General features: G+C 39.0%; 2 protein-coding genes across 3 annotated transcripts; one reads left to right on the top strand and one right to left on the bottom strand.

The window, feature by feature from the left end:
- Nucleotides 1-14,212: 14,212 nt before the first annotated feature.
- On the bottom strand, nucleotides 14,213-21,290 carry rbm15 (RNA binding motif protein 15). Its single transcript, XM_028797116.2, has one exon. It carries the CDS (start codon nucleotides 21,093-21,095, stop codon nucleotides 18,435-18,437), a length of 2,661 nt encoding a protein of 886 aa, XP_028652949.1. The 5' UTR covers nucleotides 21,096-21,290; the 3' UTR covers nucleotides 14,213-18,434.
- A 52,700-nt stretch (nucleotides 21,291-73,990) lies between these two features.
- Nucleotides 73,991-228,933, top strand: kcnc4 (potassium voltage-gated channel, Shaw-related subfamily, member 4). Of its 2 annotated transcripts, none has more exons than XM_028797115.2 (3): nucleotides 73,991-76,306; nucleotides 190,175-191,111; nucleotides 196,090-196,919. In XM_028797115.2, exons 1-3 carry the CDS (start codon nucleotides 75,686-75,688, stop codon nucleotides 196,116-196,118), a joined length of 1,587 nt encoding a protein of 528 aa, XP_028652948.1. In that variant the 5' UTR covers nucleotides 73,991-75,685; the 3' UTR covers nucleotides 196,119-196,919. The 2 variants fall into 2 exon arrangements, with proteins under 2 accessions (XP_028652948.1, XP_028652947.1); XM_028797114.2 differs by lacking the exon at nucleotides 196,090-196,919 and adding an exon at nucleotides 228,149-228,933 and having other exon boundaries at nucleotides 73,993-76,306.
- Nucleotides 228,934-285,778: the final 56,845 nt, after the last annotated feature.

Raw genomic sequence — 285,778 nt, 5'->3', positions numbered from 1 at the left:
TTATTCCAGAGTGCAGAAGCAATGCTTCATTCTGCATTAAAAGATGCAGATCTTTGGATATATTTTGTTCAGGAAATTCTCATCTCTTTATCCATGCAGAGTTGTTGCTCGGCAGCTGTTGTGCTGCCTTATGTTTTTATTATGGTTTACATATGGCAACCAAGTAATCACCAGAGGCAGCTGTCAAAAGAATGCTGTAATAATCTCATTCATCAGCACAAAGACCTTTCTGCTTCTAAGAGGAGTGGCCACAACGCAGTCTGTGGCAGGAACACCAACAAGCGTTTGTACGAAACAGTGGCATTCATGCAGCCAGGCTGTAGAAAATCACTTACAGAATGCAAGGTACCTCATATTAGGCCATGTGTGGGCTCTTTCATACCTTACAGTTTTAAATCCTGGGTGAAAACATAAGTTTCGATCCTTAAGATTTTACCAATTGCAGGTAAGTAGACTCGTTGCAAAGAACTGAAGGCTACAAGATACAAAAGCTCACAAAGCCAATGGGCAAAATCGCTGATAACAGAAGAAAAGGCCGGGACATAGCAGGTGGGCATCCAGAAGTATTAAATCAAAAACTAGCTGGTCAACAGTACCAAATATGTGAAAAGTGATCTATATGAAAGATTTCCATGGAGTGAAAGTTTACAAACATTTTATAAGTTAAACTGTCATTAATACTTCAAAAGTCAGAGGTTAAAATGCTTGAGGGCATGATCTGAATGATACTACTGAAGATGACGAAAACCAACGCAGCTTCCTTCTGGTCGGTTTCTTCTCCATGGGGTTTCCCCCCCCCCCCAAAATATTTGGATTCTCTGTAATGTGTCACTCCTCCATTTTAAAAAGATTGTCTGGATCATTATTAATCCATCACCTTGCACGTTTATGTTCTCTGAAGACATCTTAGCAGCATTTTCCTACAAAATAAAGAAGAAAAACTCCAGAGTAATGGGTCAGAGCTGTGGGACAAAATGAAATAAGCATTAATAACAATGTTAAAAATTCAACTTTGCACACCTACAATTCTTACTGTTTTACCTGTTATGTAATTAATTTTAAGAAAAATATACATCGACTTACAATAAAAAAAAAAAAAAAAACTAAGACAGCCTTTCTGATGTAACCGAGTGTATCCCATGAAATACATAAAACGCTACATATCACATTTTCCATCAAGTTACACATTTTATAGCAAACTATGTTCCATTGAATTCAATTTATTTTTCAATAGTGCTTTTCTCAACAAATTTTTAAAACTAAATTAATACAAGATTGAACTTTTGGTACACAATGTACTCCCAAAATGCCTTTCTGTGTGTTGAGCCAATTGCTTTTATTTTGTTAACATATGAAGGGATTAAATAAAATACCTTTTGATAAAGTTTTATGCTTTAACAATAAAATATTGACTATACATAATTTTAAATTTCGATTTGTTAAAAGACAAATATGAACCATGCCTTTTCAGAAAGGGAGACAAAGGTTTCAGGGTATAGTTGTCCAACTCACTTATCATGGGACTTTAGAGTGGCAGATCACCACAAGCAAGTAAGGATTTCTCCGTATTCTGCACATGCGACGATAAAGGACCCTATAACCCATACTGGCTTGTGAAGCTGTGGCCTGGCATTCAGGTTTTCTGTCTCACTGGCCTAGACGGCTGGATTCAGGTTGCATCCTTTTTCTCTGCCTATATGATTCTAGTGCACTCTCCACCTTTCTTCATATGTTTATCTTTGAATACTATCAAAGAGGCACAATGCTGGATGAAGCACGTTTAGTAAAATGGGACGTGAAGATGTAAATTGGCGATGCTGCTTATGTGGTCAGCAAAAAGAAAGAAAAATGTAGCAAGATCAAACAGGATGGAAAGAATAATGGGATTAACTTACAATCAGCATGGATGACACTGATGAAGAAGAACAACTAAATCTCTCTGAGGCTTCAGACACAACGGATGCACCACCCAAAAACACATTCGAGTTCCAAGTTCAATGATCCAATAGAATAGCTCTAATTCAACTCAATTCTTTACATTTATATAGCGCTTTTCTCACTACTCAAAGTGCTCTCCACACAGGGAGGACCTGGGAAGCAAACCCACAAATCTCCCACAACTATGGTCATCATATCTTTTCATTTAATTGATACATTTTCGGTTTTAATTTGATATTAGGTGCCTTTGCACCTAACCATGTCACTAATTTTAGAAAAATAAGCAAAACTGTAGGTGACATATCATTTTTATCTTTTTGAATTACGAAGTGCTTATAAATTTTCTTCTGCAGCTTCCTTCTAATAAAGTAGCCAGCAGTATTCATAATATAAATTTTCTTCTGCAGCTTCCTTCTAATAAAGTAGCCAGCAGTATTCATAATGTAATTGTGTACTTAAGAAAAGCAGTTAAACACTCAGGTTAATAAAAAAATATATTTTTTTAAACTTTGTAATCAGATCACATCACTCACTTCTTCCACATCAAGGCAGGTTAGCCATAAATCATATACTCTGCAATAAAACGTTTCTCAGCACAACTATTTTTAATATGTAGATCCTGCATACTTAGCACTAACTGCTATAACCTCCTGATTCACAGGTTGAGGATTACAGAATTTTAGACCCCCAAACACCCCACCCTAAGTAGCATGGAGTCACCTGAACGCTGGCGCATGATGGTTCTTGAAAACACATTCTCAGCTCCCGGCAAACAGACAGAAGTTAAATTCCTAAACCAACAGGCGCACGTGAAAAACATCAACAGCTACTACCACACCTCATAATTGAGTTAAATAATTCCTACAACGTCAACAGCCCTATACTCATTTTAATTTGACAGTTTGAAATTCACAGCTTGAAAAAAAAAGGCAATGATGAAAATGGAGAGGGAGACTTGCAAAAAACAAACCTGTTTCACTATACACAGTGTGTGTTTGTTGAGTTGTTGTAGCTCTCCAACTCCTGCATGTTAAAAATTGGCCCAGATGATAATCTTACCTCACATCATGGTGCAAGGTGACCACTAGTGGATATTAAAACAGTGGCATTATGCTGATCGTCGGTTATCGATGAGTGTTAACAGAAAGTGCTGCTCTCAAGTGTGAGCTTTGTCAGTTTTGAAGACATACTGAAATAACAGCGTAAAAAACTATCCAATGCTGGCGTCACAAACAGGTCAGCTCCCAACAGAAATGGAGCTTCAGTGTGCATATGCAAAGGAGAGGCAAAAATCAGCTAATGATTTAAGGATAAAGTGCAACTGGACCACACTATACAATGAAGTCAGCCACCAAGTTAAACATTCTGGAAAATAGTATCCTGCTTTATATGGATTTCACAACTATTAGAAGGACAAATGGCTGTACATGAATGTCTACACTGGTTAAAAAAAAAAAAAGTAACTCGAGTCAGAAAAATCCAATAATGGGCCTATGTTCAGATTTGAAACACAACATGCAACATCAACCAAATGAATGAAATACCCACTTCAAACATTTATATGACCAAATTACTAGAATATCACCAATTAAAATATAGTGATTCAATACAAGGTGGGAGCAGACGTTATGGGAAACTACAGTGGAAGATGAAGATCAAGGCTATGATAAAAGCAGGCCACTTCTGCACTTTAACCAAAGAACTAGCAAGAACTTAGACTGAATTTTCTTTTTGAACACCATTAGTGATGGACGTGAGGAACAGAAGTACAACTGGTTTATCATTATTTCAATAGAAAAAAAATACTCTGAAAGTCATATTTCTTAATGCTTTAGGGAAAAAAACAAAACAAATGTGGACTGCATTTTAATGCTGATTTTACATAAAGAAGTGCTAGCAGTAAGCTGGTAATTAAATGTTGGAATTGTTCAGTTGACACACATTTGTTCCACTACCAGCACAGATGGTAAAAATATCAGTAAACCCCTTTTCACAACACAACAGCAAATGTAAACATCTAAACATAGAGATGCTCTATAACAAATAACGTGTTAATTTACTATAGTAAAGCTTTGAGAGTTACTTCTTTATTTGAAGTAGTACCTAAATCCTGAATGAAGTACAAAGACAAACCCAATTCACATTTTCTAACACATTTATGTGGAAAAACATCAAAAGGTCACAGAGACCTAAAACAAAAAATTGTAGGCAACTTTTTAAACAGCCATGTCATTTGTTGCACAAAAAGCAATTTATGCCCATTACCTAAACAGCTATCTGATTTACTGATCATACTATAGTTTTATCTTGAAGAATTACCAAGTGTGTCAGGTGGCAGATTAAAAGCTAAAACTTTAAGTAGCATTACGGAGCAACTTGGAATGAAGAACATTTAACCCCTCTGACAAAGTCTTTTAAACACCTGTCATGTGACTTTAAAGGAATACGCCACCAAAAAATATATTAATTGTTTAATATGTTTATTACCCTATGTACTTTGTAGTGGTGGTCAAGAAAAAAATGTAATCTCATATTTTCATGCAGAATGGAAAGAAAGTTTAATATATAATAGAAGCTAATAATGACTAATGCTGTACAAAAGCAAACAATACAAAAAACGTCCATAAAAAAATTGTTTTGAACATCTCATGTTACTCGTGTGTCATGATCCACATACGCAAGTTAACCAGTTGTATGTTCAGAACATGCACGCTTTTTTGCTAAAAGTCTATTAAATACATACTTCAATAATTCTCAACAATTATCAAACAGGAAACCTAAAGCTTTATGGGAATGACTTTCTGAACTGAACAAAGGCCTCTTAATGAATCAATCAATCGTCAATTCAAAAAGTCTTTCCCATGAGGATTGAATTCCAGCTTATGATATCTGCAGAGAATGCCGGGAACATATATTTAATAATATTTTAGCAAAAAAAAAGTATGTGTTTAGCACATTCTGAGCATACAGCTGGATAACTCACATTTGGATTATGTGACACAAGTAACATGAGATATTTTTCTGTTTCCCTTGAGTGTTTTTCTCGTTGTACAGCATTAGTCACTACTGGCTTCTATTATACCAAAAAGGTTTTTTTTTTCTCCTCATTCTGCATGAAAACATGACAATACACTTTTACACTTCCATCAGTACAAACCACAAGGGATAGTTATTATATTATACATATATATATATATATATATATATATATATATATATATATATATATATATATATATATATATATATATATATATAGCATTCGTAGTCTGAATCACAATCTGATTGTATGGGTGGTTACCTACCAGGTAATGCTTGTGGTTGGTCAGCAAGTCGGCTAACATCCACCGACTTATATATATACATTTTTTCAACCATTCAATGATCTGCTTCTCGCAACTGAAAGCGGGCACCGTGGCGGATGTTAGCCAATTTGCTGACCAACCACAAGCGTTACCTGGTAGGTAGCCACCCATACAATCAGATTGTGATTCAGACTACGAATGCCATGAATATACATATTTCAGGGTGTTGTATTCCTTTAAATGAATTACAAAAAAACATCAATACAGTACCATTATCCACAGAATGCATGTCAGTGAAATATTTCTGTAGCTGCATTTTACAGTTTCATATTTGTCAAAATTTCTTCCTTCTTTTGACAAAGTGTAGAATATTTTTTTCTAGTAATCCACTATCAAAGGGGCAGGAGGTTGGACAAAGTAGAATCTTTAGCTAACCGTCTTTAAGAATTTGATTTACAAAACAGCAACTCAGTCACAGGAAGAAGTGCACTGCGAGTACAAAGAATTTACAATGGATTTTGGCATTGTATGAATGTCTAGCAAGAACAGGGCTTGAATTAAGCCCAGGGTTACCAGAATGGAGAAAAAAAGAAAAAAAAAAAAGCACTACATGATAAACTTCAACAGATTACAATAATTCAGGCAAAAACCTGAATGTGGTACAGAGGGATTTAGCATGACCTAAAACAGTGAACAGTGGTTTACAATCATATACCACTCATATAAATCAATTTAAAACAAGTACTTCGTACAAGCTTATCTTAAAATCGAATCGTCCGTCTATCCATTTTCAAAACAAACTATGCTGCTCAGGGTCGAAGGAAGCAGAAACGTATCCAAGAAATTTAAGGTACAGAGCAGAAGCCAACCCTTTGATAGGGTGGTAGCCCATTACATGGGTAAATTCAAGCATAAGAGGTGACTTTAAACACCTTGATTTAGTGCAATATGCAAATCTGAAGAAGTGTACCCAGAATAATATCTATGGAGGCATAAGAACGACGTGAAAATTTCAAATACACTGTCACTATGTACAGTAGGTACTGTATATAAACCCACTGCCTTTAAGCTGTGAGGTCAAAGTGCTGTATGTTAAGCCTAAAATAAGGCAATAAAAAGTTTGGTTTAGAATTAGAAATCCTAATTTGGGGCGTTCCTAAGAAATGTAATGATTTTCTTCATGAGACATAAGTACATAATAAAAAAGAATACTTGTGCAAAAATTTGCAATATTAAAATGTGTGCTTCACTTTAAATGTTTAAAGTCTAAATGTTTGATTGTAACAAGAAATTTGTTATTTTTTACCTTGTGATAGAGGTCCATAGAGGAAAATACTAAACACCTTACTGTACTTCACAGTACAAAAACCACAGTTCTCTCCTATCCTACTAATCAGGAGGATTAATGTAAATCAAACATAATTTGTTCCTCATATATAAGCAATTCTTGGTGAGGTGTGTCCTCCTCTCCAATTGACATTTTGCCACAAAACAATAAACGTAGGGGGAAGGCACCATCTTCATCTTTTATAACAAATTAATAGCCTAGCAACGTGAAAAACAACATGCAAAAATAATGTGTATATTCAGTTGAAACACTATTCTACCATCAACATGTTATGGCAAAGGAGGTGGCACACATTTTCTCATGGAGACTGCAAAAACAACTCATTTCAAAAGGCACAATACACCCATCTATTTTTGCATTTTTAGACTGTGTTCAGCTGACACTTTAACCCATTCCTACTGCCTTTTTTTACTTTTATGAACAAGATACCATACAACCACAAAGGGTTTTACCAAATATTTCATAGACTAGTATGTTTGTATTTAATATTTGATTTGAAGTAATCACCTGTTGTAACATGAATAGGATCACAGCCTACAAGATGGCTATCCATCCATCCATCCATTTTCCAACCCGCTGAATCCGAACACAGGGTCACGGGGGTCTGCTGGAGCCAATCCCAGCCAACAAAGGGCACAAGGCAGGAACCAATCCCGGGCAGGGTGCCAACCCACCGCAGGACACAAGATGGCTATGTATATAGTAAACTTTATTCTTTCATTATTTTTTAAAGAGGACGTAACAACTTATTTTAGCTAGAAGACAAGTGACACGTAATACTTGAACTGAAATAGGGTAGTGCAAATTAGCTAGATACACCTTTTCCTGTCCATTACATCATCACTATGGCTATCTGCCAATCATTTAGTATACTTCTGACCCAAAGAAGATTTAACTGATTCAGCTTCTTGCCTAAAATATTCAATTCCAAAAATGGGAATACTTCTAACATAGATTTTTGTGGTTTGTGCAACTTCTTGAGTAGATGGGTTGTCTGGCAATAGTATAGCTGCAGAAAATAATGAAACATAGAAAAATATATATTTAAAAACAAAAACCAGTTAAATAAAGGACAATGCTTCCTGCTCATACTGTAATAAGGTATGCAAACTTTTCAACAATAGCAATTAAAAAAAAAATGTAAAAAAATGGGGGCGCAGCACAAACAGAATGATGGATGGTAAAAAAAGGGCAGCACTTTTGGTCTTGTGTTCTAATCTTACTTCTGGTCGTCGTCTGTGTGAAGTTGGCACATTCTACCCAAATGAATTAATCAGACTAGAGAATGTTATTTTGAAAGTTAAGATATAAAAGAATACATAATTACATTTTACTTGAACAACTAAATGAATGATTGTCATCTTTAGAAGGATTTTTTATTTTTTTTTTATTTTAAGAAGGAGGTTTGGTTAGGTAGTACCCGACAACTTAGACAACCTGTGCTATAAGCAATAACTGGCACACTTTGACAAAAATGACTATGTGATAATTTTACTTAGGTTTGAATTTTAGATTAACAACTAATGCACACTTACATTTAGCTTACTAGCTATTGGTAATTCTCATATGTACTGTAACTGAAGATAATAGGAATAAATGGTGAAAATGCAGCAGTATGACAAATTTTTTTTTTTTTTTTAAGTATTATTTTTTTTCCCCTCATTTAAGGGCAACTTGTATCCATTTTTACTTCAAATTGAGGATCCTGGAAAGCCACATGGCAGTACTGAAGAAATCATAGAAGAAATAATTCCCGGGCCAGAGTACCAGTTCATCTGCAACCAGGTAAACTTTAAATTCAAAACTTACAAACTGTTCTTTCTACTATCAAATCTATGAGAATACTAACTTTTAATAAAAAAAAAACAAATGTTTATCTAGTGCAGATATGAGTTTGTGCGTTACTTGTTTCCGCTAACAATGAAACCCTCATACAGAAAAACAGAACAATATGTACTGTATTTTCTTGCTGAAGGATTATTTTAGCTAAAAACAATTATTTTATATATTACATACACACATACATATATATTATATATATACACACACACATTAAAGAAGCCGACTTTTAATATATATTGCTTTTTTTTTTTTTTTTTTTTTTTTTTACAAAATACTAATACAGAAGAAAAATGTGTTTTCCTTGTACTAGATGCAGCCGTGTCCAGTTTATCACATTATCTTGCCAATTTCAAACAATGTTAAGGAAACAGGCTATTTTAGTAACCAGCTGGGTTTCTTGAACAACTAATGTCTATTTCTAAACTAGTTTTCTTCATTTGTGGATCACAAAATGCTGTAACCTATTTCAACATCATTAGGTGCCAAGACAGGAACGAATGCCAAATGGTGACACCGGTCCATTCCTGGGCACTGTTATACGAACTCTAACCATCTTGAATCAATTTAAGTCACAACATATTTTAAAACAAACATTTCTGGGACACACGAGGAAGTCTCAATAACGAAACAAAATCCACATGGACACGAGAAAACATGCAAACTCCACAAAAACGTGAACACATTAAGAAATGTACCTTTGTCAACGAACAACGGGGCAATGAGCTATATGCCACAACAACTGACACAAGAATGAAGAAAATCAATACTTGCACCTATAGCCCTGTGTAATCATGGAGTCTGTCCTTGCATTTTGTTTTTTTTTTTAAACATTCGAAGTACACAAAAAAAAAAAAAAAACACTGCTTCATCAAGGTTTAAAAAACAAAAACAAAACTCACTTAAACTAATTAAGATGATATATAACCACAATGAAAGCAAATATAAACTCCCCTGTTTAGATCTTTTCAAATAAAATTATAGATGCTTATGAGTTCAGAAAACCTGAAAACTAGGCGAACTGGGACTTAACACAGTTATGGCATAGCTTCTGTGTAAGCTGTTGATTTAAATTAAAAAAAAAAAAAAAAAAAGTATTTTACCATTGATAATCTATTTGAAATTATGATAAAAACTAAAACGCTTCTACCAGTTTCAGTTTTGTGCATACCAGCTTAGAACTCAAAACTGGCACTGTACAATAAGCACTTGCTCTACATAACCCTTAAACCATTCGATGATCAGATGAGAAAACAGAAATTATAAAAAATTAAATTGCTGAACTTCAAAATCATCCATTCACTACAACAAAGCATTCATGTTAACTGCTCTCTTCCTTTCATTGTTTTTAAATCAAGGGTAACAGAAAAATAAAACATTATTCTATTGTAGCACCACTACAAGGGAATTTACAAATACAGAACTACCTCTTTTTATTTTTTTCCTGCAGATTTTATAATTTTCTTAGGAAATGAAGTTATAAATTAAATGGTAGATCCATGTTTTAAGGTTCAGCATTTTATCCACCAGACACACTGCACACCAGATAGTACTGTACATTTTAATATTTTCTTGTTGAATCTACAGTATATTAAATGACAATTTGCAGCAAAAAAGGCTGGTTATTCCATCTTCATTTTTTTGTTTATTTTATAGCACAAGCTACAAGCTTATTTTTTGTGCTGCAAACCTTGATGTGATCTTTTAGTGAATTACTTTGCAAGCTATATTTGATTAGCAGGTCACAATTCTACATGCACAAAAATGGTTTTCATTAAAGGTTATCCATGTTCAATTCTACCCTTTAGTTAGCCTTATTACTTTCAGAAGGTATAGATACTAAATTTCCAGGAACCTAAAAATATTTAACACAACAGAATGTTTTAATTAAAAGCAACATGAACTACCTGTATTTTATAGTGGAAACATGTTGAACAACATGCAACAACAAAGCTCCAATTACAATTCTAAAGAGTAAAAAACCAAACAAATCTAACCAGAGAAATTAAAGTTTACCCTTATAAATTCATGTCTAAAACTCATAATCAGAGCCAGAGTCCTTAGGCTGAAGGAGGTCTAAGCATTGTTCATGGCTTTATTACACAGTCAAACAGCATGAATTTGTTGTGAATTGCTAGAGACTAGCCCTGAATTTTACAGAATAGCACAAATTTTACAGAATAGCACAATTACGTCTGAACTTCTTTGTTATGTACAATTTTGTAATTGGAGTGAACATCTGTATACATGACATTAGACCTCTTTTCTGCACAATGGCTTACATACCATATGTCCTCTGCCTTTCGTAACACACTTAGTGAACTACTTAAAGAGAAAGTCTTATGAGATTTGCAGGAATGTAAACCAGACATCTCATGAATCCCTTGGAAATAATACAGGTTAGTCTTGCTCAAACAGAGTTGATTTATTTTAAAATAATTAACTAAAAAATGTGATCATATAAGAAAATGCAGAGGAGACCCTGGTTGTGTACGATGTTTTTCTTCATTTCTGGTGACCCATCACCCTTGCAGTTGTTTTGATTTAACCAGTTTCATAATGCGAGTCATTTTAACTCTACTTGATCCTATAGTTTAATTGGCCTAATTGTGAATGCAGAATAACAGTAGTAGTGTGATATTTATAGTGGTGTGTTATTTATTAGAAAATTATATATATTTGGATTTTTATTATAGCTTAAAATGTGTAACTAACTTTCTTTGTTTTCCTATTACTTCGCCTTTTTATAAGGATTTTGTTCACTTAATTATTTCCTAATAATGACAAAGACAGGCTAAGTAGGCACCATGGTGAACAAAACTGAACACTACAAGGGCGTAGCTACATCAACACCAGACCAATAAGCATGCTCATAAGCAAATAACAAATTAAGTACCCAGAACACCTAGAAAAGTAGAATGAAAATCATAATGGTGATGAAAATCTGCAACCCAAAATAAATAAACAGACAGATAAATAAATATAAAATTACCCTTGTTTACATTCACACACCTGACACATTCTAAATAAAATCTCAGGAAAACCCACTTTAATTTCTTCATGGATACCAAATATATGAAACTGGGAAACAGCAGCAACAGCGTTTTAATTATGATACAGGTCTAATTAGAAGACTTACTTGGTTAGGATAAAAACCTGCTAAAAAGCTATGGTGGGGCTAAATATTATATGGGTGTGCTTGTTAAAAGCCGCAAGTTTATATTATTACCTGTTATTCTACTTAATTTTGAATTTAAAAATCATACACATTTTTTTAAACAAACAAAAACAATTAGTGCATTCATTACTAAAAAAACATTTCATATTTTTTTAGTTAGAAATGAGCAAGGCTGCCATTTCTCATTTTTGCTACCCTGCTTCTGTTACTGAAATAGTGTTCAGTTTCATTGGCTGCTAATTATTGACAATACTGGCACAATATGCAATATACGAGTGTAACCAGTCACAGTTACTTTCACTAGTATCTGACATCTTCTTTGAATATCTAACTGAACAATATAAACTTCACTAATAGATATTTGGGATGGCATTACAAAAACAAAAGTCCACAAGAATCTAAAGATGCTTTTTGTCTGCAACAAGTCTGCTTTATTCCACAAAATACTTTACTTTTCCTTCTCAAATTAGTTGAGCATTCAAATATATCCACTCAACTGAACCTTTCACAAAGTACTTAACTGACATATGTCATTCTAATCTTCATCATTTAACTCTTCATTAACTAACTGAATCCTACATTCTGTAAAAACAAGTTACCAAATCGTTTGTGTTTTAGTATCAGAACTCAAAATGAACATCAGATAAATTTCATCACTACTGCTTGTGGTCTCACCAAATTAAAGTAGGAATATTTTCCAAGAATTCCTTGTAAATTAATACAGAAACCATCTCCTGATAAAAGGCGTTTATGTGACAAAATAGGATTTTCTTCATTTTTCCCTGTAATATTAATTCACCAGAAACGCATTTTCTTGAAGAGAAAAGCAGGGTTCACAGGGCCTGCTCCATCAATCAATGAGAAATGAACATTTAGTTTTATAGTTTAAAAAAAAAAAAAAAAAAGAAAAAAAAAAAAGCATTTTAGGCCATTACAAAAAAAAAAAAATCAATACAACTCTACTCAGTAATCACAACCATTATAAATACTGTGGAATTATTTTTCCTTACAGTTATGACCCAAAATATGAAAAGAAACATTCAACAAAATGTGTGCACTTTTCCCTTTTCTTCTTAAATTATCTTACCTTCTAAGCAAGAGAAAAAAACGTAGCACCTCTCCAGCTGGTAGTAAATATTACCTGTCAGAAATTAAAACTGTCATATCCTCTTTACACATTATGCATCTTCCTTCCAATATAAATATGAAACAGGTGAAGGAAGGAAAAACAGCAATCTTCAGCTGCTCAACTGTTAAATCATCCCATCTCTGCAGCAGAAACCCAAAGTGTTTCCAGGTTGTTCAAAAGCTCAACCACTCTGTGAACTTTGTGTTTTGGGTTTCATTGCTTTGAAGCCAAAATATTTTTGGGCAGTGAGGGTGGTGATGGGGGCAGGATATCCTCTTGACTTATGTTTCAGAAGCTGAAAACAAGCAATCATCATTGGACTTCATGGCCTCCTGTGTTTTACTCTATAAAAATTATACTAAATCAAAGCAAAATTTAGAACCTTACTTAAAAATGAGATGGTATTATGAAATCACTTAAAATGTACCTTCTGTCTGAAAAGGGAAGTAAAAAATATATATAAAAAATACAAACAAAAAAATAGCCAAGTGCATGCATTCTTCATAATTGAAAACAGGATGCAAAGGGACCAAAAAAAACTGCTGAAAAGGAAGCAAGACTGCCCTTCTCTCTTTTGAGATGAATATTTTTAACATATTCTGAATGTAATCATTTTTCAGCACCTTCTGAAGAGAAATTCCGTCAATAAAAGGCTGAAATCCTATCCTGCAAGACAGGAAATCCTCTTCTGTGGAAATTTTTTTTAAAATTCATAAAACTGTATCATTCAATTAATTGCTCCTTACAAATGGAAGCCAGAAGCAATGAGAAAGAAGCAGATACATGACCTCCTCGTGAAAAAGACAAAATTAAAAAAAATAAAAAAATAAAAAAGTGGTTGCCCTCAAGGCTTTATTCTCACAGGTGGCTTTGCTTTCAGTGCCATACACACAATGGCATTACAACCTGCAAGACTTTGTCTTGTTTTTTCTTTAAACAAAATAATGACTGAATAAACAAACAAGGTCATAAAAGGACCATATCTTGTGCTGGCAAATCAATATGGATCATGGCTCTTCAAATATGTGGACAGCACCAGCAGGTTATTCTTGATGATAAAAAAATAAATTAAATTAAAAGTAACAACAACAAAAAAAGAACACAAATTCCTTATGAAGTTTCTCAGCGTCTTGCACAGTAATTAAAACAGAACATTTCCACCTATAGAAGTGCAGTGGACGTAAGAATTGGCGACTTCCCTGAAGTGGAATAGGGATTGGTAGAAACAGTAAAATAAAAACAAACTGCACCTCTTCACATAGTTGCAGCATAACACAGGGCACCAACATCTCAAAGATGATCTCTGCCTTTATCTCAACTCTTTCTCCCCCTCTCTCTTATTCTTTCTTTTCATGAAGTGTGCAAGGTTTTTTTCTTCTAAGTGGGTTCTTTTTTGTGTGTGTGCGCATCAACGATCCCTTCAGCAACCAAACAAAATCGGCAATGTCTTCAACTCACTTCCAGGCAGAAACAGATTCTCTTTTTCCTCAAAAGAAACACAATTTATTGAGACTGAAACAAAATCAATTTAGGTGCTTGTGCACAGGCTTTTTTTCTTCTAAGTGTTAAACAGCTATTTTCTCAGCTGTCTGTGAGACGTGGGGGCGGTTTCCTGAATCAAGCTCTCTTTTTCCCCCAGAAATCAGGAGTACAAAGCATAAATCAAAAGATGTCAAATTTTCCATTTAAAACATGTGGACTGGCATGACAATAGCAGTTACACAACCTTTAAAGTTGTCATTTCAATGAAAATGCACCAATACTAAACAAAATGCTTTCCAAATTTTATCCAACTCCGCCTCAAAACGGCACACATGTATGCACTTTTCTTTTTCTTAACTTGAAACAAATGTTGCAAAATGTCCAACGGATGATGCTGTTTTTCTTCCAAAGTCCTCTTTGTAACTTGCTTGAAGCTGAAGAATGTATTACACGAACACAAAAAAATGTTTTTTTTCTTTGTACAATTTTTTTGTTTACATTACAGTTAGTTCTGAAAAAGGCATAGAGACAAAAATAAGTGACTGCAGTTTAGCAATAAAGTGTATAAAAAGTCTAATGCTTTGGCACCAACAACACACATTTCTACGGCCTGCAACAATACAGAAATATGTTTAAAAACCCATGTTTCTTGTATCTATGAAACTATAAGCTTACTGGATCAGTTAACATGTTATATGAATAAAGTAAACATATTGGCCATTTTTCAATGTCTTTAAAATATCCTTAAATTTTACATTACCCAACTTATACATTTTGACTCATGGTTTATGCCGCAAGATATACAGTAATAATCCTAACTGTAGAATGCTTCACATTAGCTAGAAAACCAGGTTAAATCTTTATTTCTATAAATGATGTTACAGTAAAGCATATAGAAATATATAAATATTTAAATTTAGCGCTTTGTTGTTTCAATTAGCCAAAGGAAACATTTTAAGGGTTCCATAAAATTATCAATAATGGCATTTTTATTCAATCTAAGAACTAGAAGAAATAAAACTTAAGGCTTATCTACCTGTAACCATTCATATAGTAACAGCAGTGCCTTAAGTTAAAATTGTTACTGAACTTTCATTGTACAGAACAGTGCTTAGAGTCAAAATATTCCTAATCTTACTTTTACATTATGCTATCCAGCCCAACCTTTATCTGTATTTCTATTGTACATTACCATGCACTATAAAAAAGGGTCCATACATTTTCAATTAAGTAAAATGTACTTGCTAAACATACTTACTTCTTTTACATAACAACAAATATTAGCACAATTTTGTATTTTGCACTCAATGTTGCACAACTCAATTGCAATAGCCTTAATAACAACAGTTCCTAAAGAGTGGCTTATAAATTAAGTGTATTTTAGTATCAAGCCTGTATTTAAAATTAAAAAAAAGAGGCTGTAATTTGCATTTAAAATAAAACAAAGCCTATCTATATTAAATTCAACTATGTTTCTGAATTTCAGTTGGAATAGGGTCCTAATGTTGATGACATACATGAAAGATTAGTAAAGAAAAAAAAAAATCCACATTTTCTGGTGATTTACAAATACATGAAAATGTAGCACATATAGCACAATTAGGCAAGTCCCTAGACCTACAATGTACCGAGTGCAAGTCACAGTCCCCCTCATTAACCCTACCCTCTGCAAAAACTAGAGTGACAAAAGCTGTATGGAGCGGACAAAAAAAAAAACACTTTGCCTTTTTGGAAACTTGCATTTAGACGTTCCATTACTATTTATATTGCATTTAACACTAACTTAATCAACTGTAAAATGGACAAGTGTGAAAAGGTTAATAAAAATGGGGAAAAGGCAAAGAAAACAAAAGGCTGCCACTCATCAAATTTTTCCAAAAGAAAATGTTTGTGTTGGTCATATTCTTTAGGCTTTATCATTCTCTACAGCATCTGGAATAATAACTATCTGCATCATGCAGCAACAACCATGTTTTTTTCTGCATGTATCATCCCCAAGAAAATTGAAAGAAATGGGTTTCTGTAAAGCATACAGTGATCTTAAAAGCAAGAATTACTCTTACTGAGCATATTAAAAAGGCTGCAGGGAACATTTTCTTTCTTTACTTTCACTATTTGATATGCATCTTTTGCTCTTGTAAAATACCAGATTTACTGACTTACGAGTTGATTTTTTTAAACAATTGCTTTTTTGATTTTACTGCAATGCATATTAAATGGTAGAATACAGACTAATATATCAAATTAAATAAAGGATGCAAATTCTGTTACTTTAATCAAAATATAACCTTATTGTTTCTTCAAAAACCAGTATGCCCTCAAAACACAAAAACATTTGATTTGTGAGTCTACACAGTAGTGTATTGTTGGTGCCTAGCAAACATTTAATGAGAGAACTATACAGGCTGTCAGTATTCACAGTATTAAATGAAATGCTACCGAGGTCAATTCCACTCACTAAAAGGCAGTGGTGTAAATGTGCTCTCTGGCAGTATGTTATTCATAAAAGCTCACAGTGCAGCAAATAAAATATAGAGGATTATCAATTTTAACAAAAATGACAAACTGCAGCAAATAATACTAAAAAATATCAAAAATGACATTTACTTAATATTCAGAAGGAGACTCTTGCACATTGACCAAGCCTGCCTGATAGTGCTGAAAATAAACTCAGCAAGAAAGGTAGGTTGAGGATGAAATAGTAAAAATAATAATTACAATAATAAAACTCAAATAGGTCTTAGCAGGACCCACAGCTTTGTTACCCAATGTCAAAATATGACAAGAAACACTAAGCCAAAGCCAATATTTAAGATTAAATATTCTGTATGAAAGCAGACTAACAGCCATGTATAATTTTCTCATTTTTCTGCCAAAATAAAAATATTCACCTTTTTATGGGAAACAAAGAGTGTCCTACATATGTACTATACCCAGTTTTCTGAATCCTACTCTGCCAAGTTAGCTGGACATATTTTTGTCCTAATTACATAAACTTCATGTTTTCCACATTTGCTATAATATTCCTTATGTGTCCTATAGAATGCATTTAAATAGAAATAGGTCAGGGTTGCCTGTTTAGTGAAGTATCGGGACTCAAGAATAATGCAATCAATCATAAAACATTCAGTCTTGCAGTTTTTCTAAACTTTTTGAATGGAACACTGTCACTGATGAATACCTTAAAGGGCATTATGGGATACTGAATATATGAGTGTGTTAAACTGAGGTATTTCCTTTCTAACATATTCAGCCAGAATTATTTAGCTTTTGCCATAATATACATCTCCCTCTAAAGAATGTTTCACAGTACTTCAGGGCTTATCATATCTTTTTAGGTTAAAAAAAAAAAAAAAAAAAAAAAGTCTATGCATTACTTATCTCCAACATGGACTTAATTGTTTTTAGTTAAGTCTGACCATTTTTGAATTCCTTAAATTGCAAATTAATTTCCACTTGTAAACAAAAGGTTTTTAGGATTACCATAGCTCTTGTAATGCTAACCCTGAACCAGCTTGGGATACTACAGCAGGAGCAAGCCAGAAAGCACCATACAGTCTATACAGAAAACGGACAAGACAGCATTTATAAATTGCAGAAGGCCAATATATAAAGATCAAAGCCTTTAAAAGCTCTTTTTAAATTTGGAGCAACCAAACATCCCGGCAGTTCAACTGGGAAAGTTCAACTGTAAACTGGATAAACAACATCCAATTACAGTGTCAAATAGCAAATGCATTATCAAACTGTTAACTTCTAACTGAAAGGTAGAAGAAAATGTCACTCCACATTTTATGGATGCCTACTCTTTTCCTTAATATTTTACTATTCAACAAAATAACTGGCCTATCTGCAATGGAGTGCAAATTAAAAACACAAACAATTCTCAGACTGTATTACTTTCCATTGGCTTATTTCAACTGCTCAGCTATAGCAATCTGCAAAGAACACATTTCCTAGCAAACGGCATGACGCCAAAACAAAAAAAAATGTAAAGAACTGAAAATATAATTTGACTTTGGAAACACTGTGACTATTGGACTAGTATTTAAATGTGTAATTTTTCACATAAACTGATCATTTGCTTTTCAGCAAAATGTAGAAAGAGATGAAAGCCCAGAAGATAGACTGCCATATCCCATAATGCAAGAAAAGGTGCATGCAGTGTTGCCGTTACGTACAATTATAAACAACTTTCCCCCCCTCCCTTCCTCTTTAGGATGCTCCACGCACTATTATCATGACCAAGTAGTCCTCTTCAGTTTTCGTGAGAGCTTTGGCAGAGGAATCCAAGAACTGCTGAGAGAAATCACAAGGAGGGAAAGCATGGAGAACTCCAGCGTTGTCCTTGTCTTTGCTGCCACCAATTGGCAGGCTGATAACACCTGCTGCCTGCTTTTGCTTTAGATAGGACACCAGGTTCCTGAGTGGCCTCTGAGTGGATGCTGCCTGATCCGAAACAGATGAACTCCCTTCTGATTTTCCAGGAACTGCAAGAAGGACACAGTAGCCAGTGGGTCCAGCCACTTTGATGCGTCGGTTCACCTCATCAAGCTTGGGCTGGTCTAGGCGTAGACGCTGAGTGATTTTAAGTTGGGCAACCTTGCCTCCAGCTGAGCTGTCAACAAGAAGACTCGTAGCGACATTCAGGTCTCCTTCCAAAAGATGCATGTTTGACGGAAAGTTGCTATTTTTTAACAGTAACATTCCCTGCCAGGCCAGACAAAGTTTCTGGTTGCTGTCCGGTTTCTGCTGTGCAGCAGGCTTTGAAGAACTGGCCTCAAATTTCTCTTCTTTTTTAGCTGGACTCTTAGAAGTATCACTGAACTTGCGTTTGCGTTCCCGCTCACTAGTGCCCCCTGTGTTAGTCTCAGTCAGGTTGGCATTTTTTAATCTTTCGCCTCCCTTCTTCTCACTTTGGCTTCTCTCAGCACTGGCATGTCTATCACGAGCTGGAGAGGCTCTCTCACTACGCAGGGGACGCTCAGAGTCACTGTAACGACCCCCATCCCTGCTACTGCTTCCGCCTGGACTTCGCTCAAGTGATGGACAATGCCGTCGCCTTTCAGGGGAACGATCCAGGTGTCGGCTCTCTTCCAACAATCTGCGTTTTCGGGTTTGGTCACGGTTTTGTAGTTCTCTTTCTCGCTCCAATGACCAGCTTTCTCTTGGCCTGCGTTCTCGGTCAAGATGATCAAGTTGTTCATAACCTGCTCTCACTCTGTCCCTAGCTGAGGGGGCTACCCAATCAGCAGCTGGATACAGTTCTCGTTCTCTGAAGTGCAGCGCTGGAGGAGTTCTTTCCCTGCCCCTCAGAGGTTCTTGAGCAACACGGTGCACAAAGCTTTCTGCTACTACATCATAGTGGGGCAGAGGCAAAGGCTGCAAGTACTGCTGCTGGTATCTATGTTCTGTGTCAGCAAAATCCACTCGTAATCTGCGGTCTGGGCCCCCAAGTGGGAAACCCCTCATGTGAGTGCAGGCAGCCTGAGCAGCATCCAGACTTTCATATTGAATATATGCCCAAGAGTCACCTTTTCTGTAGTCAATAGTCCGAATGGTGCCAAAGCGATCAAACTCTCTTGCAAGTGCTGCCAAGGGAACCCAAGGTCCTAATCCCCCTACCCACAGGCGTGTGGTGGGTGTGGCCTTTCCATAGCCAATCTTAATAATGTTTCTGCACAAAACTTTGCCAGACATGGCTAGCTTAGCCCGGTGGGCCATGTCCAAATTTTCATACTTGAGAAAGCCATAGGTGCTAGTTTGACCCCTGATGGGTCGCTTAATGTCTGGTCGCTTAATGTCTATTTCAGTAATCACACCAAACCTGTCAAAAGCTCTTCGGATGTCGGACTCGGTGATGGTGATGTCCAAGTTGCCTAAAAATAACGTCCTGTTTGCTCTTTGGTCGTCTTCAGGGGAAATGATTTCCTCTTCACGCAAAGCTGCTCTTTCTGCTAGACTGTATGGCGGACGTGCCCGGGCCTCGTAAAATGCATATTCCCTTTCTCTGTCCAAATCTCGAGGCAAGGGGGGTGGCGGCGGTGGTGGGAGACGCCCCAGTGCGAGTTGCTGCAATCTGTAATCTCTGTACCCCAAAGCTGTAGGAGACAAGGGCCGCTGGACGTGGGGGTGCCTGGCATGCGCCGACACTGCCGCATAGCTGTCTTTATCGATGGGCGAGCGACTCCGCCTGCGATTAAGATACACGGCCTCGATCTTAAGCGGCCGATCATAAAGCACGAGCCGGCCACGGGCGTGCTTAGCAGCGCGTGCATCTTCGGGCCGCCTGAAGTTCACAAACGCCACTCTCTCGTCGCTTATGCGACTGATTTTTACACTCACGTCGCCAAATTTCTTGAATTCGTGAAACAATCCGTCCTCGATCTCTTCGTCGCTGAGTTGGGAGCCCAATTCGCTTATTTTTAGTGTTTTGTACTCGCTCTCTGCGCTGGAGAGGGGCGGCGGAGGAGGCCGCTGCTGCTGTGGAGGATCCCCAGCGCGTGAGTTGCTGCGGGTGGCCGAAGTCTCTGCATTCAGGCTATTCAGATGGTTCTTACTGCTCCCCGAGCTTGCGGCCGTAGCGCTGGCGTAACTGTGGTTGGTGCTACTCGCCCTGCTGGAGGAGTGCACGTCGAAGTCGCGGCTTTCCGTACGCTTTTCGCTCAAAAGACTCCGTCTGCTGGAGCTGCTTTCACTTTTTCCGGAGCTGTTGCCGTTGTTGCTACTGCTGCTGGCTCCACCGCTGCCACCGCCAGAGGTGGCAAGGGCTCCTATTTTCTTGTTGTTGGGATGGCTTCCTCCTCTGTCTCGGATATCTTCCAAGGCCCTGGAGCGTTTTTTCACCGGCGATCGTTCTTTGCCTTTCATTTTCATTAATTATATACTTTTCACGTAACTAACTGTACCGCGTCACAAAATCGTGTGTCGCTGAAACTTTTATCTGACTAGATATCAAGTTGTTACGTAAAAAAACAATACACATCAAATGTATATTCACCTCACTGTCACTCGAGCACCGAAAAGGCAATCGCCATTTTCAAACAACAAATATAAATTCCCGCCCCCTTCGTTTCTTACTGGTCACAGGGAAAACAGAGGAACTGTTTCATAGGCGGTTTAATCTTGTCAATCAGTAACATGCTTGGTAGAGAAGACAAGACGTAACAGGGGCGCCATTACGGCTCTATTTAGGAGTCGGCATTCACCGGGAAAGGGTTACATGAGCCAAAATGGCTACAACATTCTTTCTTGTCCAATGTATAATGTGGCAAATCTGTGTTAGTTGCGACTCGCGGCACCGATTGCTCAAACAAAATATCAGAACGCAGTCAATTTAATACGACGTCCTTTTGGCCTAATCACATATAAAAAACCTGAATGCAAATTAAACTGGAGCAATATATCACTGGAAGCGAGAGAAAACGGGTATTAACAGTATTACAATGTGTTACATCGTATAGCAAAGGCGTGTGCTTTGCGGTGACTTATACATCCCTTAAACCGGTCATACACTAGAGTAAACTACTTCGATAACACAGGTCTGCAAAATTAAACTAAAAAGTCATCACATACTTACGAGTGCCTTGAAATCACTTCAGTTTTTTTTAACTGCCGCTCTAAACCAGAAAAGTCCTCATTTTAGGCAAGTTTTTGGCAATATTTTGTGCATGAAATTACACCCTTTATGATAAAGAGGGTTTACCCCTTAATGGAATGCAAGGGATCATAGTTCCTCCTTTTCACAAAACTGTGTAAAAAAGGGATTGGTAATATGGGCATGTAAATTATCGTTTTATGATATTTTTAGTTTGCTGATCTCGAATTAGACAAAAATTTTGATTCTTTACTGGTGGTCTTAGCCTCCTAACAAATTTCAAGCATAACCATATGGGGTATCTTTTTCGACTATTTCAAGTTTTTACGATAATCACGATTACAATTTTTTTTTGATCATTTACCAGGGATCTAGGCCTCTATGGACCTTTATCAGAGGGTGAAAAATGATGCATTTCTATTACAATCGAGAATATTTAGATTTTAAGCATTTAAATCGAAGCACAGATTTTAATATTTCAAGTATCTGATGCAATTCTTCCTCTTTATTATGTGCTTCTACATCATGAAGTAAACATTTATGCACTTCATGTAACAAGCAGTTGCATTTTATATGAACACCCTGAATTAGGATGGCATAAATGCTGATTTAGACTTTTTTATTTACATAAAAATCTAATTAGAATGGTTCCATCCATCCATCCATTATCCAACCTGCTATATCCTAACTACAGGGTCACGGGGGTCTGATGGAGCCAATCCCAGCCAACACAGGGTGCAAGGCAGGAAACATACCCCAGGCTGGGTGCCAGCCCACTACAGGGCACACACACCCACACACCAAGCACGCACTAGGGACAATTTAGGATCGCCAATGCACCTAACCTGAATGTCTTTGGACTGTGGGAGGAAACCGGAGCACCTGGAGGAAACCCACGCAGACACGGGGAAAACCTGGGAAGTGAACCCAGGTCTCCTTACTGTGAGGCAGCAGCGCTACCACCGTGCTGCCCTAGAATGGTTCCTTCATTTTACATTTAAGTAAAAACATTTTTTAAATAATTAAAATTTAACAAATTCACACAACTTTCTTATGTATACAATATACTATTTTTTAAATAGTCTCCTGCCACTGCAATGCACTTGTTCCAGTGCTCAGGAAGCTTCTTAATCCCCAAAGAGTAGAAGTCTTTTGACTGCATGTTGACCCATTATTGCACATTGTCAATAACCTCCTCATTCGACTTGAATTTCTTCCCTCCTAAAAATTCCTTAAGTGGACCGAAGAGATGACAGTCCCTCTTTGAATGACTTGCACCAATCATGCACTCTAGACTGAGAGAGAGAAACTGTTTTTTTAAGTCTCAAATAAATCTGAGATGGAATGACTCCTTCATTTGTCAAAGATGTAATAATAATGTGCTGCGCAACACTACTGTGTACCACCTGCTCCGACATGTTGATTACAACTGACAGGAAGGGGGGAAAGAATAGCTAGCACTACTAATGACAAGTTCATACTGTATATGCGTGTGTTTGTCCAATGAGTCAGGTCTACCTTGCACTATTTATAAGAATGAATCATGAAAATTCCTGTTTATAATTGAACACCCCTTGTACTAGCCATCCCCCACAGCTCTGTCCGCATAGTAGTGAAACAAGACAGTGAGGAGGGCCCTATCCAGCTCCCCACTCCTGATGCCATGCTTCCCCCTGTGCTCGGCCTGTAGCCTCTGTTTCAGATTAGTGCGAATATATCGCTCCTGCAAGCGAACTATGATTCTTAACGTGATGAGAGAAGTCACAAAATCAACCAGAATGTTCAAGCAAATTACAGAAAAAAAAACAATCTAAATCCATTAAGTAGTTCTCTTGTTTGCTAGCTAAGCGGATGTAGGGTATGCCTCGAGGCTGGCATGTGAGTTAGGAGGGCCCCCCCACCCCACAGCCTGCTGCATGTCTCTCGGATTCACGCAAATACTGTAAATCGGTATCACAAGCGAACTATGATACATAGCACAATGAAAGAAGTCAAAAAATCAACCGGAATGTTCAAGCAAATTATAGAAAAAAACCCAATCTAAATCTGTTAAGTAGTTCTCTCGTGGAAAACGGACAGACATAAAGACAGACAGATGTTGGATTTTATATATATATGCAAAGGACATTCAAAAGTTTCCGTACTTTTTTTTAACTCTGTTTATTAAGAATTTCAAAAACAAATTACTTTTCTACATAGTCACCTTGATTTGCAATGCAATTTTCCCAGCAGCGTACCAACTTTTTGATGTCCAATTACTACTCCTCCCACCTTCAACGTTTCCAATAGAAATATAAGAGTATGGAAACTTTTTGAACGTCTCTCATATATATATATATTTATATATATGTATTTATAAATGTATTAGGCTTGGGGAAGTTGACATGCTCATTTTTGCGAATAATGTGGACAGTTTAATGAGTTAAAAAATATTATTGCATTCTGGGCAGGCAAGAAAGCAATCGGTTCACACTGGTGTTCATTTTCTTGATTTATACATACCAGCATAGATGCAGGGGAGTTGGAGGCAAGGGTTGGGGATATGGTAGTCCTGATGCAATGCAAGAGAAAAATCGCAACGATAAAAATTGCACTCTTTTTTTCTTCTTTCATTTCATGTTTCAAGAAGATCAGATCAATGTCATACCACTTACGTGCAAAATAAGTTGCCTTTGAGTGGCACTAAAACCAAAATAATTCACTAGTACCTCTATATTTAACTTGCCAGCCTGTCACGTAGCTTGCAGTGCTGACTGTCCTAATATAATGACAAAATTCTACGAAACAGAAGTGTAATAATTATCCCTACCCAATATTCCAGTTTGCAATATCTTTGCTTCTTCTTCTTCTTTTGGCTGCTCCTGTTAGGGGTTGCCACAGTGGATCATTTTCTTCTATATTTTTCTGTCCTCTGCATCTTGTTCTGTTACACCCATCACCTGCATGTCTTCTCTCACCACATCCATAAACCTTCTCTCAGGCCTTCCTTTTTTCCTCTTGCCTGGCAGCTCTACCTTTAACATCCTTTTCTCAATATACCCAGCATCTCTCCTCTGCACATGTCCAAACCAACGCAATCTCGCCTCTCTGACTTTGTCTCCCAACCGTCCTCTAATGTACTCATTTCTAATTCTGTCCATCCTCATCACACCCAGTGCAAATCTTAGCATCTTTAACTCTGCTACCTCCAGCTCTGTCTCCTGCTTTCTGGTCAGTGCCATCCTCTCAAACCCATATAACATAGCTGGTCTCACTACTGTCCTGTAGACCTTCCTTTTCACTCTTGCTGATACCCGTCTGTCACAAATTACTCCTGACCCTCTTCTCCACCCATTCCACCCTGCCTGCACTCTCTTTTTCACCTCTCTTCCACAATCCCCATTACTCTGTACTGTTGATCTCAATTATTTAAACTCATCCACCTTCGCCAACTCTACTCCTTGCATCCTCAGCATTCCACTGACCTCCCTCTCATTCACACACATGTATTCCGTCTTGTTCCTACTGACCTTCATTCCTCTCCTCTCTAGAGCATATCTCCACCTCTCCAGGGTCTCCTCAACCTGCTGTCTAATCTCGTCTGTCAACCTGTCCATCACCATTGCAAATAAGAATGGGCTCAGAGCCGATCCCTGATGGAATCCCACCTCCACCTTGAATTCCATCCCTCCTACCACAGACCTCACCGCTGTCACACTTCATCCATCCATCCATCCATTATCCAACCCGCTGAATCCGAACACAGGGTCACGGGGGTCTGCTGGAGCCAATCCCAGCCAACACAGGGTACAGGGCAGGAACCAATCCCGGGCAGGGTGTCAACCCACCGCAAGACACACACAAACACACCCACACACCAAGCACACACTAGGGCCAATTTAGAATCGCCAATCCACCTAACCTGCATGTCTTTGGACTGTGGGAGGAAACCAACGCAGACATGGGGAGAACATGCAAACTCCACGCAGGGAGGACCCGGGAAGCGAACCCAGGTCCCCAGGTCTCCCAACTGCAAGGCAGCAGCGCTACCCACTGCGCCACCATGCCGCCCACTGTCACACTTCCCTCGTACATATCCTATACAACTCTTACATACTTCTCTGCCACTCCCAACTTCTTCATACAATACCATAGCTCCTCTCGAGGCACCCTGTCATATGCTTTCTCCAGGTCCACAAAGATGCAATGTAACTCCTTCTGGCCTTCTCCATCAACATCCTCAGAGCAAACATCGCATCAGTGGTGCTCTTTCTTGGCATGAAACCTTACTACTGCTCACTAATCATCACCTCACTTCTTAACATAGCTTCCACTACTCTTTCCCATAACTTCATGCTTTGGCTCATCAATTTTATTCCCCTGCTGGCTCATCAGTTTTATTCCCCTGTAGTTACTGCAGTCCTGCACATCCCCCTTATTCTTAAATATCGGTATCAGTACACTTCTTCTCCACTCCTCAGGCATCCTCTCACTTTCCAAGATTCCATTAAACAATCTGGTTTAAAACTCCACTGCCATCTCTCTTAAACACCTCCATGCTTCCACAGGTATGTCATCTGGACCAATGGCTTTTCCATTTTTCATCCTCTTCATAGCTGTCCTTACTTCCTCCTTGCTAATCCATTGCACTTCCTGATTCAGTATCTCCACATCATTCAACCTCTTCTCTCTCTTGTTCTCTTCATTCATCAGCCTCTCAAAGTACTCTTTCCATCTTCTCAACACACTCTCCTCGCTTGTGAGTATGTTTCCATCTTTATCCTTTATCACCCTGACCTGTTGCACATCTTTCCCAGCTCAGTCCCTCTGTCTAGCCAATCGGTACAGGTCCTTTTCTCCCTCCTTAGTGTCCAACCTCTTATACAACTCACCATACACCTTTTCTTTAGCCTTCACCACCTCTCTCTTCACCTTGCTCCTTGCTTACCTCTTTGTACTCTTGTCTCCTTTCTGCATCTCTCTGACTATTCCACTTCTTCTTTGCCACCCTCTTCCTTTGTATACTCTCCTGTACTTCCCCATTCCAACAAAAGGTTTCCTTTTCCTCCTTCCTCTGTCCAGATGTCACGCCAAGCACCCTTCTTGCTGTCACCCTTACTACATCTTCTGTACCACCTAGTGCCTGTCTTACCTTCTCCCTAAACTCAACCTTGTAGTCTTCCTTTTTCAAATTCCACCATTTGATCCTTGCCTCTGCACTCACTCTCTTCCTCTTTTTGATCTCCAATGTCATCTTACAGACCACCATCCTATGCTGCTGAACTACATTTTCCCCTTTCAGCTGATCTACAAAACAGGGTACATACTGCCCAATATAAAGAAACAAACTGAAAACCTTTCAATGATTTTCTAAAAAAAATCAGAATTGTGAGATTAAAAAAGTCTTTCTATGGCTAACATTTCTCATATTCAGTGTATTAACATACCAACTCACTAAATTTGTTAATGGTCTCCACCTGTGTATTAAATGGGTGGATGGCCTGTTTTCACTTAATTTATAAGGATACCCAACCAACAACCTCCTCCCAACTCCCAAGAGCTTTAACAGTAGGACTAATCAAAATGAAGACAAAAGTATTCAAAACAATTAAGGGATATAATCATTAAAGAAGTACAGATCTGGAAAGGATAGAAGACCATCTTAAAGAGAATGAACATACCTTGGAGCTCAGTAGGGTTCATCATATGGAAGTGGAAACATATGAAACTACAGCCACACTGCTTAGGTCAGGCTGCCCCTCTAAACTTAGATGCCAAACAAGTATGGCACTTCTCAGAGAGGCAACTGTGACACCAGTTGTTACTTTGACTGGGTTGCAGAAGTCGGTGATTGTGATTGGACAGGATTTTCATGGCCCAACAATCTCCAGGCATTGCACAGAAAGGGCCATTATGGAAGCAAGAAAAAAAGTCCTTGCTTATAAAAACAAAAACAATTTGCAAAACATCACTTGGAAGATATTACAAAGATGTGGCAGGAAGTCTTGTAGTCTGATGAGACTAAACTGGAACTTTTTCCTTGAATGCTACAAAATGCTAGAGTATGTGTAGTATAAATTTAACAAAGTACATTAGCCAAGTAACACCATTCTCACTGTAAAATGTAGTGGTGACAGCATCATGTTGTGTTGTTGAGGAGTGGTGAAGGGCAGTCTGGTTAGGAGTGATGGGAAGATGAATGCTGCACATACAATATATTTAACAAATATAAGATTTTCATGATAAAAAATGAAAAGAAGGTTAGAAACACATCTTATCTTCTTTTTATTTTTGTGTGTGGACATAACATTTACCATTTTGCAATTTGTAAACAGACTCATTGTTTGATATTGTATTAATATTTTGTAATAATTTGTCTCTATTTTCAGTTTTCTAAAGCCATTAAGCAAATGGCAGACATTGTGGCAACTCTGGTGTAGCTAACAGACATTTTAAAGTGGTAACAAAGAAAGAATGAAGCCTAGGCACATGAAAACCCATTGACCACATAGCTTCAACCATTATTTCCATAATCCTTTAAAGACTATATCTTCGAATGGTTACCTTAAAAGAGGAAATCTGGGCACAGATGAACTAAATCACATTTTTTCTGTTTTGCTCAAGGGTCTGCACCTTCAGAAGAGCCACATTGGTAAGATTTTGAGTGTCCTCCGATCTTTGAAATTGATTTCTATGGCAAGTTTTGTGTGTGTGCTTGTGTGTTTGTAATGAGCTACTCTTGCAGCCCCTCTCTGTGCCAATTCACATTCACTGTTGCTATGGTGACTGGACTGGATGTTGTATGATAAGTACTGCCACCTTGGGGATGAATAAATCCTGCTGCAAACCAATGTGGTATTATTGAATATTGATAAGAGGATTATGTCAGTTTTGCAAGGCTATCCAACTAGGAAGATTATATATAACATAACTTTCTATATATTGGTTTTGTGCATGGAGACAACTCATCCTAATAGTCAGGGAAGGATTTACCATGCGTTAGGTGATGTTTCGGGCAGTAATGCAGAAACAATGATTAATGATTAACTGCAAAATACACAGCTTTTTAGTTGGAGGCAGAGTTAGCTATTTGTGGAAGAAAAATTATTAAATTTAAAAAGACCTCCGTGACCCTGTAGTTAGGATATAGCGGGTTGGATAATGGATGGATGCATAAATAGACAATATAAACAGAATGACAGGTTAAATCAGGGGTGCCCAATACGTCGATTGCGATCAACTGGTAGATCGGAAAGGTAGTGCAAGTAGATCGCGTTGCATTCAAAAAAATTTTTTTTAAATGTTACTCTACCATATATCCTCCCTATGGCATTTGCCACTTGATTGACATACAGGGCGGCCAGTCTGAGATCTCTTTTCTTCTAACACACTGGTCATACCGCACGCACAATCAAACGCGCGAGCTACTGCAAAACTCCAGCTATCTAAGTGATCTAGTTAGCCTTCGAATTTAATTTTCGGGGTTGGGGGTGATTGGGGGTTATGGGCTGGATGTGGAACTGTAAGATGATTTTTTTTTTCACAATGTCACAATCGAAGTGCGTTTGTCTGATCTGTCAATCTATCATTGCTATTCCAAAGAAGGAAAATGTGGAGAGGCACTTTCGAACTGTTCATAAAAACTATGAAACTGACTTCCTTCCAAAAAGCGATCTAAGAAAGAGAAAGGAGAGGGAACTAAAATCGCAGTTAATCGGACAGCCGTCATTTTTCACTCGGCTGAATTCAAAAGCAAAGGCAGACACACCGAAGCATCGTTCCTGGTGAGTCACTCAATCATTAAGCATAAGAAGTCCTTCCAAGATGGAGAGATGATAAAAGAGGCCTTCGTTGAGACAGATGACTAGGGAGAAATTCCTGCTGAGATTTCGAGACCCCTGGCCAGAGAAAAAGGAGTTTCTCCTTGTCATTAAACATGCAGAATACAATCAACTTAACGATCAATGGCTGCTAGACTTGGCATTTTTTTCCGATCTGACCAACATGTTGAATGAGCTTAATTTACAGCTGCAAGGAAAAGAGAAAACCATGGTCAATATGATTAGCGCAGTTAATGCTTTCAAATCGAAAAATGCAACAGCTGTCCTCCAACCTGCAGCTCCTTTATCTGGGGAACATCCAGAACCTTGCGTCAGAGCTGGAGACTCAATGGAAGGTGTGTGCGCAACTTGACATTGTCTGTCAGACTTTGACAGACGTTTTCAAAACTCAGGTTTACTTGAGCCATTCGCTACATTTAAGTGCTATCCATTTAGGGAAGATGTTGAGGGTGATTCACCCGCATCAAAAATTGCAACACTGTTTCACCTAAAACTCCTCTACAGTGGAGGATGAGATTTTGACACTACAGGATGACATTCAGCTGAAGTATGGGGCTCATGGACAGTTTTGGAACGTACTCACAGAGGAAAAGTACCCAAACATGAGAAAATGTGCTGCCTCCTTGACTGCATTATTCGGCTCTACTTATTTATGCGAGTCAGCCTTTTCCCACATGAAGATTATTAAATCCAAATACTGTAGTGACCATAAATGCATTGAATTGTTATTGTGCCATAAGGGTTATTCAGTATATATATATATATATATATATATATATATATATATATATATATATATATATATATATATATATATATATATATATATATATATATATTAGTATATACAGTATATATAATGCATTTTTAATGTAGGTAGATCATTTCGACGTGGTCATTTTAAAAGTAGCTCGCAAGCTCAAAAAGTCTGGGAACCCCTGGATTAAATCCTCTCAGTCCCATTATGGATGCAGGAAATTCCTAACAAGAATATTACATACATGAAAAACAATGTAAAATTGTGCCCAGTTGATCTATATGAAGTGGTTTTGTTGGGTGTTAAAGACTTTGTTTACACTGTTACAATATTTAACAGTCAGGGCTCTCAGATATGCTGTCTTCTGGCAGTACTGTTTTCATAGCTTTTACTGCTTTCTCTGACTTAACAGAACCACCACAAAAATCCTGCCTTCTAGATAGATAGATAGATAGATAGATAGATAGATAGATAGATAGATAGATAGATAGATAGATAGATAGATAGATAGATAGATAGATAGATAGATAGATAGATAGATAGATAGATAGATAGATAGATACTTTATTAATCCCAAGGGGAAATTCACATACTCCAGCAGCACCTTACTGATACAAAAAAACAATATTAAATTAAAGATTGATAATAATGCAGGTAAAAAACAGACAATATCTTTGTATACTGTTAATGTTTATCCCCCCCCACCCCCCCCCCCCCCTGGGTGGAACTGAAGAATCGCATAGTTTGGGGGAGGAACGATCTTCTCAGTCTATCAGTGGAGCAGGACAGTGACAGCAGTCTGTCGCTGAAGCTGGTCTTCTGTCTGGAGATGACACTGTTTAGTGGATGCAGTGGATTTTCCATAATTGATAGGAGCCTGCTGAGCGCCCATCGCTCTGCCACAGATGTCAAACTGTCCAGCTCCATGCCAACAATAGAGCCTACCTTCCTCACCAGTTTGTCCAGGCGTGAGGCGTCTTTCTTCTTCATGCTGCCCTCCCCAGCACACCACCGCGTAGAAGAGGGTGCTCGCCACAACCGTCTGACAGAACATCTGCAACATCTTATTGCAAATGTTGAAGGACGCCAGCCTGCTAAGGAAGTATAACCGGCTCTGTCCTTTCTTACACAGAGCATCAGTATTGGCAGTCCAGTCTATTATCATCCAGCTGCACTCCCAGGTATTTATAGGTCTGCACCATCTGCACACAGACACCTCTGATGATCACGGGGTCCATGAGGGGTCTGGGCCTCCTAACTCCTTCTATTTCATGTTCCCAGAAGAGTAATGGTACATTTCAACTGATTCCTTATTTAGAGTATTTCATCATGTCCAGGTAAGACCACGACAAGTGTATTTTACAGCTTTCATCAACACCTTTTAAACCTCCCATGTTCTTCAGGGTCCGATTGAATTTTGAGGATGTTTCTTCTTCTCATAATTTTTTCTTCTTTTCATCTGCCACCATAGAGCCTCAACTAATTTACTACCTTCAACCTCAAAGGGGTTTGTACGCTAATGTCCAGCCTAGGTCTCTGGCTGGACAAATCACCCGGTGAGAGCCTCAGAAGTATTAATGCTTTATTAATAATTATAATTTTAATTAATGATAATTATAATTTTATATTAACAATAATTATAATATTAGTATTAATTTTGCTCTGAATGCAGGAACACATATACTTCCAGACAAGTTACAGTCATATAATATAGATAGATAGATAGATAGATAGATAGCTAGATAGATAGATAGATAGATAGATAGATAGATAGATAGATAGATAGATAGATAGATAGATAGATAGATAGATAGATAGATAGATAGATAGATAGATAGATACTTTATTAATCCCAAGGGGAAATTCACATACTCCAGCAGCAGCATACTGATAAAAAGCAAAATTAAATTAAAGAGTGATAAAAATGCAGGTAACACAGACAATAACTTTGTATAATGTTAACGTATACTCCGCTGGGTGGAATTGAAGAGTCGCATAGTTTGGGGGAGGAACGATCTCCTCAGTCTGTCAGTTGAGCAGGACATTGACAGCAGTCTGTCGCTGAAACTGCTTCTCTGTTTGGAGATGACACTGTTTAGTGGATGCAGTGGATTGCCACAGATGTCAAACTGTCCAGCATCGTGCCTACAATAGAGCCTGTCTTCCTCACCAGTTTGTCCAGGTGTGAGGCGTCCTTCTTCTTTATGCTGCCTCCCTAGCACACCACTGCGTAGAAGAGGGCACTCACCACAACCGTCTGATAGAATATCTGCAGCATCTTATTGCAGATGTTGAAAGACGCCAGCCTTCTAAGGAAGTATAGTCGGCTCTGTCCTCTCTTGAACAGAGCATCAGTATTGGCAGTCCAGTCCAATTTATCATCCAGCTGCACTCCCAGGTATTTATAGGCCTGCACCCTCTGTACACAGTTACCTCTGATGAGCACTGGGTCCAGGATGGGCCTGGGTCTCCTAAAATCCACCACCAGCTCCTTGGTTTTGCTGGTGTTCAGGTGTAGGTGGTTTGAGTCGCACCATTTAACAAAGTCCTTTTGCTTCCAATCCTATTTTTTGTAAAAATTGATCTATATGTACAGAATGATTACAATAAAATTAATAAAAATTAAAAAAAACAAAAAAAAACAAAGTCCTTGATTAGGTTCCTATACTCCTCCTCCTGCCCACTCCTGATGCAGCCCACGATAGCAGTGCCATCAGCGAACATTTACACATGGCAGTACGTGACAATATTGGAAGTCTGATGTATATAGGCTGAATAGGACTGGAGAAAGTACAGTCCCCTGCGGCGCTCCTGTGTTGCTGACCACAATGTCAGACCTGTAGTTTCTGAGACGCACATACTGAGGTCTGTAAGATAGTCCACGATCCATGCCACCAGGTATGAATCTACTCCCATCTCTGTCATCTCTGTCCCTAAGGAGCAGATGTTGGATGGTGTTGAAGGCGCTAGAGAAGTCCAGAAACATAATTATTACAGCACCACTGCCTCTGTCCAAGTGGGAGAGGGATCGGTGTAGCATGTAGATGATGGCATCCTCCGCTCCCACCTTCTCCTGGTATGCGAACTGCAGAGGGTTGAGGGCGTGGCGGACCTGTGGCCTCAGGTGGTGAAGCAGCAGCCGCTCCATGGTCTTCATCACATGTGACGTCAGAGCGACAGGCCGGAAGTCATTCAGCTCACTAGGACGTGATACCTTTGGGACTGGAGTGATGCAAGATGTTTTCCAAAGCCTCTGGACTCTCCCCTTTTCCAGGCTCAGGTTGAAGATGCGCTGTAGAGGACTCCCCAGCTCCAGCGCACAGGCCTTCAACAGTCGTGGCGATACTCCATCTGGACCCACTGCTTTGCTGGCACGAAGTCACCTCAGCTCTCTGCTTACCTGGGCTGCTGTAATTGTGGGTGGGGGGAAACTCTCTCCTATGCTGGTATCAGCAGAAGAATGGATGGAGTGTGCAGTACTCCGAGGTGAGAAAGAAGTTGTTCATCTGGTTTGCTCTGTCCACATCTCTCTCAATGGTGGCACCCCGCTTCGAGCTGCAGCCAGTGATGATCTTCATCCCATCCCACACTTCCTTCATGCTGTTATTCTGCAACTTCTGCTCCAGCTTTCTCCTGTACTGCTCCTTTGCCGCCCTGAGCTGGACTCGGAGTTCCTTCTGCACGCGCTTGAGCTCATGCTGATCACCGCCTTTAAAAGCCCTTTTCTTCTGGTTCAAAAGGATATCACTTGTAATCCATGGCTTGTTGTTAGCATAGCTGCGTACTGTTCTTACTGGAACTACATTGTCCATACAGAAGTTGATGTAGTCAGTAGTGCAGTCAACAACCTCCTCAGTGTTCTCACTATATGATCCCTGAAGGATATCCCAGTCTGTAGTTCCAAAGCAGTCTCTCAGAGCCTGCTCTGCCTCAGGGGACCACTTCCTGAATGAGCTCTTCGTTTGTAGTGAGGCTGAACCAGAACCAGGCTATGATCTGCTTTTCCAAGCGCAGGCAGCGGGGTGGCACTGTATGTATCTTTAATGTTTGTATACAGTAGGTCAATAGTCCTATTTCCCCAGGTGTTACAATCCACATACTGGGAGAAGGCAGGTAATGTTTTGTCCAGTGTCACATGGTTAAAGTCTCCAGCGATTAGCACAAGCGCCTCAGGGTGCAGCGTTTGCAGTTTAGCAACAGCAGAATGGATGATGTGACCCGCTATCTCCACGTCCGCCCGAGGAGGGATGTAAACAATAACAACAATGACGTGTCCAAAGTCTCTCTCTCTTTCTATGTCATAATTACTCTGTTCTGTTTTTATTTATTTAGTTTAGTCATTGGTTTGGCACATTTCATCACATGTTGCACTTGTATAACTGTGCTTGTGACAAATAAAGAGTCTTGAATCTTAAATCTTGACCTTGTGCTGAACTGCTGACCCATCCAGGATTTATTCCTGCATTGTAGTACTTGTACTGAATACTACAGCTCCATGACCCTAAATTGGATTAAATGGGTTTAAGAATGTTATTTTTTGCTATATTGTGCTGTTATTTTCTATCATGCTACCCTTCATAGCTTTGCTATCTCCTATATTTGTCATTTTATCTGTCAGTTGTAAATAATGTTGTTACAGTGTGTGTTGCACACCCAGCAACATAGTAGTAAAAAGTAGTAAATTAATCAATATTGCTGGTGCTTTCAATTAAATCATTTCAGTTAGCACCATTGATAATAATGAAGCCCCAGGTAAAAAATCCATGGCTATTCACTCAACTAATAATTGTTTAAGTTGTTGTGACCTAGCTAGCCACTGCTGTAAGAGCTAGCCATTCAGCTATCTAATTCAGCATCAACACAGCTCATCGAACAGTCACACCAAAAACACTGTTCCAAATCACAGGAGGTATACAATTTACATACTATGTAACAATATTGCTACTACTACAACTATGACAATGAAATACCTACAGGTCGATCATCACCAGAAAACAAGACATATACTTTTATAAAAAAAAAAAAAAAATCCACTCAAACTGCATCTACAGTCTTACTATTATATTTAAAGAGGCTTAAATGCCTGATAGCTGAGGTCTGAGCCACAATAAACAATTTAAGAATTTGTAAGAATATCATGTAGTTTGATTGCATATACTGATTCAACCTGGAATACTCAAATTGAAATGAGTGCGACTTTATTAAACAATGAGAGTGTGGTATCTTGTATTTGCCTTTTTGTTTAATTCACAAATAGGATTTTTAAGAATATGTAAGCAATAATTTAGTGAAATTTGTGAATGCACCCCCATTTAGTTGGCTTAGTAGATAAAGTATATATTATGTACAAGAATAGCTGTCAACAATGCATCGAAGGAACTTTGAACCAGCTTAATCCAGTTTAGTGCTGCAGGGGTTATATTCTATCCTGACAACACCAGTTTCAACCCATAACTCCAGCCTGGACAGAGCTCCAGTGTATCACAGGGTACACTTGAAACAGGCCAGTACAGAGTCATCTGTTAACCTAACCAGCATGTGTTTAGGATGTGAGAGGAAAAGAGGAATACCCAGAGAAAAAACAATGCAGACAATGTGTAAAGTTTACACAGACAGTGTCCAGGCTGAGATATGAACCCCAGATATTAGAGATATGAGTCAGCAGTGCTAACCACTGTGTCTCCCTGCCACCCTAATTAATAACTCTAATTATAAAATGTATATCTGATGTACTGCGGTGGGCTGGCGCCCTGCCCGGGGTTTGTTTCCTGCCTTGCGCCCTGTGTTGGCTGGGATTGGCTCCAGCAGACCCCCGTGACCCTGTAGTTAGGATATGGCGGGTTGGATAATGGATGGATGGATGGATATCTGATGTAGCACATTTCAAGGGACTTGCATCCATTTCTGAGGTTGAGTCATGTCTTGTGTTGACAAGCTAAGTTACTTATTTTCACTGGCAGTTGCGGCCGGCAGAAAGAATTTGGCCTGGGACATAGTTTTTTGGAAAGACAAACTGAAGCAGCAAGTATCTGTTATATAGTGCCTTTCACATCTTTTTATTATATTATATTGTTCCTTTCATATCTATCTATCTATCTATCTATCTATCTATCTATCTATCTATCTATCTATCTATCTATCTATCTATCTATCTATCTATCTATCTATCTATCTATCTATCTATCTATCTATCTATCTATCTATCTATCTATCTATCTATCTATCTATCTTATCTTTCCACATGCTCTCGTGGTCCTCATCAAAGTGTCATTGCACATCTTGGCCTGTCCAGTACCAGACCCTAGGACAAATCCTGGCTAAAATGTATTATACCCTTTCCACCATGCTGTCCAATCTTATTCCAGCTTTCTCATTTCTGCTATGCTCCAAAACTTCAATCTGTAACATCCACAGTCTCCTTATTCTTCCCATAACTTGCCCTATAGATGTGGAAATGAACAGGTGCACCTGCTGCCGAGATTTTATACTACATCTGTCTCTAAATTTCCTAATCCTCTGCCACCTTCCCTAGTTCCCCATTCTGCCAGAACCAACACCATGCTGTCCACACCCCCACCTCCATAATCTTCCAATAATGTGGACTTCCGTCTGTCCTATACAGTAACACATCCATAGCATAAGTCCAATCCAAATCTTATTCTACACTTGCTGCCAGTCTTCCCAGTCCTATGCAAGTTTGCCAGGCTTACCTCATCTGAGCACAAGATCCACAGACCCCCACATCTTAAAACATAACTTGCCCCCCCCCCCAACCTGTCTTGTACTAAACCCCGCAGGACAAAGTCCAATCTAAATCTTAATCTGCCTTTACAATCAGGATACCTCTATTTCCTTGAACATAAATTTACCCTCCTCTCCTTCATGCCTGAAAATTATTGATCAATTACTTTCTGATTAAACTGAGCCATTGCACTAAGCCTGCCTAAAACAATTAGCTTCATACTATTGTCTAGATCATTGTTTCCCAACTTTTTGTTCTGCAGTGGTACACTTTTTGTAACCAAACCCATCCCAAGGCACACCACTATTTTACTAACCACAGACACATACACATATATCTTATGCAATTGCTCAACTGCCTGAAGGAGCAGGACTACCAGATGAGCTGGTAGAAAAGGAGTTCCGAGATCAGAATTCACAGACACTGCACTCAGTGAGCACTTTGGTGGTATCTCTAAGCTGCTTCACACCTTTGCCTGTCCCTATGTGCCTCAGTGGCAACTCGTGTGCCCACTATCCACCAGCCCTGTGAGGCTCACTGTTGACCACACACCCAGGACAGATGTACTCTAACAGCCAGGAAACACATCCAAAGTGCTCTAATATTGCGATCTCAGAGCTGCTGTTATGGCAGCTTCTCCAGGTAGTCCTATCCTCCTCAGACAGTTCTCAACCACCTGCTGAGATTGTGTGGGGAAATGTGCATGTGTAAGCTTGTCCTTGATCACTTGCCTGCTGCTGAATTCTTAAGTCAGGTCTGTCCGGTCCAAGCTCCTTTTTCTTCTTTTTTTCTTCAGGTGAACAATTTATGAATGGGTGTTTCATTAAAGAAATTATCTTTGATTGCTGAAGTTCCACTTAATGTTGCAGCTTGCTCAGTAGTTACGTTAATGGCAGGTTTGAACTGTGAACCATTGACGTGAACATAAAATAGTGCATTGACTATTGTCCAATCACATTAGATTAAAAAAGCCTAAAACAATACTAATTCACTGCCAATAAATGTGGGTGTGCTGGAGGCGCAGAGAGCTGCGTCCCAGGAAAAATCTAAAAGCAACCAATTAAATGGCAGCCTCAGGTCAACTGCTTGCCAAAAGATCAAGGACTTACATACACTCTCATTTGGCTGGTGCCCTTCACTCAGGAAATATAGATATTCACACAGAAATTAAACAAATAGGAGTATTTTTTAATGGATGTTGATATGTGCTGACACCAGGCACGATGTGCAAATAAACAAATTTATTTCATGATTGTTTCACATTACCTAATTAATTTAAGTAGTGATCCAGCCCCCCACATTACAAACCACCACTGGTCAATCAGTGGTGATATTTAGAGTATAATTACATCTTCGTAGGCTCCCATGAAATTCTTTAAGATTAAGCATAAACAGTGCTGCTTGAAGCCCATTTGGAGCCGTAGATGGTGATGATGATATGCTCAAAGCTCACAATCAGTACTAGACTATATAAATAAATGGCACCCTCTGTGTACATACCGCAGAATCTATGGAGCATGCACCCTTTAACTTTCATAAATGGTCCCCTAATAGATTGGCCAGCTCAGGCAGTAACCACCATTACAAATGTTTTGGTGCAGCTGCCTATGTCACCCGTACCTAAATCCACCTCTGAGCATAAATCACCCTCACAAGGCAATGTAATTCAAAACAATACAGATCCATGAACACTAGAAGCAAATGTCTGATTATATAGTTTTATATTCTTTTCTTATACTAGCGATGTTCAATCTTAATATCAGACAGCCTATAAGAGTCTAACAGTAACACGAACAACAACAATGATGATGATGCCAATAATAATAATAATCCTCAGACTGTAGCATAGAAGAGACAGACATGATGAAATTAAATTAAACGATCAAAATGGCAGTAGAACTGTAGCTCTTGAGTGACTTGCTAAAAGCTGATTTAACACAAACTTGAATGTCTCCCAAATGAACATACATTAAAACTTGTGTTAATACTTAGCAAATATCGTCCTCTATTGCTCACCACCATTTCTGAGATTTGCTCTAGACATGCTAAAGCTGTTTTGCATGTTTTGGAATAGATAGATTGCATTATTTGCATACATGAGCATACGGTAAATAGGAATTATGGGTAAAGACTCCTATTTAAATATAACCATTATATTCCCATTTTCACTGAATGTTGTCATTATGCTGGTTTTAAGTTATTTTATCAATTTAAATGACATTTATATGTTATATTAATGTCTTTGTGGAAAAAAAAATCATATGTAGAATGTCATCATCATCAAAAGCCATATGTTTAGGTGGTGGTTTAAATAGATAACTATAGAACTAAAATTCTGTTTTAGTAATAACTTAAATATTTTTTCCTTAATTGTCTTTAGAAAAATATTAAAACAAAAAAAAAAAAAAGACTATTAATATACCAAGATTCCTACTTATTTTCTGAAATGGCACTCCTCAAGTTAATGAGACAGTTTAACTGACTGTTTATGAGACAGTCTTGTAAGCAGACATTGCTATAACTCAACATTCTGAAATTCTGAATTTCAAGTGCTAAAATACATCACTGTCCCCAGTCCTATCTCCAGGTCTCCATGAACAGGTATGGCAATGATGATTCCTCTCAAAGCAAAGGGGTTGGCGGGGTGCCATTTATATTCACCTAGGGCAGCAAAAGTCCTTGAACTGGCTCTGTGTGTGGAGTACAACTCAGAAGAATTTATGCCTCAGATGCAAAATATACTTGCGAGACCTCACTTGGAATATTCAATACATTTATAGCCTCTACATTAAAAAATTACACAACCCCACATAACAACACTTACATTTAGGTTAAAGACTTCCTGTTTTCACTATTAGAGCTGCTAATCAGGCTGACCATATTTTTAGCTGTTTGTGCAAAAATAGACGTGAACTAAAGATCAAAGGCGGAAGGTGGCAAGGCTCTACATAACTTTCAATTTTATTACTGGGCAGCAAATATACAGGCTATAAAAACCCGGACATGGACATAAATAGATGAACATACACAGGCTTGGTCCGCAATAGAAATAAAATCCTGAAATATTTCTTTATATTCCTTGTTTTGTACCCCAATAAGTAGAAGTCATCGCCAATATGCTAATAACACCATTGTGCTTCACTCACTCAGAATATGGAACAAATATAGGAAGTATTTTAAGATAGAGAAGCTTTTATCTGTGGCACTTCGGCATGAGAACCACCTTTTTCCACCCTCTCAAACATATGCAGTTTTTAATGTCTGGAAAACATTCAGGATTAAATCACTTAGAGATCTGCACATAGACAATGTCTTTGAATCCTATGAACAATTACACTCCAAATTTAACTTTCCAGCAACACATTTCTTTCACTACCTTTAAATTAGAAACTTTGTTAAACAAAACCTGCCCAATTTTCCTCACCTTCCACCTACCTCTATGCCGGAAAAATTATTGATCAGTCTTGAGGACTCAGACAGCATTTCCGTAATTTATAAAACCATCTTATAGTCCACCCATTTCAAAGATCCTAGAGTACAGTGGGAAAATAATCTCTCACTCAACTTCTCAGAAAAGGAGTTGAAGGCAACAATGCACAGAATTTAGTTGTGCTCCATATGCACAAAGCATATAATTATCCATCCATCCATTGTCCAACCCGCTGAATCCGAATACAGGGTCACGGGGGTCTGCTGGAGCCAATCCCAGCCAACACAGGGCACCAGGCAGGAACCAATCCTGGGCAGGGTGCCAACCCACCACAGGCATATAATTATTCAAATTAAAATTATATATCAAGCACATTTGTCTCATTTAAAATTGTCCAAAATGTTTCCAGGGCAAAATCCAGCCTTTGAACGTTGCAGTCAAGCTCCAGCCTCACTGGGCCATATGTTTTGGGCCTGCACCAAATTAACATCATTCTGGAACAAAATCTTTAATTGCCTTTCAGACAGCCTTGGTGTCACAATCCCTCCTAATCCACCAACAGCTGTGTTTGGTGTACTTCCAGATGGGCTTAAAGTGGAGAAGGACAAACAAACTGTAATTGCCTTTACTACACTATTGGCACTTAGGCTCAACTGGAAGAATCCTAACTCTCCTATTTTAAGTTAGTGCGTACCTGATGTTATATACTATTTGAAATGGGAAAAAATAAATTCTCACTTAGAGGATCTGTACAAAACTTTTTCAAAACCTAGTAGGAACTAATCAATAACATTTTATTGCAGATCATCTCCCCTCTTTTTTTACTCTATTTATTTTTATTCATTAATTAATTTATTTAGGGCGACACGGTGGCGCAGTGGTAGCGCTGCTGTCTCGCAGTAAGGAGACCTGGGTTTGCTTCCCGGGTCCTCCCTGCGTGGAGTTTGCATGTTCTCCCCGTGTCTGCGTGGGTTTCCTCCGGGCACTCCGGTTTCCTCCCACAGTCCAAAGACATGCAGGTTAGGAGGATTAGCAATTCTAAATTGGCCCTAGTGTGTGCTTGGTGTGTGGGTGTGTTTGTGTGTGTCCTGCGGTGGGTTGGCACCCTGCCCGGGATTGGTTCCTGCCTTGTGCCCTTTGTTGACTGGAATTGGCTCCAGCAGACCCCCATGACCCTGTGTTCGGATTCAGCGGGTTGGATAATGGATGGATGGATTAATTTATTTATTTACTTATTTTTACTATTATTAAAGCTTTACTCTCCTGGCCTAGCTCTCTTCTCATGGGCGGGGGTTGATTTGTTTCTAACAGTCTTGTGAAATCTGACTTATTTGTATGGAATGTTATCTGATTTTAATAAAATCAATAAAATCTAAAAAAAAAATAGACTTGAACTGTTAATGACAGTCTCCTGTTGTGAAAAGTTACTGTGAATAATTTCAGTTATGTAATATTGCTTAAAGTCTGTCGACACTTTAACCTTCATAGCTATATGAGCTTGTTGGACATCCCATTCCAAAATCATGGCCATTAATATGGTGTTGCCCCAACCCACACAGATTGTGGCTATAACAGTACTGATTCTTCTGGGAGGGGCTTCTTCAAGATTTTAAAGTATGTCTACTGGAATTTAATCCCATTCAGCCAAAAGAGTATTTGTGAACTGCTGATGTTCAACGAGAAGTCCTGGCTTGCAATCCACATTCAAGGTGTTCACTAGGGCTTGTGCATAGTGATCTTAGGTTTGTGTGTGCAGCTACTCAGCCATGAACACCCATTTCATGGAGCTCCAGATGCACAGTTCTTGTAATGATGTTACTTCCAAAGGCAGTTTGGAATTCTTTTCTGAGTGATGCATTTCAGCACTCTATGGTCCCACCCGGTGAGTTTGTGTGGTCTACCACTTTGTGGCTGTGTTGTTGTTGCTCCTTGACACCTCAGGTTCACAATAATGGTTCTTACAGTTGAACGAGGCAGATCTAGCAGAGCAGAAAGTATACGTACTGACTTGTGGCAAAGGTGACATCCTATGACACTGTCATGTTTAAAGCCACTCAGTAGTACGACCTATTCTACTACCAGTGTTTGTCAATGGAGATTGGATGGCTATGTGCTCAATTTTATGTACTTGTTAACAATAGGTGCCTCCAAAACAGTAGAAATCAGTAATTTGGAGGGTTTCCACATACATCTAGCCAGATAGTGTACTTCAGGATTTTGTTCATGAGTTGGTATAGAAGTCATTGTAAGACAGAAATAGAATCTGTTGAGTGACTTGCAAAAATGGTACCAGGTCATGGTGGTGAAGCTAGAACTGTGGATTATGAGCAATGGAGGAAAAAAGTTCAATGCCCAAAACAGTGGTCCACAGTAACAGCCCTGGAGAGTCACAATGGCTGAAGGTTTCTTTCCAACTAGTTTTATGATTAGAAGCTGGACCTAGCAGACAAAGAAAGTTGGTATTTAACTATATGGTGTGTTAGTGTTTCCATTCATCCATCATCATATACACATATTTAAATGGAAGCATATTAGTTGAAGAGCTTCTGTTTATTGCTGTCATTTGTACCTCATTATTAACTGATGGCTAGTTAAGAGAACAGGCAAAAAGTGAAACCTAAATGTAGCTGTTTAAAACTAAGACAGGCAATAAGGATTCTAAATCGTAACAGGCGAGTTAGCTAAAACTAAACCCAAAAAATCATATTGCTTTAGTAGTAAATAAGCAGTTTCATATTAAGAAATTGGTTAAAGCGATAACCTGAAGCCACTGCGGCCCTCCATGATGTAATTGAGGAGCCCTGGCTCATTAGATTGCATAAGCTATTTGTCAACCAGAAAATGAAAAATAGCATAGGAAAGGCTGAAATAAAGAGGGACATTCTGAGGTTCTCCAGTGACTCCTATCTCTGACCAGTCATACAGCACACACCTTTATGATTGTCCTTAAAAAAGTAAGAGGAAAATATATTTACTGAGACACAAACTAGTTTAAACAAACCCCTGGAGATGTCTAAATAAATAACCCAACAGCATAAAGACAGACCTAGATAAGTCAGGCTAAATCTTTGTTTCAACAATTCACATACACAGTTCCTTTAAAAGCTATTCAAACTCTTTTTGCACTGGATTACAAATGATCTTTTTCCTTATTGTATCAGCATCTTATTCCCATCTATATATGGTCCAATGAAATCTCAATTCAATTTATACTCACAGGCACAAGGTGTCACAAACCTTTTACACAAACAACAAGTTCAGCAGATTGGGCAGCAGCAGATCCCTCGTGTGAACTGAGTATTTCACTTCCGTTCACATAATCCTCGTTCACAGTAAGGCATAGAAGCAACAAGCAACTCTTAATAATAATAATAATAATAATACATTTTATTTATATAGCACCTTTCCCATGCTCAAGGAAAGCCATGCATAAATGCCTGTGCTCAGTAGGCATGTTCACATATCCTGTTCCATTAATTCGATGGACACAGATTATGCCATGAAGGTGCCTCACAAACTTTCACACCTTCGTTAACAGCCTACAGTGTTGACACCTGGTGCAATACACCCATTGCATTTTAATTTGGTCATGTTGTCAGTATAGACCAAATGGAACAGATACCAGGAAAAACCCACCTTCTTCATTGAGCCAAAAGACATTACCCCTAACCAATCAAACTAATTTGACCTATTATACTCCACAGCACCAAACAAAGCAGAGCTAAAGCCCCAATGAGTGGACCTGAGCACCAGCCTAGTCACTGTGGTTGGAGAGGACATATTCTTTGTGTTGGTTTAAATAAGATATCTTTGTTTTCCTCGTCTTTATTTTGGGTTTTTTGAGCACTTCAGAATGGTCTAGTGTGGATGTATATAAACCTGACAATACACTGATGCCACATCTAGGGCTGGTTCTTGCATTTCTTTTAGTGCTGCCAGGATAGACTTCATCCTCTGGAAATCCTAAACTGAGTCAAAGGGATATGAAAATGCATGGATGGATACTGTCCAGTTAATCTAGAATTAATAGATACAGACAACTAGGAAGTAGACAGTTTGCAAAGACCAGCTGTCCTGGGGATTGTTAAGTCCAGAGAGCTCACTTCCTCTTCAATATTTACTTCATAAGCCTTTTTCGTATACAAAGTATAGGGAAAGTATTGTAATTGTCCAAAAATTCAATGTCGAGATTTTGATGAATCTCAACATTTTAGACCTCCCTGAGTCGAAAATACCATTTTTGGAATTGTGTCTGTCTGTGCATGTGTGTGTATGTAAACACGATAACTTGAGTACACGTTCACTTAGGTCAACCAAATTTTGCAAGTATTAGGTACAAAATACAGATTTCTAGCAACTTTTGGGCTAATTCCGATAAACTGGTACTTTACATTTTATTCATACAGCTGCAGAGTGCAATTTATTCAACTTTAATTTTATAATAATTGTTCAATGTATTATTAATTTGATCTGATTAGTTGTTGATGGTTCTTTAATGTACATAATATAAAAATAAAATCATTGTCTTGCAGTTTACTCCTGAAATATTCATCCCTAATGATTTCTGGTAGTGCTATTTTATTTTTCTGCTGGGTGATGTTTTGTGTCTTGGTTGCCATGCCTTTGTTATGCAATACGAACTAGACAATGCAACACTTGGCAACGACACGTCATTACCACTCTGGTATAAAGGTCAGCATCAAGCACTTCTGGTTGTCCAACTTTGTGGATTCAACCTAAAAACCTTTTATTCGTTTAATTGGTTGCTTAAAAGAGAAAAAAACTCTGGTTGTGGAATCTGTATGTCCTTGACTACTATTTACATCTCACATTTCTTCTCTGATTACGTGAATTATTGTGGTTATTGACTTCTCACTCTGTTTCTTATGTTTTGATTTCATTTTCATGTCCTGAGCTTGTTTATTAGATTCTTTGCCTACTCAGTTATGACTTTGGCTTTTTTTTCTAAACTAAGTTTTGTCTCCCAATTCCAGTTTCATTAAACAAGTGCTGCCCCCAGTGTAGTCAGTACACATAGGGTTTTTTATGTCAGCAATCAATTTAACTCATAAACCTCTGGGAAATGGAAGAACATCAAAATACCCAGAAACAAAATGAAGGCAAGTCAAGGGAGAACATGCAGATTCTACAAGGATAGTGAGCAGAATGGGATTAAAAGCTGGGAGACTGGAACTGAGGTAGCAGGACTACTCATTGTACCACAAAGTCAACTAAACTGAATATAATTAAAAAAATATTAAATCAATATTTTGTCTATACCCAGGTCCTCCCTGCGTGGAGTTTGTTCTCCCCGTGTCTGTGTGGGTTTCCTCCGGGTGCTCCAGTTTCCTCCCCACAGTCCAAAGACATTCAGGTTAGGTGCATTGGTGATCCTAAATTGCCCCTAGTGGGTGTGTTTGTGTGTGTGTGTGTGTGCCCTGCAATGGGCCTGGCGCCCTGCCCGGGGTTTGTTCCTGCCTTGCGCCCCTGTGCTGGCTGGGATTGGCTCAAGCAGACCTTCGTGACCCTGTGTTAGGATGTAGCGAGTTGGAAAATGACTGACATGGACTGATTTTGTCTATTGAAAATGTTTCCATGTTACTGGCTTATTTGTGAAGAAATATGTGTGCAAACTACCTAAAATTTTAAGGTGTGCTTTTCATATTAAAATATGATTATATTGATTTTTTGTTTGTGGTTTCCATAATGGCAAACTGGTTAGCACTGTTGCTTCTTGGATCCAGTGTTCTGGATTTGAACCCAAAGGCCAATCTTTGTGAAGTTTAAATGTTCTCCCTGTGAATATATTGGCATTCTTCATCCCCCAAAGATATGTGTACAAAGTGAATTGGCAATTCCAAGTTGGCCCTGTGTGGATGTTATGATGGATTAGCATCCTGTTCAGCGGATGGTTCCTGTGTTGCACCTCATCATGATGGGATAGGTCTCTGGGTATCCACAGCGCTGAATTAGACTAAATAGGCTTGAGAATGTTGTACTATATTTAATTTCTTTTTTACTTTATTTTGATAGAGCTGGCCATAATTATTCCAAATGGTGCTGCAAAGCTGCAGAACAAGCACTTGGTCAATAAGTCTGTATTTTATTTCCATACTTTAAAGGTAACAAAAATCTGCTTACTCATTTAAAATGAGAAATATAGAAAAGAATGAGGCTCCTACACATTTAGGACTTCTGTTTGCCTCCAAACCACTCTCTCCTCCTTCATGGAATTCAGGGTCAGTTTTGCCACAAGGTGGAGACATGAGTCCACAAACCAAACACTGGGCAAACTGCAGTGCTTTTAATTGGCAGTTTCTTTGCCAACTCAGTTAGTCTGAGAGTGTAGGGTGGGTGCTACAGAGTGTTTTCATATTTTATGGCACTTATCCATGACCCACACCAAAGACATGATTAGACTTGTGGGTAAATTGTGTTTTATTTTTTGATTTTAAAACGATTCACATTTTGGATCCCTTGCTGTTTAACAGTATACTGTCCAGGGTGTAATTAATACCAGTCTACTGATGTTGATGGGAAATACTCCATTTATGAATCTGAATTAGATTAAAGAAGGTTTGAAAAATGGGTGTCTTTAGTGTCTGTTGCCAGCATTACAACTTTAGTCTGTGCCAGAATGAGATGCCTTTACTGTTGAGTTGGCATATCCCCTCAGAGTTTGCATTAGTTATGTTCAGAGCAGAGGCGGCCTTAGGGGTGTGCGGGGCCTAAGGCTGACCAACCTCACGTGGGGCTGGTTACGTCGAACGCCATTATCAGTATGTGTGGACTGTATAAACTAGCGCGTGAATTTAATAAAAATAATGTTAACAATACACTGGATTTTCTCATTACAGTATTCAGCTAAATTTTTGCAAGATAACACACAGACCTTATCAAAATATAACTGGAGAATACAACTTGACAAATCCACTTGAACAGGACACGCGGACCTTAAAAGTGGGGCCCCCTTAGACACGGGGCCTAGGGCGTTCTCCCCACTTGTCACCCCCAAATGCCACTTTTGGTTCAGAGACTCCTTTTTTATCTACAATTCAGGTTCATGCTGTTAGGTTGGTTAGTGACACCATATTGTCAGGGTGGGAGTTTATTTCCGAGTAATTTCTGTGGTTGACTTGTATTCCATCAATGCTCACTTTTGATCATTGCTGTTGGGATAGGCTCTGGCTGTTCTTGTCTCACTCTAAAAAAGTGGAGGACATACAGTATATATAAAATGGTTTTTCGATCTCACACTTGATCAGATGCAGGACTTGGATGTGTATTTCTTTAGGTTAGTCGATGTCTCACACTTTTTCTTTGTCATCTCTAAAAAAACTGTCAACTCTAACAAAAATTTTAGGATCTTCCACATAACTGAATTTTGTTTTGAGTATTTTTTAAAAGTGCACCACTACTCTCAAGAGGTTCAAATAAATAGCATACAATTTTTGAACCTGCTCAGTTCATTTCTTGATTGCAACAACATCAGAAGTGTGACAGGAAACAGCCCTGGAAGGGGCACTAATCTATTGTAGAGTACACAAACACCCACACACACCAGGTCGGTGTAAAGTCTCTGAGGTGGATGTGTTAAGATTTTGTTAAGAAACTAGAGTATCTAGTAAAAACCCACAGGAGCATGAAAAACATATGATTACTTCTCTGAGACCACAACCGGAATTGTAATTTAAATCCAAATCCCTACTGCTGTGCTAATGGCTGCACCACCCAGGCAAAACTGATATTAAATGTAGCCTTCCTAAAGATTACCTCTCTCAGGATTAATAATCTAGGTGCAAAATCCAAGGGGGGATAACTTGCATTTCAAAGAAGATGGGTCTTACTGCAGCCCGTAATAGGTATGACATAGGTCACAGAACACCCACAATGTCACAAAATGGCATCCGAGTCAGATAACCCTCCCACAACCCTTATCTTCACCATAGGGTAACTGGGCATTCGATGGGTATTTCATGACTGAAGTTGTGCCGTTTCATAATGTTAGGGTATTATGTGTCTGACCTCGTAGGTACTAGGAACACTCTTGTTATTTCAAAGCATTTTAAAGTACTTCTCTCTTTGCTGCCCTCTGGTGGCTGCATCTCAAATTGCAATTTTGGTTCTGCTAAGGCTGCATAAGTCCTTCACCTTAAATGAATATGCTGCTTCCTGATAGCTGGCCACCTTTATAAATGGGTGTGAATGCAGACTGATATTTGTAGGATATATTGACACTCTGTAACTTTTATGAAAGTAGACTAAACTGCTACTTAAGTAAAACAGTTACCTGTCTATTCTTACAAGTCCAAAAGAGGATGTTGCGATCGGACCTAAACTACACAAACTTTCTTTGTTAAATTATTTAGTACATAGAATCATTTAAGTCTTGCAATTTGAGGCACTTAATTTCCATTTATTTTGTATAACAGTATTCATTGAGTACACGTTCAGACAGCTCTTACTTTCAGCTGTAATGCATTAATAGTTAATTACAAAGACAGTAAAAGTTACATTCATAAACATATAAATTACATTAAAAGCTCATTAAAACAGATCATTTTCATTTTTGTTATGAAATGTTTGTTGAAGCTAAGCAAGAAAATAGCAATGCAAAACTTGACATCAATAAAAGATAAGTAGTGAACGGTATACAACACTTCCCTCCTATAGCACCCATCTCACCCATACCACCCAAACTACTATGTATAAGAGTATTGTAGAGGATCAAAAGTCCTTGATGTCCATGCAGACTGGGGAGAGGGGCATGACAGACATAGCAAATCCAAAACTAGAGGATAGATAATTGCAAAAGAGACAAATTAGAAATGAAGGTGAGTTAACAATGGAGGAGTGGAAAACCAAAACTGCATTCAGTAATATTCATGAAGAAAATAAAGCATATTGAGTTTAATTAAAATACTATATAATATAATACATATAAGTAAATGTAAAATATTACACATAGGAAAAAAAATGTTAGATTTGAATACACAATGGGAGGTTTTGAAACTTGAATGTACGCCTTATGAGAAGGCCCTAGGAGTCACAGTGGGCACACCACTATGTACATCCAGACAGAGTACAGAAGGGATCAAGAAGGCCAACAAGATGTTACATTATACAGCGTGATGTGTATGAGTACAAATCAAAGAAGGTTATGCTTAAGCTACATAACTCACTAGTGAGTCCTCAGCTGTTTGCAGTTTTAAACTCCATATTACAAAAAAGACATACTGTAGCAATGCTAGAGAAAATCCAGGACTGAGAGGTATGAGGTATAAGGAAAGATTAAGCGAGTTAAGCAAGTGAAGATTAAAAGATAGCATGAATTAATTGTTTAAAATTATGACAGTAATTAGTTCAGTGCATCCCAGCTTTAATCTTAAAATTAATTTTTTAATAAGAACACGGATGGAAAATTGTTATGTGCAAATTTCTCATAAATGTTAGAAAGTATTTCTTCACACAAGAAATCATAGACAAAGGGAATAAATTACCAATTAGTGTGGTAAGAATGATACTGTAGGGACCTTCAGAACTCAATATGATATTATTTTGGAGAAATTAGGTGAATAGTATTGGCAAGCTTGTTTAGCTAAATGGTCTTTTCTCATTAAAACTGCACTAATGTTCTAGTAAACAGCAACAATTTTGATGACATTGGTCAAGTACCCCCTAGGAAATTATACAGGTACACAGTAAGAAGAAGCACATTAATTCATTTTTTGTTACATTCCAAAGCCCCCAGTTTATTTAGTGAAGCACAGAATTAGATGTGGAAAGGTCGCAGTGACATTCCTGCATGCGCAAGTGGCAACTGATAGATTCTCAAAATTTGTGGGTACCTGGCACAGTCAGGTAAGTTTATATTAGTTGTTCTTATTGAGGAATCTGGTTCTTCTGGGCCTCATTGTTGCCATCTCAACCACACTACAAGAGGCTGCACAATGCCCAGGTAATAGATGCTCAACTGTCATCCAGCTGTACAATGAAAATACATGGGTATTGCTGCCTGTGTGCATCTAGTTTCTCCTCACTCTTATGAACAACTCAGTGTTTTAGTTAACCTCCCTTGAGGGTACTTACTTTTCCCTGTCCAAGTGCTGATGAGCATTTTCCTACATGGCTGTTTCTGGGTTTCTATAAATGAGCGGCAGGAAGCCTATCAGTACTTTGTGTAAGTGCTTGAGGTGGGAGTGTGTGTGTATCACCCACAGTAAGCAATGTTGGTTTCAAGTGTCTGAATCAGCCACATAGAGTGGCAAAAGTGGAGCCACGTGTTCTTTGCTTCGTCACTGCAAATGGGCGTTGGTCATACTGACAGGGTTTTTGCCTATAGCCGTTTTTTCAATGCCTGATGAGAAAGGCCAGTCCATTAGTATTTCATTCTGAGTCCCACGCAGTTTTTCTTGGAACACATTAAATGTAATCTAAAGCAAAATAAAATGTAATTAAAAAGAAAAAAAAGATGAAAACCAAAGTCACAGTTAATGGATCATATGCACACAAGATTACATAAGAAAAATGCTGTACATACCTCTGTGGTCATTTATAATGATTTCTGTATTGATTTTTTTTATGAAGAAGGGCCTGTAAGTGTTTAATAATGAGCTGTTAATGTTTTCACAATGCATCCCAGTGACTGGCTGTAATTTGACTTGTCGATATGCTGCTTCACGCACTATTGCCTCACTACACTCTAATTTAGTGATTTCCCCCTCTTTTTGTCTGCCTGCCTTCAGAAAACTTATGCTATTTGTTAAAATTCTGAAATGTTATGCATTATGTATTTTCTCTCTTTCTAGTAGTATTTCCACTACTGTGTAATGCAGGTACTTCGCAGCACAACAGTAAAATCAATTCTATTCTCCGGCTCTCATTTATAGCGCATAGTACATTTTTAAAAAATGGAACATGCCACGTATTTTCTATACAAAGACAAAATAAAATGCACCAGGAAAATTCACAACAAGGGAAGCCCACCTCTTGCCATTAACTTGCAATAACCCCTTCTTGATTCCTGTGGTTGAAGCTAAGCATATACATGCTTCAATTACAGTGGAGGAATTTAACAAGAATGGCTCTGTCTCTGACACAACTTTAAGATTACAATCACCAGGATTGTCATCATAATTGGTAAAGTGGACATCCCACTACCAGAACAAAAACATGTCTCACAGCTCAACAAAAAATATCTGCACATAACCGGAAATGAAACTTGTAACAAGAATGACACAAATACATCAAAAAAGGTTTGGGGGAGCCACCCATACTGTATATTGTGCCCTGGCTGCAAAAGGTTCATTTTGGTGAGTTGTGTTCAGGTTGCAGTCCAAAAGAGAACTGATTTTGGTTTGATAAGATGGTGGCTTTAAAGGCCGTGATGGGAAGTGACGTCATCTCGACCGGAACCAGAAGTGATGTCATTGAGACCGGAAATGACATCTTTTGGACAGGAAATGACGTCATCCATGGTGCCAGTACGGAAGAGACGTCATCAATAGCGCCGGCACCTAGTGGGATTTCCCGGAGGTAGTCTGCAGAGGAAGGAGAGAGAGAGTTAATGCAGTTTGCCACCCCCTGGTCTGGCATGGTACTACTATTATTTAGCGCAACTAGCTGCCTCCCAATCGCACGTGTGTGACACCCTGTTTTTTTTTTTTCTCACTGCAGAACTTTAAACACTGAATGCCAGGAATAAGCATGTACAATTCCCACACAGGAACTTAACACTTTTCTTGTCATTATTTATGCTGGGATTCTTGGATCTTATTGCAAAGCAAACCACAATTTTGTATGAACTGGTGGTTCATCATAGTCTTTATTGTACCTCTGTGGACTGAAGAAAATATCAGAAAGAAGATTCTTAGTCAGAGTAAGTTTCTTGTTGTTTTGGGTTTTATTTTTGCTTTTAAATTTTAAACTTTTAACCTTTGAACTTTTTAATTAGCTATACCTACTCTTGTAAACTGTGCTTATTATTGGCAACAACTTTGTCAAGCTCCCTTTGTTATATTTTGCCCAGGGTTCCTTGCTTGGCTGGTGTTTAAATTCCTTTTTTATGTTTTTTTGTTCATTTGTGATTCTTTTGTTTATTTCTACTGGTGTTAAATATTTGCATTATTCTGTGTTTCTCATAATGTTCTGTGTGTTTTATGGGAGTCCATTTGCATATCATCATCAAGGGGTTGCGTTCAGCCCTATGAAGGCTGAGCAAACAAGCAGACCCTGGTGGTCAATGAATGGGTAAGTTTTGTTGGATTTTTTAAAAAAATGTGTGGTTTTGTGTGTTCTTGGAAATTTTACCCCTTTGCTCTGTTTTTTTTTTTTTTTGACTATCATGGATATTGCGTATTGGGACTTTGCTATTGGATTGCTTTCTCAAGCAACTCCTTGTTGGTCTCTTTGGAGCTATGATACTTGCAGAGAACATTTGTGAAATATAAATCTTTTATTTTAAAAAAACTCATGTTTGCCCTTTCCTGATTAGCTGGGGTTTGATGGTTTTCCCCCTTCTAGTGTTCATTTTGAGATATTTTGAGACTTTTGTGCTTAGGAACCACAAGTTAATGACATCTTTAAAATTAATTTCATCTGCTGGTCAATGCCTCTCTCAAAATGAAACCCAAATAATACATATTTAAACCTTGGATGGTTGTTCAGTGGTTAGCACTACTACCTCACAGCTCTAGGAATCTGAGCTCTAATCCTGTAGTTTGCATGTTTTCTCTGTATCTCTGTGTTTTTTTTTCAGGTACTCTGTTTATCATTCCAGAACCTGAAGGTGTGTGTGTTGTAGGATTGTGCTCTGTGAAGGACTAGCCCCCCTATCCAGGACTGGTAATTAACTTAGGCTTGATGTGGTTAATATAGACTTTGGTCCTCCTCTAATTTTAAATAAGCAGGTTCAAGAAGTGGATTAATGAACATTTACTCGTTCTGTAGCCTGTAACACAAGTGCATTATACAAAATGACACTTATCTTTATTCCAGGCTACTTGCCACCTAGTACAACCATAAGTATTGCCCGCCCTACCATGCTCCTCAGTTCACACAACTGGACTGCACAGCTTTAAATGGTACCACACAGTTTAATCACTTGTTCAATACGACAAGTGCTTATCCATTCATAGAACTTTCCAATCTTTCTGCTTTCCATTACAACTTTACAAATATATTAGGCACCCACGAAGGGCTCCAGTTTCGTTCAGTGATGGTTGCACACTTCTCAAGGGAGGAGTACCTGTAGGTACTGTGAAAGAAACAGCCAGACACACAACAAAGGTTTGGGGCAGACACCCATATAGTTTCCCTGGCTGCAAAAGGCTATAAAGTAGCGTACAATGTGTACAGGTTAAAGTCCAAAACAGAACTGTTTAAGTATGGAGGATGAGGGGTTTTTATAGGTGGTTCACAGGAAGTGACATCCTCGGGGCCGGGACAGGAAGGATTTCTCGTGTTTGGTCTGTGGAAAGAAAAGAGAGGTCACCCCCTGGCCTGGCGTGCAATTGGCATTTCCTGGTCCCTTTGGTTGACTCCCAAGTGCATGTGTGTGACAGTACATAACACACCACTAAGACACCTGCCTGTATTATGAAGTTTGTCCTATCCACTGAATTCTTCTCTCCCAATATCCAACAATCCTGGAGGCCCTTATTTCCAAACAAAACTGCATTTAAAATCTATATGCCAATAATCTTTGGCTTGTTCTGTCAGTCTTCCACAACAAGTAGTGTGTGTTGCATTGGACTCTGGACTCTGGGGGTGGGGGTGGGGGGTTTGTTGGTTTATTGATCACTTCTACTGATAGAAGAACTGCTGTGGCATGCCATCCTCTTTTTCTGTAAACAGTAGCTCTGCTTTCCATCGACATGCTGCTGTTACTGGCACTGTCATGCCTACCATCACACCATTCATACACACTGACTATTTGCTGTAAAACTCCAGAGTCATTTTCTGCCAGGCGGAAAGCCAGCACAAAGATGGAAGGGCAATTCCACAACACATGAAAGAGAACAGCCCATTTAAACTGTGTGCTATTAGTGGATTTAGGTAGCTGATAAGGGCAACAGCAAAAACAGGAGATATTCTGAAACAGTTCAGAAGCAAGTTTGCTCACGATGAAGCAAACAGCAACTAACGGGTAGGAAATTATCAGTACGTTTTGCTGTGTAGATTTATTTAAGTTCCCTTTGGATAAATTTTCCTTTATTTTTCTATTTGAAAGTAAAATTTTATTTATTGTTTTCATTCTGTTCATGCACTGTTTTGATGATTCTGTTTTGTGTTTAATGTTACACTTTTTATGCAGGGACACTTTCTCACTGCAGTATATATCTAGGCATTTTGTGGTTGATAACATGTCAGATGCTAACTTATTTAAAACAGACAGACGTCAATAAATTTTGTCTGTAGATTGCTTAAACAGTAAAGACTCAACTTAAAAAAACAGGTTTGTTAATAATTTCGGTTAGTGGCTAAGCCCTCATGACTACAATTTTGGGTTTTGCCTTTTAACATGTGTCCTTGATTGATCGACATCCATTTATCTGAAGCTGATTGTTTCTGTTTAATGCATTCTATTTTCTGCCACTTTGGAAAAAATTATATCAGTCTTTTTAAACAATGACACTGTTGAATTAGAAAGAATAAATAATTCTGAAAAAAGTCTCAAATTCAAACCTTCCAGATGCTAGGACAAATAATGTTAAAATCTTTTATAGATTCTCTAAAGCACAATGTTAGAGCACCTAAGTGATGTTTTCTTTATCTCTCCATTCCTTCTACTGTACCTCATGACTGGTGATTAACAGATATTACCAATAAACACAATTAGGTGGACAGAATCAGAGGCAAAAAACATGTGTAAGTGCAGACAGAACATGCGAGTAACAGTTCGGGTACAGTTAAAAAAAATAGACAGTGATGAGCTCAAGAACAAGTTGTATACTATTATCATTAGAATTACAACTTTATCCAAGTCAATTTATAACATTTGAGAGATACAATTGGTGACTTTTCTTTTTTTTTTTTTTCTCAATTGATGCACAGGCAGTGAAGTGATTTGCTCATGGTCACACATTGTCAGTAGGATTTGAGCCCACTGCCTCAGAGTTTGAAGTCTAAAACTATAACCACTATACCAAACTGGGAGACTGAGTGGATGATTGTAGACTACTCTGGGGGGTTGGTCAGAAATGGAGAAACAGGAATATTAAGAAGTACAGCAGAGCCCTGAACTTTCCTTCCTATGCTGTAGTAACATCTTGGACTGTCCAATGTTAGTTGCCTAGCTTTTTTGATAGAGCTTTGTTGTGATGCTCCAGGTAACCTCTGTGTGTGGCTCTCTGCTCTGCAGAGAGCATGACTCCCTCTGTTCTTTTCTGTGCCAGAATTAAGTTGTCTACTCCCTGTAGTTTCCTGGGTAAACATATTATTTATGGGTTCTATCAAACTCTTGATGTAGTAGTCGAAGTGTAGTGAAGAAGCGGCCCGAGTTGCCTCAAAAGCTTGCATATTGTAATCTTTTTAGTTAGCCAATAAAAGGTGTCATTTTCCTTAACTTCTCACTACATCCATAACGGCTAACATAGTACATCACCCTAGTACTACTTGATGTGTGGTAGAAATCTGTGGAATATGGAGCTTGATGGACTAAATGTTTTTTTTTTTATTTTTAAAATTTCTTGTTTTTATGGATGTTTTCATAATTCCTAATCTAACACTTAAACTGAAAAGATCATTTCTGGAACTACTCCAGCTTGTCCATGAGAAAGTTAACATTCCAATTTCAGCACCAGTGCCAAATACAGGTGCTGGTCATAAAATTAGAATATCATGACAAAGTTGATTTATTTCAGTAATTCCATTCAAAAGGTGAAACTTGTATATTAGATTCATTCATTACACACAGACTGATATATTTCAAATGTTTATTTCTTTTAATGTTGATGATTATAACTGACAACTCATGAAAGTCCCAAATTCAGTATCTCTGAAAATTAGAATATCAATTAAGACCAATGTAAAAAAAAGGATTTTTAGAAATGTTGGCCAACTGAAAGGTATGAACATGAAAAGTATGAGCATGTACAGCACTCAATATTTAGTTGGGGCTCCTTTGGCCTGGATTACTGCAGCAATGTGGCGTGGCATGGAGTCGATCAGTCTGTGGCACTGCTCAGGTGTTATGAGAGCCCATGTTGCTCTGATAGTGGCCTTCAGCTCTTCTGAATTGTTGGGTCTGGCATATTGCATCTTCCTCTTCAAAATAGGTCAGGCGAGTTTGCTGGCCAATCAAGAACAGGGATACCATGGTCCTTAAACCAGGTACTGGTAGCTTTGGCACTGTGTGCAGGTGCCAGGTCCTGTTGGAAAATGAAATCTGCATCTCCATAAAGTTCGTCAGCAGCAGGAAGCATGAAGTGCTCTAATACTTCCTGGTAGATGGCTGCGTTGACCTTGGACCTCAGAAAACACAATGGACCAACACCAGCAGATGACATGGCACCCCAAATCATCACTGACTGTGGAAACTTTACACTGGACCTCACGCAACGTGGATTCTATGCCTCTCCTCTCTTCCTCCAGACTCTGGGACCTTGATTTCCAAAGGAAATGCAAAATTTACTTTCATCAGAGAACATAACTTTGGACCACTCAACAGCAGTCCAGTCCTTTTTGTCTTTAGCCCAGGCGAGACGCTTCTGACGCTGTCTCTTGTTCAAGAGAGGCTTGACACAAGGAATGCGACAGCTGAAACCCATGTCTTGCATACGTCTATGCATGGTGGTTCTTGAAGCACTGACTCCAGCTGCAGTCCACTCTTTGTGAATCTCCCCCACATTTTTGAATGGGTTTTGTTTCACAATCCTCCCCAGGGTGTGGTTATCCCTATTGCTTGTACACTTTTTTCTACCACATCTTGTCCTTCCCTTCGCCTCTCTATTAATGTGCTTGGACACAGAGCTCTGTGAACAGCCAGCCTCTTTAGCAATAACCTTTTGTGTCTTGCCCTCCTTGTGCAAGGTGTCAATGGTCGTCTTTTGGACAACTGTCAAGTCAGCAGTCTTCCCCATGATTGTGTAGCCTACAGAACTAGACTGAGAGACCATTTAAAGGCTTCTGCAGGTGTTTAGAGTTAATTAGCTGATTAGAGTGTGGCACCAGGTGTCTTCAATATTGAACCTTTCACAATATTCTAATTTTCCGAGATACTGAATTTGGGACTTTCATTAGTTGTCAGTTATAATCATCAACATTAAAAGAAATAAACATTTGAAACACATCAGTCTGTGTGTAATGAATGAATCTAATGTACAAGTTTCACTTTATGAATGGAATTATTGAAATAAATCAACTTTGTCATGATATTCAAATTTTATGACCAGCACCTGTATATCTTCATTCCCTACTAGCCATTATATTATTTGACCAACCTGAGCATTTCCAGATATCTTTTCCATAAAATGCAATTGTTTAATTGCATAAGCCCTAGCAGCTCTCTCCTTCTGGCACAGGGAACTATGGTTGTTAACGCTTGACTTAGGTGCCGAGTGACGTTTCTGTCTTCTCTGTAGGAACTGGAAGATGGCTCTTGTACATGCCATATAGAACATCAGAAGTCCAGATCCTGATGATGTATAATGGCTAATTTATTTTTTCATTTCACTTTTTAGACAACATTTGTAGCTAAGATAATTTAAAGAGTTTGCTCAAGACAGTGGAAAAGTACACAAAATGGATCTTTTTGTTTCCACAAGCAATGCCAGTCCCATGTTACGTATCATACACACTGTTCGATTTCAAACAACTGCACACAGATGAGAACAATAGCAAAATTCATTGTATTAGCCTCATCCTGTATCATTCTGTTCACTGCCAGACAAACATATCTCTGCATATTCTCTTCCTTTTACAAAACCCATCATTCCATGTGTCCCTTGTCAAGATAGTAAGATGTGTGTTTAAACAGGGATTGTGTCTCTCTATTTCACTCACATGTCTAAAACAAATACCCAAATAAATGCAGATTAAACTCAGACTAAAAAATAAGAATTATAGTCATTAAAGAACCTTTACTGTCTGAATTACTGGATTACTGTATGTCAGAAACAAGGAGGGCCGCAATGGACACAGGTTTTTATTTTCGGAAGACAGAAAATCATTAATTGGAAAGCCTTACATGTTCTTCATACAGTATAGCTGTTCTCTTAAAGAATATCTGCTATTTAAACAGCCTAGCATTGACAGTTAAAATATTAGTATACATTTGTTGTTGTTGAGATCAAGGACTTTTTAAAGCCTCGTCATTTTCAGTTAAATCACTTACTGATTCTAAGCTTAATGCAGTAAGTAACTATTAGATTTCCACTCAAAGAATGTTCAGGAAATAAATGAACAAGCAAACAAACACATATGAGTGAATTTCCATTGTAATGGACAGGCATGTCATCAAGAGGTGGTTTCAGCTTTGCACATACTGTAGTTCTTCCAGAGCAGTCCATGAAAGTGGATGAAAGAATGAATTAACGAGTACTATAATATAATCTGAATACAAACTGAAGATATCACAAAAATGTTCATAAGCTATATACTATATAGTATATTCACCGTTTTATTTTGGACACTATCATGGTTGACACTGCCTGTTTGTGTGGTCTGAAATAGGAGTATGGGGAAAACCCAAGAGGGGAACACCATATTCTTTAAAACATGTTCTACTTTCTTTCAGGAGAGGACAAGAAGCCCCGGGAAAGAAGGTCTCATACAACAAGTTCTCCAAACGTAGAACAGGAGATAGCTTGCCCCATATAGTCTCTAGAAAAGCAGACTGAACGTTTGGACACAAAATCTAGGAGAAGGATAAAAAAGAGAGGAGATGACAGTCCACTTCCAGCCAAAGACCCAGAAGAAACTACAGCCACGTGTAACTAAACTGAAAAAGGAGTTTTACTTTGATAACCAGGGGCCTCATGTATAAACGGTGCGTACGCACAGAAATGTTGCGTACGAACCTTTCCACGCTCAAATCGCGATGTATAAAACCTAAACTTGGCGTAAAGCCACGCACATTTCCACGGTAACTCATACCTTGGCGTACGCAATTTCTCCGCTCAGTTTTGCAGACTGGCGGCACCCAGCGTCAAAGCAGTGCTACTGTTCCTGTGTGGTTACTCTTTCTTAGATCCACATCCACGGCGGCGGCTTTATCAAATACACTGAAATTAGCCGCATATCGTTCATAAATTTAATGCATCTGATTGTAATTAACCTGTAACAATATAATGGTCCACAGAATGGTCAAACTACTGTTCCTGTGTGATCATCCTTTCTTTCTTAGCTCCACATTCCTGACGCGGCTTTATAAATACACTGAAATTAACTGCATATTGTTTATTAGTGTAATGCATCTGATTGTAATTAACCTGTAGCAATATAATGGGCCAGGGAATAGCCATAGTATTCCAAATACCATAACTGCTTTAGCGTTGTTACGCTCACTGCATCTTGTTCTTCTTTTTGCTGCTCCCGTTAAGAGTTGCCAGTGCGGATCATCTTTTTCCATATTACTCTCACTGCACCACTTGGAGTATTTATATCACTGTATCTGAGTGTGAATCACAGCAGCAGATGATCGGAAAGAGAATTATCGGTATACAGTTTCAAGTATACACTACCTCAACCACGGCAAAAAGCGTCAAAGCCTTTCCTGTACGGACTTTGCGTTTCAGAAACAGTTTCATCCCAAGAACTCTAAATGCACTCAATCAGTCCATCAAGTGCTCCTTGTAGAACTGTGTATACTTATAAGTACAATCACTTCACTGTAAACTTACACTACAGTTATAATATTGCACAACCTGCGCTATTTTATAAAGCGCGTATGATGACAATATCATTTTTAAGATGAAATGCAGCAAAATATGTTGCTTATAGTATACAGATAAAACTTTAACTTCATTTAAATAATCTGTATTGTTAATAATTAAACATGTGAGGACACGGTGCCGCAGCGTATAGCTAGTTCAAGGATAGCTCCTGCCTTGCGCTGTATTCTTGCTGGTGCTGACGCGACACTGGAAGGATAGACGAATAGAATAATTAAACATGTACTACGAAGATATTTCAATGTTCCTTAAAAGTTTTGAAGAATCGGTGTTCTAAGCTTACAAATGGCTTAACGTCTATTACAGAGCTGATTGTGTGGCGATTGGAGAAAGAAAAGTATGGACAGGAATTGGAGGTTAGTACGTTTGAAAGAGACAGTACTTCTGTAATAAATTATTTCATCGAAGGTCGCACATGGCACAGCAAGCCTCTTGCGTGAGATATGAACAATCACTGCGCCACCGTGTTCCCATGTTTAATAACATGCTTTAACTCCTATCATCATGAAAATGATATCACGTATACATCTCAGTATTTTAATTATTCAGAGAGCTGTAATATCTCGAATGTAATGCATTCTGTGTCCTGTCGGAGAAAGAGAAAGAACGGAAGCACGTAGTGATTCACACACAGAGCACATAGAAGATCAAACACAGAACAAAGCATTTAACATGCTACTTGAGAAACTAGTAAAATAAACGATTTTAACATGAAGTTTATGATGTTCTACTTTAATGGCAAAATAAACTACGTGATTAAAGTGGAAATTTCGAGATTAAAGTTGACATTTCGTGCTTTTTTCCCACTGTGTGCCTATGTTTTTTGTTTGTACCCTAATAAGCTTTCATATGACACTCAGACGGTGGGCTACAACTTACCTTTTCACGGCGACTTTGATATGTGATTTCTTTTTTATTTCGGGCACTGTGCGACTTTGTGAATTTGATCTTTCGAGTTTTTCCGACACTCTGTCACTTGATCAACTTTCTTTTGCTGATTATTACACTGTTTAAACCAACAAATAGAACGTTTTTCCTTTGCCTCCACTTGGTATTCGCTGAAATTCTTATATTTTCCCATGTGCTTTTCCCATTGTCTTTTCACAGAAGGCTATTTATATTGATTTGCATATTCAAAGAGGCGTAATTCTGGGAGGAGTTGGGGCGGGACAGAAGGCGCGTGCACGTGCGTTTCTTTTCACGCTGATCGGGATTTATGTAGTGGAAGAACGTGAAAGTATGCGTGCGCACAGATTCCTGCATCTGGATTTTTCTGTGCGTACGCACAATTCCGCTTTTGTGCTTACGCCATGTTATAGTGTGAGTTCTACGCACGGCGTTATACATGAGGCCCCAGGTCTGAATCACATAGAAAAATGGTGAGACATTCTAATATATAGGAGAACGGTACCTGTTAAAGGTGCCCAACTCCTATAGCTGGACTGAAAACTGTTTATCTCTGTTTATTTGATGTTTATTAAGTGAGTCACAACTAAAAAGACTTACTTGTATAGGGATGGAACAAAATATGACATAAGTATTTTCATGGCTTCTTGGGATGTCCTGTTTGGTCACCACCACTAAAATATATCATGGAAGAACAGCTAAACAACAAGTATAATTAACAAGGAGCTCTTTTACAAGCACATACTAACCAGTGTTTATAAGATGGACTCCAGTGCAAACTAATAGCTACTACAACTATTTGTGCTATCCTAGTGGTCAGCTGTATGCTGACTCCATTTTGCTGATGCACCATTCTTTTATTTTGTGAGATGCTACAGAGGATCAGAGGTGGAAACAGAGGCAAAGTCACAAATAAACTTCTGGGTTACAGTTTTCTTGGCTGAAAACAGAAATCTGGCAAGTGTTGGTGTTAAAACCAAGTCAATTCATAGAGTACTTAATAAATCAGTGCCCATAAAACATTAACTGTAATCATGCGTTTAACAGCATACATATTATACATTGGGTTTAGAACGTATTCAGACCCCTTCACTTTATGCACAGTTTATTATGTTGAATATTGTATTTTAAATGGATAAATAAGCCATTTTTGCCCATCAATCTACACTTGGTAACCCATAATGACAAACTGAAAACAAAATTTTGGAAATGTTTTAAAATTTATTGAAAATCAACAATTGAAATCTCTCATTCATATAGATATTCAGATCATTTGCTGCAGCACTCCAAAATTTGGTCAGGTGCATTCTTTTTGCTTTAACTATTCTTGATATGTGACCAGAACTTGGTTGGAGTCCATCTGTAGCAACATTAATTGATTGGACATTGTTTGGGAAGGCACACACATGTGTTTATAAGGACACACTGCACATCAGGATTCTCTGTAGACTCCCACAATAAATTTGAGGTGAGGCATAGATGAGGGCAGGGGGATGAAACCTTTTTTAAAGCTTTCAGTATTATTGGGAGCACGGTGGCCTTAATAACTGTAAAATGGAAGAAGTTTGGAGCCACCAGAACTAAGTAACCAGGCAAGAAAGGCTTTGGTCAAGGAGGAGACTAAAAGCCTAATGGTGACTCTAACAGAGGATGAGAAGTCCTGCCAGAAGGATAACTATCTCAGCAGCACTACATCATTTAAGGCATTTATGGTAGAATGGCTAGACGGAATCCATTCTTACCAAACAGTATTTAAAGGACTCTGAGAGCATGAGGAAAAACATTCTCTGATCTGATCAAACAAAAATTGAACTCTATGGGCAGAACTCCAAGCACTATGCACTGCTCTTCACCTGCCTAATACCATTACTACGGTGACATATGGTGGTGGTAGCATCATGCTATGGTGGTGATCCTCAGTGGCAGGGACAAGGAGACTGGTCAAAATTGAGGAAAGGATGAATGCAGCCAAATACCGAGAGAACTTCTCCCAGATGCACCTGACATCAGACTAGTGCAATGTTTCACCTTTCAGCATGACAATAACCTGAAGCACACTGCCAGGACAACCCTGAATTGGCTTCAGGACAAGTCTCTGACTGTCTTTGAATGGTCCAGTCAAAGTCCAGGCTTTAGCACTAGAGAATGTCTGTGGAGAGACCTGAACATGGTAGTTTATAGATGCCTCCCATCTAATCAAAAGGAGCTTGAGAAGATCTGTCAGGCAGAAGAAAAAAATTGCCCCAATCTAAGTGTGCACAGCTTGTAGAGACTTACCCATGAATACTCAAAGCTGTACTTGCTGCTAAAGGGACTTCTATAAAGTACTGAATAAAGGGTTTGAGTACTTACATGAATGAGAGATTTCAGCTTTTGACTTTTAATAAATTTAATTCAAATTTGTCTGAAAACATGCTTTCACTTTGTTATTATGGGTTATTGAGTGTCGACTGATGGGCAAAAATGACAAATTTATCACTTTAAAGTTAAATCTGGAAGACAATAAAGTGTGCAGAAAGTGGAAGGGTATGAATGCTTTCTAAATCCTCTGTATATAAAAATGCAAATTGGTTATCTTTGTAAGGTAAAATCTACTGGATTGATTTTATTCAGAATAAATACACTTGTAGAATTTTACACTGCTAATAACGATGCCAAGTCTCACTTAGATTGCTGGTTCATTTATGAAATACTGTGTGAACAGACTTTCATCACCAGAAACACACATAGACAGACATTATTGGATAAGCTGTGGAATTGTGTTCAGAAATGTAATTCTGTTGAAACTGAAAGTTGAAATCTTGACCCTATTATAATACTTTCCTTATAGTGTATACTGTACATATACTCTCTCTCTCTGTATATATATATATATATATATATATATATATATATATATATATATATATATATATATATATATATATATATGCAGGGAAAATAAATATATAGAGCATAATCATTAGCACTGTCACTTTCAAATGCGGGGACTTGGGTTCAAACTCTCGCTTGGGGTATAGCATTGCACCTTTTCTCTGTGTCTGCATGCATTTTAAGTATACTGGTTTTCCCATTGAATTACATAAAAGAGTGTTAGATTAATTAGGGATTCTCTGTAGAGGTGGATGGATGGAAGATTACCTAAGAAAAATGAATACAAGGTGATAAACAATTCTATACTATTGTCACGTTACACTCTAGGTGTTAAGGACTGAATCTATCCTGAAGACTAGGACAGATAGCTCAAAAGCATCCTGAACGTGTTCCCTCTGGTTTATTTTAGCTGTGGATGATTAACACATTTACAGTGTATATGAATGAATGAATGAACCCATTCATTTGGTATATTTATTTTTTCATACAAATGAAAGATAAATGTCTTATCAGCCTTCCTACTAATTAACTGTCAGCCGTGACATTTTAGCAAATCATTACCTTAGTGAACGAGCTTAAACGTGCTAGCATAGCCATTATCAGGCCAAGTACATGCAGATGTGATCTTTCTTTCCTTGCCACCGATAAGACAAGCAGTCCTTATTAAGCAGCAATGTTTATAATGAGATAGCTTTGCAAATGCTTGTCCATTAAGTCAGTGACAACCACTTTCAAATCAATGTTTCCCTTTTCAGGTTTTACTTAGAATACAAAGAACGTGATTTCTGTTTTCCTGATTCATAAAATCCATATCTGTAAACTCTAATATGTTGTGTTAAATCACTCCATAACTGAACTAAAAATCATCTACACATTGCCACCTGGTGCTATGGTCTGAACAACTGCTAACATTTTTTGCAATTAGACCCTTTAGGAGAAATGACAGGTGATTATGGGATTTACATTTGGTTTAGGATGATTAACTGCATGGCATCAAAACTCTAACTTGTTGTGAAGAGGCGATGCTTTGCAAGCACCGAGGAGTGCTAATTTTACACTGCATAATTGTCTGCTTATGAATATTAGGCATGCTAGAAATAACAACAAAGATGCCAATGAATCATGAACTGTGGGTTCAAGGAATTGTATTTGTGCAACTATGTTTTGGATTTAAGGTACCAGTGATTTTAGGAAGCCCAATAAACCCATTGGGGTTTATTTAATTTTCATCCATAGGTGAGAATCACAATTCCATATTTTGCAAACAAAATGTGAGCTGCTAATTTAGTCCATCCTCATTGATTGCAAATACCTTTCAACTGTTGAATATTTTGTTCAGGTGCATCCAAGACAAGTTAATCTACATTCAAAGCACAGGCAAGAGAAACATCATATTTCATAAGAGGACAATGTTCTGTATTTTAAACAGGCAACCCCTCCATATGCACCTAAAGGTTTGCAGAATGTGACAGTCCTTGTTTCATATTCCTTATTATTGTTATTATTTCATTACTTTCATCCAACATGCATACCCAACTGTAAATAAGATATTCTTAATGTTTATGACAGATTGCATTGAGGATTAATAATGCATCATCATCACATTCAGAAAATGATGAATTGATAAGCCCTCTAAGATATGCATGTAACTATCTTCTTTATAGTGCACTGTGTGCTATTTATTTTCAGTACAAATACATATGTTTTATGTAAATGCACCAAGTTAAAAAACACACTGCATTTTAAAATGTAGCCTATTGTCTGCACAGAAACATGCTGGTCACACTCTTGGTGTCTGATGATTAATTCCTGTTAGGATTTGTCTGGAGAGATATGGAATTAATGAGTGAATGACAAATGTGAACTTATTTTTTCTCTCCACAAAGAGAATTGTAAACATATTGTTGCCTAGCAATGTGGCTCAAAACAACAATTTGTACACAGTTAAGTCCTGATTTGATATTATTTTATATATTTTACATGATGGTGAATTGATTAGAAGCCTTCTTAAGTCATTCTGAAATTTAAGTAATTAAATGAATAAGTAAGAACTAATTCAATGTAATACAGTAACAATAAATGAAAAAATAAATACACTGTAGTGGCTGCTTTTTTAGTTACATATATCTACTGCAGTACTACCCAGTAGGACCCCCTTTTGCCCCTAGTTCAACCATATACTACAAAGAGTGGATTTAGTAAGGTTCTGGAAACATTCCTAAGAGATTTTGTTCCATGCTGACTCAATAGCATGAATCAGTACTTGCCAATGTTTGGCTGCATATTCATACTTCAAATCTCCTGTTCCTTCTCACTGCAAAGATACCCTACTGGACTGAGACACTATGCATGCCATTGGAGTAAACTGAAGTCTCTGTAACATGGAGTTTGAGATGATGCATGCTTTTTCACTGACTGTAGTACTGTATATGTTGCAGATAGATAGATAGATAGATAGATAGATAGATAGATAGATAGATAGATAGATAGATAGATAGATAGATAGATAGATAGATAGATAGATAAAATACTGTTTATACTGTATAATATATATAAACAGTATATTTAGAGAGAATATATATATATATATATATATATATATATATATATATATATATATATATATATATATATATATGTGTGTGTGTATTATAAAAAAAAATCTTGGTGGAAGGGAGACCAGGGAGACAACACGTGATCTTCTCGGAAGACACTTAAAAGACCCGCGAGATGAAAGAGATTGGCCATGGAGCATCTCGTGGGGACCTTAAACATGAGACTTGGTGCCAAGAGATTGCAATTTGACATCCCGCGAGAGACACTATAATGTCACGCGAGACAAGGTAGTGAGACAACATTTAAAACAAGTTCACGGACATCTAACCAAGCAGTTGTTAGACTGCTTTTGGTAGTCAGACATCATGTGCTCCCAGCTCTTTAAAAAACAATGACAAGCAGAACACGCAGCTTGCCAGCAGCAGCAGTTGGAAGCCAGCAGATGATCCGACTGCAACTCCTTAGCGTGCGTTCAGCCCCCCCCCCTTCACAACGCAAGTGGCAGAGACACGAAGTGGCAAAAGGACAGCTGCTGTACAGGCTTTTAAATGATTGACACATAGCGCGACAAACATAATGGGCTGTTCGCCAGCAGCAGCAGCAAGACAACATGATCTGCCTGCATTTCCTTAGCATACGTTCAGCCGCCCTCCCTTCACAACGAGAGCAGCGTTATATGTCCTGCGAGAAAGAGATTTAACCACACCCAAGGTGGGAAATAAAAGACAAGTATTGTTTTTACAAAAGTTTTAAAGTAATAGTGAAAATAATGCATATGTAACAATTCCCATTGTATATCCGGTAAACCAAACCCAGGGGTGGGCAAGCGAAGCGAGCAGGGGGCGGAGCCTCCTAGTATATATATATACTAGCAAAATACCCGCGCTTCGCAGCAGAGAAGTAGTGTGTTAAAGAGGTTATGAAAAAGTAAAGGAAACATTTTAAAAATAACGTAACATGATTGTCAATGTAATTGTGTTGTCATTGTTATGAGTGTTGCTGTCATATATATATACATATACACATATACACACACATATACAGATATATTATATATACATATACACATATATTTTTTATATATATATTTTATATATATATATATATATATATATATATATATATACACATACATACATACATACATACATATACACACATAGATGCACTTACAATAACATAGAAATCAATATAAACAACATTAACATCATTATCATATGAGAATATGAAGTAATATATAAGAAGCACATTTCATATAAATATAAATTATTAAACAGTAAAATCTTCTTCAATAATTTGCTACCGTGGCTTTTCGTTGGTCTGTCCAGGATTTTAAATCACATGTAGCTTGCAAACCATTTCACGTATTGACTTGAAATGTGGTACACATATAATACGTCACGTCTGCTATCCGCTTTATGGGTGATGAATGTATTACTGTTTTTATGTTTATTTTATTTTAGAATCAACTCCTATCTGCGCACACCAGGGCGGCCGTGGGCAGATGCGTATGGTGTATTCACTCCATGTTATCGTGCATTGCGCTGTCACTGGTATTTTCATAAAAGAATTTGAACAATATATAAGAAGCGTATAAATTATTAAACAGTAAAACATTAACATTTAAGAAGTAAAGTTACATTGAGTACTACTGCAGTGCCTTCGGGTATACCTCATTTTTTCTTTGCCCATTACATGCTTAAATGTATACATTTTTTGGTGTACCTACCCGAGAACACGCGACATATAACCGACCGTGGGAGAAGCATGGATTTTAAACACACGTTGAGTTCATCTGCTGGTCTCCCTCGTGGAATAACTGGTAATGTTTGAGTAAAATCTACAGCGAGTAAAACGACATTACCTCCTTTTTTTTTTTTTACGATCTCTGAGATCTTGCTTTTTTCGGTTCAAGGCTTCATAAGCTCTTTTATGTTCAATGTTGTACTTAATAAGTACTAATTATCCCAAACCATCATCTTTGAATGTTGCAAGACTTTCGCCTTGTATGTAGATCGGGGTAATTACATTCATTGCATTCCTAGTCTGAATCACAATCTGATTGTATGGGTGGTTACCTGGCACTGTAGGGTTGCCACCCGTCCTTTAAAATACGGAATCGTGCCGCGTTTGAGAATGAAATTGCGCGTCCCGTTTTGAATCAATACTGGACGGGATTTATCCCGTATTTTTTTATCATTTTTTTTTTAAAGCAGCGTCTCATGCAAATCATCCCACACGCATTTTATGAAGATGCCTCCTTTCGTACTTTTGATTGGGTAATACTTGATGTCATCGTTAGTTTGATTGGTGTTTTTAACTGTCCAGTGAGGAGGGCGTGTCTTTTAAGTACAGTCTGCAAAGTGTTGGCACTGAGATATGGCGTCAGCGCCATAGTTGAAGCCCCTAACGTTGCGGTCAGCAAGTCGGCTAACATCCGCCATGTGCCGTCTTTCAGTTGCGAGAAGCAGATCATAGAATGGTTGAAACTGTTGCCCCTAACGTTGCGCCACGGCGTGTGCTTCGTTTATACCTCGTGTCTTCTCATTAAACTTTTATCTCGCGAATATGTTATTGCAATCCGCAGCGGGAGCGTTTCTATTAACTTAATTTAAACTTACGTTTTACACCGTGCTTTGTTGCCCTTATGAACACGCTTGTATGCTTAACTCGCTCCGTTCTCAATTGTTTAATTAATTTTTTGCTCTTCGCTGTTTGCGGCTGTTCCTCCATTTCCCCCTACTTCGTTCTTTTATCTCGCGAATATGTCATTGCAATCCTTAACGGGAGCGTTTCAATAAACTGATTGAAAATAGTTTTGCATTTACCTTTTTAGTAAAAGGCGAGCTTTTAAGCATGAGAAATCACCCCGTAAATGCACACGTTTAATTGGACATGTGTTAATATGTATGGTTACACAGTATTAAAAGACAGTGAACGTCAGTTACCTTTCTTCCCGCGTTTGATAAAAGGTGAGCTTTTAAGCCTGAGAAATCACCCCGTAAATGCACATGTTTAATTGCACATGTGTTAATATGTATGCTCACACAGTATTAAAAGACAGTCAAAAATTAACGTCATTTACCTTCGTTCCCGCGTGTGACTCGTGCTGTAAATCTCTTCCTTGTTTTTAGTTCACGTGATTACGTAGGAGGCGTGATGACGCGATACGTGACTCCGCCTCCTCCATTACAGTGTATGGACAAAAAATATGTTCCAGTTATGACCATTACGCTTTGAATTTCGAAATGAAACCTGCCTAACTTTTGTAAGTAAGCTGTAAGGAATGAGCCTGCCAAATTTCAGCCTTCCACCTACACGGGAAGTTGGAGAATTAGTGATGAGTCAGTCAGTCAGTCAGTCAGTGAGTGAGTCAGTCAGTGAGGGCTTTGCCTTTTATTATTATAGATTAATAATACACCAACTGGGTCGTCCCTTTCAGTAGTCCCTTTTAATAAGTCTTTAAAGTGGAGGGTCGAGAAAGGGCAGAGACAGTTGCCATCAAAGGGGAGTTTCATGGGACTCAAGGGTAAAAAGTGATGGTACCAACAGCAACAGCAGCCCCTCATTTCCCAGATATATATATATTGTAAGCACGGGTCGAAACACCATCAGACAAACACCAGCACTTTACAAAACACATGTTTATTAATGAAATAAAGTTTGCACAACACACAGCGCACCCAGCACCAATCACTCCCAACATGGGCCTTTCTCTCACTGTCCGTGGGCCGCCTCTTCCTCCAGCCACTGGAGCTTGGTCCTGCTCCTGCTCCTGACTCTAGCTCCTCGACTCTAGGAAGGCGGCCCCTTTTATATTCACCCGGATGTGCTCCAGGTGCGTGATGAAGTTCTTCCAGTGGCACTTCCTGGGGTGGTGGAAGTGCCGCATGAGCACCCGGAAGCACTCCAGGTGTCGCTGGAAGGATCTTCCCCCGTCTTCCCATGTGTGGCGGAAGTGCAGAGCTCCCGGGCTTTAGGAGATTTTGGGTGCCCCCTGGCGGTAGCCATGGGCCCCCACGGGTTTGTGCCTTCTTGCTCCATTCCCATAGTCCCCTGCTTATCCAGGGTGGTTGCCCCCTTGCAGTCTGGGGGACGTACTGACTGCCTCTTAGTCCTACCAGGCATCCCGGTAGGACTAGCCCTGCCCCATCTGGCTAGTGTTATGTAAGAAGCCCAGCTACACAGGAGGAGGTGTCTTTTGCACTAAGAGCGATCTGCCAGATGGAACTCCACTGACTGTTCCCTTATTCTACGGTAAAGAGCTGAATAATTTGTTGTTTTACCCTAGAGGCTATTTACAGTGAAGACAAGAGGCATGATTTACTTTTATTAAACAGGACAACCCAGTTGGTATCCCAACTCTTCATCTATTCGGTGACCTGTCATTCCTGCACTCTGACATAATATATTAGGACAGTATTGTGGCTACATTATTAGGAGATAGAACACAAAATCTTAGCACGGTTATTGTCTTTGAGGAGTTTCTGTACCTGTGTTTGCTTTTTTTTTTTTTTTTTTATTCTCCATATATCCTGCTTTACCGCCTCATTTCTAAAAACACACATTGATGAACTGATGTGTCATCCAGGATTTGCTTCCATCTTGCGTTCTAAGTTTCCATGGGTAGTCTATCTTTGACTCTGAACTGGATCAGCAAGTTACAAAATAGGCTGAAGGATGGATGCATTGGTTTTAGTAGCTGTAGCAACACTCATTTCAGAATGATGGGGGACTGAAGCCCATCCTAGCAGACTTGGGTACAAGCAGACAGGGACCCCACAAACAGGGTACCAGTCCACACCTGCTCACACCACATCTGTTTTTACCTACAAATGAATTTAAATACATATTTTTAGAATAAGGGAGGAAAACCACACAGTCAGGAAGAATGTGTGAACTGTACACATTGTTCAAGTCAAAATCTGAACCCATAATGCAGGATCTGACAGGTGGCACTGCTATCCAATCCGCTGGATACGCACTCATTTAGTACTTACAATATAAACTGACAAGACACAAGCATATTTATATCTATGTGGCAGGTAGAATGGTGACTAATGAACTGGACTTTTTACCATTAGGCTGCCAGTTAAATTTCAGTTTCTGACAATGTGATAGCCAATACGGCATTAAACAGCCCAGTGCCCCAACTGTAAGAAAGCAAGTGTGTATACTGTAAAAAAAAAAATTGCCTGCAATTTAATAGTTAAACAAATGGCACCTGAGTCAAAACACTGTCAGGGGATAGACCAGTATATGAGTTGTTTTAGTAAAATGCTTGCCGTCAAAAATTATAATTTTGTCATTATTAATATAAAATTGAACTGTTTAATTCCATTTCTAATTTCATCTTATGGTTGTCTTCAATTTATAATATATTTACAATACATTTTTCCTGTGTTAGATTAAAACCAACACTAAACAATATTGAAATTTAAAAATATGTAAATAGACAGTTGGTTTAGTGATTAGGCATAATAATTAGATGTGTTTCAACCCAACTCCTGTAGTCCAGTGAAGTATAAAATGTTGATTTTCTGAAAGGAAAAATTAGCAACTTTGCAGCAAAGTGGGCGTTCCCTTATGCAAATAGGCTAACTTTATGCAAATTTAGAATTCTGTACCATTGTGAGTTTACATCAATGTATCAATTATTCAAAATAATCTTGTACACTGAAACAACTAATGGATATTAACAGCTAAAACACTACTTAAATGTATATTTTCGTGAATTTACGCATTTAATATTATTTTAACCGTATATTGTAAAGCAATTTTTAATGTGAAACTAAACGATAAATGTAATGTATTTTTGCATGTCGTCTTGGGTAAAAGCATCCACTAAACATACAATAATGTCCGTGCAACCATTTTCTGAACCTGCTAAAACCAAAAACTATATTTTGGGAGGGTCAAACCCGATTAGCATCACAGGACATAACCACACGTACACCGACCCTCACTTCTACCGTGCCAAAGTTTAGTTTCTAATTAACCTATTATGCGTGCCCTTGGGAAATTGGAAGAAATCAATTGATTTGAATAACACCCACTAGCACACGTGAAGGGCGTGAAATTTTCAGAGAAATGGTCGCTGGAGCTCTGCGACAGACGCACTTACTCGTCTGAATGTAATTAAATATTCCGTACCTGGTGAGCCCCCTAAATGCATATAAACCAACACACAGGAGTCATACGCGTCTCTTATTGCACTATATAGCGGAAGATCAGATTCAGTTCTATAAATAAACGGAACAAAACTCCGACTGTAAATCCATGTAGTTCATTCAAAAGCAGACAAAGTCCAGCATCATAACTGCGCTTACAAAGCAATCGAGAAATTCGACAGTAGTGCTTATGAATACAAGAGGGGATAAGCAGATCCTTAGAAACCACTTGTATGAATAAAATCGCGCAAACCGAAAGCTATCTAAATGAAGTTAATGTACACGTTTCTCCAGATAAATACCATCTCACAAATTGAAGTGAGTAATGTTCAGTCAACAAATCCATAAACAAGAGACGGTTGGCAATTTATTTAAACGTACTCTTTTGAAATTAAACGGGAGGAATCCATTTTATCGATCAATAAATACAACATACAAATATAAATTAACAGAAAAGCGTAGTTAATCGTGTCTATAGTTCCTACACACGACTTTGCTTAGTAAGGTCATATCAGGAATGAATCGCTGCTCTGAGAAAAACGCGACGGGTAAGTAAATAAGTAGGCACTCGACTGCTACCGCATCTGATAAATGCGTGTCATCAATAAACTGTAAAGGAACAGATGAAATGGTAAATAAGCGCACAACGGTTACAGCGATAGCAAATTTAAACCTGTTGCTTTGCAGTGATTGAGCAACCAATTCAAATTTCAGTTTGCACACCTTTGTTATGGTTAGGCGCGTTAAGTGAATTATTCATTCCATTTTTCCCCGAAGTTGACGTGGATGTTTATCAACAGGTCATTTTTCTTTTTCTTCACGCAGAGTCCTTAAAGAATCTACAAACCTCCAGATAAAAAGAGGCCAAACGGTGGGCACATCATATCGTCTCGGATCTGCGCAATGGCTACATTTGCACTCAATTTTCTTTGAAACAGGCAAACCGTGAGCGTTAGATGATGGGAGGGGGCAGCAATTGGGTGGGGTGAGGAGTCTCAAAACGCAGACTGAAATGACTTCGTCTCTTTGCAGGAAAAAACGGGCTCCCAAGGCTTTGGAAAAGACGCAACGTAAATACACACATACATGCTCACATAAAAAAAGACGCCACCCGGGTGGCACAGGCAAGCCGATCCGTCAGACGCGTTCATCAGGTTGCAGACGGCTGTAGTTCCCTTGAAAGTAAAAGCAACACCGGCGCCTATTTTTAGAACAGCTCCCTCCCCAGTGCGATTCGGAGACTGGAGGTGTGGGTGGGGAGAAGGGGAAAGAATGAGTAAGTGAGAGAGAGAGAGCGAGCGAGCGGCTATGCAAGCTGGAAGCGTCTTCCTAAATTTCTAGCGCTGTTACCGTAATCACGAATGCGACGAGTGGAATTACAGTTTCACGTGTGGGGTGGGGGAGGCTTAAGTGTCTCTGGTGGCTGAAGAGATAGCCTATATAACAGCAGGGCGTGTTTATTTTCTCAAGGAGTTAACACGGTCCCTGCGCTGGAGTATATGATGTGTGCTAATTGATCGCGAAATCTGTTCCGTCTGCATTGAACATACTGTTAAATATTCTGGAAGCGAATAAACCCTAAAAAGAAGAGACGAAGCGGCGCATTTTGGATTTTTTTCCCTCTCTTGTTGATTGAATCCGTTTTCGTGTCGCATTTGTTTGCACATGTACTTATTCCATCTGACGCGTCTAGGCTACTGGAAATAAGGATTGACTCAATCAGAAGCAAAAGATTTTTGAGGAAAAGTGACATACTTCTCTTTCTGACACTTTGCAACCTATTCAGTCCTACATCGTGAAGACTTCTTAAGTTTTAACAAAATAAATGCAAGTCTGAACGCCTTCAAAAATATTTTTTGGTTACTTTTAAAAAGGTGTAGCGGATCAACAGCGGATGATACAGAAGAGATTGCGCTGAGCTAATGTGGAGATAGAGGATACGTGCTTGGGGGGAGTTACTATAGTTTAGTGGCTGCATTCTATTTCAAAATTCTATCGGAATTACGAAAAAGTTGAGGGATTCTATGAATTTATTATAAGGTATTTATGCTTTTTTAATATAGTGCCCGCCCCTCTTAAACGCTGAGACGAGTAAAGAGGTGAAAGCGGCATCGACTTTCAGCCAAGTAAATTTATGTTACCTCATTTTAAACATATATGTAACAAATTTATTGCCTCTAATTTTGCTGTTAAGAAATTATTTAATTAACCGTTGTAACCATAACTGAAGTATTTTACTACACATATTCTGTAATAATACATACAATTCTATTTTTTTACTAGAGGACGTTCAAAAGTTTAAAATAATCCCATTTTGATTCATGAATACACATATTTTGATTACCTCTATAGGCATTTATTTTTGTTAGGTTTATTCACCGAATATAAGATTGTCATTTCTATCTTAGCTATTAGATTATTCAGCTGACCTTAAGTTATTAATGAATTATCCTGGTGTTGCTTAACCAATAATTTATTCATATTGATAGTTTTATTAAATGCTGCTTTTTTTACATGGTTTCAGAAAGAAATTGTAAATCAAAGGAAAAATTAACAAGAGAGTCAATTATATTTGGATGGGGGTGTACATCCTGTTGCAGGTCGGTTATCAAGGTCAAATGAGAGACACGTCTTGGCTCACAGACTAGGTGAGACGGTCATTAACTAGTAGACACAATACGACTGTAAGGGGTTGTAAAAGGTAACCAGCCCACCTAAATCTATGATCAGTTCAGTGTGTGTTTCATCCTATCGTGGACGCAAGTCTGGCAACAAACCTCCCTCTAAAACATGTTTGAAAGAAGAGATGGGAAAGGGGGACGAATCCGACAAAGTCATAATCAATGTTGGGGGCACTCGGCACGAGACTTATAGGAGTACGCTTAGAACGCTGCCAGGCACGCGGTTGGCTTGGCTTGCAGACCCAGATGCCCAGGGTAATTTTGACTTTGACACACGGCAACATGAGTTCTTCTTTGATCGTCACCCAGGCATCTTTGCCTATGTGCTCAATTACTACAGGACAGGCAAGCTACACTGCCCAGCTGATGTCTGTGGACCCTTGTTTGAAGAAGAGCTGGCTTTCTGGGGTATCGATGAGACAGATGTGGAGCCTTGCTGCTGGATGACCTACCGGCAACATCGTGATGCTGAAGAAGCCTTGGATATCTTTGAGGCTCCCGACCAGGAGGACAGTGGTAGTGGAACCCTGGATGAAGATAGAGAAGTGACCAGGCACCTGGGTGTTGAGAGTGGCCCAGACAGGCATCGAAGCTGCTGGGAAGTCTGGCAACCTAAAATATGGGCACTCTTTGAAGACCCATACTCCTCACTGGCTGCCAGGGTAAGTTTCACTTTAGATGCAGCTGTATTTTAAAAAAATAATAAAAAAAAGGGCCACTCTTGATTACTGTTGACCGCTAGATAGCTTTGCACTTTTCATCCTTCTCATATGTGTATAACACCCCCCCCCCCCCCCCCAAAAAAAAAATCCATCCTTCAGCCAACCTTTCCTAAATGTTAGTGCTTCTTTCTATTGTGGAAAATCTCTCCAGTTAAAGATATGTGTTAACAGCATGCAGGCAAGACGGTGGGCGCCTGCATGCTGTGCAGTTATTCAAAACACAATCATCTGAATCATTATTTTATAAAGGTGATACAAAAGTGAATTGTCCTGAATCATCTCACCACAGTGTCCCTTGATCTTCTGTCATCATTTCCATTCACATGGCATCATAGTGAGCTTAAACAGTTATAACCCGGAAAGACACAATGACTGCAAGACAAATCAGTTGTCTATCTTGCATGGATCACTGGGTGGCAGAAACCGACAAAAGTAGAATAAAATAAGTTATTGAAAGATTTTGCACCACACCTGGAGGGCCTTTATACTTATCTGTTTGTTTATGCATTTGAATACCATGATGGTGTCTCACCACTCTATAAACATAGGCTTGATGTCCATGCCACTCAGTTTACCTTCAGTATCTCAAGTATGTTATACATCTATGTTAGGTTTATTGGTGACTCTAAATTAGAAAGGTATGAAAAAGACCACATGGTTGGTCCCCAATAGTACTTGGCAGTGTGAGCAGAATCCCAGTTAAGACTGATTTGTGACTTGCATTTAATGCTACCAACATGGGCACTGGTTCCAAAAACATTTGTATGGAATTGGATGGAAGTATTTTTGTGTGTACTTGCATGTGTATATCAACTTCTTTATTTTCAGAACCCATTTCTTCCTGCTAGAAAAAGACTGGGTTCAAATCTTTGACTACTCATGGTCAATATGGGATTTCCTCCTACCTGGCAGTGGAATGCATGCTGGGAGTTGGTAACATTAGTGTTGGCACTGCATGAGTTAATGTCTGTGTATCTTTGGTTGTACTCTGCAATGTATTGGTGCCCAATCAAGGTTTAATTCCTGCTTTGCACTCAGTGCTGTCTGAATAAGTTTTATCCACTTGCAATCTTAAAATTGGTTTGTTATTTAAAAAATTAGGTAGATTATCAATTAACATATTAACATCTTGATGTATGAATTACTGATTTATTTGTCTAGGTTAAATTTTAATTATCTGAAATTATAGCAAAGTCATTAGTAAAGCTGCCCCATGTCTGCAGATTCTTGGATTTGAAATCCAAGATCCAGGTGTTATCTGTGTGGAGTATAATTGTTCTTCCCATGTTGGTGTGAATTTTTCTCCTACTTCCCAAAAAGATGCTATCAGTTTAACAGGAAACTTTAAACTGGTGTGGAAGTGGCGTTGTGGGAGTGTGTGCCCGATGGTGAGCTGGTCTCTTATCCAGGGTTGGTTCTCACCATGAGCCAAACTGCTGCCTGAATGTGCACCAGCTTCTTGTGAAGCTAAACTGGATAAGTGGGTTAGACATTGGGTGGAAGGATTTGATATTGGCAAAAGCACATTTTAAATGTGAATATTGCATTTCAAAATAAACATACTGCTTAACAGTAAATAATGGCCTAGTGGCACAGTAGTTTGTGCTGGTACTTCATAAATCCAGTCTTAGACAGAACTTGGATTCAACAGGCTGCAACAATTATCTGAGTCGCAAAATGACTGAATAGACACTCCTATTTCATACAAATACAAAACACACTGGCAATGGCTTAGATAGAACTTTCTTTGTTGCTGGGGGAAATTTTGACTTTTTACATTATGAAGGAGCAGTCATGAATCAAAGAACCAAGAAACAAAGTTCTCCTCCTCACTCCTGTATTCTGTCTCATCCCCCTTATCATTATACCCCTTAAGTTTAGAATCATTGTAGAATTTATGCAGGTGACATGGCATGGTGTTATACAGTATTTACAGTTTGAGGTGTACAGAGTAAAGTGAAAAGGAGACAGGACTGCTCCTTGTGGTGCTCCAGTGTTGCTCACATCCATATCGGAGACAGTCTTCTGTGTTTGAATCCCATGCCCAGTTGTTTTCTGTGTGGAGCTTGTATGTTCTCTCAGTGTTTGTAGGACTAATTTGATTCCTCCCATATCCCCAAAGACCTGCTGGTTTGGTTAACTTGTGACTCTGTATGGGGGTGTGTGTCTGCCCTGCAGTGGACTGGCACCCTTTCTAGGGATTTCCCAGAGAGAATGTATACATGAGTGACTAAACAGATAGAAGTTAAGAAAGGGAATGGTATCTATCTATCTATTTAATATGGAAGTATATTGTAGTGGTTCTAAAAACAGGCTTGCTAATTTATATTCCTCTTTTTAGATTTTTAAAGCAAAAGTGTCTAGCCTTATTATTATTATTAGGAAAGTGATATAACTTTATACCTAATGAGACTATGAAATTGTAACTCTGTTTTTTCTTTCCATCTTGCTTTGCCCACTTAGCAACTGATATTGTAAGTGATCTCAGCTGTTGAACATTGGTCATTACTTCAAATGCTAGTTGTTTATTGTATTGAATATGGTCAGATGGCACTTTCATTCTTCTGCTCCAACCCAGGTTGCTGCTGACCTGTTTTCAACTCTGTTACTGACCCTAGCTGCTGTTCTATGCTTCATACATGCAAAGAGTCTCATTTTTGCTGGAGTGTTAAGAAATTACTGTACAGGGTCCAAAAGATGCAGAAAACACCCTTTTTTTAAAAAAAGTGTAATGTTTAAAGGCGCACTCTGTATTTCTTATTAATCCTTTTTCAAATATTTTTCACCCTGCATTTCCAAAGTACCGGAAACACAGTTACGTGATAAATATAGACAAAATTCCATTCATGTGCTCTCTTCCACATGTCACTGTCTCCAGATTGAGTTAACTCTAATTCAACATGGGTGGGCACATTTTATCAATGTGGAGTTACAGCTATATCTGGCGTAAAGACACCTACCGTATTTTGTATTTTCTGGTTGGATTTGTTGCACATCTGTCTCAAGCTACAGGTTACTTCATCAGTATTTCAGTCTGATTGTTCTGTTATTTGCTGTTTGATGTTAAAATGGCCCTGCATTTTGAATACCCTTTTCAAGATGCCTTCGCTTGTGTTGTGCTGATATGACAATTGCCTGCTTGGTGACAGCTCAGGGGCCCATTCTGCATGCAGCAGATTAGCAGGCTGCACAAAGCCTTGGTGAATAAAGCCTGCATTTTGGTGGAAATTGGATCTGCTGCTTCCTCAATGAAATTCTCACGGGAGCGCTTTTCATTACTGTTGCCCACCTGCAATAGAGAATTGCATTGAAGCTGTGGGTAAAGGATTGCATTTCTGCTTTGACATGTATTTTACAATAGGTCATGTAGAGATAGTAAAAAAACAAATTTGTGTTACATACTGAGTATTCATAAAGCTTTTATGGGCAAAAATTATTTAATTGAGGGTGGGAAATATATACTAATGGGCAGTGTTTGTAGTGTGAAGTCAGAGTGTTTTTCAGATAAACAAGAATAGCAATGGTCTTTCTCTTGGTTGTGTCAGGAAGACCAAGGATGGAGAGAATGGTGTTGGAACCAAGGTGGGACAGACAACATTATGTCACTTTAGAATACAGTATCGCTAGAAGTCCATTATAATGTACATTAGTGGCTGTGACACTGAACTTTAATATGAGGTTGCCTATTCAATTTCCTCCTCTGTCCACTATAAGGCCCTGTGATAGTCACTTTTAAACTGCCTGTGTTTCTATGATTTGTAAACCATTGTTATATATTCTGATCTTGTAAGCCACGCAGAATAAATGTCTTCTAATACACTGTGATGGAAATGCGAGACCCAAACCCCAACATGAATGTACACAGAGTCCCAAGTTCAAATGAAGGATGGGTTTTATAACAAAAATAACTCCTTCCAAGTAACACAAGCGCAGATTTTCTCTCTTACAATCATCTCTCCACAATTCCTCTCACCACCGCACTACTCTTCTCCAGTTGAGTGTTGCTCTCCGTCAGCCCCGACTTACCTGGATAAGGAAGTACGGTCTCTTTTATTGAAGACCTGGGAGTACTTCTGGTGCCAGGGCTGCTGCCCGTTGGAAGTACTTCTGGGCCATATGGACGTCCAACATAGCAGAGAGCAGCTCTCCCTGCAGTGCCCCCTTGCAGCACCCCCAGACACCAGCAGGGCTGTACTGCCAGGTTGCAACTCCTGGTATTCCTTGCTGGTTCCTGAATGGGCGTCGATATGGAGGGTTGCTGCCATTTACCACTTGGAGGAACTAAATATCTCTCTACGACAGTCCTTCCCTGTCCTCTTATATTATCCCGGCTAGGGAAAGTACTAGAATCATGTCCAGCTGGGACACCTGTCCATTTGCCTGGGGCCTCCTGTCCGGGAAGGAAATCTTCTCCAGCTGGGATCTCCATCCTATCCCTTAGGGCAGCCTTGTCCAGGATGCCTTTCTGTACTCTCTGGCCTCCCGTCCATGTAAGGGATCTTCCCGACTTCCTGCTGGGATGCCTGTCCATCCCGTATCCCTCCTACAACACTAATAATAATAATAGGTAGAGCTATTAGATGGCAGCATATCACCCCAGAAGTTACCACTTTGGGTCAAACATCAAGAGATATAGTCTTTTTAATGTGTTTCTTTCAGGTGGAAAAGTGTTAACTATGTTGAGAAACAAGAGACAATGATATGGGAGGGAAAGAAGTCTTGTCTGTTGGGTTTTGCACTGTTAAATAGCTGGGTCTACTTCCCATACTGGGCCAGCAGTATGTATGGATTAGCTCTAATCCAAAATTGGGATTGGGCATGATGCCCCAGGGTGCCAGCATTAGCATAATGTAATCTAGCTTCCTAGGCATTGGACCATAAATCACAATCTTTCCCTTCAATTCCATCTTCCAGCTCATCTTGTGACCAATTCATGAGTTTACCTCAAGGTATGAGCATTGGTAGTGTGTGTGGTCTAATGAGTAAGACACCAAGCTAGAGCTCTTACTCCAGTTAAAAAAAAAAAAAATACATATACAGTTTGTCTTGTATAGTGCCCTTTATGGAGTGCAGACAGAGTGCTGTCACAAATTCCCAGCTAAAATGCAGGTATTGTACAAATTACTAAATACTTTATTAGTACATAAAAAGATACAGATTTTTAGAGAAAACAAAGTAGAAACTGATGAGCATAAATGGAAACAAACAATATTTTTCCATTAATTAATTGATGAACTATGGTCATTTGACAATGGTGGAAATAGAACTGTAAGAGATAAAGTCCAAGACCTTGGTTAACTGGCTGCCTTCCCCCTCCTGGGCCTTCTTGTAGTAGAGTGGATGGTTTAGCATAGCATCTATTGACAGAATCTTTCCATCTGATAATTCCAATGCTGCTTTTTCTGAAATTATTTTCCATAGGCAGGCAAATAGCTTGGCAGTAGTGCAGTGGCAATAAGTGCCACATCACAATACCAAGAATAGGAACAGAATAGGGAAGGGTTAGTAACGTTTTTAAAATATTTTATTACTTCTGTTTTGGTACAAATAACTAACAAACAAAAATGCAGTATGCACAGCTAATCAGCAGCTCTAGTCAGGGTATACTAGACTGGATCCCTTGTAGTATCGGGCAGATCATTCCACAGCTGTAATTGAAAGCTACTCCTTACTTTATTAATCGTTAGAATCCTAAGTAGGTTGGCATCTTGAGGTCTTAATGTGTTCTCTGGTTTGAAAGTAATAGTAAGTTCAGATAAGTAAGCAGGGCCTTGCCCATTTAAGGCTTTATATTTTAAAATGACAATTTTAAAAGTTTAACTGCGAGTCAGTAAAAACCTTAGAACTGGAGTTATGTGTTCATTCTTTCTGATTCTTGTAATAATTCTTGATCAGCATTTTGAAATAAATGGAGGCTGCAAAAAGAACCATTTGAACTGCCAGTGAATAATGCATTGCAGTAGTCAATCCTATCAGAATTAAATGCACAAATTTAATTTCTCAGTATCCTGCATGTTTAGAAAACATCTTTATTTTCCAACATTTTTACCATAGAAAAAACATGTTGCGGATAGTTTGGTAATGTGTGTTTTAAACAATATGCTTGTGTCAAAAGTAATGCCTATACTACCCACTGATTCAGTAATGCTAATAAATGTGACAGAATGTTGTTGCAGTCAGCATCTTTCCCTAGAATAATTAACATCTTTGTTTTATGTGCAATCAAAGACAAGTAGTTCTCATCCATCCCCTCCTTTTAGTTCACTAACACATCTAATTATGGACAACATCAGAGAAACGTTATTTGGTCTAAAAGAAAGGTATAACTGGGTGTTGTCTGCATATGAGTGAAAATTAACGTTATGTTTTCTAATGATAGATCCCAGTGAAAGCATGTAAAACGAAGACAGTCAGTCAGAGTCCCAGTATTGATGCCTGTGAGACACCATTTTAGCTTCTGAGTATAATGATGGAGTACCGACAGCACATTTCTGCATGTACTAGACTCAATTTGATAAATAAGAGCTCAAATAGGCTAGTACATTGCCTGTGAGCCCAATGTGACTTTGTAGCTTATGTAATAAAATAGAATGGTCAATTGTATAAAATGCTGCAGTTTAATCTAACAAAATAACTATAAAGATTATTTTTTTTATACTTTCTGTCCTTTCAGTTCAGAAGACCTGCAGCTTTGTTACTCTCCATCTACTTTCTAATTTTTGACACTAAGAGCTTGAGTATTCTCATTAAATCAGGGTAAGCTTGTATGCTTTTTAATAACCTGGGTTTTAATGGGAGCTACTGTATCCAAAGCCTCTTTTAAAGTCCCATTATAATTTGATACTAGTTGGTCTAAAATGTTTTCCTCAATCATGCTTGAGCTTCTCAAAATATCCACAAATTTTGATGCAGTTACAATCTAAAGATGTCGCACTGTCTTTATATTAAACTGTGAGTGTATTGAAGAGGGCACAACCAAATCACACACAATGAAGCTGGGTACCCTTGCTTATCCAGGATAGGGTCAAAGGACAGCTGAAGCCTACCCTAGCAATCATTAGGAACAAGACAAAAAGAATACCTGGACAGTGCACCACTCCATCACAGGGTGAATAAATGCGCGTGCACACACACACACACACACACACGTTAGCGGGTAATTCAACATTGACAGTTCATCTAACTTGCCTGTCTTTGGGTCATGGGTGGAAACTGGAGCAGCTGAAGAAAACCCACATGGCCATGGGGGAAGCATGCAAATGCCATGCAGGAAGCACCGAGCACATGAACCCTGCTCTCCTTATTGCAAGGTGGCAACACTATCCCTGTATGTTTGATTTTTATCTTTAGTCATTTGGATGGGCTTGTATGAATAAGCGCTGACAACCGGTGAATGCTCATCTAGAAGTAAAATGCATAGAATTTAGTGACAAGGAATAAGGAATGTGGGTGTTTTGGACTTCACAAACTGAAGAGAGGCTCATCTGTCTAATGTCTTGTGTTTTACATATCAAGACGGGGGGGTTAAGAGCAGAGACTATGGCTCAACTCTCCATACCTCTTAACTGTTCATACAGCATGGGCTATATAAAGCTGCACACTATTGGCTGTTACAAAAAGGGGCAAGCATGACTGTGCTGGAAGGTTGACAAGCAGTCAATAAAGTTGACATGCCCAGCGATATTCAGTTGTGTAAACTCTTGTGGTCCGACGATGAGATCAACCAGTGCAGTCAGCAAATCAGACATACCCTACGACTAAGTGTTGTGTATTGTGACATCAGCTTTACATGTTAAAAGATCTTGGAATGTTCTTTACTATAGCAATTGTGCTATTTAAAAAAACAAAATAAAAACAAAAAGGTTTAGTGCCCTGTGTTTAGCATTGCTTTCACAAAGTATGCAAAAACATAACTTGCTAACTAGCTAACACAAGTGATTGAGAAAATGAATGCAAGTTTTGTGGTGATTTATTGTATGATTTGATTAAGACATTAATCATGTAAATATTCTTATTAGATCACCTTAAGTGACAATCGTTCATTTAAACAAGAATATAATAAATCAGAACCCAATTCTAGCGCAGAATCCCCTTCTCAGAAAGGCATTTACTCCAGGTGGCAAAACATCTGACTACTCGTCTGTCATCACTAACGAGTCCAGAAATACAAAAGATAGTTATTGCTTTGCACATTTCTATTTGCTTTGCAAGGGCCCTCAATTACAAGTGATTTGAGAGTCAAAATATCAGGTTCATTACATCTACACTGTGAATTACAGCAGAGAGCATTATGAAACGTTGAAAAGCATTCCAAGTGGATTTTAATAATGTGGTTGGATCTTTCAGTCAGTGCTAGCCTACAGTACATGATCCAGGAAGGCTATTTTCTCATTGCTTTAACCAGTAATGCTCTTGCAGTGAGGTAGAGGAGTAGTATTAGATGAATAATCTTTTTGCAAAGAAAGTTTTTTCAGGCTTAGCTCTAGCAGAAATAAAATATATGTTACCTCACAAAGAAGGCTTTGCTTGATGAAGCTACTCTCATACATTTAGGCAAGTCTGTTTCTTATCTCCATAAAACTCAAGAGAACCATACAACTTCTTGACAGAATGCAGGTTGTTGAGGATTTAAATATGCAAGAAGGGGGAAAAACAACTTAGTATGGATAAAAATTGTGTTCATGTAAATATTTCTCGTGTATATTTTTCTTTCCATTAGCTGTTGACCTCACAGATTTGCCTAATCCCATTAGACTGCTCAACACACATCTTTTATTTACCCACCACTGTTTTCTTTAGAAATCTTCCCTTAAAAACTTTGTTAAAACAATTTTCTTATAATATTTTCTTGCTGAACCTGTTTGGGACTAGCTTATCTCTGTCAATGGAAAAATTTAAAATGAAGTTTAAAATACATCTTTAACTGTCAAAATGGTGTGTGTGAAGCCACTTCTTTATTTTTCTATCCATCTGTCAACTTTCCAAACCAGATTTATCCAAATTTGTGGCCCCATCAAGCAATGGGCAAGAACTTTCACTGACTGGGTCTCTGATCTGTCACCAGCTACACCCATGCATCTACACAATCTAACACAAATATTGGGCCAATTAATATTCATCAATATGTCTAAAATGCACCTCTTTAGGATGCAGGCTGAAAACAAGTGCACCCAGGGAAAATAAAACATGGACAGTGACATATGAAGTAAGCATCCACATATTCATCATGGAATTCCCCTCCTGTGTGGATTGCCGAATTTTTGCACAGGCTCTTCTTTTGTCCTCTGTGTCTTAATCCTGTCTGTTAAAGTGCCAGACACCTCTTACAAAGGCTAGGCAGCCTGATGTTCAGGTTACCTGGGAATTACTGCATGCAACTACTTATCACATTGCATTCCCCAGGTGATCTGGAGTATTCCCAGCATGAAATTTTAATTTTAAAGCCTAGTGGACACTTAGGAGTGCTGCCTAACAATTATTTTATGTAGTGATCCTGAAATCCTGGCCTACGCCATTTAAAGCACTAGGCTATAAGATCTGTCTCGTGGCTGTCTGTGCTCCCATTCAGATAGAAGTGATAGCACTGAAAATTCTTCTGTCTCCATGTCCATGGGTGACTGTACACTGGTGGTACATGGGAAGATACAAGCACACCCCAGTGGTTAACTGCTGCTTTAGCTTTATGGACTATTACACTGCTGTGATGGAGAACACAAAATTATGGTGTGGTATATAAGACTTGGATTCCAGATTAGCACCAGGGATTAGTGCTTTCCTAACCAAAAAGGTATCACTAGATGTAAATCCTTGTTATGAGTCTGTTATTTATTATAAAAATTTTTGCAATATCAATTGATATGGATGTATTTAATATTGAGACACTGATGACAATGTTACATTTTTAGAATGGCAATATAAAGAAAGAAGGCAGTAAAGCAGCTGGTGACAGCAAATGATGGGACTTGTTTTCAGTAGATGCCTCTTGATATGTAGGTCTGGCTGTTTGTTGCTTTTTGACATAATAAAGATATGCATTCTATCCATCCATCTTCTAAACCTACCATATCCTGAGCAGGAGCACAGGGAAGCTAGAGCCAAACCCATCCAGCACAGGGTACAAGGCAGGAACAATCCCTAGACAGGACACCACTCAAGCTATGCTGTAATATTGATAATTTAATCTATATAATGTACTAGTCAGAGTACCCAGCATTGCCCGGGTATGTTTCTTGAATTGGTTAAGGAAAGAAAGCAAAGGTTTATGTGCTTTTTAAATGGTGACCGTGTTGTTTTTGCTAGCTGTCCCATCTTCCATACTCGGTAGCCTCTTTATCAATGTGTCTGGTCTCATTCATTGAGAATTTGTACTTTTTGGGTCTGATTGGATTCCATGCTTGCAATAACTCCTTGCTGGGTTGTCCCCATGAATGTTGTCATGTCTAACCTGCCCTCTTATTTTAAGGTGGATAGTTCGAAGTTCTGCAGTGGGTTGGCACCCTGCCCGGGATTGGTTCCCTGCCTTGTGCCCTGTGTTGGCTGGGATTGGCTCCAGCAGACCCCCGTGACCCTGTGTTCGGATTCAGCGGGTTGGGAAATGGATGGATGGCTGGATAGTTTGAAGTTCTTAAATTATGAAGAAAAACTGATAAAGCAGGAGTTAAAGAACAACCCTTTGTTTTTTTTCTTTGTACTGTGCTGCACTTCCACTCTTGGTGCAGCCTCACCCAACCATCCCCTGCAAAAGTGCAAGATAGTCCTTTTTATGTTGCAGTACACAGAAGCAGTATGCAGCATTTCCTGGGTAAGTAATGTTAAGTTCTGGTCATTTGTTATCTGCTAGTCTGGCTTTAGTCTCTTCAGAGGTTTCACTTACTCTGCTCCAGCAGTTCACACTGGTGTGCAAACTGTAGGAAATAAACAAAAAATAAAAAACTCACCGGGATCCCCAGGATCACAATTTATTGGTCCAAAGTAGCCTATCTTGTGTGTATGGCCTTAGAAAGCAACTGTGCAAAGTTTGGTCCAGATTGGTCAAAGGGTGTAGGACTGTATAGGGAACAGACAGACAGACTTTATACACTAGCTGTTCCCCGCAGCTCTGCCTGCGTAGTGGTGAAACAGGACAATGAGGAGGACCCTGCCCGCAGCCTCTGTCTTGGATTAGTGTGAACAAATCGCTCCTGCAAGCAAACTGTGACTCTTAGAGCGATGAGAGAAGTCACAAAATCAGCCCGAATTTTAAGCAAATTACAGAAAGAAAACCTAATCTAAATCTGTTAAGTAGTGAACGAGAGAACTACTTAAGTGGATGTAAGATACACCCTGAGGCTGGGGCGTGAGTGAGGAGGGCCCTGTGTCTCTCGGATTCGTGCAAATAATTTGGTACCTCAAGCAAATTATGATATATAGGGCAACGAGAGAAGTTGGAAAATCAACCGTAATGTTCAAGCAAATTATGGAAAAAAACCTGGTCTAAATCCGTTAAGTAGTTCTCTCGAAAAGAGCGGACAGACATACAGAAAGACAGTGGATTTAATTATATATATATATATATATATATAAAGTGTGTGTGTCTGTGTGTGTGTTTTTAATGGCTGGTTAGTTTAATTGTGTTTGATATCATTCTTTGAGAAATAAGAACACACCTTACTAATAATAGCTCAGTGTAGCTCCTTAGTTTCCTACATCCGCATTGAGACTCTCATTATGGTTCTTTTTGTTAAACTTTCTAAAGCAATTAAGTCTACATCTTTAACAGGTTTCTAGTTTCAAGTGTTTTTTTTTTTTTTCTTTCTAAGTTAAACCTGCTATAAACATCATAGGGCAGAGTGGTGGCTCTGAGGCTAAGGATCTGCTCTGGTATCCCGAAGGTTGCCGGTTCGAATCCCCATCACTGCCAAAAGAGATCCTACTCTGCTGGGCCCTTGAGCAAGGCCCTTATCCAGGGGCGCTGTACAATGACTGACCCTGCGCTCTGACCCCAAGGGGTATGTGAAAACTAACAAATTCCTAATACATGAAATTATATAAGGCGAAATAAAGAACAAAAAAAACCATGGTTTAAATGGCAAATTACTGTACGAAATGATTCATCAGTTGAAACACACACGAACACTTCTGCTAAACATTTAAATCTGTTATGCGAGTGATACGCTTTTAAAGTGAGTGATGTCAGGCTTTAAATTGCCTCCTTCGTTTCTGTCAGCTAGAAATTGCTCTGCTCTCGGCTTTGCTCCACCCTGAGAAAAGATCTCCACAGCTACCTCATTTACAGTATATATAATTGCTGTCAACAACAGTGTTAATTAAACATTTCTTCAATTTCACTCTTGTACAATAAGGGAGGACATCTACAGAATCAGCACATCCATTTCTGAGTGGGTTTTCCTCCAGGTAGTCCAGTTTTCCACTGACATCCTAAAGGTGAATGTGCTCTGTTAATTGGTGAGACTAAATCTGATGATTGTGGACATGTGCATTCTGATGAACCAATACCCTGTCTAGGGCTGGTCCCCCCACCTTATGCACAGTCCTGCTGAGATAGGCACTGGCCACTTGTGACCTGAACTGGAGAAGTGGGTTTGAAAATAGATGGATGATTAAACTATCATAGAAAGGCCAGGTAGGTAAAGAGTGACATTACTGCTGCAAGGCACTTGGGTTTCGGTTTTATTCCTTGTTGAGATTCCAGTTGTGTGTGTTTTATATGTTTTCCCTATTGCTAAGCACTTCAGTTTCCTCCTACAGTTTAAAGAATTTTGTTAATGTTAATAGGCATCTCTCAACTGCCATGACGTGTTTGAGGTTGAGCTGGATTGGAGCGGCGTCATCCTTAGGACTGGTTACTACCTGGCAATTGAGAATTTGCAGTGAAGAAAGGAAAGTTTAATTTAGAAAGACCTGTTTGGATGGAACTGACATTGAGTGGGACACCATTGCATGGCAAGACATTCTTACTCTTCCAGTTTGCACGACCCTGTCAATTTAAGTAATTGTACATCTTAAGGATGTCTGACAAACTAAGAAAAAACCCACTCAGACACAAAAAGAATGTGTAAGGATAGCGTTGCCAGGCAAGAGGAAAAGAGGAAAGCCTAAGAGAAGGTTTGTGGATGTGGTGAGAGAGGACATGCAGGTGATGGGTGTAACAGAGCAAGATGCAGAGGACAGAAAGATATGGAAAAAGATATGTTAGAGAGTTTTCAGTCAATAGTGTACCACCACTCTCTCTCAATTTATTGTTCAGTATGGTAAAACACAATACTACACAGCTGTACTTTTTTATCTATTATTAAACCACATCAGCAAAATTAGTTACATTCAACATTTCAGTGTAATGCACAGACTAAATACGGCACTTCACACTAAAGCACCATCTGTCATATTAAACCATTCAATTTGCCAAGTCGTTTAAAAAGTGGGTAAGTAGAACACTTCACTGTCACTTGCCATCTGGTTATTGAAGTGCTGCAGCAAATCCAGGAAGCCAAAACCAGTCAGTGACAGTTGTGCACAATCTGTTGTATTTAACGGGGCACCACAATACCTAGAGGAAGATGATGGTACAAGCATAAGGAAACTGCTTGGACCCCAGGATGATACAGGGAACAGAGCTGGTGCGGCAACTATTGCCCTGATTGTCTTTTTGTGGCACAGAAGTGACAAAATCAACACCCGAGTTCCATGAAGGATGGACTTGTCTCATAGGCTTAGTAGTAATACAGTCTTAAGCTTTCATCATTTTTAGATTTTGTTTTGTATTATTGTGAAGATATATCAGTCAATGATGCCTGATGAATTTATTATCAGTTGTGCCTCAGTGGTGTTGTGGTTAGCACTGTTATCTCATAGCTCTAGACTCACAGACAGCGAACAGACCAAAAGCTGAACCTATGTATGGATGGTGCATCATGTCCTTGTTCATGTAAATGTTTTTCTGGGTAGTCTGGTTTCCTCCCACATCCCAAAGATGTGCAGGTTAGGAAATGGAAAACTGGCCTGATGTGAATGACAGTGGGCAAGGTGCTAGCCCATTTCAGGGCACAACCTTGTGCACCCTTCCATACATTTGGTGTTCCTAAGTTAGTCTCCATCTCCCCGACACCCTGTTTTGGAATGAGCAGGTTCAGTACTTGACTGGAAGTACTTAGCAAGCCTCAAGTATTAGGAGGTGACTCTCCAGAGTCAAACTAAAAATAATATTATGGGTAAATAATAAGGCTGCTACTGAATTTGCCCTTCTGCCGCAGAAGGACACTCCAATTCCAAAGAAGGAAAATGCCTCAGGAATAGCTTGATCGTCTGAAGGGACTTGGCTGTATTTTTTTTTGTCTGCCCTGCTATTTATGGAGCAGCATGTTGCATATGGGTTTGCTCTGTTGCCTCGAGGCTCAATGGACCATGGATCCAATTCCTTACCTGATCATTGCCCTATGAAATTTGCAAGTTTCTCTATGTCCATATAGCCTTCCTGTTATTAGTGTTAAGTTCTTTGTGTAAATGTGCCCAGTGATAAACTGGGGTGCCATCCAGGGTTAGTTACAGCTTTACCCCAGATGCTCTATAACCTTCGAATGGACAGAGCTGGTTAATAATAATAATCATCATCATAATGATAATATTAATAATGACAACAGAATGAGTGTCATGAAATACTACAGCATAGTCTGTCATTTTATGCTTACAACTGATCACCACTCCTGGACCAGCTGTGCATACGCAGTAATTACATTACAAGTTGGAGTCTCAATCATCCTACACACAACATAAGCTCACTAATACTTTATAACGAGGCACAATTGGATATTGAAAGCTATACACCAGAAAATGACTGAAGCCATCATCATAGCAGAATGTCATTAAGAGGAAATCCATATTTACACGTTTAATTCTTTTTATCCAGTCAGAATACTCCTTCCACTTCAGTCATGGTTCCCTGTGATTCTGTGTTTCTACTAACATTAAATAAGGTGCAAGGTTAGACCCTGCAAATAGTTGGAAAAAAAACTGTGGTGAAACTGATTTTCTCCTGGACCACCATGCTGTATGTCTAATGGTCAAGGGTCACTGGTGGTGTTTATTAGTGCCCCTGACAAAGTAAAAAATGTAGGTTATTAGGAAGCAATAAATTGACTGCTTCCTCCCCAACTAGAAAATGGTACAAATCAAAATCAATTGAATCAATGATTTTGAAATTATTATTATACTATACTATAAACTGGGTGGAATAAAGTGCAGATTCAGTCACTGAATTTCCCAGAAGGACTTTTGGCTGCAAAACCAAAATTTCACTGATGAAGCCCACCATGGGGTGGAACTTTTCATTCCTGTGCCAACTCCCCAAAATGCCTCCTATGGGGAATTTCCGTAAAAAAGCAAGAGAGTGGTCACTAAACAGTTCCCCAAGGGTAAACCTTTTGGAATGAAGCCTAGCCTATGGTCTCCCCCTGTACAAATGGGGAATCTTTGCAAAAACTGGTGGAGGTTCGTTCAATCTAATAGTGTGGATTTACATAGGAGACAAACACATCAATGCACATTCATTTTTATTTATTAGACCTCCAGACAGTCCTAAAGCACTGTGGTAGATAGACTTCTTTATATTCAGCATTGTGGTACTCAAAAATGGTTTTTTAAATTACCTTCAAAAAGTTTTCATTCTGAGCTTTTTTAAGGGCACATGAAGGATGGTAGTACTATGATTAGAAGATGTTGCATTACAACTGTGATTCTGTTTTATTTTTTGTGTGTCTTTAACTTAACTGTTTTATGAATGCTTTGAACTTACTTCAGTTTTTCTTTTTTTTTTGTTTGAGAAACCCCCTCATATGATATACCATTTGACTCGTTTTGGTATGTACTGTAGTTACACAAGATGTCAAGCTGTTTGGAGTAATCCCCATATTTCTGTCACTTTAGGCCCCAAAAATATTTTTAGGCTATTTTAGGACCATATTTTGTGCAGGAAATGACTTATGATAAAGAGTAAACCAGTGTCAGCGGCAACAGCAAAAATGATCAAAAGGACTTGTAGTTATTCATACCACTTCAACTGACCCCAGGGGTTCACCTCCTAAGAGGTCAAAAACACATCTTTTCACAAAACTTCAAAAAAAAATATTTGAGTGATATAGGCATGTAGAGTATCATCTTATGCAATTTTGAAGTTGTTGATCACAATTATGATAATAATTTTGATATTTGAAGCTTTACTGGTGGTTCTTACTCTCTAAGAGTCACTCCCATAAGATTAAAAATGACAAATTTCAAACATAACCTTGTGGGGTATTGTTTAAGGCGATTTCAAGGTCAATGATTATAAATATGATGTTATTTTTGATTCAATACTAGGAATATAACTCTCTATGGACCTCTAGCAGAGGCTGAATGAGTCTGAAAATGTCAAATGGCTATTAAATTGAAAATATTTAGGATTTCATAATTAAAACTGAAGCACACATTTCTGTATTTCAAATATTCCATGAAACTATTTTTTGTATGCACTTCTACGTCATGAAGTAAATCACTACATTTCTTATGAACACTCTGAATTAGAGTGGGTTATGCTAACTCAGACTTTTTCAAGGATCAGGGATCTTTTATCGTCATTCCAACATCCATGTGCAGAAACAAAATTCGGTACTCGGGTCCCAGTAATTAAACAGTGCCCACAATAACTCCATAATAAAAAGTAGTAAAAACTACATCCTAAAAGCATAGTATGCTAAAAACTATGTAATAAAAAATAGCCCTTTAACCCCATAGACTTTGTGATAAAGGTATCACAGGTAAACAATAAATAGAACAGAATAACACTTATACATAAATACAGTAAGGTAACTATGGCTAAAATAAATATTTTTGCAGTATACCTGCAATTGGCACTAAGTAAAAAGTTAGTAACAGTAGTTTAGTACATGACACTACTGAAACAAAATGCAAAGTGTTGAGTAAGTCACACAGAGTGTACAGTCAGATTTAGTGATGTCGGATTCATTAGTCTATGATGATCCAAGAAGAAGCTGTTCCTTAACCTGGTAGTGTTAACCCGTAAGCTGCACAATCTACTGCCCGATGGGAAGGAGGGCAAACAGTCCATGTCCAGGATGAGTGACATCTTCCATAATGGAGGAGGCTTTACTTTTGCACCTGCTGGTGTAAACGTCCTCAATACTGGCTGCCAGTGATCTGCTGTGCAGACTTAACCACCCATTGTGATGCTCTCCTGTCTGTGGCTGCTGCACTACACCATAATACAGGAGGTAAGGATGCTATCTACACACACCTGTAAAAGGAGGTCAGAACAGAGGGTCACAGACCAGCCTGCTTTAGCCTCCTCAAGAAGTAGAGGTGTTGTTGGGGCTTTCTTTACCACACAGGCTGTATTGTAGCTCCAAGAGAGGTCATGTGTAATATGTATACCCAGGTATTTGAAGCAGGTGACAATTTCAACCTCTTCTCCATTGACATTAAGGAGGGGGAGGAGGGACAGTGACAGTCCACTGAAAATCCATAATCATTTCCTTAGTTTTCTTGACACTGAAGCTATGTTTGTTGTTTGTCCTTACACCAAGCCTCCAGTATAGCCACTTCCATCCTGTATACTGACTCATCATTATGAGTCCTACCACCATTGTGTCATCTGCAAATTTCCAAATTTCACTATGTGATTGATTGGATAGTGTGATATGCAGTCGTATGTTATCAGGGTATATAGTAGGTGGCTCCAAATGATGGTTGAAGATTAAATGCCATGGATTCTGACTGACTGGGGCCTGTTTGTTAGAAAATCCAAAATCCAGTTGCAAAGTACTGTGTTTAATCCAAGTAGAGATAGTTTGTTAGTGACGGGTGCTCAGCAGGCTCCTATCAATTATGGAAAATCCACTGCATCCACTAAACAGTATCATCTCCAGACAGAAGAGCGGTTTCAGCGACAGACTGCTGTCACTGTCCTGCTCCACTGACAGACTGAGGAGATCGTTCCTCCCCCAAACTATGCGTCTCTTCAATTCCACACACTTGGATAAACATTAACATTATACAAAGTTATTGTCTGTCTTTTACCTGCATTATTATCAATCTTTAATTTAATATTGTTTTTTATTGTATCAGTAAGGTGCTGCTGTGAATTTCCCCTTGGGATTAATAAAGTATCTATCTAATATTTTTGTTAACTTCTTTTTAAATTACTGTGAATCGTGTTTCTTTGTGTTATTATTACAATATAATTATGTATGGTATAGTGGCTAGCACTGCTTGGCCTTATGGGTACACGTTATAGGTTCAAATCTCATGCCCAGTTGTAGTCTCTATGGAATCTGAATGTTTCTTCTGTGTCTCTAAGGGGCTTCTGCCAACATTCCCAAAGATGTATGTTTCTCATTAATTGGCGAGTCCAGCTTGGCCAATGCATGAGTGGCAATAATCATAGATGGTGACCTGACCTGGGCTGTTTTGTGCCTTGTGCCTAGTGCTGCTAGGATAACTTAATTAAGTGTATATGGAAATGTTTTGTTTGTATATTTTTTGTGTGTTTGGCTAACTCCTTTTAAAAAGGCCACAAGTTTAGGATACAGCAAAATTGTTTACATTGCTTTATAAAATTGGAACACAGGCAGGTTAAGTGATTTGCTCAGGGTCAAACCGAGAGCTGGAAGTATGAATTGCACTGATTTTCTAATCTATCTTGTTTCTTTCCAAGTTAATTTATAAGTGTTTGTATTTGGTAGTTTTGGAGAGGATGACATTTTTTCCAACTTGACTCAAATTGTGTTACCACATTAGGTATGACTGCTGCAAGGTACATTGCTTTAGCTCATCACTGAGCACCATGAGGCTCACATAATTCAATCATAGGAGAGAAAGTCAATCTTAATTTTCCATCATCTATCATGCTGCTTGCCTTCTAGAAAAAAAGGGCAGCAAGCTTAAATAAAAATGCCAAACAGTGATATTTCTGAAGGTTCTTTTAGTTACTTATTGTTTACTTTCAGAAAAATAAAGAGTGGATGAAGATGACAGACAGTTTATGTATGATTAACCTGAATGTGGCTCATGGTCTTAGTAGAGCAAGAATATAAAGACTTGTTGGCCTAGGCCAAATGGTGCCCAGACCACATCAGGTCATGCTGTTATAAGTTACATTTACAATGTTTTCATTTATCACACAATATAGATGGTGTCACCAGAATCACTGTAGAAGTACTGCTCCTCAACCAAATGATATGTTCAATGGGAACACTGGGAAACATGGTGGATCACCATTGAAGGAGAGAACCTACAGTAGCAGTGTTAATCCTCATATTTCTGAATCATACCCACTAATTGTATCATCTTTATTGATTAAACAAGTATACATCCTGAAATGAAATGGTAATGTCCAGTAAATCTGTAAGTATATATTATATACTAGAAGTAGCACTTGGCATTACACTAGTCAGTAATTCTGAGCTCTGGTCTGTTTGTCTGCTAATATTTTTGACTGTTCTGGTGTTTCATTTGCTGTGAGCCACCAGGTGGCACTGTCGTGCAAACTGTAGTTTAAAAACCCAAAGTTACCACCAGGGTGAACATTTTGGATTGGGACAAAGTACCTGGTCTTATCAAATGATGGAGGTGTGCAAATTTTTTGCAGAGATTGGTCCCACAGTGAGGATATATGTACTAGACATTAGGTTTTCAGGAACCAGGGACTTTTTAGAAACTCTGGAACATTTGTAACATTTCCACTGCAGGAACTTTGGTCGTTTGAATTTCCTAGTAGGTACATCTTGGTCATTTGTTTAGCTCGTACTCCAGGGTATGTGCTTTTTGTTCCACCAGGAACTACCATGGGTGAGGCATGACAATGAATTGTGCTGATTGGTTGACCATTTTACAAATCTGTAAACAATTCGAAGTTGGAGAGTAATCAGTTATCCTTGGCGCGCCACGCTATGCACTGTATCGAAGCAATAATCTCCAATGTGAAGTCATGATCAGTTAGAAGCATTGAGGTTGGGATGTTCCCCATGAACTCTCACACATGCATCATTGTTCTTTGCTTGTTACATATTTTGCATAAAGGTTACAGTTCCTGCTGTGTGATGGGAACGCAACTCACAAAACTGACCAGAGACCACAAGTGGCCCTGGCAAACATTGTACAGGAACTCATTGGTTGTGAAAAACAAAGTTCCTGTGCTGGGAAAACACCTGTACATACATACATACACACACACACACACACAGATGGTCCTCTCGTGATCAAATAAGGAAGGTATGAAAATCCTGACAGAGATTGGTCCAGCAGTGTGGATTTGTATACAAGATGCACGCAAACATAATAATAATAATAATAAAAATTCATTACATTTATATAGCGCTTTTCTCAGTACTCACAGCGCTATCCACACAAACATAGATTTTGAGCTATATAATCGATTGCAGTTTTGTCAATAAGCACCACCAGTAAATACTCTGAAAATTAAAATTTTAATACATTTATCCATTATCTAGCCTGCTTAATCCAATATAACCACTCAGGTGCTCCACTAGGCCCCAAATCACAGACATAGCAATGCCCAACACAATTCCAGGTTCAAATAAATTATTTTTATTTAACCAACCTGTCACAATTTCTCCTTTCTCCTCCAAGAGAGTGTCGCCCACTGCCTTCCGACTCTGACTTGATTTCATTGAGGAAGAGGACTCTCTTTTAAACTAGACCCGGGAACTGCTTCCAGTCTCCTGTTCAAGTTGTTTGAACCACTGGGTCATGCGGAAACCAGGACTGTCTTCTCCCGGCAGTATCCTCTGGTGGTCCCCAAAGACTCCGACAGGGATACGTTTCCAGTCCTGCAGGTATCCTGATCAGGTTTTGGCCCTCAGGAACACTGCCTCCTGTCATGTAAATAAACTGATCCTGATTCTCCCATGCCATCCATTATGGCTTCCTAGTTGGGAATGTATCCTTCTTATATCCTGGCCAGGATGCTTGTCCTTCATCTTTGGTACCAGCACCAGTTAAGGATCATGGGGGCCAGAGCTATTCCCACCTGCACTTGGTGAAAGACAAGATATATCTCTCTGTAGGTTGCAGGGTATTTTATCAAATTTAAATTTGCAAGAAGCTACAGTCTTTGCTGAAACCTTTAATGAAACTTTGAACACAAAGCAGGAACTTTCAATGGATTAGGCACCAGTTTATCACATGGCACACTCATGTACTCACAATTTAAGTAAAAAGATTACAAAGAACAATATACATGGTGGCCCATATTTATGTATATGACATTTCACAAGCTGTAGCATTTAATCTACTGCACGAAAAGTATTGAAAATGGCATCATTTTGTAGTCTGAGAATGGGAGTAACAATGTGCTAGATCCCACCAGACGTTTTCCTGTGGGGTTACCTAAAAGGCAAAGTGTATCAACATTGCATCCACAATGAGGCTGAGCTATGTGCAGCTATCACAGAAGAGGATACCATTACAGATGTGACAAGCCACCTGTGACAGCATTGCTCTTCGTCTTCAGGCGTGTATCGATCTGGATGGCGCATTAGTGGACCATGCCATATAGAACAAGGGATGAAAGAATATTTAAGATTCTTAATGTTCATGTTCCATTATGTTACTTGATAATAACATTGGTAGTTTTCTGATAATAACACCTTTTCAATCATATACATAGGCCACCCTGTATTGTAGGAATAGTAATGATGATGAAAGAAATGCTGGAATATTTATAAGACTCTTGAAGAGAATACATTGTGAAACAGATTTAATATTACAAGAAGCCAACATACATTCAGCATATAAATCAATTCAGAATAAGACAGAGGAAATAAGTAATAAGAAATGTTAACATTGCTAAGAGTATACACATTCTCATACTTGCTTAATTCAGTTCTGGTTCATGGGAAGCCACAGCTTATCTTATCAATGCCAGATTTAAGGTAGCAACTAGACCTGGACAGATTGTCAGTTCATCAAACAGAACCAATTAACTTAATATGCACTTCTTTGGGAAATGCTGGATCAGTACAGAAACAGTGGAAGGCAGTGCACCACCATGCTGCTCCTCAAATCAAGAACAGTAGAATGCATATGAAAAGAATGAAATTTAGGAAGCAGATCTAAATGGCAAGCCAGACCAGTAGATTTCCAGTCTTGATGTGAATATCATGACTGATGAAGCCTCATGGACAAACCTAATGGGATGCTTCCCTAAGTCCCTGACTATGAGTGTTCCTCAGGATCACTAAATAGACTCAAACTAGAAGGTCTTGGGTGTGTATTATGTAGCATAGACTGGGATTTTCAAGTGCTGGACTTTGTAAGTTGCTAAAAGAAGTTTAGACATGGTAGACAGGTCAGTAGTTTAATAAAGCAAGGTGAATTATTGTGAAGTGACTGCTTCTCTAACATAAGGCTGTGCCAGCAGCGTTTTGAATCGGTTGCAATGCAACAGTGGGATACATGGGATTTTAATCCAGGAATATGCAGAGTACTTGCATATCATGATATTTTCTAAGCCTGCTTTATCTTGTGCTGGGTCACTGGGGGTATTCGGTGAAGCTGATCCCAGGGAAGTCAGTCCATTGAAGTGGCACACACTCGCACACACCACACACCCACTAGGGCCAATGTAGTGTTGTTAATCCACCTGATCATGTCACATAATGCAGTATTGCAAGTAGCTTCCTGTTAATATTTACTAGCCTTCTATTGTTTCATTTAGGATTTATTTTGACCTTGTTATATAATTGAATGTCATTATTATATTGTCTTTTAATGATAAATGCAGTATATTCTGAGGTTTTTTCATGTGAGAAAGACAAATTTCGAAAGAGAGAGAGCAGTCTAAGTAGGACAAAAGCTCCATGTAGCCATGCAGTGACTGATGCACATAAATATGCTGCTTTTCAACCAGCATGAAGAACAAGTGTAAGGATGAGTCATACATGATTTCCATTAGCTGCTTCCAGAATGTTCTTAGAATTACCCACATAACTGGATTTTGCTTTCGTATATGGAGCCCATACCGTGGTGATGTGGTGATCACTTGTTTTTTTCTATGTGTGGTGTTATGCACATGCTCTTTGCCCCTTTTAAAGACTGGCTTTATTTGGATTGATTTAGTTTTATGAAATATGAAGTCATGGCCCATAGACTAAGTATACCTACTGCTGTTTAGAATTATGACATCTGTTCAGTGTGACATGGAAACTGTTTGATCTGCTATGTGAAAAGAAGTTGAAAGAAATGGGAGCTGTGTGTAGTATAAAATTGTTCCAATGGAATCTGTAAAGTAGCTAAACTAACTGCACTGTAATAATTTCCTCCATATTTTCCCTATGAATAATATCTGTTGCTTCTGTTTGATGTAATTGTACACATAAGACCCCCTTAAGTATCTTAGTTATATTTGGAAAAGCATATGGAATGAACTGGAGAGTCTGCTTCTGGCAGGGGATGTAGATTAGGTAGTAGCATGTTGAGGAGCTGGATGGAGAGTCAGCATTTAATCACAGAAAACATCAAAAAGGCTGATAAGGTATAGGGCCAGATATCAAAAAGTGACACAAATTTGCTTGATAGTTTGTATGTTTTTCATGTGAAAATTAAAACATGCATCTTAGTTTATGATAGTGCTGCTACTCCAATTGGACAGACAACTGACGCATACTGTACATACAGCCTACACTGATAACCTATAACAAAAATCGTCATTTTGAATTTTTTTTATTTTTAAAGTTTACTTCTGAATTAATATACTGGTAGTTATCGAATTACAACATATGTGTCTTATGACTATTCGACTTACAACTGCTACCGTGTCTCATGACAGTTTTCGCCACGCCAGCTCTGTATCCCGTGACTCATTCATCTCAATCTAAGTTTATTACATGCAGCAGTTTTACTTCTTTCAGTTACATTTGTCTTACAATTACAGGAAAAAAGGCAATTTATCTTGACACACCAATGAAGATGATGAAGCAGTATGAGTATGGAAATAAAGTGAATTAGATCACCTGTGAGTTGTTATCACATTGTAACCAGTGTTCACCGTAACATTGTACTGCTGCACTTTTGCTTTGAATCCGGTTAACCTCCTAAGGCTTTGCATTGCGACTCACGATGTGCCGCTTCCTACAAACTGCTACAAAGGAGTAATGAAAGCAAACTGAATTTATTTGTTAATATTTATCATTAAGAGGCTGAAATGTTAAAACAGAAAACATATGAGTGCTCCAACTCTGCCAGTAAAATTCCTCCTCTCACAGGTAACACAATCAGCATTGGGAGAGGCTCACACTGATGACTTAACATAACACAGACAAAGAAAGAATTTGTGAAGCTGTGAAAGGTTTGGCATCTATGCAAGCAACAGTAATAATGAAACAGAATAATTCAGTTTTAAAAAATTACAAAAAAAAGATAAAAGTCTATACAATGTGCTAAGAAAATCTATATACAGTGGAACCTCGAGATACGATCACCTCTGTATACGAGAAATTCAAGATACGAGGAAAGTATGCGCGAAAAATTCAGATCTAAATACGAGCATTGGCTCGCGTAACGAGCCATGAGCCAGGCTGTGGGTATGCGTGACACGTTTCCCGATCCGCCTAGAATAAGATCAATAAGATGCTGCAGATGTTCTATCAGACAGTTGTGGTGAGCGCCCTCTTCTACGCTGTGGTGAGCTGGGGAGGCAGCATTAAGAAGAAAGACGCCTCACGCCTGGACAAACTGGTGAGGAAGGCAGGCTCTATTGTTGGCATGGAGCTGGACAGTTTAACATCTGAGGCAGAGCGACAGGCGCTCAGCAGGCTCCTCTCGATTATGGAGAATCCACTGCATCCACTAAACAGTATCATCTCCAGACAGAACAGCAGCTTCAGTGACAGACTGCTGTCACTGTCCTGCTCCACTGACAGATTGAGGAGATCGTTCCTCCCCCAAACTATGAGACTCTTCAATTCCACCGAGGGGGGGGGGTAAACGTTAACATTTAACATCATACAAAGTTATTGTCTATCTATCTATCTATCTATCTATCTATCTATCTATCTATCTATCTATCTATCTATCTATCTATCTATCTATCTATCTATCTATCTATCTATCTATGTGTGTGCCTCTGTCTCTCTCTGGCACTGCCTGTGTGTGCGTGCGCGGCTCTCTCTCTCTCGGGCTGCCTGCGTGCCTCTGTCTCTCTCTGGCGCTGGATTCACACAAGCTGACGCTGCCTGCCCGCCAGCTCACTCAGTGTTCCTTGTTCTCCCCTAGCGTGAGGATCTACGCGTTTGTGTGCTTGTGATTTCATTGTTTTTTTTGCATTTAACGTGAAAATAATTGCTCCACGATGCCTCTCCCCACAGTAACCCGTTTCCTCCTTCCCACCTCCCCATCGTCTCCCTCAAGCCAGCCAGGACTCTTCATAAAAATTAACTACAGTTATATTATTTACCAGTGTTATTTATTAAAGGTAGACTACAGTATATATTATTTATCAGTGTTATTTGTTAGGAAAATTGATTTTTATGTTAATATTTTTGGGGCGCGGAACGGATTAACCGGATTTCCATTATTTTCAATGGGGAAGTTTGTTCTAGATATGAGAAATTCGCTATATGAGCTCAGTGCTGGAACGAATTAAACTCGTATCTCGAGGTTCCACTGTATATATAATTCACTAAGCAGCCGACCAGGGCACGCAAGACAACCATGGGATACGCACGACATAGCCACGCCCGCTACACTGAATGGATCAACATGTGTCTACCCGGAGCCGAGAGGCTTGGGTAAGCCATTGAACCCCATTCGTGATGGGGACCGGGGCTTGCAATTGTTCCCCATGAACGAGGAATTCCCAGTAAGTGTGGGTCATAAGCACTGATTAAGTCCCTGCCCATTGTACACACCGCCCGTCGCTACTACCGATTGAATGGTTTAGTGAGGTCCTCGGATCGGCCCTGCCGCATTCGCTCGCGGCCTCTGGTGGAGCGCCGAGAAGACGATCGAACTTGACTATCTAGAGGACGTAAAAGTCGTAATTCCGTAGGTGAACCTGCGGAAGGATCATTACTGGTTGTGCCGACCCGTCATTGGACGGTTAGGACCCGAAACCTCTTGGGCCCGCTTCCCCGCCATCTCTCCGGAGAGGCAGAGGGGGCGGAAAGGGCATCCTCCCTGGGCGCCCTCCTCCAGTTTTCAGTCACGGACAATTGTATGTTGCTCTCTCCAGAGTTCCATCTTTTCATTCACTTATAGTCATATCCTCAAACCCACCCCATTTGGACACCTGTGTCTTTCAGTAAGTGTTCACCCATCAATACATAATTATGCGGCGTATGCTACGCCGCGGGTTGGCTAGTGATGATAAAAAAGGATATATAACAAACAATATGACTTAACGGACTTATTATACAATACTATACATATAGTAAGGTTGGAATACATACATCGATCTGTCTTAAATCGAGATTGACTTGTGACCAGTCCGTCACAAGTTCCAAACTTGGTTGTAAGTTGATCACTACCTGTAATGCAAATAGCTTTTAATATTTTAGAGAAACTTCTTGATATTTCACAAATTATCCTTTCAAGGAATTGTGTTCTCTTTCAATGAGGGTGAATCCTCCTGCCCAGCTCCTTTCTCCTCTTTCACAAAAAAAAAGTCTCTTGTTCAGTCCGGTAAAAAAAATGACATCCAAGTAAAAAAAAAGAGCTCCCTGAATTCTGTGCAAATGTGGAGAGTAGTCAACAGTATTAATGCTTGTAGGATTGATTGTGTGTTCACAGTGTGTAAAAATTGTGACAAGATGTACACATTGCATTTATAGAACTGCATTCCATTGGTGATCAATTGTTGTGCAGTTCAATTGTGACTTAATGTGCAGGAAACGTTTTTCTTTAGCTACGTTAAGGTGTATGTAATTGTGTGGAAAAGGTTCCATGTACGGGAAGTGAACGGCAACTTATTTCCACTGATTGCTACCCCAATCATGTGGTGGCATTTGTAACTACTTTTCAGTTATCATTTTGGACATATTTGCAGGCCTTCATGGCTGCTCACTTGACTGCGTGATGGTGAGTCATATACTCAAATTGTGGATGTTTCTGGCAACTGCAATCCATCCCCTTAAATTATAACTAGCATAACAAATTTTGAATTGCATTGACCCAGATTGTTTTTACAAATGCAAAACATCAGACTACAAAGCTTTCAGGAAACAACTTGCTGACATCTTATATTTTCTACAGGCTGGCTGTGAATAACAAATAATATCATGATGCAGCACTGGTGCTGCAATCCTGCTGTTCATTCTTTATGACTACATTGCATAGCTGAAAAAAATGTTTTTCCATCTTAATTAGCATAAGTAGGTTTGGTTAGAACACTGATGACAATTGGAGATTCCTAAAAGTGAGCTTAGGGATAGTTGGAAGAGTATTCATATGGAGAATTGGATATTTATCTTTTGCCCTTTATAGCCGGGATGCCTTCATTTTGGAAGGTCCAGGGGAGAAAGTGTGCATAGGGCATTATCTCTCCCGGTATGCTAAATGGCAGCCCCCCTGAATTGCTGCAGAGTTGTGGATTCCCACAGGGCTTCATGAGAGATGGAGTTTAGTTACTCAGCACTGTTGGGTCCCGTGGGTGCTGCCAGGAGGAGCTGTAGGGACCACTGAGCCCTATTTTGTAGGGGTCCCACCTCTCCCAGAAGTGCTTCCAGACCATGATTACGGGACATCGGAAGTACTCCTGGGCTTTACATAAAAGGGGCTGCTGCCACAGAAGAAGCTTGCCGGGAGGAGGCAGAGTAAAAAAAGGCAAAGAAAGAGAGAAGAGTTCTTTATTTTTGTGTGCTATAGTGCTTTGGGGGTGGGAAACACTTCAGAGAAGTGTTTCCCAAAGCAAAATAACAGCCTGTGTGTTGCTGGACTTTCAGGTTTGGTGAGTTGCAGCACCCCCTTCAGGCCACACCTTCTATGTCAAGAGTTTTTTTTAGATAATATTCAGTGTTGAGGAGGCCTGGGTGGGCTGTAGAAAGTCTGGTAGTTTTAGTTTGACAGACATTTTAAAAAAGGCAGACCCTCCTTCATGAAGATGTTCTCCTTAAGGATTGCTATCTGGATATAATATGATAGCTGGATTATTAAAAGCACTTGATCATATTATTGAGCAACAAGTTTAACTGATACTAGTTAGCCATATTATTGACCAAAAAAGTTGGCCCTGAAATGTGCAAACACATTTGAATGGAGGCTGTGAAGATTAAGGTTGCATGAACAATTTTTATGAATGAGCCTATTCCAAGATGGGGTTATGTAGAGCCAGAGCCTATCCTGGCAACATGAGACACAGCAAGAACCAGCTTTAGGTAGGGCACCAGTTCTTCACAGGGCACACCCACACAACAGGTAAAATCAAATTTTACACAATTCTGAACATATTTTACTTTATCCAGACTAGATAAATTGTTCAATAACATTAATGTGGAGTCCTATTTCTGATTTTCATAAAAATTGTGCAAACCATTTTCATAATAATTAAAGATTGCAAGCAACTATACAAGTTTCAAAGCTAGCATAGCAAGCACAACAATTTAACACTTAATTCCAATAATTAGCCGTGGATTGCTGAACTCTTCTTTTTGTACGTTCCTTTCTATTAAGAACGCAGTCCGATAGGCACTATTTGAGCTTTACTGCTGTGAATGATTAAATTAAGCTGAAAAGTGATCCTCATCTACAATGACATTTTAAAGGCACAATCAACAGAACATTATCTCACTGACTTAGATACATTTTAATATGTATGTTGATTATATACTGTAAAAGCTGCAGGAATTACCTTTAACACACCAAATTATACAAATTAAGAGTACAAGTGAAATCACAGTTTTGCATAAACTCTTCACATTTATAAACCTTATCATTATCTTATAACAATTGTACTAATGACTTATACAAGAGTCAAAATGACATAATTATTCTACGGTTTTGTTTAATTAACACAAAACTGATGTACTGCTAAACGAGGAAATTATCAAAGAAAAACTTTCTATATGAACACTGTCATTCAGTGATCTGATTTAAAATGCACACTCATCACTAGCATACATTGTGTACTCACTAGTTTAGTAGGCATGTTGTATTTTCAGCAGGCTGCGCACTTAAGGTGCTTCAAATCGGGAACATTGCCAAATATCATATATGGCCTAAAACCTAATTATTCAGCTATACTTAAGCATTATGAGTCTGTAGTCAATGCAAATAAATGTAGTTATATCCCCAGGCTTAGGCACTGCATGTGTGAAGTTGGCATGTTGTAGGTTTTCCACTCATAACACAGTGGTAAGTATTTTAGGTTTTCTGGCAACTCTGCATTTGCCCTTTGTGAATGAGTGTATATACCCTGTGATGGACTCTCATCTTGTCAATGTTTGGTACTGGCTGCAAGGCAGAAACCAATGAAATGGGCATCTGGTAAAACAAGTCCCTGAAATGGATAGGTGGGGTTTAAATGACTAGATGGGTGGATGGAGTTTATATCTTTTACTTGGTTATAGGTACTGGCGCAGTGAAGCTCATAACTTGGCAATGACCTCCAAATTTTATGATACAATTGGACAGATGGTGAGTTCAATCAATCAGGACTTATCAGAAGTACAGAAATGTGCTATGATCTTTCTTAAGAGACAAAGTTAAAGAGTATTCAAAAGCCAAAGCTAAAGTCTCTCATACCAGTTTCATTTGGAATAGTTACTAAAATCAAAACTCTAAACAAAATCAATAGTCAAAACCAAACAAGACACTAAGTTATTAATTATAGGTACAGTTTTTTTTTCTTTTTCTGCCTGAGCACTAGTTTCTAATGAATCTTCCCTCATATTTCTCATAGTTAGGGCACAACTTAATATGTGTGGCCATCAATAATTATACAGCTGTGTCAGGACTCCATCAGTGCCTCACCCCATTTGCATTATATTTTGTATTATGTGTTTTTATTTTCTTATCATGCTTAATTTTGTATTTTGTTTGTATATCCCTAAATTCTTATTTCCATCATTGTTCTTATTTTATGGGGAATTAGTTTTCTTAGGTGTTGGAATAACCTAACAATACTGTATGACTCCGCTACAGCCACAGTGTTTCCTGTCCCTCCCCCAAATGCTCCTTTTCTCTAGAATTTGTTTATTTGTCTTTTGTTTCTCTTGAGACTTTTTTTTAGAGTTATTATATTTCAATATTCTGGACTTTGTGTATGAGAAATGTCTGCATTTTGAATAATTTTCGAACAAAGAATTAGAATTTTGGAATTTGTAGTTTTGATTTGGGTAATACGTAATAACTGTCTTTTTGTTTTTCTTTTTGCTCCATTCTTTTCCTTTACTAAATACTTCTTCTTTTGTTTTCTTTTAATTCTTCCTGGGTTTAGTTTAGTGAAGTTTACACTTTGTCTGTTGCTTGGTAAACTAATTAAATACATTGATATATTTTTTTAATTGGCCTTTTGTTTAAACATATTTAAGTGGGTTTATTGACTCCTAGGAGGATTTTTGCAGTTTAGACCCTCCTGTCTAGTGATAATGTCATAACAGGCTGTACTGATGTCATGGATCATGTGACATGTGCCTTATATGCCTAGCAACCATGTTGCATCATAGCGATGAGACAAACGAAATGCTGGCCACCCAGGAAATCAAACACACAAAATGGAGACCTAATCAAAATAGAGGTACAAAACAGAAATAAAAATAATAAAGAAATATCAATTATCATTATTTCTTTAAAACAATCAATTCTAATGACTTAAATTCTCAGCATACAATATACAACAGCATAACACAACAAAACCACACACATGGCTAAAGTATTCCAAACAGATGTCATGACTTGTTTGAAGCTTTGCCCTGTACCTTGACTTCTCCTTTTTTGTTATTTTTTTCTTTCCTCCTATCTTCTCTGTTGAAATTGAGACCTATTGTATGGGCAGGGCCTACCAGTCACAGTTAATTCCAATTATGGCAGTCATCAGGGATCCTTCACGTTTTGCTGAAGAATTGAAAAAGTTACCAGATTTTCCTGTCAGTTCTCTTGTTAATACAAGTTTACAGTGTTGTTTAGTTAAGAGTTTTCCTGGGTAGAAATTCTAGTTGTTGGTGTTCTTTTCACATTAAGGACAAAAAATTACATAGCATTTTTGGATTTGAGGTTTTGAGAATCTACAGTATATCATTGTTTTAAATATTTATCTCATTTTGGAGTTTTGCTAATATTTAGTAGCAATTGATGGTTTTGTTTATTTTCTTTATTAGGTTCCCTTAGTTTCTTTTAATAGCTTTCTTCTTTGTAAGTTTGGATGTTTCTTGCATTTTTGCAATTTTATCACCTGTTTTATTTTTTCTTTTCAGTCTGTTTTCCTGTTTTAATAAAAAAAATATCTTCAATTAAGTATTGAGTTATTTTGTCACTTTTAGAATTAAGGGTGGTGGTGCTTCCCTTAATGGTTTGTATTGACGGATGTCTCTAAGGGGTAATCACAACAACATGGATTTACTGCTTCCTAGTTAGCTACCAATTTGCATTAAAAGTGATGACTCAGTTTAATGATGTTTATAAGTTTAATATTTTATTACTGGGTCTAAATCATTTGTGTGTGGACTACTCTGGCTGGCACTGCCACCTGAACCCGACAAAGACAAGCGTGTTCAAGGCATACACTGATTTTTTTATTTTCTTTTTACCTCGTGGGAAATGCCTTCCCCCGTTTCCCACAAGTACAACACAGTCTCAGCACAAGCACAGCACACAAACAATTCTCTTTCGTCTCTTCTCTCCTTTCTCCTCCACTTCTCTGGTCAAGCTTTGTCTTCCTCCTCCTTACTCTGGCTCTCTGAGTAGTGGCTGCTGGCTCCTTAAATAAGGCACCCAAAGGTTCTCCAGGGGCTTGATGACTTATTTCCGGCAGCACTTCTGGGTGTGGTGGAAGAACTGCCCATAAGGGCTCAGCAGATCTTGCGGGAGTCTGAGGTACCACTGCAACCCAGGGGGGTTGCCATCTAGGTAACACTCTGGCCGCACTTGCTTCCCTGGACCTCCCAGCATGTAGGTGTCCCGACTGGGCAAGGGACTCAGCCACATGCTACAGTGAAACAGAAGGCAATAGGGTCCAACTACTTGGATGGAAAGAGTAAAAGTGGCAAAGAAAAAATGCACCCCAGCACTACATAACAAATGCTACAAAATGTAGGTTTTTTTGGAAGAAACAACAGTGCCAGAGAGATGCTGTGCGTGTTCATGTCCTGTGAATGGACTGGCATCTTGTTCAGGGTTGTTTCCAACTTTGAAACCAGTGACAAAAGGATAAAGTTTAGATCATCATGCCTGCATATTTTTGGCTACACATTCACACTATGAACATTCAATTCGACCTCATCCCAAAGGAGATTTATTGGATTGAGATCTGGTGATTGAGTGGGCCATTGGAGCAACCTGAAGTTTGTGCAACCAACTTGAGATAATTGTAATGTGGTTCATTATCCTGCTGCATGCATTGTATGAATCTGAAAAAGACTAGACTTGTTACACCCAAACTGAGTGCACAAGATCAGCAGCAGTGCTTAGGCATACTATGGCATTCAAATGCTGTTGATATTAAAAGGCTTAATGAGTGCTAAGGCAACATTCTCCACACCATTACTCTACCACCGGGAGCCTCTAGTGTTAACTCAAGGGAGCATGTACTGTATTTATGGATTCAGGTAGTTTATGCCACATTCTGCCTCTGCATGTCACAGTAAAAATAGAGATTCTTCAGGCCAGGTGACATTTTTCTTATGCTCAAATGCCCAGTTTTGGAGACCATGTGCTCACTTTAGCCTACCTAGTCTTCCTCTTCTTAGCTATGTGGACTGGAACCTTCTGTGATCTTCTGCTGTTGTAGCCCATGTACTTTAAGACCCACTTCATTGTGTGTTTAGTGATGTTCTTCTGCACACCACTGTTGCAAAGAACTGTTGAGTATTTGTCATAGTTCTGTTAGCTTGAATAAGTTTGTCCTTTATCCTGTCACCTCTCCATAATTGGATGAAAAGTCTATTTGTGTTAACAAGGAGTTGGACCTTATATAGTGACTACTGACTTTATTTTTGAAATAATTAAAAAGATAAGTTAGATGGTTAGTGTTGCTTAATCATTGAATACATTAAAGAATAATGAGTACACACAAATAATCATCCATTCATTTTCTGTGTCTACCTGTCCCAGTTCAGGTTCTTGGTAAGCCAGTCCACACCACTGGATTCAAAAAAGGAACTAATCCTGGATTGAATATTTTATTGTGGTAGGGCCCTACTGTGACCCTATTCTCACTTTCAGACTCTTTACTACGTAGACCCGAACAGAATTCCCCAAATCCAAACTGTAGCAGTTGAATGTTTGCTATTACCAGTCTGGTCACTGTCAGGGTTGACTGCTACTATAGTCAAACCAGTAACAGTGCTCTGCACGATAAAGTGCAGTGAATACACTTGACTTGAGCATTCATAGTTTTCCTTCTCCTTCTCTGTACGTTTAGCATTTGTTTGCTCAGAGGTTGATGTGCTTTTAGCTTCCTGAGCAGCTCTTCTTAGTGGCCTGACTTCTCTTCTTTCGTCAGTGTTTGTGTTGCAATTACTTAGTACATTTTCCTTCATTTTTCACTTAAGCTCATACTTAAGTCTTCAATCTGCCTCAAGAATGATATGACATGAAGAGGTAGGGGAAGTGACGGCAAAGGTGGTAGGGATGAGAACGGCGCCCATACGCCTGCACCGCATGGCCACCCTGCTGGCCGCTGCCGAGAGTTGATTCTACAATAAAATAAAATAACAATAAAAAGAGGAATAACGTTTGAGGTCAATCATCGCCCAGAAAGTGGATGTTAGACGTCACATAGTGTATGTGTACCAAATTTCAGGTCAGTAGGTCAAATGGTTTGTGAGCTACAGGTGATTTAAAATCCTGGACAGACAAATGGACAGCCACGGTAGCATATTATATAAGAAGATACTTCCTCCTTTCTTTTACATCTGCAATTCCAAGGAACTAGATACAGGGCCAGAACAAGCAGGAAAGAAAATGTACACTTTTCTTCATGCATTATAGATAATTTACCTTAAATAGAAGCAGAGTACAATGAGTGTGACAATATCGTATCATTACAAAATGGTTTAGTAGCAGTTAATTTTATGTGTAAACATGTATATGCTTTGACTACCAGCTCATTGTTTTTGCGGTCTCTGGTCTGGTGTGGTCCCTTGATGAATGCAGGCTTCTTCACACAACGCTTGGACCTATGGGGCTGTAGTGTAGGCTGACTCCCCTCCGTGTTCAGGTCTAACGTTCTTTGAACAGTCCAGTTCTGTTCATGCATGACTCATCTTTTTACTTTAGCTAAGGGCTGGATTAGATTTTACAACATTCTTGGCTTTCATCTTCCACTAGTATCCAGATGTCAATGTATCTATCTGTCCAGAACAAGAGATGGTTTATCCAGCCAAGTTAAACATTTATTCTTTTTAAATTTAAATAAAGTATAGCTCAAACTTATTTCATAAAGATAATCTACAAATAATTATCACAATATACAGTAAGCTAGATATTACCAATTCTTACTTTCCAGTGCGGGCGGCACGCAGTGGTAGCGCTGCTGCCTTGCATTAAGGAGACCTGGGTTTGCTTCCCGGGTCCTCTCTTTGTGGAGTTTGCATGTTCTCCCCGTGTCTGCGTGGGTTTCCTCCGGGTGCTCTGGTTTCTTCCCATGGTCCAAAGACATGCAGGTTAGGTGCATTGGCGATCCTAAATTGTCCCTAGTGTGTGCTTGGTGTGTGTGTGTGTGTGTGTGTGTGTGCCCTGCGGTGGGCTGGCGCCCTGCCAGGGATTTGTTCCTGCCTTGTGCCCTGTGTTGGCTGGGATTGGGTCCAGCAGACCCCTGTGTTAGGATATAGCGGGTTGGACAATGACTGACTGACTTTCCAGTACAGATACAGGTTATCGCAGCCCTCTCTCCTATGCAGTCACCAACAACCTCTCATACTGCCTTATTTAGTTATCATGTGACCAAACCAGCATGTCTTTAGGATGTGAGAAAAAAACTGGTGGAAAAATAGGAAAAGAACTCCCCATGATGCAAGTAGATTATATACTTTAGAGCATCCAAACTCACCATAAACAGTGACTGGATAGCTGTGAGGCAACAGTGCTAAAAACTGTGCAACTAAATAAAGTCAACCCCTTCAGATTAAAATGCTACTGTTAAGATTCTGCCTGTCTCTGAGGCTCAGAATGAGACCTAGCTTTCAAAATTTAACTCCATGCTTCAAATGCAACCTAGTGAACAGGGATCAATCTTACCCCCAAACTCAAGCAGACTTTTAATCTGCACAGGCCCAGCAGAATTTCAAAATTGGAGGAGTGGGAACTGTAATAACCCCTGGTTCAAAATGACAAAAACTACAACAAATATCTTTATATTTTAAAGATTTGTTAAGAAAAAAAATTCTAAAAGAATCACAAAAGCAAAACCCAAAATTAACTACAAAAGAATGCTAGTCCACAGTCCCTAATATCTTCTTCCTAAAATGAGCCAGAGTTCATTATACCAAAATTAAAAAAAAAAAAAAGAAAAAAGAAAACACATAAATACACCTGCAGCCATCTTACTTCTGTTGTGAACTTAAATAGCCCAGGTGCAGCATCGGGGGGCCTGGTCCTTTTAGTCTAAACATACAGAATACAAGAAGCATACAGAGAAAGACTCATAAATACATCATTAACATTGTACAACAAATTAATAGCAAAAAACATAAAACTGTAAACAACTAACTATATCAGTCAATACACTAAATGAGTTAAAAGACAAAAGGAAACTGAGCCCAGGATAAAACCCTGGCAACAACAACCACCCCTTAGGCATTGTTTCGTTTGGAAGTTCCCTGGATGGCAGGCATCCAATAATCTTATTTACTGATAATATATTTTTTCTTTACATTTAAAGAATTATTTTTGCTAATAGTTTGATACTTGAGGTGTGAAAGAATGAAGTTCATTTTTTGTTTCTATCTTTCACTACTTAATAACATCATACAACCTCTGATTTGATAGCTCATCATCCTTGTCTATGGAAGTTGGTTTTGGTGTGTACAGTTATGCTTGAAAGTTTGTGAACCCTTTAGAATTTTCTATATTTCTGCATAAATATGACCTAAAACATCATCAGATTTTCACTCAAGTCCAAAAAGTAGCTAAAGAGAAACCAGTTAAACAAATGAGACAAAAATATTATACTTGGTCATTTATTTATTAAGGAAAATGATTGAATATTACATATTTGTGAGTGGCAAAAGTATGTGAACCTTTGCTTTCAGTATCTGGTGTGACCTCCCTTTGCAGCAATAACTGCAACTAAACATTTCTGGTAACTGTTGATCAGTCCTGCACACCGGCTTGGAAGAATTTTAGCCCATTCCTCCGTACAGAACAGCTTCAACTCTGGGATGTTGGTGGGTTTCCTCACATTAACTCCTCGCTTCAGGTCCTTCCACAACATTTCGATTGGATTAAGGTCAGGACTTTGACTTGGCCATTCCAAAACATTAACTTTATTCTTCTTTAACCATTCTTTGGTAGAACAACTTGTGTGCTTAGGGTCGTTGTCTTCCTGCATGACCCACCTTCTCTTGAGATTCAGTTCATGGACAGATGTCCTGACATTTTCCTTTAGAATTCTCTGACATAATTCAGAATTCATTGTTCCATCAATGAAGGCAAGCCGTCCTGGCCCAGATGCAGCAAAACAGGCCCAAACCATGATACTACCACTACCATGTTTCACAGATGGGATAAGGTTCTTATGTTGGAATGCAGTGTTTTCCTTTTTCCAAACATAACGCTTTTCATTTAAACCAAAAAGTTCTATTTTGGTCTCATCTGTCCACAAATCATTCTTCCAATAGCCTGATTCTGGTTTGTCCACGTGATCTTTAGCAAACTGCAGATGAGCAGCAATGTTTTTTTGGAGAGCAGTGGCTTTCTCCTTGCAACCCTGCCATGCACACCATTGATGTTTAGTGTTCTCCTGATGGTGGACTCATGAACATGAACATTAGCCAATGTGAGAGAGGCCTTCAGTTGCTTAGAAGTTACCTTGGGGTCCTTTATGACCTCACCGACTATTACACGCCTTGCTCTTGGAGTGATCTTTGTTGGCCGACCACTCTTGGGGAGGGTAACAATGGTCTTGAATTTCCTCCATTTGTACACAATCTGTCTGACTGTGGATTGGTGGAGTCCAAACTCTTTAGAGATGATTTTGTAACCTTTTTCAGCCTGATGAGCATCAACAACTCTTTTTCTGAGGTCCTCAGAAATCTCCTTTGTTCGTGCCATGATATACTTCCACAAACATGTTGTGAAGAGCAGACTTTGATAGATCCCTGTTCTTTAAATAACACAGGGTGCCCACTCACAACTGACTGTCATCCCATTGATTGAAAACGCCTGACTCGAATTTCACCTTCAAACTAACTGCTAATCCTAGAGGTTCACATACTTTTGCAACTCACTAATATGTAATATTCGATCATTTTCCTCAATAAATAAATGACCAAGTATAATATTTTTGTCTCATTTGTTTAACTGGTTTCTCTTTATCTACTTTTAGGACTTGAGTGAAAATCTGATGATGTTTTAGGTCATATTTATGCAGAAATATAGAAAATTCTAAAGGGTTCACAAACTTTCAAGAACCACTGTATTTGGTAAGGACTCTTTCCGTCTTAGGATTTTTATTTTCGAAAGGTAATGTGGGGAGTTATTTTTTAATTTATGGACTTTAACATTTGGGATTTCCCTGAGTTTGCTGAGTCTGATTTATTTCAGTTGTGTCCTTTTGTGAAGGTGCAAAAGAGCAGAGGAGTCCTCAGAAAAAGTTGAGGGACCAACACAGTCACTGCATTTAATGTTAAAATCCAAGAAAATGAACTAAAATAAGTGTCTGTTGGTGTAAGAACAGAAAATAGGCATAAACACTGCCTAAATAGCCTCTTCAGATGGTGATGCACTGTTGAGCAGGTCAAGTTTGGGGACGTCTGGCATGCAGGATCTGTGCTTCTACTTCTGATACATTTCTTCTGGGAATATCAATATTTATAGTGCAGGACTGGAAGGGGTGGCGTTTCTGGACGAGGCTCAGTTGCCCTCACTGAGCGGTTTCTCAGAGCTGCAGAGGAAGAAAGGGATAATATAGTTAGTGTGGGTGCAACCTCGCTAGTGTGAACGGAGTCTGGTGTTATTATTTGTTATTGCTACAGTGACATTGAGTATAAATGGCTAACTTTAAGGGTCATGTTTTTGAGAGCTGTCTTTTCTAAGGGAATTATACATTTTTGCAGGGCTTAATAATCAAATGGCTGCTATTGGTGTGTCTGGGAGTTCATAACTCTCTTGTTTATGTAGTGAAGGAAGGCAGTTGGCCAGGTTCAGCTTCATAGACCCTGATCACTGGCTTTGACCCCATTCTTCATAGTAAATCATTAATAGTAAACACCATAGGTCAATGCCATGGTGAAAGACTGGCAGAAAGATGCCTTCTTAAACTTGTATCAGACTTAAGAAGATTTGTCAGAAAGTAATATACACTGCATGGTTTATCTTTTTAATCCATTAGATGTCATATTAAAAGGGCAGGATTGTCTTATTTATAAACTAAGGAAGGTATAAATAAGCTTTATTCATTGTGAAGTGCTGCCTGTTTCTCCATACCTCTGTAGCAAGCTGCCCATTCCAGGGCAATCTGTTTTCACATTGACTAATTAATGTGAATAAGGAGCATCTAGCATCTTAACAGACGTAACTGGGGAGCTCAGCTGTTTAATTATAACAGTCTGCTTTGCCAGCAGTTAAGGCTCTGGTTGGAGATGAAGGACAAGAGAAATAAGCGATGAAAACTGAGAAAAAGAACCAACAGCTTCTGCAGTTTTCTGCTAGCCATTAGAAAATACATTGCCTTTAAAAAATGTACAAATGTTTTATCTATGCGTTCGTTTGCTGAATGCTATAAGCAGGTCTGGAGTTAAAGTAAGGATATAGACAATCCATGCTTCCTCTGTTGGGATACAGAGATGGTGGCTTGATCCAAAAGATTCTTCTAACAGACATTTCAGTTCATATTTGAGTGTTCATTGCCAATGAAGACTTGTGAGACTGAGGGCACTGACATGTAAAATGTGGCTTAAGGAGTGTTTTTTTGATGGTATAGCATTTTTAAGTAAATACTGTATAACTATTGGAAAACAAATGTATTACTGTGTTTAAATAATGTAAACTGTCCTTTTGATTCATTACTTATTTGGACAATTGGGGCATTTGTAAGGGATAGTGGGGCATCCTGGTAAACAACAGGAATTCTGAGTGCCATTATCTGGATTCATTTCTTCGTCTCAATTTAGTGCCAGAGCATTATTACTTCAGTGGGTCTAAGCTGTATTACAGAATCATTTCTTTGGGTGTCATTAAAAGAGTCATCTGTAAAAGTAAGGGTAGCAGCATCTATCATCTCCAAATATCTTGTGATATCTTGTGATGTCTTGTGGCTATTGCTGCCATCATGGGTTCTAGAATCTCCTACACTGTTGTGACAATTGATGGCTGGTTGCCTGTATACTGTAAAAGCGTAGTCAGCTGTGCATTCATTCAGAGCATGGGTCCTCAATCACGGTCCTGGAGGGCCGCAGTGGCTGCAAGTTTTTGTTCCAACCCAATTGCTTAATAAGAAGCACTTATTGCTCAAGTGACACTTCTGCTTTACTTTATTTGTCTCACTCGTTAAGATTTTGAACCCTTATTGCTTATTTTAGTCTTAAAGAGCTGTAGTCTTGGTTTTTAATTGCTTTTAATTAGCAGTAAGATGCAAATGACAAAAGAAACCCACATTTCTCCATTTAGCTTGTTACCATTTATTCCTGTGTGTATTTATCCTGCACTATTGGGTTTAATTAAATACTTGGAAGGGAAGAGAAAAAAGTGAAGGACTGAGAATTACTCATCCATTTTAGCCTTCAAATCATTTGGATGATATCCTTAGAAAGGGGAAGAAAATCTAGGATATGAGAATGACCTGACATAGCAGAGTTAAAGCACTAACAAGCCATGAAATTAAATTATTGGCAAGGATTGCTTTCTAATTAAGCATACGGGTTAGAACAAAAAGCTGCAGTCACTGCGGCCCTCCAGGATTGTGATTGAGGACCCCTGATTCAGAGGAAAACCTATTCCAATTTAATCATGACCCAGTGTTGCAATGGAAAGTGGCATTAAATTCCAACCCACAAGCTTGTCCAGGTTACAGTTTATAAAGTAGGACAGGCAGTTGGTTAACCTTTCTCTGGTAGATTGGCACCACTATGAGTCCTTGGTTTTCATTGGTTTTTGTCTTCCTCCCTTTTTATTACTACACAGAAAAAACTGCTAGATGGATTTTTATGAAATTTGTTTGGAAGGTGTAGTACAATTAACCACTGTCTTGAAGCAAAATTGTGTCTGTACATACGCAATAATTCAGACTGCAAAACACAAAATAGCGACTGCTTGATTACCATGTCAGATTTTTTAAGTATTGTTAATAAGAAAAAAAAATCTCTTAATTATGTATGGTTATTTTATCTTTCCAAAATTGTATAAAAAGACACAATTAAAGATTAAAACTGTTCACCAAAACAAGATTGAAATGAAAAAGTTTTAATGGGCTGTTGTAAACAAAGTCATGTTATGTCATCAAAATTGCCTTAACTCCACTTACTTACCAATTTCAGTTCAAAAATAAGTTCCCTCTTTGAGTGTCCTCTGCTATGACAGTTCTTTTGCTGAAGGGCCAAACCTTGAGAAAATCTAGAGGTAAAGAATTACATCTTCTGTGGGCAGATTTATGTACCATGTTTGCAAATAACCAGCAGCAGGGATCTGCTTATTTTTGCCTCTAAAATAAGTAAAAATGTAGTGTGGAAACTGTTGGCTTGTATAGCCGCCCCATCCCAACACTGACAGGTAGAGACGCAGGTGCAACACACAACACTCTTTATTCACAGTGGGGAGACACTTTTTCTCATTCCCCAGAGCACAACACAACAGTGTACCACAATAGACAATGATAGTCCTTTTCTTGCCTTCCTTCTGCCAATCCTTCCATCTCTATTCCTCCTCACAAGCTTCACCCTTCTTCCTCCTGATCCTGCCTCTGAGTAGTGGCAGCTGGTCCCTTTTATAGTCCAACGATCTTTTTTCTGCAGTACTTCTGGGTGTGACAGAAGTGCTGCCAAACAGGGCCCAGTAAACATCTTGGTGGCCACAGGTCCCAGCAGTGTTGAGCTTCAATACTCTAAACCTGTGGCCCTGCTGCAAGCCAGGGGGGGCTGCCCTCTATCGTTCCAGAGAAAATAATGTCCTAGAGAAGCTCTCTCCCCCGGTCCTTCCATTTTCAAGGCGCCCCGGACAGGTAAAGGTCCCGGCCGTCCACCACAGTAGTTTACTGGGACTTGGTTCATTAAGGTGCATTACCTGACACACTATATACATACATTCCCCAACCTGCTTAATCCAGTTCAAATTTCAAGTAAAGAAACAACCCTAGATAGGGTGCTAGTCCATCACATGGTACACACCCATACATAGGGGGCTAATTCAGTGTGATCAGTTAACCTAGCTTGAGCGTCTTCTGTATGCAAGTGGAAAATGGGTGTACATAAAGGTAAAGCATTGCTGATATGTGGACAATATGCAAACACCACACAAATAACAGCTAGGAAAAGATTTCAATACCAGGACACTGGATTAATGAGGCAGCAGTGTAGCCAAATGTGCCACTATGTTGCCCTGACACTACATAATGTATGTACATCAGACCTCCATGGCTATGATTCTTTGTCCCAATGACAAAATTTTAAAACAGCTGGCACTATAATATCCTTTCATCCATTTCTGAACAACCTTAAATCCAGTTCCGAGTTATGGGGGTTAATGCCCATCTTGGCAGCATAGGGCATATTGCAGAAACCAAAGCTGGATGGGGTGGCAGCTCATTACATAACTCACCCGCTCATATAGGGCAATTTTAGAGTTGCTAGTTAAGTCTAAGCCATATATTTTTGTGATGTGGCAGGATCCACAGAGTACCTGGAAAGAAACCCAAAGGAAGAATTTTCACACTTCATGATGACCGTGAGAGGTACATGAAGGACAGCAGTGCTAAACTCAATGGTACTTGAATTTTCCTCTAAAAAATTATTTGTAATTAAATTTTTAAGTAGTATTTACCAGTGCTTATATCAGGTACATCTGCAATTTTATTCCTTTTATTGCTTTTTTATTTATCATTATCATAATGTATTTATTGTATTAAGGAAGGCTTTATTAGTCAGTCATTATCCAACCCGCTATATCCTAACACAGGGTCACGAGGGTCTGCTGGAGCCAATACCAGCCAACTCAGGACGCAAGGCAGGAATAAATCCTCGGGCAGGGCGCCAGCCCACCGCAGGGCACACACACACTAGGGCCAATTTAGAATCGCCAATCCACCTAACCTGCATGTCTTTGGACTGTGGGAGGAAACCGGAGCACCTGGAGGAAACCTACGCAGACACGGGGAGAACATGCAAACTCCACCCAGGGAGGACCCGGGAAGCGAACCCAGGTCTCCTAACTGCGAGGCAGCAGCGGCTTTATTAGTGTTAATTAGAATTTCTGATATGAATGTGAGCAAAAGTGGAGCACCACAAGGAACAATCCAGTCTCCTTTTCTCTTCACTCTACACACCTCCAACTATAAATATAACACCAGCTTATGTCACATGTAGAAATTCTCAGATGATTCTACACTTATGGAGTGTATTGATAAGGAGGACGAGACAGAGTATAGGAGTTGGGTGGAGAACTTGGTTTCCTGGTACAGAAAGAATTGTCTGGAACTTAACATCAGCAAGACTAAGGAAGTGGTTATTGACTTTCACCACACCTCTACGCCTGGTCATTATACAAGGAGTGGATGTAGAGGTGGTGTACTTGCACAAGTGCTTGGGGGTCCACATCATTGACAAGTTGGTCTTTTAACACAGAGAAAGTATATAGGAAAGGGCAGAGCAGGCTCTTTTGTCTTAGGAGACTGCATTACTTTAATATGGGTAGTGAGACACATCCTTCACATCTACAATTCTGTGATGGCCAGTGTGATTTTTCCATGCCGTGGTGTACTGTGCTGGTAACATCACTTCAGGAGAGGCCCATTGAATCAACAAGCTAATTAAAAGAGCAGACTCAGTTATAGGGCACACTAGAATTAAAACAAAACTAAGTGCCATTATGAACAATTCAGCACATCCTGTCTCTGACACACTAACGCCTACTGATTTCATTTAAGAGAACATTTAGCAGAAGTGTGTCAAGAAATGCTGCTGGTGCTACTTTATACAAACAGCAATATGTCTAAATAATGCCTCACTGGGACGTCAGACGTTTTTCTTTCTTTATAAGTTTTTTCCTTTTTGGTCATTCAGACTTCAGTGTGTGTGTATTTGTATATATATATATATATATATTTATTTATCTACCTATGTATTTATTTATTTAAAAAGCTTCTGTAAAAAGCCAAATTTCTCGCGGGGGGAAAAAGTTCTATTTGTTCTATTTGTGAAATGTTCTGTGTGAGTCATGTGTTGTGTTGGCCCATTGTGCCTATCAGTTAACTTGGTAGTTCTGTGAGTAATTCAGTATTTTCTTGCATCTTCTGTAGTCAGCTTTGTCCCTTGAATGCAGATACTACTCATTTTCTTTTTAAATGTTATACTAGGACATAGTACCAGGACATAATTATTATTACTATTACATAAGCATGTCTTATAAGCAAGTGTGCTATATGTATCTTTAAGTATCCAGAATATACAGTAATTGTATTACTATTATATACATATATATATTGTCTAACAAACAAATCTGTTTTTGCAGCCATTGTGAGGTATCTTCAAATAACACAGGTTTTATGTATAGACATGAAAAAGTCAGTCATCTCTTTCACTTTTATGGATTTACATATCAGGACATAATTACCAATCATTTAGTTGTCATCAGGTCTTAAAATGTATACAAATCTAATCTCAGTTAACAAATACAGAACACATTTTTGCTGAGCACATAATGACAAAGTGAATTGTATAATGTATTGTGCGTCACTTGAGGTTAAATCCATAAAATGTTTATGACATAGTGAGTGTTAGATGATGATTAATCATGTCCTTGTATGTAAAACCATAAAATTAAAAGAAGGGGTGCTTACTTGGGTGGCACGGTGGCGCAGTGGTAGCGCTGCTGCCTCGCAGTTAGGAGACCTGGGTTCGCTTCCTGGGTCTTCCCAGTGTGGAGTTTGCATGTTCTCCCCGTGTCTGCGTGGGTGTCCTCCGGGCGCTCTGGTTTCCTCCCACAGTCCAAAGACATGCAGGTTAGGTGGATTGGCGATTCTAAATTGGCCCTAATGTGTGCTTGGTGTGTGTGTGTGTCCTGCAGTGGGTTGGCACCCTGCCCGGGATTGGTTCCTGCCTTGTGCCCTGTGTTGGCTGGGATTGGTTCCAGCAGACCCCCGTGACCCTGTGTTCGGATTCAGCGGGTTGGAAAATGGATGGATGGTACTTACTCTGTAATATTTGACTTCTATATTTTGCAACATTTTTTTTTTGTTGAAGTAATGATGGCAAATTGTAATCTGTTGTTTGTCAGAGAAGGGTAGATGCATCTAATTTTTAGATTTTATGAAAAATAGATTTCCTCATATGTAAAACCATAAAAGTGAATGAGCGTGTGGGTGCTCTTTTGTTTTCACATCACTGCATGTGCTTGTACTCAAAGTTTTGTTTTTTTTTTCCCCTCAGTTCATCGTTCGATTTTTTTCATGGCATGGCTTTATTAGGCAAAAATCATTCCTTGGATTTCTTAGCCAGAAGCAGTTTATATTAATGAATAACCTTTTCCATTATGTGTTTTCCTTTTAAACAATCGACCTTCATGCTGATTCTGTGGGCTCTTTTCTGCAGTTTACGGAAAGGATACAGTGTAATCTCTTGCAGCCTGGGGTATCATACAAAAGCAAGCTCTATGCATTTACTGGAGAGCGGCTCTTTAAGGTCAGCTCATGCTGTGCTGCTGAGGAAACATGAGTTTTTTTCTGTGTATGTGTTTGTGTGTGAATTTTGTTCATCAACATTCCTGCAAATATTGCTTCTTATTGAATTATTTGTTATCTTTTAATGGAATTACATTTCCTACATTTCACTCTGTATTTGAAGACACCAGCAGCGCTGTATATGCCGGTCAGATTTGTTCATTTTGTGGTAAAGTGTGTCTTTGTAATGTTCTTATTTTATGAATCACTCAAAATGCTTCCCCCTTTAATTGCACTGAGCAAATTTTAATAGAGAGAATGGCAGGTTGGCACTGTGTTTACTACTGAAGTTCATTGCAGTGAAATTGCAAATGAAAATTTTGACTGCTGGATTTAGTAATTAAGCAGCTTAGATTCCCCCGAGCTCAAAGCACAAAGAGTCTTTAGTTGTGGCAAACTTTTCCCTATAAGTGTTTCCCAGCACAATCACAGCCACAAGAACAATAAAACACAAAAGCGTAATAAATTACTCTTTGCCTTCTCTCTCAGTCACTGACTGCCTCCTCCACTCCTACTTACAAGCTTCGTTCACCTTCATCCGACTCTGGCTCGTCCATGTGTGGCAGTGGGCTTCCTTTTAGGCCGGGCCCGGGAATGCTTCTTGTGTCATGCCATGTCTTTTGGGAAGGACTTCTAGGCCATAATGAAAGTAGGAAGGGCCTCCCCCGACAGCACCCTCTACTAGAATGTAGGGATCCCAAAAGGGGTGCAGTTCTGGACTCCATATAGCAAGCATCCCTGTGGACGTCCCAACTGGGTTCCCATATGAGGACCGCAGTCACCTTGTGTATGGGGGATGGAACCTCTCTTGAATCTCAGCTTCTGCTGGCTGTCCATTATCTCCTGCAAGTCTGTTATTTCTCCACTCTACTGGTCAATTTGTCATCGTTCAGGCCTCCTGTTCGGACACTATATTTTTCCTTGTCCCATTGGGGAAAATTCAGTTATAATGAAAATGGGGCAAATACGTATAGTAATGTGACTGGGGCCACTGGCAGTCCACCATGTCTAATGGCTGCAGTGCAAGGACAGCTCCGTAGCTGCTCTGCTGCTTCTGGTAAACAGTAAACCAAGGGAAAAGCAATTGGTTGTCCTCTGCAGGATCAGGGATACCGCTTCTCACACAATGTTTAACATTTAACACCAGGCTTTGAACTGCTCTTCTTCACAATCTCCTGATCTCTCTTCTCCAGACCATGTCTGCCACAGTGGTGATTCTGAGCCACTGGTGCTCTTCTAATCTGAAGATGGGAGCTAAAGCAGGACGATCACCCATTCCGTGGCTCCTAACAGCTCCTATTTTGAACGAAGTCTTGAAATTGTACCGGCCTTCTCCATACAATAATAAAGTACCTGTATTTTCCTTGAAAACTTGGACTTACCTTCCTGTCGCTTGTGTAACTCTGTGACCCAAGCTTGACAATACCTGAATTAAAAAAAATAACAGTGCTTCTTAAACTGCAAAAAATATTTTATTTGAAAATGAGACATTAGATGTAACTTTTTTTTTATATAGAAACACAGGTACTCAAATACAGAATGAAACAAGACTTTATAAATGTATTTTTTAAGTAGAAATACAAGTATGAATACAGAATGGAAATGAGACGTTAGAAGTAACTTTTTTTAATAGAAATGCAGATACATACACAGAATGAAAATGAGAAATTAGATGTCATTTTTTAAACAGAAATATAAGTATGAATACTGAATGAAAACAAGTGATTAGATGAAGATGAGGGTATGATTCCAAAATTCTTTTGCTACATCATTTTTCTTCTGAGATTTACATTTCGTTAAAAAGAGATTCGTTTAATATGATGTTCTATGAACATTTGTCTGGGCCCACAAAAGGTATTCATTATTTTGAAAATTCCGTTACTTCGGTATTCTCTATTACAGGATTTAACCACTGTGTGTGTGTGTGTGTGTGCGTGTGTGTATTGTGGACGCTAGAAGCGCTGTTGCCCCATGAAACCCCACAGACAGATGTCCAGGACACACGTTTAAAAGCACCAAGAAGAATTCTTTAATAATTTCTTCAGATAAAGTGCAAAAAGCACCACACACTCCACAATTCACAAATCAATAATCAATAATCACAATCCTCCTCTCCACCCAGCATCTCCGTCACTCTACCACCCAACTCTGGCTCCCTTTGCTGGGTCTTGACCAGTCCTTTAAATAGTCTGTGTACTCCTGAAGTACTCCTTCCGGGTTAAATGCTACATCATCCATTCTCAAGTACCCGGAAGTACTGTGGGCTTCCGTCCTCGTGACTCCAAAGTACTTCCGGGTTGTCGTAACAGTAGGAGTCCCCAGGTTCTTTGTGATCTCTCCCTGGCGGCACCCACGGAACCCAACAGGGCTGAGGAAACGAACTCCATATCCCAGGATGCCCTGAGGGAATCCAGGGAACTGTTGCAGTCCAGGGGAGCTGCCACCTAGCATCCCGGGGGAGGCAGTGTCCTGAAAAGGCTGCCTTCTTCATTTCTTTTCTTTCAGGGACGTCCCGGCCAGACTGAACCGCCGGCTCTCCATCACAATAGATAGATAGATAGATAGATACTTTATTATATTTAGAGGGGTGGGCAACAATAGGTTTACACTTGTTCATTCATATGGAAAAAGACATGCAGGTTATGATTATTACAATAGCTTTGTTAATTTCAAGTTAATAATAGCTTCATTAACTCATATTGTTGTGAATAATTCAATAATTAGTAAATAACTACTACTACAAGAATAAACTCTGTTTTTTGGGTACACACAACTGTAAACCTACTTTTGCCTACCCCTGTACATATATACTGTATATACACAAAGTCACTGAGTAAATTGTTAGGAACACCTGTACACCTGATTATCCATGTAATGCAATTATCTAATCAGCCAATCAAATGGCAGCTGTGCAGTGATTAAAGCCATGCAGATATGGATCAGGGGCTTCACTTAATGTTCACTTCAAACACCAAAATGGGGAAAAAATGTGATCTAAGTGATTTTAACTGTGGCAAAATTGTTGGTGCCAGACAGACAGTCAGGTGCCAGATAATCTGGTTTGAGTATTTCTGTAACTACTGGTCTCCTGGGACTTTCACACACAACAGTTGAATGCTGCGAGAAACAAAAAAATGTCCAGTGAGTAGCAGTTCTACAGATGAAGTGCCTTGCAGATGAGAGGTCAGAGGAGAAGATCCATCTCAAAATACACAACATGTCCAACCTTAAGGTAGATGGGTATAACAGCAGAAGACCACGCAGCGCTCCTGTCAGCCAAGAACAGAAAGCTGAAGGTGCAGTGGGCACAGGCTCAACAAAACTAGACAGCTGAAGACTGGAAAAATGTAGTCTGGTCTGATGAATCTCGATTTCCAATAGCACAAATCCATACACCCAGTCTGTCTTGCTTCAACAGTTCAGGCTGGTGGTGGTTTTATAATGGTGTGAGTAATGTTTTCTTGGCAATGTCTGGGCCCTTTAATACCAATCAGTCATTGCTTGAATGCCAAGACCTATTTGAGTATTGTTGCTGATCGTGTGCATTCCTTTATGGCCACAATAATGCACCATGTCAGAAAGCAAACATCATCTCAAACTGGCTTCATAAACCTGGCAATGATTTCAGTGTTCTTCAGAATCTAATAGAACATGTTATGGGATGAGGAAGAATGGGAGAGACTCAGCATGAATATGCAGATGACAAATCTGCAGAAACTGCATGATGCAGTCATGTCAATGTGGACCAGAATCTCAAAGGAATGCGTTCAACATCCATGCCACAAAACACTGAGTCAGTTTTGATAGCAAAAGAAGGCCCTACCTAGTATTATTATAGTGTTCCTAAGAACTTGTCAGCAAATGTATACACATACGTGGTGGAGGGTAAAATGAGTAATATCTACAGTAGAATATAGGTTGAGAAATATTTGTCTGCATTTGTAATGATAAAGAGTCAGCAAGCTGGACAAACCAAATTTCTACCCCCAGAGTTTCATTAATAGGTAAAGCACCATCTAGGCCACTTTTCTGGTTTAATTGTTTAAGAAGTTAATGTAAATACAATTTAACAATTAATTGGTTTGTTTTCTTATTTGTATCGAACTATAGAAAGTTGAGCATAGGAAAGGTGCTATATAAATAAAAAGTATTAATAATAATAATAATATTTTATTAAATGCTATATTGGGGATTGAGTTGCTGTGAGATGTTTCATTAGTGAATATTACATTTACACTGTAGTGAAGCTAAACTGGGAAAGAGGTTGTGCATGAGATTTTTCATTGGTAAATGGCCTCAGAAAGTTTCCAAGTGGATGTGTGCCAGGAGATAGAGGGGGGCAATAAGAAGAAGGCCTACAAAGGCACGATCTCTCTGGCATTTTTCCATCCTGAATTGAATGTAACTACAAGTTTATATGCTGCCTGAAAGTACACAACTAGTTTGGTTTGGTTTATGAACAATATTCCTTGTGGAAAATATCTAATCCTTTGCAGTCTTCCCAGGAAATTAAGCTGACTCTTTACAGAACGTTGATGTCAATTTAGCACATTTTCCACCAAACGGACTCCCAGAGACTTTTTGATAGCTGAAGATCTTTCAGCGTTGGTGTGGAAATGCTTAGCTGTTGGATTCTTGTCGTACATGTGTGCATGATTATAATCAACAGGTTATCCTGAGGATCACTTATCTAAAATGAGACATCTTTGTCTAATTCAAAGATTAGTAGTTAGAACTTTATTGGATTATAAAGTTCTCTTTAGTTTAAAAATATAAGCATAAGAGTTGAACTGTTGGTGCCCCCTCTTAATTTTACAAACTAGTCACAGCATAAAGTACAATACTTCTGGGCAAAATGGGAATCAGTCATTTATTTTAGCTTGGCTGTCACAAGAAGTGTCTTCCGCAGTGGATGTGATTGTAAATTTGCCATGTAGATTACCAGAGCCACCTGTAGCAACGAGCAGTTTATACAGATGTAGTATGGTTTGTTTGCATAGGACAGTTGATCAAATCACCTGAATTTTGGAGCCCTCCCCACCCCAATTCAGGATACTGTATCAGGAGATAATCGATATATAAAAGTGCAAAAATTTAAGCAAGGTCATGGGTCATTGAATTGGGAGGATGGCATTGCTACTGTGCAGATTATACACTAACAAGAAAGAATGAGTTTCATCTTAGCAGCAGCAAGCAGACAAACTAGGCAATCAGTGGATGTCAGTCACCAGACAATCAAAGGATTTAGGTGGAGGCATCATATGGCAGAGGTGCAGTCTGGCCAGCTGCTTTTTGATATGCTGTGGAATTGAGGTGATATGTAGGTGAAAGACCCTATGACTCACCATTCACTTAGATATAAATGTTAAAGTACCATCCTCAGGCTTGCTTTACTTTTATAGTTACCAAAGAAAATGTGCAGGGATTATTGTCTAACCATAGACCATCAACACAATCTTTATCATTAGAGGACATGGATACCATGTATCTAGGATCCTTGCCCCAGGTTAGCTGCCACAGGAATGGCCTTGCTGCCGTTGAGATGTTTTTTCAAGTAAAACGCACCTTCTCTTTGGTGAACAGGGGGTTTGTTTCAAAGATAAGCAGCCGTGATCATTTAAGGCTGCAGTGACTGCAGACTTTCTTTAAGACCCACTTATTAATTAGATACAAATTATTTGGTTTTTGAAAGATCCATTTTGATCAGATACTCTGCGTCTCATTACCTGTTATCTTGCTAATGTGTCCAGAAGTTCTTCCCAGCCTAAACAGGAAATTTGCCAGTGTATACCTGTGGTGGGCTGGCACCCTGCCTGGGGTTTGTTTTCTGCCTTGCGCACTGTGTTGGCTGGGATAGGCTCCAGCAGACCCCCGTGACCCTGTAGTTAGGATATAGCGGGTTGGATAATGGATGGATGGATTGATAAAGTTTTCTGGGCTACTTTAATACTGTAAGAGGTAGTGATTACATCTTGCCTGAAGAAGGGGCCTGAGATGCCATGAAAGCTTGCATATTGTAGAGTTGCCATGAAAGCCTGCATATTGTAATCTTTTTAGTTAGCCAATAAAAGGTGTAATTTTGCTTGACTTCTCACTACATTCATAATGGCTAACATGGTACAACACCCTAGTACTGTAAGAGGTACAATTTAATATCTATAATTTTATATATACTGTATTAAACTTTTCTGGGAAAATAAGGAAAATGCACTGGGCAGATTGAAAACTCCTCAATCTTTGAACTTTTTTCTCCAAAGTATTTCAATAAAAGGAACTACTCGCTAGTAACCATAATAACCAATTTAGCAGGAGTCTCCCATTTTATTTGAAATGCATAGCGCTCTTGCTTTCTGGTTAATAAATAAAACAATAAAGAACTTAATATTCTTGACAAGCATTGGTCTGAAATGAAGCAATTAAAGAGAGTTAGAAAATTAAGAGACTCTTGTTCACTAAAAGTGAAGGAAGCAGTAAGCATCTTTCTCAATTTGCGTTTTTGCTCATTTCTGAGGCAGCAGACAGAGAGATAGAGAAAGCTGTCTGGTTAAACGAGGAATTCATTTAACAATATTGACATCAAATTGCAAAATTTGCTGTAAATAAAAGACAGAAGCCACTGCCTCCAGGACCAGGATTGCCCATTCTCATCCATTTCTTTGTGACAGGCATTCTCTTGCTGCCCCCTGCTTAAATGGGCCTATTTGGATAGGAGATGGATGAATGCATTTCCGACTCTGTGCCCATCAGAGACCCAAGTTATGCATTGTTTGAGTTTGAATGTGTACAGTGTTTGACAGAAATTATTTAATAAGGTGGCAATGTTTGCGAGTCACAGACAGTATATAAAATAAATAGTTTAGCATAGTGCTAGTATTTGTTACTAAAGGAATCATAAACAGTTAAATGTTACTTTTCAAGGCCTTTTGTGGCTTAAACTTGCTATGAAAGGTGCTATATAACGGATTAAAAGTTGCAAATGTTGGATGGCAGGGGACACCCATGAGTCATCCTCAAAACCAAAATGAATGGCAAGAAGGCTAAAGTTATTAAAAGGGGAAAACAAATAAAGTCTGAATTAGCGTAAGCTGCCCTAATTCAGGGTGTTCACAAGAAATGTAATGATTTACTTCATGAGCTGGAAGTACATAATAAACAGGAAGAGCTGCATCAGATATTAATGTGTGTTTCAATTAAAATGTCTAAACGTTCTCAACTGTAATAGAAATGACTATTTTTCATTCTCTGTTGGAGGTCCATAGAGGGCTAGATTCCCAGTAAAGGAGCGAAAACCAAAAATAACATCATATTTATAATCACTGACCTTGAAATAGTCTAAAACGATATCCCATATGCTTATGTTTGACATATGTCTTTTTTAGCCTTCTGGGAGTGGCTCATAGAGTGTTAGGACCACCAGTATAGAATCAAATATCATAAATATTATCATAATTACGATCAGCAACCTTAAAATAGCATAAAATGACACTCTTCATGCCTATATTACCAGACCCCATTTTATTGAAGTTTTGCAAAAAAAGATTAACCTTGAACCCCTCATATCCCATTATGGGATGAACCCTTGGGGTGTGTTGATGTGGAATGAACAAACTTCAAGTCCTTCTGACCATTTTTGCTGACGACACCTATTGGTTTAAGCTTTATCATAAGGGTGTAGTTTCCTGGCCATAATATGTTCCAAAAATGAGTTTTTGGGAGGTCTAGAGATGAAAAATATAAGGAGAATCCCAAAAAAGCCTAAAGTCTTGCATAACAAGAGTTTAAGCCGAGCTCAATGGTATATCAATATGTGGAGATTTTTTCCTAGTGGTGAGTCAGGAGGCGGCAGACAAAAAGAAACAAAGTGATTTCAAAACGTTCTTTAATCATTTTTATGAATGCAAAAGAAAGAAGACAATAAACTCTAACGCCTCCCATGCCCTGTCTCTCTAGTGGGGTTGCTGACTCACTTCCCAACAGTATCACAGTAAGATTAAAATGTCAATATTTTAATGTTTTATTTAAATTTAGATATAAAGATAACACAAACAGTAACTTTTTTATCTTAGATTTTTTTTTTTTTGCTGTAGGTAATGTTATCATGCATTAGCTATCAAGCCAATTTAATGGCAGCCCTATCCCAAACTGCAATGCACTTTTAAAAACAGATTTTAACATAAAACAGGCACAACTCACCAGTCAATCTAGGTTAAATAGAAAGTCACCTGTGACATTATTGTTTCATGTCTTTCAAGCAATGACAAAGTCAAAAAAAGAAATCATGGAACCTTGCTAGCTAATTTTGGTTTTACGAAACTACCTATACTGTCCAGCGCTGTTAAAATTAACATCAGTGAATGCTTCCAGCACAAGTTCACCACACTGTATTTTTGATGTTTTTCATCTGCCAGCTGAGACTACACGGCAGAATAGATCTACTAACCACATGAGGGCTATACAGAAACAGGCTGATGCTACTGTAAGCCCATTCCACACTGATTTACCAGAATATATAAAAAGCCAGTTTTATGGAGAGAGTATTCAATGGCTGGTCATCAAAAACACTTTTACGATGGCCAGCAAAATTTATTGTAATTAAAGGATGGTCCCTGCAAGCCTATATATTGATAATCCCCCTGGATAAGATGTATCTACTGTATGTTCAGAATTCATAATGAAGTGTAAGTATTGATTGTTGTATTGTAAAATGGTTGTTGAAATAAACAATTACAAGTCTATAAGGAGGCAAATATTTTTTTGCTAGGAAAGACAAACATATTTTATATGTTCTTGCAGGTGGAATGCTCAATGTGAGTAATGAAGTGTATAGTAAGTTATATTACAAGTAAAATTTCTTTCTCAGTAATATGCAATGGGTGGACCTAACTGAACTTCTGCCTTGGTGGACCTTACATAGGTCTTATCCAGTAGCGGGATAAAACACCCTTGGCACAGTGGAAATGTGAATTCTAGTAAATGAAATGTTATGTTTATGTGGCAGCTTTGAGTCTACAGTTAAAGCACATAGTGACTTTCAGATAGTGATGCTGTAGAACACAGTGTTAGGATGCACTTCTTCACATTGTCAGTTTTTTGGTTACAGCTGAGTTTCTGTATATGTACCCCATTCTTTCACTGGGATGCCAACTAACCCCACAAATGGTTTTCTTATTAAGGAAAACCTTTTTCGGCGACATTCTTTCAGCTTAAGGTTGAATCACGTACTCGAGGACATCAGTGATAATTAAGGGGAAGTGTATTTAAGACTGAAGCCAGGAAACACTTCAAAGAATTACATGACTCTGGAACAAACTACCGAGACATATGGTTGAAGCAGAAACCTTGACAACCTTTAAGAAAAACCAGGATGAGGGATTGGGACAGCTTAACTATTAGATGGAATAGTTTCCTCTCATTTGTCTAAGTTCTTATGTTGTTTGTTATGTTCTTTTCATCTCCAACATGTCACATTCAGTCCCACTCAACTCTGTTCAGGAAATAACAACAGCGATCCCAACAGCAAGCAAGAGATACTATTTGGCTTTTATTGCAGAGTGTCTGAGTCATCCTCTCAGATCACTCTTCATTCTGACATTCTAGTTTTGTGTTTCTTGATATCTAAAGATTAATAATGTACATAAGATGAAATGCTCTACGTCTTAATGGCTAAGGCAATGACTGTAATCTGCAAGGTTCCCATTTCAGTCTCCCGCACTGTCTCTGTGTGTGACCTTGAACAAATTACTCAAGCTGCCAAGTCTCTAATTGTAGAAATATGGACACCAGGATAAACTTGTCTGTTTATTGGCTGGGGTGTTAGGCTCTACAATTGAGTGTCAGGAGGGCTGCAGGAAAATTAATTGCACCTGTAAAGCATCTTGATGTTGGTTTTTATGGAAAGATGAAATGCAAAATAAAGGTATTATTGGTGTTGTGTAGTTTTTCTGTACATTGCAACAGATAGAAATGTTTAAACATCCAAAGGAGTATGAATTATTTTTTTAAACATTTTTAGATATATATTATAGTTTAAAAAACTGCTAAAATAAAAATACAGCTGTTTTCATGTATTAACTCTGTATTAGTTCAGATTTTCATTAACCATATTAAGGTAGTTGAATTTCACATTGAGCTAATCAGCTATTTCTTTAACATATCATTCTCTAAATTAATCCAATTCAGGGTTGCATGGAGTCTATTCTAATCGTGTTGGACACAGGGCAGTCCTATACACGCTGCCAGTCCATTGCAGGTTTAACTCACATATGCACCTATAGAGCCAATCAAATGTATTTGTATCTTACAAATTACACATACAATAAAATATGTAGTGAAATGCTTACTTGCTCAGCTTCAATGACTGTGCCTTTAAGATGAATATAAAAGGACAATAACAATAATACACGGCTTTATAAGTATCAAACTTCATTAATGCAAGTGTAAATATGTGATAACTCAAAATAACTAAATAGGTATCATGTAGATTTACGCACTTTTCTTATTCAAGATGTGAAAGGACTGTGGGAAAATGGTCCTCCTCAGCCTGTCTGAAGTGGACTTTAGGCGGCAGTAGTGTTTACCTGGCCACAGCACAGAAAAAGAGGCCATTATTGGGATGGTTGGCATCTGTGATCATTTCCTTTGCCCTGGTCTGACATCACCTGGTATAAATGTTCTGGAAAGCTGAGAGAGCACACCTAGTGATGCATACAAATGACTATACCAGCCTCTGCCAGGCCTTGTGGTCCAGCAGTGACCAGGCAGGCAGTGATACCTCCTGTCAGGAAACTTTCAATGGTGGATATTTAGAAGTTCTTTAGCAATAGGGAAGGCAGCCTGAAACCCTGAGGTGTATGAGGTGAGACGTTGTTGTACTTTCTTTACTAAGGTGTGTGACACTAAAGAGTGCTGTCACTCCTCTAACCCGACAGGCAGACATTCAGGACACCAGCGAAAAGTACAAAAAGGTATTTTAATTCCTTTCCTTCATGTAATAGTGCTTGTAAGCACCACAATCACCATACACAGGCACGTAATAATAATCACAATAATAAACCCACAATTCTCTCCTTCACACCTCCCAGCAAGCCCTGTCTTCTACCCCCCAACTCCCCAGTCCTTTAGATAGTCCTTAACCCAGAAGTGCTTCAGGACTTCCATCCCCATGCCTTTGGAGTACTTCCAAGCTATGTAGAAACTAGAGACTCCCAGGTCTCCCTGCAGTGTCTCCTGGCAGCACCCATGTTCCCCAGCAGGGCTGTGAAGCCAAACTCCAGATCCCATGGTGCCCTGTGGGAATCCAGGGCACCGTTATGTCGCAGGGAAGAGTCCTCGGGGAGGCAGTGACCCAAAGCAGCTGCCTTCCCCCATCCTTCCATTCTTTCGGCGTCACGGCCGGGTTGAGCTGCTGGCCATCCATCACAGGTGTCAGTGGGTTTGGACCAAGTTAGCTCCTCTGTGATGTGGACACCGAGGCATCTGGAACTCTCCATTCCTCTCCACTTGAGTGCTGTGAATATGGTCTGTCTGTCCATCTGTCTGACTGCATGAACCAACTCAACACCTAGCACACTGATTTCGTTGAAATTTGGTATACTTATTCATCAATGAAATTTGTTGGAAAAGTTCCATTTTCAATGAGATATCTCAGGTAGAGCAAGCTATCTATCTTAAAACAAAGAAACATTTGGTGCAACCTCAATTACTGATTTATCTACTCTTTCAAATGTTATTTGACATCAATTATTTCAGCTTGTGTATATTGTTCTCTTGCTCATCTGATAGCTGTTTCTGACAAAAAAACCCATCCTCAATACAAATAATTGAAAAAGAAACTAAATCGAGTTTAGAACTACATTATGTTCTAAAATTCTGTTATGGAATATGTATTTCATGTACTCTACTAATACATGTAATTATATTTTACTCACTTATTGCTACAAAAAAATCCAAAGAAATGTTATATCTGTCTTTGATGAAATAAATGAACAAAAATGTAAAATTCTCCATCTCTCAATACAGTTAACCAAATCCCCAAACAGCATGTTACTCTATGCACACATTTTCTAACTTTTGATTTTATTTAGTGTTTTCACAGGGAGCGCAATCACAAGTTACGTGACAGAATGGCAGCTGTCTGTCAAAGTCAAATGGTTTGCTTTTTGTTTTTATGAAGTTCTGGTATCCTGTATAGGTGCCGTTCCTTTGTATCCAGTGCAGCTAGGCTAGGCTTTGGATTCATGCAATTGCAAGTTTGATTCTGGAACTGGATAGGTGGATTAGAATTTGCTTTCCTTTAGATGTTTTTATTTTTATTTATTTTGTAATTACACACAGTAATTGGCATAATAAACAGGGTGACTCAGTGACTCTACATTTAGCCATGCTGGAGCCCATCCAGGGACTTGGGCCCAGTTCCTGGGATTTTGTAATAAAATGGGAAAGATATAAAAATATTAGGTTTCATAGCTGCTATTACTTTAGATAACTTATTCCTCAATGATGAAAATCCAGAAAAATCGTTCTTTACTTGTAAAAAATTAAGGGAACACTTAATCATTACTGTCTTAAAACAAGTCAGTCTGTCCTGTTAGGAAACATAAGCAATTATGATGGAGTCCTCAACTTCACCTGCTTTGGTGCAAATGAAAGTGATAACAGGTTCACTGGAGAGGCAACAGCAAGATAACTCCCAAGAACAAAATGGTTTTTCAGGTGGTGGCTACAGAAAATTGCTCTCTCTTTATCCTTCTTGACTGATTTTTCTCTAGTTTTGCAATTTGCTAGTATCCTTGTCACTACTGGTAGCATGAGGCGGTACCTGTAGCCCATTCAGGTTGCACAGGTAGTCCAGCTCCTCGAGGATGGCACATCTATAAGGTTTGCTGTGTCTTCCAGCACAGTCTCAAGAGCATGGATACAAAGTGACGGACCATTACATGAAGAGAGCTGGACAGGACCATAGAAGGGCATCAGCCCAGTAGCAGGACCAGTATCTGCTCCTTTGTGTGAGGAGGAACAGAAGGGACACTGCCAGAGCCATATAAAATGGCCTCCAGCAGGCTACTGGTGTGCATGTTTCTGACCAAACTGTCAGAAACAGACTCCATGAGGGACCCGACATCCTCTACTAGGACCTGTGCTCACAGCTCATCACACCGCTGCTCAATTGGCATTCACCAGAGAATACACAATTGGCAGCTCTGCGTTTGATGCCCTGTTTTCTTCACAGATGAGAGCAGTTTCACATTGAGCAAATCTGACAGATGCGAAAGAGTCCAGAGATGCCATGGTGAACATTATGCAACCTGCAACCTTATCCAGCATGACCAGTATGGTGGTGGGTCAGTGATGGTCTGGGGACGGATATCCTTGGAGGGTCACACAGCCAGCTGCATGCAAGGCAAAGGTACTTTGACTGCTGATGAAATCCTCCTAGCCACTGTCAGACCTTATGCTGGTGTAGTGGGCCCTGGGTTCCTCCTGGTGCAGAACAATGCCCTGCCTCATCTGGCCAGAGTGTGTAGACAGTTCCTGGATGACGTAAGCATTGATGACATTGACTGGCCTGCATGTTCCCCAGACCTGAATCCAATCGAGAACTTCTGGGAGGTATTGGTACATCCAACACTGCCAAGTAGTGCCGCAGACTGTCCAGGAGCTCACTATAAAATGACTTCCAGGTAGCTACTGGTTTGCATGTTTCTGGCTAAATTGTCAGAAAAAGACTCCATGTGGGTGGCATGAGGGCCTGATGTCCTCTATTGAGACCTGTGCTCACTAATGCCTTGATCCAGGTCTGGGAGGAGATCCCCCATGACACCATCCACTGTCTCATCAGGAGCATACCCAGAACTTGTCAGGAGTGCATACAGGCATGTGGTGGCCATACATACTTCTGAGTCACAATGCAAGTTGCCTTGATGAAATTCACACAAGATGGATCAGTCTGTGATTTCAGTTTTTGACTTTGATTTTCGGTGTGATGTTGAATCTAGTCCTCGATGGGTTGGTGATTTTGGTTTCCATTGACTGTTGGTACATCATTTTGTTTTCAACAAATTACACAGTATTACTCTTTAAAGATTTTCCACTTGAATGTTTTATTCATCAAGATCCAATGTTTGATTTGAGTGTTCTATTAATTTTTTTCAGCAGTGTATTTGTGAACATTGAGGAAGAGGTGGCATAACTGATAAATAGAAATTAAAATATAAATGAGGTAAACATCATTGGTATGCATGTCTTTTGTTAGAAATAGAGGTCATTGAATTGAGATTTCCGTGGATTAGAGCAACACTGAAAGAGCCATCATTAAAGGTAAGTTATGGCCTATGGCTTTTATTTTAAGGATGATCTTGTGGCTTTATTATCTTGGGTGGGAAGCTCTTCTGACATATTGCTATGAGAGTGTCAGAAAAGCCTTTGACTAATTGATCCAATGAATCTAAAGGAAGGATCCAACCTGAGAGGATTCTTTGTATTAATGCTTCTGTTAATGAATACAAAAATTAACCTGAACATAAGAAATTTTTTTTTTTCTTCAAATTTTAAGTCTGGAGATGTTTTTTGAGAGTGAAATCCTACCCAGAGGGCTGTGTAATATTTTATATTGCTGTGTTTCCAAGCGCACATGTCAAACTCCGTCTTTCTTCATTTTTTTTTTTCAAAATGCTCCCAAGATGACATTAATCAGATGACAGATTTATTACAGTACAATTTTTGTCTGAAAATTATATACATGTTATTTATTTTTATAATACTTTACATTTTCCATCTTGAGTTACAAACCAGCGAATCAGGGAGTTGTTTCCCTATTCCTACCATTGAAGCTCTGGCAGATTTCTGTATAGAGAGTAGGGCTACAGTTACACAGTCAATCAATGTTCCATTGTAACTGTGTTTTTTGTAATTTTTCATATCAGCCACCAGCCACTCTGCCATTTTGTTTTACCTAACAGTCCAATTCCGGGTCACTGGTGACTGAAGGCTACCACAGCAAAAAAACAAAACAAAACAAAAAAAAAACAGGCCAAAATGCAATGCTGAATCATCACTGAATAAACGTAAACACCACCACTCAGATAAAGAACTTTTCAGTTACCAAAAGTCTAAATTGAAGCTATAGAAGAACACCAGAAGAAGATACAGTAGAAGGTCCTCAAAAAAATAATGTAAAAGAATGGAATAGACCACATTGTTACTGTTATAGCACACACCATTGTCTCATAAAATATTATTGTGTACAATTTTCTAGCATAGCTTCAGTGTGGAGCAGGCATTGGGTAGACTTACTAATTAATGGACAAAGCCTACTCATCAAACCTGCTGTGATGGTGTGGGCTACCTCCATACCTCTGTTGCCTTCAGGAGCCTCTCAAACCCACCACTGTCAATAACGTTACTGAGATGAGCCGTGCAGATGAGGACACATACAGATAAGGGGTAGGTGCATAAAGTGCATTAATTACAATCAATCAAAATAGAGCAATATTCTAAAGTGTAGTGCAATCTTCCATAAATAAATAATCCATAAAAAAGTGCAATCATGGAGATTAAACAAGTCCAATATATAATCTATACAAACAAGGTTACAACACGGAAGGATTCTCTTCTTTACGAAATCACAGTCCCCAGTGCTTCCCTTTAAAACAGATGTGTCTCCAGCTTATCCTATTTGGATCTATCAGCATGGAGAGACATCAACCAATAAGCACAGACAACCTTCTGATCTGCTTGTGTCCCTGCCACCCATTCCATGACGATCCACTGGGCGCCACTGGGCATCCACTCCCTTGACTCCTGTTGCCCTCACCGGCCATGCGGGAGAGTCCTCTGGAGTAATTTCATTGCTCCTGCCCCCATGCTCACCAGGAGCAAACTTCACCACCCTTGAGTGCCAGCCACATGCTCCTTTCCCTCCATTCCCATCTGCCTGCTTCCTTCTTATTGCACTGGCTCTCGCTTGCTCCTGCCTGTCTTTTCTAACCTTTAACCTCTATGCCTCATTTTGTTTTTTTCTTCCTTTTTCGGTTTGTGCAGGCTCCTTTTATCTAGCTAGATTAAGTGGGTGCAGCTGTGACATGCTACTCCACCCAAGGAGCAATTGAGGCTCCTGACCAAACCACCCACCTCACCATGTGTATTCGGCACCGGTCAGCCAGGTACTCCAATTAACTGCGGAGCGAAGCGTGCTTTCACGCACCTGCATCCGATTGAAGCCTTGTACATGATTATTTATTAAAAAGTTTCCCGCCGTCACAGACTACTTATCATAGCTGCCACTCAGTTTGTAGGAAGATAGTGTTTAACAACATATAAGAATGGAGAACATCTAAAGTCTAAGTGACTTCTTTAGGGTCTATTGAAAATGGTGTGGAAAAATAAAATACATCTAGTGATTATCAAATCTGTGGGCAAAAACGTTTCCATAATTTCAAAGGTCAGAGAACTCATTCAGGCTAAGATAAGGGCCGCACATTCTCCAGTAGCAGCTTTTTACATTAGTTGTGTGCTGAAGAACACACAGTGTATCAGACCTTGAAACAGATGGGTTATAGCTGCAGATGATCATGCCAGGCTCCGCTCCAGTGAGCTAATAAATTGAAGATGGGGTACAGTGGGTATGTGTTCACCAAATATGGATGACTGCAGATATGAAATATGCCTGGTTTAACAAATATTGATTTCTGCTGTGAAATAAACATCATGAATCCATGGATCCATCCTGCCTTGTGTCGACATTACACACTGATGATAGTGAAATGGTGTGGGTAAATATTTTATTGGCCCCACACTGGGCTTTTTAATTGAGCGTCAGTTTAGTGTGCTCCATTGGTTATTGTTCAGGCCAAAGTCCCTGCTTTTTGTGTTTTATACTTTTATGTCCAGGTGTAGCACAATGTAACCCATAAAATCTATAATAATGGATGCTGATAGGTGGAAAATAGTTTATGCTTAACCTCCTTAACATTAACCTCTAGCGTGATTCAGGCTTGAAATTCTATGTAAATACGATTAACTTCAAATCAGATTTGAAATGATCTGCTTTACAGTGCTGAGGGCGAAAAACTCTCGAAGAAAGTATTTCACTGCCATCTAATGAATGAAATAACACTAAGTTGCAAAAAATCATAAATATTTCTATGTGCTCTGCCACTTGACTCTGTTGTAACTCCTCAATATTCATTAGTGTTGCAACACAATGGCAAATGAAAATCTGTAAAACCAGTTTTTGAACAAACTGAAAACGAACCATTGCTTGAATCGAGCAATAGTGACAATGTTGTGAATTGGTCATTGACATGGACAGTGAAACTGATGCCTGTTTGGTAGATGCCGACCTACCACGTTTCAGTGATGTTGGTGTTTGGTGTCGGCTTCATGCTACTGCTGACAATCCTGAACCTCGTTGCCCATTTACAGGTAACCCTGGTCTAAAGATGTCTGTTGATCATGATTATCTGGACTATTACTGGTCCACAAACCAGCTGTTGCAGGCACCCATTTTTGCTGAAGTTATGAGTGAGTGTTGTTTTTAACTCATTATGAAATGCCTGCATTTCACCGATAATGATGACTGTTATGGAGCCAATCACCCAGTACTGAAACTATACAAACTGTGGGCTGTGTATCAGCCGATCATCAAAAATATGAACAAGGTGTACAGAACGTTTCCGATTTTGACATAAATATTAATGAAAGTCTCGTGTTACAGGGGAAGGTTGTTGTGGACACAGTACATGACACCTAAACAGTCATGACATGGTATCAAGTTCTGCATGTTGTGCAAAGCAAGCTCTGGGTACATCTGGAATTCAATACTTTACACTGATAGAGGAACCAGTCAATACGGCATCCCTACATCATCTGTGCTGTCATTGGCTGACCCTTTACTTGACCAAGGTTACTGTATAATGATGGACAGTTTGTATACCTCACCTGAATTGCTTGAGATTTGACTTCAAACCGTACGGTCTGACAGAACCACAGTGATATGCTTAGTGAATCTTGTCATGTGAATGTGTTAAGATGCAGCTTGGTGCAGTAGCTGTATGGCAAAAAGGCAAAATGATTGTAATCAAGTGGAACGACAAAAAAAGATGTCTACCTGCTACGCACTGTTCACAATGAAGCAACTGTCAATCTGTGTGTCGGTGAAATTTGAAAGTCTCTATACTTTGCACTGTAGTAGGCTACAGTAGCCCAATGAGCAATGTCGATTATGGATCACTGACATTCTACACTGCCATGAATAAGCAACAGAAGAAATATTACAAAAAAATCTTCCAGCATCTGCAACAGTGCCTAACTGTTTCAAAACATATCACATGAAGCATGTGTATGTGTAGTAAATCTGCATCAGTACAGCAGTGGGCATTAGATATTCTTTTCCTACTGTGAGTATGTTGATGTTTTGGTATATACATATTTTTTGCTGTTGAAAAAAAAATCAAACGTTTTTGGCTAGTTTTTCCAGGGCTAAAGGTAATGCTAGGGAGGCTATTAAAAAGCATAAATGTCTAACTTTAAATATTATTGACATTAGAAGCTGCAGATTTAGGCACATGGATAGGATGAAATGTGCCAGCAATGTTCAGCAAGTTCAGTTGTAGACTACATGACCATTGGTATGAATATTGCATGTACTTACTGTTTTCATGTGTATTTCCTGCCACACTCCATAAGTAGACCGACAGTCTGATAGTTGACTTTAAGTCATCTCAGTGTGAGAGAACTTGTGTAAACTTATGCCACTGTGCACTGAGGGCTAGTTGTTCCCCACAACAAAATTGTCCCTATCCCCACCTGTAATAAGTCAGTCAGTCAGTCATCCCGCTATATCCTAACTACAGGGTTATGGGGGGTCTGCTGGAACCAATCCCAGCCAGCACAAGGAGCAAGGCAGGAACAAACCCCGGGCAGGGTGCCAGCCCACCGCAGGGCACACACACCAAGCACACACTAGGGACAATTTAGGATCGCCAATGCACCTAACCTGCATGTCTTTGGACTGTGGGAGGAAACCCACGCAGACACGGGGAGAACATACAAACTCCATGTAGGGAGGACCCGGGAAGCAAACCCAGGTCGCTTTACTGCGAGGCAACAGCGCTACCACTGTGCCACCGTGCCGCCCCTGTAATAAGTACATAAGTTTAATATGTCACTGTGCTCTGTACAAAAATTATTTTATAAATCCAATCACATGTACAGCTAACACAAGACCAGATTTAGGGGGCTCATCATTTAGAAATGCTAGGCAAGCATTAGAAGACAAAAAAGGGACAACTATGAAAATGGGCATTGTACTATTTCTGTGTGACAGAGTCAGCATGACATTAGATCTTCATTTCCTTGTTTGGAATGGCATGATTTACCTAAGTGAGGGCCTGCACATGGAGAAAAGGTATAAAACCTTGGAACATTGCCCAGCACACATTTGAAGCCGATGGACAGATGGGAGGTAATGTCACCCGATCCTGACAATCCTTCCAGTGCAGCGACAAAAATGGAAGACTGTATACATCGAGCTTCCCACTTCGGTGAAAAGACTTGTCATTGGCTTCCTCGTCTGTTATGCCACATAAATTGTCATTAAAGAAAGCTAAGGTATTTCTCCTATGTGATTTCTTACCGCCCTATCAGTAAGGGAGGGGTATTGCCTTTTGATATTATATCTGTATTGTTTCGGGTTAATTAAGATGCCGCAATTATAAAATGAATGTATTTCCAGGGAGCTTGCGCTACCTAGTGGAAAACGCCACCAAGGCTGGACCACGTTGTTAATGAAATGGAGACCAGTAGCATGAAAAGGCAAACCAATCCTAGGGAAACTCAGACAGAAGGTGCAAAGTGTCTGCTCTGCTTTCTTCCTTCCCTGAAGCATATTGCTTCTATCACTGTGTGGAAGAGAAAAGGGGACAAGGGAGCACGTCTTATAATGTCAAGTCAAACTAATGGATCGACATTTGTGTCCATCTCTTCAGGGTAATGCCACCGTAAAAAATAATAATACATAAACAAAAGTAGCCAGAGGCAAGCTTACCTCTCTTTAAGTACAAAAAATATTATTATACTCCGTGAGTAATGGCTTGTCAAAAGTGAGAATGACAGCGCAGTGTCAGTTTTGAGCTTACAGTCCAAATTTATATCAAAAAAAGGAAAACATCCATCCAGTGATATGTTTTTGCTGTTATTTTTTGACTGTTATTTTTTCTCTGGCTTTTATGAACATTTTCCCAGTAGAAACTAACTAATGGAATATTGCATTAAGGTAAAAATTAAATCTGTAACAGTCAGTGACAAAGACAGAGAGGTTGATAGAGGAAGAGAACTGGGGTTTATTACATAGTCACCATAGCAGTAATTTGACCAGAAAACAATGGCCAATGGCCAGTCTCACTCCAACAAACACACACACACATATTTCTTAAAGTCAGCCAAGCATTCATTTTGTATCTAGATTTCAAATGTAATCTCTTGTAAAAGTAGAGGGGGTGAAGCTTGACACTGAACTTAAAACAGCAAAGATGTCTAGTTCAGCCCCACCTCTGACTCACTGTGTGCCCCTCAGTTACCCTACCTGTGTTACATCTACAAAATGTTATGTATGTCTAAAGCACCTTTGACTGGTGTTCACTACTTTAAGGCAGTGAACACCATTTCAAGATAAAGGATTTTTGTGTTTCATGCAGCTATGCAAGTTTTAAGTCAAAATATAAGGAGCAACAATGGTAGCATCATCAGCTGTGAATGAGATTGTTTTTTAACATAAAAGCTGCCACAACAGGAAACTTGTAGACAGAAGGAGATACTGGTACATTAGCACAGATGACATTTCAGATGGGGAGGGAGAGCCGGGAAAGAAGGGGCCAGAAGACTAAGCATATCATCCACTATTGGGCTGAGCACAAAGTAACACTATATATTTATCAAGAGTTGGACAAATCTTGATTCTATTTAGCTCTGTTAATATTGATTAGACAGATCATGTAAAGCCTTCAATACATTTAAGATTTTATTACATGTACTAGGGGTTTGCCCCCTGCTTTCTTCGCTTGCCAACCCCCCTGACCTGCGCTACACACAAGCCACTTCATGTCTCTGCCGCTCGTGTTGTGAAGAGGGGGGCTAAATGCACCCCAAGGAGACGCGGTTGCTCCTCCAAAACCCCCTCTTAAACGGTGGCACAATGGGAAACAAATACAGTTTTTTTTTTTTTTTTTTTTTTTAACCTCTTCTTTGCTTGATCAGCTGCTGGATTGCTGTTTCTGCTGCTGTGCCACGTGATCTGCATCTCAGCCGGCATTTTGAAACATTTAAAAGCCTGTACGGCAGCTGTCTTTGTCATCTACTCTTTGTCTTTTATTTCTGGCCCCGGGCGTGGTTAAATCTCTTGTCTCTTGTCAAATTCACGTCTTGCGGGATGTGAGTTCCTTGATATTTTTTAGTTTATAATTTAAAAAACAGAATAAGAATCTGAAAATCTAACAACATCACATTAAAGTTCGATAAATCCTGAAAAGAATGATACCAAAAATATATATGTAGGTTTTAAAATAAGCCAGATTTAAAGCATGAGAAAAAACGTGACATAAAAATGTCACATAAAATAGTTGTGCAAAACTGTTGCACTTTTAGGTTTAGGATTTTATAGATATAGAGTAAATTTATGCTAAACCCCCCTAATAGCCACTTTTTACTGCATGCCTGTTCCTATTCAAAACTTCATTTTTAAGTGGACTTGTTTTAGTGCTCCAGCTAAAGTGTTTTTTGTGTGATTTCCTTTGCCAGGTGCTTGTGTTTAGTTTATATGTTGTCATGTGTGAATATTTTTTCCTGTGGGTACTCTGGTTTGTAGTGTTTTCTAGATTGAAGTAGCGATACACTCCGAATAACGTATTGAATGCTGTTTATTATTAACCTTGTTTAACCAACTCTCCATACAGCGTGCCTCTAAACCACACCCCTCCGTCCGGCCGTCATACGTCTCAAAAGACGCAGACCATAGCAATCAACACTCAAACATAAAACAATGGACAAAGGTATCATTAAACACTTATATACAACATTTTCCCCCCTCTCCCACCAATTGAATTAGGTGAGAAAAGAGGTTAGAAAGTCTTGGAAGCGGGCCGGCCTTGAACGCAGTCTTGCTGCTCGAGATATTGGGGTTCCACTGCTAGCAGTGGGTTGAGGATCCGTATTCAGGGGAAGAAGAAGGGGGGCCTGAGACATCCAAGTTGTGTCATCTGAGGTAGGGTTGCCCTTGATGATGCTATCAGATCCTGAAGGGGCCGGCACCTTGCGCAGCTTGCTGGCGTGCCACCGAGACCCATCCACTAACTGAAAGGTTGCAGGTCCAAGCAGACTCTTAATCTGAAGGGGTGATGACCAGAAGGAGTGAAGCTTGCTAGAGCGACATGGGCGGCAGACCCTAACCCAGTCCATCACCTTGAAATTGGGAGTCCATATTCTCCTCTTCCTGTTGAAATCATGCTAGGACTTTGCTTGTCATTTTTGCATGTTTGACTCAGCTGATTTGGTGGGTGAAAAAATTGTAGGGGGACGAAGTCTATGCAAGGGTAGTTCCAGCTCACGGCCTAGCATAAGTTTGGCTGGGGAAACCCCAGTTGTAACATGCTGAGCAGCTCTATAATGCAGCAGGGTCTGTGACAGTGCTTCATTAAAAGAGAAACCCTGCGACAGGTGAGCCCTGAGGCCATTTTTTAGGCTTTGATTAAATCATTCAACCCCTCCATTATCCCTGGGGTGATAAAAGTATCTATCTATCTATCTATCTATCTATCTATCTATCTATCTATCTATCTATCTATCTATCTATCTATCTATCTATCTATCTATCTATCTATCTATCTAAAAGGATGTTTTAATATGACGTATACCCCGGTTTTGGACAAAATCAGTGAACACAGCAGATGTGAACTGCGGACCATTATCCGTTGTAATGCATTTTGGTAAACCCCAGTGAGCAAACAGTGTGTCCAGGAAACCAATGAGGGACTCTGCTGTGACTGAGCCCATGGGAGTGACCTCTGGCCACTTTGCATGGAGGTTGTATGCTACTGCCAAGAAGCGCTGGTGATGTGACACACCTTTTAATTCGCCACAGATATCAACTTGAATGTGTTGCCAAGGCTGATCAGGCCAGGCCAAGGGTTTGAGAGGAGGCATTGGTGGGGGCCCAGTCTTACCACTTGTTAAGCATGGTGCACAGTTACTATTTCCAGGGTCTGGCGCTGACCTACACCATTTTATGAAATGATTGGGTTTTCGACAATGCCTACATATCTGTCATCGTGCAGGGCAATCTATGGCATGAGACACATGTCTAGTAGAACCACAATTTCCACAGCGCTGGCGAGACTGAGCTGTATGAGGTCTCATCTGCTGTACTGATGCCTGTGACTGACAGTCAGATACACAGTTATACTCCGCACCCTGTGGCTCATTCACTGTCTGAACAGCAGTTAAGGGATTCGCAAAAGGCATCTGTATTTCACTTATTTTATGTGCACATTGAAAAGTTGATTCTATTTGGCACGCAATAGTCAACGCTTTACAGAGCGTCAAGTCATCATTCTCCAAAAGAAGCTTCTCACCCACCAGAGGAAGAGTAGTTCTTTCAATCAGTTGGTCTCTAATCATTTCAACACGAAGAAGGTCAAATTTACAAGACTCGGCTAAACCCTTTAAGTCAGCCACATACTGCGAAATAGACTCACCAGCACGTTGTGTCCACTGACGGAGCTGTAGCCGTTTCAAAAGGACGCTCTGTTTTTTTGTAAAGTGCCCGTTAAGGAGCCCAATAATGGCTTTGTATGTGTCAGCGTCGCCGTGAGTCTGGAAGACGTGGAGTCCTTCTGGGCCGAGGCCATGCAGGAGAATAGCTCTTTTTCTAGCACTAGCAACTGCGTCCAAACCCACTGCAAGCAGGTACGTTTGAAATGAAGACTTCCATCTGTCCCATGGAACAGGCGCTTCGCCCGGCTGAGGCAAGAAAGGCTCAGGGGGTGGCAGTGAAGCAAACGGAACATTTTCATCCTATCCTCATCACCAATTGTATTGTTTTCTAGATTGAAGTAGCGACACACTCAGAATAACATTTTGAATGCTGCTTATTGTTAACCTTGTTTAACCAACTCTCCATACAGCGTGCCTCTAAACCACACCACTCCCTCCGGCCGTCATATGTCTCAAAAGACGCAGACCATAGCAATCAACACCCAAACATAAAGCAATGGACAAAAGCATCATTAAACAATCATATACAACATGGTTCTTCTTCCACAATCTCAAAGACTTGTTTTTAGGTTAATTGTCAAATCCAAATTGACCCCTTGTGCGTGTGAGTGGGCCCTGCAGAGAACTGGCACTCCATCTTGTGCCAATGCTGTTGGGATAAGATCTGGATTTTAAATTGGATTAAGCCGGTTGATACATTTTATGTTAAAATCTGTTCCTGTGGAAAAATGTAAAACTCTTTGGTAAATCCCATGTTAAAGGAAAATAGACTTAAGATAAGAAGTTTCCATTTTGGTACATTAAAGGAATACTCCACCCAGGAATTATATTTTTTTATGTTAGTTACCTCATGTAGTTTATAGTGATGGCTAAGAATATTTTTAATCTCATGTTTTAATGCAAAATAGAGAGACAAAAATATGATATACGAGAAGACAATAGAGATCAATGTTGTACAATGGCAAATGATGTGAAAAATGTCCATGGAAAAAAAAATGCACGTTACTTGTGTCATATAATCAACATGTCAGTTATCTAGTCGCATGCACAAAACTTGCAAGACTCATACTTTTTTGCTAAAATATTGTTGAAGGCCCACTTCTCCCCATCATCCTTTGGTCAAGAGTCTTGTCTGTAATTTTAAAAAGTAAAACCCATGACACATTAGTTTTTTGTTGATGATGTAATTATTTAACAATGCTTTATGAAAAATGCATGCATTTTGCTCAATGTGAGCATACATGTGGATTATGCAGCATGAGTAATGTGATTTTTTTTTTCTTTCCTCCATGGTTCACTATTGGGTTCTATTGTATCATAAACTTTTTTTTCTCTCTATTTTGCATGAAGACATTAGATTTACAATTTTTTTGGCCACTGAAACAAATTGCACAGGGTTAGTAATATGTAAAAAGCATAGTTTTTGGTTGAAGTATTCCTTTATAAGCAGAATGAAAAAATAAGAACTTCAATTACATTATGACTCCAACTATAGGCAGAAATTGTCCTTTGATTCACAAATTGGTTTCAGCAAAAAACATAAGACAGGACTGAATTTAGTAAACACTGCAATTCAGGGCTTCAGAATTCTAAATCCATGGACTTAAGCCAGTGACCAGCTCTGAATAGAGCACTCCAAAAACAAAAAATAAATATTATCATTTAATAATCAGTTAGGGTTCGGCTTAGGTTTCTTTTTTTTTTAATCATGTTTGTGCAAGTCTAACACAGCACTAGAGTACTGCATCCAAATCTGGGTCGTTGACTTGTTTTCAGGTCCTCTTTTTGCTTTCACATAACATAATGTTTTGGCCTTATTTCCCACTCCAAATTGGACCTTAGTGAATGTGCTTTGTGTCTGTACTGGACTGGTGCCCCATTTGTGGTTAGGTTCTGCCTTGTGGTCGATGATGTCCTAATGGACTCTGTGCCTGGATACGATAGTGAATCGAAGGTGATTTTCTATTAGTTGGAGAATGCCTATCAAATGTTTGGGGAAGAAACAAGCAATAAAGAGTGGCAAGGTAACACAGGGCACCAAAGATACCAGAATAAGTTTCAAAAGTGAAACTGACACTTTTGTTCCTGTTGTTCAATAATTCATTACTTTCTAAATGCTAAATGTAACCTCTGCTACATTGATCCGGTCCAAAGTCACTTATAATAAGAACCAAACTCGCCAAAACTATGCACAAGGCAGAAATCAGCTCTGGACAATGTGCCAGTATATTGCAGAGGACAATGACACACAGTCCTATATTGGCCAAGTTTAGAGTTGCTTTTAAACATATGGCACTTATCTGTGGGAAGCAGAGATCAAACTTCATATAATCTCACATCTGACTGCTGTTTTGTGCATCACATATTGTTGATCAGTATCAAAGGTCTCTACATGTACAACACAATTCATAAAAAGATTGGCTCATGTTTTACAAAAAAGGAATGTTTGTCCTTGAGAATTTTTAAAGTGGAGCTCAAATGTAAAGAGGCAAGTTCAAAGAAGAGTCAGTCAGTAAGCATATTGATTAGTTCTTACCTGTTATATTCTGCTGCAGAAGCATAAAAATAACAGATCTTTTGCGTTTCATATTTTAAATTATGACGTTTAGAATGACAACATCCGTCATGGTTCAAAGCCCGTACTTGTTCACTGTCGCGAGAATGTGGCACTTGCATGTTCTCCATTCATTTCTGTGGGTTTTCTTTCTCCAGAGTTTGGCTTTCACCCCACGTCCCCAATTTGTTTGTGTAAGATTAATTAGTGAGTGAATGTGCGCTGTTGACCCATCAAGTTTTCATTCCAGCCTTGTGGCAATACTGCCCAGACCAACTGGGTTATGGGTAATGCGTTATATGGCATTGTATGCCATTCTAGCAGATTGCATTTCTGACAAAATTTTAAAAAGTAAAAAATGCACAAACAAATAAATAAGTAAATAATAACAACATTAAATGCAAGTATAAATATTTAAATGTGTCACAAAGTATTTATTTTTGTTGCTTATGTCTTTATGTATTTATACTAGAGGGGCAAGCCCCCCGGCACCTTCGGCGCCCAACCCCCAGTTGCAGCGTAACTCGACCTTCAGTTAACTAAATCACCTAAATACAAACATTGGTGTTATAAATAGATATTTTTTTTTAATACTTTGTTCCTGTGAAAGAAAGTTTACTCGATCAAAAATAAAAACCACAACTTTCTTGACATTAAAACCCATGACTTTCTTGATATTTTAGTTTATAATTTAAAAACTAAATAAGAATCTTAAAATCTAACAACATCACATTAAAGTTCGATAAACTCTGAAAAGCAGCCCCCAGGTGGTGCCCATGGACCCCAACAGGGCTACATCAAACTCCAACTCCCATGGAGCCCTGTGCGTGTGTGAGACACTGCTTAGCGCACTGGGGGAGGAGATGCTCTGGATACACTACCTGGTCCTTCCAGCGTAGAGGTGTCCCAGCTGGGCAAGGGCCCCAGCTGTACGGCACACTATTTTAATTCAAATTCATCTTTAGGATTTTGCATCTGAAGTGTTTGCTGTAAATGTAGCACTTCATGGCCAAAAGTTTACGCCCACTTTACTGATGATTCACCAATCAAGAAACAGTACTCAGTAGGACCTGCCCTCTCAATTTTGTCGAGTGAAAATGGCAGTTTTCATTTCAGGGCTTATTTCATGTTGTGTGCATGTCAGTAAAATAAATAAATGAATAAATACTGTAAGTAACACATATGTATTTTGTAATACATTTAATTGTTTGTACTAATATGTAGTTTAATATTGTTATATTGTTATTAATTATTTATTACCACATTTCACAGTACGTTTATTTATTTATCTAATTTTGTCCAAAATTTTCCTCTGCAGAAGTAAAAGATGGACAGATGGTGCCCTTCATTAGATAGCTTTTCTAAGCAGTCTGTGAGTCTTAAAGAGTCTTACATTAAAACTCAACTTAATTCAATGATCTAATTCAGTACTGTGAAAATCAAATTTTAAACAATTTTTTGGTAACACTTTAGTTTAGGTAGTGAAAAAATGCATCTATTACTCATTTCCTCTTATGTAACAAGACCATAACAAAGGCTTCTTTCGGTCTTCACTTACGAAACATCAGTAGATAGGTCATTCTGAATGAATGACTCATTCGTTTCTGTGGAGTGTGACATAAGCACATGATGGTAAAATCACTTGTTAAGAAAGATTCACAGGTCTTAAACTAAATATGTAATATCAAGAGAAATGTACCTTTTAAGCCATGTCAGAACACACCAAAGTGATGTTTTGTTAGCAGGTCAAATTGTAGAGATGAATAAACACTTTTCTGATGCTTTGTAAATATTATGAAGTAGTCTGGCATTCTATTTAAAAAACAAACAAAAAAAGCTTATATTTCCTTCGGGATCAATAAAGTTATCTATCTATCTATCTATCTATCTATCTATCTATCTATCTATCTATCTATCTATCTATCTATCTATCTATCTATCTATCTATCTATCTATCTATCTATCTATCTATCTATCTGTGAAGGTTTTGTAACATAATAGTAACTGAATAATAGATGCATTTTTGTGGTACCTAAACTAAAGTGTTATCAATTCGTAAGTTGTTTTCAATTTAGTTATTAATTTTTTATATAAACACTGTGAATGAAGCTCATTATGCATTATGTGTTATACACCGTTCAAGGGGTTAAAAGATTGATCGATGGTGCAATTATATACAATACATGCAGCTGTGAGTCTTGCATTAAAGCATAACTCAAATTTTGATATAAAATCCACTGCTATGTAAAACTAATTTTATACAATTATTTTTTTTACTAGATAGTTAAGGAATCTTTTATGTGAAACCTTTTTTCTTTTATAGTGCACACTTAAGAGTTTTTTTTTTTTTAACCAAATGGTATGCATCACCTTTGATGAGCTCCACCATAAAGTGCTGTTCAAAGCAGTCATTAAAACTCCTTTGCTTAGAACACTTTCTGCACAGAATGCTACAACAGACCATGCTACAAGTCAATTTAATGTAGTGATCACCATAATGAAAAGACACAAGATTAATAGTTTACATTACATAATAAAGTAATTTTGCATTTATAGTTACACAAAGGGTTAAAGAATGATGCAGATTTACTAGCATGAAATATTTCCATTTACTTTGTATTTTTTATAACTAGATGCTAATTTATTTCATTTGTATCCAATGAGTTGATTTAGTCTGTTATTTTTTATTTTACCTTTAGAGGGTGAATCTGAGTGGTTGCTATTTTTAGAGCACTGCTGTCGCTTCCAGAGAGAAATGCCTGGTATGCCCATGTGGACTGTTGTTTTTCTCAATGCCTTTCCAAGCAATTGCTCCAGGGGCCAATGCTTTAATTAAAATCTTCCAGTGAACCTCCAAGATTAATTCTCGGCCTTGGAGTACCCCTATTTAGCTTTGTGTGCTTGTTTGGTATGTTGTGCAATTCTATGGCTTTCGCTGGACAAAATGACATGTGTGGCATTCAAAGAGATGATTTATTCAAAAATAAAAGGCCAACTAGATTGTGTGGGTGCTGTTTGGTGGCTGTTTCCAATAATGTTCTTAAATTTCTGTCATCAGCTATGTTCTGTTTTCTTTAAATAAATGAATCCTAATACATTTTTTCAACAGGATAAACCCTTCTAGCAAATATCTCCAAAATGGAGGTTTTGGACTCACAAAGGCTGTCAGTGTTTGGGGTCAGTTTTACACCTTAGTTGCACCTACAGGTAGAAGAATACTGGTTGTGTTTAGTACCATATTTTGCAAAACAATACATTACATCATCAATACACTGATGACAAGTATCATCATTTTACAAACTTATAAAAGCAATGCATTCTCTTAGTACTCCCACAGCTAAAATTCCATACATTATTATTGATATCAAACTGATTCACTTCTGTATTCCAGTAAATGGTATATAATTATTAAACTGCATTGCCTCTAAATTCCCATAGATGATAATTCACTAGTGTTAGCACTGCTGCTGAGTTTCTAATACAAAATGTCCACTCCATATTTTAATTGTTTTTTGGGTTCATTTTGGTTATCACCATTTTTCAGAGAAGAAAGAGCTTGATATAAAAAAAATAATTTTGGAAACATTGCTAGATTAGTAAAATCAAATGCTTTGGTGCACTACAAACTAGGATAGCTTTTTATGACCAGACTACTATAGTGTCTGAATGCTGTATTCTTCAGTCTGTGGGTTTGGTATTTTTCAAGTTGAAGTTATTTCGACAAAATTATAAGAACATAAGAAATTTGACAAATGAAAGGAGACCATTCAGTCCATCGATCCTGTTTGTTTAGCTAATAGCTAAGCTGTCCCTATATCTCATCCAGATTCTTCTTAAAGATTGTCAAGGTTTCTGCTTCAACTACGTGTCTTAGTAGTTTGTTCCAGAGAATCATGCTATTTATTAGTTTGCCACATGAAATTGTGTTGTAAAGTGCAGCATATTTTATAAATTGAACAAAATTACTGACCACTCTTGCATTTTATAATGGAGCTAATGGGTACCATGGTCTAATTGTAAAGAAAAGCCTTCAAACTTACTGAAAACGTACACTATGAAGTAATAATAATAATAATAATAATAATAATAATAATACATTTTATTTATATAGCACCTTTCCCATGCTCAAGGCACTTACAGAATATAATAAAGAATGGTAGCGTATACAGTATACTGTATAGCATTGTACAAACCAGATAAATAAATAAAGAAGATTACAACAGTGAATTCAGAGAAAAAAAAACAGACAACATAATTGATGGTCTCGCACACACACACAGGTGTCTTGACAGAGAAGTAAACTGAGAGAAGGGTAATAAAGTCAAGTAGAGCTAAAAGCCTTCCTGAACAGATGAGTTTTGAGTTGTTTTTTAAAACAATTCATGGAGTCAGCTGACCTGATTAATTTCGGTAGGTCATTCCAGAGTCTGGGCGCTATACAGCTGAAGGCCCTGTCACCCATGGAGTAAGAAAGCATACGTTCTACTTTTCTGACAACAAAAGTAAACTGGAAATTAGAAATTTGATTTCAGATTCCGAGTAGGGTCTAGCTGCAGTTTGCAATACCTATGATATAGATCAGGTAATGCCCACAGCGTCAGTCACAAAACGCCCATTGACTGAGATAACCCTCCTACAGCCGTAATCATAACCATAGTGTAACGGGGCCGTAATGTTAATCATAGTCTAATACGATGGGTGTTACGTGACTGACATTTCGTGATGTCGGGGCATTACATGACTGACCTCATAGGTGCTGCGGTCTGCAATTACACTCTGTTGCAGATTCCTGGTAATATTTTCTCAAGGTAAGGATAACAACAACAACATCATTTTATTTCTACAGTAGGATGTTGCTCAAAGTATTTCACAAAATGTGAAAGAAATAGAAAACAAATTTAAATTAATTAAGAATAATAATGAATAAATAAATACAAGTCTTACATAAAATACCTAGATAAAAATGAGTAGATTGGTGGAGTCCTTATATACACTATCGTATTCTAAGGGCCGGTTTGTACTTCACAATCAGTACGCATATGTGCAGCAGTCATGGCTGCAACACGTTCCCAGCATTCATTTGACGCAATCTCTGAACACATCCTCAGAAATTAACGCGACACGTGTGTGAGTTGCAGTACCAGCAAAAAGCTGGGGGCACAGTGTGATCAAGTTGGAACGTGACATCAAAGTCTTTGTTTACTATCTACATGTGACAGAAAGTCGCTTTGCGGATCCTCCAGGGTCGAGGTGTGTGCTTCGAAGTTTGATGAATGGTTCAATATAGTGAAGCAAAATGCCGTTTTCATTTGTTGCATACTCCCAAAAATAATGACATGATACATTTTAAAAGTCTCACATATCATCTTCTGTGCCGTCTTTTTTTTTTTTTTTGCATCTTCACAACACGTAGCCACAGAGAAAAAAATTAAGGACACTGTGAAAATGTCTATTTTGTGATTAAAGTGGAAATTTCGGCTGTCCATTTTAATCACGTAGTCTATTTTATCATTAAAGCAGACTGTCATAAACGTCATCTTAAAACTGGCCCAGTTGTTAATTGCTACAGTATGTGCTTATGGGGGTTTCCACAGTGTGCTACCGGTTTCTTCCAAGGACTAGAAGGTTATGGGGTCTGGTGATGCTAAAATGACGCTAGTGTATGTGTGCTTGTATGCAGTTTGCGATGAGCTGATGCCCCGTCCAGGGATTTTGTTTCTTTCTCACACCTGATGCTTGCTGGAATGGGCGCATCTCTGGATAGATGGATGTAATCATTCAACATCCTTTTCAGAGGTATTGTGGCATGGTGTCCTCGGAATTTAATGGATGTTTCAGGCAATTCACAACACTGTGAAGCCGAACATTTTCTCACCGTGATGATATCTCGCACTGCCACCTTTTGGAATCTTCCAAATTTACGTAAAGTACGCATGCAAGTATAAACAGTACACCACTTGCGTAGGAATAGCATTTTCTGGAGCACATGTATCATCGTGTACAGTATAAACCTGACCTACTGTATGTCTCTGAGGATGAGTCTAATGATAAGCTCAGATGGCTGGGAAGGAGAGGGAAAAAAATCCCAGATAAACTACAAAAATAAAAACCTGCAGGGGTTTGTTACAAGGCCTAAAGACCACCCAGCCCCCCATGAGCATTCTATTTAGCATAAATGAAGTTATTCCTTATTATTTTTAGTAGAGTAGTTCTAATAGTCAATAACATAAGAGAGATAATAAAAGAACAGCGCTGTAAGAATGTAATACATTAGAATGTTAACATTAAAGAGGAGGTCCATCCAGTGAAGTCCATGTCCAATTTTGAAGACATGAATAGCCTCCATCTTTAGCTGCATCTGTGCAATGTGCCACCTGTAGAGAACAGGAAAAAAGAAAATGGATTAGTTACTGATAAAATGAAACTAAAACAACACAAAACTAAATATTGAGCTGCCAATTTTAATCTATTAAAGCAAGCACATATGCTAGAATAAGGAAAAGCCAGATTAATTAAATGGGTCTTTAAACATTTTTTTAAAGATTTCCGTAAACCAGCCTGGCATAACTCAATCAGCAGTGCACTCCACAATTTAGGGATCTAACTGTTAGAAGTCGCTTCACCAGTTCTTTTGTGTCTTGTATATTGAGCAGACCACTGCAAATACACTTCTTGCTCGTGTCTCTGCTCGCAGCGGCCATTGTGGGTGGAATTATGACACACCCACATGGCCCCCTCCCCAGAGTAAGAGTCACACTGACTGGCAGTGTGGTAAAAGAGTACATATGAGTTTGATTGCACTTTATATACATAACAATAAATCTGAACTGATCATGTTACATTGTATCTTTAATAAAAGCCTAAGAATTTTGAAAGAACCGAACCACCTGCATATCTCACTTTGTGATAAAATCAGAAAATTAAAAAGGCGGAGTATGCAATTGACCAGACTGAAGCATTACAAAGCAATTATAAACATTTTTAATGTATAATGGGTTGTTTTTGCTGAAGATTTGGAAATATAAGAAGTAAAGACATGTAGAACCTGGTGCTGTGAGGCAGAAATGACAGCTCCATGCTAGCACCCTATGATAAAACATCTGTACAAAACTGACTAAACTTCAGGATGATTAAATTTAGATGAATTGGCATTGGCAAAGTGGCCCTAATGTGTGTGTGTGTGTGTGTGTCCATCCTGCGATGGACTGGTGCACTGGGGATTGTTCCTTCCTTGTAACCAATGCTTGCTGGTGCTGATGTGATGCTGCTTCCCCTGCCTTGTATAAGTGGGTTGAGAAGATGGATGGATAGAGACCTATAGCATCAGTTCAATTCTTGTCATGCATGCTACATGTGAATTCAATATTTACTCAGATAGGGATCTGAATTCAATTTTATGTCCATTAGATATAAGAGGAACAAACAGGAATATAATACAGAAATGAATCTTAGTATTTCACGTGAAAAATTTCAACATTATCATAAAGTGCTCCAAGTAGTGTGATAATATTATACTGTATGTGATACCCCTGATAACTGAACCACTAGCTGACTGAAATGTATGCAGAGACATCTGGCTGTTTAAAAATGGAGAATGCCATAAGGTACAAAAATTTTAAAGTAATAACATTAAATATGGGCGGCGCAGTGGTAGCGCTGCTGCCTCGCAGTTAGGAGACCTGGGTTCGCTTCCCGGGTCCTCCCTGCGTGGAGTTTGCATGTTCTCCCCGTGTCTGCATGGGTTTCCTCCGGGCGCTCCAGTTTCCTCCCACAGTCCAAAGACATGCAGGTTAGGTGGATTGGCGATTCTAAATTGGCCCTAGTGTGTGCTTGGTGTGTGGGTGTGTTTGTGTGTGTCCTGCGGTGGGTTGGCACCCTGCCCGGGATTGGTTCCTGCCTTGTGCCCTGTGTTGGCTGGGATTGGCTCCAGCAGACCCCTGTGACCCTGTGTTCGGATTCAGCGGGTTGGAAAATAGATGGATGGATGGATATTAAATATGAAGTCCTTCATGCCCTGTGTGACTGAACTATCCAGATTTTTTAAAAATTTCTACCTGCTAAATATAAGACAACTTTTCTTCATATTTTAACACAATTATTTATTTCCAATCTAAACAGAGTCCCTTGCATCACCTGGCCACATCAAAAAATGTCTAAAGAGCTACAGTATTGTAAGTGAAAACACTCAAATGCCCAAGTAAGAATAAACTTTTAAAAATGGATATGAAATTAGGTAATCCAAACAAGATGAGAGTGTCAGTTCTGAGTGGACAGTCCCTTCTGATGGCACCAAATTAACTACACACCAAGTTTATATCATTATCATTTCAAAACCCGAATTCTTACATCTGGCTCACATCTATCATACCCATACTAACTTGTTCTACTTTATTGGGGGCCTAATAAGTGTTTGCTGCTGTCAGTATATGAAAGAAATGCTCCTGGTTATGTATAAGGGATCTTCAAGTCTTAAACAGCCTAGCAGTTCTATTGCTTCTCTGCAGGACAGTAGAGTTTGGGATGTGAATAAAAAGCTGTAGGAATGAGCTTTCCATCTCAAAGGGGAATGTTTATAATCTCTAATAAAGGTTACTGTGTCTATATAACATTTACAGTTGTGAACAGAGTGATGCACACTAGTCTTTGTACATCCTTCTCTAGTCAGCCTCCACCTTACCTCTTCATTTGCCTCTCATTTATTGGCATAGTGGTGCAAGTTATGGAAAGTGCTTTGAATGTTTGTAATGCCCATTTACTGCTCATTTCAAGTAGTTAACCTGATATGCTCTTCTTTGGAATATGGAAAAAGCTAGAATACCAAAAGAAACAGCACATGTGAGCATAGAGTGAGCTGTGAAAAACTGCACACAGGTAGGGAGCTGGGAGCTAAACCTAAATCCCTGGGGTTATGTTGTTTTTGGGGTTACGTTAACTTAATTCTATAGTATAATTTAACACTTAAGGTAAGTCAGTTCAAAACTCAGCACATATAGATTTTTGGACTACAACTTTTCTACATTCTCTTACTATCTTAACTTGTTATTGTGTGAAATTATATGTACATTTGAATACTTTAAAAACAAACCAGCAGCAGAAGAGATCACAGGTCAGCATGCAAACTCTGTGGCAATATGTTACATTCCAGTTTGGGATTGTAAGGAGTTGGCAATAATAAAATGCAAATGCAAAAGACTGACGGATTCTAAATATTCAGATTATGGGTCTCTGATGACATTAGCAGCACCCGGCTTGTGAAAACTATCAGCGAATAAAAAAGGGGAAAAGAAGATAGTGAGCAAAATCCAAAATAAGAATTATGTGCAGTGATTTGAAAATATTTATTTCTGCTGCCTTTTTCTACCTGATCTATCTATCTATCTGTTTAACAAAACTATAGGAAACTATATACAATTAGTATACCGTATATTAAAATGACAGAATTACACCCAATGTTAACATGTCTTTATTAAACATACAGCTTACTAAAGACTAAAGGAACTACATTTTTTCCTTCTGAAATTCTAAAATCTTCTACACAAAACATCCTATATTCTATTAGAATGAAACTGAATATTGTGGACTTGTTATACTGAAAATGACAATATATCAAGGGCAGCATGGTGGAGCACAGGTAATGCTACTGCCTCGCACTAAGGGGGCCACTGTTCCCATATCTTGTCCTTCCGTGTGGGTAAGGGTCTTATACTCATCCTGGCTAATCCTGGTTGGCACTTACACAATGCTAATACACTTTACACAGTAATAAACATTTTATTTATCAATTTGGCTGCAATTGTTTTCTGATTATCAGTATCATCTGGGTCAGTTACAGTTTTCAATGTCATTGCCAACATTCTTTCACTTCTTTCTAACTTCCTCTTTTTTCCTTTTCTGTTTTTACTATGGGGCTTCGCCCCCTGCTCGCTTCACTCGCCAACCCCCGTTTTTGTTTTTCCAGATACACACGTTTAAGAGTTTTGTTTCTTTGAATTGTTGCTATTTCATTAGTTTCACTTTTATTTCTGAACCTCTGTAAAAACAATATTTGGAATCTTTCGAGTCCCAATGTGCTGAATCTATTAAATGAGGTCCGTGAGATGTGTTTAATGACTTTGTACCAATCATTCAGGATAGGTTTCTCTGTTTAGAATTTCAGCACAGACAAAACAATCCACATCATCAGCAGTTGTTAATGTTTTTTGCAAAGTAACCAATAAATACATGTGAGGTAAACTCCGTTTTTGAAATTCTCTTGACTTAAACTTCAAAGCCTTACAATATTAACATACTTCTAACATATCACCTGTGTCCATATATTCGATCTCTATTCGACATTTCATTATTTCTCCGAGTAATAATTTCTCTTTCTTTGCGCTAATGCAATGTTTACTTTCTTTGTTTTGACACTGTCGTTGTTTTCTGCTTTCATATTCTGTATCTTGCTCTGCATGTGTTTCGTGCCTACGTTTTTTTTGAAGCTTTTGAATTCCAGTTTTCATTATCTCCAACCTGCTCTCCATGTGTTTGGCCCCCTTTTTTAACCTCTGTATGACGTTTTACTTTGTTTTCTACTCAGTCTTTTATTTCTGACCTCGCTTTATCCTGCTTTTGTTTCAATGACACCTGGTCCGTGGTGATTATATTTTCCCTTTTTCGAGTAATAATTTCCATTTGTTTGCGATCTTGTGATCTTTACTGTACTGTCAATAATGCATCACTGTAATGTGATTCACCTATGCTGTATAGTTTGGATGTGTGAGGATGATGTACGTTTAATACGGTGCGTTCGCTCGTGTCACTCTGGAGCCCCCCACTGTTAATACGGAGCTCCCTCCATACTATTATGCGGTGCATTGTGGACCACTGTGGACTCTGTAGTATTTCTCGTTTCACTTTGTATCTCGGTCAGTCGAGCTCTTTCTTTTTGGAGCTGTGTCTGCCTGGTTTGCGGCATTTCAGACGCGCGTTGTAGGCGCCTGCGTTCATTAATTATCATTTTTGTATCTCGGTCACTCGAGCTCTTTCGTTTTGAACCCGTGCCTGCTTTGTCTCCGCAGTTTGAGATGCGCGTTGTAGGCGTCTACGTTCATTATATCTGTCCATGCAGGCTCGTTGTTGTAGCTGTGTTAGTTGTTGAGCTGTTTGGTTTTGGAGCCGAGACAGTTTTGCTTCCGCGGTTTCAGACGCGTGTCCGTACTATCTCGGGTTTGATGTGTGAACCTTTGTGGACTCCGTAGTGTGTCCCGTTTTACTCTGGGGCGGGGCGTTGACTCCTCTTGTTTTACTATGTCTCCTGCGTCCATGGGCATGTACCTGCTTCCATATTACTTCTCTCCCATTTCACTCTGGGGCGGGGGGGCTTTGTGTGGTGCCTGCGCATGTTCATAGTCTCTCCCGTTTCACTCTGGGGAGGGGGGCTTTGTGTGGCGCCTGCGCACTATGTCTTCTGCATCCACGGGCATGTACCTGCTACCATATCCGGTTTACCATTCTCAGTTAGTAATATGGATTATTATTATTAATAACAATTATAATTTTTATAATAATAGTAATTATTAGTAGGTAGGCTTAATATGTTTTGTGTGTTGTTCTGTGTTTGAAATTTGTTTCAAATCCAGCATTTTCAACCCCCTCTTCTGGCTGATGAGTTTTAATTCAAATACAAGATTGGACTGTAGTGTCTTTACCTTCTGACTAGCACCTATGGTGCCACCAGCTAAACAGCTCAAACTAGCCACTCCACCAGACATCCTCAAGTCCCACAAAGTGTGTGACCCACCACCTGTGGCACCCTCACCATGTCAGAGACCCCTCGGGCACATAAATCAGAACCTGTATTGGACCTGCAGAAGAGTTCAGTCAAATGCCCATTTCAGATACAGAATCTGACTCAGGTACTGAGGCCTGGGGACAGTCAGTCAATATCAGAATCATCCTTTCTCCATTACATTATGATGGGACTTTCATCTACCTAATTTATATTTTAGCAAGTCCTCCAAGTCGCAATTTGGCAAAACAGTCATTGCTGGAATACCTCAGGATCATTCTTGGGGTGTGCCAAATCCTTAAATGTCTTTTACTTAGGGTGAACTCCAGGGATGGTGCACCTCCACCACTCCATGAGAAAACTGTCCTTTCCCTTTAATTTTTACCGAGTGGAAGCTAAAAACATTGGTTAACTGGTGCTTTTCCTCAATTTTTTTCCTGTTGGTTTTTCCCTACACCTATTACACCAGCCCATTCTTTACAAGACTTCAAATTATACACTTCTTCACAGCCTCAAAGACGTTTGGCTTGGGATTACTGATGCTCTCTAAGATGGTTGGAAGGGCGTCTCTACTGTGGACTTATTTGAGGGTGCTTCACACCACAGGATATGGAAGTGTCCTCCTTTACCTGCTGTCATGATGAAGCCCCTTTCTCAACAACCCACTTCCTAAAACCTAATTTCATTTATTTTCTGTTTCTTATATGCACTTTTTTTCTCTCCCTTTCCTCATCCCATTTACATCTAACTGCTACTTTTATAACACATTCAACACTGACTTAGAATCACCTTCTTTCCTGCTCTTACTTCATCCAAACCTCAGTGTTATTTATACTTTCTAGCTCAAGGCTTCCTTCCTTCTTCCAGGGTACAAGAGTGTCCTTAGTCCATTTATACCACTTGAGGTGCCAATGAATCACCCCCACTCCACTCTTGCTTGCTTACGTCCTCTAAAACAGTCTGTAGGGGAGATCTCTGAGCTACGTTTCTCTGTCCTAAACCCATTCTGTTTACTTGGTGGGACCCTACTCATAACGTTCAAAATAAATCTTGAGCCACCACAAGGATTCAACTGTTGCAAACAGAAAAGGTCTTAATTGAGGATACTCATTTGAGGAGACACAGACACAGGGGACCAATGTTGTCTGTGATGCTGTGCCCACTCTAAACCTTGACATTGAGATGACTATATAGAGCCCTTGTGACCTCTACACTGAAGGTGCATGGACAATAGATGCTCAAGCTACACTTTTACCCTTGGTGTCTAACACATTTATTCAACATTTTAATATAAAGGCATCTGAAAGGTTCTAATCAAGGAACAGGGAAGCTTTATTAATGACTAAATGTCTAACATTTTCTTTAGACAGTATATATAGCTTTAACTTTTTCTTGCTTGTGATTTTAAGAACATCATTAGGTCAACAGCAATTCATTGCTTCTTCAGTCTTATAGTTAACATACTTTACCAATGCACGTTACAGAAAGGCACTTTATTAGTGCATAATAATAGGACAAAATCCACACTTGCCAGTGAAAAGATTGCATATTTTTGGCTGACATCTTTGTCCACAATGACTTACAAGATCAGGATACATTAAAACTATTTAAAGGTATGTTTTTTAAGTTGAAGCACAGGCAGGAATTAAACCATTAGCATTTCGTTTTGAGGTCTAGTGCCTTACTCACTATAACATACTACCCTATTACATTAGATTATGCTGCCTTAAATATCTGAGTTAAGTAACATGTAATTTCAGATAAAAATAGCAATTTTCCACTTCCAGTGTGTGTGCAATTTATGGTAATCCCTCACAAAGCTGCTGAATTACCCTTCTATGACTGTGAGATATCATTTTCATGCAGAGCAGAATGAAAATTGTACTTTTAAAATGTAGAAGACAGTTATTTAATTACTGATTTAATAACAAAGTTATCAAAATGCAAGGAACCTGTACAAAGCAATATGCCATTTTAGGGTTAAATAGCATATTGTACCGACCTCAGCATTTCAGGTTCAAAAAAGGAAGAAACACAAAAGGACAAAGAAGGGATCACAGAACAGTTTACTGGAAGAGTCAAAAAATAAAATACAGAGTGAGCCAAAATGAAGTACCACATTTCTCAATGTCATTGCATGAGGTAGAGGCAGCCGAGTGGGTTGGGGTGGGGGTCCTTTGATAGGCGATCCCTTATAGTTTTCAGTTGGCAACATGCCTTGGTCCGGCACACACCGTGCTTTCGCTGTCAAAGCATTCTTCAAAAACAACAAATCCATCATCACTACGCAATGTGCCTTCTGAACGCACTTCAGCATTCCTCTTAATGGTGATGTCCCAAATCGGAAAACAGTTCTTCAGTGGGTGTCTAAATTTAGACAGACAGGTACAACATTGAACAGAAAATCTCCAGGCCATCCTCAGACTGTACGAACAACTGAAAACATCCAAGCTGTAATTGCATCAATTTTGCAGTTTCCTAGACGTTCAGCGTGCAAACATGCTTCTGCCTTAGGCATTTCCAACACATCTTTGAGGAGGATTTTGTATGAGGACCTTAATTTCCATCCATACACAATGATGCAGGTACTTACTAAGAGACACTGGGAGAGCTGTAGAGAGTTGAGTGTGAACATTCTGCAAACTGTTCATCAAGATGCCATCGTCATGTGCTAAGGCTATGTCGGGTGGCCTTCATGATTTCTTCTTGTGGGACTATCTCAAGACGAAGGTATACACACCCCAACATCAAAACCTTGAAGCCCTCAAGGACACTATTCTCCATGAAATCTCTGCTGTGCCCCTTGTAATGACCAAATGAGTCATGCGATCGTTCAGAAATCGTCTTTAAAAGTGTATCGCTAATGATGGCCACCACATTAAAGACATAATTTTTAAAACACAGTGAAAAAAAATCTATTTTGTATACCCTTTCTTGTGTCATAATGAGATTTATTTTGTCTTGTAGCGTTTTTGTAGAATAAACGTTTGAAATGTGGTACTTCTTTTTGGCTCACCCTGTACATGATTGTAAAAACAAAAAAACGACTCTGAATAATTATAATATAATTGTCTATGAATCTCTGTTGTTATGGTCCTGAGAGACGCTGTCAACAGACCGAAAAATAAAATTGTTGATTCCACATGCGTATCCTCGCCCCAGGGTGCTGCCCCAATTATTTATGTCAGTCCTCCATGCTGTTCTCCGCCCTCCCCTGCTCGACTCAAAAGTTATGCTCCCCCCAGGCTTCAACCCAGCCAGGACGCTACAATATTAATGCATTATATTTATGTCCAAAAATAAATACTGAAGCATAGGTGAATATTGATGGGTCACACTGAGCATTCTAATCAGTAGTAGAATTTCTTTGTTCTTCCCATTTGAAAGCTTTAAGTGGTTCAGTTGTCTTTAAGTTCTTCACTATAGGGACCAAGAAGTGACCTCTTCTTAGTGTTATATTAAGAATCCTTCTAAATATGCTTCTGACATTTGGGCCACCTGTGATGTTTTGTGTGACATTTTTGACTGTTAGGTAAAAAGAAATAAAATTGGTTGAAAATGTGTGTCAGTTTTCACTAAATAACTTTATCATTATACTGGAATGTTCAAGTTGTTTCCATTTACTTTGGTGTTACTTAAACTCTCCTGTTCGGCCATTTTAGTAATCAATACATCTGAAGTGTTACTGACAAGCATACAGAGAGACGCAGAGCTTACTGTTAAAATAAACTGTACTAATAAAATAATTACAGTAGTAAAATCTGTTATGTGTTGTTTGTTACCTAAGGTTGCATTTGTCTGTTTTTTGGATCTGGTGAAGACAAGAAGATTGTTGGTTATGGTACATCCTGAATTACAAACACAAAACCATTGAATTGAAAGGGGATGTATGCAATTTTTTTTTGCATGGATGTAAATTAATTATGTCAAACTGATTACCATTTTATAATTAGGTCCTGCCATTGTTGTGTGATTTAAAGAAAAGAAATATACAGATATAATTTTTTGTCAGTTTATTGACTTTGTAGAAAGTTAGCCATTAATCTAGTTAGTTATAGCACTTGTATTACAAAGGGTGTGCGTATGACATATACATATTAAACTCATAAGTTCAGGATAATTAGGCCACCAATAAAGCACATAAAAAGGTCAAAAAACAAAACTAAATTGGTACTCATCACAACAGGACCCTGCATTAATTGACTGGACACATTTTGCCAGCTGTAAATGATATATTTATATTATCCTCATCATGGAATACAAAGAGAAGTTAATCACCATATAAAGAAAGGATGAACATTTACTCTGTGCCTTAATGTGAGCACCATTTGTAACTTGATATATGTCACAGATTTTCAATCTTTCATTGTCTTTGGTTTGATGACTGCTGTTGCTGTACCCGTTCACTCCATCTCTGTCTCTTGTAGAGGATACATAGTATAGACATATTGGTCAAAAACAGTGTTATATACAACTTTTGGTACACTGTATTAATTCCCCAACAGGAAATTGACTTTTTTGAGCTTTGGAGGTCAGAGTACAGGATTAGCCATTTCACAGAACCTCAGTGGCAAAGCTGGGGGGGGGGGGGGCAAGGGGGGACATCTGTCCCCGGGCGCAGCATCCAGGGGGCACCTTTTTAAAATTTTCTTTCCCTTCCCCATTGCATTTTGGCAAACAGGAGGGGGTGCGAAATTTTCAGTTGTCCCCCGGTGCTGAAAACCCTAGCTACGCCTCTGCAGCACCTCTGGAGTAATTGTCAGGTTAAGAGCCCTGCTCAAGGGCCCAACGGCGTAGGATCCTTTCTGGCAATAATGGGATTTGACCTAGCAAACTTCCAGATAACTCCACAAATCTTTAGCCTCAGAGCCACCACTTAACCTTCATATGTGTTACTCTGTTACTCCAGGCCGCTAGTTCTAAAGAGACATTTGGCCTGGGCAGTGTTTAAGGTCAGTTTTAAGGCTACTTCATCATTTAGTTGGATTGCACCCTCATATTCCATCTGAGTATATCAGGTGTATATCACCTGTGTGAACTTAGTGAGACTTACCAGGAACATTTATTGGATTCATCTGCACACACCCTTAACACACACAAATACACAGAGATCTTACCCAAAGTCTCAAGTGGTGCCAATTGTCACTCACTCCTTAATATTCCACATAAGATTCTCTAAGTAGGAATTCACAATCACTAGCTCAAACAAAACTGCAGGTATTGTCACAACGCACATAAAAGCATACCTCTTTTGGTTATAAATGCTGCTTACTAATCAAACAATGTTTTACTTTTGTTCTAATTATTGAGTAGCAACCTCAATAGCCTTGATAAACCTTGTGAATAGGACAATAGCCACCAAACTCACACTTGGTATCCATTTATTATTTCAATCACTCTAAATCAGGGGTGTCCAATTGTGATCCTGAAGGGCCGCAGTGGCTGCAGGATTTCATTCTAACCATTTTCTCAATTAGTGAATAGTTTTTGCTGCTATTTAACTTTTTTTGGCTTAATTTTAATTGACTTGCAATTAAAGAGTCCTTATTTGTTTTTTTTTCCTAATTAGCAGCCATATCTCAATAATGAGAAAGCGAGTTATCACATGACCAGCTAACCCGTGTTCTTCATACAATATTTGCAGAGGAGATTGTGGGTTCGCTTCTCAGGTCCTTTCAGTGTGGAGAGCAATTTGAGTCGTGAGAAAATCACTATATAAATGTAAAGAATTATTATTATTAAAGAACGGTGAAGATCTCAATAATGCCGATCTGCTCAGGTTCACAAAATATTTTGACGATGCTCTTCAAAAAAAGAAAATCAACGGTTTTGGAAATGTCTGCTGTGGCAGAATGGTAGCACCAACAAGCCACGGAATTAAATAACGGGTTCAATTAACAACAAGAATCAGCTTCTCATTGAAACATTTGTGATAGTGAAATCGTTTAGAGTTTGAGGCCATAACTTAGTTGGATAACTTGTTGGCTCACTTTACATCTAATTTTTTTTTTTATTTTGATTTGATTTCATATATTTTATTAATTCCCGAGGGAAATTGTTTGGCTGCCTTTTAAAGAAAAAAGAAGCAATTCTGAGGACAGAGTCTTAAAAACCAAAGGGAACGAAGGGAAAATAATTTAAAATAGAAATTGGTCACTGATTAAGAAAGAGCAGGAAGGAAAACTTGTAGCCATTGCGGGGCTCCAAGATCAGAGTTGAACACCCCTGCTCTTGATAAAAGACAAAGTGTAGAAAATATAAAAGCAACATGTTGTTTATTAATGTATAACAAAACCAAACAGAAGAATATATAATAGAAAATGAAACAGAATAAGGGCGGCATGGTGGCGCAGTGGTAGCGCTGCTGCCTCACAGTAAGGATACCTGGGTTCGCTTCCTGGGTCCTCCCTGCATGGAGTTTCCATGTTCTCCATGTGTCTGGGTGGGTTTCCTCCAGGTGCTCCGGTTTCCTCCCACGGTCCAAAGACATGCAGGTTAAGTACATTGACGATCCTAAATTGTCCCTAGTGTGGGTGTGTGTGCATGCGTGCCCTGCGATGGGCTGGCTCCCTGGTTTGTTCCTGCCTTGCGCCCTGTGAGACCCAGCAGACTCCTGTGACCCTGTGTTAGGATATAGCACGTTGGACACTGACTGACTGAAACAGAATACCAAAGTCTGGATTAAAACAATCTTAGAAAAGCTTACAGAGAATCAGAAGTGTCAAGGGCAGGTAGCTTTTGGTGAAGCGATTGGTGTTGTTCATAGTTACGTTTTCTGACAAATCTGATGATCTCACTTTTCTTGATCTCTGACATCACCCTTCTGTTGTTGCTTTATTTCTCCTTCTTTTCTTCTTTAAGATCCATCAGATAAGCTATTTTATGTTAACATGTACACTTGGGGTTTCGAGATAAGTGACATTGCACACATTTGACTGGCTATCACGTCCTGATGACAAATGACTCTGATCAAATTGTTCGATCTTTCAGGTACTCCACACTCTTCATTTTCTCAAGCTGTAAACTAATTCTGTAACTCCTAGTCATATGGCATTCATCCATTTATAGGTTATCAATTAATTAAAACAGGTTCTGTGGCTCTGTGATATTTCCCATTCCTAGGTCAAAAACTAATTGGAAAAGAAAACTGACCGCAACAAATTCATACAGTTCAAAAGAATACTTGCAATGCCTATAAATTCCGTTTATCCTAGTTTGGTTGAGCATAATATTTCAAATTTGATATAAACAGTTTGCAATTGAAAAAATGAAGATTTTCTAACCCTGAACAACCTGTTCTCCAGGTGATGCTTTGATGGCCTACTGATTATTGACAAGTTCTTCCTTCCCTCTCTCTCTTTTGAATTGATACTCTTGAATTCACTTCTAAGGGATATAAGGCACTTGTTCTCTAATGGCACCTGTCTTCCTTCACAGGAACTTTTCATATGTTAGTGTACATTCTCTTTTGTTCTTTCCCTTTCCCTGTAATAGTCCAAATGCATGTAAGAGCTGGGGGTTGATACACTGCAGCTTAAGAAGCTGTTCCATCTGCAGAGTAGGAGTGTGTTCTCCCTTTAGTCCCATGCTGAGATGGATGCACATCTTGGTAACACAAAGGTCCCTGGTTCATGACTGGTGGGCAGCAATTATCTGTGACAGCACAGAGTGAATTCCTGGACTGAGATGTTCACAACAGCCCTTGCCACCTTCACTTTACAGTATATGAAGAGATATAATATTATAAAGACCTTTTTATATGCCATTGTGTTTATGTGTGTGTAAATATATATATATATAGTGGAAGATCAGGCCGGACACAGACAGAGAGACAGAGATGCAGACTCACAAGTCCCAAAAGTTTTATTTCTCTTCAAGGCTTTACAGCACCACAGTGCACACATCACCCATAATAGCTCAGTCCTTATCCTTTTTCTCTCTCTTTCTTCTTTCTTCTCTGCTACCTCCATTCACAAGCTCTGTACACCACCTCCCGACTCCGGCTCTTCGAATGGAGTAAGGCGGCCCCTTTTATGTCACACCTGGATGTGCTCCAGGTGTTCCATGATGATCTTCCTGTAGCAATTCCTGGTGTAACGGAAGTGCTGCTGTCCAGGGTTCTGAGATGGTCCAGGCACCCCCTGGCAGTGGCCATGGGCCAGCACAGGGTTGAGCTTCTAAGCACGGCTCCCGTGATCCTAACTCCAACCAGGGCGGTTGCCCTCTCGTGTCCCGGGGGAGATATTGCTTCTCTCCTCTTCCTTCCACTTTCCAGGCATCCTGGCTAGACAAGGGTCCCAGCCATCCACCACATTATATATATATATACCATTATATCATCTTTCCAACTTTAAAAATAAGACACATACTGTAAAGTCCTGCTTAAGTTTAATGACAGGTAGTGTTCATATGTTTATATAATTTATTAAAGCCATTTTTTTGTCTTAAGTTTATGTTGTACAGTAACTGGAACTCCATCAAAGTAGTCTTTCCAAGGTAATTATTTATAATTTAATAGATAGATAGATAGATAGATAGATAGATAGATAGATAGATAGATAGATAGATAGATAGATAGATAGATCTTTATTGTCATTGTCACTTTTACAAAGGAACAACAAAATTGAAGGTGCAGTCAACTTAGTGTGAGGCATAAGAGTTAAAAAGATAAGAAGAGTAGAAAATAATAACAAACCGAATAGTAATAAAAGTACTTTACAAAATATACAAATTGCACTGGTTGACTTAAGGTCTATATTGCACATTGGGAGAATGATATGGAGCAGTTTTATTCTGAGTTCAGGGCCATGATTGCTTTTGGATAAAAGCTGTTTTAGTTGTTAATCCATCCATCCATCCATCCTCTTCCGCTTATCCGAGGTCGGGTCGCGGGGGCAGCAGCTTGAGCAGAGATGCTCAGACTTCCCTCTCCCCGGCCACTTCTTCTAGCTCTTCCGGGAGAATCCCAAGGCATTCCCAGGCCAGTCGAGAGACATAGTCCCTCCAGCGTGTCCTGGGTCTTCCCCGGGACCTCTTCCCGGTTAGATGTGCCCGGAACACCTCACCAGGGAGGCGTCCAGGAGGCATCCTGATCAGATGCCCAAGCCACCTCATCTGACTCCTCTCGATGCGGAGTTAGTTGTTTTATGAACAAAGTTAATGCATAAAGTTACAGAATATTACATCTTTTAATGATGATCTGCAAACATTCATTAAAAAAAAATTGTTTCTTAGATTCCTAAATGGGGCAGACTTTTTCTTCCCAGCTGTGAAGAATTTGAATGCATTTTTGTGAATAATGAACAAAACAGGTTTACTTTTTGTTTCATGGGAGGGTTTTGCATTCCTTTTAGACAATTCCTGGTGTATCAGGTCAGAGGTTCACTTTAAAGCTGTATGGGTGAATGTAAATGACGGCCAGAATGATGACTTTGATGTTGTTTCTGAGAAAACAAAAATCTGTGGAAGTCACAGTACTGCATTTACTCACACTCATAGTACATTTACTGTATGTACAAATAGCAAGATAAAACACATATAAAACTCAATTTCATATGTAATTGTTTTGCTTTCTCGAGTTGATCCAGGGTATGTTTCTCTTGATTGACTTGCATCTATTCTTACTAAAGGCAATTTTTTTTAGAAGGCCTGGTGGCCCTCTGCAGTGTTGCCTGGGGGTTTTTAAGGAAAAAACAAACAGTTGTCTGTTTTTGAATTCAGGTATTGAGTTAAAAGTCACCATTTGCAAATTTTTATGTGAAAATAATTACTAAATCTCCAGGTGGTCTGTCTTCAGTGTTAATATAGCAAGTCACAGCAGTTTGTCACTTCCGATATGCATTGGAGGCTTGGAGACAGGCCTGAGAATGAATTCTAGCAGAGGAATTTGGAGGAGATGTGTGGGGAGGCTAAGAGAAAAATATACAGTCAGGCATAGCACAGTGAATCTAGAGATTTGGTGTGTCTGTGCGTGCGAGTGTATGTGCACAGGGCTGGCTAATGGAACAGATGACACTGGCGGTTGTCCAAGATGCAGCAGAGGTGCCTGAACATTGGACTGACCGTTAATAAAGATTATTCATGCAACTGCTTAAGCTGTGTGTCGTGGTTTTGGAGAGCCAAACTGTACCTTAAGTGGTAGTGAATTATAGGAATGGATTCTACATATCTTCAAGATATTGGACAGTAAATTCCAGAGAATAGGCTCAATATCTAGAACCATAACCAGGATCCATCTTTTCCCCCAAAGTTTATGGGTTGACAACTGACCTGGAGCTGGTCCTACACTCTTAACACTGAAAGTGCCAGGGTGGTTCTTCAGAGCAATGTCGTAAGGGGGACCATTTTTGTTTCCCAAAAATCCCATCCACATGAAGTTTCCAGAAAAAAACTTAATTTATTTAGATCTGTAACAGGCTCCATGAATAAATGGGATGTCACAAATCTGTTACAAATACTGTATGTCCCTGATTTGAAAAGGATCCTTGCTGCATACAATAACACAGGCTGTCCAGGTTTTCTTAATCTGTTAGTGTCCTGTTATTCAGCCTGTAATTTTTTTCTACGGGTTTGGAAGTTTTTCAAAGCACAAAGAACCAACATCATATGCAAAGAACCCTTCCCAGAATGAAATTGTGCCTTAACAAGAAAAGATTCAATGAGGAACCACACAACCCAGTAAAGAACTGTAAAGTGACATTTAAGAAGTAGTATTTTTAAGAGTGTATGTCAGAGAGTGTAATTTACTGGCAGTACTATTACTGCTACTAGTGCTGCTGCTGGGATAGGAATTACTGGAGAGATTTGAGGAGAAGAAGCAGGTTTTGGGCAGGAGATACAAGAGAGACAGTATCTCCACCACGTCATACTACACCTATAACCGATCCCTGTAATTTGCCTTCTGTCTGCTCTTGCATAGATACTATCACCTGCTGTTCATTTACGCTTATTGACTTTAGTTTTTAATGTGGCTCCTGATGCTAATTTTGTTCAGAGAATTCTCTTGCTTTTTATTATCATTGAATTTTATATGTGCTTTTATGGTTTTGACTCCAATAATTAACAGAAATAACAACTTAAACATGTTCACTGACATATATATACGTTTGAAAAATGCTAGGGTCCAAGTACTTTCCCAACAAGTGGAGGTGTTAAAAAGCAAGAGAAAGAAGAGAGAAAGAAAAAGACTGTGTTGAAATGTGCTTGGCATTGTGCTGTATAAGGTGGGGAGTGACGGAAAAGTGCCACCCCACTGAAATAAAGCTTCCATTGTGCTGGGATGTATGCCTCTGTCTGTTGTGTCAGGAGTTTGGTGAGCTGTACGCCCCCTGGTGTCCACAGTGTTTATTGATAGTCTAGTAAACAGTGCATTTTTAGCACCTTGCAGGGAAACATAAAGCCTAACACTGGCAATATTTCTAATGAGGAAGAAGTCTTAGTGATAAAATTAATGTGAGAGTTTAAACTCAACAACAGCATTAATTTATATAGTCCATGTTCATACATGAAAGTAACTCAAATTGATTTACAACAGTAATAAAATAAATAAATGAAAGTGGAAAATTAAAACAAAGTAATTAATAGAAGATTTTTTAAGACTTACAATTAGAAAGTAAATATCCATATTCTATTAAAAAAATGCTGTGCGTGATGGCCAGGGAGAAGAAAGAAACTACACATCCCAACTTGATGAGAATCAGTCAGTCATTTTGAAATCCACTTAATCCACACTAAGGTCGAGGTGAGGGGGTTCTGGAGCCAATCACAGCCAGCATAGGGTGCAAGGCAAGAACAAACCCTGGACACGGTGCCAGTCCATTGTAGGGCGAACACACACACACACCAACGATACAATAGGGGCCTATTTAGTATCACCAATCTGCCTACTCTGCAATCCACCTTGGACTGTGGGAGCATCTGCAGGAAACCCATGCAGACACAGGGAGAACATGCAAACTCCATACAGGGGGGACCTGGGATGCAAACTCTGGTCTCCTTACTGTGAGATAGCCACCTTGCTGCCCATCAGCTGATGAGAATGCTGAAGAAAATAAACTTCTAGAGATTCCAAGGTGAAAACACCACTCTGCCCCTTCTGGAAATTCTAATAAATACAAATGTCAGTCAGGCAGTCATCATCCAACCCGCTATATCCTAACACAGGGTCACGGGAGTCTGCTGGAGCCAATCCCAGCCAGCACAAGGCGTAAGGCAGGAACAAACCCCAGGCAGGGCGCCAGCCCATCGCAGGGATCACACATACACCAAGCACAATTTAGGATCGCCAATGTACCTAACCTGCATGTCTTTGGACTGTGGGAGGAAACCGGAACACCCGGAGGAAACCCACGCTGACACAGGGAGAACATGCAAACTCCACACAGGGAGGACCCGGGAAGCAAACCCAGGTCTCCTTACTGTTGGGCAGCAGCGCTACCACTGTGCCACCGTGTCGCCCAAACACAAATGTGTCAAATGTTATTAATTACATCAGTATAAAGTGAGTCTTGTGTAGCATTCTGCATTCTTCCCAGTATCACAGTTGGTTGAAATATGCCTTGACCAGCTGACAATGGCACAGAGTGCCACCACTGAATACTAGAATAAGGAAACACACAAAAGTAGTGATTAAAAGCTAGTTTTTTAAACAGTTACATTTTCTGTTAAGACTCACCTCTTCAACTTTTTGCATTAATGCACCCTAAGATGACATCCTGTCTGCAGTTGCTTCCTGACATTCATTCAGTGCTGCTGGGATAGCTTGCAGTTCATGCGTCCCTGAATTAAATCAAGCAAATTAAATAGTAGATTGAAAAATAAAGTCAGATTAAATAATGCTCTGCTGATGATCAACAAAAGATATTATTGCATTGCAGCAGCTGTTACAAGAAATAACATGCAAGCATTGAGTAAATCGGAATGTGTCTGCAGTGAGCCTTCATATGGAGCTCTGCCCAATCATTAATTTAATTAACATGCTTTTCAATGACAGCACCTGTCCTGACAGCAGTGGGCACAAGGCAGGAGCCAACTCTGGATACAGATATCCTGAGGATAAGTAAATAAGTAAGTGAGATTCATAGAGAAGGTGTAATAAGATCAGCAATTCTCCAAACTTTATTTCATGTCTGCACTTTTAAAAGGTAAAAGTTAACCAGTCCTGTGTAACCAATGTTAATCTGCAACAATTTCCCATATTTTGCAAAGGCACTTCATCTACTTTAGGGTCATGGGATGCTGAAACCTATTCTAGCAGCATTTGTTGCAAGGCAGTGATGGTCCATCACAGGGCCAACTGACATACACACTTAATAACCTAACTTATCCTAACCCTAAGAGGACATGCAAACTCCACACAGACAACAACCACATGTGAGATGAGAACCCAGGATGCTGGATCTGTGAAGAGGCACTTCTAACCACCCCATAGAAATATATATTTCTGAAATAACACTTATTTTCTTTTCTATCTCTATAAGCCATAAAATACTCCCTGCCTATATGTAAATTAGGTAGGTTATTAAAAAATGTCTACCAATCTGAAAACAAAAAAAGACTTCTGTAATTTTCTCTACATAATCACCCAACCAACTGATACGTTCTTGTGAAAGTGAGATCCTCTTTTTCTGAATACCTTGTGGAATATTCCTACCAAATTATGAAATCTTTCATATAAGGATTGCTTAGAAAGCGTCATTCCCGGAGTACTTGTTTTAGCACTGCAAAGAGGTGAAAAGCTGTGGGTGCTATCACAGCAAGATGAGCACCAGAAGAACCGAGAAATTTCAAATGAGAAGTCACTAAGCACTCTGCTCTTTGTCCTGTGCTGAAACAGGGAGAATGGATTTGGGAAATATGTAATGTAAAAGAACACTGTGGATCGCTAGCAGCAAAATCTGAATAAGCTTAAGGTATTTCCCATTTTCCACTTATTTGTGTCCTTACATTTTGAACAACCCTCTTATGACCTTCCCTAAACTTAAATTTGAGGTCTGTGGGATTAAAAAGAGATTTCATAAAAAGGCAAAGGAAGCAATTCATGCCTTTTACACAACCATACAGAGGAAGTTATAGTTAAGGAAATCTTATGCTGGCAAGTGTTATTGCAAACAGCTATAAAAAGGTAGCCCTCAAATCTCTTGGGTTTCATGTGTGCCATTTCAGACACTCAGTGACTAAGAAGTAAGGTCGCAAGAGAGCAGTAATAGTGTGAAAGAAGTGGTGAGGAAGAGTTGTTAAGAAGACGCTTTCCTTTCATTCTGCTTGGATTTGTAATACTTTCTGTATATATCTGTGCACCTGATGGGGTCTGGGTACTTTCCTAGAAGCAATGAATGAAAGATGGCATCAGGCCTGACCAGCCAATCGTGGTTTTCAGACAATAACACAAAATCACAAATTAGTTCATAGGGCACCTTTGAGTCATCTTTTTAAAACCACTTTTCTTGACTCATGATATCCTGCACTATACTATTCCCAGGAGAATATTTTCATTCTTCAACTCACTTCCTTATGTCTAGCATGCATTACACTACAAAATGCTCACCATTAAGAGCTCATATTCACTCCACAGCTTCATTGTAAATATGGGGTATATAACTCACAAGTGCATAGTGTAACCAATTCCATATTTTTAAAATTAAAACACAGGCAGCTTAAGTTTCTCAATATGTGTCACACAATCAGCCTCCACATGACTTATAATCCAGAAACTTGTATGATGGGCAGCCACAGCCATTACCTGGCCGGAAAGCCAACTGCATGGAAGGAGAGCATCAGCAGCGCAATACCTTACCCGAGGCACTAGAGAGCAACTCTCTTGGGCGGCTGTGGCACCATGGAATCCCACAGGGCATGCTGGGATTTGGAGTTTGGCACAGCTGTGATGGGTTCCACGGGGCTTCCAGGGGGAGCGGCAGAGCCCTACACTGGACTCCCACCACACCTGGGGGTGATTCCAGGTCCAATTAATGAGCTACCAGGAACAGTTCCAGAGCCATCATAAAAGGAGCCGCCTCAATCCATTCGACGTGCCAGAGTCAGGAGGAAAAAGGACAAAGCTTGTGAGGGAGGGTGGGAGGAGTGGAGTGGAGTGGAGGGGAGGCAGAAGGACTGGGTATTTACAGCTGAAGAAAGGACTATGTTGTGGTGCTGGATGTACTGTACTGTACTTTGGGAAGTGAAGAAGACATGAAAATAAAGGTGTGTTGCGTGGCAATTCGTGTCTCTGCCTGTCTGTGTCGGGTTAGGGTGGCTGTACGTAACCCGGTATTCCACACTTGATTGTGTCATTTTCAATTTATATGTGGCTGACACAGCTGACACAGGCCCTGCTGCTTCAAAGCCCTGGAATCCTATTTGTGTGGACTCTGAATGTTCTTCCTGTGTGCAAAGAAGTTCTCACCAGCTATTATTCATTTCTTAAGCATACTCCTAAAAATGCGGTTAGGTTCAAGATGGACTTGGTCTAAATAAAGGTGCATGAGTGAGTGAGTGAGTGAGTGAGCACTGTGATGGATTGCTACCACATCCAGGGTTGAGTCCTGCCTTGTACCCAAGTGCTTTTAAAATAAGCATTAAGAAAAGGAATATCTGAAACATTTGTATAAATGGATCGGAAAACCATTGTGTTTTAGTTATAAAAAGTATCAGTTTGTGTATTTTCTCCGTAAAAGACCTGGCTACAAATAGATTATTTTAGATTTTCTGCAGCTGAATATAATGCATGAGAAACTGATCTTATGAGAGTAAACCAAAAAGTAAAGACAATTTCAAAATTACTTAGTAACAGCAGTGGATAGAAGCTGACGCATTCCAGCACATTTGTGATGGCTTATGGGTAGTTTGAAGACACACAGCGCAGCCCTCTACTGTAAGTGTAGTTGAAGCCAAAGTCAAATGAAAATGGACGCAAGATTGCACCATTGTTGAACACTGCTCCGTAGTGAGATTTCTTTGGGCAGAGTGAAACCTATTTAAATTCATTGAAGGATGTTTTCTTTTGAAATGATGTTACTAACCGAGCGCAATACAGCATAAGAAATTGCCCTGGCCATCACAAAGTTATAGAAAATGTAAAGAATGTTAAAGCCCTCTTGAAGGAACACAGTCTCATTAGATAAATAGTCTGCTCTGTCCTTAGTTCCTCTGTGTTATGAGACCAGCCCAGTATGTCACTTGGATCCCCAAGTACTTTTAGCAATGTACCACCTCCACATTCACTCCTTGAATAGTGACTGGGTGTAGATGCTCTTTGGTGTGGTGAAAGTGAATCACCAGTTCCTTGCTTTTACTGTAGAGCTGTAGAATATTCTTTTTTGCACCAAGAAACCAAGATCTGTGCTCCATCTCAACACTCTTGTCAACGCAGCCCATTTCTGCAAGTGACAACTCCTGATGTGATATTTATTGTAAGAGTTATGCAGGATGAGGAGACAGTTATTGAGCCTGACAAGCTGCAGTCCATTATCCAGGACACCGTAGGCTCAGCCGGCTGCATATCTCTAAATTTACCTCTTAAGAGGAATGGCTGGATGCTATTGATGGCACTGGAGAAATCAAAAAAGCACAATCATCACAGTGTTGCCAGCTTAGTTCAGATGGGAATAATTTACGAAGCAGACAGATGATTGTATCTTCTACTCAAATTTTTGTCCAATCGGCAAACTGTTTTGACTCCAGGTGGTTTTTCACAAGAAGGCTCACAAAGGCCAAGACCAGTCTCTCGAAGATCTTCGTGATATTTGACATAAGGGCCATTGGTCAGTAATCATTAGGTAAAGAGACCGTATAATGTTAAAGAATAGGATAAAGATTTGGAATACCATTTGGGATTCCTGTTTCTCTGAAGAAGATGACTATGATAGGGTAGCATGAGAGCACACTGCCAGCTCAGTCTAAGGTATGGTCCATATTCCCATGCTTTTCTAGGAGGGCATTCATTTAAATGTGACTTGGTAGTTATCAAACAGCAATCTTCTTTAGGGGAACTCTTCTCATAGATGTACTAGGCAAAATGGAAAGATTGCACATCACACTTCCGCTCTTTGAGGTGATATAAAGGAAAGACTCATTAGATCGCTGGCCACCCTGTCACTCTCTGTGTTCCCAGCAAATGCAGCACAATTGCCACACACTTGACTTGGTAAATCCTTATTGGTGTTGCTTGATAAAATCTACTGATAGTAAATTTTTACTTCCACTTTAAAGAGTCAATGTTTCAGAGATTTCAAGGATGGGTTGCCAAACAAAATACTGCCATAAAACCTTAATAAATTGTCTTCCTGTTACGCAATACTCAATGTTATCTCTTCATTTTTCTTTTCCAATCCCAAGAAGGAGGTGTATTTTCAAATATCAGTTTATTTTTAACACAATATCCAAAGAGAAACATTTGGCACCGCCTTGGTGACCTTTATGCATGCAGAAAGATTTACAAGGAAAATCAATTGGCCTGCCAAGAGTTCAGTCTCTGCTGCCAGGTTAAAGGAGACACATGGAGGCCCCTTGTGTAACACGTCTTGGTTTCCAGCACTCAAACATTATTTGACTTCTGAATTGTTTTTGGAGAGAAGAAAGCAAGAGACGCCATGAAAGAACCCTTGGGAGAGTTCACGTCCTTTCTGTCTGTAGTTCTGCAAAGGCAAAATCCTCTTTATCTAGATGTAATGGGTATTATTTTAAAGAAGTAGATGGCTTTTGTTTAATATTTGGCTTATTTATTTATTTTCACTTCACAAGGCTACGCAAATTAACTTTTACCGTAGACTTTAAAATCACAAGAAAGGATCACGATTTTCATAATTATTTTTAAGCTCCAGCACTTATTATTATTTTCAGTTTGATATGTGACCTTATCCAATACAGCTCACAAATGAAAACCATTATATATATATTGTCACGCTTGGGTCACAGTTTTCCGCAGAAACACAGGAGATTGACACTTTATTCAAACACTTCTCTCTTTAAAAATAGGTGTGCATCAGGAGTGGGCCCCCAAACAGGAGGAGTGGATGGCTGGAGGGGAAGAGAGAGACAAGCAATCAGCCAAAAAAGGACAGGTGCAGTTCAGGCTTATAAGTATGCAAAGCGTCACATGAGAAGCATATCATGCGACAGAGCAGCCACACCAGTCCAGCAAGTAAGGGAGCAATGTGAAGGTAGACTGTCAGTGTTTAAGAGGGGATTTTTGAGGAGCGTCCGTGTCTTTTAGGGGTGCGTTCAGTCCCCTTGCTCACAATACTATATATGTATATATATATATATATATATATATATATATCTGCGGTGGGTTGGCACCCTGCCCAGGATTGGTTCCCTGCCTTGTGCCCTGTGTTGGCTGGGATTGGCTCCAGCAGACCCCCGTGACCCTGTGTTCGGATTCAGCGGGTTGGAAAATGGACAGATGGATATATATATATATATATATATATATATATATATATATATATATATATATATATACACATATATATATTGTAAAAAGCCGACACAGATTCACACTGGAGGCACACATATAAAATAAACAAACTTTTTATTTTCTTCACCTGTGGGGCACGTCTTTCCCGTAATCCCCACAGGCACAAAAAAGTCCCAAAACAACAGAAGCACTAAACACTTCTTCTCCTGCACCACCACTCCTCCCAGGCAACCTTGTCCTCCTCCACCTGACTCCGGCCACTGAGTGGTGGTTGCTGGCCCCTTTTATTGGGCACCCAGAAGTGCTCCAGGTGTTTGATTGCCGACATCCGGCTGCACTTCCAGGTGTGGCGAAACTAGTGCCCAGAAGGATCCAACAGCTCATGCTGCAGCACCCCCTGGCGGCACCTGCGGAACCCAACAGGGCTGCACAAAACTCCAACCCCCATGAAGCCCTGGGGGAGTCCGAGGCACCACTGTAACCCAGGGAGGCTGCCATCTAGCGTCCAGGGGGAGATGTTGCGTTTCCCATGCTTGCTCCCCTGGTACATATGCTGCAGGGGCGTTCCAGCCAGGCATGGGCCTCGGCCATCCGTCACAATATATCCATATTACTAACCGAGAATGCTAAACCGGATGATGGACGCAGGCACATCCGGCAATGGGCCGTAGCTGCAAAAAGACGTACTGCGCAGGTGCAAAAAGAGTCCGCGAGAGTCGGCTGAGGAGCCGAGAAAGGCGGACAAAAGAGGGCGAGAGAGGCAGATGAGGGTCCGCGAGAGGCGCAGGCGCAAAAAGAGTCCGCGAGAGTCGGAGAAAGGTGGACAAAAGAGGGCGACAAAGGCGGATGAGGGGCCGCGAGAGACAGACGAGACCACAGAAAAAAGGAGTGAGCACATACAAAAAGTAGTCGCAACAAGCACCAAAAAAAAGAAAAGGCACATAAAAAAGTGGTCAAACGCGGGCAAAGCACGAAACACATTGCACACGAAACTAAACACACCAAAAAAAAAGAACAGACGAGCGCACAACAGCAGGGCACGACCACACCCCCCCCCCCCACCCTACAGGCACTGGACGGGACGGGACGGGACACACACCAAGAGGGGGATTCATCAAGCCCATGGAAGACAAAAAAAAAAGAACACAAAACCACCCCACAGACCCTACAAGCAAGGGACGGGACACACACAAAGAGGGGGATTCAAACAAGACACAGGAACACAAAAAGAAAGAAGACGCTCGCGCAACAACAATCCCCCCCACACATCCATAAGAAGTGACACCCAAAGCCACATATTCTAAAGTGAACGTCAACACCTTCACAATAGGCAGCATAGGTGTCGGCATAGGTGTCAGCATAGGTGGATGTCCTTTCAATAAAGCACTATTTAACCGTTCAACTGCAGAAAAGGATACATATTAACAGTGACTGCGATCCTCCTTATTACTTATCCATATTTCGCATGCTGAGAAAGAAACAAGTCATGAATACACGGTCACAGGTACAAAACGATTCGCGTGTCAAAGTGCTGCATCGAAAGAAGCACGATTTCAAACCGAAAGAGCTCGCGTATCAGACATACAAAAAAGGGAGCGAAGAGACAGAATAAATGAACGTAGACGTGTACAACGCGCACATGACCTGCCAGAAAAAAAAAACAAGACGCGAAAAGCACAAAGCTCAAATGACCGACATACAAAAACGGACAAGGCTCGATACAAACAATGCACGGCGTAGACTGAAACGGACTTTGCGCAAAGCGGAGGCGAAGAAAAAAAAAGAAAAAAATAGAGCGTCACAAATAATGGACATGCAACAAAAAGGCAATCAAACGCAAAAAGCAAAACATGCCCGTCGCGGACATCAACGCCACACACCTGTTAAACGCTTACGCCAAATGGCTGAAAACGCCTTCAATAAGGAATCCACTATTGAGGAAAATTCATTGGGATTAATGAATGTCATTTGCAATCATTGTCATTCACTTAACTTCACAGAAGAAACAACTGGCAATACAAACAATGAATTTACACGTTGTTGTCAAAAAGGTCAGATTAGACTGCCTCCTTTACATTCATATCCTGAATATCTAAAGAGGCTTCTAACTAACGATGTGCCTGAAAGTAAAAACTTTATGAACTGCATTACATCCTACAATAGTTCATTTGCTTTTGCATCTACCGGAGTACATATCAGGCCACCAAAAGGCAATGGCCCATACTGCTTTCGCATATGTGGACAAATATTGCATGGCATTGGAACAGTGCACCCTGAAACAAATCAACAACGCAAATATGCACAAATCTACATCCTAGATATCAACGCATGAACCTTCCTGAAAACAAACAATGCACGGAGCCTATAATGAGAAACGTCACTCATGTCATAAACAATCACCCATTAGCTAAGTCTATAAAAATGCTACATGAAGTTGAAAAGGAGGCAAATACAAAAGCAAATGCAGAAGTTATAGCGGCAACTACAATTGCTTTGGTCTTGATAAAGGACAAAGAACAAGATCCAAGACGATACAATCTGCCCGTCGTTAATGAAGTGGCAATTGTCTTTCAAAGTAAAGATGGTGAGCCTCCATTTCACAGAGATATTGTTCTACATTTACGTCCTGATAAAAACAACACACCTACATTCCAACGCATAAACATTTGCTTTCCGCTTCTTAATACTTTAACATACCCCATATTATTTCCAACTGGACAGGAAGGATGGAGTGCTACAATTTCAAGAATTGAAAAACAGCAGGCACAGAGACGATCACGTGTATCCATGAAAGAATATTTCTCCTACAGACTCTCAGTAAGGGACGACTTTAATCCATTACTCAATGCAGGAAAGCTGACTCAACAATACATCATTGACGTTTATGTTCGAGCGGAATCAAATGATCTGCAGTGGATAAAAAACAACCAACCTTCACTTAGAGCCGATAAATACAAATCGCTGCTGGACTACATTAATCGGGATGCTGACGTCATGGAGCACATTTCAATAAAACATTAATATATGCCAAACACTCTATTTGTTATTTCTATGCGCATCATCCAAAGCTGCACACTATTCTATATCTAATTCATACATCTCATTCTTTGTCATGTCCCAACGCCAGGGGTTGGCGAGCGAAGCGAGCAGGGGGCGGAGCCCCCTAGTATATATATATACAAGGTGAGACACAAAAATATTATATATTTATTGATGAATTACAGCATTCTAAACATTGTCACCCTCTATATACCCCCCTCTCTCACCATACATATCTTCCATTGATTGAAACCGTGCTGGAAGTCTTTTTGCTTGAGGCTCTTCAACAGGCTTGCCATTTCTGTCTTTACTTCATCCATTGAAGAAAAATGTGTTCCCTTCGGGTCACTTTTGATTTTTGGGAACAAGTAAAAATCACAGGGTGCTAAATCAGGAGAATAAGGAAGACAGGAATGGTTTTGTCAGTCAAAAACTGCTTTACGGAAAAAGCAGTACGATCATTTTGAACCATCTGATTCACCATTTTGATGTTTTCATCCGTCCGAGACGAGCATGGGTGACCTGGACATTAAACATCTTCCACATTTTCTTACCCTTCCTTGAAATGTTTGTGCCACTCAAAAACTTGTGTGTGAGACAAACTGTTATCATTGTACACTGTTTTTATCATTACATGTTTCTGTGGCCGTTTTGTTAAATTTCGCAAGAAATTTGCTGTTCAATTTTTTCACCTGACATTATAGCGGCAATTCGTGTAGCGATTGTTGTGCAAATACTGACCGGGCTATTCACAGGTTATACCTAGCCAGTCGGTGGTTTGAGAGGGCGTGTAGGAGGGGATATAGCTCTATGATTCACGTCCAGCCGATATCCAGTTTTCCAGGAAAGCCCCAATCCCAGTCCAGTTATTTTTGTGTCTCACCTCATATACTACCGGTCTAAAGTTATAGAAAGCCTCAGTTTTTCCAGTTAAATTGGTTGAAATGCAATGAATAATCTAGAATGGTGACAAAGTAAGCAATAAACCTGTAGAGGTTTAAATTTAAAGTTTAGGTTAGCAAAATCTGTATTGTTGTCCGCATATTGATTTGGCAACATTTTACACCCGATGCCCTTCCTGACGTAATAAAATTGATGAACCACAGCATGAACTTATGGGAAAGAGTAGTGGAAGCTAGGTTAAGAAGTGAGGTGATTAGTGAGCAGCAGTATGGTTTCATGCCAAGAATGAACACCACAGATGCAATGTTTGCTCTGAAGATGTTAATGGAGAAATTTAGAGTAGGCTAGAAGGAGTTGCATTGCGTCTTTGTGGATCTGGAGAAAGCATATGACAGGGTGCCTTGAGAGGACTTGTGGTATTGTATGAGGAAGTCAGGAGTGGCAGAGAAGTACATAAGAGTTGTACAGGATATGTACAAGGGAAGTGTGACAGTGGTGAGGTCTGCGGTAGGAGTGATGGATGCATTCAAGTTGGAGGTGGGATTACATCAGGGATCGGCTCTGAGCCCTTTCTTATTTGCAATGGTGATGGACAGGTTGACAGACGAGATTAGACAGGAGTCCCCATGGACTATGATGTTTGCTGATGACATTGTGATCTGTAGCGATAGTACGGAGCAGGTTGGTTGAGGAGACCCTGGAGAGGTGGAGATATGCTCTAGAGAGGAGAGGAATGAAGGTCAGTAGGAACAAGACAGAATACATGTGTGTAAATGAGAGGGAGGTCAGTGGAATGGTGAGGATGCAGGGAATAGAGTTGGCAAAGGTGGATGAGTTTAAATACTTGGGATCAACAGTACAGAGTAATGGGGATTGTGGAAGAGAAATGAAAAAGAGAGTGCAGGCAGGGTGGAATGGGTGGAGAAGAGTGTCAGGAGTAATTTGTGACAGACGGGTATCAGCAAGAGTGAAAGGGAAGGTCTACAGGACGGTAGTGAGACCAGCTATGTTATATGGGTTGGAGACGGTGGCACTGACCAGAAAGCAGGAGACAGAGATGGAGGTGGCAGAGTTAAAGATGCTAAGATTCGCACTGGGTGTAATGAGGATGGACAGGATTAGAAATGAATACATTAGAGGGTCAGCTCAAGTTGGACGGTTGGGAGACAAAGTCAGAGAGAGACGAGATTGCGTTGGTTTGGACATGTGCAGAGGAAAGATGCTGGGTATATTGGGAGAAGGATACTAAGGATAGAGCTGCCAGGGAAGAGGAAAAGAGGAAGGCCTCAGCGAAGGTTTATGGATGTGTTGAGAGATGACATGCAGGTGATGGGTGTAACAGAACAAGATGCAGAGGACAGAAAGATATGGAAGAAGATGACCCGCTGTGGCAACCCCTAATGAGAGCAGCCGAAAGAAGAAGAAGATTAGCAAAATCTGAAAAAAAAAATTTCAGAATATTACACATGGGCCTTCTTCAGGGAACAACCTACAGATGTTCTCCAGTAATTAAAGTAAATTAAGTCTTGCAAGTTGAAGCAAACAATTTTAACAGGTGTCTCAACTTGTGTTGATTACTTAAAAATCCTCTGTCTGTCTTAAAGCAGAGTTGGAACAGTCTGTGTTACTACACCCTCCAGTGACAATTGCAAGAAAACTACAATTAACTAATGAAATGAGACAGAGCATTATTACCCTTAGAAGTGTGGGACTATCAGTTGGAGAAATTGCAAAAAAAAAAAAAAAAAGTCAAAGTGTCAGTGAGTACGGTGTCCTACAGAATCCAAAGGCAATTGGAAACTGGAAAAAACTCTTTTAGGAAGAGATCTGGCAGACTCATCACAACCCAATCTGAAGACAATTTTCTGGGGATCACCAACTTGCATGACAGGTATCTCACAGTACAACAGCATCAAACGCAGGTTCTACTGTGAAGAGGAGACTTGTCCAGTCTGCAGTAGTCCACCGCCGGTATTTCAAGGCCATATTTTGTCCTTTAAGGAATGGCTTCCTCAATGCCACCCACCCTATAAAACCTGCAGCACAAAGTCTCCTCTTCACAGTACAATCTGAAACTTGCTTTTTTTGACCAATGTTAAGTTGTGCTTGAAGCTGTTCTTAAAGCTGCTGTGCTATGAGGTGCTAATGCTTTATAAATAGTAAGTCACATTTTCATACTCTTGTAAAGTCTAGACTGTAAATAGCTGAATAGTTTACTTTTAATGTTTTCTGTTGCATGCTGAAAAAACTAACATGATGCAACTTGATATTTTGTCCATCTAACCATGTTGGTCTATTTCCCATTCTTAAAGTGACAGGACAGCACACAAGACTGTCCACACATATACTGTACACTCACACTTTATAAGATGTTTTCACTTAAATATTATGTGTCTGGAATGCATAAAGAATCTGTAACCACCAAATACCTGTATGGACCACAACTCTCAAGCAAAGAGGTGGCATGGCGATGTGACAAATGGCAGTGCTTCCTCATAACAAAATATCACTTAAAGTTTACCTTGCCATGCTGTGTGATTAACACAAGTCTAATTTTGAGATTTTTAATGTTTGCTTAGGTTTGCATCACAGATTCCAGTTTTCTCTCAAAGACAGAACGTTTGGTGGATTTTTAGCTGCAAATTGGTTGGGTGGAGCAGAGTGTGTGAGTGTGTGTTATATGATGAACTGGCTTCCATCCAGAGTTAGTTACTGTCAGCCTTAGCTACTGACCTAATGACCTCTTGAGTAGTTTAAAAGCGGATGGTTGAATTTTAAACGTATTGATGTACAACATCTTAATTGGAATTTTAGCCAAACTGATTACTCATGGCAGCTGAGATAATAGCACTTGGAACCAAACTATAATTTTTAGCATTTAAACTAATGGATAATTGCTTTTCAATTTATGAATTTTTAAAGCTTCCTCAGCTCCACCATGGAATTGCTACTCGGTGAAATAAGTGGCAAATTGGTTGCTGCTTGTATAAATTTATTTCCAGCAATTGCAATGTAATCGTGTTCCGAGTTAAATTGCTTTTCTATTAGATATTGAAATCTAATAATGTCACTGAACATTATACTTGGAGACAGGTATATTTAAATCATGGTAGGAGGAAGGTCCAATTTGCAATAAGTGCACAAGTGAACCTATCTGATTTTGCATGAGATCATATTTATGGTGTGTTCTGTCCTGTCTTATCTAGATTGTATTTGTATTTTACCTCATTTGCTGCATTCAGTCTGTCAATGAAGCTGGAGCTAAAAAAAAAAAAAGAGAAACTAAACATACTTTGTAATTTCCTCACACTGTCATTGAGATAAAAAGCCAGAGCGATGACAACACAAAAGTGACTTTCTAATGGCTCGCAGAAGAATTTGGTTAACATAAACTAAATTAACAAACCTGTCTTTCAGGCAATTAAGCATTCCTTCTTTAAAAATGTTGTAGTAATAAATACCATGCACTTAAAATCATATTATTTTAAATGCTATTTATTTCCAAAATAAATACTTGCTAGCTTTTATCTGAAACATATGCTTAGCAAATGCCTAAAGTCAGGCAGCCACAGGCTATATTCTCTAGTGTCACTTCCACTGATTTGGAAACTCTCCTTGAAAGAAGTTACTGGTTAGAATAAAACAGAATTTTTTTTAAAAAATGGTAAAAAATTCTAATGGACAACTCTTCATGAAGAAGGCAGTGTATAGATACTATTACTTGGTTTGCTGAGATGGCAGGAAGTGAATAGCCGCCCTTAGCCTTCACATGATTATATTTTATTGGTGGTGGCAGAGTGGTGCAGTGTGTATTGCTGCCTTCTCATTGTTAAGGTCAAGGGGTGGGAGAAGAGACAAGAGATGAGAAAAAATCACATAATGAGCACAGTTAATGTATTAATAGGTTTATTTAAGAAGTCAACTAATTCATGCAAAGAACTTAAATTGTTTAAGAAAAAATCAACAACAAAAGGAGCTCTTCAAATAAATACATTCGATAAACTTTGCAAATGGCTAACAAAGCACTAAATAAAAAGGCAGAAAACACACAAAATTTGAAATATTTGAATATGAAAAAACCCTAACAGTTTAAACCTAATATAAAAGTGGCATAAGCCTAGACTCAAAGGAATCCTAAGGATATTAAATGCAAGGTTCTCAAAACTATAACCATAGCTTCTAAACTACTGGAAGAAAAATCCCTTAAATTTTCACAAAAGTCAACCATGTGAGAACAAAAGGACAATAAGGGAACTCAATGTCCCCGCAGTTAGGCTGAGTCTGGTAGCTTAACTTTAAATAGAACTTCCTGCCTTAATGGCAGTGCACCTGAATAATTAGGAAGCCCTTTTACTACAACAGGACATACACCGAATAAAAAACCAAAATACAAAGAAAACCATTGACAATAATAACAAAAAACGGATTACAAATAGTGTTGAATGTTATTTAGAGTAAATGTATATCATGCTCAACGCTTCTTAGTGAGAAATGCTCATCTATACAAGAATAAATAGGATTGAACTTTCACCAAGGACTTGGGTTTTATTCCTAGATTGTGTCCTCTCCTAGTCTTTGTGTTTTTTAGGTTTTCTAGGGCAAATGCAGATTTTATTTTAATAGAATTGGCCAATTCCAATTTGTTTTCTTTATCCTTTAAAGTTTGTTTTTTTTCTTTTTACATTAAGCTTCTGCATAACCAGCAATGAAGAAGTCTTATGTTCTGCATTACAGTGGTACTTTTATAATTAAACTGCAGGACACAAGTGTTACCTGTTCATTTATTATTTACAAACTCTGTAGGGATATTGTTCAGTGACTACGGAAAATACTATAATAAATAAAATCCCCTTAATATACAGAATAAAACATGACAAAAATATTACCCCTAATACACACGTCTTAAAAGAAAATAAAAATGATTAGCATAATTAGTTATACTTCTAAGAAAATCTTCATATTTATTTCATATTTAGTTCAAAGTTTAAATGTAAAATCAACTCTTTTTTTTTTAAACATTTTATTAATTTTATTAAAATCAAATAATGTTCCATACAAGCAAGTCAAGTTTAGCAAAACTGGGTTTGGAACAAATCGACCCCCACCCATGTGAAAGAGAGTTAGGCCAACAGAGTAAAACTTTAATAATAGTAAAAATATATAGATAAATTAATGAATACAAATGAAAAAGAGAATCTGCTTCCTCAATGCTTTAAATGCTTATTCTAAAATTTTATTGATCAGATCCTGCCAGATTTTGAAAAAGTTTTGTACAGATGCTCTAAGTGAGAATTTGATTTTTTCCAATTTTAGATAATATATAACATCAGTTGCCCACTGACTTAAAAGAGATGAGTTAGGATTCTTCCAGTTGAGCAAAATAAGTCAACGTTCCAATACTGAAGTAAAGGCAATCACATTTTGTTTGTCCTTCTCCACTTAAAGCCCATCTGGAAGAACACCAAACACATCTGTTAGTGGATTAGGAGGGATTGTGACACCAATGCTGACTGAAAGGCATTTAAAGATTTTTGTCCAAAATTAGGTTAATTTGGTGCACGGCCAAAACATATGACCCAATGAGGTTGGAGCTCGATTGCAACATTTGCAGGTTGGATCTTGCCCTGGAAACATTTTGGACAATTTTAAACGAGACAAATGCACTTGATATATAATTTTAAGTTGAATAATTGCATGCTTTGCACATATGGAGCTCGAGTGAATTCTGTGCATTGTTCCTTGCAGTGAGAGATCCTTTTTCCCACTGTACTCTGGGATCTTTGAAAGGGAGGGACTGTAAAATGTTTTTATATATTACAGAAATGCTGTCTGAGTCCTCAATGTTGATCAATATTTTTTCTGGTATAGAAGTTAGTGGGAGGTGAGGAAAATTGAGTAGGTTTTGTTTGACAATGTTTCTAATTTGAAGGTAGTAAAAGAAATGTGTTGCTGGGAAGTTACATTTAGAGTGTAATTGTTCGTAGGATGCGAAGACTTTGTCTATATGCAGATCTCTAAGTGATTTAATCCTGAATGTTTTCCAAACATTAAAGACTGTGTATGTTTGAGAGAGTGGAAAAAGGTGGTTCTCATGCAGAAGTGCCACAGATAAAAGCTTCTCTATCTTAAAATACTTTCTACATTGGTTCCATATTCTGAGTGAGTGAAGCACAATTGGGTTGTTACTATATTGGTGATAATTTGTATTTATTGAGGTGCATAGCAGTGAATATAAAGAAGTACTGCAGGATTTTATTTCTTTTGTGGACCAAGCCTGTGTCTTTTCATCTATTTGTGTCAATGTCCAGGTTTTTATAGCTTGTATATTCACCACCCAGTAATAAAATTTAAAGTTAGGTAAAGCCAACTCATTTTGCTCTTAAGAAGACAAGCCTGTTGTTTACTAAGCAGCAAGGGCGAATTCTTCTTTATTTGTTCTTTTTCCTAATTAAAAATGTGAGCTAAACACGAGCTTGCTTACCATCCACACCCAGACAAGGAGACAGGACAAAATGAAAAGGTCAGAACTCATTCTCTTTTAATATCTGCCGAAGATGCACCTCTCTTCCTCTGCCGTTCCTTTCCATGCACAGGATGACTCCTCGGATTCCTTTTTCTTAGTTTAATACTCCACTTTCTTTAATGTGAAAGCCAGTATTCCTGCCTTCACTCTCTCCTGTCCACTCTTAGTTTACAGAATGTTCGACAACAAAATGACACCTGTGATTCCTCAAGTACTGTAATACTTTGTAGCATTGCAACTAAGTTACTAAATTGCAGAAAAGAGCAGAAAAGAGAAAAGAGTTTAACAATCACTGATCAAGTTATTTATGGTGGTCTTGCTCAACAGCCAATCAATTGTAGCTTCGCAACCTTTTTTGGTACTTCCATTTCCTTCCATATCACAAAGATGATAATTTTGGAAGAATTGTTGACTGTTATGATTTGAGTTTTTTTGTATTTTTTCTTGTTGTTTTCAAAATTCATCTTGGTGTTGTTTTAAGAGTTTTAAAATCCGAGGAATCAAATTCTGCAGTCAGAGTTTTAATTAGAGCTTTCATTTTCATGTTCATTCATTTTTACTGTTTTTTTTTTTTTTTTGGACACTGTTTAGGTTTGAGAGTGGGTGCCACCATTTTGTGACATTTGTGTCATCTGTTTCCATGGGGATTCTCCCATGATGCACTGGAGCTGCACCAGTTGTGATATCATCAGTGTGCCAGTATAAAAACTCCCCCAAAACAGTCACTTCTATCCAAGATTGGACCAAACCTAGCTACTCACTTTAGTTTTATTTTGATTACTAATCCCTGAAACAAAGCTCTGCCTTTTGACTGATTTTTCATTCACAATTTGGCTCTAACACTCTTTCTTTTAGAATTTAAGTTTTGACCATTACTTTGCCTTGACACTGTTTTGTTATGCTGTTCCTCACTCCTGTTTTTGGAATGATTTAGTATGGATATTTACATTCTATGCAGAGTTGGTTCCTCTGTTGTGCCCAATCCTGTGGGAAGAGTGTGGTTAAAGTAGGTTTAGAACATTGATGAAATGAAATATGTGATTACTGTATATGTTTAATAAGTATAGAAAGCATATGAACACAGTTGGACACTGAGAACTGGAAAGATGGAGCCAGTGAAGCCTCAGTTGCTGTTGTCTGGTCTTGGTAACGTGAGACCGAGTTTCCTGTTAACCAGCTCAAGTGACTTTTTACAGGCAGCAGTTCAAGGTTTAAACCCAGAGCTCCTTTGAAAACATTGTGTCCTCCTTGAGCCTCATCCCAAACGTACAGTTAAATCACCTGACAGTTTGTGAACATCTGAGTAATATCTCAGCTTAACAGTTTTATGGGATCTATCTAGCTGATTGTTCAAGGAGTTGCTCCAATTTAATGCTTTTCATGAAGACAGAAGCTAAGGTAAGTAGAGAGTTAAGCAAATGATTGAAGGGCAGATACATGAAGCCTACATTAATAACTGTTTCCACATAGGTGTGGTTTTTCAGTTGATCGAGGTATTCAGTTAGTCAGTATAATGATCCTACCAAGCAGAACAATTTGATTTATAATTTCACCTGAGAGACATTTTACTGATGTTTTCTTTCTCCATTTCTTTTAGGTCACTGCCTTTGTCTCCTTATTCTTCATCCTTGTCTCTATTACCACCTTCTGCTTGGAGACTCATGAAGCCTTTAACTTGTTGGTCAACAGAACAGAGGAGCAGAGAATACTGAACTACACCCAGATGGTGATTACTATAGAGGTGGTGACAGAGCCCACCCTGACACTTGTTGAAGGCATCTGTGTTGTCTGGTTCACCTTTGAATTTCTAATCCGCATCATTTGCTGCCCAGATAAGCTATTGTTCATTAAGAACTTGCTCAATATCATTGACTTTGTAGCAATCCTTCCCTTCTACCTGGAGGTGGGACTGAGTGGATTGTCTTCAAAAGCTGCCAGGGACGTGCTAGGTTTCTTGCGTGTGGTACGTTTTGTCCGGATCCTGCGGATCTTTAAACTAACTCGTCACTTTGTTGGGCTGAGAGTGCTTGGCCACACTTTGAGGGCAAGTATCAATGAGTTTTGCCTCTTAATCATCTTTCTGGCACTGGGAGTCTTGATATTTGCCACCATGATCTACTATGCTGAAAGGATTGGTGCTAGCCCAAATGATCCCACTGCTAGCATGCATACACATTTCAAGAATATCCCCATCAGCTTCTGGTGGGCCGTTGTGACAATGACCACACTGGGGTATGGTGACATGTACCCCCAGACCTGGTCTGGCATGGTGGTTGGCGCTTTGTGTGCTCTTGCTGGTGTCTTGACTATTGCCATGCCAGTGCCTGTCATTGTGAACAACTTTGGGATGTACTACTCTCTGGCAATGGCAAAGCAGAAATTGCCCAAGAAAAAAAAGAAGCACAACCCAAATCCAAATGCCCAATTAGAGTCACCTACCTTCATCAAGTCGGAGGCAAACTCTTCTCGAAACAGCATTCAGAGTGACACCTGCCCACTAGCAACAGAGGAGGGAATAAGGAGAAACCGATCAGGTAAAGAGTTCCATTTTAATTAGTAAAGTTCAGTGACAACCTCTCGAATCGTTGGATTGTTATACCTCAGAAAGAAACCACTGTCTCCTTAAGTCAAATTTTGACCTTGAATGAACAGTTCACAATTCATGTTAATTTACAACACATGTTCCTTGAGCGGGCGGCACGGTGGCACAGTGGGTAGCGCTGCTGCCTCGCAGTTGGGAGATCTGGGGACCTGGGTTCGATTCCCGGGTCCTCCCTGCGTGGAGTTTGCATGTTCTCCCCGTGTCTGCGTGGGTTTCCTCCGGGCACTCCGGTTTCCTCCCACATTCCAGAGACATGCAGGTTAGGTGGATTGGCGATTCTAAATTGGCCCTAGTGTGTGCTTGGTGTGTGGGTGTGTTTGTGTGTGTCCTGCGGTGGGTTGGCACCCTGCCCAGGATTGTTTCCTGCCTTGTGCCCTGTGTTGGCTGGGATTGGCTCCTGCAGACCCCCGTGACCCTGTGTTCGGATTCAGCTGGTTGGAAAATGGATGGATGGATGGATGTTCCTTGAGCTTTATTTTAACTAAACGATTTTGTTTCAGCTGTATTTCCTCTTTTCACCCAGAACATTACAGGCCCCAAATGTACTCAACAACTTAATCAATGCTAAACCCATTTTATCGTAAGGAAATCAACTGATTAATTACTGAACAGATATTGTCAGCTAAACATCCCTACAATTTACCATCTAATTAAATTTATGTTGAGACATTGAGGCATTCCTTGGAGTAACAAAAAACAGAAGTCCTTTAACGTTTTTTTTAATCTATATGAGGATTTAAACTCTCATAGTTTCTTCAAAGTTTAAAATGTAAGCACATAATAGCACTTGTGGATTGATGTGCTTTGCATTAATTAAGTTGGCTAATAGGAGGCAAAGAAAACCTAAAGGTTTTCAAGTGCTGTTCCACAATAAACCAATTTAGAAATGAGCTTATACAAACGTACTGTATATAATCTGTTCTTATCTTCTTATATGATCTTCGTGAACGATCATGAAGTTGAAAACATCATTTACATTGTGTTTACATAATCTTATGGAAACAGGCGCTTGTGTTTATTCTCATCAAAAATGTTTCAAAAACAAAAAGAATATCAGAAATCTGAGAAAAGTTGCACAAACAAATGCATTTGGCTTTTCAGCAAAGCTACTTAGATAGGAAAATTAAAAAAAAAAGTGTGAGGATAATGTACAGCATACATAATTAATTATTTATCAAGCTATATTTTATTGCTAAAACCTTGAAAAAATATGAGTTAATAGTACTGGCAAACACGGAAAAATCACCTCCGTTATCTACATTGGCAGTCCCCAGCTCCAGTCCTGGAGAACCACAGAGGCTGCAGGTTTTCATTCTAACCCTTTTCTTAATTAGTGACTGGTTTTGCTACTAATTAACTTCTTTTGAATTAATTGACTTGCTTTTTTAATATTTGTTCCCCAGAATTTCTTCATCATTCCTCTGAATTGCTTCATTTCTTTCCTTAAATAGCACCTAAACAGAAATGAAATGAGAACTGAGTGAGCCAACAGAAGACCAACTAAGTGAGGGCCTCAAACTCTAACCAATTCCACTCCAGCCAGTTGCTTAATTAGGCGCAGAGTCTTGTTGTTGATTAAACCCATTCTTTAATTCCATGGCTTGTTGCTGCTCTCATTGTGCAATAGCATACATTTCTAAAATTGATTCTCTCTTTTCTTAGAGCACTGTGGCGGCACGGTGGTGCAGTGGTAGCGCTTCTGCCTCACAGTTAGGAGACCCGGTTTCAGTTCCCGGGTCCTCCCTACATGGAGTCTGCATGTTCTCCCCGTGTCTGCATGGGTTTCCTCCGGGTGCTCCGGTTTCCTCCCACAGTCCAAAGACATTCAGGTTAGGCAGATTGGTGATTCTAAATTGGCCCTACTGTGTGCTTGGTGTGTGGGTGTGTGTGTGTCCTGCGGTGGGTTGGCGCCCTCCCCGGGATTGGTTCCTGCCCTGTGTTGGCTGGGATTGGCACCAGCAGACCCCCGTGACCCTGTGTTCGGATTCAGCGGGTTGGAAAATGGATGGATGGATAAGAGCACTGTTAAAATGTTTTGTGGACCTGGGCAAATCAACATTCCTGAGACCTCATCTTTCTTTACTTTCAAATATTGTATAATGGACACTGCTTGCTGGTCACGTTTTGGCTCATTTTGTATCTCATTATTGTTTGGCTACAAATTAAGGGAAAAGAAGCAATTAAGAGTTCTGAGTCTTCAAGAGCAAGTCAATTAAAATTAATTCAAATGAAGTTAATTTGCAGCAAAAAAATGGGTCACTAATTAAGAAAGGGGTTAGAATGAAAACCTGCAGCCACTGTGGTCCTCCAGGACTGAAGTTGGGGACCCCTGATCTACATCACACTATTGCTAGAACTTGGAAAATTCTGACCCTCATATGTAGTAGCAGTAGTGGTACTGTCACATGTACACAGTATAGTGAAATTCTTGCTTGCATGTACATTATGACCAATGTGCTGGCACAGGCTTCACATGTGCTTTATTAGTTCTAGATCAAGGTTCCCAAGTTCAGCCCTGTACTACTGTGCCTACAAGTCTCATTAATCTAATTCAGAGGTTCCCAATCTGGGTAAAGGGGGTAAATTTGCTCAGAAAATATATGAAGTTGAAAAAAAAATTTGAATTAGGTCTGTTTTGTGAAATAGTATTATTATGTGCTATTGTTATTGTTATTTGAACTTAAAATAAAAAAATGTTAAGAACATTATCTTAAAATATCCCCTTTGTTGATTGCTATTTACGGCAGAAGTATAAATTCAAATTACTGAATAAATCAGAGTAGGGGTGAATTTACTTTAGAAAAGTTGCCAAAAGTTAAATGAGTCAAAAAAGGTTGGGAGCATCTGATTCATTTTTAGCTGTCCTTTTTTGTTTTCTTATTCAGCATTCAGAAAAGTGTTCTGCTATGATATTTGCATTTAGAAGGTGTAGAGGTGTTCCTCATAATCTGCTTAGTGAGTGTACTAATTGTATGTGCCTGGGTAACATAAAAGAGGTTCAGTTCAGCTTACTGTATGAAAATTGAGTGTATTAGATCTTTGTCACTGCTCTGCTCAGATTAGGAAAATAATGCATGAATAACTGACTGATAAATTATCAAATCAGTTGAAACAATACTGATTTGAATTTTATGTACTAAGGTAAAATATCAACATCATGTATAGTCATCTGATTCATGATGCCTTAATGCACACTACCAGGCAATTTGGGTTGTTTGAGAAGAGCTGGTTGTGGGATTGCTGTCAGTGATACTCATTTTTGTCACATTACTGAAGCGCTAGAAGAAGAAATGATTTGCTATTTACTGATTTACTATATATGGGGAGAGTAAATACTAATGTTGAACACAGCTTTACTTATTTGTTGGCCAGCATCATAAAGCTAAAAATTACTGATTTACATTATAACATTTTGATCTAATGCAGGCGTTTTATTGATTCCTCCATTTAACATGTTGGAGAAAGATCTTCATTAATTGAATGCACAGTTATGAGGATATCAAACTTGAAGGAAATGCACTTAAACATTTAGGTTTATGTAATTTGAGCAGTGTAATAACTAAGGATTATGCATATTTTTATCCAAGACGCAAGCACACCATTCTAGTTTGTGAGGATTCTGGATCTGTGAGGCTGCAGTGCTAACCACTGCACTTCTGTGGGAGCCCCAAATATTCCAAATGATTTAAAATTCATGATAAATTCTTTTCCCGTAACAATACGACTTTTTTTATTAAATTGAAAGATGCTAATCAAACTTGCTCATGGGTTTTTTATTGTATAGTTCTATGAATTACTATCACTGGTGATTATTTTTTTAAAGTATATGAAACTTTTCTTTATAGCCAAATCAATGTATTTTTATGATCATTTTTATGTTCTTGTTTAGATAACGGTGTGCAACAGCTAGTGGTTAAATGTGATAGAGTAAATCAGAAGCAGGAAGGGAGCTTCTTCTTGTAAATTTTTGATTTATGTAGTACACTATACACACGATAAATGTTTTAGCTTGGTGGATGACAATGAGCTTAATTTTTTCATATCACAAGAGGATTGCCTTAGCTAGTAGGGTGAATGATTTATTATGAAGTGGCAAAATACAAATTACTTTAGCATGGATAGTATAAATATTGTACTTAGTGCTATTTAAATACACTTTAAAGGAAATAACTGATAGGGTTCATTCCCCTGAGTAAAGTGAATTGATTGATCATGCATTCTTAATAGAGACTTAATACAAAACGTCAGCAGGAGTACAGATTGCAATATTCAAGCCCATTGCTCTCAATAGGAAAGTTCAAGCCAAGCATATGAAGTGATTTTCCAGTTAATTAGAATTCCAATACACAGTGATTTATATTGGTGAGCTTATTTTGAGGCTGTTTTGCAAAGTAAGTCTAGGAAAGGTCTTTCGTTTTTCTGCTCTCCAGAAAAGCCGCTTTAATCAAAGTAACTTTGAAAGTAAAAGAACATGGCAGACACCTTTAGGAAGAACAAAGGAAAGGAGGCTGCAAGGCTGAATGAATGATGAAATGGTTTGCCTTCAAGTTAGTGTGAGTTATCAGGCAGTGTGGCCTGTTGGTTATAGCACTGGACTTCAAAACACAAGGCTGCCGGTTGGGCTGTTCACTTTGCACACTCTGTGGTCCAATTGTAAAAAAACAGATTTAAACAATTGTATTGAATCCTAATTGTGTAATTCATTTAGGATAAAAGTGTCAGCCAAATGCACAATATAATAATGAAAGTGGTGAGCAATATGAGAAATATAAAATTATGACATACAGCCAGAGCTGAAAGCAGGGTAGCTGCATGATTTGAATTCAGGAAAGGGGGCTACACGATTGACAGTGAAGCCTAAACTTAATATATCTTAATGTTTGAATGCATTTCTTTTTGTGTTTTAAGAGCATATCTTAGCAATTCTTGGAGGGCTTGATGAACTGGCATACCCAAGTCAAAATACTGGGTGTCACTTATAATCCTCTCTTATCCAATGCTGTGTATAACCCTTATGTTCTTGGATGTGGCAAGTGCAAATAGACATGTCTGCATGCAAATGTTGATGGCCAAGAGTAAGTCTTTACCCAGCCAGCTGCAAGAAAGAATATACTGAAGCACCTAAAACATTAAAATGTTAAATTACAGAGGACTACTGTGTAAAAACATATTTAAAATGACATCACTGGAATATGGGGCTGTTACTATTTAAGAGGAGCCTGATCTTTCAAGACTTGAGTGGAGTTGTCTTTAAAGATTCTTAATTTAGGTTTTCAAAAAAGTTTTGCTTATTCTACAAAGATATTCTGGTCTGGACACATTTGTTGGTAAACCTAGAAAAGATATTAAATAATTGAAGTAGAGGGGTTTTTTAAACTAGCTGTTTTCTTTTATTAGTAATACACATGTCTCCAATTGTGCAATCAGTCATTTCAGCCAATTTAAATGGAGAAAAATAGTCACTCTACTGTTAGGTGTCATTGTGTGTCCCACACTGAACATGTTTCAGAGAATGGAAAGGAGAGAATTTTCTAAGGAGATCATAAAGAAAATTATAGACAAGCTTGTTAAAGGCAAAAGCTATAAGACCATCTCCAATCAGCTTGATGTTCCTTTGACAATAGTTGTGCATGTTATTAAGAAGTTTAAGGTCCATAGGACTGTAGCCAACCTCCCTGGATGCAGCCACAAGAGGAAATTTGACCCCAGAATAGGCAGAAAGATAGATAGATAGATAGATAGATAGATAGATAGATAGATAGATAGATAGATAGATAGATAGATAGATAGATAGATAGATAGATAGATAGATAGATAGATAGATAGATAGATAGATAGATAGATAGATAGATAGATAGATAGATAGATAGATAGATAGATAGATAGATAGATACTTTATTAATCCCAAGGGGAAATTCACATACATAGTAGACAAATAGCCAAGGACAACTTCCAAAGAGATACAAGCTGAACTCCAAGGTCAAGGTTCGTCAGTGTCTGATCGCATCATCTGTAGCTTTTTGAGTGATACTGGGCTCAATGGAAGAAGCTCCAGGAGGACTCCTCTGTTGAAAGAAAAACATAAAAAAGCCAGAATGGGATTTACTAAAATGCATATTGACAAGCCACAATGTTTCTAGAAGAATGTCCTTTGGACTGATGAGACAAAACTAGAGCTTTTTTGGCAAGTTACATCACCTTTATGTCCACAGATTAAAGAATTAAGCTTTCAAAGAAAAGAACACCATAGCTACTGTGAATTATGGAAGAGGCTTGGCTATGTTTTGGGGCTGCTTTGCTGTGTCTGGCACGGGGTGCCTTGAGTCTGTAAAAGAAATAATGAAATCTCCAGTCTATCTAGATATTCTAGAGCGAAATATACTGCCCAGTGTGAGAAAGCTCTGTCTCATGTCACAGGTCATGGTTTCTCCAGCAGGATAATGACCCAAAACACACAGCTAAAAGCACCCAAGAATGGCTAAGAACAAAACATTGGGCTATTCTGAAGTGACCTCCTATGAACCCTGATTTGAATCCTGTTGAACATCTACAGAAAGAACTGAAACATGCAGTCTGCAGAAGGCACTCTTCAAACCTGACACAGTTGGAACAGTTTAATCAGGAAGAGTGGGCCAAACTACCTGGTGATAGGTGCAGATGTCTCATTGAGAGCTACAATGATTGCCTTTATAGGTTGTGCAACAAAATATTAGGTTAGGGGTCCCATCATTTCTGTCCATTCCATTTTCATTTGATTTATTATTTAAAATAATCTGTTGAATCAAAACTGTAAAGCAAAGTCTGATTTTTGTTAAATGTGAAAAAAATTACAATTACTTTTGTCAGTTTCAAGTTATTTCAAAGATAATTGTGGGTTCTTCTTTTTTCGTGGAGGGGTACCAACAAATTTGTCCATGTCTGCATGCATTCCCTGTGATGTACTGGCTCCTGCTCCAGGGTTGGTTCTTGTATTGTGCCCAAGACACACTACCACCATGCATCCCTAAATAAAGACTGGTGTGGCAGAGGCTAAGGGCTTCAACACCACTGATTTTTCCCTTATGTACTTGAAAGGATAAACTGGATGTACTTCGGAGAAATATTATGGCAAGTGTCAGAGATTTTATAAAGCCCTTCTTCCAGGAGTGAAGGCCATATAGCAGAGTTGAATCTTGTTACTAATTTTTGACACATTATGATAGTGTAACGAGATTCTAAACCACAAAACACAACATGAGTCAAAACCAATAAGTCTTTCCCTAATTAGTATTCTTTTTTGTGACTGTTGTTCATATGCTAAGTCTTTATGAAGGTCTTCTTCTTGTATGAGTCAAAGCTCTATCTCTTCTGAAAGACGGAGTATAAATTAAGACTACATATATATTTTCTTTAATAATTGTCATCAACAAAGAAAAAGATATTAAACACATCAATGACATCTTCCAGATGCTAATTCCAACCACTTGGACTTGTATAACTGGATAAATTGGATAACTGATAAATGCATGTGTGCATGCTTACTGCTTGTTTGCGTTCTCGTGTGAATGGCTAGCATTACACAGACAAGTGAAACACTGCAAAAGACAGGGGTCACCATAATGAATCCAAGATCTAAACAGCCACCTCTTCAAGCGCCTTCTCAGTTTATTACAAAATGGAGCAGCGGTTTAAACCAAAGGATATAATTTGACAATCTGACAAGTCAGAGGCACTGGATCATGTTTAAGCCCTCAAAATGCTATTGAGTGGGAAATCACATCCATCTCCCTTGACAGGCTAATAGCTGGTGAAGACAGGCTCCATTATTGGGGAAGAGAGCTGAGATCTGGAGTTTCTCACTGGAAGGTCTGTTACTGTGTTTTTTTAATACGGGGCAACCTTAAGATCTCAAGCAACAAAATCCTGAGTAGCGGTACCACTGTTCAAAATTTTAGAAGATAACTTAATAGAAAAGTATTTGTGTTGACATCTTTTAATCTTATTTTAAATACCATTAACAAGATTAAAACAATTCACTCTCCAAACAAAACAGAAGATATGTCAAATTATTTATTTAGACATGACAATGACTATGTTGGAAATTAACCATTTGGAAATAAACTAAGTTGAGGATGATTTTATTCTCTGTTTAAGTGGTTTCAGTTTTATTTAGAGAGAGGTCGGGAGCATGTACTGATACAGCGAGTTGCCGCACCTACCACACGAGAAACACCTCAGGATCCCAAATTAGGACCCAAGTCCAGATGTGCAGTTGGTGACACCTCAGCACCACACTAGTGTGAATGGAATGGAACAGTGTGAGATTTTTTAACAGTAGCTGGAGTGCCAGTCCTGCCATCAACCCCTGAGTTTTCCTTGCAAGTTTTATTTAGGCAGGGTGTAAAACCATAAAACTGGCATGAGTGGTGGAAAAGGTGGAACCACTAAATCGTTAGGGAAAAAATCTAGACTGAAGCATAATTCTTTAGAATTTCCTTAATGTACTCCATTTCATCCCTTAAGCAAAGTTCACATGAGATGTAAAGGACAGGAAATGCACTGAGATCCTAGTAATCAATTCACTACAAAGAAGTCATATGAGATAATCAAAGAGAAACTGTGAAAATAAACACAAGATTAAAAAAAAAAACTTGCACAAGATAAAATAAGTTACACGTTAGTCATGACAGGTAGTAGTTTTTTAGACAGTTAAGATGTCATAGCATGCAGCCAGATGAGCATTTTAAAGTGGAAGAAAATAAGACACAAGTGCTTAAAGAGGTGGAACGGGACGTGGAGACAAACAAAAGAGGCTACTCACAGAGGATTTGGTGGGATCTGCGCCAAAATTCTGACAAGCAATTTTGTTTTACATTATCTGTTTCTGTGCACTCATCATGCTGTGTAGCACTTGTGTGTATATATAGTGCAATGAGTAATAAGCACCCCGCTAAAGTCATTTGTAAGTAATGAGTAAAAGTAGAAATAAGCCAGCAACACCAATGGAATGGTGGCAGAGTGACGTCACCATGGGTCAGGAATGAAAAGGTGATGGTAAGAAGCCAAGCACAAAGCTGTCAGAACCAGGTGGTGTGTGTACTCTAGCACAGGCTCGCTTATTTGGGGGACCTAAGACCTGGCTACACACATTGTATAGAAAACTGAAAAATTATTGGAGCTGGAAAAGCACTAGTGTTCATCTGTAATATGTGTACAGTGTTGAATGTAACCTTTTTTCACTTTCTCTACATAGTTCATATGCATATATGCAATGGAGTTATTGTGAAAGGGTCAAAATTTCGACTTCAGATTTTCAGAGAGTGTACTTGTTTTAGGCATCTATGAACAACTTTCAGGTCGGTCTGCTTTTTTTTTGAGTGTCAGAATGCAAGTCCATGCATGTCAGAGAGTCACCTTCCAGGCTCTCTTTTGATATGTGGTACCACCCTGGGACGAGAGGAGAATGCTGTCATTAATAGTCTTGTCTCCTTTTTCCCTCGCGACATTGAGGGTAATGGAGTCACAGAACCCCTGTCCCTTTCGGTCTGGCTGATATTAAACGGAGGCATCCTCGGGAAGTGGCATCTCATTTGGATCTGAGAGCCAAACTGTTAGTGATGACTCCAGACCAGCCCTTCCTAAGAATGCAACTTGAGGGAAATAAGACGCTATTAGCCAACTATTTATTGTAGCACCAGCAGGTTCTTTTTTCTTTAAAAATAAACAGGGCTTGGCACCATAACTATTTTGGGAATTGCTCTGCCCCACTACAGTGAACTCAGCACCTCAAAAATGAAACTTGACAGTTATGGTAAAGACCAATAGATTTTGAGAGAAATTACTCCAATTGGGTTTTCTATAAAGATATGAGTCTATATACTATTGGTATATATTGGGCATATGCTGATATATATACTGTATGTATACATACAGGGTAGAGCACAAAAAAATGAGTCCTGTGCACAGTAAGGAGCAATAACCGCCATAGCTCATGCAAATTCTGATTTGTTTTGTCAGTTCTGTTATCCTTTCTGGAGAGAATGCATGACATATTTATTGGAATAATTGTATTTTGATTCTGGAGCTGTATGTTCATTCAGGTTTCTCCAAGTTATCACGTGAGGAATTTGCGGAACAGTATCTCAACAGTATCTCTTTGATAGTTGAATGTGAAATCTTATGACAGAATCCAAACAGACAGTTCAGTAGGGTTGTGGTAAAGAAAAGTGAACTCTGCTACTCAGAGTGTCAAATCATAGGACAAAGGGAAAAAAATAACACTTTGATTGGCTGGGGGATTTCTTCCCTGGCTTCTGAGGATTCTTTATAATTTTTAACAAAACATTTCCAGTTGGTTGAATTTGAACAAATGAACAGCCTTACCTGCTGCTGTCTTGGATGTCAATGGTCGTTCGGGATCTCTGGTCTTTCTTTTTGGACTTCAAACCCTTCAAACCCAAACTTGACCTGCTAGTACTCCAATTGGAAAATCAAAATAAATGTAATCAATTGTATCATAAATGTTGTAAGTCGCCTTGGATAAAGGCATCAGCCAAATAAGTAAATGTAAATGTGATGAAAATGTCCTTCAGGCCAGTTTGCAATGGAAAACCAACCACACTGGAGTATGGAGTAAACTCATTATAAAGTAATTACTAACTTTTGTGCATTTAGATAGGTTCAAAGCACATCATACAATCATCATTTAGTCTGTATTTTTAGAAAAATAGCAAGGTAATGTGGTGGACTGGCATCCCATCTTGAGTCAGTTCTTGCTTTGTACTCAGTATGGCTGGTGTAGGCATGACCTATACTAGAAGAAGCTCTGAACAGTCAGATTCTTCCCATATAACCAGAGACTGGATAGTCAAACTGAGTTTCTATTTAACTGGTCTGTGGTTATGTACCCGCTTAAAGTGCCCCGCACCTTAAATCTTTAACAGTGTTACAAGTTTTAACAGTATATTTATCGAGGTGGACAAGATGAAATTATCAGGTCAAAGACAGTTAGCCCAGTAACAGAGAAATAATGGAAAATGCATAAATCACCACTGAGGTGCATTTGAAAGCAGCATTAAATTGTGCGTGTAAACATCACATTTATCACCTACTGCTATATTTCAGCCAGGATTCCTCCTCTGGCTGGAGTTCAAAATTTAGTTTAATGTCTTAGTTGTACATTTTTGATTTATTTGAATACATTAATATTTCATTTGTTTATAATTTGCATTATTCTTTATGCTTTATGCATCTGTCTTCATGTTTCTTTGTTATGTGCCTTGTGTTTTGTGCCACTCACCCATCACTACAGAGGACAGCCCTCAGCCCTATTAAAGTGGGGGCAACCCACAGTCTCCTGCCGTTCATTTGAATGCACTTGGGAGTTGGCAAGTGTTTCATTGTGATTTTTTCTGTGTTTTGTGATTTCTAGAATTTTGTCCTTTTTGCTTTATTTTTTTTTCTTCAACATTGGATTACTGTATTGAAAGTTTGTTTGCCTTGGAATGCATTTTTGTGCTCCATGGAGGTTCATGTTATTACAAAGCAATTTTGTTCAGAATGAATCTTTTCTTTTATAAAGATCCTGTCTTTACCCTTATTACTAGCTGGGGTTTAATGATCATATCCACCTCTCGTAGGCATTTTTGGAAGTTTTTGAAGTTTTGTGCTTGGGAATTCTTCAGTCTTGAAACACCTTCATCATCATTATGTACCAATAATCTTTTTTTCAGGAGTCATTTTTTTCTTTTTAGCTTCAAATAATTAGAAACAGGCTTTCTTTTTTCTATTTTGTGTGTGGCATCGTGGCACAGCAATTACAGTACATATATTGTAGACTTAGTTTGCATTCCAGCCAGGTCATTATCTGTTTGAAGCTTACATGTTATTCATATGCCTAAGTGGATTTTTCTCTAATTTCCCCTCATACATTCAAAAGGTGTAAGAAAATTATATTCAATTGTATTTCTAAGCTAGTATATTGTGTGTAAGCATGGGTGTGAGTATGAGTGTGCAGAGATATCATATTCTGGGTTGGTTCTACCATGCATATGATTCTGCCTGTTTAGGCTCTGACTCCTGTGACACTAAAGTGAATTAAGTGAGTTAAATTTTAGATGATTTATAAGCTACATGGTGTAAATAATATAGGGTACACTAAAACTGTTTCTCTAATTCAAGTGTGTTTTACTAATACAATAACAACACAAGGAAAGGAATGAATATTAAGGGGGCAGTTCAAAATTACAATATAGATCAGGGAAAAGAATACTTTGATTGTCTCTAGGGCCCAGCTAACATAGGCTTTTCACCCCATCTATCCAATATGCTTCCTTTGCCCAGTATTAAACCTTTCCATACTTCTTACTCTACAAACTCTGTGATTATTTCACTCCCCACCAGTCAGGTCACTGTCAACATCTATCTTTCAAATTTCAAACTTAATTATGGAATGATCAGAAATTGCTTTTAAGCCCTGACCAAGAACATCCCAGTAATAAATTATCCATCCATCCATCCATTTACCAACCCGCTGAATCCGAACACAGGGCCATGGGGGTCTGCTGGAGCCAATCCCAGCCAACACAGGGCACAAGGCAGGAACCAATCCCGGGCAGGGTGCCAACCCACCACAGGACACACACAAACACACCCACACACCAAGCACACACTAGGGCCAATTTAGAATCGCCAGTCCACCTAACCTGCATGTCTTTGGACTGTGGGAGGAAACCGGAGTGCCCGGAGGAAACCCACGCACACACGGGGAGAACATGCAAAATCCCCGCAGGGAGGACCAGGGAAGCGAACCCAGGTCCCCAGGTCTCCCAACTGCGAGGCAGCAGCGCTACCCACTGCGCCACCGTGCCGCCCGTAATAAATTATGGCATTAGGAATTACTTTTGGAACCATTGTGTCTGTTCTCCCAAAACTCCAACTCGTAGCCTTAAAAGTCACTAATACCCTGAGCTCCAACCTCTGATTTAAAGTCCAGACAAACCTCAGGTCGTCTGTCCATTGTGATTGTTCAAAAGGGGCCAGGAATGAGCTATCAGGATTATCTGATGCCATCCATCAAACTGGGATCTCCTATTATATTATTTATTGTCCCCAATGGACATTCCGCTGTATTAACAGCCAAGGAGTGCTTAAATCTGGTACTTTCCCTACTACCCCCAAGTGTATACCTCTTATTGGCAGGAGATAAGTAAACCTTATTAAACACCGCGTCAGTATTATGGGAAGACCCCATCATAATTATAGTGGATCACACCCCATGGTGGTGACAGCCAAGTTTTGATGGCATGGTCGCAAGTTTGGTTATTGCCAGTATGTCTTTCATCCTATGTCTGTGTCTGTTGTCCTGAATGGAGTAAACTGACTTGCATTGTAAAATGATGTAAATAACCAGGGGTTTAGGCGTAAAACTGCTTGAAAGAAAGTCTGAGACAGTGTTAGGTGTAGTCACATTGTGAATATGACAATGCTCTAAGGATACTGCATCACAAAAGACTTACTTGCCTTTAGGTACACTAACAATCCAGCCATCATAAAAAAAAATCTCACTCTAGGTCCACTCCATCTGAACTAGTATGGTGCTGAGGTGTCACCCGTTGCATGGCTAAACTTGGATCCTAATCTGGATCCTGAGTTGGTTTGTTGTGTGGTGGCTGTATCAGTGCGTGCTCCTAACTTCTCTCTCTCAAGAAAATCATCCAAATCATTTGAAGCCTAAAATGGATAATTATTAGTCTGTCATATAGTCTCTTAAGTGTTTTATTAAACCAAATAGTGCACGATGAAGCCACACAGACGTAAATTGAAACAAGATAGATGGAGAATTGCTGGCTCCTTTGTCATCTTATTGCTAATAAGGAGCAATTAAAAACACTAAATGCAGCTCTTTCAGACTGAAATAAGCAATTATGGGTGGGGAACCTTAATAAGTGAGACCACTAAAATGAAGTAGAAAAATGTCACTTGAGCAGTAAGTGCGTCGTTAGCAATAATTGACTTCTCATTAAGAAACTGATTTGTAGCAAAAATCTGCAGCCACTGCGGCCCTCAGGTCTGATGTTGCCTTCCCCTGATGTTATCTTAGGTGGCAGCTATAAAGTACACACTAAAAGTGTGCAGTAATTCATTATGGTTCCCACTTTTTATACATGAGGATGTAATCCCAGTACAGTGCCAATAGCTTATATATTGTCCACTGAAGAGGAAAAAATTGGTGTCCAGTTTCCCTCTGTGTGTAGACTTTGTAACATAATGGAATATTGGTTGACTGTTCTATAGAGCACATACTTTGTTAGGTACTAACACTTGGAGAAATGCAGTACACAGTAGAAAATGTGTTTTTTCTATGGGAAAATGTTTCTTATTTTCTTCTTTGAGCAGTTTTAGACATGTGCCATGTGTAGGGTTGGCAGCGGCTTTGCACCTAATGATGCTAGGTTAAGTTTCAGTTTCCTACAACCCTAAATAGGGCAAGGCGTGTCAGAAAATGAATGGTTGGATGGGTCAGTTTAATTAGATTTTGCACACTGCAGTTGGATTAGTGCCGGTGACACTTTCAGAATGAAAGAACATTCATTTTGGTCAAACTGAGCTTCTGAAACATCTGTAAGTACAGGTTTGTGTATATGCAACACAGACAGCCAGTGTACAGAGCAGTATAGAAGGGAACATCTGTAATGAGTATCACCCTCTAGTGCTGTCTGTTGTTTTATATAAAACTGTGTCATAGTGTCTTGTATTCAAGCCTGAGTTAAAAAAACCCACATGCCCCTGGGTGACTTACTTTTTAACAGAAAGTTGATCATACTATTAACAGTGCATTGCACAGACTCTGGGTTGTTTAGTGTAGTGAGTTGTTTCTCACTTTTGATTTCAGCACGAGACTTGGTCATTTCAGTTTGTGGATACTCAATTGTTAAACAGAGTTTGATCCACCTTGATCATTTCAGCACATGGATATTCAATCTTTTAAATAGATGGGGGCAAGTTGGGAGCAAGCTGTCATGACACCCTGGGTGAGCACCCAAAATGTCCTGATGGTAGACCTGCTCCTGTCTGTGTTGGTTACACACAGACAGAATTTCTAAAGAAAAGTATGCAATCTTGAATAACAAGTGGAGTGTCATGCCTTCACCATTTGTGCAGTAGCAGTACAGACAACATTTGCTCTGTCTCTGTATACGCAACATTGAGCATACAATGCAGAGCACTTTTGGAGAGGAAGGGAACTTGATAATTTTATAGTGACTATAAAAAATGACCAAAGTTCAACAGCTTGTAAATGGGATTCAGCAAAAGCCTGACATATCAAAATGATTCCACAGACAAAATATCTTCGTTTTTAAAAGCTTTAGTAAGAATTCAGGGTAAAACAGTTCACACAAAAAAGAGAAAATTGATATAGCAAAAAAAAGAAAAGTTCTTGTTAAGAAAAGTTCTGTTCAAAGCTTAAATCTTGTTTAATTTCTAACCATTACAAAATTACTTCTAAATGTTTCTGAACAATTTAAGAACGGTCAGAAAACTGTATGCCTATCCCATTTCTATGCTGAAAATGGGTCTTTTAAGTCCCTGTGCACTGGGACCTATTCTAAACAACAACTGACTCAATTATCACACTGTATCTTAATTACAGCAAGAAAGTTCTTTCTCATCCATATTACTAACCGAGAATGGTAAACCGGATGGCATGGACGCAGGGACACGGCGATGGGACCATGAGACGTACTGCGCAGGCGCGTACAGCACGCGTCTCATAAACCGCACGCGAAGTCTTATCTACCGCGCACGAAGGAGTCACGGCCCAAAAACGAAAGAGCTCAACTGACGTGAATGAGTAATGAAGCAACAATGCACCCATGGCTAATGACTACCGACACAGCCACACAAATAAGAGGACTCTGCGCTGCAGCCCAGATTCAAACGGAAGAGGCTACGGAGGCCCCACGGGTCCATAAAGTACGGAAGGCGCAGGCTTCACTGCCATATTGTGAGTGGCACCACTGCGGAGTGAAGTAAACGCGCGTCTGAAACTGCGGAAGCAAAGCAGGCACGGGTTCAAAACGAACAAGCTCGACTGACGGATATACAAACAATGTATTTCAGGATACCCAACGCCGGGGGTAGGCGAGCAAAGCGAGCAGGGGGCGGAGCCCCCTTGTACTAACTTAAAAGGGGAAAAGACTATATCATTGTCTATGACTATGAACAAAATTTATTTTCTATTCAAATTAAGCAAACACTAACTCAAAGCTTTAAGTTTCTAAGATTGGCTCTTGCAGTGACAATATGTAGTAGGAATAGAGTGACACAGTTTGACTTAAACATACCATTTTAGGCTTTTCCCATTTTCTGTTAAATGCATTGGTCTATACTTGTTTCATTCTGACATCAACCCTGTTGATTCTCAGTGTTTTGGCACTGTGTACAAAGATTTTTTTGAACTCACTTACCTAAGACCACAAAAAGCCTGACAGCATTAGCCTCAGTATGGAAACCAGACATTAGTCCATTGCAGACACACTTATTCCCTCATAGTCTATTTAAGGTTTCCAGTGAATCTTTTTGCGCTAAAGGAGGAAGCCAAGGTCACTAGATGAAGACAATGAAACAAAAGTAGACCATGAAACGCTACCATAGAAGTCACCCAGTTAGGAACCAAAGCAGCATCTAAGCACTGTGAAAGAAAATAACCACCTCTTGTGTTACCATGTGTAATTGAGACTAAAATTAGGCTTAGGAATTAAGAGGGCTAGGTTAAGGACTGCACAAAATGAGTTTCTTTTTTGAAACTTGCTTGGTTGATGTTCTTTTGCTGCTGTTTCACTTTGTTGCCATGCATTTGCAACATCTGGTATTTTGTGATAATTGTCTGCACACTATCTTTGAAGTACAGATTTGAACTGCTTATAAGATGATTTTACATGCATTTCTCTCTAACCCCAACTGAGCCCCCATTCTACCCCTGCTCTTTGTGAGATCTGCTTCTGACTGGTTTTAGAAGCAGCAAGTATGACTGTGAAGTAGCACCTTGAGTAGCAACCAAATGAACAACTTCTTTAACAGGTTTGACCACCCTAACCCACTCTCACTCTCACCTTGGAATACTGCACCCTCCACAAATCCTTCTGCTGATACCAGCATAGGAGAGACATCCCCACCCATAATTACAACAGCGCAAGTGAGCAGAGAGCTGAGGAGACTTCGTGCCAGCAAAGCAGCGGGTCCAGATGGAGTATCGCCACGACTGCTGAAGGTCTGTGCATCCGAGCTGGGGGGTCCTCTACAGCACATCTTCAACCTGAACCTGGAACAGGGGAGAGTCCCGAGGCTTTGGAAAACATCTTGCATCACCCCAGTCCCAAAGGTATCACGTCCTAGTGAGCTGAATGACGTCCGGCATGTTGCTCTGACATCACATGTGATGAAGACCATGGAGAGGCTGCTGCTTCACCACCTGAGGCCACAGGTTCAACACGCCCTCAACCCTCTGCAGTTTGCATATCAGGAGAAGGTGGGATTGGAGGATGCCATCATCTGTATGCTACATCGACCCCTCTCCCACTTGGACAGAGGCAGTGGTGCTGTAAGAATTATGTTTCTAGATTTCTCTAGCGCTTTCAACAAAATCCAACCTCTGCTCCTTAGGGACAAGCTGACAGAGATGGGAGTAGATTCATACCTGGTGGCATGGATCGTGGACTATCTTAAAGACAGACCTCAGTATGTGCGTCTTGGGAACTGCACGTCTGACATTGTGGTCAGCAACACAGGAGCGCCACAAGGGACTGTACTTTCTCCTTTCCTGTTTAGCCTATATACATCGGACTTCCAATACAATTCGGAGTCCTGCCACGTACAAAGGTTCGCTGATGACACTGCTATCGTGTGCTGCATCAGGAGTGGGCAGGAGGAGGAGTATAGGGACCTAATCAAGGACTTTGTTTAATGGTGCGACTCAAACCACCTACACCTGAACACCAGCAAAACCAAGGAGCTGGTGGTGGATTTTAGGAGGCCCAGACCCCTCATGGACCCCGTGATCATCAGAGGTGACTGTGTGCAGATGGTACACACCTATAAATACCTGGGAGTGCAACTTGATGATAAATTAGACTGGACTGCCAATACTGATGCTCTGTGTAAGAAAGGACAGAGCCGGTTATACTTCCTTAGAAGGCTGGCGTCCTTCAACATCTGCTGTAAGATGCTGCAGATGTTCTATCAGACAGTTGTGGCGAGCGCCCTCTTCTACACGGTGGTGTGCTGGGGAGGCAGGATTAAGAAGAAAGACGCCTCAGGCCTGGACAAACTGGTGAGGAAGGCAGGCTCTATTGTTGGCATGGAGCTAGACAGTTTGACATCTGTGGCAGAGCGACAGGCACTAAGCAGGCTCCTATCAATTATGGAAAATCCACTGCATCCACTAAACAGTGTCATCTCCAGACAGAAGAGCAGCTTCAGCGACAGACTGCTGTCACTGTCCTGCTCCACTGACAGACTGAGAAGATCGTTCCTCCCCCAAACTATGCGACTCTTCAATTCCACCCGGGGGTGTAAACATTAACATTATATAAAGTTATTGTCTGTTTTTACCTGCATTTTTATCAATCTTTAATTTAATATTGTTTTTTGTATCAGTAAGGTGCTGCTGGAGTATGTGAATTTCCCCTTGGGATTAATAAAGTATCTATCTATCTATCTATCTATCTATCTATCTATCTATCTATCTATCTATCTATCTATCTATCTATCTATCTATCTATCTATCTATCTATCTATCTATCTATCTATCTATCTATCTATCTATCTATCTATCTAGTGATTAAACTGATTATAGTGTTATTAAAAACTTTTGAAATAATTGCTGTACAGACTATTGAGCTTTAAATATGAGATAATATTTATTGGGAGTTTTTTTGTCCATTTATTGTAGCTGAAAGAAAGTGTATTTTTCTAATTATTATTATTATTATATTATTATTATTATTATTATGAACTATCCCAATGTTATGCTGATTTGTTTAAGGGTGCTGTCATTTCTAGGGGCCTGTCATCTTGTGTTTCCCTAGATTGTAGAATTTGACATCACTGATGTGGTGCCGGTGCAGCACATCTATTGCTATCTGAAATCAGGATAAAAACAAACAGCTGTTGTGCATGTAATACTTTGTACTGTTAGTTTTGAAATTACTAGCATTCCCTCTTGACTGTTGTTGTTGTTTAGCTTTTGACAACAGATTTAGTTGTTTCTAATTTTTAACTTGATTCTGTCTTTGACTATGTTCATCTCCCAATCTGCTTGCAACATTTTCACTGTTCAGTTCGCTAGCCTCTGTTTCTGACATATTTCACAATCACTGCTTCTGAGTACAAAGCATGCTTTGATATTCAGTCTATGACGTCAAAAGCTTCGATATAAGCTCTTTGTAGAAATTAGAAATTTGATCTTATGAGCCTTTTGAAAGGGGGACAGGATTTAAATGCATGAGCCTTACCCCTTCCCCAGGAAGAAAGCCCTGGTTTTAGATTTTATGACCCATTGATAAGAGTTCATTACTTCAGGAGATAAGGAATCAAGTATTATAAAGTCAGACAAAAATTGATTAGGGAGAGATAGAAAAGAGGAAGAGTCACAGAAAGAGAGAAAGAGTGGCACAGAGAAATCTCAGAGGAATGGCACAAGTCACCAAGAATGCTTTACGTTTTTGACGAGATTTCAAGTAACAATAATATAAGCACTGCCTACAATTGATAGGCACACACATATTGAATGTGTTGCTGATCTTCATCCAATCTTAGACTTATAGGACAAACCAGGTTGTATAGTGTGGATTGCCACATTCTGTTTATTTATGGCACTAGTGATGCTTAAAGTAATACTTGAAGATTAAAACTCATTAAACCTGTTTTCCCACTTGAAAGTTTTGCTCTATTTTCCACCAGGGTTTGGGAAACAAGTTCTTTACTTAGATAGATCAATCAGGGGTCAGGGACAGAAAAACTCCCAATAGAAAAGCTATAGTAACAGTCATAGATGGGTGAAGCGTGAGGATAGTAATCCTGTGTGCAAGTGTATTTCATTTGTGAACTGTTTATTCTTGAAGGTTGGTAAGTGTGAGAATAGGCCAACAGAAGTAGCAACAGAGGTGTAACATATGACTATATGCCTACAAGAAAAGAATCTGTGCATGCAATTACAGAGGATTTATATTTTAAGGAGAGGTGTTCTCAAAAGGCTTTCCCATTAAACACCATGCCACTCAAAATATAATGATAAAATATACAGCAACTGTGAAATGTAGTGATAAGCAATTTACAATTTACGTTTTTATTGCAAAATATTTTGCACAGCTATGGTGTTTCATGCCAAGTAATATTCATGCCACTGACACATGAAGAAAGGGGGTTTAATATGTAAGCTCCACTTCCCCCCATATTTTCACTTCAATGGATTCCAGTTTTGTTTAGGAAAATGTCTTTGTGTTTCATATCAGCTGTGTTTAGCCATGTCTTGTTTCCAAAAACCTTTATTTTTATCTGGACCTTTTTCTGAAGAATATATGGATACAAAAGGCGTGCATAATGTTGCCAGACTCTTATAGAGCAATATTCTTTTTCTTTCTACCCCAAAAAATCTTTGAAAGCTCAAAAAAATTTTTTTCAGTGAGTTTTGAATTTTGCAGCTATGAAATCAGATGTGAAAAAAACTAAGGATGAATTTTGCAAAAACATGTGTGAAATGAAACATGAGTGTTTTGCTCATCACATGTAAAATGACAATTTTGAGCTCATAAAGAAAAAAAAATCAACCAAAAGAATGGTTTCTTAATTTTAGGACAATTTTATAACAAAAATTAAAGGCATTAAGATAACTAATCTTTCCCCTCAATGGATGATTAAGATAATATGAAAAAAGGAAATGCAGTTTTCTATCATTTATAAAACAACTGACAACAGCCTTACGAATGCATAAGATCAGTAGCTTAAAGGGATAAGTAAAGCCCAAAGTCTAATTGTGTAGTGTTTTTACAGCCAATAGAACCATCAAAGAGGAGATGAATTGCCTTAGAACAGCATGGGAAAAATAAAATACATTGAAAGATTTACAAAAGCAGTATATAAGCAGGTTCAAAGATATTCATCTTCAGAATATTTTTTTTTTATATCTGGGTGGCAAAGAATTGAAGCAGACAAGTGTTAAGTGGTTCAGCACTCTTTGTTATATTATTTAGAACAAGAAGTCACAGTAGAGGAAACTATGAAGTAACGTCAGAAGGCCTAAACTAATGATTTATTTTAATCATTGTGATAGACGGCTGGCAACTCAATCCAGCCGGGACGTCCCTGAACTGGAAGAGTGGAGGAAGGCAGCCTTCCCAGGACACTGCCTCTCCTAGGACGCTAGGTGGCATCTCTCCTGGATGGTAGCTGTGCCCCAGATTCCCTCAGGGCATCCTGGGACATGTAGTTTGTTTTCTCAGACCTGTTGGGTACCATGGATGCTGCCAGGGGGAGCTCATAAAGGACCTGGGGACTCCTACTTTTCCTACAACCCGGAAGTACTTTGGAGTCAGGAGGACAGAAGCCCACAGTACTTCTGAGCTACTTGAGAACTGATGATGTGTCGTTTGACCTGGAAGAAGAGGAGGAGCACTTCCAGGTCAAGGAATATATATAGGACTGGTAGAGACCCAGCAAGCTGAGCAGGAATTGGGAGGGTGTGTGACGGAGTTGCTGGAAGTGGAGGATTATTGTATTATTATTGGTTATTGATATTTGGGAATTGTGGTGATTGTGGTGCTTCATGCACTTTATTTAAAAAAAGAATTAAAAATTATACTTGGTGCTTTTATACGTGTGTCCTGAACATCTGTCGGGTTTTACAGGGCAACAGTGACCCCTAGCATCCACTTCATCTAGATTGAGAGAGTTTTATCCTAATTTTTATATAAAGTACAGATAGACAGTTCCAGCAACCCCCCATACTTAACATCTGATTGGTCATTGAATGTGTAACGTGGCCAGGTTAGAAGAAAAGATTACAGAAAGAAAAGGTTGGGGTGTTAACTGGGTCACCCCTTTTACTTCTAATGATAATATTGGCTGTTGGACCCAGAAACGAAACAACTCAAGGTGGCTTCAGTTAGCACAGTTACAATAATAAAAATGAGTTGAGATGTGTCCTCCTCAAATGCCAGAACTGTTTAAGATACCACCTTCTGGGAATGGCTAGGTTTTATCATGGCAGTGCAGGAAGGGACACTGTGGGCGGGGCTAGACATCATCCCTGAGTGGCTTTTCAGTGATATGGGGTAAAGAGTAGATACTATTAGCATTAGCAGCCCCTCTCATCCTGGTGTGGAACTATTTACCTCTTCAGAGCCTGGATGATGGCTCCCATATGCACTTGCTTGACAACTAACACGTACACAGTCCTGAAATGTAAAGACCAACATGAACATAGAATAAAGTAATCAACAAATATAAAAAAATTACCCAATAGGAGCAAAATGAATTATTTACCTGGAGATGATCCCGACGTCGTTGAACAAGCTGGTAATTATATATACTTAGGCATAATGTGTTTTTTAGAACTCATGAGAAAATAAGGAAATTATTGAGGTCTAGGGGTAACCGGAATGTGTGAAAAAGGAAATTGTGGCAGTTACAAGTCAGCTAACATAACTGACATCACAGGAAAATTAATATTAGTGACTTTAACAGCAAGACAAAATAACTATTATGTTCTGAAGGAGTAGGGTCAGACACTGCTGATTTAGACAGGCATCTTAATATTTTTAACTTGTCCTGTTGTTTTATATGGAAATAATAACAAAATTTGGCAGCAATGGTAAATAACATATTACTTATTATGTATGTATATTTATATTTACTTAGACTTTCCAAAAGTGTAAATACCATTGCTTCAAAGTGGGGTGGACAGTTGGCTACGCAGTTGGCTTCAGTTTAGACAGATACTTTCTGGATTTACATGACCTTGATCTGGTTAGGCAGTTTAGAAAATCGATGGATGGGCTTTTTTTTAATTAGGGGATGTCAATGTGTCATCCTGAAAGGGTCACCATAAGAGCTGCTGGTCTTTTTTATTTTAATTACCTCAATGATTTTGTTGTGAGATAACTGAGAAGGTATGTAAATGTACAGAGAGAATAGTGAAAGAGCAGAATAGCAGTCTATTAAATTAAATTAGTTGATCTTCAGATCTATGATGATATGACTAGAACTCCCTGAAACCTTATGTAATCTGGGTGTACTAATGGATAGTGGATTTATGTTAGATAAACAAACTCAGTAATTAAAGTTAGTTTCTTTCAACTGAGCCTTTATATAAAGTTAAGACCTACTATTTGTTTCATGGTTTGGAAAGAGTTATAAATGCTTTTATTTCATCCTGACTTAACTACTATATTGCACTTTATGATGGTGTTAGCCAGGCTCCTATCTCATGTTTACAGTTGGTCCAAAGTGCTGCAGTTTGTCTTTTAACAGGAGCACTCAAGCAAGAATACATTTTCTCTGTGCTTGCCTCCCTGCAATGTTTCCCTGTTCTTTTTAGAATAGATTTTAACATTTTATTGTTTGCTTATAAAGTACTATGTGGCTTAGTTCACTCTTACCTCTCTGAACTTTTACAATTATACATTCCATCATTGTCACTCTGGTCTACTGATTGTTTCCTTCTGGTGGTCCCTAAACCAAGACTGAAGTGTAGGAAAGCTAATGCCTTTGCTGTTGTAGCCACCAGACTCTGGAATGAATTACCACTTCATATTAAGCTATCCCTGACTTTGCCTAATTTTAAATCGATTCTTTTTACACACAAACAATAATATTCCTTGACTTTTAACTAATTGTAAGTGCTGTGTTTGTCTATTTTGTTGCCTTATTGCGTGTTGTCTTTTGAACTGTATTATTCTTGATTGTACAGCTATTGTTGCTTTTATATGTGCTATGAAATACATTTGATATTGATATGTGCCAAATTATGGTGGTGCAGTGGTTAGAGCTGCTATCTCATGGATCCATTGTCCTGGACTTGAATTTTGCACTAGATTGTTGTTGTGTGGAGTTGAGATATCTTCCCCTTTCTGCTTGGGTTTTCCTGTTACATCTTAAAGATATGCATGTTTATATTTATTGGCAAATTAGATGTGATGGTGTGTGTGAATGGGTCCTGCAAAGACTGATGCCCCACCTAGGACTGCTTTCTGCTTTATTTTCAATAGTGCCAAGATAGGCCCTGGCTCCCCTGCCACCCTGAATTGGATTAAACGATACTTAACATGTTATATTGTGTGGCAAATTAAGTCATCTATAAAGATTTGCTGTATGTCTTAAATTGATTGCAAATTTTCTTCATGATAGTATAAATGTGGCTATGGGTTCAACGATGCAAAGGCGTCCTGCTCTGAGTCTGATCATGCCTTGCACCCTGAGTTGCTGGGATAGACTACAGCATGCTTTGAGCTTGAATTGGAATAAGTGGGTTTGAGAATGTATGAATAAACACAAATCTTAATGTAAAGCAGGGGTTTCAATCCCTGTTTATTGCAAGCAGCAGTGTTTACAGATTTTAATATCAGTCACTTTTTTAGTTAGTTGCCAATTCCACTCAATGGGACATAGGCCTACTTTGTTTTCTTAATTTTATTTGACTCACTTTTTGAACATGACTTATTTTTTTCAGGTGCCGTCGGTCAAATGAACATGTTTTCTGTAAAAGAAAACAAACAACAGAAATGCCTGATGTGTCAGACTGAGCTCACCACCACTCTCAAAATTAGTTCATTTTTATAATTACTATAGATGCCACTTTTTACTGTAGATGGTTCATTACTGTATTTATGGTAATGCAAAGTTTGTTCCCTTAGCAGCAGCAACAAGCTACAAAAGTGGATAGAATGAAAATGTGCAGGCAATGCAGTCCTCCAAGAACTGAGCGTGACACTCCCCATGAAGAAGAGGGAAGAATATTAATTAGATAGAATTACATAATGGAGTGTTTGGATTGAAAGTAAATCCTATAAGAAGCCTCAGGAGACACAGTGGACTTGTCAGTGTCTACATTCATAAATGACTAAAAAGGTAAATAGGCTGAATTATATTGTGAGCCAGAATACAAGTTGTGGCGTTACGTATTCAGAATACAAATACTGAATACGTTTAACTTACATCTCCTAAAAATAGTCATGCATAGTCAGCCCACTGTATCAACCATGGATTGAAAATATTAAAAAACAAAAAATTTCAGAAGATTTCAAAAAGCAAAACTTGAATATGCTGTGCACTACGCTGAATCCACATGAATAAAGTGATGTGTAGGCATACCCTGCAGTAGCCTTCCAGCATTTCACAGATTCTCAGTCTCTCTCTAGCGCTCATTGTTTGAGCATTGTTCACTTCACGTCTTATTCGTCCACTACTTTTGTTGTGTGTGTAACTGGTTAATTTAATGCTGAAGCATTGGGAGTGGTCCTATTCAAAGGAGTGATGTGTCATTGGAGTGACATAACAAAGGAGTGAAACCTCAGATATAAATTTCAACGGACTGACAACCATCCAACCAACCATCCAAGTGGTAGCAACAATTTTTTTGGCGAGCGTACTCTCAGTTGTGTGTGGTACGTGACTCCAATAAAATGTCACTCTTTTAATACGGTATTTATGTCACTCCTTTGTTATGTCACTCCTATGAAGTGTCACTCTTTCGATACAGACCCATTGGGAGATTGGGCCCTAAATGTTTTCTATTAAGAAGCCTAGTGCTTCCTGTCTCTGTGATGCTAGGAGCAGCAGCACTGAAGATGCAAAACAGTTTATGACATGTCTCTGATTCTGTTTGCTGTCTGTAAATATGCTACATGAGCAATGCATTTGTTTTTTAATGATAATTTTATTTAACTTTGTTTCTTAATAGAAGAACAACCCAAAAATGTGAAACGACTAAAACACACTCTGAGCTGAACTGAGCTACAGTCATTCAGTACGTTCAACTTAGAAACTTTGTTAAACAGAACCTGCCCAATTTTCCTCACCTCTCACCTACCTCTATGCCGGAAAAAATATTGATCAGTCTTGAAGTCTATTTTACAGTCCCTCCCTTTCAAAAAGATCCAAGAGTACAGTGGGAAAAGGATCTCTCACTCAACATCTCATTAAAGGAGAGGAAGTTAGCAATGCACAGAATTCACTTGAGCTCCATATGCACAAAGCATACAATTATACAACTCAAAATTATATATCGAGCACATCTCTCTCTTTTGAAATTGTCCAAAATGTTTCCAGGGCAAGATCCAACTTGAGAATGCTGCGATCAAGTTCCAGCCTCATTGGGCCATATGTTTTGGGCCTGCACCAAATTAACATCATTCTGGACAAAAAATCTTTAAATTCCTTTCAGACGGCCTTGGCGTGACAATATCCATCCTAATCCAGTAACAGCTGTTTTTGGTGTACCTACAGATGGGCTTAAAGTTGAGAAGGAAAAACAAACTGTGATTGCCTTTACTACACTACTGGCATGTAGACTTATCTTGCTCAATTGGAAAAATCCTGACTCTCCTACTCTAAGTCAGTGGGTAACTGATGTTATATACTTTTTGAAACTGGAAAAAATCAAATTCACACTTAGAGGATCTGTACAAAACATTTTCAAAATCTTGCAGGATCTAATCAATAACATTTTAGAGTAAGCATTTAAATTGAGGAAGCAGGTTCCCTCCCATCTTTTACTCCATTTATCTTTATTCATTTATTATTTATTTATTTTTTTTTAATATTTTTATTTTATTAATTTTCATTTTAATCATTCCATACAAACAGATCAATTTATAACCCAACAAATTTGAAAACAAATCAAACCCCACCCCTGAGAAGGAGAGCTTAGCTAAAGGAAAATTTCTTTAAGCTTTTTAATAAGGCAACATTAGACAAAAGAAGGGGAGAAGTAAATATCTATATAAATAAGAGATGGAGAAGGGAGTTAAATGCAATAATAGTTATTTCTCTTATTCTAAAATAATATTGATTAAATCCTGCCATGTTTTGAAAAAATTTTGTACAGATCCTCTAACTGAAAATTTGATTTTTTCCAATTTCAAATAATATAAAACATCGGTTTCCCACTGACTTATAAGAGGAGAATTAGGATTCTTCCAATTTAACAAAATAAGTCTACGTGCCAAGAGTGTAGTGAATGCAATCACCGTTTGCTTGTCCTTCTCCAATTCCAGTCCATCTGGAAGGACACCAAACACAGCTGTTAGTGGGTTAGGAGGGATTGTGATACTAAGGCTGTCTGAGAGGCACTTAAAAATTTTTGTCCAAAATGATGTTAGTTTGGTGCAGGCCCAGAACATGTGACCCAGTGAGGCAGGAGCTTGGTTGCAGCGCTCGCAGGTTGGATCCTGGCCTGGAAACATTTTGGACAGTTTTAAGCGAGACAGATGAGCTCGATATATAATTTTTAGTTGAATAATTCTATGCTTTGCGCATATAGAACTCGAGTGAATTCTCTGCTTTGCTACCTTCCACTCCTTTTCTGATATATTGATTAAGAGATCTTCTTCCCAATGTCCTCTTGGATCTTTGAAAGTTAGGGACTCTAATAAGATTTTATATATTGCGGAAATAGTGTTTGTTTCCTCGGACTTGAGCAGTATTTTTTCCAGCATTGTGGAGGGTGCAAGGTGGGGGAAATCGGGCAATTTCTGTTTAACAAAATTTCTAATTTGAAGATAGTAAATGAAATGTGTAGCTGGGAGGTTAAATTTTGAACGTAATTGTTCAAAAGATGTAAATATGTTGTCTATATAAAGATCTCTGAGCATTTTAATCCCAAAACTTTTCCAGGTATTAAAAACTGGATATACTTGCGAAGGTTGAAAGAGGTGGTTCCTTTGCAGAGGTGCCACTGATAAAAGATTTTCCATCTTAAAATGCTTCCTAATTTGGTTCCATATTCTGAGTGAGTAAAGCACAATTGGGTTATTAGTATATTTGCGATAACTTTCATTTATTGGAGAGCAGAGCAGGGAATATAAAGAAGTACTACAGGATTTTACTTCTATTGCAGACCAAGCCTGTGTATGTGCATTTATTTGTGTCCAGGTTTTTATGGCTTGTATGTTTGCTGCCCAGTAATAAAACTGAAAATTAGGTAAAGCCATGCCACCTTCTGCCTGAAGTCTTTGTAGGGTCGCTCTTCGGATACGTGGGTGTTTTGAGTTCCAAATGAATGAGGTTATTATTGTATCTAACTGTTTAAAAAACGATTTATTGATATATATTGAAATGTTTTGAAATAAAAAGAGAAGTTTAGGAAGGATATTCATCTTAACAATGTTAATTCTTCCGGCTAGAGTGAGATGAAGGGTTGACCATCTATGCAAGTCTTGCTTAATTTTTTCCATACAGACGCCAAAATTTTGTTGATAAAGAGCTTTATGTTTACTTGTGATATTTACCCCTAGGTATTTAAACTGATCCAAGCACAAATATTCGGGCCAAACCCAAATTTCTCCAATGCAGTGAAAAGGTAATTCCATTCGATCATGTCAAATGCCTTTTCTGCGTCTAATGATAGTAATATCTCTGGGGTGTTTGATTTTGCTGGTGAATGTATAACATTAAACAAGCGTCGGAGATTTGAAGATAGATGTCGGCCTTTAATAAATCCAGTTTGATCTTGTGATATTACTGAGGGCAGCACTTTCTCCATCCTACTAGCTAGGATTTTTGAGAGTATCTTAACATCATTATTCAGGAGTGAAATTGGTCTATATGATGCACATTGTAACAAGCCCTTATTTTGTTTAGGAAAGATGGTGATTAATGCTTGTCGAAATGTTTGAGGTAGTATTTGGTGGTCTTTAGCTTCTGTAAATGTTACCAATAAGAGTGGAGCTAGCTGAGTGGAGAATTTCTTATAAAACTCTACGGGGTAACCATCAGGGCCTGATGATTTCCCGCTTTGTAGTGACTTTATAGCGTCTAGTAATTCTGTTAGCGTTAGAGGTTTATCCAGTTCCTCAGCACTTAAAGCATCTATTTGTGGTATTTGTGAATTATCCAGAAATGCATTAGATTGCGTGTTGTCTTCTTTGGGCTCAGTGGAATATAAAGACTTATAGTAATCTCTAAATGTGTGCATTATTTTATTATGGTCGATGATTTCTTCTCCATTCTTGTTGGTGATTACTGGTATTGCATTGTGAACTTCTTGTTTATGAATTTGTTGAGCTAAAAGCTTATTAGCTTTTTCTCCGTGTTCATAGTAATGCTGTCTAGACTTATAAATAAGTTGTTCAGTTTCTTTAGTTGTTAAGATGTTAAGTTCTGTATGCAGGGCCTGCCTTTTCCTGTGAAGAGCTTCACTTGGACGCCTGGCTTGTTCTTCATCTATTCTAGTAATTTCATTTCTTAGCTCTGACGCTTTCTTGGTTTCTAATTTATTTCTATGGGAAAGATATGAAATAATCTGGCCTCTTAAGAAGGCCTTTAGAGTTTCCTTTGAGCTATACTGTAGGCATTTTTTTTCAAATATTCAACTTTTACTGATAAAAGTTTCCAGAAAAAGTTGGTTTCTCTTGTTTTCGATAAAGAATAGAAACAGAGCTTCTATTTTATGTGAGACTGATGTGCATTTTCATGTCACAATTTTAAATATCTTTAAATTATTACACCATTTTTAAAAACTAGGCTAAGCATCAGATCTTGAAAGTATTTGAAAATGATTCATGAAGTATTCAGAATAAGTTACACGTTTTAAGAATTTGACCAGAATACAAATCTGAATACATTAAGGACTATATATTCAGTATTCCTGCGGTGGGTTGGCACCCTGCCCAGGATTGTTTCCTGCCTTGTGCCCTGTGTTGGCTGGGATTGGCTCCAGCAGACCCCCGTGACCCTGTGTTCGGATTCAGCGGGTTGGAAAATGGATGGATGGATATTCAGTATTCAGAATCTAAATACTTTTTAAAGTGTTCAGCTCAACACTACATTTAAGGGACCACATGGATAACTCAAAATAATACAGAAAAAGAAAAAGGAAAGTTCAAAAAATGAAAAATGTTTTCTCAAGGAATAACATTTTTCATAAATGTAAATGGGATAAAATGTACTTAAAAATACCATTATGAATAGGATTACTGTCAACTAAAAAAACTCTTTTATTTTGTGTTTAGGATCCGGGAAAGTTTAAGTTGTTTTAAAAGCTCAAAACTAATAACATTTTTTGCAGACCCTGAGTCTACTAAAGCAGTTTCTGAAAGGGTTTTGTTAATTTTCATTTGTACTAATAAATTATTTGCCGCCCAACCTGCCAATCCCACACTAAATCGAGCCGTCTAGGTTTCCTGCAGTTTAGGACACTTCGCTATCAAAGGCCATGAACCATAAGAGCAAAAACACTGAACTTCCATCGCATACTTTCTGCACTCTTGTAGGTTATTAAATTGGTTTAGGCCAGCAGTTCTCAAACTGTGGGGTGCGCCCTAACAAAAAAGGGGCACAAATATTGCCATATGTGATGTAATTTTCCTATTCGTAGGGAAATTTTAAACTTGTAGTGGTGTATCGGCAGCAAAAAATATAGGAATAAATTTCATTAGGGTTTCAAAAAAACGTTAGGGGGGTGCGATTAAAACTGTTATGAAAACTCGGGACACAAATACTTAAAGGTTAAGAAACGCTGGTTTAGGCTGATATTTATCTTTCGTAGATGTAGAGTAAAAACTGACCTTTTCTTTTTCTTTCAGTTAAGTATATGCCCATTTTTAGAGCCAAACGAATGACAGCATCCAGTGAATCTCCTAATTAATTTCATCAGATGAAGACAGAATCCCAATTCTGGTTCATCCTATCCTGCATCTGCTGATAATGTTTTAAATAACATGGCATTCTCCCATACTTCTCTGTCCTTGTCTATTATTTAACTGTCTTGATTTAGCTACTCCTCATTCTTCGGGCTAGTCAAATACTGTTCTAAATTCACATAGGAATAATTTTATATCTAGATAGATAGATAGATAGATAGATAGATAGATAGATAGATAGATAGATAGATAGATAGATAGATAGATAGATAGATAGATAGATAGATAGATAGATAGATAGATAGATAGATAGATAGATAGATAGATAGATAGATAGACTTGGTCTGCATATAACAAAAATAAAATAACAGAGAAAGGGCAAAAATATTATTTCAGAATCAGAGCTTGAACAATCTGAAGTGTTTTTTTTTTTCAGTCTAAACAAATGATCACTAAGAGAAAATTTTATAATATTGTTATTCCAAGGATAAAATGTAAGGCTGATTCCTTGCCTAACAAACTGCGGATCAGGAACATGAGGACACAACTGAACACAGGTTAGGAGTGAAGACTGCAGCGATGTTAGAAAATATATTTCCTCATACACAGAAAAGTAGACACATGGAGTGAATTCTTAACAGAGCAAGCAAACATTGCACCTCCAGGACCTTCTAATGTGGGCTCAATGTATATCTGTATTGTGCCGAATGATCTTTTCAAATCAAATGTTTCTTTAACATACACCTTAGGAAAGTCAGTTGCATGGAAAAATAGTTCCAATTATGTTTTGGCCTGCTTCTTTTGTTTATGCTAAAACACAGTATTTGTCTCATCTAGTTGGCCAAGAAAATAAATGGAAAGGGCTAGAAAGAATCAACAACAGCACATTAAAAAATGCATAAGTAAATAGTGATTGGAAAGCAAAGTAGTTTATTCAAATATCCACTAAGAGCAGATACGGACAATTCATACATTAATGTTATGATTTTAGCACTCTCAGGTATGAGCTTGTCTCTTGGAATTGGTCATTTAAAAATGCCTACATGTGCTGGGGTCAGATTCTTTATTGTCACAGGACTGCTCCTAATTTTTTTTTCTATGCTACTGAACACAGTCCTCTTCTCTCCACAGTAAACCATATAATGATTCAGCCACTCTAGGTGACATTTTGTATTCTGGTGCTTTTCAGTTCCACAATGTTAAACTTGCTTCATCATCATGGTTGGTGAACAAGCTACCTGATAATTGTTGCTAGCTGTGAACCATATGTCATGAAGCTATGAGAAAAATGGAGTTCAAATGGAGGACCTAATTATGGTGACAAAGTAGGGACTTCATAATTGTTTGGGATTTTTAATTAATTTAGTACAAGCCTTAATATTTGATTTAATTTTTCTGTTCCTTAATTAGGATGACACCAGACGACACCTACAGTAAGACAAGCTGTCACAGCTTCAGCTCCAGGGTTCTGTGCTATAGCCAGAGTTTCAACCCTGATTCAGTTTCAGTTCTTTTTTTTGGCCTTTAAATATTATTTTGTAAATTTTGTATGTGTTTTCTTTCTGTTTCTGTTATATTTTTCTATAGGTATAGTTTTCTTGCATTTATTATATTTTATTACTAAATCATGTCAATTATAGTTCTTTATTTTAACTAAGAACAGCTGAAAAGAAATAATATTGTGAACTATGTACAATGTCCTCCTCCTCTGTGTACTGTCCATGGGGGACCCCTTCAGTGAGCTGATTAAACCTACCAAGGCATAATGTCACTCCCGGTTTGTGTTATGCAAAGGGCTTGAAGGGGGCCGGTGTTCTGTACTGATCATTCTGTATTTGTACTTTGCAAGTGTAACAACACATCACAGTCTGGCCTCGAAACAAAACACCCCAATTCTCCACAATATTGCATATGTTTTACCACCAAGTCATGCCCACAACCCCCGAAATCTATACAAATAAGAGTCTTCAACAATCCAGACTGGCTTGAATTTGAATGTATTTTATAAAGCACTGTGAGAAGTCAGAAGAAGCCAACAGAACAAGGAGTACTGCATGTGCCCAAGAAGGCCATTTGCTACACGTCTTCTGTGAGTTTCGCCTAACCTTTTTTATTCCACTTCACATCTTATTTTTTATGCAGCTTACTAATTCGTCTCCTTTTCTTGTGCATGGTAGCTGTCCTTTCACACTCATCACCAGTCACATTTCTCTGCGTGATTACAGCACCAGCTTGTACAGTGATGCTGTTCTGCCTATGGCATTGATTTGCCACATGAACTGCACAGTCAACCCTCAGCTTCACAAAAGGATATGCTGCTCAAGGATGCTCCACTTTTTACAACCTTATTACCAGCAAATATCAAAAAAAGAAGAAAAACAGGTGTTGGGTAATTTTCTTTATTCTGTAACATCAACCAAATTTCAATCAAATCCTTCAAGGCATTTTTGATATTTTGGGGTATTTCTTTTTTTTAGAGTTTTGTATAGGGGGGGATATGACAATGTGCCTACCCAGGCATTACCAGAGGAAGAAAAAAATTAACTTTTTAAGAATCTGCTTGTTTCAAGGGAAAAAGAACAAAAAAGAGAGAACAGTCTCTTATTTAGCAGAAGAGAAGGCAAGATGCCGCTTTCGCTAAAGTTTCAGTGCTGCTTCAGCAGAGCAATGTTGCATGTCACTGGCAGTTCAGGCTGCACAGTTCCGCAGAAGACTACATGGCTCCATGCGCAGCCCGGTTCCTTGTCAATGGCTTGTTGCCACCCACCGCTAAAGTAAAAGAAAGAGGTGCAAATCATTTAATTGACTGTGGGAAGTGAAAAGGATCCCAGATGTTAATCTGTTCATTCCCATGTGTGTGTGTGCGTATGTGCACACCTGCGAGGCCGCTGGTATTTTAAAAGAGGCCTTGCAGAGACGGATGTGACATAACATAAGAACGGGCCCACATCATCTGTGATTGGTTGGAAGGTGACAAAGTGCTTGATGATTGGTCGGCAAAAGGGCACTTCCTGCCTGCATGGATTGTCTTTGGCCTCTGATTGTTTGGCGTAGCTCAATTGTAAAAGTACATCAAGCATAGTGGCTTGTGCCTTATATTGTATATATTTTCTTATTGTACACATAGATATAAATATCTCAAATAGCATAGTTTTGGTGGAGGTATTGATATGACGTGGATTTATGTGCATTTCTTGTATATACACTGATTTTTTTCTTTATACTGTATATTTTTGTAAATCTTATAGGTGTAAGGACTTTGTTTTTGTCTAAGATCTTCCTGCCTACATTTTTAATTAGGAAGACTAATACATTTTTTGTGTGTATATATATTTTTCATTTTGTTTCTTTTGCATTAGGGACTTGCAAAACTCACTGTAAATATTGTACACTTTCATTTTTTTGAGGGGGACATTGCTTCTTTTCTATTTTGTGTGTCATTTGCACTGAGAACTGAGTAAAAAAAGCCTGCCTGATACTGCTTTTTTTCGTGCACCTGTAAATAAAAACCTACTTTTGTTTTTGCAATACAACCTTTTAGTGTGTGTGCATCCCTGTCTAACACCTCTCATTCATTTCTGATCCCAATCAGTCCCAAACTATAAGACACCCAATGTTAAGTCTGGTGCCATCTGTTACACTACACAGGGTTTCACAGAGGTTTACCCCTAAATATTTATACATCAAAATGTCCTTTCTTAGTTGATACCTACTGACTTGCATGTACAATACCATGCTGCCAAATTTCAGCTTTCTTACTAAACAGGAAATAGTGTTTTTACTGGTGAAAGATTGTTCTGTTAGCAAAATGACAGATAAACTTAAAAAAAAAAAATATAAAGCGATATGAAACCAAAGCCCAATACAAGAGTCAATAATTATGGTTGAGAAAACAAGAGGGTCAAAACCAAAATTACATGTGGGAAAAGAGTACAAAGATAAACTTTGACTACTTCAGAGATTTGGTACCTGCAGAATGGATAAGGATTTGCACTCATAACCATCCTTCTATCCCATTAAGATGATTATGCGTCAGTCCTGACCTCAGAGGCAGAGGCCCCTAGTAACACTGGAAGTAGACCTAACATCTCTCTATATATAAAATCAAATGTCTGTCTGTCTGTCTGTCCGAGAGAGACGCAGCGGGCTAAGGGGAGAGGGGCGAGGCCCTCCTCACTCACGCGGCAGCCTCAGGGCATATCTTACATTTGCTTAGCTAGCGAATGAGAGGACTGCTTAATGGATTTAGATCGGGTCTTGTTTCTAGAATTTGCTTGAACATAATTTTGTGACTTCTGTCATCACGCTAAGAATCATAGTTCGCTTTCAGGAGTGATATATTCGCGCTAATCCGAGGGAGGGGGAGGCTTGACGTCAGGAGTGGGGAGTTGGTCTACCTCTGTGTTTTAGAGCGTAACTTGCCTCTGCTTAGCTAGCGATACCCTTTTTGTTTATTGATTTTTAAAGTTTGTCCTGTTTCACTACTATGTGGGCGAAGCCACATGAAATGGCTAGTCAGAAATAAATACTGGCATTTGAGGGTCCAAAATCATACCAGATCATGACAGTGACTGAGTGAGTCGATCAACACAACTTTTCATGTTGTATTATTATTTCTGTCTTTGCTTTTGTTCTTTATGCATTTTATTTGTTTGATATTGTGTTTATTAGTTATTTTTAGGTGGCACAGTGGCGCAGTGGTAGCGCTGCTGCCTCGCAGTTAGGAGACCTGGGTTCGCTTCCCGGGTCCTCCCTGGGTGGAGTTTGCATGTTCTCCCCGTGCCTGCGTGGGTTTCCTCCGGGCGCTCCGGTTTCCTCCCACAGTCCAAAGACATGCAGGTTAGGTGGTTTGGCGATTCTAAATTGGCCCTAGTATGTGCTTGGTGTGTGGGTGTGTTTGTGTGTGTCCTGCGGTGGGTTGGCACCCTGCCTGAGATTGATTCCTGCCCTGTGTTGGCTGGGATTGGCTCCAGCAGACCCCTGTGTTCAGATTCAGCGGGTCGGAAAATGGATGAATGGATAGTTATTTTTATTAGTTATTTTGTTAACATAAAATTTGATAAGTGCCTCTCTTTTCTAAATAATTTTTAATAATTTTTAAAAAATTATCTTTTCATACATGTATTTTGATTACATTTTTAACTTGTAAATATATGAACTTAAATAAATTCTGTTTGTCACACAATTTATTTAAGTTTATATATATATATATATATATATATATATATATATATATATATATATAGTGAAGGAGAGCCGGGTCCCATGCCCGGCAGGGACGTCCCTGCTGCATCTGTTCTGGGGGAGCAGCCATGGACACTTCAATACCTTCACCGGGACGCTTGGTGGCAGCCTCCCTGGCGGACAATGATTCCCCAACCTGATGCATGGCTCCATGGGAGATGGAGTCCTCCACAGCCTGGTTGGGGGCTCGGATGGCCGCTAGGGGGAGCTGCATGGAGTCTGCAGCCCGGCTGGTCGAATCTTCAGCCCCACCCGGAAATGCAATTAGGACCAGGTGATCAAGCAACCGGAACGCTTCTGGGTGGGGTATAAAAAGGGCCAGCCACCACCACTCAGAGAGCCAGAGTTGGGAGGAAGGAGACGACGCTTGTGGAGGAGTGGTGGTGAAAAGGAAGGATTATTGTGATGTGTGGAAAAGAGTGCTTTTGGGACTGTGTGTTGCCTGTGGGTGACGGGGAAGACGTGCGCCCACGGGCGAAGAGAAAAATAAAAGTCCTTTGTTTATAACGTGCCTCTGTGTCATTCTGTGCTGGGTCAGGCGCTTATATAGTGCCTTTTCTACAATATATATACTGTATATATATATAGTGGAATATAACCTGACCGCAGACAGACACAGAGACTTAAGTCGCAAAACATACATCTTTTAATTCTTCTGTCCTTTATACAACAGAGTAGACAAATCAGCCACATATAATTCCGTCCCTTTTTAATTACGTACTCAGGAATAATACATTGCTGCGCAATAGGAGGTCCACAATGGTTTGAATTTTGGCTTGTATTTAAAGAGGCCACTTGTTTTGATTTGTGAGTCACTTAGAGATCATTGTTAAAAATTTACTTGTTCCTTCATTCATTGTTTCAACTATTTTGGTTTTTATATTTCCAGGTTCAGAGCAAAATGGTGATGCCAACGTGGTGCTATCAGACGATGACACAGAGGTACTGACTCAGCCCCTATCTCCTGGAGAGAAATGGTCAATGAGACACTCAAACAGCAAAGAAAAAAACAAGAAAGACGCCACATGCTTCTTGCTGACAGCTGGAGATTTCTCCTGTGCTGCTGATGGTGGCGTTCGTACAGGTACTGCGAGCTGGGAAAGAAATGGAAAGGAGAACTTTCTATAGGCTATTGATTCGCTAAGCCCAGCAAAAAGCCAGGATGCATCAATACAGCCAGCAACAAAGCAGCTCTTTTGAATGAGTTCAATGAAGAGTGCATACGTACATAGAGAGAATGTGGAAGAGAAATGGGAAAATGCCCTTGAGCACAAATAAACACAAAAGCATTCTGTTTGAGATCAGTTCACTTAGCAAAGGCCACTTCATGGTGTTTTCATGATATAAAAGGAAGCATAATAGAAGCGTAGAGAGAAGGAAACATTATAATTAATAGATATTAAAAAACAACAACCTCATAACAGTCTTTGTAATGGCCAGTGTGTAACTACATTGTGTAAGCTCAACCACCCTTCACATGATACAGTCACTGAAAAATGTCCATGTCTGATGCTCACCCTGTTTATCAGATGGGATAAAGAATGTTTTTTTTTTATTCCTTATAACAGATATCAGGACTGTGCTGTGTTTGTGTTACTGGTTTAAACATAACTGAAAACTTGTGACAAATTTAAATATATATGTGGATATGGAGCATAACAATATATATATATATATATATATATATATATATATATATATATATATATATATATATATATATATATATATATATATATATACATACACAAATATATAATGCATAGAAAATATACGGCATGTATACATTTAAATATTTATGTATAAAAATGTATAAATAAGTATAAATAAAATTAAAATCCATCAGACTTACTATAGCAAGTACACCTTACAATGAGTGTGTTGATGTGGATAGTGCTGCTGCTTCTCAGCTCCAAAGTCCTGGGTTTCTGACCTCAACACTGTCTGTGAGAAGTTTCCACTTTCTTTCTGTTTCGATGAAATTTTAACGAACTTTCCAAAGAGATGCCGTAAGAGTGATTGGAAACACTAAACTATCCCATATGGGTGGGTATAGGAGTAAGTCTACATATGCTCTGCAATGGACTCTTACCTCACTCAGGGTTGGTTTCTGGCATGTGCCTATTTCAGCTGTGGTGGGCTCTGGATCTCCTGGATTATATATTATAATAAATGGGTCGAGAAAAGGTATACGTGAATCAAAATTTCTGTTTTAATGCTGCATATCCAGAATGTTACTGCTAAAGAGATGACTGTTTTTTGATGTTCTTCACTATAATGCTGCAACTTACAGATACTTTCATGAATGTTATATTTACTGTTTAGTTCATTTAGGTTTTTCTAACTAATGGTCCATGCATTCTGTTAAAGCTGCTTTTGGGCAGATAACCACTTTACCTCTTGGTTTACCTTTTAACTCTGTCCTGCACATTACATAAGTGTAGCTAGCAATCATAAAAACCTATCAGATTAAAGGAGAGATTTTTTTTGTTTCAGGATTTTTCCACTCCTGTCTTCCACTTCACCTTTGCTATAGCAAGGCCTGAGTCATTTTCACTTAGCAAGATGACATACTGTAGATCACTAGACATTTGGATTGTGTCACCAATGTCACCAAGCCAATACTTTCAAGTTTTGAATTAACAGTGTCTCAGTCTTCTGCCACTTAGTCCTTTTCATGTAGTTGACATCAAACCCAATAAGTCAAAAGGATGCGCGTTTTGCCTAAGAGAGATTTTCTCTTTTGTTCCCCATCTATATTGCAGTTTAGGTGATTATTCTATGACCTGTTACAACCTCCCTGTTGAAACTTGCTGTACCTTTAGCTGTCAAGTCTGATCACTGAGGTTCTTAGTGCAATTCATGCCCCTGTTAGTAATACAGATGTTGTGAGATGAACTTAGATTAACTCATTACTAAAGTTGAATTGGAGTTTAGCTCCACTGTCTCTGTGGAGTTTGCATATTCTCACAAGCTCCTCTGGGCATTGGGCACAGACAGGTGTTTATAAACTGGCCAGGTGTGAGTGAATGTGGGTGTGTGTGTGAGTATACCCTGCAATGAGCTGCTTTCTTATTGAGGGTGTTTACTGGCTTTCCCAAGATTCTGCCAATAAAGGCTTTGGTTCTCCATTACCAAAAACTTGGAAATGTCTGCATGGACTTTGCCATGGAGAGTTTAGTTTCCTTCCACATTCCAAAGACATATAGTGACTTTAATATTTCAAACAGGGTGCACACTTATGAAAATTAAGTTCAGTGTAGACAAGTCCAAAGGGCTATGTAAGACACAAGTAGCATTAATTATGAAAGCAGGATGGTAGACACTGATCTACAGGAAGCATTTGAAAGAATGCAGGGATTTGTGTTGATCAACATTCTGTTTGTCAATGGACAATTATAAAGGCAAATAAAATGTTAGGATGCATTGTAAAAACCATTAAATGTAAATCATGGCATGTTATGCACAGGCTGTATAATGTGAGACTATGTACAGTTCTGGTCACCACACTTCAGAAAAGACATAGCCACCTATGCAATCAAGTGATTCCTTCATCTGAACCTATATCCTATTCTATCAAATTAAATCTCTTTAACATTGACCAAAAAAGCTATGTGGTCTTCAAAATTCTCAAAGTCATCAAAAAACATTAGGATCTGAGTTCCTTTAGTTAAAAAGCAAATTACACATTTTGAGAGCATTGGTGGAAATTAAAGCAAAATGCTTTTAAAATCAAAGGTAGGAAATATTTCTTCACACAAAAATGTCATGGAAATCTAAAGCAGGTTTTGGAGTCATTGTAGTTTGAAGCAGAAACGTTGATGACTTTTAAGACAGTACTGTATATGAACGAGGTATTAAGATGACTTAGCTATTAGTTAATCAAATGTTCCTGATGGACCAAATGGCCATTTGTCAGACTTGGTATGTTGCTAATTTTTGCTGTCTGAGTGAATGAATGAGTGTAGAATACAATGGACGGCCGTTCAGTTTTGTGTTGCTTCCTACTTTCAATGCACTCCATGCTGCTGGGATAGGTTCCTCCATGATTGTGAGGATAAATGGATTAATTAAGATGTCATGTCATGCCATTTGCTAATCCACTTAATCCAGACCAAAATCACAAGGGTTTCTAGGGCCTATCCCAGCTAGCACAGGGCACAAGGCAGGAACGAACCCTGGAAAGAGCACCTATCTATCAAAGTCACTTTTTAAATTGTGTTTCTGTTTCTTTTTGTTTAATTGTTCAAGATGGCCAACCTTTCAATTTGTTATAATAGATCTGGGTTTCCCAAGTTCAGTCCTGAGGGATCTCCTGTAACTGTTGGTTTTTATTCCAACCGATTGCACATTCAGTGTCATTTTCATTTTTAATTGTTTCATGAGCTATCGTTTCTTAAACTAGAAATTCAGAAATATTTGTATAATTTACTATAGCTTTAAATGATTTTGTTATTTTTTGCTCTCTTAACTGTATCTAAATGTTTATGATTAGCAATGAGCAATCTTGACTGATTTACAAACAAGCACTAAATGCTAAAGTGGAACATCTAATTCATTGCCATTTTCACTTATCTTCTCATAAAAACAGTTTTTTAAAACCGACGAGACAAGTGAATATGACATGGAAGTAATTGCTCCTCTTTAGCATTAGGTGTTATCAGCATTTGGATACAAGTAAGGGTGCAAACTCTTTAGATAAGGGTGAATTAAAATGATAATAGTAAAGGAAACTTACACAGTAGATTTAAAGTTTTGCTAAACATACATATATTCCTGATTTTCTTAAAATAAGAGGATAGAAATAGACAACTCAGTAAAGAATGAGCTCAATTAAACTTAAACACACTGATTGTGAAACTGAGGCTGTTGACGTCCTCCAAGACTGTATTTGGGACCCTCTGTAATATAACATTAACTCCATGATCATGTCAGATTGTTAATATTAACTTCATCAACTGAATTGTCTGTGTGGGTTTCCTCCAGCTGCTTCAGTTTTTTTCCCACAGTCCAAAGACATGCAGGTTAGGTGGATTGGCAATCCTAAATTGGCCTGTGTGTTTGTTTGGTGTGTGTATGTGTTTGCTCTGTGATGGACTGGTGCCCTGTCTAGGGTTTGGCCCTGCCTTGTGCCTCGTGCTACCTTGAATAGGCTCCACCACCACCCATGACCCTGTCCAGGACTAAGTGCAATTAGAAGATGACAGATGATCTGCAGATTTACTGCACCGTTCTTGCGAGCTAGAGAAATATTAGAGAACACAGCTGAATCTTTAGTCACCCGACAGTGACATTGAGATTTCACCTTCAACTAAGAAAGCTGCCATTCTGAAAAACAGACATCTGGATCACATTTGCACCTGTCTGTCCTTGGTAAAACATTATGATCACTTGTCATTTTCTTCTTCTTGTACCACTTTGGCCTGGACACTGAGGTACACATTATGTGGGTTTTGTGACCCCCAAACTTTTTTTGGTTTGCCAGACTTTAATGGTCTAGTTTGGTCTCAAAGCCCATATGGCTGACAAAAGCCCAATATGCAATTGTCTTGTTTACTATTTATTTTATTCTCTGGCAAACTGGGGTTGCAATTGGATTTAAATTTTCCGTGTGTACAGAACCATTCTAAGCAGCATATCTGCATTTTGATATCCACCTAAATTATTACAGGATAGCAAGAGCTGGTGCATATACCAGCATTATTGCAAGGTAGAAAGCAAACTTGGACATGGAGTCTGCTGAATATTAACACAGTTATTTAAGTGAGTCCTCTTGATCCTTAGCTGAGAGCTCCCATTGAACCAAACTTTTTTTATAAACACAGATGCCTGATATAAAACTCATTGGGACCTGAACACTGCAAATCTGTGAGACTACCAGCTCAGTCCCATACTTTTCAACACTGATCCATTATTTTCTATAGCATCTTTCATATTCAGTGCTATAGCACATTGAGAAATACATTTAAAAAGGAGTACTATTGAATATGCACAAGTGTTTACTAGTTTCCTCATTATGTAGACAAATATCTGTGGACTATATGTATGATGACACTGCTTATGCCCTGAGCCTGACAATATTGTAATTACTTTTTTTTTAACTGAGTGAAAGCAGCAGTCTTTATAGTTTTATCGTGATCATCCTAAGGCACACCTAAAGTTCAATGCAAATATCCAGAAAGTTGTTATTTCTAATAGCTTTGTAACCACACATATCACAAAACATGAGCTCAGTACATTTCCTTTGTCCATCTGCAACTGAACCCGCTTAATCCAGGATCACAGGGCAGCTCCTCTTCTAGCAGCACTGGGTACAAGTCAGGGACTCCAGTCCATCACAGAGTGCCCACTGGACTGAGGTAGAATGCTCAACAAACTAACACACACGTCTTTTAGGTGTGGAAGGAAAACCTCAGGGAGAACGTGGCAGGGCCATCTTAACAACATCATAGGCCCCCCAGGAAAAGTAGCCCCTGTTTTGACAACAAAATGTTCATAACATACATAGACATCAGAAAGATTGTGGGCCCCAATGCTCCTGGGGCCCCCTGGCCATGTTGCCCATTGTGCCCATACACTAAGAAGGCCTTGGGTACAAACTACTCAGACAGCAGCCAAGCCAGCATTTGAACAAGTTATGATGCAGCAACACTAACCACTATCCTACACAATATTTGTGTTATTGCCAGTATTATTGTGCATGATGGAGAGTTTCTAACTTAATTCAGCCTTGACACCATGTAAAATGTAAGCCCTGGTTTTTTGGATATGAAGTCTCATATTTTAAACATTTTTCTTTTGACCAACAACTCTTTTAAAGACAAAATCATTGTTCTTTGGTAACATTTCTTTCATTTTTCATCTGACATCACATATTATAAGGCCCCCAAAAAATGTACAAATAACTTCACCTTAGTTATTTGGTTAATTGTTCCAGTTGCATCTTAAAAGACAACAGGGCATCAGCTTCCGCAACAAGTTCTTTTATGCCTTAAAAGGATATTTGCATTGCAGTTTCATTCCCAAATGGTTAATTCTAATATTTGTCAAAGGCATTTTTGATAAGAGTATTCACATGAATTTAGTTGTCATGTAAACTCGTACTAAATCTGCTAGAACAGGTGCTCATTTACAAAGAAGGAAATGCATTTACCTAAAATGAAATCCTTTTATGTCTATTCAGCTTTAACCTCAGTTAATAATAGTCAAAAGCACCAGATGATCAGAAGAGGGAGAAACTTCACATAAGAGCCCAAAGCAGATGTGTCATACCTTCATTGCTGCTAAGCATCACCAATGCGTAATTCAGCATTGCATTATGGTTCATTTCATTCTTAGAATAAACTGCCAGCCATATTCATTGTTTCATACTGAAATTGTGGCTCATAAGTACAGCACACTTTAGTCACTTTCTCACATTTTCGTGTCATGCCAGAGTGTCAGGTTTATGGAAGGAACCAAACCTGGATGGAGTGCCAGTCGATCACAAGGCTTTATGCCATCATGCTTATACCAGGGGTTAGAATGTAAATCAGGGCTTTCCAGACTCTTACCCAGTACTGCTCAAATTAATTTTAACCATTTTTGAGACCCGTCTTATTTTCATTAGCTAACTTGTGTAATTAGACAGTTTTGTTCAGCTCTCAGGGAGGCTTGGCTATGCAGGAAGTAGCCATACACCTTAATATGATTCCTGATTGAAATGTCATCATGTGCATGTAACTTGCATATTCCTGCTAGAACTGTATGGGTTTCTTCCAAGCTTTCTTGTTTTCTTTCACGTTCCAAAGAAAAGCCACAGGGCAATTAATGTTTAGTGGCTCCAAATTGGCCCAGTATGGCAAAGTGTATTTATATCTCATAAACTCCTGGCTCTTTCGTTTCTCCTGATACTGCAATCCTGCACTAGAACGAAAACATTAGCAAAATCGATAGGTGGTCCCAATGTCAGATCCTTTGATCTGCATGTTGTATTAGTTTTACCTATTTACCAAAGATGAAGGTTAGCTGTGAAAAAAATTATTTTTATAATCTTTTATCCACCTGTCATTTCTGTGAATCTGTCTAATCAAAGGAAGTCAGAGTGTCAGATTAAATAGTAGGCACATAATCAGTCATAAGGCTTTTATGATCTTTAATATTTAAAAACTTTGTAGCCATTCACTAAACGATCATACATGCATGTGCTAAAATAATCTAATCATACATTAATTGATTTCCCATAAGCACAATGAAAGAAACTAATATATTTCTATATTCTAAAAATGACATATATATTTTATATATTGCGTGGTCAAGTAAAGGACTACAAGTTTCACGAGGAAGTGTTGGGATTGTCCCCATTTAATCAAACTAAACAAAGGTAAACACAAAATAGCTACTATGGGAGCATAATGAAACTGAAAAGTCCAAGATGAACACAAGAGTCATCAGGAATTCTGGCAATACATAGGAGCTCCATCCTGCAATGTGTTCTATTCAGAACGGAATGCCTCCTTCCATGGGATTTATAGGTCAGGGACCAGTAGGGACAGAGTCAGTTGCCCTCACTGGGTGTCTTCATAGTACTGCGGAGGGAACTGAAGAGGAGAAAGTTAGCATCAGTGACCCCTCTCGACCCGGTGTGGTAGTACATACATACCTAGGATAAGCCTTATCTGAGTGATCAACAGATGCACATTAGTGTATATATTTTATATTTGGACTAAAATGGGGGTAAAAAGCAAATGGTGAAACTGCAAGCAGGGATTTGTCTAACTCAGAAGCTGGTTGGATTTATAATATATCAAGTTGAATTCTGTCTCACTAACATATCATCTTCAAACCTGCTTAGGAAGGAAGGAAATAGTTGCATACAGAGTATCAGTTCAATGAGGCCCCCTCAATGGCACAAAAGGCCAGTTTGGAACCACCAGTTAACTTAACATGGACATCATGAGGTGGGGAGAGACTAGAGTACCTTGGTGGAAAAATTCATGTAGACACAGGGTGAGTCTGTAGAAACCAAACAGACAACAACCAGGCTTGGGGTTGGAAAATAGGATGTTGGATCAATGAAGCAGCAACAATGACCACTGTGCCCTTATGTTACCTGTGTCTGAATAGGATTTCTTTAAAATAGGAAGTTCATCTCATTTCATAAACAAAGAAGCTCACATGCATGGACATGCACAAAAAGAAAAATGGAATTAACAGTATACTAGGCAGTGTTCTATCATTTTAAACAGTTATGTTTGACCTACAGCTCCACTTTGGACTAGTGCCCCACCATAAGTTGATTCCCCCCTTGTACCTAATGTGCCAGGATGGGTTCTGTCTCCTTGCAACTGTGAACTGAATAAGAAGTTTAGTCTGTGGATGAAAAGATGTTTCATGTTCAGTGTACATTTCTCCAGGCCAAACAAAGGAAAAAACGGAATGGCTGGGATATTTGATATACTTTACCTCCACACAATAACCCAATTCTTTTACCCCACATCAGGTCCCACATAATATATGTTTCCCAGATTTCATTTTGCTATTCTATGTCTCTAAATCATTTGACTGATTTTATTTTTAAAAGGAACAAACAAGGTGGCAATCCTTTTGTTTATAAATTTCTAGCATTTTAAAAGAAATACTTGTTGGCACCTCTCCAAATGTGTGGATGATATTGGAGAGGCTTCAGCACTAAAAACTTAGAAGAAAATGACATCCATACTTCAACTTCAGTTTTCTGCCTGTCTTTAAAATGTGGTATGCATGTTTGATTAGAACTTAAATTTTTTGGTAACTTTCATGAAGTATGAATAAGTCACTCACATAGATAGATAGATAGATAGATAGATAGATAGATAGATAGATAGATAGATAGATAGATAGATAGATAGATAGATAGATAGATAGATAGATAGATAGATAGATAGATAGATAGATAGATAGATAGATAGATAGATAGATAGATACTACTCACACATATGCATATTTACCAGGGTCGTAACAAGGTAATGATTATGTTAGAATTCCCAAGAAATGCCTGATAATATTGAAATGAACAGTATTGTAATAGTAGAGTTTTACACTAATGTATTAAAAGTAAAGTGCATTATACAGCCAGATTACTTAAGTAACAAGTAACGTAATGCAATAATTATTTTCGTATGTTAGCGCCTGTAGGCTTTGTGCCCTAGGAGCCAAATTACCAGAACTATTCTATAACATTTCAGTAATTATTTACCACTCTGATGCTAATCTTTATTATCATAAAACAGGTCATTATGATAGCAATTGACTAGAATAATTCATAATTAATTTCAGAATTACTGTAGTTGAGGGTTCCACTAAAGTGCTTCGTTCTTTTGCACGATTTGGCTCAAAAAACTAATCAGCACATCCTCATCTCATAACAGACTTAAGTTTCAAGTTTGGTATTTTTCCAACCAGCTGTTTTAGCTCTAGACCATTCTCAAAAAACTGTGACACACAGACACACACACACCCATCATCAAGATATCAATGTTTTGTTTTAGGTATCAGTGGACCCTAAAATGTTGAGATCTGTTGAAAACCGGAGATCCAAATTTTTGACGAATCTAAAGCTTTCACTCCTCCCGTATAGAGGATAGGTTATGGTGGGGGAGGAAGCAAAGCAAAACTTTGCATTACTGCATTACTCTGTTACTTTATTCCTACCACTCCAAAAAAGTAAAAAAAATATTGCATTATTTTGCAATATGTTATATTATCATTAATAATTATAATTACTAATTAATTATTTAATAATTAATAAATAACAAATATAATAATAATAATTATTATTATTAGATATATTGCCTTTTTCACAAAGACATTACCTGCTACTTTCGGTGTAATGTCGTGCATGCAGATGCTCCACTGACAGCCAGTAAGGAAGAAGATAAATATGTATCTGTTGTTGTTGTCAGCGCACTGACAGATACGCTTTACAGCCTGACCAGAATAAACCAAAGCCCAATCCAAGAACCAGGAATCAAAGTTGAAAGAGTAAAAAAGGGCAAATCCGAAAGTAACATGCAAGACAAGAGAAAACAAGGTTATTTATCTTTTTTCTTAAAGGGTTTTGGTATCAACAGACCGGCTAAGGAAATGAGGTCAAAGTTGTCATTTTTTCCCACTGTGTCTATAATCACGGGTCACAATCTCAGAGTTAATGCCCCTAGAAATGCAGAAAGTGGACCTAACAACAGGAAACAAAATGGTAGTATCTGAGGACCCAAAATGGAGTTCAGGACTTTGCAACCCAAAACAAAAGTTGGCAATTAATCAACACTGAATCAAATCATGAAAGTAGCATGCAATTAAGTGAAAAGAACTGAACAAAATTTATAATTGTACATTTAGTCCTGCATGTGCTGAGGGGTAAATTTAATTGGTCCAGTTTAGGGTTACAGGCAGCCATTAATTATCACAGCAACACTGAGTGTAAAACAAAATGTGTGGTAAACAGAACACCATTCCTTTGTAGGGTTCAATCGCACACCCAAGCAGAAAAAAGTGTGATGCATGCAACCCACCAACAGAAACCTACTATTAAAGTGTCAGTTTAATTTTAATCAATCCTTTTTGATAGTGATGTTTTTGAACAGTGTGATCTGTTGGTGCAGCAGTTAGTGTAGGATACCACAAATCCTCAGGGGCACAGGCTAGAGATGGAGAAAAGGGACAGATGTTATTTATTCTACAGCACATGAAAGATAAAAGTATTTATAAATAACAAGAAAATGATCAAATGATCAAATTTGGCTGTATTTATAGTCTGTTTTATGAAAGTTCCTATATTAACATAAGGATAAATAAAAAATGATGGCCATTAAAATGTGTAGTTTTTCATACAAAAGAAGAAAAAGTAACACACTACATTTTAAAATAAGTAACTGCAGAACAAATTTAATTACTTTTGGTTTGATCGTAATAAGTAGTGATAAATACAAATTCAATGTTATTCCACATAGTGAGTGATGTTTAAAAACAGGGTAACTCATTCAACACAGAAACGAATACAATCTAAAAAGCTGCATAAATAGTGATATGTTGCACCTGAAGTTTACAACAGACAAATTTTGAATGAATTATCTTGGAGCAATTATTAATTGTCTAGGAATCTTACTATACATGCATAGATGGAATGGAAAGTGAGAAACAAGTACAGCATACGACTTGTTTGTATAATTTATTCTCCCACATATCAGCACACTTTTCGCAGGAATTGTCAGATGAACTTCGATCAAGAAACACTGAATAACCATCTTCAATGCAGAGGATAGAAAAGTCCCATCCAGCACTTTGTCGTTGTGCAGTGTTTGGGATCCCAGTCTTCTGTGATGTGGTGTTGTAATTCTTCCCTGCCACAAAATAGTTTCCTCTGTAAGTAGACTCAGCAAATGACACAAAAGCAAGTTTAACTCGTATATATTTATATATGTATGTTTGTGTGTGTGTTTGTATGTATATAGTGTATACATGTTTTATTGAAAATGGATGGAAGAATGATAGATAAGTGATGTATCCCAGCAATGGAAAATTATCCTCAGCAGCACATGATCATCAGATTTCAGATATCAGAAGAGTAGTTGCAGGTTTGTTACTGATGTTCAAAAATGTCCAACCATCACTGTTCCTTTTAATTAGCACCTACCCTGCTAAAGCTAAATGACCAGTCATTCCAGCTAAGAAACTCCATTCATTTTCTGAACCAGCTTAATTACATCTTTTGTAGATCTACAGCTAAGATGAGCACACCTTGTGAAAACATTACAAGAGTATTACTCTCCAAGGGTGTTTAACTTGTTATAAAGGAGAAGGACAACCCCATCTGTATTGGAATAGGTCTCCTGAAACAAAAGGTCAGGTCTTTGGTTTACCTCCCGTTGCCTTACATTTCCTGAACCCCATCCACTTCCATCTAATATCTGCAGCACATCAGAATAAAAGCATAATAACTCCACCTCTGAGATCTTGACATTTATTCTGCAATGGGAAAATGGTGTCAACTTAATAGTGACTGGTGAGTCTTCTAGAGCCTGGTCCACTCTCCACTGCAGTGATAAGAGCTGTCCAGATGACAGTGTCATTGGGAATCTGTGCTTCAGCTCCAGTTAACTGCATTATTTGTTTAGGGCAAATCAGTACTCCTTCAACATAAGTAAAGTGGGGAGATCTAATTTACCAATTCATCTAAACACATACTGGTGGTGGCACAGAAAAACTTTTAAGAAACTCCCTCAATAAGATGGTGGGAGAAAGGAAGGAAAGGCAGAACTTACAAAAATAATTTAAACACTGGGATCAAAAAGCAACCCTCTTTCTATTTGCTGAAGGTCAAACATATTTCTTCCAGGTAAAGTCCAATAGATGGACACCTCATAATGTTGTTTTGATTGTATTTAAATTGCAATAAGGCAAAAACATACAGGGTTCTGCTTTCTGTATGCACTGTAACCCTTGTCTCGTAGAGTTTACTATTATATGCTTTCCTTTGCACACATAAAAAGTGGATGCTTTAATCCAGAGGACCTAAAGTTTGGTTCTAGAAGGCCATGGTGACTACAGGTTTTTGTTTTTATTTAGAAACCAATTCTTCCTGCTTTTTGCAAACAAAATTTTTGTGCTTAATTTGAGTTAATTGTTCCTATTAGTTCTCAATGTCTGCATTCTCTATTTTAATGGCTTATTTTCTTAACGTCATACCAGTTAACAATGAAGATGTGAATCACAGTGTTACCAGCATCTTACCATCTCATTTGGTCCCACTTACACCTGTGTGTGTAAAATATTTGGAATGAAATAGAAGAGAAAAATTGAAAGGACTGATAAATTGGGCCCATTTGGATGATATCCTTGAAAAAGACAAAATGCAATATAAGAATGATCTGAGGCCAAATGAAAGCCATAACATAAAATAAAAAGTTCTGATAACAGCAAGGATCAGCTTGCTTGGGTTGGAAGTAAAATCTGCAGTCATCCTCACCCTCCATGACTTAACTTTAGGACCCCTGTTTTAATTTATGCTATAAAAACATCAGGGTAGCAAAACTGTGTGGAGTGTTTTTTTTTTGTCGCTATAACAATTGCAGTACATGTCCTTTTATCATTTACACATTTTAATTTTTGTTATCCATTTTATTCTGTGACTTATGAGAGCAGGAATTCAGCAGAATTTGCTAGTATATTTTAAGAATGGATCAAGAGTGTTGAGCCAGCACAAAGTTCAGAAATCATATTGTATCCCACAATTGTGCTGCATGTTTGCATGAGAAATTAATGTTCAGAATATGTAATGTACTCTCTCTCTGTGTACATGATATATATGCAGTTATGACTCATACACTCATATCTATGCATATACAAACTTACACTTGTATATACAGGACATATGTGTTTGTGTGTGTCTGTGTACATGTGTGTGTAAATATACAGTATACTGTATATATATATAACATCTATCTAGGTGTATTTGCAAAATGTACTAACATTGTTAACATTGTTGTTAACTTTTATCATGAGTTCATGTTACTCAGCAAAAGGTTTATTAAAAATTATAATAAGACATTAATTAGATATATTTATCTTCACTGGTATTTGACAATGTACCCCATGTGCAATAAGGCCATCAACCACCAATGATGCATTGCCTTTATTTTTGAAGACAAACAAATAAATGAATAACTAGCTGACTGTGATGAAAGTGGTGCTTTGGTTTTTGTCCATCAAGCTTTTGTGATATGTGTTTGGTGCACACCACCGTGATATGTTTGTTTTTGTGACTGTTAAAAGTTCATTTATTTGTCCTCTAACTGGAAGAAGGTGTGCATTAAAAAGTACAGTAAGTCCTAACTTTCCAACCTTTATGCTGCCTTGCTGCACTATGTATTACGATGGCAGACTCTTATACTCAAAATGGCTTACGGTTTCAGTCAGGTGATGTGACTCCATCATGGTCACACACATCTTACACTTTGTACTCTATTTTTTATTTTAATAAAGTCTTTATTCACATATATGTAGAATATATGTACTATATACTGTATAAACAGAGTTTATTACAATCTCAACTAGGTCTGATTTCTTAAGGCTTAGTTATGAGCTAGGTACTTTACGAAAAACACACAATACACTTATTTCTCAGAGGTGCCAACAGTAGCGGCAGAAAGAGTGAGTCGAAGGTAGTTGACCATGCTTTGGGGTCATCATAATGTGGCTATTTCCATTAAGTGTTCTCATTCTTCCAAACTGTCTGGGAAAGAATAGTCCCTGAGTGGGCAGTGGATGTACCTGTAGCAGTCCTGGATTGTCATCCTTTCCTTTTTCAGAATGAATTGGTTCCTGGCAACCCAAACGGCATCCTTTATGCAGCACATGAGGCACCATGCCTCTTTGGTGGCTTCGAGTGAATGGGTACCTGGGAATGCAGAACATTAGAAAGATTCAGATAAGAATTGGCCAGTGAGCCCAACAAAGTTTGCCAACCTTATCCTCTTAATTCTTCCAAAATATCACCAAGTCTTGTTTTGAAAGTCCCTACTGTCTACTACACCATTTGGTAGCCTATTCCATGGGTATATGGTTCTCTGTGTGAAGGAAAACATCCTAATGTTTCTGCAAAATTTACCCTTAACAAGTTTATAACACTGTCCCTGCATTCTTGCTGAGATCATTTTAAAGTAACAGTCTCAATCCACTGTATTAATTCTTCATATCACCTCTTAATCTCTTTTTGCTCAATCTGAAAAGGCTCAGCTCTTTTAATCTTTCCTCATAATTCATCTCCCAGATCCCTGGAATCAACCTAGTCACTCTTCTCTCAACTTGTTTTAGTGCTGCTATGTCATTTTTGTAGCCTGGAGACCAAATCTGCACTCAGTACTCCAGATGCGGCCTCACCAGTGCATTATAAAGGTTGAGAAACACCTCCTTGGACTTTTACTTTACATATCATGTTGTATGACCTAACATTCTGTTAGCCTTCTAAATGGCTTCTGAACACTGTCTGGCAATTGACAGTATTGAGTCCACTACGAGTCCTAAATCCATCTCATAAGGTGTATTTTCAATTTTCAGACCTCCCATTTTGTATTCAAACCTAACATTTTTACTTCCTCAGTGTAATACTTTACTTTTACTTACATTAAATTTCATTTGCCCTAAATCTGCTCAATACTGTATGCTGTCCAAGACCCTCTGTAGTGATTCACCGATCCATCTAGCTTGGTATCATCTGAAAACGTAAGCAGCTTATTATTTATATTACTATCCAAATCTTTTATATATATTACAAATAGTAGCAACCCCACCAAAGAACTTTGTGGGACACTGCCTCCGAGCACCATTTTTTCTAGGTCCTGTTCCATGCTGTCCAACAGTGACTGCCCCTCCAACATGCCACATAATGGACAATCTTTGTATTTGCACAATTTTCTGGCATGCATGACTGAAAGGTGCAGTGAGCCCCATTGGACAGACATTCCCTCTTTGTCCTTGTGTCTTTTGGTAAGTTTCTCAGAAGCTACGTTCTTCCAGACTATCATCTCTGTGGTGACTGGGAGTGAACCTTATACTCTATTGCTGTAATTTATGCTTACACAAACATTACACTCTCCACTGAAGTGGCTTGATTATCAGGTCTCCTTGAAGGGCAACCTCTGTCAAAAGTGTGAGTTTTTTAAATTCTAATATTATTTAAGATCTTTATTAAAGATTCAAAATGAGGATTGAATTGTCATCTTTATGGTTTGTAATCCAGCTTCTTTCCTGTTCAGCTACACTGCAATGCCTGGTTAGGCAGACTCTCCAGCGAAGTGCATTGAGTGTCAAGTGTACCTGAAGAGTAGCCTCATTTGAATGTGTGGGTAGTTGCTGTGTGGAATAACATTGAATTTGTTTTTATTGTATCTAGGACACATGGAATGTCAGAAGCGGACTGAATTAACATTCTTTTTATTTGAAGTCCAGTGACTTAGCCACTAGGCCACACTTGACAGGCTTCATGCTCTCCAATAAAGTGTACTGATTATCGAGCTACCTCATTTGGCTGCGTAGGTGTAGTTTATGGTATAACAGTAGATTTCTTTTATTCAGGACACCCTAATACTGGAATCAGGGATTGAATTGACATCCCTGTGGTTTACAGTTCTGCGGTGGGTTGGCACCCTGCCTGGGATTGGTTCCTGCCTTGTGCCCTGTGTTGGCTGGGATTGGCTCCAGCAAACCCCCGTGACCCTGTGTTCGGATTCAGCGGGTTGGAAAATGGATGGATGGTTTACAGTTCATTCCTTTGCTGCTAGACCACATTCCAACAGCTGCTGGGACAGATGCTCTTTTGGCATCAGTCTGTTTGAAAAGTAGCCTTGCTTGCATGCATAGATGTTGGTGTTGTGTGTAGAATAACTTCGATATTTTTTTTAAATTCAGGATTAACAGTGAAGCCAGCTAATTTAATGTATACATAGTGACTGAATGGAAGCAGTGTGTCTGCGTTATGTAATTATATGATGTACTTTTGCCTTTTACTTTGCTGAGAAGTTGGTGGGTGAGGCTGAACATGCTGCTGCAAGAAGTGAGATGAATGCTGTCTACAAGATTACTAAGAAACTCAGTGGCAAGAACACCAGCCAGTCTGCCCCTGTCAAAGACAAAGATGGCAAAAGCCTCATAACAGAGCAGGAACAAGCTGCCAGATTGGTACAACACTTTAGTGAAGTGCTCAATCACTTACCACCAGATGACCCTGCTGACACTGCACCAGCTGATACTGTCCTGGATACTGACACTAGTCCCCCAACTGAAGCAGAAGTCAGGCTCCCCATCAAAGCCATGAAGAGTGGGAAAGTTGCTGGTATTGATGCCATCCATGCTGAAATGCTGAAAGCGGACTTCACCACGTTAACAAGGATTTTCACTGATCTCTTCTGGAAGATCTAGGAAAAGGATATAATATCTGTGGACTGGAACAAGACCTTAATAGTTAAATTTCATAAGAAAAGCAACCTCCAGAATTGTGACAACTGGTGAGGCATCACACTGCTCTCAAATCAATCCAAAGTTTTCTGCAGGATTCTTCTTGACAAAATTGATGTAGCATTTGACCAGAAGCTAAAACAGGAACAGACAAGGTTTAGAAGAGGAAGGAGATGCATCGATCAGATCTTTGCTCGGAGGGACATCATTGAGTAGTGCATAAATTGGAATACCCCCTTATACATCAACTTCCATACTTACGGAAAGCCTTCAGCAGCATGCAACGTGACACCCTATGGAAAATCTTATGGTCATATGGAGTTCCTCCAAAGATTGTCACACTTATGAGTATGTTGTACTGTCAGTTTCAGTGCAGTGTCATAGTTGATGGCGGTTTCCGGTGGAGTTCGGTTTTAAGACAGGGATGTATCATCTCTCCCAATCTCTTTCTGCTTGCCATTGACTGGATCATTTCAAGGACAACAGCTGATAAACCTAGAGGTATTCAGTGGACCCTGTTATCACAGCTTGAAGATCTTGACTTTGCTGACAACCTATCTGCCCTCTCCTCAAAATTACACCATTTGCAGGGGAATACTGATAGACTGAGTAACTTTGCCAAGCAAACAGGCCTCAACATCAGTGACTGTAAAGCACAAGTGATGTGCATAAATGCCAATCCTAGTGCACCTATCACCGTAAATTGTGCTCCACTTGAATACCTTGAGGAGTTGATATATCTTGGCAGTCAGACATCAGAGCAAGACTTGGGAAAGCACACAGTGCCCATCTGGAAGTTCAAGCAGTACAGCCTGAGAATAAAGGTCAGACTTTATAACAACAATGTCAAACCTGTTCTGTTGTATGGCTCTGATTGATGGTATGCTGTAAATGTAGACATGAATAAGATCAATGCCTTCCACAATGGATGTCTCAGGTAGATCTGTCATATCTTCTGGCCCGAGAAGATCTCTAATGAAGTCTTTTACAAAAAAACTAACAGCCAGAGTGTGGTATTGGAGATAAAGCGCATACACTTAAGATGGCTTGGCCACATCCTCAGAATGGGTCAGAACCATATACCTAAGATTGTTCTGAGATGGACACCACCTGGGAAGCGAACCTGGTGGCGAACTGTGATAAATGAGCTGAAGGAAATATACCTAACATGGGGTGAAGCAGAACACCTAGCTCAAGATAGGACCAGGTGGAGGCAAATCATCAACGCCTTATATGCCTTTTGGCATGAAGAGGATTAATCTCATCTAAAACGTTTGGCATTTACTGCATGACATTTTTAACAATACCTATTAATACATTCAATTTCTCCAGGGGCATTGTATAATAGCTGACCCTGCGCTTTGACCCAAGAGATATGCATTAATTACATTTCATTGTACTTGTACAATGACAATAAAGTTGAATCATCATTATCATCATTATAAAAGGAAGTATGCTATATAGGGATTAGTTAAATTGTTTTACCCATTCTGCACTTTTTTGGGATCAGCTGGAGTCTGAAGGAGGATGCATTTACTTTCTAGGTATCAATTGAAAACAGAACATTCATACGATGTAGAGTTCCACCAAATGTAAACAGTTTATATGACCCCCTCCATCAGGATTTCCAGCTCCAGTGGTTTTAGAAGGAACAGCGTCATCGTGGGATCTCACAGATGATATCTGACTGGCACACACCTCAGTCTCTAGGAGAATTTGACTGCAAGGACCACTATAGATGTCAGGGAGACAAGTTCATTTGGGACAGGTGGCATAAGCAATAGCTGACTACTCTTCAGGCACGAAAGAAATGTCAGTTTGACAAGCCTACCTTTATTCCAGATTCTTGTAAAGAATTCACGGATTAAAGACAGTGAGGAACTTATGGGACGTGTTACAAGAGTGTTTGCAAAGTTAAAACTGAAGCTGTTAAAGAAGCGGGTGCAAAGCTCCGATATGAATGAGTTGCTTTTACTTGCTAGAGACTAAATATTATTATAATGAGACTGTGGTATTTAGTAATACCAGGCAGAAAGTGTGATGTTTAATTAAGTTCTGTATTTAGAATACTGCCACCTAGTGGTCTTATGTGGTTCTATTTACAACACTGCCATCTGTTAGTCTTTTGTGGCACTGCAGTTCAATTAAATATGTGAATGATCCTTTTATTTGTCACTATCAGACAATGCAGTCAGTAGTAACTATTAAAAAGGAACATGGTTGTGTTTATTTACTTAAACCCCATCCTTCTCTTTACTCTTCAAGCCTCTCAAAGCATCGTCAGCATGTTTAATATTCTTTATCTGCTTATTGTTGGGTGTAATATTTATTGTATTAGAGTAATTTATGTTTTATATTTAGAGTTTTAATTTTAGTATGATCCTGAAATGTACTTTATGCTGTCTTAACAGTAGTAGGTACTGTCACTATTAATATCATTCATCTCCATTATGTGTTATCTTTGTTTTGCATAAGTTAATATTTAGATATTTCTGTCATGGTTCCAGCTTTGTGAGTCTGAATCCTACACTTGGTTGTGGGTTCATGTTGTTCATGTGGGGATTGCACATTCTCCTGTCTCTGTGTAGGTTTTATTCCCATATTCCCAAAGATATGCAGTTAAAGTTAATTGATAAGTCTAAATTGGTGTAAGTGATGTCCGGTGATGGACAAGGACTCGACAAGTGCTGTTTACGGCCTTGTTCCCAGTGCCTCCATGACCCTGAATTGGATTAAGCAAGTTTAAGAATGACTGACCTTCTATGGTAAAGCTTTGTTCTTCCCAATCAATTTGTTTTAATCATTACTTATTTAAAAGTGGTGGTCCTTTACTGCCACTTAAATCTATATAAATAAAACCGTAAGCCATTTGGATGTCTGTTTCTTTTTCTCTTTGTTCGCTAATAACACAAAACTGCTAAACTGATTTTCACTAAATTTTGCCCCGCCTTTGCACCAATTTAAAATATAGAGTATATGTCATATTGGGAAGTGAAACTATAATGGGAAGGAGGCAAGTTAAAATCCAGCACAGACGCAAGGACTGAAATTCTCATCTAGCAGCAGCAGTGCACTGGAGCTGAGGTAAAGGATATCATCATGCATAAAGTTTTGAACCGGCCAAAGTAGAATCTCATCTAAGACCAGATGTTCTTACAGCAGTTCCTCCTCATTTATTTGGATAACAATTTCCATGTCTTCCATTATACAGTTTTCATTTAAGTGTATGTATTTTTGTCACATTGGGGATTGTGTTTAGCCATGTTGAATTTCCAAAAGAAAATTTTTCTCGGTTTGTTTATGCTGGCAATGCTGGGTATTTCAGTTAGTAGACAAATAAATAAATAAATACAAAACAGTTTACAATACAGTTTATTTTTGTATAGCCCAAAATCACACTGGAAGTGCCGCAATGGGCTTTAACAGGCCCTGCCTCTTGACAGCCCCCCAGCCTTGACTCTCTAAGAAGACAAGGAAAAACTCCCAAAAAAACCTAGTAGGGAAAAAATGGAAGAAACCTTGGGAAAGGCAGTTCAAAGAGAGACCCCTTTCCAGGTAGGTAAATAAGCAACTGAAATTTCATTAAGTTTGAATTTCATTAAATTGTTTTTTTCCCCCCAAGTACTCTAGTTTTCTTTCTGCAACCCAAAGAAGTGAGGATGGCTGACAACTCTAAATTCTCTTAGTTTGGGACAACATGGTTTTGAGTGGGCACATGCCCTGCCAACAACTGCCACCCTGTCTAAAACTTCTTGCTACTTGCCCCTAAGACTCACAGTCTTTGGTTCTCCACAACCTTCAACTGGAATAACCAAGTTCAGAAAATAAATGACATTCAACTTTACATCAGAGTTCAGCTTTACACCTAACACTACAGCTGTAAAACTTGGCTTCCTGTTGCCTGGTAATGAAAAAAATAAGGTTAATGAAAATGATTGGCAAATTATATTTTTATTTTTTGAATGAAGTTCACAGCAAAAGATGAATGTGGCTTCTTGGCATCCTGAGATTTCTATAAAGGAACAGAGTCCTTGCTATGTAGTCTGTGTGTGCCTTTGCATATAAAGGGACACAAGGACTGTGTCAGCTCGTATCTTCAAATTGAGAAAAAGAGGTGAAGGTTAGTTTTTATGTTGAAAACATAAAGTAAGATAATATTTTAGAGGTTCAGTTTTCTGCTGAATTAAGGACAGTGAAAAGGGGAGAAGCATACAAAAGTAAAAACTAATGAAAGTGAAGAGAACAGAGTATGGTTTGGCACAACTAAAATGTAGGGGACAAAAGTGTTCTGGCAAATGCGTGCAAGTGCTGAAAAATGCATCCAGGTATTCACATTTCATGTTTGACAGAATGGATGCAAAACTGTCTTTCCAGCTGTGCTGCCAGTGGATTGTTTCTTCCATCATGGACGGTCATTGTGGAGAAAAGTGCAGGAATTAATTTAGTCAACTAATTGACTTGCATGGAGCTTTCAATCAGACATTTTTGAGATTAGAATTACAGGTATCTAATATATTTGAATTTAATTGTTGATATCTAAAATGCCATTTTAACAAGGCGAAGTAATTTAAGATATTTGCATATATAATTACAGATGTCTCACATTCTTTACAAGTAATTGATGGAAAGATTTGCCTACACTTTAAAATGTTATTAGCCTTTAAATTTTGTGCCCTGTGATTATGTGCTTAATCACCGCCTGCAGCAGTTCATGTCAACATTTTGTTTTGCCAGTTTTGTTTGTGGTGCTATAAACTGCACAGTACAGTTACCCTTTTATTTTTATGGATATATGTTTTCTCTCCATTTGTTAACCGTGTCGCTCCTGGCATTTTATGATTTGGTAAACCATCACTGGTGATGCTGGTTGGCTTTGGATCTGACAAGAGGAGTATCACCCCTTCTTGAAGGTACAGAATCTCCATCTGAAGTTTAATTTTGGCCTTTCCTTTTATCTCAGTCACATTGGCATTCAGCACTGTAAAGTAGAAGACCAGAGAGTGTCAGAATGTTGGAGTGCCAAGTGTGACAGATAGAGGGGTCTCCGTGACCCCTTGAACCCTTGGATCAGACATCAGACTCCAGGTAAAAGTCCAAATATAATATTTATTAATATAAATAAGTGCACAAAGCACTCTCCTCTCCACAATACTCAATAATAATAACAATAAACAATAATCCTCCACTCTCCCAGACACTTCGCCACCCTTCCTCCCAGCTCAGCTCAAATGTCTGGGCTTCCCAGAGTCCTTTTATAGCCCCTGACCCGGAAGTGGCTCCAAGCCAAACCCACAAGTCCGTTTTCCTTCCGGGTCAGGGCAAACAGTCCTTTTCTTCATCCCGGGAGCACATCGCTTCTTCCAGTCACGTGACTGAGATGCACTCCCGGGTTATAGGGCATGCCAGAGCCCACTAGCCCTCCTACAGCGACTCCTGGCGGCCCCCAAGGTATCCAGCAGGGCTGTGTCACAACACTACAAAGTCCATGAGGCCCTGCTGGAACTCGGGGCACAAATATGCTGTCCGGAGGGCTCCTCCTAGCGGCCTGGGGGTGACGACCAGAGTCCATAGCCGGTCGTCTGTCACAGTCCCTCCCCCTTAGCGACGACCAGTGGGGCGGAGCGTTAATTCCCGCGAGGGACGTCTTCCTCCAGGAGAACGCTTTATCCGGACCGTGGCTCTGTTGTCGAGACCCCCCAGCGAACCTTGGGGAAACGGTGTATCTGCTATCCCACCGCTCCCCTGTCCTCCGGGGACAATTCCTCCACACATGGCCCGGTTGCCGGCAGTTGTAGCACCGCCGACGTCCTCCTGGTGGCCTCTCTTCCCGAGACCTGAAACACCTCGGGAATTCCGTCAGCTCCACCCTGTCCTCCGCCAAGGAGGGGTTAACAGCCGCTTTGCTGCTCTTTGCCCGTTTCTTTTCTATGTCAGGAGACCCTCTTTTTAATTCGGGGATCTCCTGCTTTCTCTGGGGCTTGTGTACAGCGTGAGGCTCTCTATGGAAAAGAGAGAGCCTCTTTGCTGTTTGCACGCCCGTTGTCCTGTGTAAACTCGGAGGCGGCGTCATTAGTACCGTATCGCTCCGGGTAACAGCACTATTCAGCTGTACCGGGGAGATTGGCACTTCCTCTGCCCCTCCAGTAACGAGCGACAACCCCCTTAATTTATCAGTCGGGGTCTGGAGTGGCGATTCGCTCCGGCAGGCCACGTCACACGCATGCCTCCGAACGATCGCTTCCTCCCCCGGCCAATCAGTCATGATACCACGCTCCAATGTCGGGTTCACAGTGCTTTGGCAGCCGCTACTTTTTAAACGCGGTGCCGGATCACACTGTGTCCCCTTATTATATACGATACGGGCAGGACTCACCTGTATTCCCGCATCGATCACCGGAGGAGCTTCTCGCCCCAGTCGCCGTAGGAATCCCTGCAGTCCCTTTAGTGGCGCCTCGGCTGTAGCTCCCAGCTCCTCCACACGCTTCCTTAACTCTTGTAGTCCCTGGAAGAAAATATTTAGGTGCTCGAGATATTCGTCGAGCTCCGCTAAGTTTAAAAAGTTATTTGTCTCAGTCGGCAGTAAGGCTACTTCCTTATTATGATCACCTACCGACCGGGAACCAATGAGCACGTCCGCTCCTGGCACGTGCTCTGCTGGGCTTCGCGAAGGCACCTGGGGATTTGAGTCCCGCATTTTAGACGGCCTGGGGGCTGCTACAGGCCGAGAGCCAATGTGCACGTCCGTTGTCGGCACGTGCTCTGCGGGGCTTCGCGGAGGCTTCTGGGAAATGGAGTCTTCTGAGGGACGGGTGGCTACAACAAGCCGACTGAGGTCTGCCTTTTTACCATTAATGGCAGATCCTTCAGTCACATCCAGCCCCTCTTTCTCTTTATGTGAAGTTGGCGCTGCTTCGCTCGCCGCCCCCTTCCCCTTCAGGGAGCTCTGAACCGTCGGGGGAAAACTGACCTCACCAAAGGACCGTTGTTGACCTTCACTATTCCAGCCTCCATCGCGCGAGGTCACGTGGTCGTTTTCCTCGAATGGGCTGGTAGATTGACGACTCCTAGCCTGGCCTGCCTTCTGTGTACCGCGGCCATCTTGGTGAGGTACGTGGCAGGCATCTGACGCGCCGTCCGCTCTCTGGAGGTATGTTTCTGCAAAATAGGAAGAAAAACTGCCCGAAACTTCGGGCTTTTTCCCGGCACATACCTCCAGATTTGTCAGCGGTGTCCCTAGTCCAATTAGGGCTTTCGGCGCAGCTGATTGCTGACAGCGTTCTTGCTGTTGTGCCCTTCGGGCTTGTTCAGCCTTTATCGGCTCACGGTCCACCTCACACCCAGTCAGGTAAGCCCAGGTCAGCTCGGCGTCGGTCGCGGTCTTCATCCAGTCGGTGTGTACCTTCTTTTTTCCAGATTTTTTTCCCATCTCGACCAGATATGAGGCGAGATTCATCAGCGCAGCCCACGGAGTATGGTGAACTTTTCTGTGCGTCCTGACGCTGTCTTCTTGGGGTTCTGTCCACAATAAAATTTTTTAAATACAGGTCCTCCGCCAAATCCGACGGCCAGAGAATCCTGCCGACTACGCCAATTGTGACAGATAGAGGGGTCTCCGTGACCCCTTGAACCCTTGGATCAGACGTCAGACTCCAGGTAAAAGTCCAAATATAATATTTATTAATATAAATAAGTGCACAAAGCACTCTCCTCTCCACAATACTCAATAATAATAACAATAAACAATAATCCTCCACTCTCCCAGACACTTCGCCACCCTTCCTCCCAGCTCAGCTCAAATGTCTGGGCTTCCCAGAGTCTTTTTATAGCCCCTGACCCGGAAGTGGCTCCAAGCCAAACCCACAAGTCCGTTTTCCTTCCGGGTCAGGGCAAACAGTCCTTTTCTTCATCCCGGGAGCACATCGCTTCTTCCAGTCACGTGACTGAGATGCACTCCCGGGTTATAGGGCATGCCAGAGCCCACTAGCCCTCCTACAGCGACTCCTGGCGGCCCCCAAGGTATCCAGCAGGGCTGTGTCACAACACTACAAAGTCCATGAGGCCCTGCTGGAACTCGGGGCACAAATATGCTGTCCGGAGGGCTCCTCCTAGCGGCCTGGGGGTGACGACCGGAGTCCATAGCCGGTCGTCTGTCACACAAGGAAAAAGCTCCATTTACTTGGCAAGCTTTAACTAAAAAATAACAAAAATAACATAACAATAGGTGTTCAGCCTTTAACAAAAGAGGTCTGTCCTTCCAGGATCAGGGTGTAAAATGAACATCAACTTCGGGTGACACATCAATTTATAGCTGGGGTGGAGCTTCAAGCTGTGGGGTGAAAGTAACATCAAGAGTCACCTGCAAAGTCTTCCTCTAGTCTAGGGGAACTAAACAGGAGCTTTCCTGAAGGAAAATCCTTCCTGTCTGTCTTATTGTTTCAATGACAGGAATGCTCCCTCAGCAACACAAATATCCATTTGCACTCTCATTAATGTAGGGGATTTCTCACCTTTGGCTGTCATCAACCTGGTAGACGTGTTTATACATGGAACATCCACAGCCAACACATTAGGATGAACAATGGATGCAGTGGGCCGTGTATGCACCATAGCCTCCAATTAAAGCCAGAACATGGCAGTAATTTATCTCACCCAACTGACTAACAGGAAATATTTTTGAGGCATTCCTTCTATATCCATTCCTTGCCATCTTCCAACAGTATACTATGCAGACCAAAACCATATTCTTCCTTAAGAGTTCACAGACAGTGAATTGTGATGCATCTCTCCAGAGAATATATTTGCACTGTTCAAATGTCCGATGTTAGCATGGTTGGCATTGCCCATAGTGATCATAGGCTTGTGTGCAGCTGATCAGCCATGGAAACCCATTTCATGAAGCTCCCTCCAGATAGTTCTTGTGTTTCCAGAGACAGTTTGGAACTCTGTTGTGAGTGATACAGTAGAGGGTATGTGATTTTTGCACACTATACGTCTCAACTCTTGGAAGCCCCACTTTGTGAGCTTGTGTGGTCATAGTTGAGCTATTCTCCCTCCTAGATGCTTTCACTTCACAATAATATCACTTAGAGTTGATTGGGGTAGATCAAGCAGAGCAGAAACTTCATGTATTGACTTGTAGAAAAGGTGCCAAATTTAAAGTCACTGAGCTCTTCAGTAAGACCCATTCTACTGGCAATGTTTGTCCATGAAGTTCACATGGCTATGTGCTTGACTTTATGTACCTGTTAACAATGGGTATGGCTGAAACATTTCAACTCATTTTTGACCATATTGTATATATACAGTATATACAGTATTTATAATATGTATGTATAATAATAAATAGAAAACATAAAATCTTTTTCTTGTAATTTAACTTGCCCCTTTCTTCTATGTTATTGGAAACATTCACAGAGAGATACAGGGAGGTTGGGAGCATGTGCTGATACATTGCGTTGCCGCACTCACCACATGATGAACCACCTCAGGTCGTAACCAAATTGCCAACAGGTTCCTACTGATTCGAATGCTCTCTAAATGTTGCTACACAACTGCTAGAATAATCCATTAGAATGTGGAGTTAACAAAGCTGTCACTGTTCACTTTTTTACTTAGTTTTTAAAAAATATGTCTGCCATATAAAGCATCAGTAAATGAGAAACAGAATCAGATTCTCCTGCTTGTCATGGGGATATGAGTACCTCAGAATGACAGACTTGAAAAAGTATGTAAACGGGAGATCAAGCTTGACAAAGCCACAGAATGCAGTGAAAGGCAACTACAGTGCATGGTGCTATTAACACTATGAATCCAGAATGCCACAGGTCTTCAGAACAACTGGTGCGGGCATGCCTTGGCCACAAGCTAATCTCTAGGTGATTAGACACTCTGCAGTTGCTAATTATCAATCTAGAGGTGACCAGAACAGTGAGGAATGGAATAAGAAAGTGTGATATGAAAGTGCTGGCAATGTTAGGCTAAATTTCCCAGAATTAGACAGAGTCCGGAGGTGGCCCTTCTTAAACCAATCTCCCTGGAAATCACACAAGGGAACGACATAGTTCCCTACTACAGTCTTGAACCACAAAAACGATTTCTGTAATCTACACTGATTAACATAAAAAAATCAATATTTTTCTTCTAGCCATAGGTTAAGTGTTTCTTTTTTTCTAAATTAGACATTTTATTCTTATTATTTATTCATAAAAATGATTTTCCCTAACTATGTTGTTCATTTCTGTTAGTGGAAGATACAGACTTTTGTACACCATCCCCAACCCCCTTAAAGTCAAATGTTATTACACAAGCAAGGTATTTTTTGCTAGTATAATAATACAGACAAGAAAGAAGTTAACAGAAGAACTTAATAAACGTAAAAATAAACAAGAACAAAGGAAATGGAAAACTTGATCCCCCTCCTGGTCTATCTTCAGAGGACTTTTCCCTGAGTATCTTAGTGGGGTTTGGCTGATTCACCTTCTTCCACTATAGTGCTGCATCTGCACTCCCATGAAGATTCAAGATTCTAAGCAGCCCTATTGGCATAACAAGTATTGAAATGTTTTGCTAGATTTAACAAAAATGAAACATATAAAGGCTGTTAAGTACATGAATGTATTTGGACAGTGACACAATGTTCATATTTTTGGCTCGTACACCACCACAATGGATTTAAAATGAAGAAATCGTTACATGATTGAAGTGTAGGCTTTCAGCTTAATTCAAAGGGTTTAACTGAAATATCACATAAGCCATTTAGAAATGACAGCCCCCCACCCCCCATTTACAGGGGCTCAAAATTATTTAGACATTTCACTGACAAGCTGTTCCAGACCTAGGTGTAAGCAGGTCCCTCATTATTTCATTAACTATTAAGCAGGCAGAAGGTCTGGAGCTGATTCCATGTGTGGAATTTGCTTTTGGAAGCTGTGAACTCTCAATATGAGGTCCAAACAGCTTTCTATGCAAGAAAAAGCAGTTCATGATTAGGCAAAGAAAACAAAACAAACCCATCCAAGAGTCAGCAGAAACACCAGGAGTGGTCAATTCAACCATCTGGTACTTTCTTAAAGAGAATGAACTCGCTGGTGAGCTCAGCAACACCAGAAGGTCTAGAGAACCACAGAAGATAACTGTGCTGGATGATTGCAGGATTCTTTCCTTGGTGAAGAAAAAATAAACCTTCACAACATTTAGCCAAACCAAGAACACTCTCTGGGATGTACACCCATCGTTGCCAAATTCTATAATCAAGAGAAGACTTCACAAAAGTAAATACAGAGGGTTTACTACAAGGTGCAAACCATTGGTAATCCTCAAGCATAGGAAGGACAGATCAGACTTTGCCAGAAAATATTTTTAAAAAACCAGTCCAGTTTTGGAACAGCTTTATTTGGACAAATGAAATTAAGATCAATATGTACCAGAATGATGGATAGAGAAGAGTATGGAGAAGAGAAAGAACGGCTCATGATCTGTAGCATACCACATCATCTGTGAAACACGGTGGAGGTAGTGTTATGCAATGGGCATGTGTGACTGCCAAGTGAGTCACTGGTGTCTATGATGTTATGACTGCTGACAAAAGTTTCAGGATGATTTCTGAAGTGTATGGGGCTATACTGTCTGTTGAGATTCAGATAAATGCTGCAGAATTGATAGGACAACGCTTCACAGTACAGATGGGCAATGAGCCAAAACTTACTGTGACAGCAGACCAAGTTCTTTTCAAACCAAAGAAGTGGAATATTGTTCAATGACCAAGTCAATTAACTGACCTCAACCCAATTGGACATTCATTTCACTTGCTGAAGACAAAACAGAAAGCAGAAAGTCCAATGGACAAGCAGCACCTGAAGACAGCTGCAGTAAAGGCCTGGCAAAGTATCACTTGGGTGGAAACTCAGCACTTGGAGAATGCCATGGGTTTCAGACTTCAGGAGGTCATTGACTGCAAAGGATTTTCAACCAAGCATTGAAAATGATTGTTATATTCATAATTATGTTAGATTGTCCAAATACATTGCATCCGGAAAGTATTCACAGCGCATCACTTTTTCCACATTTTGTTATGTTACAGCCTTATTCCAAAATGGATTAAATTCATTTTTTTCCTCAGAATTCTGCACACAACACCCCATAATGACAATGTGAAAAAAGTTTACTTGAAGTTTTTGCAAATTTATTAAAAATAAAAAAACTGAGAAATCCCATGTACATAAGTATTCACAGCCTTTGCTCAATACTTTGTCGATGCACCTTTGGCAGCAATTACAGCCTCAAGTCTTTTTGAATATGATGCCACAAGCTTGGCACACCTATCCTTGGCCAGTTTCGCCCATTCCTCTTTGCAGCACCTCTGAAGCTCCATTAGGTTGGATGGGAAGCGTCGGTGCACAGCAATTTTAAGATCCCTCCAGAGATGTTCAATCGGATTCAAGTCTGGGATCTGGCTGGGCCACTCAAGGACATTCACAGAGTTGTCCTGAAGCCACTCCTTTGATATCTTGGCTGTGTGCTTAGGGTCGTTGTCCTGCTGAAAGATGAACCATCGTCTCAGTCTGAGGTCAAGAGCGCTCTGGAGCAGGTTTTCATCCAGGATGTCTCTGTACATTGCTGCAGTCATCTTTCCCTTTATCTGGAATAGTCTCCCAGTTCCTGCTGCTGAAAAACATCCCCACTGCATGATGCTGCCACCACCATGCTTCACTGTAGGGATGGTGCCAGGTTTCCTCCAAACGTGACGCCTGGCATTCACACCAAAGAGTTCAATCTTTGTCTCATCAGACCAGAGAATTTTCTTTCTCATGGTCTGAGAGTCCTTCAGGTGCCTTTTGGCAAACTCCAGGCGGGCTGCCATGTGCTTTTTACTAAGGAGTGGCTTCTGTCTGGCCACTCTACCATACAGGCCTGATTGGTGGATTGCTGCAGAGATGGTTGTCCTGCAAGGTTCTCCTCTCTCCACAAAGGACCTCTGGAGCTCTGACAGAGTGACCATCGGGTTCTTGGTCACCTTCCTGACTAAGGCCCTTCTCCCCCGATCGCTCAGTTTAGATGGCCGGCCAGCTCTAGGAAGAGTCCTGGTGGTTTCGAACTTCTTCCACTTATAGATGATGGAGGCCACTGTGCTCATTGGGACCTTCAAAGCAGCAGAAATTTTTCTGTAACCTTCCCCAGATTTGTGCCTCGAGACAATCCTGTCTCGGAGGTCTACAGACAATTCCTTTGACTTCATGCTTGGTTTGTGCTCTGACATGAACTGTCAACTGTGGGACCTTATATAGTGTGGTGGATGGCCGGCTAAATATTCCGGCCCTCACCCCCAGGCCACCAGGTGGAGCTCTCCCGACAGCATTGAAGTTCCCCAAATTCCAGCAGGGCCTCATGGACTTTGTAGTTTGTATGCACAGCCCTGCTGGATACCATGGGGGCCACCAGGAGTCGCTGTAGGGGGGCTATCGGACTGTTATGTGCCCTATAACCTGTAAGTACGTCCTGGTCACATGAACAGGAGAAATGATGTACTTCCAGGTTGAAGAAAAGGACTTTTACCCTGACCCGGAAGTAATAAGGACTTGTGGACTGTTGGGCAGGAACACCTCCGGGTCAGGGGGAATAAAAGGACTCTGGGAAAGCCCCGACACTGAGCTGAGCTGGGAGGAAGGGTGGCGAAGTGTCTGAGAGAGGAGGATTGGTATTGTGATTATAGAGAGAGTATTGATTATTGTATGTATAGTGTAGAGTGGAGGATGCTTTGTGCACGTTATTATTATAAAATAAAGAAGTCTTGGACTTTTACCTGGTGTTTGCCGTGGTACCTGAGGGTTCAAGAAGTCGATAAAAGCCTCTACTGCGACAATAGACAGGTGTGTGCCTTTCCAAATCATGTCCAACCAATTAAATTTACCACAGGTGGACTCCAATTAAGCTGCAGAAACATGTATTTATGTACATTTGCTTTCTCAATTTTTTTTTTTTTAATAAATTTGCAAAAATCTCAAGTAAACTTTTTTCACATTGTCATTATGGGGTGTTGTGTGTAGAATTCTGAGGAAAAAAAATGAATTTAATCCATTTTGGAATAAGGCTGTAACATAACAAAATGTGGAAAAAGTAATGCGCTGTGAATACTTTCCGGATGCACTGTACTTGTGAGTCCCTGAAAATGGTGGGACCATGTATAAAATGACTATCTTTTCTCAATAACTCATACATTTTTTTATTAAATGCCTTAAATTAAAACTGCAAGTCTACACTTCAGTTACATCCATAGTGGTGGCACACAGAGCTAAAATTATGAAAATTGTATCACTGCCCAAATACTTATGGACCCAACTGTAGGAAACATCTTGGAAGCTCCAAAAAGGCATCCGATACCACCCCAAACAGAGAAGTGGGGCTCTAATTAACAACATGCCCTCTTCCATCCACAGTTCTGACCAGCCTTTCCACCGTTGCTACCAAGTTGTACCCCTTCCAGGCCAATAATGTACTGTGGAAGCCTCAAGTTCACTAGATGCCAGTGTTCATTGGAGGACCACCACTTAAAGATGAAGGATTGATCCCTCACCTTTCCTTTCTCTCCTTGACTGATGTCAAAAGTTTTACACTTTCAAGTTCCTTTTTCTTTGCCTTTCATCGCCCATTCATTGTTAAATGGGGCTGTCATCTGGTACCCCAAACCTTTTTACATTTCTCATCTCACCTTTTCAAATTACAAGATAAAGAAATAAAAAGATAAAGAGAAATGCAGAGGAGAACAACAATACAATAATTTAATTTATCTTTCAATCTATCTATCTGGGTTGGTGTGGAAGGTCTTGTGGATGAAGTAGATGGGAAAACGTCACCTGCACAGGGGTATGTGTCTAAACTGCCTGCCAGCACTGGAACCATGGGTATGAGTTTCCTTTCTTTACAGCTGAGATCAAGGGTGTTAGTTCTTCCTCATACCACACCAGGATTCTCTGTGAGGTTCATCCCAGAAGCACTGCAGGCCTTTTATGATTTGGAACAGTGAGTTGCCTGTTGGTGGGAGGGGTGAGAGAATTATCAGCTGTCTGGGTCAAAGTTTCAAGCACTATTGTGATTTTCACATCTCTTAAACCATTTACAAAGTCTGTGTCTTTGATTTTTCATCCAAAGGCTGAAGCATTCAGGCCCTGGGTGTTCCAGCTCTATTTTCACAGAGATTAAACAGTGAGAGGTCTTCAGTAGATGTGGTACCAGTAATTGTGAATCAAATATATGTATGGAGCTAGAACACTGTTGGTTCTTTTGATTCACCTTGTTTTTCACCTTTACTTTCCATGTCTTAAGCTCCTTTCTCAGGCTGCCTATATCCTTTTAAACCTCACTCATGACTGCCTTTAATTCACCAGTGGTGGTGCTGCTGTGTTACTCTCTTAGCTGTTGTACCTACTTTCTGAGTTACTCTGCTCTTCTTATAATAGCATCTCTTCTCTTTCTCCCTGATTTAGGTGAAGCCTCTTTCTAGCAGAGACAGGAGTATTTTTGGCTGGGTCCATTCTAGGCGACAGAGAGTGATGTGGGGAGTTTCCATCCTCCTTTGTATCTTTTGCTGGGTTTACTGAGATTTCTGATGATGATCTGATTTTTTTTGCGTGAAGTTCATTCATCTTGAGTTCAACCAAATTTTCTAAGTATCTGGAAATTCCATTCAAAAATATCCAGACTACTTTCTCTCCCTTGGACCATTACTATCCCATTGTTTTATATTGTCAGCGTTAGTGTGTTGCTGACTGGGTCGTCTTCTTTTGTTACAGACAATTGCTTCCCTGTTTCAATGCCTCTTGACCTGGTTGTACTACTCCAGAAAAGGCATCAGGTTGTGCACTATAAAAGACAATGTTGATCCTCACTTTGCCTTCTCTGGTGATAAAGTCTGCAATCAGTGTCTCCAAATGCCATTTTAGCACTTTTTAAGGGTTTTACTTGTATGTGCTCTCCTTGCGTCTTTAGGGTAGACAATTTGGAGGTTATGTGGCCCCAGTGACATTTGAACAGCTAGACTAGACAGATCTCATTCCTCAGCCTGCAAACTTCATTTCTCCATTTGTTTTGTGAAATTTATTAAACTATGTTTTATGAGCAGAGCACATTTAAAATGTTCCTTCTTCAGTTTTTTGTGTTTTTGTCTGCAGTTTCTCCTTATTCTTTCTTATCCATTTTTGTGTATGTGGAACTGGCTTAGCTTTTGCTTTTGGCTTGTATAGATCTTGTATCCCTGTTTTTTGTTTTTCTCTATTTGTTTGTTAGTTTTTTATTTTTTCTTAATTTCAGATGATATGTTTTTAAATCTATAGAAGCTTTCATTCTTCAGGTGTGGTGAAGTTTTGTTATTCCTCACAATTTAAGCTGATTTTCACTGAAGAAAGTCAGGAACGCATCATGTTGTGTGCTCCACTTCATCCTTTAAGGGTTAGGCAGTGTACCTACCACAAACTAATATATCAGTTATGACTTGTTTCCATTTAACAGACTCGGGGACTTCTAACCATTTAAGAAAAAAAAAAAACCCACGGTCCTCTTCTTATCCCCAGGCCCTGCAGGGTCTGAAGAGTATATATATAATAAGCACAGAGTCCACTTTTTCTTCTTCTCCTCTAACTACTATAGTATGTACTAACTAATTGAATAATTTATTCTGTCAAGTATACCTGTATTGATTTAATTTCAATTTTACTAGATGAAACTGCTTAAAAAAAAGAGCTCTTTATCAGACTGCTTTATTGCCACAGGAAAATGATTGTGATAGCTGTTGTCACGATTTTTGTGATTCCAGATTGCACTTACCAATAACACATCCAGTTTTTCTATTTTTCAACATTTTTTCTGCAAAGGTGCAAATGTAAAAATAGGCCTTGCCTAAAATGGTAAATCTAAAAGCAAACAAATTCAAACATTCAAAGTCAAAAACAGTATCCACATTACTAACTGAGAATGCTAAACCGGATGGACGCAGGGACATCCGGCCATGGGCCGTAGCCGCAAAAAGACGTACTGCGCAGGCGCCCCAAGAAATGAGGCGCCGCGAGAGGTGGCCGCGACCACAGAAAAAAGGAGTGAGCACAGAAAAAAAGAGTCAAAGAAATGAGGCGCCGCGACCACAGAAAAAAGGAGTCAGCACAGAAAAAGGAGTCAAAAGCAGGCGACGCACACAGCGCCGCACGAAAGCCATTGCACACGAAACTAGCACACAAAAAAAAAGAAGCCGCTCGCGCCCCACAAATCCCACACCCACCTCCAAGCACCCCCCCCCCCCCCTACAAGCAGCGGACGGGACACACACAAAGAGGACGATTCAACAAGCCCCTGGCACACAAAAAATAAGAAGACGCTCGCGCCCCACCAATCCCACCATCCTCTCCAAGCAACATCCCCCCCAGACGCCGGCAAAGCACACAGCGCCGCACGAATCCCATTGCACACGAAACGGGACACACACAAAGAGGAGGATTCAACAAGCTCCTACCACACCAAAAAAAAGAAGCCGTGACTACCACACCAAGCCCATTAGAGACGAAACGGGACAGACTACGGACATGGCACACGAAACGTTCACAACAACGATGATTCAGACCCACAAACACACTAACATCAATAAGAAGTGACACCCAAAGCCCCATTTCTAAAGGAACCGTCCGCAGACACCTGCTAAACGATTGTGCCACTTGGCTGACAACGCGTTCAATAATGACTCCACTATTGAGGAAAATTCATTGGGATTAATGAATGTCATTGGCAATCATTGTCATTCACTTAACTTCCCTGAAGAAACAACTGGCAATACAAGTTATGAATTTACACGTTGTTGTCAAAAGGGTCAGATTAGACTGACTCCTTTACATTCATATCCTGAATATCTACAGAAGCTTCTAACTAACGATGTACCTGAAAGTAAAAACTTTATGAACTGCATTAGATCCTACAATAGTTCATTTGCTTTTGCATCTACCGCAGTAAATATCAGGCCACCAAAAGGCAATGGCCCATACTGCTTTCGCTTATTTGGACAAATATTGCATCGCATTGGAATGGTGCACCCTGAAACAAATCAACAACGCAAATATGCACAAATCTACACACAAAGCCCCATTTCTAAATGAACCGTCCGTATTAAACATACGTCATCTCAACACGTTCACACTATGCAGCATAGGTGGATCTCATTACAATAAGGCACTATTAACCGTTCAACCGCAGAAAAGGCTCCATATTAACAGTGAGTGCGATCCTCCTTATTACTTATCCATATTTATCACGCTCAAGAACAAACAAGTCATAAATTCACGATCACAGGTACAAAACGATACGGCTCGGATAACGTGACCAAACACAATTCACACTATGCAGCATAGGTGGATCTCATTACAATGAGGCACTATTAACCGTTCAACCGCAGAAAAGGCTCCATATTAACAGTGAGTGCCCGTCCGTATTAAACATACGTCATCTCAACACCTTCACACTATGCAGCATAGGTGGATCTCCTTACACTGAAGCACTATTAACCGTTCAACTGCAAAAAAGGCTCCATATTAACAGTGAGTGCGATCCTCCTTATTACTTATCCATATTTCTCACGCTGAAGAACAAACAAGTCATAAATATATGATCACAAGTACAAAACGATACGGCTCGGATAACGGGACCAAACACACGAACCCGCATGAAAAAACAAAATACACGGCGGCGCTTACAACGCGCTTCTGAACCTCCGGAAGAAAAAATGTCTCGGCTCCAAAAACGCAAAGCTCAACTAACACATTATCAGAAACGAGCGCATATGGACAGATACACTGAACGTAGACGCATACAGCGCGCGTCTCAAAGTGCTGCATCGAAACAGGCACGGATTCAAAACGAAACACCTCCCGCCTCAGACATACAGAAACGGCAGCGAAGGGACAAAATAAATAAAGGTGGCTGACAATGCGTTCAATAATGAGTCCACTATTCAGGAAAATTCATTGGGATTAATGAATGTCATTTGCAATCATTGTCATTCACTTCACTTCCCTGAAGAAACAACTGGCAATACAAGTAATGAATTTACACGTTGTTATCAAAAGGGTCAAATTAGACTGCCTCCTTTACATTCATATCCTGAATATCTACAGAAGCTTCTAACTAACGATGTACCTGAAAGTGAAATCTTTATGAACTGCATTAGATCCTACAAATCGATATCCACTATGAACATTAACAGTGGCACTGCACATGACATCCGTCTTGCAAAACTGTTAATTATTGATGAATGTACAATGGCATCCACTCACTTACTCAACACCATTCATAAACTTTTACAAACGTTTATGAATAATAATCTTCCCTTTGGAGGAAAGGTACTTTTATTACGAGGAGATTTTAGACAGTGCTTAGCTATTGTTCCACATTCCATGCGCTCAGCTATTGTTCAGTGCACCTTAAAATACGCAGACAATTGGCATTGCTTTCAAAAGATACAGTTAGTACAAAACATGCGATGTCCACATCCAGATCATAACAATTGGTTATTACAACTGGGAGATGGTACACTCACCAATACAGATAGACTTCTCCCAGATATTATTACAATTCCTCAAGCCTTTATCTAAGCCGACTTAGTTACAGACAGATTTGGAACAGCAATCTCATTAGACCAAATGCCCCTTTTAACACAACGCACTATATTATGTCCAAAAAATATTAATGTGGAAAACATAAATACCCAAGTCATTGCATTACTTCCTGGAGAGACACAACTCTTTCTAAGCTCTGACAAACTTGACTCTGATCACAACAATAACCATCTTCATTGACCTTACAAGTTCTGACCTGGAATTACCTTTTACACTTAAACGGCGTGTGCAAAGAAATTTTCCAATAAACCTTTACACTGTGCCACACACTTTATTGTTTGCTTTCTATCTGCATCATCTACACCTTCACACTATTCTATATCTCATTCATACATAACACTCTTTCTCATTCCCAGCACCAGGGGTTGGCGAGCGAAGCGAGCAGGGGGCGGAGCCCCCTAGTTGTTAAAGAAGAGACAATGGTCAAATCAAGAAAATCCAAATGAAGCAAAGAAAAAAATCATAAAAAATAGAAATCTAGAACACAAATGCCATGCCGAATCTACAGTACAATCTGAAGCCTCTCTATAAATACTTGTCATGATTTAGACTGAATATTGATGTGTTGTAGCCTTTTCCTATTAGAGAAGCCATCTTTTATACCGTTGTCAGGGTCATGTCCATGTTTCTAGGGATGTGGTCTCTGGGATTGTGACCTTGACCTAATCAACAAACAGCATAAAAGGTCAGCCTTTTGCTCTGAGCCTTATCCAATCTGCAGATAAAATCCTTATTTTCAGTTTGACTTCTCGTGTGGTTACTTTTCATATCTTGTCTGATTTTTGGCTTATTGAGTGTTATTTGACTTTGATTTTTGCCTCTTTTCTGTGTTTCATTTGCTTCAGTTTATTTTGATTTTATTTTGTTTTCCTTTTTCTTGCATCTCCCATTTTTTTCAAGAAATTAGTTATCTGCTTGGGCAGCACCCAGACTTCATGATTAGATGGTCCCGTCCCACTGCCTCTAAATACAGGAGACAGGGCAGATAACAAAAAAACACTAAGTATTACATTAGCACAACAATAACAAAGTAATTACTAAACACAATATAAATATATATATATATAATTATTACAATGAGACAAAGTGAAACCTAAAACAGAATTCATAACATATTATACAGAATTATATTTGGAAAATAACAAAAAGATTAAATAAACAAAAAATAAACTTAAGCCAGAAAACAAACCCAGCTGAAACAACTTCAAGGTCATATAAAAATATTAATAAAAAACAGAGTACAAAATCTTTATTTTTTATTAGTTCAGATTTTCTCCCCATGAACAGATTTTTAAATCATATGTCTAAAAAAAGTAAGCGTTGGATGCAACATTTAACAGCATCACAAAATAATAATTTTGACAATCACAAAAGGCAGTGCCTAGTCTCAGGAATTACAATGGAAATATATTGTGTATGGTGACACAAAATAAAAATGAAAATAATGTCTAATTTGAAAGGACTCAGGATAATCAAAGCACGTGCCATTCCATCACCCCTAGAACTGCATGACGTGCTGATGCTCAGTGCATCACTGGTGTTATGTTTCCTCTCCTGGCTGGTGCTCAGATTCCTTTTTTATGTCTTTTTTGTTCAGGTTTGATTAATTTATTTGTACTAATGCAATTTGTATGTTAATTAATTGCATTATTCTGTGTTTTTATTAGTTTTGTGTATTATTTCATTTCTATATGTCCATACTTCTTCCATGTTCCTCATATTTGTGGGTGGTTCCTCAAGAGGAGGGGCTACCTGTCCATCTCTGTCAAGACAGTACTCACAACTCTATAAAGGATGAGGGAACACACAGTGTCTTGCGGTACATTGTATGTGCTGTGCGTTGGTGAGTTCTCTGTGCTTTCTTTGATTAACTGGATTTTGACTTCTTTGGCTCTGTTTTCTGACCTCTCTCTGGATTTGTGTATTGGGACTTGTTTGCCACTGGACTGCTTATTTTTGAGGGCAACTCCATCTGTGACTTTTGTGACCCTCGGAGATTCTTTGGTTACATAGTATTCCTTCTGTGCTTAGGGTTCATATTCATGTTTTATGTGCTTTTTCTTAATTTTTGAATAATTTTTTGATGCTAATATTTCCTTTGTTTCTCATCGTCATTGTTTACCATACCTTGGTTATGTTCCATGTGTTTTGTGCGTGGTCCCCTGCTAATCACTGGTAGGAACTTCCCTCCACCCTATACAGTAAATCCAGAGGATCTCCCAAAGTTCCCAGAAATTCATTGTGAATGCATTCTGGTGTTGGATGACTTTGTGCTATGTACCTTTATGATTCTGGATTTCTCAACCTTCTGTTCTGTTTTTACAATTAATCGCTGGATTTCATTTTGGGACTGTGTTTGTTTTGGACTGCCTTATTGTTTAGGCAACTCTTCTTTGCCTTTGTTCTCCATGGAGCTTCATTCTTGTTACAGAATGAATTTGGTCAATAAATATTATATTTACAACAATCCTGTATTTGCCCTATTTACTAGCTGGGGTTTGATAGTTTTACCCCTCTAGAGGACGTTATTGGAATGTGCTTTTTGGTACTTACATACTTTGGAACTCCTAGTTCATGATAGAAGGCTCTTTGTTTGGCAAGCTGAAGGCTGACAGACCCTTCCACCTGTTGAGCTTTTTGCAACAGTTTTTGGGAGTGTGTGGTTAAGAACTCCCCAATTTGTGACAGCTAATTTCTTCAAAGGTGGCTACATGCTTTTGATCAACGATGCTGACATTGTGATTTTCAGTGTTAATTCTGTCATGTTTTTCGATCAAACATTATTTGTGTCTAGAGTACATTTTCTTTTGTGACCCTGATATAAACTAGGCAGGTTTTCTAAAGAATGCATGAATTAACAAACTTATTTGTAAAATAATTTGCTATTTTTCACTTCCAGCATGCGATGAGGAGACTCTGCTTTTGTTCTCTTATACCAACGGAGGATCCTAATTAGCTCCTTCTCCATCACCAACATCAATTTTCAGCAGTTTTATGTCACTTTTCTATCAGTTTTAATCATTGTACCAATTACAAGCTTCAGGCACTGGAGTCTTCACTGTCCTCAGTACCCTCCTTCCTGCACTTATGCCCCTTTGAATGTTATTTTTAGTGTTAGTCCTATCAAAATGATCACACGGTCACATATGAATTTCTTTTAAGTGTCACAATGGTTGTATTTTTAAGATGCCACATTTCTAAATATGGTCTCTGCCTTTTACTCCAAGCATCATTACTTTTGTTTTACTGTTTCAATTCCATCCACACATCACTTTCTACTATGCCTGAATCTTTCTTTTTAATTTCAGTGCTCTCTTATGTTTCATTTTCAAACTTGCCTACACTAAATCTAAAGTTCTTGTCTTCTTAATTCCTTTACTTTATTTTGGTGTCTTCTCAGTTCTCCAATGTTTTATTTTACTCTTTAATTTATCTTTAGGTTGTTTCAGCCCTGTTGCTGTTTGAATTAGGTCTCCTTATGCAGCTGTACATTCTACCCGTTTTTCCTTGTTTTTCTAAAAGCTCAAAGATGAGTGTTGTCAAATTCCAGGTTAATTCCTAAAGTTTAATTCTCTCCTTGTTGAAGCAGTGCTAATATGTCCTTGGCTTGCAGTGAGGCCTAGAGATTAAGACATTGGGCTGAGAGTCACTAAAAATATATGTTTTCCCATTACATTTAGAAGCACAAATTTAAAGTAGGTATGGGTTTGCAAAGTGTGTTAGAATAGTGTTCATCACAGAAATATTTTTTTTGTATTAATTGGGTTTTTTTGTTTTCCTCTCCTGTAGCAATTTTGGAGAAGACCCCTTTTAAATTGTTTTTGTTATTTTTGTTTTAACTTTTCCATTTTTTTTCATTAAGATGATATCAATTCAGTGCTTTTTGAATATTTTCTTTAGTTATGGGTGCTGTTTATTTTGTATGGCCAAGGCCATATGGTTTATAAATGCAATGGCAAGTGGCAACCACGTGACCAATGGCCTCACTTTGCAGATGATGTCATTATGCTAGTGAAGTGAAAAGACACTAGTGCAGTTAGGAACGTACTGTATCCTGAATAGTGGATCCCTTTTTTAATCTCTTTGTATTTCTTTAGTGTAGGTGATGCGAAAATGAGCTTCCAATAAGATCTTAGCATTGGGACCTGTTGCTTTGTGCAGTGAGTTACACTGCCCTGGACTAAAAGAAGAGCCATATCATTTAGCAGATTATCAGTGCGATAATAGACGGTGGCCAGAAATGAAACCCATGGCATATGGGTTACAACAACCTACAGAAACAGACACTTATCATTCACTTAAATTCACTTATGTGAATTTCCCCTTGGGATTAATAAAGTATCTATCTATCTTATCAGCTTGAGCTAATAGGAGACTCTTGGCCAGTGTTGACCAGATACAACTTCTGAACATTGCAAGTGAAGTGGTTGCTTGTGACATCACTTGAGCTGCCTACCCAGTCTCAAGCATTCTGCACAGCATCACAGTACACTCATACACTATTGTGCAAAGCCTGCCGACTACGCCAAGTGAATGCTTCTAAAAGGGGTAGTCTCCTATTAACTTAGGCTGATAAGTGTACGGACTTCAGTGAGAGGTCTGAAAAATTTTATGAAAAAAGATGAGTTCCTAAAATGAAGCAAATGGTCAAAACCAGAGATTAGAGAGAGAGATCACAAAACAGAAACGCTAACCCAAAAATCAAATTTAAAAGTCAAAGTAAATTCAGAGCCAAAGTCAATTCCAAACAATTCTCAAAATAATGCACATAATGTATAATTGTGTATTTCACAAAGGATGAATCTAATCTCAGATAAATGTGACCTTTAAGCGGTCAGGTCAATTACGTCACCTTTGCTCAAACCAGGTAAATTGTGAGAAAGATTCCTATGACAATAAGTGACAAGCTAAACTCAACATAGCAGAGCCTGGATAAAAAACAAAATGGTGTTGAAATAAAAAGTGGGAAGAAATATAAACTTCAAACTAAAGACAAAATAAAAATCGGATGCCAGAAAATGGATCTTTGGGTCAGAAAGTCCCAAAATACATATCATATTGGTGTTATTTTTATTATTTTAGGTAAGCCATGAAAAAATGAAGTGCAAACAACAATTATAACAATAAGAGACAGATTCCAAAAGCCATTGTAATCCAGACATTAAGTGTTGAAGGCTGGCCACTGGTAGTTACAACAGTGCACATCTGCAAAGAAATATTGGCTTGTGCTATACATCCACAGCAATATACTTGGCATAGTTAAAAGGCTTTGCACTGTTGAGGGGTGGAGTGTGTATTGGGGGCTGAGAAGACAGCTCAGTTGACATCACTAGGAATTCCACTACTTGCCAGTTTTCGAAGGTGTACCTGCTCAACCACGGCTTTGAAACTTGAAACTTGTGACCTCAAAACAGAGGTAAAAAGCTTAGGGGTAACCGTTGATTGTAATCTGAATTTTAAATCGCATATTAATCAGATCACTAGGACAGCATTTTTTCACCTAAGAAACATAGCAAAAGTTAGACCTCTTATATCATCAAAAGATGCAGAGAAATTAGTTCATGCGTTTGTTTTCAGTCGGCTAGATTACTGTAATGCACTCCTCTCAGGACTACCCAAAAAAGACATCAATCGTTTGCAACTAGTGCAGAATGCAGCTGCTAGAATCCTAACCAGGAAAAGAAAATCCGAACACATTTCTCCAGTTTTGATGTCACTACACTGGTTACCTGTGTCATTCAGAATTGACTTTAAAATTCTGCTTATGGTTTATAAAGCCTTAAATAATCTCGCCCCGTCTTATATATCGGAATGTCTGACACCTTATATTCCAAATCGCAACCTCAGATCCTCAACTGAGTGTCTCCTTAGAATTCCAAGAGCAAAACTTAAAAGAAGTGGTGAGGCGGCCTTCTGCTGTTATGCACCTAAAATCTGGAATAGCCTGCCAGTAGGAATTCGCCAGGCTAATACAGTGGAGCACTTTAAAAAACTGCTGAAAACACATTATTTTAACATGGCCTTCTCATAACTTCACTGTAATTTAATCCTGATACTCTGTATATCCAATTAATTATAATAACTATTCATTCAAAATCTGTACTAACCCCTACTCTCTCTTCTGTTTCCTTTTCCGGTGTCCTTTTGGTGGTAAGCCACCACCATCTACCGAAAGCACCATGATGTTCCAACAATGATGGATGGATTAAAAGCCAGAAGTCTGTATGACCATCAGCATCAAGTGACTCCGTGAGAACCCTAACTACAAAGAGGACTATTTCATTTATGTTAGGTAGAATGCCCAGAGGGGACTGGGTGGTCTCGTGGCCTGGAACCCCTACAGATTTTATTTTTTTCTCCAGCCTTCTGGAGTTTTTTTTTGTTTTTTCTGTCCACCCTGGCCATCGGACCTTACTCCTTTTCTATGTTAACTAATGTTGTCTTATTTTAATTTCTTACTTTGTCTTTTATTTTTCTTTTCTTCATTATGTAAAGCACTTTGAGCTACTTTTTGTATGAAAATGTGCTATATAAATAACTGTTGTTGTTGTTGTTGTTGAATCTCCTACTAACTCAGACCGATTAGAGACTGCTCTTGAAAGCTGTTTTAATCCAAAATCCATGAGTTTGTGCCTGAAGATTGGCATTTACCACAGTGTAAATCTGAGAATTGAGATGGCTCATGGTATGAGTTCACAGCAATACATGGCATTATAGGATTGCTTCTTCTTTCTTACTGCAACTGGCAAGGCATCCCACAAAGTTTTACCCCATTCCATTTTTTTTCCTCAAACAAAGAGGCTAATTCTGAACCAAGGACTTCACAAGTCAATGCTTATGCATCTTAGAAATAAGGAAAGCTTCCTCCCCACTACTGAACAAGTAAACTTGTGACCTCCAAACTGCAGCAGGAAGGGATTCATGTTACAGGCCCTCTCTCCCCCTACATTTAATGGAGGTTTTTGACTCCCTCCCTGTCTACTATTATGTCCTCCTTCATCCCTTTATAGTTCTCTCTCTTTGGCTATATCTCAGTTCTTATGTAAATTTTACATTAAAATGATTTTGTTATGTTTAACCATTGCGATTCATGTGTGTGTTTGCAGTTTATACTTTTAAATATAAATTTATGTATAAAAATAAAAATTCTGTACTTTGCTGTTATTGTATTATAGTAGTAAATATGCTTACATGCTCTTCAAGAAACATTTTTCAAGTTTGGATACAATTCTTTAAGGAAAATGTACTGGACTCAAGGCTGTATGAGATGTTCGTACAGTTTAAAGGGAAAAGTTTGTGAGCTTTTAGGAATTACCATTATTTCTGTATATTTACTCATAACAATGCAGTTTAATCTTCAATTGGGTCACGTTAATAGACAAATGCAGTCTGCTCAAATTAATAACATACAACACAATTGTACTTCTTCATGTCCGTACTCAACATCTTGTTTGTATGTGTCCCTACAAGCTAATGGCTTCACCAAAATATAATTTTGGTTCCAACCAATGAGATGAGTTTGGGGGGACCCTGCAAAAAAAAAAGGTACACAAAGTTTATGTATTGACAGTCTGCTCTTCTCAAGAAAGGTCTCTTCATGTGATTTAGGTGAACTGGTGATGCTACTTTTTCCCTTGATGTGTGTGTGTGTGTGTGGGTTCACCCTACAGTGAGCTGGTGCCCTGCCCAGGGATTGTTCCTGCTTTGTGCCTGATACTTGCTGGAATAGGCCCCAGCTTCCCCTCAACCCAGCTCTGGGTAAGCAGGTTTAGAAAGAGATGGATGAATAGATCTGGATAGATTCATGTTATAGAAAGAACAATTAATTCAAAATGTTATCAAGAAATTTTACAGAAAAATGTCAGGATAGTGGATCTGTCACATGAAGGTTAAAAGAAGATGGGTAATGCAACACACAATGATTCAAAACACAGGAGAAAGTCAACAACAGAATGGCTTAAACAGAAGAAAATGCCAAGTCAAACTCCAGACCTCAACCCAATGGAGATGCAGTAGCATAACATAAGGAGAGATGTTCATGCAAAGATTTCAAGAAATATGAATGAACTAAAACTATTTTGTAAATAAGAATAGTCTAGGATTGCTCCTAACCATTGTGGAAGTCTGCTTAGAAGCTGAAGGAATGTTGGGTGGAGGTTATTTCCTCTGAAGGAGGTTCCACTAAATGCAAAGGTTAGCATGGCATTTCCAGGCCTGACTGTGAATCTTTTAAACAAAATGATCAGTATTTCTAAGAAGTTTGGTTTTTGTTTTTACATGTTACGAAGTTGATAGGGTCATTATTACCACATGTACAGAGCACAGAGAAATTCATGCTTGCATGTGCTAATCAACATGCAACACAGGACATTGTGAAAACCAAGAAATCAGCTGAAGCACAATAAAAAAATTACTGAGTTTACCAGATAATTAATGTTGTGTGAGATATTTCCACAAAGATAGACGGGTAAAGATGAACCTCAATCTTGATTTTAAAAGCTGCAGTCTGATGGAGTCTTTTATACCCACTTATGGGTTTCAGAACTTTGAGAAATTGTTATCAATAAAGACATACTAGAACTTGAAGCTGTGTAGTGGAGAGCAATCTGTGCTTCCCAGGATGTCCTACTCTGACCAGGTCAGAGAATTAAACCTATTTAGTCTTGTGCAGAAGAGACTGCGCGGGGACCTAATCCACATCTACAATATTCTCAAAGGCATTCATAAAATAGATCAAGCCAAATTCTTTTAACTAAACGGCAAATTACAAACACAAGGAGATTCATGGAAATTAAAGTAGAGTGCATAAAAGGCTGAAGCCAGGAAGCACTTCATCATTCAAAAGAGTTGTGGAATCTGGAATAGTACGACTCTTCAGCACCGTGATTAGTGAGTATAACAACCTCAGTTTAATCAGATTGTATTTGTTTGCTGTTAAATCCTAGAATTCTTAAGTTTTTACAAATGTTTTTCTTACAAATGTAGTTTCATACAAGAAAAAAAGAAACAAAAACATGAGCTTCTAATATGAAGAACCAATAATTCTGAATAGATTTTATATAATGAGACTAATGAAGTTCAGTATTGAAAAGAAGAAGTAGAATTGTTTGTGTGTTAATAGTTTAAGCAGGTTGTGTTTGTCCGTTATAGTGATGTACCTGAAGATTACACTCTATTATAAATTATACGATCTAAAATCTTTGTCTTGAAACTGTTTGACGTCACCGCCTTGTCCACATGAGTTGTATCATATTAGAAATAAAATCTGTGAAAAGATTAAAAAAAAATTCACAATACCTCTTGTATCCCATAAAGATCCTTTGACAGCTTAATAAGAAGACAACTAATAAAGGCCTTTTGATGACTTCAGTTCTCTGGGCCAAATAAAGAGCTCCGCTTCCAAAGATTTGTATTGAGCTGAGACTAAAGAGGCAACAAAAAGAGGGAATGAGCAGCTTTCTTTGTGAAACAGAGAATTAAATCAAGCTCTGAAATGCTTAAATAGAATTTAAGGATTGCTCTACAACTGTTTTTTTGCAGAATAAATCTGTTTAACCTAGTTATGGTTCTTGCCACCTTCAAACTTTACAACTCATGTTGTTTTTTTGATCTCTGGGGAAAGCGATTCAATGAGCTTCTAATTGGTTTTGGCCTGTTTAGAGTTATTGACCAATTTGATTTTCGAACTGAATGCAGTGCGGAAAAGCTGGGAAATACAATAAACTGTTTTTAAACTCATATTTGAATTTTGCTCCATGCTTGTCCCTTGACAATGAAGTAAAATAAATAATTCATCCTTCAACTAAAAGGAAATTTTTTGAACTTTTGGTTCACAATGAAACTTACAAATTCACAAAAAAAATGAATGCGAGAACAACTTAACTTTTTACTTCATAACTTCCACCCATTCATTAATTTTTGAACCTACTTGATTCAGTTCAGGGTTGTTATGAAATAAATGTTTGCTACATTTTTTACTCATTAATGGTTACAGATATGTTTGTCTGACATTTTTTTTATCTGGTGTGAGAACTAGCCTGAACACCATCAGACAAACACTGCAGTTCTACAAAAACACACATTTTATTTACAAAATTACCACACACACACGGTGCTCCCGCACCCATCACCCTTACATGGCCTTTAAATGTCCGTGGGCAGCCTTTCTTCTGTTCACTGGAGCTTCATCCTACTCCAGCTCCCAACTCTTGCTCCTTGACTGTAGGAAGGCAGCCCCTTTTATAGTCACCCGGATGTGCTGCAGGTGCTCGTTGATGCCCTTCCGGCGGCACTTCCTGGTATGGCGGAAGTGCCGCATGAGCACCCTGAAACACTCTGGGTGTCCCTGGAAGGTCTTTCCTCCACCTTCCCAGGTGTGGCGGAAGTGCAGATCTCCCGGGCTCCACGATGCTCGGGGCACCCCCGGCAGTGGCCACAGGACCCAATGGGTTTGAGCCTCCTTGCTCCATCCCCGTGGTCCCCTCATTATCCAGGGCGGTTGCCCCCTTGTGGCCCAGGGGATATATAGACCGCCTCCCAGTCCTTCCAGTCCCCTAGCCTCCTGCCACACTGAACATGGACGTTACTATTTTGGTAACTTTTAGACATTGGTGTGTTCACTAGGTACAGAGCCGCAGGCATTGTAACCCTGATGCTAACAACATGATAGATTAAAAGTTCACCACATGATGCACTCCCTTATGCAAGGTTGTGGATATAAGCCAATCTTAATGTGTTCTCTGTTTTTTTCTTTCTCTGTTTTGTTTTTACAAATGATTTTTCAATCTCCTGAACTGGACGTTTTGTTTCACTTACATTAATATCTCTGCTTCTGATCTGTCTCATCAAATTCCTCCTAAAAATCATCAGAAGTATCACATGGCTGGAGCCTGCACCAGCAGAACTGAGTACAAGGCTTAAACCAACCTTGGATGCTGCATCAATCAAGTTTATATAAATCATAAAACTATCAAATTAATTTATTCATGCTCAGCAGAGGGTTGTGTAAGCAGTCTATGTTCTATTAGATTTACTTTTCATTTACATGAAATATGTGGTTATCTGTGTAATAAGCACAAGTTTAATATGTCACTGTACTCTGTGCAAATATAAATCTGCCTTTTTCTATTCACATGCACAGTTGACACAGAGCCAGATTTAGCACAGGGGTTCACCATATAGAACTGCTAGGCAAGCATTATAATATAAGACAAGACAGACAGAGACAACTGGGAAATGGACAGTCAGACTGAGGAGTTTTGTATACTATTTTTGTTTGTCAAAGTCAGCATGAAACTGTATCCTCTTTTGCCTTGTTTGGAATGACCTATATGTGAAGAAAGAGTATAAAGCCTTGGAACATTGCCTTGCACACCTTTGAAGCCGACGGACGGATGGGAGATAACGTCATCCGATCCTGAAAATCCTTCCACTGTAACGGCGAAAATGGCAGACTCTACACATCAGGCCCCCACTCCCAAACTGGGTTCTTGCCATTGGCTTCCTTCGTCTGCTATGCAGCGTAAGCCGTCATTAAACAAAGCTAAGTTATTTCTCCTATGTGATTTCTTACCGACATATCACTAAGGGAGGGGTATCGCCTTTTTATATTATAGCAATATAGTTTTGAGTTATGTAACATGCCGCAATTACAAAAGAACTCCTTCCAAGGGAGCTAACGCCCCCTGCTGGATACAGTCTGAAAACCATGATAAATATTGGAATCACCAACCCTGCTTTCCCCATTTACTTGTAAGCTGTAAATAAAACGGCATTCGATTGCACAGATACAAACAAAAAATGTCGCCCTCTCAGTGGCGTAGCTTAGGCAAGGGGGGACATCTGTCCCTGGGCGCAGCATCCAGGGGGCGCTGAATTGATGTTCCCCATTGCATTTTGGCAAACAGGAGGGGGCGCAAAATCTTCAGTTGTCCCCTGGCACTGAAAACCCTAGCTACGCCTCTGCGCCCTCTGCATTCTAATAAACAAATTACTGCCTATCAAGGCTTCTTTAAAGGCTTTGTTCTGAGCTTGAAGGAATGCTGACTGTTCTGCTCTCAGCAAGTGACACCTCCTTCCAGGCACCTGGGCTTTTATGGTCCTGGGACTGGAAGGGGCAGAGTCAATTGTCCTTACAGGGCAGTTTCATGGCTCTGTGGAGGCAAAAGAAAACAACACAGTTAGCAGTAGCACCCCCTCTCAGAAACCCTGATGGAGACCCTCTGATGTTCATGTGTGACAAATATTAGAGATACTGAGATTATTTTCTTCACCTTACTGGGCTTTTACTTTTACAGAATAATTTACATAAAGAATATAATTATGTGTTTAACTCTTTCGTCTTTTGAAGAGGTCAGCACAAGTGCTTTCAATTTTATTAGCTGCCCTTTTCAGTCACAGAATTGTTTTAAAGCTCAATCAATTGGCCTGTTCGTTTAAGGTACATAAATAATGTAGTTGTAAAGTATTTTCAGTAACTAGTAAGGTAAATCATAACTAAAATTAAGAATAACTACAATATGTTATGAGTAGATGACATGCTCATCCTGAAAGACAAAAATATTTACTGAACTGGGGAATGAAGGCACTAAAACAGGAGGTAAGGAAAAGATTTTTTCAAGAGACCCAAAGAAAAACTGAAAAATTAAAATATAATTGAATGTAATGCAAATAAATTTTAAAAAATAAATGATGGACAGGAATGTTAATGACAGTCTATTGATCCATTTCTTTATAAAACAATGAATCAATAATTTTAGGTTTTATCCATATACTTGGCCATTGCTATGACTATGAAACCATCTTAACTATAAATGTCATCAGTAATTAATTTGTGACACGTAGCATCTCCATCAAGGTACATGAGTGGAAATGATACTGTTGCTAAAAATAATGCATCAATGAAATGACGAATCCCAAAATTGTACCATCACCACCATGACTCAACCAAAGAAGTGCTAAAATTCTACATATTAAGTAATCAGGAAATTATAATCACAATTACAACATATTGCCTTTCTATTAAATGTAGAGACAATTTTACAATCCTCCTCATACATTGTGATCTTGAAATGCAGATCTCCTTACATTCCTAAAATAAATAAAACAAGAATAGGAAGCAAACCCTTTAGTTAGATTCTGACTAACATTATGGACATCCTTTTACATCAAAGCTGAAGGTGTATTATTTTAGCATAGCATACTCGTGTATGCTGCTGCTGAGTTTATTTCATAATGCTCTTTTGTATTGTTTATAGATGATTAAAGTAATTGTTTTTGCTTTGCCATTACTACATTTGTTTTCTATTTTCCTTTTCTTCTTGGTTTCCTTGGCGCCACTTGGTCTGTCTTGGAGTAGATGTGGCATCACACATCATGAAAACAGCTTTTATTAAACCAAAAGTACCATTGTTTGCTTGCTAATGCAATCAAAAGGACAAACTTAAATGTTTTGCTGCACAACTTTCAGAGGTTTTTCTTTTTATATCAGCAAGGAGAATCATCAAGGTTGTTATCATTGTGATTACACAGAAGTTATTGTTCATCTTTAATCACACTATTAGGACAAAACCAGTCACAAAGGAAAATGAAACACTATTAAAAGCAAATACAGTAATTCTTTCCCTATTAATTTATTGTTCTTGAAGCCCACATAATGGTCTAAATTAGTATGTGGCTTCTTCTTTGTGTTTATTACAGTTGTGAATGTGGCTGATGTAGCACAATTGAAAATTTCTCATATACACGTTGTCACACATGTGCACATGGGAGGCAGCCAAAGGGCTCACAAAGGGATAATTCCGTGCCAGTCCAGGGGGTGGCAAAGTGCACTGATCCTTCCTCTTTTTCATCGACAGACCAACCACGGGAAATTTCACCTGGACTTGAGGATGTCACTTCTGGTTCTGCCTCCAATGACATCACTTCCGGTTTCTGCCCTGATGACATCACTTCCCCTGCCCAGCTTTAAAACTGCCATGTTTGCCTGTCATTGTTGTTCTTTTGTTTTACTGAAGTCTGTTGAGACCTATTGTTCATGGATGCAGACCTTCATCTTTGGCAGCCTAATTCAAGTATATGAGTGGCTGCCCCAAAACCTTTTTCTGTGTCTGTCCAATCCTTTCACAATGTACATTGTGATCTTTGGGGCATGTTAAACCAACCAAGATGCCAGACCTGAAATTAATAATAATAATAACAACAATAATAATAATAATAATTAATCTCATCTTCATTCAGCTGTTACCAGATCAGGGAAATCTTGTTTTTAAAAGAGAAAATACTCCAGTGAAGGCATTCAAAATAAGAAGGTTGGGTCTGTTCTCAGTTATTAAAGCAGGAAGTTCTTTTAAGGAAAAAAAAAAGGATTCGCCTTAGGGAGAGGTCCATCAGTTCCAGTGTTTGTTGGCCAAATGCCTGCCTTGTGTCAATATCCTTCTTTAATACTTAATTTAACAACACATGATTTAACGTAAGTGTACTAACTCTGCTGGGAAGCAGCAGTATTTAAATAAGAATGGAATCAGAAAGTGGATTGTGGTTTATTGATAGGCAAAAGTCAATACTGGGAAAACAATACTCTAACAAGCCTGGGATATGAAATTAATACTGTGAAGCAAAGAATGTAACAGAGGAGACAATAATCAAAATAATTTCTCGTAACTAGAGCTAAATCACAAGATGAAAGTTATAATTAATTAAAAAAGAATTTGTTGCCAAAAATCAAATTTAAACACTAATGAGAACGCCATTGTTTTCTTTGTCGTATCCACAAACTTTGGCAAAGTGCACAACACTGACCTTTATACCCTTGACTTTGTGATGTCATGCGCCCCACATCCAGCTGACCTACAGTAATCTAGCAAATACTTGTCACCCAAACGAAACAGAAAGCATAAAATGGTGGTGCCCTTATAACAAACAAAATGCAATGCAGCAACACCTATTTACTTTTAAAGGTTATTAGGAATGTGTCTTAACAAAAGAAACTAGCCTATTGTATTCCTAAGCCTCCGAAAACCACAAAATGATGCTTTTGAAAGGCCACGGAATGGCATGACAGTAACAAAGACAGAAATTTCAAGGTACTTATACTCACTACTCAAGTTCCTTCATGATTACATCTTCGTACTCTGTATGTGACAAATAATGACCCCAAGAACCTACGAGTGTTCTTAAATTTCCTGTCATCCTTTAGAGTCGTATCCAGTGTGACAAGAATTTCAACCTGCAAAGTACAGAGAACAAGCACCTGGAGTTGTCATATCGATTAAAGGTGACATACCTTGGGCTACCATTATGTATTCATCCACAAAGACAGAGTGTATATATACATGCTACTCAAAAAAAATTAAGGGAAAGCCTAAATCACACATTAGATCTCGATGAACAAAATATTCAAGTGGAAAATCTTTACTGAGTAATTCTGCGTAATTTGTTCGGAACAAAATGATGTAACAACTGTTAATGATAACCAAAATCACCAAACCATTGAGGGCTGGATTCAACATCACACCAAAAGTCAAAGTCAAAAATTGAAATCATAAGCTGATCGAACTTGTATGAATTTCAGCATAGCAAGTCATAATGTGACTCTGTAGTGTGTATGGACCCCATGTGCCTTTATATGTTTGGGGATGTGATGCTCCTGATGAGACAGTGAATGGTGTCCTGGGTGGTCTCCTCCCAGCTCTGGATCAAGGAATCAGTGAGCTCCTGAACAGTCTGTGGTTCTACTTGCCGGCATTGGATGCACTGATACATAACATCCCAGAGTTTCTCAGTTGGATTCAAGTCTAGAGAACATGCAAGCCAGTCAATGGCATCAGTGCCTTAGTTATCCAGGTACTGCTTACACACTCTGGCAAAATGAAGCTGGGCATTGTCATGCACCAGGAGGAACCCAGGGCCCACTGCACCAACATAAGGTCTGACAATAGTTCTGAGGATTTTATCACAGTACTTAACAGCAGCATGGTGAGGTCTGTGTGACCCTAAAAGTATATGCGTCCCCAGACCACCACTGACCCACCACCAAACCAGCCATGCTAGATGATGTTGCAGGCTGCATAACAATCACCATGGCATCCTCAGACTCTTTCACATCTGTCACATGGGCTCAGTGTGAACCTGCTCACATCTGGGAGCAGAATGGAATGCCAATGGCAGAGCTGCCAATTGTGTATTCTCTGGTGAAAGTCGATCGAGCTATATGGTGATGAGCATTGGGCACAGGTCCCACTAAATTACATTGGGTCCTTGTGCCACCTTAAAATCAGTCTCTTTCTGACATTTTGGTCAGAAACATACACACCAGTAGCCAGCTGAAGGTAATTTTTTTAGGCCCTGTCCAGCTCTCCCCGTGTAATAGCCTATCTCCTGGTATCTTCTCCATGCTCTTGAGACTGTGCTGGGAGACTCAGCAAACATCCTTGCGACGGCACATATGGATGTGCCATCCTTGAAGAGATGGTCTACCTGTACAGCCTAAATTGGTTGCAGGTTCCTCTGCATGCTACAAGTAGCGACAAGGATACTAGTAAAACTAAAGACAAATCAGTCAGGAAGGATAAGGAAAGAGCAATTGCCTGTGGTCACCACCTGCAAAACCATTCCCCCTTTGGGGGTTATCTTGCTGTTGCCGCTCCAGTTCACCTGTTGTCAGTTTCATTTGCACCAAAGCAACCACAATACTATTTTTTTCTTATTATCTTTCTTTTCTTTTATCTCCAGTCCTCCCAGATGAGCTTTGTGCTTCTTCCACTTCCCTAATTCCTGTTATGTTTATGTTCCTTTTCTTTTTTGTTTATTTTTCAATGTGAATTATTTATTATTATTATTATTATTATTATTACTATTATTTCTGAGAAAAGCCAAGCAAAATGACACCTTTTATTGGCTAACTAGAAAGATTACAATATGCAAGCTTTCGAGGCAACTCAGGCCCCTTCTTCAGGCAAGATGTAATACAGAAACTGAAGTTTCCTATGTTTATATACACACTCTAGGACAAGAAACAACATTTGTAAAAATTTAAATGAGAGATTTTGAATGTAAAAAATTAATAGATTCATTCAGGCTACGGTTAATTTAGCAAGAGAGAAAAGAACAATGTATTGTCAAGATCTCTGGATAAGATAACTGTCCAACAAAGTCTTTTGAAGTTTGTAATGAGTTTTTTCAAAACAATGTGGGTCTGTAGACAGGTTGTCTGTTATTCTGAGAGATGTAAACAATCCTCATATCTGGCCATAAAACTCTTGTCCTTATTCAATCCATGTTGTAAAGTATTAAATTTTAGCATGAGTTTAACTTCCCATTCTTTTCTCTCTTGCTGTGTTTTGAAGTTGCCCATAAGCACTGTGACCTTAAAGTCCTTCTCACAGTGTCCATGGCTGTTGAAGTGGGCCGCCACAGGAACATCTGTGTTGCCATGTTTAATGTGGAACCTGTGTAAGTTCATTCTCTGGCGGAGTGTTTGTCCAGTTTCTCCCACATAGAGTGCAGTGTCAGGACATTTCATGCAGAAAATTAGGTAGACTACATTAGATGATCTGCAGGAAAATGATCCCTTGATGTGATGTTCAAGTCGGCAGTGTGGTATAACTATACGGTCTGTATCATAGATGTGGGCACATGTTTTGCATCTTTTCTGTAGGCATGGAGATGTGCCATTTTCTGTTGGTTCACTTAGGGAGCCTCGGACAATTAATTGTTGAAGGTTTGGTGGTTGTCTGTATGCCAGGAGGGGAGGTTCAGGAAATACATTTTTCAGTGTTTGGTCATTGTTTAGTATTGGCTGAAGTTCTTTTATAATTTTTCGAAGTGTTTCAATATGTGGGTTGTAGGTGACAACAAGGGGGATGCAATCCTTGTTGTCTTTGTTTTTATATTCCAGAAGGTTGTCTCTGGGTATGGCAGTAGCTCTTCTTATTTGAGTGTCTGTTGTTTTCGGGGTGTAACCTTGTTTGATGAAATCTTGTCTGAGCTCCTGCAGTTGTTGATCACGGTCTGTTGGGTCTGAGCAAATACGATTGTACCGTATTGCTTGGCTGAAAATAATGGAGCGCCTTATATGCTTGGGGTGGAAGCTATCATTTTTCAGGTAGGTCCGTCTGTCTGTCGGTTTGTGAAAAATAGAAGTTACAAGGGTGTTGTCTTTCAGTTGAACGGTGGTGTCAAGGAAGCTGACTTCTGTTTTTGAGTAATTCAGCTTCAGCTTTATGTTGGGGTGAAAACAATTATATTCATTATGAAAATGGAGGAGGTCCTTTTCACTGGCAGTCCAGATTATGAAGATGTCATCTATGTAACGGAGATACAACATTGGTTTTACGATGCACATTGACATGAAATCTTCCTCCAATTTTGCCATAAAAAGATTTGCATAGTGAGGTGCAAACCGACATCCCATTGCAGTCCCCATTTGTTGTAAGTAGCAATCCTGTCCAAAAGAGAATAGATTATGTGTCAGAGTGAATTTTATCATTTCTATTACTGACTTTGTGGGTAAATCATGTTGTTTGAGGTACATTTCACATGCCAATATGCCATCATCATGGGGGATGTTAGTGTAAAGTGCCTCAACATCCATTGTGGCCAGTAAGGTTCCCTCAGGTAAGGGGCCTAAAGCAGACAGTTTTTTTAAGAAGTCAGTGGTGTCCTGGATGTAGCTGGTTGTGTTATGGGTGAGGGGTTTAAGGATCTGCTCCACCCAACCTGAAACATTTTCTGTAAGGGAGCCAATTCCTGAGATTATAGGCCTTCCTGGGTTCCCTTCTTTGTGGATTTTAGGAAGCATGTAGAAGTAACCCATTTTGGGGTTCTCAGGAATTAAACTGTTTACATGATCCCTGATGTCAAGAGGAAAGCTACTTACTATTTTTTTTAGTTCCTTTTTGTAGAGATCTGTTGGGTCTTCTTGCAGTTTGTGATAATGCATAGTATTGGACAATTGTCTTTGTGCCTCCTGTATGTAATCTGATGTGTTCATGATGACTAAAGCACCCCCTTTGTCTGCTGGTTTGATAATGATTTCTGTATTTTCCCTTAGTGAATGTATGGCTCTCCGCTCATCCCTAGTAATGTTTTCTATCCGATTTTGTTGCCTGTTTAAGATTCCTGTTTTCACTCTCTGTCGGAAGCAGTCTATATAATTATCCAGGGTAGAGTTTCTGCCAGCTTCTGGTGTCCATGTGGATTTATTGGTGGGGTTGTTGTAACTGCTTGTTGTTGGTTCCTGTGTGTTACTGTTTTCTTTCTTGTGGAAAAATTCTTTTAGTCTGAGTTTCCTGAAGAATTTTTCCATATCACTGCAGAGTCTGATGTTGTCAATGGGCTTTGCAGGACAATATGAGAGTCCCTTTGTAAGTACCGACATCTCTGCTTCATTTGGTGTGTATGAGGAGAGATTAACAATGCAGGTCTGTTGCTCTTTGTTTTTTGCTATTAAGTGTCCAGCTTTCTCTCGTAGTCTATGCAGCTTTTTCTTTTTGTTAACAATAAGGAGTTTCTGGAGTCTTTTGTAATAGCAATGGAGCTCCTTTACCATCTCCTGCCTGTCATTTCCAAGGAGCAGGATGAGGTCTTGGATCTCTCTTTGCGTGTTCTTCTTGATGTTGTAGAAAATTTGGATTAAGTGGTTTCTTATCCTTGCAGATGTCCTAAAACAAAGTTGCTCTGCAAACCGAGTATTATAAGTGTGAATGGTTGGATTCCTTATCATGATGCCTTTCGGGATAAGATTTTCCTTTTTGCATTTAGTTAAGAAGAAGATGTCGCTGTCCATGTGTGCCAGTTTCTTCCACCGGGTCTTCAGTTCCATGTAGTAGCGGTACATTTCGGTGTCTTGTATATCTGTAGTACTAGGGTGCTGTACCGTGTTAGCCATTATGAATGTAGAGGAAAGCCAAGCAAAATGACACCTTTTATTGGCTAACTAGAAAGATTACAATATGCAAGCTTTCGAGGCAACTCAGGCCCCTTCTTCAGGCAAGATGTAATACAGAAACTGAAGTTTCCTATGTTTATATATACACTCTAGGACAAGAAACAACATTGGTAAAAATTTAAATGAGAGATTTTGAATGTAAAAAATTAATAGATTCATTCAGGCTAGGGTTAATTTAGCAAGAGAGAAAAGAACAATGTATTGTCAAGATCTCTGGATAAGATAACTGTCCAACAAAGTCTTTTGAAGTTTGTAATGAGTTTTTTTCAAAACAATGTGGGTCTGTAGACAGGTTGTCTGTCATTCTGAGAGATGTAAACAATCCTCATATCTGGCCATAAAACTCTTGTCCTTATTCAATCCATGTTGTAAAGTATTAAATTTTAGCATGAGTTTAACTTCCCATTCTTTTCTCTCTTATTATTTCTGATAATGTTATTTAGTTTATTTGTCAATATGTTTAATGTTTTGTTGTTTTTGTTATCCATCCATCCATCCATCCATCCTCTTCCGCTTATCCGAGGTCGGGTCGCAGGGGCAGCAGGTTGAGCAGAGATGCCCAGACTTCCCTCTCCCCGGCCACTTCTTCTAGCTCTTCCGGGAGATTCCCTAGGCGTTCCCAGGCCAGCTGGGAGACATAGTTTCTCCAGCGTGTCCTGGGTCTTCCCCGGGGCCTCCTCCCGGTTGGACATGCCTGGAACACCTCACCAGGGAGGCATCCTGATCAGATACCCGTGCCACCTCATCTGACTCCTATCGATGCGGAGAAGCAGCGGCTCTACTCTGAGCCCCTCCCGGATGACTGAGCTTCTCACCCTGTCTTTAAGGGAAAACCCAGACAACCTGTGGAGGAAACTCATTTCAGCCGCTTGTATTCGCGATCTCGTTCTTTTGGTCACTACCCATAGCTCACGACCATAGGTGAGGGTAGGAACATAGATCGACCGGTAAATTGAGA

This window comes from Erpetoichthys calabaricus, chromosome 3, assembly GCF_900747795.2.
Source record: "Erpetoichthys calabaricus chromosome 3, fErpCal1.3, whole genome shotgun sequence".
In the NCBI taxonomy this organism is placed as follows: Eukaryota; Metazoa; Chordata; class Cladistia; order Polypteriformes; family Polypteridae; genus Erpetoichthys; species Erpetoichthys calabaricus.
Note: the sequence above shows the minus strand (reverse complement) of the source record. Positions and strands in the feature narration are given on the sequence as shown.

What these genes read in the sequence shown, in the direction of transcription:
- rbm15 (XM_028797116.2), bottom strand. Translation starts at nt 21,095, where the DNA reads ATGAAAATGAAAGGCAAAGAACGATCGCCGGTGAAAAAACGCTCCAGG.
- kcnc4 (XM_028797114.2), top strand. Translation starts at nt 75,686, where the DNA reads ATGATCAGTTCAGTGTGTGTTTCATCCTATCGTGGACGCAAGTCTGGC. An exon ending in ACTCCTCACTGGCTGCCAGG is followed by an intron (nt 76,307 to 190,174) that starts GTAAGTTTCACT and finishes CATTTCTTTTAG; the next exon opens with GTCACTGCCTTTGTCTCCTT. An exon ending in AATAAGGAGAAACCGATCAG is followed by an intron (nt 191,112 to 228,148) that starts GTAAAGAGTTCC and finishes TTATATTTCCAG; the next exon opens with GTTCAGAGCAAAATGGTGAT.